At 43.7% G+C, this 255,340-nt stretch overlaps 6 protein-coding genes and 1 pseudogene across 9 annotated transcripts; 3 read left to right on the forward strand and 4 right to left on the reverse strand.

Annotated features, from left to right (window-relative positions):
- The first annotated feature begins 41,757 nt into the window (after nt 1–41,757).
- On the forward strand, nt 41,758–101,635 carry LOC120021583 (neuroligin-2-like). Of its 2 annotated transcripts, XM_038965382.1 has the most exons (8): nt 41,758–42,193; nt 58,141–58,194; nt 65,095–65,244; nt 82,223–82,408; nt 87,132–87,397; nt 87,598–87,751; nt 100,054–100,420; nt 100,705–101,635. In XM_038965382.1, the coding sequence occupies exons 1-8, from the start codon at nt 41,770–41,772 to the stop codon at nt 101,633–101,635; spliced, it is 2,532 nt and encodes an 843-aa protein (XP_038821310.1). In that variant the 5' UTR covers nt 41,758–41,769. The 2 variants fall into 2 exon arrangements, with proteins under 2 accessions (XP_038821310.1, XP_038821311.1); XM_038965383.1 differs by lacking the exon at nt 58,141–58,194 and having other exon boundaries at nt 41,770–42,193.
- Nucleotides 101,636–103,848: 2,213 nt separating this feature from the next.
- Nucleotides 103,849–113,595, reverse strand: epob (erythropoietin b). Of its 2 annotated transcripts, XM_038965042.1 has the most exons (5): nt 113,356–113,595; nt 110,459–110,589; nt 110,168–110,254; nt 107,535–107,699; nt 103,849–106,240 (listed from the first exon to the last, which is right to left on the reverse strand). In XM_038965042.1, the coding sequence occupies exons 1-5, from the start codon at nt 113,369–113,371 to the stop codon at nt 106,085–106,087; spliced, it is 555 nt and encodes a 184-aa protein (XP_038820970.1). In that variant the 5' UTR covers nt 113,372–113,595; the 3' UTR covers nt 103,849–106,084. The 2 variants fall into 2 exon arrangements, with proteins under 2 accessions (XP_038820970.1, XP_038820971.1); XM_038965043.1 differs by lacking the exon at nt 110,168–110,254 and having other exon boundaries at nt 113,356–113,594.
- Nucleotides 113,596–116,484: 2,889 nt separating this feature from the next.
- LOC120021029 (endonuclease domain-containing 1 protein-like) lies at nt 116,485–117,661 on the reverse strand. The gene is made up of 2 exons (XM_038964684.1): nt 117,392–117,661; nt 116,485–117,069 (listed from the first exon to the last, which is right to left on the reverse strand). Exons 1-2 carry the CDS (start codon nt 117,659–117,661, stop codon nt 116,485–116,487), a joined length of 855 nt encoding a protein of 284 aa, XP_038820612.1.
- Nucleotides 117,662–119,328: 1,667 nt separating this feature from the next.
- On the reverse strand, nt 119,329–120,484 carry LOC120021030 (endonuclease domain-containing 1 protein). Its single transcript, XM_038964685.1, has 2 exons — nt 120,179–120,484; nt 119,329–119,937 (listed from the first exon to the last, which is right to left on the reverse strand). The coding sequence occupies exons 1-2, from the start codon at nt 120,482–120,484 to the stop codon at nt 119,329–119,331; spliced, it is 915 nt and encodes a 304-aa protein (XP_038820613.1).
- A 4,027-nt stretch (nt 120,485–124,511) lies between these two features.
- LOC120021031 lies at nt 124,512–125,612 on the reverse strand (annotated as a pseudogene).
- Nucleotides 125,613–126,584: 972 nt separating this feature from the next.
- LOC120021334 (GRB10-interacting GYF protein 1-like) lies at nt 126,585–171,987 on the forward strand. The gene is made up of 26 exons (XM_038965044.1): nt 126,585–126,909; nt 127,785–128,197; nt 128,404–128,468; nt 129,076–129,123; nt 129,249–129,378; nt 129,494–129,592; nt 129,785–129,893; nt 130,010–130,124; nt 130,218–130,426; nt 130,548–130,732; nt 130,835–130,970; nt 131,058–131,222; nt 148,553–148,710; nt 148,849–149,089; nt 150,274–150,473; nt 151,590–151,687; nt 151,775–151,866; nt 152,556–152,629; nt 152,725–153,078; nt 154,551–154,726; nt 154,860–155,020; nt 165,152–165,321; nt 166,881–166,928; nt 167,100–167,205; nt 168,033–170,768; nt 171,204–171,987. The coding sequence occupies exons 3-25, from the start codon at nt 128,434–128,436 to the stop codon at nt 168,098–168,100; spliced, it is 3,177 nt and encodes a 1,058-aa protein (XP_038820972.1). The 5' UTR covers nt 126,585–126,909; nt 127,785–128,197; nt 128,404–128,433; the 3' UTR covers nt 168,101–170,768; nt 171,204–171,987.
- Nucleotides 171,988–177,242: 5,255 nt separating this feature from the next.
- On the forward strand, nt 177,243–243,547 carry LOC120021335 (ephrin-B2-like). Of its 2 annotated transcripts, XM_038965045.1 has the most exons (5): nt 177,243–177,703; nt 213,550–213,845; nt 242,142–242,234; nt 242,670–242,726; nt 242,842–243,547. In XM_038965045.1, the coding sequence occupies exons 1-5, from the start codon at nt 177,555–177,557 to the stop codon at nt 243,261–243,263; spliced, it is 1,017 nt and encodes a 338-aa protein (XP_038820973.1). In that variant the 5' UTR covers nt 177,243–177,554; the 3' UTR covers nt 243,264–243,547. The 2 variants fall into 2 exon arrangements, 1 of the variants encoding a protein (XP_038820973.1); XR_005472498.1 differs by lacking the exons at nt 213,550–213,845; nt 242,142–242,234; nt 242,670–242,726; nt 242,842–243,547 and adding exons at nt 183,265–183,509; nt 184,002–184,123; nt 188,610–190,603 and having other exon boundaries at nt 177,609–177,703.
- Nucleotides 243,548–255,340: the final 11,793 nt, after the last annotated feature.

The following is a 255,340-nucleotide window of genomic DNA, read 5'->3' on the forward strand; positions in this document are numbered from 1 at the left end:
TAACGTACTGCTGAGGTAACCTAACGTGCTGTTGAGGTAACCTAACATGCTGCTGAGGTAACCTAACGTACTGCTGAGGTAACCTAACATACTGCTGAGGTAACCTAACATACTGCTGAGGTAAACTAACATACTGCTGAGGTAACCTAACGTACAGCTGAGGTAACCTAACGTACTGCTGGGGTAACCTAACGTACTGCTGAGGTAACCTAACGTACTGCTGAGGTAACCTAACATACTGCTAACATACTGCTGGGGTAACCTAACGTACTGCTGAGGTAACCTAACATACTGCTGAGGTAACCTAACGTACTGCTGAGGTAACCTAACGTGCTGTTGAGGTAACCTAACGTACAGCTGAGGTAACCTAACGTACAGCTGAGGTAACCTAACGTACTGCTGAGGTAACCTAACGTGCTGTTGAGGTAACCTAACATGCTGCTGAGGTAACCTAACGTACTGCTGAGGTAACCTAACATACTGCTGAGGTAACCTAACATACTGCTGAGGTAACCTAACATACTGCTGAGGTAACCTAACATACTGCTGAGGTAAACTAACATACTGCTGAGGTAACCTAACGTACTGCTGAGGTAAACTAACATACAGCTGAGGTAACCTAACATTCTGCTGGGGTAACCTAACATACTGCTGAGGTAACCTAACATACTGCTGAGGTAACCTAACATACTGCTGGGGTAACCTAACATAGTCCTGAGGTAACCTAACATACTGCTGGGGTAACCTAACATACTGCTGAGGTAACCTAACATACTGCTGAGGTAACCTAAAATACTCCTGAGGAAACCTAACCTTACTGCTGAGGTAACCTAACATACTGCTGGGGTAACCTAACACACTGCTAACACACTGCTGAGGTAACCTAACGTACTGCTGAGGTAAACTAACATACTGCTGGGGTAACCTAACACACTGCTAACACACTGCTGAGGTAACCTAACATACTGCTGGGGTAACCTAACATATTGCTGAGGTAACCTCACATACTGCTGAGGTAACCTAACGTACTGCTGAGGTAACCTAACATACTGCTGAGGTAACCTAACATACTGCTGAGGTAACCTAACATACTGCTGAGGTAACCTAACATACTGCTGAGGTAACCTAACATACTGCTGAGGTAACCTAACGTACTGCTGAGGTAACCTAACGTGCTGCTGAGGTAACCTAACGTGCTGTTGAGGTAACCTAACATACTGTTGAGGTAACCTAACGTACAGCTGAGGTAACCTAACGTACAGCTGAGGTAACCTAACGTACTGCTGAGGTAACCTAACGTGCTGTTGAGGTAACCTAACATACTGCTGAGGTAACCTAACATACTGCTGAGGTAACCTAACGTACTGCTGAGGTAACCTAACGTACTGCTGAGGTAACCTAACATACTGCTAACATACTGCTGGGGTAACCTAACGTACTGCTGAGGTAACCTAACATACTGCTGAGGTAACCTAACGTACTGCTGAGGTAACCTAACGTGCTGTTGACGTAACCTAACGTACAGCTGAGGTAACCTAACGTACAGCTGAGGTAACCTAACGTACTGCTGAGGTAACCTAACGTGCTGTTGAGGTAACCTAACATGCTGCTGAGGTAACCTAACGTACTGCTGAGGTAACCTAACATACTGCTGAGGTAACCTAACATACTGCTGAGGTAAACTAACATACTGCTGAGGTAACCTAACGTACTGCTGAGGTAACCTAACATACTGCTGAGGTAAACTAACATACTGCTGAGGTAACCTAACGTACTGCTGAGGTAAACTAACATACTGCTGAGGTAACCTAACATTCTGCTGGGGTAACCTAACATACTGCTGAGTTAAACTAACATACTGCTGAGGTAACCTAACATACTGCTGAGGTAACCTAACATTCTGCTGGGGTAACCTAACATACTGCTGAGGTAACCTAATATACTGCTTAGGTAACCTAACATACTGCTGAGGTAACCTAACATACTGCTGAGGTAACCTAACATACTGCTGAGGTAACCTAACGTACTGCTGAGGTAACCTAACATACTGCTGAGGTAACCTAACGTACTGCTGAGGTAAACTAACATACTGCTGGGGTAACCTAACATTCTGCTGGGGTAACCTAACATACTGCTGAGGTAACCTAACATACTGCTGAGGTAAACTAACATACTGCTGAGGTAACCTAACATACTGCTGAGGTAACCTAACATACTGCTAACAAACTGCTGAGGTAACCTAACATACTGCTTAGGTAACCTAACATACTGCTGGGGTAACCTAACATAGTCCTGAGGTAACCTAACATACTGCTGAGGTAACCTAACGTGCTGTTGAGGTAACCTAACATGCTGCTGAGGTAACCTAACGTACTGCTGAGGTAACCTAACATACTGCTGAGGTAACCTAACATACTGCTGAGGTAAACTAACATACTGCTGAGGTAACCTAACGTACTGCTGAGGTAACCTAACGTACTGCTGAGGTAAACTAACATACTGCTGAGGTAACCTAACGTACTGCTGAGGTAAACTAACATACTGCTGAGGTAACCTAACATTCTGCTGGGGTAACCTAACATACTGCTGAGGTAAACTAACATACTGCTGAGGTAACCTAACATACTGCTGAGGTAACCTAACATTCTGCTGGGGTAACCTAACATACTGCTGAGGTAACCTAATATACTGCTTAGGTAACCTAACATACTGCTGAGCTAACCTAACATACTGCTGAGGTAACCTAACATACTGCTGAGGTAACCTAACGTACTGCTGAGGTAACCTAACATACTGCTGAGGTAACCTAACGTACTGCTGAGGTAAACTAACATACTGCTGGGGTAACCTAACATTCTGCTGGGGTAACCTAACATACTGCTGAGGTAACCTAACATACTGCTGAGGTAAACTAACATACTGCTGAGGTAACCTAACATACTGCTGAGGTAACCTAACATACTGCTAACAAACTGCTGAGGTAACCTAACATACTGCTTAGGTAACCTACCATACTGCTGGGGTAACCTAATATAGTCCTGAGGTAACCTAACATACTGCTGGGGTAACCTAACACACTGCTGAGGTAACCTAACATACTGCTGAGGTAACCTAAAATACTCCTGAGGAAACCTAACCTTACTGCTGAGGTAACCTAACATACTGCTGGGGTAACCTAACGCACTGCTAACACACTGCTGAGGTAACCTAACATACTGCTGGGGTAACCTAACGTATTGCTGAGGTAACCTCACATACTGCTGAGGTAACCTAACGTACTGCTGAGGTAACCTAACATACTGCTGAGGTAACCTAACATACTGCTGAGGTAACCTAACATACTGCTGAGGTAACCTAACATACTGCTGAGGTAACCTAACGTACTGCTGAGGTAACCTAACGTACTGCTGAGGTAACCTAACGTACTGCTGAGGTAACCTAACATACTGCTGAGGTAACCTAACATACTGCTGAGGTAACCTAACATACTGCTGAGGTAACCTAACATACTGTTGAGGTAACCTAACGTACTGCTGAGGTAACCTAACGTACTGCTGAGTTAACCTAACATACTGCTGAGGTAACCTAACATACTGCTAACATACTGCTGAGGTAACCTAACATACTGCTGAGGTAACCTAACATACTGCTGAGGTAACCTAACATACTGCTGAGGTAAGCTAACATACTGCTGAGGTTACCTAACATACTGCTGAGGTAACCTAACGTGCTGTTGAGGTAACCTAACGTGCTGTTGAGGTAACCTAACATACTGCTGAGGTAACCTAATGTACTGCTGAGGTAACCTAACGTGCTGTTGAAGGAACCTAACATACTGCTGAGGTAACCTAACGTACTGCTGAGGTAACCTAACGTACTACTGAGGTAACCTATCATACTGCTGGGGTAACCTAACATACTGCTGAGGTAACCTAACATACTGCTGAGGTAACCTAAAATACTCCTGAGGAAACCTAACCTTACTGCTGAGGTAACCTAACATACTGCTGGGGTAACCTAACGCACTGCTAACACACTGCTGAGGTAACCTAACATACTGCTGGGGTAACCTAACGTATTGCTGAGGTAACCTCACATACTGCTGAGGTAACCTAACGTACTGCTGAGGTAACCTAACATACTGCTGAGGTAACCTAACATACTGCTGAGGTAACCTAACATACTGCTGAGGTAACCTAACATACTGCTGAGGTAACCTAACGTACTGCTGAGGTAACATAACATACTGCTGAGGTAACCTAAAGTACTGCTGAGGTAACCTAACATACTGCTGAGGTAAACTAACATACTGCTGAGGTAACCTAACATACTGTTGAGGTAACCTAACGTACTGCTGAGGTAACCTAACGTACTGCTGAGGTAACCTAACGTACTGCTGAGGTAACCTAACATACTGCTGAGGTAACCTAACATACTGCTAACATACTGCTGAGGTAACCTAACATACTGCTGAGGTAACCTAACATACTGCTGAGGTAACCTAACATACTGCTGAGGTTACCTAACATACTGCTGAGGTAACCTAACGTGCTGTTGAGCTAACCTAACGTGCTGTTGAGGTAACCTAACATACTGCTGAGGTAACCTAATGTACTGCTGAGGTAACCTAACGTGCTGCTGAGGTAACCAAACATACTGCTAACATACTGCTGGGGTAACATAACGTACTGCTGAGGTAACCTAACGTGCTGTTGAGGTAACCTAACGTACTGGTGAGGTAACCTAACGTACTGCTGGGGTAACCTAACGTACTGCTGAGGTAACCTAACATACTGCTGAGGTAACCTAAAATACTCCTGAGGAAACCTAACCTTACTGCTGAGGTAACCTAACATACTGCTGGGGTAACCTAACGCACTGCTAACACACTGCTGAGGTAACCTAACATACTGCTGGGGTAACCTAACGTATTGCTGAGGTAACCTCACATACTGCTGAGGTAACCTAACGTACTGCTGAGGTAACCTAACATACTGCTGAGGTAACCTAACATACTGCTGAGGTAACCTAACATACTGCTGAGGTAACCTAACATACTGCTGAGGTAACCTAACGTACTGCTGAGGTAACCTAACATACTGCTGAGGTAACCTAACGTACTGCTGAGGTAACCTAACATACTGCTGAGGTAACCTAACATACTGCTGAGGTAACCTAACATACTGTTGAGGTAAACTAACGTACTGCTGAGGTAACCTAACGTACTGCCGAGGTAACCTAACGTACTGCTGAGGTAACCTAACATACTGCTGAGGTAACCTAACATACTGCTAACATACTGCTGAGGTAACCTAACATACTGCTGAGGTAACCTAACATACTGCTGAGGTAACCTAACATACTGCTGAGGTAACCTAACATACTGCTGAGGTAACCTAACATACTGCTGAGGTTACCTAACATACTGCTGAGGTAACCTAACGTGCTGTTGAGGTAACCTAACGTGCTGTTGAGGTAACCTAACATACTGCTGAGGTAACCTAATGTACTGCTGAGGTAACCTAACGTGCTGTTGAAGGAACCTAACATACTGCTGAGGTAACCTAACGTACTACTGAGGTAACCTATCATACTGCTGAGGTAACCTAACGTACTACTAAGGTAACCTAACGTACAGCTGAGGTAACCTAACATACTGCTAACATACTGCTGGGGTAACATAACGTACTGCTGAGGTAACCTAACGTGCTGTTGAGGTAACCTAACGTACTGGTGAGGTAACCTAACGTACTGCTGGGGTAACCTAACGTACTGCTGAGGTAACCTAACGTACTGCTGAGGTAACCTAACATACTGCTAACATACTGCTGGGGTAACCTAACGTACTGCTGAGGTAACCTAACATACTGCTGAGGTAACCTAACGTACAGCTGAGGTAACCTAACGTACTGCTGGGGTAACCTAACGTACTGCTGAGGTAACCTAACGTACTGCTGAGGTAACCTAACATACTGCTAACATACTGCTGGGGTAACCTAACGTACTGCTGAGGTAACCTAACATACTGCTGAGGTAACCTAACGTACTGCTGAGGTAACCTAACGTGCTGTTGAGGTAACCTAACGTACAGCTGAGGTAACCTAACATACTGCTGAGGTAACCTAACATACTGCTGAGGTAACCTAACGTACTGCTGAGGTAACCTAACATACTGCTGAGGTAACCTAACGTACTGCTGAGGTAAACTAACATACTGCTGGGGTAACCTAACATTCTGCTGGGGTAACCTAACATACTGCTGAGGTAACCTAACATACTGCTGAGGTAAACTAACATACTGCTGAGGTAACCTAACATACTGCTGAGGTAACCTAACATACTGCTAACAAACTGCTGAGGTAACCTAACATACTGCTTAGGTAACCTACCATACTGCTGGGGTAACCTAACATAGTCCTGAGGTAACCTAACATACTGCTGGGGTAACCTAACATACTGCTGAGGTAACCTAACATACTGCTGAGGTAACCTAAAATACTCCTGAGGAAACCTAACCTTACTGCTGAGGTAACCTAACATACTGCTGGGGTAACCTAACGCACTGCTAACACACTGCTGAGGTAACCTAACATACTGCTGGGGTAACCTAACGTATTGCTGAGGTAACCTCACATACTGCTGAGGTAACCTAACGTACTGCTGAGGTAACCTAACATACTGCTGAGGTAACCTAACATACTGCTGAGGTAACCTAACATACTGCTGAGGTAACCTAACATACTGCTGAGGTAACCTAACGTACTGCTGAGGTAACCTAACGTACTGCTGAGGTAACCTAACGTACTGCTGAGGTAACCTAACATACTGCTGAGGTAACCTAACATACTGCTGAGGTAACCTAACATACTGCTGAGGTAACCTAACATACTGTTGAGGTAACCTAACGTACTGCTGAGGTAACCTAACGTACTGCTGAGGTAACCTAACATACTGCTGAGGTAACCTAACATACTGCTAACATACTGCTGAGGTAACCTAACATACTGCTGAGGTAACCTAACATACTGCTGAGGTAACCTAACATACTGCTGAGGTAAGCTAACATACTGCTGAGGTTACCTAACATACTGCTGAGGTAACCTAACGTGCTGTTGAGGTAACCTAACGTGCTGTTGAGGTAACCTAACATACTGCTGAGGTAACCTAATGTACTGCTGAGGTAACCTAACGTGCTGTTGAAGGAACCTAACATACTGCTGAGGTAACCTAACGTACTGCTGAGGTAACCTAACGTACTACTGAGGTAACCTATCATACTGCTGGGGTAACCTAACATACTGCTGAGGTAACCTAACATACTGCTGAGGTAACCTAAAATACTCCTGAGGAAACCTAACCTTACTGCTGAGGTAACCTAACATACTGCTGGGGTAACCTAACGCACTGCTAACACACTGCTGAGGTAACCTAACATACTGCTGGGGTAACCTAACGTATTGCTGAGGTAACCTCACATACTGCTGAGGTAACCTAACGTACTGCTGAGGTAACCTAACATACTGCTGAGGTAACCTAACATACTGCTGAGGTAACCTAACATACTGCTGAGGTAACCTAACATACTGCTGAGGTAACCTAACGTACTGCTGAGGTAACATAACATACTGCTGAGGTAACCTAAAGTACTGCTGAGGTAACCTAACATACTGCTGAGGTAACCTAACATACTGCTGAGGTAACCTAACATACTGCTGAGGTAACCTAACATACTGCTGAGGTAAACTAACATACTGCTGAGGTAACCTAACATACTGTTGAGGTAACCTAACGTACTGCTGAGGTAACCTAACGTACTGCTGAGGTAACCTAACGTACTGCTGGGGTAACCTAACATACTGCTGAGGTAACCTAACATACTGCTAACATACTGCTGAGGTAACCTAACATACTGCTGAGGTAACCTAACATACTGCTGAGGTAACCTAACATACTGCTGAGGTTACCTAACATACTGCTGAGGTAACCTAACGTGCTGTTGAGGTAACCTAACGTGCTGTTGAGGTAACCTAACATACTGCTGAGGTAACCTAATGTACTGCTGAGGTAACCTAACGTGCTGTTGAAGGAACCTAACATACTGCTGAGGTAACCTAACGTACTACTGAGGTAACCTAACGTGCTGTTGAGGTAACCTAACGTACTGGTGAGGTAACCTAACGTACTGCTGGGGTAACCTAACGTACTGCTGAGGTAACCTAACATACTGCTGAGGTAACCTAAAATACTCCTGAGGAAACCTAACCTTACTGCTGAGGTAACCTAACATACTGCTGCGGTAACCTAACGCACTGCTAACACACTGCTGAGGTAACCTAACATACTGCTGGGGTAACCTAACGTATTGCTGAGGTAACCTCACATACTGCTGAGGTAACCTAACGTACTGCTGAGGTAACCTAACATACTGCTGAGGTAACCTAACATACTGCTGAGGTAACCTAACATACTGCTGAGGTAACCTAACATACTGCTGAGGTAACCTAACGTACTGCTGAGGTAACCTAACATACTGCTGAGGTAACCTAACGTACTGCTGAGGTAACCTAACATACTGCTGAGGTAACCTAACATACTGCTGAGGTAACCTAACATACTGTTGAGGTAAACTAACGTACTGCTGAGGTAACCTAACGTACTGCTGAGGTAACCTAACGTACTGCTGAGGTAACCTAACATACTGCTGAGGTAACCTAACATACTGCTAACATACTGCTGAGGTAACCTAACATACTGCTGAGGTAACCTAACATACTGCTGAGGTAACCTAACATACTGCTGAGGTAACCTAACATACTGCTGAGGTAACCTAACATACTGCTGAGGTTACCTAACATACTGCTGAGGTAACCTAACGTGCTGTTGAGGTAACCTAACGTGCTGTTGAGGTAACCTAACATACTGCTGAGGTAACCTAATGTACTGCTGAGGTAACCTAACGTGCTGTTGAAGGAACCTAACATACTGCTGAGGTAACCTAACGTACTACTGAGGTAACCTATCATACTGCTGAGGTAACCTAACGTACTACTAAGGTAACCTAACGTACAGCTGAGGTAACCTAACATACTGCTAACATACTGCTGGGGTAACATAACGTACTGCTGAGGTAACCTAACGTGCTGTTGAGGTAACCTAACGTACTGGTGAGGTAACCTAACGTACTGCTGGGGTAACCTAACGTACTGCTGAGGTAACCTAACGTACTGCTGAGGTAACCTAACATACTGCTAACATACTGCTGGGGTAACCTAACGTACTGCTGAGGTAACCTAACATACTGCTGAGGTAACCTAACGTACAGCTGAGGTAACCTAACGTACTGCTGGGGTAACCTAACGTACTGCTGAGGTAACCTAACATACTGCTGAGGTAACCTAACATACTGCTAACATACTGCTGGGGTAACCTAACGTACTGCTGAGGTAACCTAACATACTGCTGAGGTAACCTAACGTACTGCTGAGGTAACCTAACGTGCTGTTGAGGTAACCTAACGTACAGCTGAGGTAACCTAACGTACAGCTGAGGTAACCTAACGTACTGCTGAGGTAACCTAACGTGCTGTTGAGGTAACCTAACATGCTGCTGAGGTAACCTAACGTACTGCTGAGGTAACCTAACATACTGCTGAGGTAACCTAACATACTGCTGAGGTAACCTAACATACTGCTGAGGTAACCTAACATACTGCTGAGGTAACCTCACATACTGCTGAGGTAACCTAACGTACTGCTGAGGTAAACTAACATACAGCTGAGGTAACCTAACATTCTGCTGGGGTAACCTAACATACTGCTGAGGTAAACTAACATACTGCTGAGGTAACCTAACATACTGCTGAGGTAACCTAACATTCTGCTGGGGTAACCTAACATACTGCTGAGGTAACCTAATATACTGCTTAGGTAACCTAACATACTGCTGAGGTAACCTAACATACTGCTGAGGTAACCTAACATACTGCTGAGGTAACCTAACATACTGCTGAGGTAACCTAACGTACTGCTGAGGTAACCTAACATACTGCTGAGGTAACCTAACGTACTGCTGAGGTAAACTAACATACAGCTGTGGTAACCTAACATTCTGCTGGGGTAACCTAACATACTGCTGAGGTAACCTAACATACTGCTGAGGTAAACTAACATACTGCTGAGGTAACCTAACATACTGCTGAGGTAACCTAACATACTGCTAACAAACTGCTGAGGTAACCTAACATACTGCTTAGGTAACCTAACATACTGCTGGGGTAACCTAACATAGTCCTGAGGTAACCTAACATACTGCTGGGGTAACCTAACATACTGCTGAGGTAACCTAACATACTGCTGAGGTAACCTAAAATACTCCTGAGGAAACCTAACCTTACTGCTGAGGTAACCTAACATACTGCTGGGGTAACCTAACGCACTGCTAACACACTGCTGAGGTAACCTAACATACTGCTGGGGTAACCTAACGTATTGCTGAGGTAACCTCACATACTGCTGAGGTAACCTAACGTACTGCTGAGGTAACCTAACATACTGCTGAGGTAACCTAACATACTGCTGAGGTAACCTAACATACTGCTGAGGTAACCTAACATACTGCTGAGGTAACCTAACGTACTGCTGAGGTAACCTAAAATACTGCTGAGGTAACCTAACGTACTGCTGAGGTAACCTAACATACTGCTGAGGTAACCTAACATACTGCTGAGGTAACCTAACATACTGCTGAGGTAACCTAACATACTGTTGAGGTAACCTAACGTACTGCTGAGGTAACCTAACGTACTGCTGAGGTAACCTAACGTACTGCTGAGGTAACCTAACATACTGCTGAGGTAACCTAACATACTGCTAACATACTGCTGAGGTAACCTAACATACTGCTGAGGTAACCTAACATACTGCTGAGGTAACCTAACATACTGCTGAGGTTACCTAACATACTGCTGAGGTAACCTAACGTGCTGTTGAGGTAACCTAACGTGCTGTTGAGGTAACCTAACGTGCTGTTGAGGTAACCTAACATACTGCTGAGGTAACCTAACATACTGCTGGGGTAACCTAACATAGTCCTGAGGTAACCTAACATACTGCTGGGGTAACCTAACATACTGCTGAGGTAACCTAACATACTGCTGTGGTAACCTAAAATACTCCTGAGGAAACCTAACCTTACTGCTGAGGTAACCTAACATACTGCTGGGGTAACCTAACACACTGCTGAGGTAACCTAACATACTGCTGGGGTAACCTAACGTATTGCTGAGGTAACCTCACATACTGCTGAGGTAACCTAACGTACTGCTGAGGTAACCTAACATACTGCTGAGGTAACCTAACATACTGCTGAGGTAACCTAACGTACTGCTGAGGTAACCTAACATACTGCTGAGGTAACCTAACATACTGCTGAGGTAACCTAACATACTGCTGAGGTAACCTAACATACTGTTGAGGTAACCTAAAGTACTGCTGAGGTAACCTAACATACTGCTAACATACTGTTGAGGTAACCTAATGTACTGCTGAGGTAACCTAACGTACTGCTGAGGTAACCTAACATACTGCTAACATACTGCTGAGGTAACCTAACATACTGCTGAGGTAACCTAGCATACTGCTGAGGTAACCTCACATACTGCTGAGGTAACCTAACATACTGCTGAGGTAACCTAACATTCTGCTGGGGTAACCTAACATACTGCTGAGGTAACCTAACATACTGCTGAAGTAACCTATCATACTGCTGAGGTAACCTAACATACTGCTTAGGTAACCTAACATACTGCTGAGGTAACCTAACGTACTGCTGGGGTAACCTAACATGCTGCTGAGGTAACCTAACATACTGCTTAGGTAACCTAACATACTGCTGAGGTAACCTAACGTACTGCTGGGGTAACCTAACATACTGCTGAGGTAACCTAACATACTGCTGAGGTAACCTAACATACTGCTAACATACTGCTGAGGTAACCTAACGTACTGCTGAGGTAACCTAACATACTGCCTAGGTAACCTAACATACTGCTGAGGTAACCTAATGTAACGGATGTGAAATGGCTAGCTAGTTAGCGGTGGTGCGCGCTAATAGCCTTTCAATCGGTGACGACACTTGCTCTGAGACCTTGAAGTAGTGGTTCCCCTTGCTCTGCAAGGGCCGTGCCTTTTGTGGAGCAATGGGTAACGATGCTTCGTGGGTGACTGTTGTTGATGTGTGCAGAGGGTCCCTGGTTCGCGCCTGGGTCGGGGCGAGGGGACGGACTAAAGTTAAACTGTTACACTAACATACTGCTGAGGTAACCTAACATACTGCTGAGGTAACCTAACATACTGCTGAGGTAACCTATCGTACGGCTGAGGTAACCTAACGTACTGCTGAGGTAACCTAACATACTGCTGAGGTTACCTAACGTACTGCTGAGGTAACCTAACATACTGCTGAGGTAAACTAACATACTGCTGAGGTAACCTAACATACTGCTGAGGTAACCTAACATACTGCTGAGGTAACCTAACATACTGCTGAGGTAACCTAACGTTCTGCTGAGGTAACCTAACATACTGCTGAGGTTACCTAACGTACTGCTAACATACTGCTGAGGTAAGCTAACATACTGCTGAGGTAACCTAACATACTGCTGAGGTAACCTAACATACTGCTGGGGTAACCTAACGTACTGCTGGGGTAACCTAACGTACTGCTGAGGTTACCTAACGTACTGCTAACGTACTGCTGAGGTAACCTAACATACTGCTGGGGTAACCTAACGTACTGCTAACGTACTGCTGAGGTAACCTAACGTACTGCTAACATACTGCTGAGGAAACCTAACGTACTGCTGAGGTAACCTAACATACTGCTGAGGAAACCTAACATACTGCTGAGGTAACCTAACATACTGCTGAGGTAACCTAACATACTGCTGAGGTAACCTAACATACTGCTGAGGTAACCTAACATACTGCTGAGGTAACCTAACATACTGCTTAGGTAACCTAACATACTGCTGAGGTAACCTAACGTACTGCTGAGGTAACCTAACATACTGCTGAGGAAACCTAACATACTGATGAGGTAACTTAACGTACTGCTGAGGTTACCTAACATACTGCTGAGGAAACCTAACATACTGATGAGGTAACTTAACGTACTGCTTAGGTAACCTAACATACTGCTGAGGTAACTTAACGTACTGCTGAGGTAACCTAACGTACTGCTGAGGAAACCTAACGTACTGCTGAGGTAACATAACATACTGCTGAGGTAACCTAAAGTACTGCTGAGGTAACCTATCATACTGTGTGTCCCTTTAAAGAATCCCCTTCCCCACCGCAGTGTCACCTTGAAACATGTCCCCTTTGAAACCTCTGCAGGGACTCTGACAAGGTGGATAATTGGAATGCTGGAGGTTGTAACAGGGACAGGTCCAGAACCCACAATACCGGGACAGATTACGGAAAACCCTATCAGTATTCCAGACGGGCTACAGAGGTGCAGGCATGGATAGGACAAGAGTAGAGAGAGATATGCTGTGATAGAGTGAGAGCTTACGTGGAGTGTGTGTGTGTGTGTGTGTGTGTGTGTGTGTGTGTGTGTGTGTGTGTGTGTGTGTGTGTGTGTGTGTGTGTGTGTGTGTGTGTGTGTGTGTGTGTGTGTGTGTGTGTGTGTGTGTGTGTGTGTGTGTTTGGACCACCATTGCAACTTAGTAGGTTTATGGTACTGTCAGTAAGCTATGTGGACAGTCCATTGCTTTACAACGGCAGATCAGTGTGAGAGCTAACAGGAAGGAGGTTCATCATTTGACTAGCACTCCCATGTATAACATGTTCAAACCCAAATTGATTGAACACATTCCACATCAGTGAAAACCGACGCTGAATCACTGTAACACTCTAGGATATGAGGAGGGATGAAATAACCAAATATTCAGTGGGACTAAGATAGAGGAACATAAACCACACAGCCTTACAAGTTACGAGATGACAAAAACACATCACACAGACGTAGCAGCTGTGGACTTGGTTCCTTACTATTAGTATTAGGTAGTAGTATTTCATCTTTAGTAGTCTAACACTGGTCATAGGACAGAGACATATAACTGGCTGAGTTAGTTTGATGACAGCTGGTGTATTCAGGGGGCTGATACTAATCAATCAACTTTTATACCTGAGGATTGTTATCAGGATGTGTTCCCCAATAGATAACATTATCCTTAGGCTCTTTGAAAGAGGCCTGCAGCATCCCATTTGACAGCCTAAACCTGATGACTGTGTGTACTCCTTTCCAATGTCACACACGTTGTATCAAAGGTCAACCTGGACACAGGGGGAGAAGTAACATAGAAAATGTAAATCCGGGACACTCCTATTATACTGAACAAAAATATAAACGCAGCATGCAAATACAGACAGAAATACTCCTTAGCAAGGTGCTAGGGTGCTAACGCTAACGTTAGCAAGGCTAGGGTTTAGTGTTAGGGGTTAAGGTTAGGGTTAAGAGTTAGGTTAACAGGTTAGGGTTAGGGGAACAGTTGGCTGACATGCTAAGTAGTTCCAAAGTTTATAAAAGTAGTAAGTAGTTGCTAATTAGCTATACTGCTAAAGTTGTCCTTTGGGTTGCTAGACGTTTGCGTTACATGCATACCCATTCACCCCGATCACCCACCCTACTTTTGATTTTGCCTTAAGTAACTTTGTCTTATGTAACCATACAAAACGTAAAATATCATATCATACCAATTTGAGGTTCCCAGATTTCCATTTACTATGTTACGTCTAGTCTATGAGACCAGGCTGTAAAGGTATGAATGCCCTTATGACTTGTCATGTAACCAAAACATGTGGCGTATGTGATGACTGTCACGTGTAGAATGTCCGATGTAAACAAATTAAGCTAAAAGCGATGATTTCAGCACCATGGACAGCGGTGATGGTGAGTTCCAAAGTTCTGACTTTCAGCACCACATGGCGGTGGACAGCAACCGTCACTCAGGTACAACTTTTTTATTTGTATTTAACCTCTATTTAATGAGGCAAATCAGTTAAGAACAAATTCTTATTTACAATGACGGCATACCAAAAGGCAAAAAACCTCCTGCAGGGACGGGGGCTGAGATTTAAAAAAAAATATATATACTGTATATAGGACAAAACACAAATCACGACAAGAGGGACACCACAAGTTTGTACACACCTACTCATTCAAGGGTTTTTCTTTATTTTTACAATTTTCTACATTATAGAATAATAGTGAAGACATCAAAACTATGAAATAACACATATGGAATCATGTAGTAACCAAAAAAGTGTTAAACAAATCAAAATATTTTATATTTGAGATTCTTCAAAGTTCCAGTTGAAGCTGGTTGAGAGAATGCGAAGAGTGTGCAAAGCTGTCCTCAAGGCAAAGGGTGGCTACTTTGAAGAATCTAAAATATATTTGATTTATTTAACACTTTTTTGGTTACTACATGATTCATATTTGTTATTTCATAGTTTCGATGTCTTCACTATTACTCTACACTGTAGAAAATAGTAAAAAATAAAGAAAAACGCTTGAAAGAGTAGGTGTGTCCAAACTTTTGACTGGTGCTGTCTACAGTCGTGGCCAAAGGTTTTGAGAATGACACAAATATTAATTTCCACAAAGTTTGCTGCTTCGGTGTCTTTAGATATTTTTGTCAGATGTTACTATGGAATACTGAAGCATAATTACAAGCATTTCATATGTGTCAAAGGCTTTTATTGACAATTACATGAGGTTGATGCAAAGAGTCAATATTTGCAGTGTTGACCCTTATTTTTCAAGACCTCTGCAATCCGTCCTGGCATGCTGTCAATTAACTTCTGGGCCACATCCTGACTGATGGCAGCCCATTCTTGCATAATCAATGCTTGGAGTTTGTCAGAATTTGTGGGTTTTTGTTTGTTCACCCGCCTCTTGAGGATTGACCACAAGTTCTCAATGGGATTAAGGTCTGGGGAGTTTCCTGGTCATGGACCCAAAATATCGATGTTTTGTTCCCCGAGCCACTTAGTTGTCACTTTTGCCTTATGGTAAGGTGTTCCATCATACTGGAAAAGGCATTGTTCGTTACCAAACTGTTCCTGGATGGTTGGGAGAAGTTGCTCTCGGAGGATGTGTTGGTACCATTCTTTATTCATGGCTGTGTTCTTAGGCAAAATTGTGAGTGAGTCTCAGGATGCTTTACTGTTGGCATGACACAAAACTGATGGTAGCGCTCACCTTGTCTTCTCCTGACAAGCGGAATGGGGATTCATCAGAGAAAATGACTTTACCTCAGCAGTCCAACCCCTGTACCTTTTGCAGTATATCAGTCTGTCCCTGATGTTTTTCCTGGAGAGAAGTGGCTTCTTTGCTGCCCTTCTTGACACTAGGCCATCCTCCAAAAGTCTTCGCCTCACTGTGCGTGCAGATGCACTCACACCTGCCTGCTGCCATTCCTGAGCAAGCTCTGTACTGGTGGTGCCCCAATCCCGCAGCTGAATCAACTTTAGGAGACGGTCCTGGCGCTTGCTGGACTTTCTTGGGCGCCCTGAAGCCTTCTTCACAACAATTGAACCGCTCTCCTTGAAGTTCTTGATGATCCGATAAATGGTTGATTTAGGTGCAATCTTACTGGCAGCAATATCCTTGCCTGTGAAGCCCTTTTTGTGCAAAGCAATGATGACGGCACGTGTTTCCTTGCAGGTAACTATGATTGACAGAGGAAGAACAATGATTCCAAGCACCACCCTCCTTTTGAAGCTTCCAGTCTGTTATTCGAACTCAATCAGCACGACAGAGTGATCTCCAACCTTGTCCTTGTCAACAATCACACCTGTGTTAACGAGAGAATGATGTCTGCTGGTCCTTTTGTGGCAGGGCTGAAATGCAGTGGAAATGTTTTTTGGGGATTCAGTTCATTTGCATGGCAAACAGGGACTTTGCAATAAATTGCAATTCATCTGATCACTCTTCATAACATTCTGGAGTATATGCACATTTCCATCATACAAACTGAGGCAGCAGACTGTGAAAATTAATATTTGTGTCATTCTCAAAACTTTTAGCCACGACTGTGTGTATATATATATATATATATATATTTTTTTTTTTTATTGGACATATAAAGAAATACAAATTACAAATTGAATAGATACATCGTTTTATCCCCTATACTTATGGAAACACCTCTCTCCCCTTAACAACAAAAGCAGCTTACATACAAAAATAAAATAAAACATATGTGCACATACATACACACATATACATACACAAAAATAAATAAAAAATATCACAACATACTATCCCTTCCCTCCAAAACTCTCTCATATCCCCTGTTGGCCAAATTTCTTACTCCTGATCAATAGAAGGACATGTTAAAAAATGAAATTAAAGGCTGCCATCTCAAGAAAAAGTTATCAGTACAACCTCTCAAAGTCTATTTAATTGTTTCTAAGTGTAGAAAAGACAAGAGATCTTTCAGCCAGGCTGATACAGTGGAAGACACCACAACACTACATAAAGAGCACCACAGCTGCTCCCCTATTATCCACTGGGAAATCCCAATTCATTGGGACAAGAGGCCTACACGCCGTAGACTGGTGAGCCATATTTGATTCTAAACATTAAGGCCTACCCTAAGAATGATAACTGATAGAAAATGTATCTGCACGTAATTGAAAGACAATGATTATTTAATTGAAACTTAATGTACAGAATACAGAGTACAGAGTAAATTGGATAATACTTAACTTAAAAATCTTAGACTGAAAAAGAGAAATACTCTCATCTAACTGTAGTGTAGTGCAATTGTATTAATTTGTCATGCACAGAATTTCCCTCTATGTTATACATTTTCTGTGTGTGGGTACACTAACAAGTTATGTCCAACAGAGAGCGCTGTTCTACTACTCAACACACTGAGTCGGTTCAAAGCCATGTTGACGTTCCCACACTTCTCTCCCCTCCCACGTCAATCACCATGTATATAGAGACATTGAACACCGGTCACTTTAACATTGTTTAGATTCTGTTTTACCCACTTCATATGTATACACTGTATTCTAGTCAAGGCTCATCCTACTGCTGCAAACACCTTTTCTATTCATACTGTCTATACACACCATATATACAGTATATACAAACAGATATATACTGTATAAATATATATATATATATATATATATACAGGACATTTTCTGATATTGCTCGTTCTGATATTTCTCATATATAAAAATCTATGTATTGTGTGTATTGTTATTGTATTGTTAGATATTACTGCACTGTTGGAACTAGAAACACAAGCATTTCCTTGCACCTGCGATAACATCTGCAAATATGTGTACGCGACCAATAAACTTTGATTTGATTTGGAGGGTTGCACTCACACAGTAGTTATTTACTGAGAGAGAAACACCACGCTGGATCCTTATCCACATTAGCTCTGTTCAGAGCCCCAAAAGTAATATTGTATCTGTCTGTGTGTGTGCGGCTGTGTGTGTGTGTGTGTGTGTGAGTGTGTGTGTGCATACCCATCCATGTGTGTGTGTGTGTGTGTGTGTGTGTGCATACCCATCCATGTGTGTGTATGTGTGTGTGTGTGTGTGTGTGTGCAACAGCACTGTCCTTTCTTGTGGTCTTGGCTATATAGAAAGTGGTCAATAATTAGGTGCTCATTAGAGTGCTTTGTGCTCCTGCCTCAAAGTCGATGGAAACAAACTGATGGGTTTTTGCCACTGGCTCCAATTAGCACCTGGTCAGAGAACACTGTAAGCAGAGCCTTGACTGGAAAGCACACCCAATACAACACGTTGTATAGACCACACCAATGCTCGGACATTACTGTCACAGTATGGCACATGAAACACCATCTCTCTACCAACACACACACTCATTATATGCATTAAATAAAGTTATTGACGTGTGTGTGTGTGTGTGTGTAGTACAATACAGTACGTGTGTGTGACCTTTCTTAACATTTACATCCTTTTTTTAGCATTTACAACCCTGCAAGCTATTGTCTAACATAACTAGGCATCAAACCCACACATGTACAACTACATACATTTGAACATGTTTGTATGCACAGTCGATTAATTATTGTCAACTTATAGATCTCAGGAGCATTATTGGCCTAACCTACACAATCTGACCTCCTGGTAGCTACACACACATGCACGGGACACACACGTGAACACACACACCTGGGGCTGGTTTGGGCAGCTCTTCTGCTTTGTTGTTCTGGTTAATCACACGGAGTCACACAGCGGATGATGCACCTGCAGCTGCCGGCTCTCTCCTCTGTCAGTCCTCTGCTCTGCCCTTACCTGTGATGAGTGGCCACAGACCCCTGCGCATACCAGCACCCACCCCCTCTATCATTTGACCATGACATCTGAGATGTGCTTGCTACAGAGTAACAGCACACTGACACACCAGCCAAGAATCATATGGAGTACCTATCTATCTCTCATTGTCTATTTTTCTAGATAAGGTGCCAAATGGCACGGAGGTGAACCTCTGACATCATAGGTAAAGGCTACTCCACAACAGCCAGCTCCCTCTATTGCATTGCCCTAAACCGACAACACATTCAGGACTGAACGACACATCACAGTAGCATGGTTCATTGAAGTCATTGGATACTGTAACGGCTGTCAATGTCGTTCTCCTCCTCAGACGAGGAGGAGCATGGATCGGACCAAGATGCGGATTGGTAAGTATTCATGATTTAATGGCAAACCAACAAACACTACAAATTAACAAAACAACAAACGTGACTAACCTGAAACAGTCCTGTGTGGCCCAAACGCTGACACAGGAACAAACACCCACAAAACACAAGTGAAACCCAGGCTGCCTTAGTATGATTCTCAATCAGGGACAACGATAGACACCTGTCTCTGATTGAGAATCATACCAGGCCGAACACAAAATCCCAACATAGAAAATCAACCATAGACAACCCACCCAACTCACGCCCTGACCAACTAAAATAAATACAAAACAAAGGAAAACAGGTCAGGAACGTGACAGATACAGAATACAGATGCTGTATTTCAAGATACCGAGACCCGGTGCAACATAGGCCATCTCATTTGGTTTCTCTGTCGATGAGGGAGAAGGGAATTGTTTCTATGGCTTTAACAATTTCTGACGTCACCCTGATGCAGATCTCCATCTGAAAAAAATACTTCGTTCGATAATGGAAACACTGCGCCGAGTGAGGTCAAAACAGAATACTTTCTTTAAGATGATTTCACAGATATAGAATGGCTTCAGCTGACAATAATGCCTCCTCCTGTCTATTCATAAATAAGTATCACTGCAAGAGAGAATTTTAACATAATGTGGCAAGCAGCGACCGATGGCAAAAATGGGACACGCACTCAATCTGCGGTAGCTTTGAGTGAATTCGAATGAGCGTGAGTGTTTTAAAGAGAGAGAGAGAGAGAGAGAGAGAGAAGTGTGTGTGTGCGAGAGAGATGAGACACAGCATCTCTTCTCAGGCACTAACCGAAGAATCTTCACGAGTGAGGCATTGATGGATCTGTCGGGGCTGCAAAATAATTAACATCATTACAATCCTGTAAAAGTCATTATGATATGCCAAACGAGGCCACAACGAAACGGATGATCTATCCATAGCTCCCCTTTGTAGCCGATATAAAACATCAAAGAAGAAGTAAAGCAGAGCGACAACGCAAGTACGCAAAGGAGAGGTCTGACACCCTGTTTGGAGCGTCTTTCTTTTATTAATTTAAATAATGAGTTAATGTAGGCCTTCTCACAACAGAGGGAGGCACCGTGGAAATGTATCACCATGGAAAGGAGAGGAGACGACCATCCTTTGCTTTGAGTTTACGCTAATGCGTTACACGCATTTGTTTTTATTATTGTTTTATTTTATTCTCTGCCTTTTTCTTACGACCTCAAAAATGTGGTAATCTATCTGTCGACTAGGGAGAGAGAGAAGGGTGTTGTCAGAAAGAGGAAAGAGAGGAGGAGGGGGCATTAAGAGGTATTCTTTTTTTGGGAAAGGGGGGACAGACCGACACCGAGAAGGTGAATTGATGTACGAAAACCTGCGACACCTCACTTTAATGAGAAATAATCTTGCAAAAGAAATGGCGTAAAACATCATCCGAAAAAAGCAAGAGAGAAAACCAGACGCATCTTCAAGGGAGACCCTCGCGTTCTCACGTTTACTGGGAATATTTTGGGTAAGCCTATTCCTCCCTTTTTTTAAATAATTTTCAGGATTTCCTATAGCTTTTGTGTGCGCAAGCATCCGTGTGACGCTGTTGGAACAATAGCTCCTTCGCATAATCGATCCTGGCGCACTGTCACCGTTGGGAAATTAGTTGTCAATATTGGCAAACCTTCATGCGAATTTGTAATACAAATGTTTTCCTTCGTTTCAATAGTGTGCAATAGTGGCCTTTGCCTGTTGATAAGATGTCGCCTCCTGAGGTTTTGACGCTAACATTATGGCTGGCTAATATCCGCAGAGCAACCCGCGATGCCGACGTGTCTTTCCGTTTTACCAGAGAATAAAATGGAACCAAGATGGTCAGCATCCGATTTGATTTGAATCAGGACATGATCAAATGATAGGCTACGGCGGGCGGACTGGGGCATATCAGTCGGGCCAGTCGTGCTGCTTACCAGTCGAGGAACCATTTAGGGAATTAATTGCGCCCATCGGTAGCCCTTTGGCTACGTAGGGATTGATAGATTTTTTTCACTTGATAGATAATGGTTGTATGTGCTCTTAGTGTGAGCATGCGAGATCCCTCTGCCATACCGGTGAAATAGATTGAGGTATGTTTGATATCATGTGTTGACCTGTGTGATTTCTTTAAAGGTAATATTTAATATTGATCACTGTCATCAACATACACCCTCATTGTCACACATATAAAACATACACATCACAGGAGTGTGTATTGGTATTGGTATCACAGGAGTGGGTATTGGTATCACAGGAGCATGTATTGGTATCACAAGAGTGTGTATTGGTATTGGTATCACAGGAGTGTGCATTGGTATTGGTATCACAGGCGTGTGCATTGGCATTTGTATCACAGGAGTGGGTATTGGTATCACAGGAGCGTGTATTGGTATCACAAGAGTGTGTATTGGTATTGGTATCACAGGAGTGTGCATTGGTATTGGTATCACAGGAGTGTGTATTGGTATTGGTATCACAGGAGTGTGCATTGGTATTGGTATCACAGGAGTGTGTATTGGTATTGGTATCACAGGAGTGTGCATTGGTATTGGTATCACAGGAGTGTGTATTGGTATCACAGGAGTGTGTATTGGTATTGGTATCACAGGAGTGTGCATTGTGACTATGCAAGCGAATGCACACACTCGCATCCAAGAAGAGGGGCACATTTATATTCCGTGCTGGGTGGGCAGTACTCAGTCAATGGCAGAATTCAGCTCAGACAAGAGGACCTCTGTTCAGATGGAGGTCGAGGATACACTTGTACTCTGGCTTAGCCTTCTTAATGATAGTGGATCAGCCTCGCATTGCCCACTGATCTTACTGACAGGGTCCTAATCAGCTAGTGCTCCGACCTATACTCTCTAATGACTCCGGGAACGTCTAAAATGCATACATGATGTATGGAGAGTTATACAACGGGTGGTTTGAAATCCCCATTGTTAGAGCCTCTCCTGCGCATGATATATGAGACAACATACACATTGCCACGTTCATATGAAGTGGCATTGTTTACGTCGTTACCTAGCAATGCACTACCACTACTACTTTTACAACTACTAGTCTTAGCATCTGTAACTCGTCATGGATGATTTTAAAGTTAAAGTTACTTATGCTATCACTCCAATGACTTGAAGGGTTGTGAAAAATAGTGTCAGATTCTATGGGACCAGAGCCCTCTGAGTTGAGCAGTGGTTAATGTACAGCATTTGGGATCTGTCATTCTGTAAAGCCTTACATAATAATGATTGTTTTACTTAAAGTAAGAACTCAGCGATCTTCCACTGGCTAAAACCAACAGGTTGTGTCCAGTTCTATGGTCTGTGCCCTGGCCCCATGCCAGGAGCAGCACTTGCTGTGTCATAACGCTGCCATCACATCAAAGTCTAAATGCAAGGGAGGGTGTAGGGCTTAAGGGGCAACGCTCACCTATGAGGCACACTCATTATTCACACTTCGAAATGCTCACAGCACAAACATACTACAATGAGTGTACAAAACATTAAGAACACCTGCTGTTTCCATTACATAGACTGACCAGGTGAATCCAGGTGAAAGTTATGATCACTTATTGATGTCACTTGTCAAATCCACTTTAATCAGTGTAGATGAAGGGGAGGAGACATGTTGAAGAAGGATTTTTAAGGCTTGAGACGAGACATGGATTGTGTTTAAAAAGGCTCCTGTAGTTTGTAACTTTCACTTTGAAATGACAGACTTGATTTCGCCTTAAGAAAAATGTATCAACTCCTACAAAAAGTACCATTAATTATCATCCACAAAATAATTCTAATTCCCTGTTGCTGCAGGATTATTTACCTGCTGTAGCAAACTGGCTCAACTTAAGATCCTACATCTGTGTCTCTACTTTAGCCTGGTAGAGTAGAGAAAGAGTCACTTAGTAGACCTGTACTGCATCTTTATGGAGAGTTTCTGTTGGAGGAGCTTAGTATGACTGTGTGACTGGAGCACGTCAGGCCCAGGGAAGGAGCAGGCCAGGCCCAGGGAAGGAGCAGGCCAGGCCCAGGGAAGGAGCAAGCCAGGTCCAGGGAAGGAGCAGGCCAGGCCCAGGGAAGGAGCAGGCCAGGTCCAGGGAAGGAGCAGGCCAGGCCCAGGCAAGGAGCAGGCCAGGCCCAGGCAAGGAGCAGGCCAGGCCCAGGGAAGGAGCAGGCCAGGCCCAGGGAAGGGGTTATAGGGATGTAACCTAGCAGTGAGTTCATCTTGGATGCATGTATGGAGCCTTTCCTCAGAGCACATGAATAATGAAGGGTGTACGGCGATGTTCAGTTTGCACCAATCCCTGAGTATGTGCTTCTTCTCTGGTTTCTGGCACAACTACTGTGTGTTCTGTCTTACACAGTGCCAGCCTGTAGGCATCTACCACAGCTGGATTAACATTTAAACCATCACCAGGGTGGGTGGAGCCTGCTTCCTTCACACTCAAATGTTCACTTTAAGGCAGTTGGTTATGTTATGAGAATTTATTTTCATGTATTATTCTTTTTTTAACGTTTTGTTTTTGTTTTTTGTCCTAAGTCAAACTTTATCACCATGCCATCTCATATTCCACTTCTATGGCAATATGAAGTGAAATGTTGGGCAAGTATAAATGTAGACATTTCTTCTTGGTAGAGTAAATAAGGTTGTTTACATAAAACGCTGCATTGTGTGGCCAGTAGAGCTGTCGTCCATGTCTTCACCATGTATATTAAGGTCATTTTTCTGTACAGGTTAATTTCTCATCCAGCTGATCGTTAGTCCTCTCTCACACATACATCAGACTGATATCAGTACAGCCCCTATCTTACATTAAGCTGACCTCTGTATAGTTCTCTCAGCATACAGGAAATCTCAGAGTACACTTGCCTCTTGTGCATACAAATGATGTCCGTGCAGTCATTTTTCACATATGGCTGATCTCCGTGCAGCACTTTCATTGAGCTTTTCACCACCTTAATGTAGCCAGCTGTTATTTTTTCCCCACAATTTGCTACATTCACAGGCTTCACACCAAACAGACCAGTGTAGGGTGTGAATCATCAGCTGGACTCAAGACTTTTCTCAAGGCAAGATCTATATTTCAGCAGCTGCCTGTAATGTGATGGTGCCAGGTTCCAAAAAACTCTCAACGTGGCCCAATGAACCGTGCTTATTTGCTCAGATGGGTGATATAATGTGCCTAACCCCAGTGAGCCAGTGTTGCTGGCCGGGTTGTAGAGCAACAGTGACTGGTCTCCCCTGCACATGCCTCCGCTGCAGCTGCTGACTAAGGAGATTCCTTCGTTGTGTTCCATCATGTGCTACGACTGACAGGCTATAGAGGCCTGACGGAAAGATTGCTAGTATTATTTAGCATGTGAAGAGTGACATTTGAGCTTTACTGTATTAGTAGAAGGAGAAACAGGGAACTGCTGTATTCTCTGTGGTCAAACATGTCACATTTGTTGCAAGCTTGTGACCTCCCGACCGTAAATGTCATGTGTGTTGTGTAGAGATGATTGAAATCAACATTGTAAATGATGGAGACGAAGTCTTGCTAATTAAACCCAGTGTTGTCTAATTAGCCTCTAGATACTGTCCCCAACTAGTCCCTTAGTCATGGCCAGGGAGCAATTATTTCCTGAGCACAAACCGTATGGACATTCCTCTGCTACATGTCACCATCAATTCACATCACGACAACCTGATGCAGGGCTTCTTCTGTCCCATTTCTTCATTTCACATTCCAGAGGGCCTTATAGCATCCACCATGCGACATTACAGAGATAATCAAGGGTTGTGGTGAAGGACAGGTCATGGGAAGAGAGAATCTATTTTTAACAGAGCTGGAGTAGCATCTATGTGTGTAAGTCTGTTACAGTGTATCCATTCTTAACTGGTTCCCTGGGTTCCCTCTGGGTTTCTAGGGGCCAGGGATCAGTGTGTAAGTGGCTCCTGTGGGTGTCTGTTAGGCCCTGATGCCACAGGACATAGTGCTTCTTGGCTTGAGAGGTCAACCAGAAGGAAAAACCCAACACAGAGGGAGTGATGGGAGGACCTGCCGCTAGCTGTTTGTGGAGTCAGCGGACCGCCAGTGGTTTTTCGGGGAATAAATCCACCATCACTTTGCTGGAGAAAAGGGATTCACACCGTTGCAAAAAAAACAGTGATACAGTTTATAACTGCTTTTCCAAAAACTGACTTTAATTATTCATTTGTTTGGAAACTCAGATCCCAGCTGGACTACAGTTTAGGGACTGGGTTTCAGCAGTGGTGGAGGAGACGAGTCAAACAAGCACACCTAAACCAGATGGAAAGCAGATAGCTAAACAGACTGAGGCAGCCACTGAATCACAGCAGGGCAGACAGAGGTGCTGTAGGCATTGGCCCTAAAGTTAATTTGTAGCGTGCCTGTAGCAGTCCTCCAGCCTGTATTTATCACGATGGTTGGGCTTTCCACCTGGCCGCACATTTGTTTCAGCCCGAGTTGAGCAACGTCATTGTCCCCATTATAAGTGATGTATACCTCAGTGGGCTTAGCTTACTTTTTAGCGCCAAGCGGTAGTGTACAGTGCTGTATAATGAAACATGCCGGAACGTGTGATGTGCTCTAGTTGAAGCATGCAAGGCTCCCTGAAGGTGAGCATCTGGCCTCCCAGATTATGATGTATAATATAACAAGCATCTGAACTAATGCAGGATACTAACCATTTATCAAAAGGCTGCTGAGCCTGATCAAGACTTGGTTCAATTTAAAGCTCACACTCCATCATTAAGGCCTCTATTGATATTCTACAAGTTCATTTCAAACCATTGATGTATGTGGTGATGATTGTAAAATGGTATATTGATTGTTTATGTTACAGTAACATGGAGTGCCCTTGAGACAGATGATTATGATTGGGTGCCCCCCACCCTTCTCATAACGAATCTATGCTAGTCACTTCCTACTATATACAGTTCCACTTAATAAGTGATCTTCTGTAGCTCAGTTGATAGAACTTGGCACTTAAAATGAAGGATAGTGGGTTCGATTCCCGGGACCACCCGAACATAAAATGTATGCACGCTTTACTATAATTCGCTTTGGATAAAAGTGTCTGCTAAATGGCATATATATAACCATCTCTACATCATCCCTGACACAACAATCTGTATCACATAACATCTCTACCATCATCCTATATCACTGCCCATATTTCATTCTCAGGCTCTTATATAACACAGAGGCAGGTGCTGAAGACGAGAGAGAGAGTCAAAGTTGTCAACGAAGCCACTGATAGGTAAAAATGGTGACCTCTAAACCAAACATTTGGTGAAACCGTGATAGGACCAGATACAAAAGAGTGCTGTTAAGCTGACTATGATATAAAACCACGAATCCATGATGAGACAGTTTGGAAAATTGTCATTTTCTGTCTTATCTTGTGGAAATTATTACCTTTTGTGGTTTCTCATTTCTCTAAAACACTCAGCAGCACTTTGAGTGTCTCTATTTGAGATGAACTGCAATAACATGAAGTGTGTACTTTATGACCAGAGTCACTGTAAGTCACAAAGCCTATGACATCATCAGCAATAAATGCCATGACAGCATGACAATGTATATGATGAGATCAGTGTTCATATGGCCCGTATTGCAGCGTATATGACATATGGCTTGCACTTCTGCTCTCCTCAGCATCATGTCTCAGAGGACATAAAATGAGTGTACAAAACATTAGGAACACGTGCTCCTTCCATGACATAGACTGACCAGGTGAATCCAGATGAAAGCTATGATCCCTTATTGATGCCACTTGTTAAATCCACTTCAATCAGTGTAGATGAAGGGGAGGAGACAGGTTAAAGAAGGATTTTTAAGCCTTGAGACAATTGAGACATGGTATGTATGTCATTCAGAGGGTGAATGGACAAGACAAAATATTTAAGTGCCTTTGAACAGGATATGGTAGAAGGTGCCAGGTGCACTGGTTTGAGTGTGTCAAGAACTGCAACGCTGCTGGGTGTTTCACATTCAACAGTTTCCCGTGTGTATCAAGAATAGTCCACCATCGAAAGGACATCCAGCCAACTTGACACAACTGTGGGAAGCATTGGCGTCAACATGGGCCAAAATCCCTGTAGAACGCTTTTGACACCTTGTAGAGTCCATGCCCCGACGAATTTAAGCTGTTCTGAGGGCAAAAGTGGGTGCAACTCAATATTAGGAAGGTGTTCTTAATGTACAAAACAATATTCCTAATATTTTGTATACTCATTGTACGTAGATCACTGCTCTGCTCTCATACATGAGCTATGGGGATATTTATGAATTGACTTGAGCCCTCTGGATATTTCCCATACCGTTAGCCTTAGCCATGACTTGCCTACGGGCGGAGAGAGATAAATTAGGTGTATGGAGATTACCAGGCTGACTCGAAATGATCTTGTCCAACAGCAATTTAAAAAAATTAAAAAACATGCATTACAAGAGTGGCCCCCAAACATTCTTGCGACCTCATGCAGCGATATGACGTCACATAATAATTTGCATATTTAATTTTAGTGTCTTCACCGCATAAATCAATAAATGGAAGGATCTGTTGCTAAAACAAAGCAAACTTAAAAATACATAGCTTTTAGAAAATATTGATAAACCTAATTTAAAGCTGGAGAAATGAGATGTTTTCTGCAGCCGGAGAGATATACAGTGCCGCGAGAGAGCCGCTGTAGAGAAACGTGAAGGGTGCCTTCCTGCTTAAGAGCTAGGCAGCAAGCGCTATTAGTCTTTCAGCACCTCCCCCCGTGGACAGAGACAGATTGAAGAGGAGCGTTTCAGGCACGCCAAATTCGGGTATCAAATTAAACTTTCATTTGGCATAGTTCAGGTTCTCGGCCAAGACTGGCATAGAAAAACATTCCCGACTATCAGCAATAAAACTAATCAAAATATTGCATGTCTTATTTATCGGTGTAGAAGTGATACGATGCCAGTCAACCGCCAAATAGGTCAATTATTTCTGCTTCATTGGTTTTCATTGCACATAGTTGCATATTTTGTTGTCCCTATGGTGCACCTCACGTGTTCTATATCGGACATTGCTAAAAAGATATCCAGCCATCACCTCATCAACTCTTTGGCCAACTAAAAATAAGAGAAATGTATATAGATGTGAACTCTGTAAGCTACACACACATATTAAATCATTAAGATATTGCAAATGCCAAAGGGCATGGCACTATGTTATTGGGTTTGAGTCAAGGGATAGAGCAAATCTTGTATCTGCTGCAGACCTGAGTGACATGCAGCTGGGCCCTCAGGAAAAACATATCAAGCCAGGTCAACCTACCGACCTCCAATATTTAAGCAATAAGGCCCTAGGAGGTGTGGTATATGGCCAATATACCACGGCTAAGGGCTGTTCTTAGGCCAACGCAACGTGGCGTTTACCACAAACACCCTCAGGTGCCCTATTGCTATTATAAACTGGTTACCAATGTAATTAGAGGGGTAAAAATAAATGCTTTGTCATACCCGTGGTATACGGTCTGATATAATGTACCACAGCTGTTAGCCAATCAGCATTCAGGGCTCGAACCACCCAGTTTATAATACACAAGTTAGCACCGGTTAAAGCTATGATGTTGAAATGCCTATTTACTCTGTTCCATCTCACACCACTGACCATTCTGTCCATGCTAGGGTCGGTTGTGTACGTGCTAATGCTAGCTAAGTCCACTATAAGACAGGGCATGACTGGAGGAGAGCAAGAGTTCAAATTCTTATCCTGAGAGAGAGGAGGTGGCGGGGGAGAGCAAGAGTGTGTGTGTGTGTGTGTGTGTCACAGGAGGTTGGTGGCACCTTAATTGGGGAGGACAGGCTCGTGGTAATGACTGGAGTGGAATTGGTGGAATGGTATCAAATACCATCCCATTTGCGCCGTTTCAGACGTTATTATGAGCTGTCCTCCCCTCAGCAGCCTCCGCTGTGTGTGTGTGTGTGTGTGTGTGTGTGTGTGTGTGTGTGTGTGTGTGTGTGTGTGTGTGTGTGTGTGTGTGTGTGTGTGTGTGTGTGTGTGTGTGTGTGTGTGTGTGTGTGTGTGTGTGTGTGTGTGTGTGTGTGTGTTGTGCATGTGATCAACCTCATTAGTCAAATGCATACAGTAAATTGCTTCTATCTTTTAATTTCAGGCTTATTCAGCGTTACTTTGCAAACTACTGTATAGTAATGTTGCTAAAGCCGATCATAACAATCCTTAGTTAACTAAATTAAGGCCTAGATTAAATCCGTATCGCGGATGATCCTCGCTATAGTGTGATTGAAATTTAAAGGCAATGTTCCTGTGTTTGCAGAGACCGCAGAGACGGACAGAATCTAGCCCTAAATAAAATTAGTAGCTGAAAAGCTACTATAGTTAATAAAGTTTTACCTGAACAATTCCACAGTATCTCTTTCGTCCTAGCTCCCAAACTCTCATTTTAAAATTGTCTTTTTAAGGTCTGACAGCAGTGTTGGACAGTCTTTTTTACAAAGTATGAAATATAATAGAACCCTCTAAGCCTCCATCTCCCTCCAATTTCTAGTGAGTTTCTAGTGAGTTTCTAGTGAGTGAATGTGATTTATAAAGCCATTGAGATCCCCCAGCTTCCGCCCTCCTCCCTCCAATGGAAACGCTCGTAATGTAATTACTTTACAAGATGGATGGAGCCCATCCAGGACGCCCTGGACCCCCAGCTAAATCAAAGCCCTCTTTCTGTCGGGTCGAGAACCGCTCGCAAGAACAGCTCACGCGTCAGAAATGAGTGTACCTCCCATTCACGCTTTCCCCCAGCATCACTCATACATCCTCCTCTCGCCTACTCTCATTCGTCCAACGTCACTCTGTGCCATAGATCAGGCCCCCACAGTAGCACCACTGAGAGAGGGAGGGAGGGAGGTAGACAGAGAGAAGGGGGAGACTGAGATGCAGTTGTGTACCATAGTAGTGAACACTGCATGACTCTGCCTTCACTGCATGACTCTGCCTTCGCTGCATGACTCTGCCTTCACTGCATGACTCTGCCTTCACTGCATGACTCTGCCTTCGCTGCATGACTCTGCCTTCGCTGCATGACTCTGCCTTCGCTGCATGACTCTTCCTTCACTGCATGACTCTGCCTTCGCTGCATGACTCTGCCTTCACTGCATGACTCTGCCTTCGCTGCATGACTCTTCCTTCACTGCATGACTGCCTTCTCATTCAAAGATATTGTATGAAAGTGTTGCCAGCTTTAGGAAATGCAATCCCATTCTCTCTCTCTCTCTCCCCTGATCCCAGATGTAACTCCCAGCTCCCCTGCCTAGCTCCCAGGACTAATCCCCCCTGTGTTGGAGGGGGCATGCCTTTAAAGAAGGCAGGAGTATTGCCCCTAGGCATGGACCGCTTTACTGTAATGTGAGCGTGTTTGGCAAATGAAGGTACGCATGGGCTGTGGCTGTTTTAATCCATGATGAAGTGTAGTTGTTGCATTTGAAATGGCTCAGAGTGAATACCCCTCCTGAGACCACCCCTGATCCCCATGTTCTATAGGTACACCACTTACCCACACACACAGACCACCAACCCATGTAACACCCGCCTGCACACAACCTGAGGCCTGAGGGAACACACTTAATGTGTTGTGACAAGTGTTATGAAATATAATGTAATGTAATATTTTATAGTCTATATAACTTGGAAGCCTTGGAAGCAGCTAATGGGGATTTTTAATAAATACAAACCAGCAATATTCAGTCATATTCATAATCTCTCAGCTTGAATCATTTGATCAAATCTCCACATTTTAATTGTTTCCATGTACATTTTGAAAGATACAAGTACAGCTCAAATCTATTCCAAACGTCTATTATCTTTCTATCAAGTAGAACATAAAACATCAGGTCATTAAGCAGTCATAGAGGACCTGGCATGACATTTGAACGCGCCCAATACCGTCACACAGTTGACCTGACTTCACACAAATACAATGGGTCAGTTGGACTGTGCTCACTGCCCTCTGTTTTTATCAGGATCAAGTGGGGTTCATTATTAAACGTTTCAGACCATTTGTCTCAGCCAGGATCGCTCTTCTTAAATTAGCCTTGGCTAGAGGGGAAGCAGCTGTCAAACTGTTCACACTCTCCCCACACATAAAAAACCTCACCTAGTTTGCTGCCTAGATAAACAGTAATTAGTGTGTGGCCAGATTGTTCATACCAGTGCACTTCAGTAACACGCACACTGGCACACGAATACCAGGACAGATGCAGAAACACACTCTGACCCTTATAAGTACTGCGTACTGTACAATTCTAGGGCATTTTATCTGGGCGTGTGTGTGGGTGTGTGTGCGTGCGGGAGTCGCTGGCTGGTGTGTGTGCTGCTGGTGTTGAGAGTAAAGACCAGTGTTCACCATGGGGTGACACATTGATTGTCTGGTCTAACGGAGGCAGAGAGACTTTTTTTCTCACCTTCTCTTCTGCCCGCTGTTTTATGTCCCGGTCTCATTCCCTCGTTCGTTAACACCCTCCACTCCCGCTTCGTTAGAGTCCCCTTAATTGACTTTTATTTGATTATTCATGAGCTTGTTTATCTGATTGTTTCCCTCATGCTGTGACTTGTAGGGATGCATTCTGGGAGATATAAAGACACAGAAAAATCTAATCTGAACAGTCTTCCATCTCCTTCTCACTGGCCCCTCTAGGATTCCTGTAGACAGAAACTTTTCAAATAGACTATTTTGAAGTCCTGGTTGAACTTTGGGTTAATTACAATAATAACCTTAAGTGGGGCACTTTGTTTCGTTGTAATCTCTAAATTCCCCTGGCTGGAGTGAGATGGGGTTTGAGGGTAGAGGGTGATGGACCGGGGCTCTGTAGTGTCTGAGCCCTTTTCAGAGTGGAGCTGCTTGAAGAGGGAGCTCACGCTGAACAGAGGGAATTCTGGGATGAAGCTCCCGGCCTTCATGAAGGATGACAGCCTAGTGGTTCAGTGTAATTATGAGGTCATCCTGAAATTAACACTGGAACAAGAAATGGCATGCTAAAATGATTATTTTCTCAGACAGATTAACCTTCAGTGGGATATTGCTGTCCAGAACAGATTAGCTAAGAATAGATTGAACTAAGAATCAGAAGAGTTTCAGTCAGAGTGGGAGAGGAGAGGGGATATTACCCTCCACTGTAGATTAACCAGGGATAGATTAACTAAGAATAACATTGGAGTTCAATTACCCAGCTTTCAGTATTACTGTACTTGCAGTAAATCAACCGTGTGTGTGAGTGTTTTCTGCTCATAGAAACAGACACCTGAGTTGCTACAGATTGAAACAAGTATTAGTTCTCCCAGAGACATTGCCTTCTGTTTTGTGGCCTGCTAAGCTGCTTGTCAGCCACAGACGTGCGTTAGTACAGGAGAACAGAACAGCTTGACAGTTGAAACAGTGCATGTGTTTTTCAGCACCGGCGGCAGAGACAAAGAAGCTTATGACACGCTGTTTTTCAAACGCTGCCATTCTGCAGGGGTTTCACAGTTCAATTTGACCATTCGTCCACTTAAACACAGCTGTAAAACTGTCCTGGAGGCAGAAGGTATTACTACATCAAACAGCCTCACCTGACAGAGCCGCAATGACTGTTACGCCAATTACAGGACACAGCCCTGGCCTATACACACACACATTCAACTACACACTTCTACTGATGGGCTGCTGATGACAGTACCTTCTGACCCTTTTGTGGTCTGTAGGAATTTTCATCACACTCAATTCCAACACATATTGTAGGCCTATGTGGTGGGCCTGGACAATATGGCTGATGGATATATGAAACTGAAGCTGGTTCCATTGCTTCCCCTTGCCATTCCTTGGAGATGCAGATATCATTCTCTTTCTTATTGTGTGAGGTGATAGTGGAATCATTTGAGATTCTTGCTTACACTAGCCCCTCCCCCTGCAGTCAATACTCAGCATCTTGTGTGAGAGTGCGTGTGTGTCTGTATGTGTCTGTAGCTCTCACACTCCGGGAGCTGGGCTGGCAGTGGGGAGGGAAGTCTGTCTGTCAGACTGCAGGCCCTGTTGGACGTGACCCTAACCCACGCTAAGCTAATCAATAAGGGCCCACGAGTGGGATTCCTCCCAAGGACCTAAATGCTAATTCTAGCACTCCGCTTGGCCAGAACACACAACACCCTCCGTGACTGAGTGACATCCGCATACATACAGACATACACACACATACATGCATGCTTTTACACGTATGTTGCGTCCCGAAGAAAGTCATATCTTTGAGTGATTTATGAGCTGACCTTATCATGCTGATATATAAATAAACCTATCTCTTGGAGACTCTGTGTGTGTGTGTTTGTGTGTGTGTGTGTGTGTGCCTGTGCCTGTGCAGGGAGGTAGTCTAAGTTCATCTGCCCCCTGCAACATAAAGAGCTGCAGGGCTCTTATTGAAGAGGAAATGTAAGCACTTTTTATTGACAGCTCCTGGGTGTGTAATTCATCATGCTGTCTAGAACCAGTGGGCCCTGCCGTCTCCAGCATAGACCCATGCTATCGGTTGCTATGGAGTCCGTGCTCTGACTGCCAGCAACTCATACCACAACATCACTGCTCTAATCTGCTCTCCATGCTGCTGCATACCTAGACTTTATCCTTCTGTCCTGCTTACTGATTGGTCAAGGAATGACCACACTTATTTTGGTAGTACGTCTACTATTAAATAGGAATGTGAATGACACAGACAAAATGTCATCCAAAAAGCGTCCCTTCCTGTAATGATTTTTCTGTGTCATGAAGTTCAGAACATGTGAACATTGAGATCATAAACCCTGGAGAGACTGGAGAACATGATTCTTGAGAGGGTTGTTAGTAACGTTGCTAAGAAACCAAGTGGTGATTTGACCAGAATACATTTTGACATTCATTTTGTTTTATGGTGGTGGATCCTTTCTCATGAAAGTGATAATATTATGCGTATGGCTGGGGGGTTGCTGCTAATATTATGCTCCAGCTGTGTTGCCCATATTCATGATATAGCCTAGCGCTGCGTCTTGTGTGTTATCACTGTCCTGTTATCCAGTGGAGGGTAATATCCCCTCTCCTCTCATAACTACCCATCACTCCTTTCATCCTGCTCTGTAACCTTTGAGAGTGGGATGGGAAACAGGGCGATAATGGGGTGTTTTTGAAGGTGTGGTCGATGTAGTGTTGTTTTGTTTAATCATATTCCTGCTTCTCTTTGTTATGTCTTGTTTTGTTTTTCAGGTGGGGGTGTGGGGTTAAAAAAACAATTCCATATTTATGAAATCTAAATTCAGCCCACCAGCCAAATGCGATATGCAGCAGGCCCTAATTGTATCTGATAAATATGCATGGCTAAGGACATTTGACGATCTCCAATAGTCAGAGCAAAGACAGCGAGATCTCATTACATATACAATGGTGACTCATATCTGGAAGCAGTCGTGATGAATATACACCCTGATAGACCCGTAGAGTATATCATTACGTCAACGCCAAGGCCACAGCAGCACCATAACATTGAGAAACACATCTACACGTAGATCGATACATAAATCCTTAGTTATCAAGTATAGGAATTCCAATGGTCCACTACTCCATCTCAAAAACCAATGGGCTAAAACCTACATCTTGAAATGTGTCATGCTTTATCATAATCTCTGTCCTGATACCCTCATATACAATGTGACATAGGAAGATGTACTCTGGCTTTTCCACCTGCCAAACTGGGATCATAATCCTCATCGTACTTCATTGTTTTAATGGGCTGTATTTAAAACAGGATGGTTCGTTGTTTGCTGGCAAGATGTCATATCGGTCAAAAGGTCTCTCATCTGGGTGTAAATCTCTGTCCGTCTGTGAATACCTGATAGTCAAATGCTGACTCAGACGATTGGGTAATCTCGCTCTCCGAGGCCAACATGAGTAAGGTCTTTAATCAGGTCAACACCCGCAAGGCGCGGGGCCCGAAGGTATTCCAAGGCGTGTTCTCAGAGCATGCGCAGAACAGCTGGCAGGCATATTCACAGTAATTTTCAACCTCCCATTGTCCCAGTCTGTAATCCCCATGTTTTAAGATGACTTCCATAGTTCCTGTTCCTGAGAACTCTAAGGCTTCATGCCACAATGACTACCTCCCTGTAGCACTCACATCTGTAATCATGAAGAGCTTTGAGAGGCTAGTTATGGCACACATTAACTCCATCATCCCAGCCACCCTATACTCACTCCAATTTGCATACCGTCACAACATATCCATAGACAACGCAATCTCAATTGCACTCCACACTGCCCTCTCGCACCTAGATAAGAGGAATACTGACTGGCTGCATCACTGCTTGGTGTGGCAATAGCACCACCCTCATTCTCATGGCGAACAGAGGGTGGTGCGGACAGCCCAGTACATCACTGGTGCCTATGTACCTGCCATCCAGGAACTCTATATCAGGCGGGGTGAAAGGAAGGCCCGGAAAATTGTTAAAGATTCCAGCCACCCAAGCTATGGACTGTTCTCTCTGATCCGCACTGCAAGCGGTACCAGTGCTTCAAGTCTGACGCCAACAGGCTCCTAAACAGCTTCTATTCCCAAGCCATAAAACTGCAATAGCTGGCGAACAAAATGGATAACAAAATGGCTACACGTACTATATGAGTTGACCCTTGTATTTTATTTTATTTCTATGCACACTCACAGGGCCCTGCACACTCACACACACTGACACTCCAACACACACACAAACACTCCATCATTTGCTCACACACACATAATATCCACATACAGTTATACTGACTCGACACACCCACACACCCACTCACATAAAATCATCATGTACGCCGCTGCTACTCTGTTTATCACATAACCTGATACCTAGTCACCTTACCCTATACATACACTTTATAGCCAGAAGTATGTGGACAACTGCTCGTCGAACATCTCATTCCAAAATCATGAATATGGAGTTGTTCCCCCCTTTGCTGCTATAACAACCTCCACTCTTCTGGGAAGGCTTTCCACCAGATGTTGGAACCTTGCTGCGTGGACTTGCTTCCATTCAGTCGCAAGAGCATTAGTGAGGTCGGGCACTGATGTTGGGCTATTAGGCCTGCCTTGCAGTCGGCGTTCCAATTCATCCCAAAGGTGCTCGATGGGCTTGAGGTCAGGGCTCTGTGCAGGCCAGTTCTTCCATACCGATATCTACAAACCATTTCTGTATGGACCTCGCTTTGTGCACAGAGTCATTGTCATGCTGAAACAGGAAAGAGCCTTCCCCCAAACTGTTGCCACAAAGTTGGAAGCACAGAATAATCTAGAATGTCATTGTATGCTGTAGAGTTACGATTTTGCTTCACTGTAACTAAGGGGCCCAGGCTGAACCATGAAAAACAGCCCCAGACCATTATTCCTTCTCCACCAAACTTTACAGTTGGCACTATGCATTGGGGCAGGTATCGTTCTCCTGGCGTCCACCAAACCCAGATTCGTCCGTCGGACTGCCAGATGGTAAAGCGTGAATCATCACTCCAGAAAACGTGTTTCCACTGCTCTAGATTGCAATGGCGGCAAGCTTTACACCACTCCAGCCGACTGTTGGCAATGTGCATGGTGATCTTAGGCTTGTGTGCGGCTGCTCGGCCATGGAAACCCATTTCATGAAGCTCCAGGTGAACAGTTCTTGTCTTGACGTTGCTTCCAGAGGCAGTATGGAACTCAGTAGTGAGTGTTGCAACCGAGGACAGATCATTTTTGACGCACTATGCACTTCAGCACTCGACGGTCCCGTTCTGTGAGCTTGTGGTCTACCACTTTGCGGCTGAGCCGATGTTGCTCCTAGACGTTTCCACTTCACAATAACAGCACTTACTGTACAGTTGACAGGGGCAGCTATAGCAGGGCAGAAATTTGATGAACTGACTTGTTGGAAAGGTGGCATCCTATGACGGTGCCACATTGAAAGTCACTGAGCTCTTCAGCACTTGCCATTCTACTACCAATATTTCTATATGGAGATTGTATGGCTGTGTGCTCGATTTTATACACCTGTCAGCAACAGGTGTGGCTGAAATATCCAAATCCAGTAATTTAAAGGGGTGTCCACATACTTTTGGCCATGTACTATATCTACCTCTATCACTCCAGTATCCCTGCACATTGTAAATATGGTACTAGAACTGACTGACCATGTATATAGTATGCTTACTTACTTTATCCTGTTCTTCTTATTTCTTATTTTTATTTCTTGTGTGTTTTTATTCTACCTCATGTTATTTTTAGTATTACATTGTTATTGATTACTGCATTTTTGGGGATGGAGCTAGCAAGAAAGTTATTTCACTGTACTTGTGCATGTGACATTAAAACTTGAAACTTAATAGGTTGGCACCTGACTCCTTCCTCTGCCTCTCCACTTGGCAGCCTGAGATACAAACCTAAGAATTTCTTTTCAAATCACACATTCTCACTCCATTACGACCCACACTATATTTTATCTTTTAACAACAGATTCAGCGTGTCATATATCTCACTTTGTCCATTTATCTCTCGGAATCAAATGTACAATTTCACAGTATTGCGCTTATTTTTCCATTTAATTGTTCAATATATTTCTCTCCTTTTTGTAAGGAATACACATACTGCAGGTGTAGAAGCACATACCGTGCTTCTACACCTGCATTGCTTGCTGTTTGGGGTTTTAGGCTGGGTTTCTGTACAGCACTTCGAGATATTAGCTGATGTACGAAGGGCTATATAAAATAAACTTGATTTGATTTGATTGATACTATATTCCCAACTCAGTTGAATTTGTAGGCTACAGTATAGTAATTTACATCCACACAGTATAGCTGTGTAATTTACGGTGAGACACCGTTACAGACCGTTACTGTCTTAAAATGGGAGTCAGATGCTTGGTAATAAATGGAGTTGTCTTTATTGGCTCCTTTCTCCCTTCCCTCAGACTGATACAGTGTGGAGGTGGGGCGGCTGTCTGGAGGTGGGGTGGGGGGGCTGTGTGGAGGTGGGGTGGGGGGGCTGTCTGGAGGTGGAGTGGAGAGCAGCTGTCTGGAGGTGCGGTGGAGAGGGGCTGTCTGGAGGTGGAGTGGAGAGCAGCTGTCTGGAGGTGCGGTGGAGAGGGGCTGTCTGGAGGTGGAGTGGAGAGCAGCTGTCTGGAGGTGCGGTGGGGGTGCTGTGTGGATGTGGGGGGGCTAATTGGAGGTCGAGGTGGGGTGGCAGGGGGCTGTTTGGAGGTGGGGTGGCAGGGGACTGTGTGGAGGTGGGTTGGGGGGGCTGTGTGGAGGTGGGGTGGCGGGAGGCTGTGTAGAGATGGGGTGGCGGGAGGCTGTGTAGAGGTGGGGTGGCGGGGGACTGTGTGGAGGTGGGGTGGCAGGGGACTGTGTGGAGGTGGGTTGGGGGGGCTGTGTAGAGATGGGGTGGCGGGGGACTGTGTGGAGGTGGGGTGGCGGGGGACTGTGTGGAGGTGGGGTGGCGGGGGGCTGTATAGAGGTGGGGTGGCGGGAGGCTGTGTAGAGATGGGGTGGCGGGGGACTGTGTGGAGGTGGGGTGGCGGGGGGCTGTGTGGAGGTGGGGTGGCGGGGGGCTGTGTAGAGATGGGGTGGCGGGGGACTGTGTGGAGGTGGGGTGGCGGGAGGCTGTGTAGAGATGGGGTGGCGGGAGGCTGTGTAGAGGTGGGGTGGCGGGGGACTGTGTGGAGGTGGGGTGGCGGGGGGCTGTGTAGAGGTGGGGTGGCGGGAGGCTGTGTAGAGATGGGGTGGCGGGGGACTGTGTGGAGGTGGGGTGGCGGGGGGCTGTGTGGAGGTGGGGTGGCGGGGGGCTGTGTAGAGGTGGGGTGGTGGGTATTCTGCAGACAGTGAGCGCCAGCCACATAAAGCCTTCATCACTTCTAAACTGCTCCATCTCCCAAAGCCAGGTCCAGATTAGCACCGCCCATTCGAGTTTAACCATGAGAAGACAGGAACCAACTAAACAGAGCTGTGAGGGGGGAGCCAACAGATTCACCAAAGGGGAGAGTGAGAGGTGTCACACTATTTTATTTATTTTGATTGATGTGTCAACAGGCTTTTATTGCTGTCGTGTTCTCTGAGTCAAGTCGATTACTTCAAAGTGCCGTAGCATGGATGGATATCTAAGACGTGTACATGTGGGCTCCCGAGTGGCGCAGTCCCTGGTTCAAATCCAGGCTCCATCACATCCGGCTGTGCTTGGGAGTCCCATAGAGCGCTGCACAATTGTCCGGGTTTGGCCGGGGTAGGCCGTCATTGTAATTAAGAATTTGTTCTTAACTGACTTGCCTAGTTAAAATATGGGAACATGTCTGTTGTTCAGGTGGTTGTGGCAGCTCAAGGACATTATGTACACTACCGTTCAAAGGTTTGGGGTCACTTAGAAATGTCCTGTTTTTAAAAGAAAAACACTTTTTTTTCTCCTTTAAAATAACATCAAATTGATCAGAAATACATTGTGGACATTGTTAATGTTGTAAATGACTATTGTAGCTGGAAACGGCTGATTATTTATGGAATATCTACATAGACATACAGAGGCCCATATCAGCAACCATCACTCCTGTGTTCCAAGGGCACGTTGTGTTAGCTAATCCAAGTTTATCATTTTAAAAGGCTAATTGACCATTAGAAAACCCTTTTGCAATTATGTTAGCACAGCTGAAAACTGTTGTCCTGATTATTGCTTCTTTAAAACTGGCCTTCTTTAGACTAGTTGAGTATCTGGAGCATCAACATTTGTGGGTTCGATTACAGGCTCAAAATGGCCAGAAACAAAGAACTTTCTTCTAAAACTCGTCAGTCTTTTCTTGTTCTGAAAAATGAAGGCTATTCCATACGAGAAATTGCCAAGAAACTGAAGATCTCGCACCAGACTGTGTACTACTTACAGAACAGTGCAAACTGTCTCTAACCAGAATAGAGAGAGGAGTGGGAGGCCTGAGCAAGAGGACAAGTACATTTGTGTCTAGTTTGAGAAACAGACGCCTCAACTGGCAGCTTCATTAAATAGTACCCACAAAACCCCAGTCTCTACATGCTGGCCTTCTAGGCAGAGTTGCAAAGAAAAAGCCATATCTCAGACTGGCCAATAAAAATATAATATTAAGATAAATATAATATTAAGAACACAGACACCGGACAGAAGGTCAGCATCCAGGAGTCGCCTCTTCACTGTTGATGTTGAGACTGTTTTTTTGTGGGTACCATTTTTACAAAGCTGCCAGTTGAGGACTTGTGATGTGTCTGTTTCTCAAACTAGACATTCTAATGTACTTGTCCTCTTGCTCAGTTGTGCATCGGGGCCTCCCACTCCTCTTTCTATTCTGGTTAGAGCCAGTATGCGCTGTTCTGTGAAGGGAGTAGTACACAGTGTTGTATGACATCTTCAGTTTCTTGGCAATTTCTCGCATGGAATAGCCTTCATTTCTCAGAACAAGAATAGACTGACGAGTTTCAGAAGAAAGTTCTTTGTTTCTGGTATTTTAAAACCTACTTAAAACAGCTACTGTCCATGTTGTGTCTCTCTCTTTCCAAACACAGACCCACTAACTTAGTATGACCTCTGACCTTTGTGTGTACCCAGGTGTGGCGTGTTGGCTGTGGAAGCTGTCAGTCTGCAGCTGGCCTATCAGGAGCTCTCAGGAGGATGGACCAGAGCAGACAGTCTAGCTGAGGATGCCTCCCGTCCCTCCCCCTCTCTACACCTGCTCTCTCGCCTCTCACACTATGCTAGGAAAACACACTCTACACCTCTGATTTTGACCAAACCCCCCACCCCTCCCAATACCTTCTTTCTCCCAGTATCTCCAATAACCTACTAATTTCAGGGTATTGGGAGGTCCTTTCTTTACTCTTTGCTGCCCACGAGTGAACTCCTAGTCATATTTAGTTTGCTGGGCAGAAGACCGGAGGACATGTCCTTCTTCCCAGAGAGTGGCCCCAGACGTCCGGGGCCCGGTGGGACGCGGCGCTCCAGCCCCCGCAGGATGTCTGACCCGTGTCTGGTGTGGCTCCTGGGCCTGGCCCTCCGCCTGGCCCTGTCCTCCTGCCAGCGGGCCGACCTCAGCGGGAAACACCCCATGGTCACCACGGGCTACGGCAAGCTGCGCGGCGTCAGGAAGGAACTAAACAACGAGATCCTGGGACCCGTGGAGCAGTACCTGGGCGTGCCCTACGCCACCCCGCCCATCGGCGAGCGCCGCTTCCAGCCCCCAGAGGCGCCAGGCTCCTGGCAGGAGATCCGCAACGCCACCCAGTTTGCCCCCGTGTGCCCGCAGAACGTACACGGGGTGCTGCCTGAGATCATGCTGCCGGTGTGGTTCACTGACAACCTGGACGCTGCAGCAGGCTACGTTCAGAACCAGAGTGAGGACTGTCTGTACCTCAATGTCTACGTGCCCACTGAGGATGGTGAGTCCAGCTCCTGTTCCATCTCTCAGGCCAGATTACACTTCAAGTCAGACAGGCAGGCTGGGGCTAACTGTTACAGTCTAGTGGTGCTACTGCTGGAGGCTCTGGGGATTAAGATGTCTCCTCAGTGTGTGTCAGATAGGACAGGATGTCAAGTAAGGTAAGGTATGGAGTAGGTTTATTTAAGGCTTGGGGTAAATTACCACATTCACACCTCTGAGGTATCACTAATAATCTTGTGTTTTGTCTCAGCTTGAGAAGCAGGTCCTTCTTGGCCATCTCCTATTATGATCTATCCTGATGCCTAGTCACTTTACCCTGCCTTTATGTACATATCTACCTCAAATACCTCGTACCCCTGCACATTGATCTATATACTGCCTGTATATAGCTCCATTCTTGTGTATTTTATTCCTCTTGTTACTATTTTTATATTTGTATGATTCTTTTTTAACTCTGCATCGTTAGGAAAGGCTTGTAAGCAAGCATTTCAAGGTAAAGTCTACACCCGTTGTATTCGGCACATGTGACAAATAACATTTTATTTGATCTCACCCAAGAGTAAGACAGTAGTGTGTAAAATAAGGAAGTTTGTTTTTCATCCTCCTCAACTGTTTTATGCCACAGTGCAACTGGTATTTGGTCCCAACCAGACGGAATGCTATTGAGACATCTTTATAGAGTGGTATCATTTGGATCATTAAGTCAGGAGATTGTTATCAGAGACGCAAGGGCTCTTGACCTGTGCCAATAAACACCCATGAGATTACCAAAGAATAGAAGCACTTACACTTATGTCAGTCTCGATCACTGCTCAGTCTTTTGTTCAGGCAGAGTGTTGATTTACATACCGTGCTGTGGTACTGTCAGAGCAAAGGATGCTTTTATCCCAATAACTTCTACTCATTAGCTGCAGTCTATAGTGAGGTTTCATGCTTTGTTTCAAGTGTACTCTAGGTCAAAAAGGACAGTGTTTGTTAGCAATGCTACTCCCGCTCCTCTGTGAAGGATACCACAGTTCACTGCTATGTCCACATTTTGTTGAATAAGTGTATTTACACGTAGCTTGAGGATTGTTGAGACATTTCAATAACAAAATGGACTACAGAACGTAGAAACACAAAAGAAACGTTCAGTCTTGGCGATGGACAACAATAAATCTATGCCACAGTATTAAAAGAAAAAACATGTCCCTCCAATGAAACAAATAGATGAATCGTATGTATACATCAGAGAATCTTTATTGTCCGACTCTGGGCTGTGTTTGTTTCTCTATTGTGGGCTCGGAAAACAATATTAGCACACGCCTGTTCTAATATATTTTGCACATACTTGTGAGACTTCTAGGTTTATCATTTACATACTGTATATGGGATTTGTATCTCCATCTTAGGCTGCCCGGTGGGCTTGCATGTTAAGTGCATTCAGTTCTGAGAATTTCAGCTGTGCTCCTGGAATCCTTTGTGAACTAAATTTCACTGAAGCTGAGCATAGGCTATAATCAGATTTCAGGCAGTGTTGCCAGTCCGTTTTTGGAGTTAACCTATTTAATAAGCCATTTATATCACTCAAAATGAATTATTTTCAAGACCATCTCACAAACACAAACACACACACTCAAAAATGAAATTCCTTTCCTGAAGGTAATACTTTAGGTATGAAATGTTAACATGCTCAGCTCAGTAAGCAGTAACAGTAAACCTAGGATCAGGTTGAGAGACTTTTCATATGTTCCAGATGATATGTCATCTCCTGAGTTGTCATGGAGGTTACACCTCTGTAGCGTGTCATAATTGGTGGAGCCAAAGCATTGCTGCAATGGAGTGCCTTGAACCAATCATTTCAATAAGAAGTGCTTGCCTCAGCAGATCTGCCTGTTTCCATCTGCATTGAGCAGCGTTCTGACAGGTGTCTGCTGAGCTCTGGTTACATGCTATGTGACAGAACTTTACTGCTGAAGATTGACCTAGTAACTTAAAGGCACAATCGGTAAGATGTCCTGCTGTTTAACGTTTTTCTTTCTTCAATTAATGATATACAACTGCCTTTATTTAACCAGGTAGGCCAGTTGAGAACAAGTTCTCATTTACAACTGCGACCTGGCCAAGATAAAGCAAAGCAGTGCGACAAAAACAACAACACAGAGTTACACATGCGATAAACAAACGTACAGTCAATAACACAATAGAAAAATCTATGTACAGTGTGTGCAAATGTAGTAAGATTAGGCCTTACCCTATCATAACCCAAACCAGTGTTGAGGCTGCTGTTGGGTTGAACAACTGACTCTGGATTGTGGCTTTAAGGAGAGAGAACGAGTATTTAGCTACATTCTGTATTTGATCCTAACATTGATTTATTTTTCACTCATTGAAGGCATAATGGAACATAACAGTGTTACTTCAATATTCTCTGGAATCAGGACCAAGTCAACCCATTTGGAAAGAGGAGGATTTCACAAAAAAAATGTATATGTTCTTAATTCAGTGTAGCTAATTAGCAGGTGGTTTTGAACATAAGCCACACACACACACACACACACACACACACACACACACACACACACACACACACACACACACACACACACACACACACACACACACACACACACACACACACACACACACATTACAAACCTTACTCCACATGGAATTACCATAGATATGTTGATCCCCTGGACTATTGTATGGCTATGAAGTACTGTTACACTGACCTCACACTATAGACCTTTTTATAGAACTAGCTAAGTTAATTTTCAGTCTATAGTGTTATGGCAGTAATACAGTGCATTCGGAAAGTGTTCAGACCACTTTTTCCACATTTTGTTCCATTGCAGCCTTATTCTAAAATGGATTAAATAAAACATTTTCCTCATCAATATATACACAATACCCCATAATGACAAAGCGAAAACAGGTTGTTAGAAATGTTTGAAAATTTATAAAACATTACATTCAGACCCTTTCCTATGAGACTTGAAAATGAGCTCAGGTGCATCCTGTTTCCATTGATCATCCTTGAGATGTTTCTACAACTTGATTGGAGTTCACCTGTGGTAAATTCAATTGATTGAACATGATTTGGAAAGGCACACACCTGTCTATATAAGGTCTCACAGTTGAAAGTACATTTCAGAGCAAAAACCAAGCCATAAGGTCGAAGGAATTGTCCGTAGAGCTCCGAGACAGGATTGTGTCGAGGCACAGATCTGGGGGGAAGGCTACCAAAACATTTCTGCAGCATTGAATGTCCCCAAGAACACAGTGTTCTCCATCATTCTTAAATGGAAGAAGCTTGGAACCATCAAGACTCTTCCTAGAACTGGCCGCACAGCCAAACTGACAAGAACTTGATGGTCATTCTGACAGTGCTCCAGAGTTCCTCTGTGGAATTGGTAGAAACTTTCCAGAAGGACAACCATCTCTGCAGCACTCCACCAATCAGGGCTTTATGGTAGAGTGACCAGACGGAAGCCAATCCTCAGTAAAAGGCACATGACAGCCCGCTTGAAGTTTACCAAAGGCACCTAAAGGACTCTCAGACCATGAGAAACAAGATTATCTGGTCTAATGAAACCAAGATTGACCTGAATGCCAAGTCTGGATGAAACCTGGTACCATCCCTACGATGAAGCATGGTGATGGCAGCGTCCTTCTGTTGACGTTTTTATGTTTATCAGCAGCAGGGACTTGGAGACTAGTCAGGATTGAGTGATAGATGATCAGAGCAAAGTACAGAGAGATACTTGATGAAAACCTGCTCCAGAGCGCTCAGGACCTCAGATTGGGGCGAAGGTTCACCTTCCAACAGGACAATGACCCTGCTCCAGAGCGCTCAGGACCTCAGATTGGGGCGAAGGTTCACCTTCCAACAGGACAATGACCCTAAGCGCAAAGCCAAGACAATGTAGAAGCAGTGGTGTAAAAAGTACCCAACTGTCATACATGTAAAAGTAAATATACCTTAATTCATAGAAAATTACTCAAGTAAAAGTGAAAGTCACCCCATAAAATACTACTTGAGTAAAAGTATAAAAGTATTTGGTTTTAAATATACTTAAGTATCAAAAGTAAAAGTACAAATAATAAAAAATTCCTTATATTTGGGAGGAAAACTGAGTGTGTGTGATTTGGTTATTCCCAAGGCTACCGGAGTGCCTGTCTGTGAGAGAGAGTGTTTTTTACATGTGGCTTGTGTTCTTGTCAAAGTCTGTCACTTATTGTTAGGGTCACTGCTCACACAGGCCTGTTGCTGTCCCTGTGTGTTACTTCCTGTTTGCTTATTTGCGTGTGAGAGAAAGAATTGAGTGTTCTTGAATTTCAAAACATGAATTTTCCATGTTCACGCAGTATTGACATGTTTTAACTTGCCTCCGGTATATGGATTATTACAGTTTCCACATATCACAGTTCCATATCCCACATGACCAAGTGCCCGAGGCTCGTGGCCCTCTAATGTACCCCCATCTGCTACCTGTATCTGAGGCCTTAGAATGACCGAACACTCACAGAGCACAGAGGAAACTACACATGACACATTTCTGCCCAATGTTAAGAGTAATACCATAGGAGGAAATACTCAGAACCCCCTCTGCTCTCTGCCTCTGAGCGCCTCCCTCCTTCCCTCTCTCTGTACCTGTATATTGCCTCATTTTTGTTATGTAAATATATTGTGTTACTTTTTGATTTGATTAGATTTGTTTACTTAAGTTTATTTAGTGAATATTTTCTTAATTGTATTTCTTGAACTGGATTGTTGGTTGAGGGCTTGTAAGTAAGCACTTCACGGTAAGGTCTACTACACCTGTTGTATTCAGCGCATGTGACAAATACAATTAGATTTGATGTGTATCCCCACTCCCTCCTTCCTGTCTATGCTGACTGTGGTAGATGAGGTCACATGCTCTGAATGCAAATCAGTTCCATGTCCTTCCCCACCAGGCCGTTATGTAGCCTGCTGCGTCCTCAACTCAAATGAAATTCAAATGGCTTTTTAGAATAATGAAAACAAAACCTAATGTTAGAGCGAGAAGTGAGTTGACACACACACACACAAATACACACACATAGGGGCTCTATTTAGTCCAGCTGTGCCTAGTTCCCTCACGTAGAGAATCTCCTGTGCTGTGCCAGCCGCCAGCCTGCTCGATGAGAGCACTGTGTCATTGCCTTCCTATTTCCTCCAGACTCTCCTCAGCCAAGAGCCTCAGATCCTTCATTTTTATCGCTGGCGGAGTGGCCGTTTACCGTCCAGACTCTTTATTAAAAAACATATTTCAGCAGGCATGGCCACAGAGCCAGGGATGGAGGGAGTACTTGGAGCCGCTGGCAGGGACATGGTGGGGGCTTGATGCTGTGTCAGACACCTCGTCAAACACACAGCACAGACATGACCATATGCAGCTTCATCCCCTTTACGGCACTGGGGAAATGGACAAGGACAGCAGACGGCAGCTTGTGTTCAGGCCGCTCCATGCTCACTCAAACATGGAGAAACAGTTTTTTTAGAACTGGGAGGGGGGCTCCCTGTATTTTAAAGCGCAACTGAAGGCAATAAAGAACTTCTCTGGTAGAAAATGCCCTACGTGGCATCTATATAAGTCAGAAACATTTATTCTAGTGTCAAAATTGACTACAAAGTGTAAATAGGATCATTTTAGTCATAAAGTCAGTCTCATCCAAAACAGAGTTTTGTAAGTGAGTTCGTCATGAATTACTTGAGGGTTGGGTTTTGATTTCAGCAATGCTCACTAATACAGATGGATACACTGCTGTGGTGATTGCACTCTATCCAATATTACCGCATAACACACAGACAGTGAGACAGACCAGAGCTGGGTTTCCCAAAAGCATCATAGCACTAAGAGCATCTTAATTCCATTGAAACTAAATGGACGAAAGATGATCTTAGTGTTACGATGCTTTTGGGAAACTCAGCTCTGCCCAGCAGGCAGCGGATCGGACTTTGTTTACATAACAAAACAAGTTGCGCACTTATTTTTTAATTATAATGTTTTTACTTGAGAAATACTGCCCCAAACGTTGTAGCTAGATGAAAAATTGCACGACTAAAACCTCCTCTGCAAAAATGTTCAAATTAATTGCAGATTTAGAAGTTTTCATTCTGAATATTTTGAGGAAATGATACGGGCTTTGTTCCTATGGTGTCTCATGGGGGACAAACATCAGCAACTGTCACATCCAACCTCACCCCAAGACGGAAATCTCATTTTTCTTAATGAGCAACAGAGAAACACATGCAGAATTGGTGTGTTCAGTTGCTCTTTAACAGGACAGGAGCTGACTTAAAATGATCAATCCATTGGATTTCATTGAATGCCAGTAAGTCAATCTGAGATGGACACTGTATACCAATGTTGACCCAGCTACATTTCAAGTGCACATATTCAAATCAAGCTTGTTCAAATGATCAGTTAGTTTTTTCGGTGTGGATGATTATTACGCTTAAGATGTTTTTTTCTCACTAGTACTGGCTGCATCTGTTTCCTGCCTGTGACTTGGTGAGGTTGGACCCAGGTGCAGAGAAGAGACGAGGAATCAGTGGTTAAGGATACTTAGAATCGGTAGCCGCAGGATCACAGTACACTTGAAAAACAACGAACACCAAGTCTCGAAAACGCACTGAGGAAACGAACGCACACGGTAAACAATTCAAGCGTCTGCAAAGGACAACAGAAAAACACACCTATTTTAACAGTGAAATCATAACGAGTAAATAGGACACACCTGAGTGTTGTAAATGTCTCTAGGACGGTCTCTGCTGCCCTCTGGTGACCGGTGGAACCATGACACAGCCAAGTTCACTTAGCCTAATAAACAGTGTTCAAATCAAGGGGAAAACTGCAAAAGAATGTAAGAATGACAGCAATGGAAAAAATTTACCCCCTTTTTCTCCCCAATTTTGTGATATCCAATTGGTAGTTACAATCTCGTCTCATTGCTGCAACTCCCCAAAAGGCTTGGGAGAGGCGAAGGTCGAGTCATGCCTCAGCACTGCGATGCTGTGCCTTAGACCGCTGAGCCACTCAGGAGGCTTTTCTAAACCAAGGCTTTCAAATCGAACTGCAATATTCTTGTAAAATAGTAAGCAGACAAATAATATGTCTACCATTGTTTACTAGACCTGTTGTGCCTCCATACAACATTGTTTTCCTGGAAATGTAACAATGAGTTCCTTAGAGTGAAACTGATGACCATCTAGAGATGAGGAAAGTGGAAATGAGGTATAGTAAATGTGTGTTTGTGATGTACTGGTGGAGTATTCGTGAGTGTTTCAAGAATCGATGTTTGTATTACGGTGTTCTTGGAAAACCTTGGGAACATTGAGGCCATTCTTGCCAAGCCATTCAAGCAGGTGTATAGGTACTGTAGCTATCGCCTACTCTAACTGTCTGGCTGGCCACACGGAACTGACAATTCTGTAGCGCTGTCTCTGTCAGCTAGCTGTGAGAGCAGGCCCCAGCTCCAGCACACTACACAGTTCTGGCACCGTCACTGAACACAGGCAAACCTGTTTGTTTCTCTCCCCACAGAGCCATGTCTCTGTCGCTGTCACTGTCTCTGTTAGGAAACAATGCTGTCATACCTGCTTGTCGCATCCCAATATGCACTGCAGAAAACATCCCACATTGTACTCCAGCACATCACATTTTTTCCCCCCTTACACAAAATCCTGCTTTGACAGCACAACAGAACCCAACTGAACACATCCAACAATCATCTCAGATTGAGTCTCCTCACTCGTCACAGAGTCATGGGCTTCCAGGAAGCAGGAAACATTAGGCCCATGTAAAGTCTTTAACTGAAGTCTGCTGCTCCATTTCAAAGGAAGACGGGTCCATTTCAGTGGAAATGCTCCCTGTGCGCAGCTTAAGCTCTTTTTTTTTTCTTCACCATTAAGCGGTTAGGTGTGGTTTTAGAGTGTTGCTGGGAAAGTGCTGACTTGGCAGGGGCCTAATCTAACTTCCCCTCCATTACTAGTCTGTCTAACTGTCGTGCCTCATCCCTCGCCCCTCTCAACCCCAACCCCCTTACTGGAACTGTCCTTACACCTGGGAGGGGTGGGAGGAAATCACTTACATATTGATTGCAGAGAGAGAGAGAGAGAGAGAGAGAGAGAGAGAGAGAGAGAGAGAGAGAGAGAGAGAGAGAGAGAGAGAGAGAGAGAGAGAGAGAGAGAGAGAGAGAGAGAGAGAGAGAGAGAGAGAGAGAGAGAGAGAGAGAGAGAGAGAGAGAGAGAGAGAGAGAGAGAGAGAGAGAGAGAGAGAGAGAGAGAGAGAGAGAGAGAGAGAGAGAGAGAGAGAGAGAGAGAGAGAGAGAGAGAGAGAGAGAGAGAGAGAGAGAGAGAGAGAGAGAGAGAGACTCTGAGAGAGACTCTGAGAGAGACTCTGAGACTTGTCTTGGGTTTTTTGTAGGTTTAGGTATATATATGTCTATGGTGGCCTGATATGGTTCCCAATCAGAGGCAGCTGTTTATCGTTGTCTCTGATTGGGGACCATGTTTAGGTAGCCATTTTCCCTTGAGTATTGGTGGGTTCTTGTCTATGTGTAGTTGCCTGTCAGCACTAATTTGCATAGCTTCACGGTTAGTTTTGTTCAGTATTCATTCTTGTAATAAAGAAGAATGTACGCATATCAAGCTGCGCCTTGGTCTCCTTCTTTTGACGGCCATGACAGAAGAACCCACCACAAAAGGACCAAGCAGCGTGAAAAGGAGGAGCAGCGTTTTATGGAGAAATGGACCTGGGAGGAGATTTTGGACGGAGCAGGACCCTGGACGCAGGCTGGGGAGTATCGCCTTCCGAAGGTGGAAATAGAGGCAGCAAAAGCGGAACGGCAATATTATGAGGAGAAATACAAACAAGGCAAGCACGAGAGGCAGCCCCAATAAAAAAAAATGGGGGGGGGGGGGGGGGGGGCACACGAGGAGATTGGCTGAGTCAGGTCTACTGGTCTAGAATGGGCATCCAGCCAGGACGCATTGAGCCAGCTCTATGTTCCAGATCTCCAATGCGTCTCCACGGCCCAGTGTATCCTGTGCCTCCTACACGCACTCGCCCTGAGGTGCGTGTTCCCAGCCCGGTACCACCAGTGCCGGCACCACGCACCAGGCCTCCAGTGCATTTCCACAGTCCAGTACGGCCTGTTCCTGCTCCTCGCACTCGCCCTGAGGTGCGTGTCCTCAGCCCGGTACAACCAGTTCCGGCACCACGCATCAGGCCTCCAGTGCACTTCCACAGTCCAGTACGGCCTGTTCCTGCTCCTCGCATTAGCCCTGAGGTGCGTGTCCTCAGCCCGGTACCACCAGTTCCGGCACCATGCATCAGGCCTCCAGTGTGCTTCCACAGTCCAGTACGGCCTGTGCCTCTTCCCCGCACTCGCCCTGAGGTGCGTGTCCTCAGCCCGGTACCACCAGTTCCGGCACCACGCATCAGGCTTCCAGCGCGCTTCCATAGTCCAGAGCTTCCGGCGACAGTACCCAGTCCAGAGCTTCCGGCGACAGTACCCAGTCCAGAGCTTCCGGCGACAGTACCCAGTCCAGAGCTTCCGGCGACAGTACCCAGTCCAGAGCTTCCGGCGACAGTACCCAGTCCAGAGCTTCCGGCGACAGTACCCAGTTTAGAGCTTCCGGCGACGGGCCACAGTCCGGAGCCTCCAGCGACGATCCCCAGTCCGGAGCCTCCAGCGACGATCCCCAGTCCGGAGCCTCCAGCGACGGTCCCCGGCACGGGGTCTCCAGCGAGGGTCCCCGGTCCGGGGCCTCCAGAGAGGGTCCGGGGCCTCCGGCGATGATCCGCAGTCCAGAGCCTCCGGCGATGATCCACGGTCCGGACCTACAAAGGCGGAGGGATCAGTGTAAAGAGGCGGAGCGGCGTCCAGAATCAGAGCCGCCAATGAGGGTAGATGCCCACCCGGACCCTCCCCTATAAGTTCAGGTTTGCGGTCGGGGGTCCGCACCTTTGGGGGGGGTACTGTCACGCCCTGACCTTAGTTATCTATGTTTTCTTTATTATTTTGGTTAGGTCAGGGTGTGACTAGGGTGGGTATGCTAGTTTTTTCTTATCTAGGGTTTTTGTATATCTAGGGTTTTTTGTAGGTCTAGGTATATTTATGTCTATGGTGGCCTGATATGGTTCCCAATCAGAGGCCGCTGTTTATCGTTGTCTCTGATTGGGGACCATATTTAGGTAGCCATTTTCTCTTGGGTATTTGTGGGTTCTTGTCTATGTGTAGTTGCCTGTCAGCACTCATTTGTATAGCTTCACAGTTCGTTTTGTTATTTTATTAGTTTTGTTCAGTATTCATTCTTGTAATAAAGAAGAATGTACGCATACCAAGCTGCGCCTTGGTCTCCTCCTTTTGACGGCCATGACACAGTGTGCCATCACAGCAGCAAGATGTATGACCTGTTGCCACAAGAAAAGGGCAACCAGTGAAGAACAAACACCATTGTAAATACAACCCATATTTATGTTATATTTATTTTCCATTTTTACTTTAACTATTTGCACATTGTTACAACACTGTATATAGACATAATATGACATCTGAAATGTCTTTATTCTTTTGGAAGTTGTGTGAGTGTAATATTCACTGTTTATAATTTTAAATTTTATTTCACTTTTGTTTATTATCTACTTCACTTGCTTTGGAAATGTTACATATGTTTCCCATGCCAATAAAGACCCTTATTAAATGTAATTGAATTGAGAACAGAGACCGAGAGAGAGCAGTGCTGGTGGTCTGGGTGTGTCCCTCATCCAGTTCGCCATTCATCCACTACTGCAGAGGTTTGGTCGTGCGTTTTGCCAATAGATCTGTCTCAGTCAGAGGCTGTAGTTAGCACCCTATGTGGGAGCCATCAGAAGACAGGCGAAGAGATGTAGTTAGCACCCTATGAGGGAGCCATCAGAAGACAGGCGAAAAGATGTAGTTAGCACACTGTGAGAGTGATAAAGCTGCTGGCTCACCAACAGAGAGTACACTGTGTCTGTTAAATGAGTGAGTGTATCGCCAACACGTAGGGAGAAAGTAGTGTGTCGTTAACACCCTATAACAGAAAGGGAGAGAGTGGTGTTAGCATAGCTAGCATGCCAGGTGGCTGTGTGTGCGTGTGCATGTGTGCGCATGCGTGTCGGGTGTGGGGACAGGATAGCGTGCTGAATCCTAAAAGTGATTGAGAGGGACTATAAAAGCCGTGTAGTGATTGTGCCGGCCATGTAGCGCTCCACTGACAGATCGAGACAATAAACAAATGAACAGGATCCCTATCGGCCAGGCTTAAAGAGAGCAGCGCGCCAGAGGGGTTGGGGGTCACTCTGATAATGCTTGTTATTGGCTGTCCTCTATGGAACGTTTAACCACTGTTAACGTTAAAGCTTAATGTGGGCCACCTGTGTGACCTTGGCGTAGGGGAGCCCTGTCAGAAGCCCTCACATGGCTGTGTAAATACTGAACCACCACCCCCTGCCAGGCTCCCTGTAGGGATACTCTGGAGGAGGGAGGGACATTCTTATGAGGGCATTGATGTCGCTGGATGGGATGTTTTTGTGTGTATGAATGTGTGAAATGTGTGTGCTTAAGTTTATGCGTGCGTGAGTGTGTATGTATGTGTATGTCCCTGGTCATCCCCCGAATGTAGTTGTTTATCCTGGCAGGACAGACCAGTCCCTGTGGACGTGATGAGGGCCCGGATACGCTGTAGCCTGAGGGCTGTAGCATTGAGCTAAGGGGCTGAGTGGGCAGATGCACCATGATGGGTTGGCATTCCCCTGCCTGCCTTCTAACCACAAAGAATGATGGCTTGATTCTCCTCATTGATTTTCCTCTACAAAGCACTGATGCGTAGGGAATAAATGGGAAATGTTCTCTAGGGTCTTTCAGCAGGCACCTCTCAACTAGATACTGTGCAGTGAAACAGACTAGTTTGGGGCTGTCTCCGCAGGACAAGCTGTATTTGTAATGCTCTCTTACTTTTGGCTTTCGGTTGTTTGGGAGTCTTTTGAAAATGAGAGAGAAGATGGTCTCTTGTTGTGTTGTTACGATACCAACATTTTAACAAACGATACGACACCAGGCCAAGTATCATGATATCAAGTAGTATCGCGATACCACAGTGGGAAGAAATCTGTGACCTGGCATCCGTTTTCAAAACATTCTCCAAAAACCTGTCACTGAAATTCACACTTCTACTCAATACAACACATTTAATTTAACTTCACACTGTTAAGTGTATAATATAATACTACATATTATGTCTGATTTGCTCATATTTGCAAAGGCCTACCTGGGATATGGCTGGAGGAATATACATGCATAATGATCTGCTTGTTATTGTGTCAGTAAGGGGAAAACACTGCATAATGATCTGCATGTTATTGTGTCAGTAAGGGGAAAACACTGCATAATGATCTGCTTGTCATTGTGTCAGTAAGGGGAAAACACTGCATAATGATCTGCTTGTTATTGTGTCAGTAAGGGGAAAACACTGCATAATGATCTGCTTGTTATTATGTCAGTAAGGGGAAAACACTGCATAATGATCTGCATGTCATTGTGTCAGTAAGGGGAAAACACTGCATAATGATCTGCTTGTCATTGTGTCAGTAAGGGGAAAACACTGCATAATGATCTGCATGTTATTGTGTCAGTAAGGGGAAAACACTGCATAATGATCTGCATGGCATTGTGTCAGTAAGGGGAAAACACTGCATAATGATCTGCTTGTTATTGTGTCAGTAAAAGGAAAACACTGCATAATGATCTGCTTGTCATTGTGTCAGTAAGGGGAAAACACTGCATAATGATCTGCATGTTATTGTGTCAGTAAGGGGAAAACACTGCATAACGATCTGCTTGTCATTGTGTCAGTAAGGGGAAAACACTGCATAATGATCTGCATGTTATTGTGTCAGTAAGGGGAAAACACTGCATAACGATCTGCTTGTCATTGTGTCAGTAAGGGGAAAACACTGCATAATGATCTGCTTGTTATTGTGTCAGTAAGGGGAAAACACTGCATAATGATCTGCTTGTCATTGTGTCAGTAAGGGGAAAACACTGCATAATGATCTGCTTGTCATTGTGTCAGTAAGGGGAAAACACTGCATAACGATCTGCTTGTCATTGTGTCAGTAAGGGGAAAACACTGCATAATGATCTGCTTGTTACTGTGTCAGTAAGGGGAAAACACTGCATAATGATCTGCTTGTCATTGTGTCAGTAAGGGGAAAACACTGCATAATGATCTGCTTGTTATTGTGTCAGTAAGGGGAAAACACTGCATAATGATCTGCTTGTCATTGTGTCAGTAAGGGGAAAACACTGCATAATGATCTGCTTGTCATTGTGTCAGTAAGGGGAAAACACTGCATAATGATCTGCTTGTCATTGTGTCAGTAAGGGGAAAACACTGCATAATGATCTGCATGTTATTGTGTCAGTAAGGGGAAAACACTGCATAATGATCTGCTTGTTATTGTGTCAGTAAGGGGAAAACACTGCATAATGATCTGCTTGTCATTGTGTCAGTAAGGGGAAAACACTGCATAATGATCTGCTTGTTATTATGTCAGTAAGGGGAAAACACTGCATAATGATCTGCTTGTTATTATGTCAGTAAGGGGAAAACACTGCATAATGATCTGCTTGTCATTGTGTCAGTAAGGGGAAAACACTGCATAATGATCTGCTTGTCATTGTGTCAGTAAGGGGAAAACACTGCATAATGATCTGCATGGCATTGTGTCAGTAAGGGGAAAACACTGCATAATGATCTGCATGTCATTGTGTCAGTAAGGGGAAAACACTGCCCAATGATCTGCATGTTATTATGTCAATAAGGGGAAACACTGCCCAATGATCTGCATGTTATTATGTCAGTAAGAGGAAAACACTGCCCAATGATCTGCATGTTATTATGTCAATAAGGGGAAACACTGCCCAATGATCTGCATGTTATTATGTCAATAAGGGGAAACACTGCCCAATGATCTGCATGTCATTATGTCAATAAGGGGAAACACTGCCCAATGATCTGCATGTCATTATGTCAATAAGGGGAAACACTGCCCAATGATCTGCATGTCATTATGTCAATAAGGGGAAACACTGCCCAATGATCTGCATGTTATTATGTCAATAAGGGGAAACACTGCCTGAAACCTTCTTTACTCTTCAGTTAACAGACACACACACCACTCTCTCTCTCCTACAAACACAAAGACACACACTTTCCCAACGTTTAAAGCGTTAGGCACCAAACAGAATTTAAGTAGCACCAGAAAGAAATCAATTTTTTATATATACTGAACAAAAATATAAATGCAACACGCAACAATGTTTTATATTTTACTGAGTTACAGTTCATATAAGGAAATCCTTCAATTTAAATTAAATCATTAGGCCCCAGTCTATGAATTTCACATGACTGGGAATACAGATATGCATCTGTTGGTCACAGATACCTTAAAAGTTACGGGCGTGGATCAGAAAACCAGTCAGTTTCTGGTGTGACCACCATTTACCTCATACAGCGCGACACATCTCCTTCACATAGAGTTGATCAGGCTGTTGATTGTGACCTGTGGAATGTTGTTCCACTCCTCTTCAACGGCTGTGCAAAGTTGCTGGATATTGGCGGGAACTGGAACACGCTGTTGTACACGTCAATCCAGAGCATCCCAAACATGTTCAATGGGTGACATGTCTGGTGAGTATGTAGGCCATGGAAGAACTGGGACATTTTCAGCTTCTAGGAATTGTGCAAAAATGTGTGAATAAAATTTCAGCTAAATAAGATTTTTGTGCTTATGGAACATTTCTGGGATCTTTTATTTCAGCTCATGAAACATTGGACCAACACTTTACATGTTGCATTTATATTTTTGTTCAGTGTAGTTTAAGCTTACATTAGGCCTATATGAATCCTACCTTTTGAAGCACATCTCATGAGTAGCAAACCCTTTTCCTTTCTTCCTGTGCCAATCAAATTAGCCTTGACCTACTGTCAAGTTACCAGGTTGTTAGCTAGGTAGGTATCATGACTGAACAACATTGTTTTTTATCAAACCAATAATTAGTGATGTGGGATCAGTTTAAAATGGCCCGCGACAAGGTTTGTGAAACTATTTAAAGTGTGCACAAATCCCAATCGAAAGAAAAAAAGGTATAATATGGGTCATATTTCTTTACTGTTTAGGCTCGAGACAAGCAGTTTTCTCTGTTGTAAAAGTTGCAAGCATGCCTGTCGCCAAGCGGTGCTCCATTTTCCCTCTCTGACACTCAAAAGGCTGCTTGACAGTGAACTTCAAACTCAGACTGGTCTGTGCTCTTGATTATAACAGGTGATGTAATGATACAATGTATCATCATTGCTCGCTCTGCGTGCTGCTCCAATGTAACAAATGTACAACTCTAACAACAGAAGACTCATCAGGGTCTGCATCCCCGTCGCCATCATGGCTAAATGATATATTGTTTAACTGACTGAGGAATAGATGCTCATGAAGAGCAGAAGGAGAGAAGCAGGTGAATGAGGGCTGGTAGGGGGTTATGCTGGCTGATTACAGCTGCTACACGTGATGTGAGCATGAAAGTGAAGTGGATATGATTGGACCTGTGCATACCAGAGACTAGTGGCTGTCGCTTCAATTCAACTAAATTTAAACATTTTGTAGCAGGTTTTTTGGATCACTAGGGCTGAAAAAGTCGGTATATGAAACAGTACTACGGTATTCTAAAAAATGTATCAGAAGTATCATGATGTTTTGGTATCGCGATGTTACCGTGGTAATCGGTATACCGTGCAACGCTAGGCTGGTTTGCCATTTTTCTCCTCCCTTGGTTTCTTTTTCATTTTCAGCAAAGTGAAATCTTTTTCAATTTTCTCTTTTCTCTTTTTCCTCCCTTTTTTCTGAACCTTAGGTCCACTCACAAAAAAACACGATGAGTCTACAATGAACAAACCAAGGGATGAAGGTATTTTTGCAGCATGTTTAACCCTTTTTGTGGTATTTTTCAAACTTTTGGAGGGGATAGAATAATAAACTGACATTATGTTGGTGTCTGTAAGTGTAATCACTATTATTATTATCTCAGTAATTGTAATCGTCTCACAAAAATGTAATATGTATAATAATATACATATATATTTTGCTCTCTCTTGCTCTGTTTCTCTCTCTCTCTCTCTGTCTTTATTTGTCTTTATTTCTCTCTCTCTCTCTCTCTGTCTTTATTTCTCTCTCTCTCTCTCTGTCTTTATTTCTCTCTCTCTCTCTCTCTCTGTCTTTATTTCTCTCTCTCTCTCTCTCTCTCTCTTTCTCTCTCTCTCTGTCTTTATTTCTCTCTCTCTCTCTTTCTCTCTCTCTCTGTCTTTATTTCTCTCTCTCTCTCTTTCTCTCTCTCTCTGTCTTTATTTCTCTCTCTCTCTCCTCTCTCTCTCTCTCTCTCTCTCTCTCTCTCTCTCTCTCTTCCTCTCTCTCTCTCTCTCTCTCTCTCTCTCTCTCTCTCTCTCTCTCTCTCTCTCTCTCTCTCTCTCTCTCTCTCTCTCTCTCTCTCTCTCTCTCTCTCTCTCTCTCTCTCTCTCTCTCTCTCTCTCTCTCTCTCTCTCTCCTCTCTCTCTCTCTCTCTCTCTCTCTCTCTCTCTCTCTCTCTCTCTCTCTCTCTCTCTCTCTCTCTCTCTCTCTCTCTCTCTCTCTCTCTCTCTCTCTCTCTCTCTCTCTCTCTCTCTCTCTCTCTCTCTCTCTCTCTCTCTCTCTCTCTCTCTCTCTCTCTCTCTCTCTCTCTCTCTCACACACACACACACACACACACACACACACACACACACACACACACACACACACACACACACCTCTGCCACAGCCATTTTCTCCTGTTTTGGTATATGGTTAATCAACCAATAAACTGCATTTTATTTGCATATCAATTTTTACAAAGTCATGCTGTTTTGACTGTCCTCTGTCTTGCACCATCCAAAAGGTGAATACTTTATATTTTGTTTAAAAAGTGTTCTTTAACTGCATTGTGTAGATTGGGTCTTTTGATTGATCCACTTGACCATTTCTTTATTTGGTTCTTTGTTGGGGAATAGGTGGGTTTTTACAGTAAAGGCATTACAGTTTGGTTGTAGGGGGATGCTGGCATTTGGATACGATTCCAAGCAGTGAAGGTTGCTATCCCACAAACATTACACATGTAGGAAACCATGTAACTAGTTGTTAAAACTAGCCAGGGGAATGATGCCTTGTCTTTATATAATCAAGAGGTCTGAAAGATCAGACTTTTACGACTGTGTTTATGTGCGTGTGTGTGCATATGTTTGTGTATGCATCCACTCAGGCAGTGGATGTGTGTGTATGTGTTTGTGCTTGATTGTATGTGTTAAGGTGTGTTTGCTGTATCCGTGTTCATTTCTCCCATTCTGCCATCTCTAATTGCTATGGTTTAAAAAGAGACAGATCTAGCTAATCCAATTGTGCGGTTTCTTAACGGTGAAAAGAGAGGGAAGGATGCGTACAGGAATCTGGAGGAGAGGAGCAGAATGACAGAAGAGAGATGAAAGGGAGAGGGGAGCGCTAAGAGCACAGGGGAGGGCGAGGAGGGGGAGAAAATGGAAAAAATAGTGGTGATGAAGACAAGTGCATGATGAAATGACATTTATAGAGCTTTGAAAGTGAGAGAGAGGGAGGAAGAGAGGGTGGATGAGTGGGAGACTAGGAGGGAAAATAGTGAGAAAGAGAGAGCTACAGAAGAGAGGAAGTGAGAGAGAATGCAGTCCAATATCAAGAGACTAGTAGGGCTGAGATGAAGGGAGAGAAATGCAGCAAGGGTGGAGGGAGAGAGAGCAGCAAGGGTGGAGGGGGGAGAAAGCAGCAATGGTGGAGGTGGGAGCGCAGTAACGGTGGGGGGGAGCAGCAAGGGTGGAGGGGGGAGAGCAGCATGGGTGGAGGGGGGAGAGAGCAGCAGCAAGGGTGGAGGGGGAGAGAGAGCAGCAGCAGAAGAAAGGCAGAGAGAAGGGGAGAGGGAGAGTGGCAGGTTACGAAGAGAAGAGAGGAGAGGAAGGAAGGAAAGGAGCGAGAATAGTGTGCCAGTGTTTCAGAGCCTGTTTTGAAGCAGGCAGGACAGTGAGGGCCCTTTTGGCCCTGTAGGCCTGGGATGTAGGCTGATTTTGGCTGAGTGAGACAGTTATCTCTGCTCCCCTCCCACATGCACACATGAACTCTTATCATGCACTCTTATTATGCACTCTTATCATGCACTAACACATGCCCTCTTATCATGCACTCTTATCATGCATTAACATATGCACACTTATCATGCACTAACATATGCACTCTTATCATGTACTCTTATCATGCACTAGCATATGCACTCATCATGTACTCTTATCATGCACTAACATATGCACTCTTATCGTGTACTCATATCATGCACTAGCATATGCACTCTTATCATGCACTAACATGTGCACTCTTATCATGTACTCTTATCATGCACTAACATATGCACTCTTATCATGCACTAACATGTGCACTCTTATCATGTACTCTTATCATGCACTAACATGTGCACTCTTATCATGTACTCTTATCATGCACTAACATATGCACTCGTATCATGTACTAACACGTGTGAAGTCACACATACAGTACACAGACACTAAATCACTCTATATCACTTTCTTTCACAGACACATCCTACACCAACACACACTCCATCACATACAAACAGGGGCATCAGCACCCACACACCCACACAACACAGGGAAGGTGAAGGCATGACAAACCTAACCTAACGCACTGTAGCAGGCCTAAAATAAACGCCCCTAACTAGATCCCCTACATACTGGTCTTGACGAGAAGAAAAAAACTGTCCGGGGAGGTTCTCTTCTGCACTGTTCAACCAATCCATTAAATGTGGAGGAGGATGGACTTCTGACTGGGTCAGTCCAGACCCCTGCTACAAGGTTAGCTCTTGTGCTGATGCTTAGAAAGACCTCCATAAAGAATTAATGAGTTCCACGTACTGTACAGAGTGATGAACAGCTGCATACATAATGTCTATGATCTACAGAATATCCACACTATGTATGGTGCAGTCAACCTATCAGATGGACCCATAACACCCATATTCATATTACATACATATTACATGCATATTATATACATATTACATGCTGTCCCTGTGACTGGATATGTAAGTAACGTTGGTTAGTTAACGTTATCTAACGTAGGTTAATGACATGTTTGGATGGAGTGTTAACCTCCTGGACTTCCCAATGTGAGTCAGTCACATAGTGAAATGTCTCTCTGAGGAGAAACGTACACCTGGAGAGTCCTGCAGGTGGCTCTAACACACATCCCATCTCCCGCCTCTGTTAGTCAGCCTGAACAGGTGCACAGACACACACATACTGCAACATGTACATTATTATGTCGTCATGCTAGGCTCGTACGCTCACACACGGACACATAATAAACTCAAATCGTTACGTTCACTTAGCTCCCATTCACACAGAGGTATTTGAATGCTTTATGTGGGTGAACAGCGAGATAGATTGTCACAAAGGCCTACATCCTTTAGAGGTAACACATGCTCACAAACACACAGAGCACTCAGACGTCCACAGCAACACTCTCAGAGACAAAGTACATGGTGCTCTAGATGTCCTAGCTCTGCTGGAGAAGAGTGACACTCTCCAGTCCAGTGCTGAGCGTCCCTTTCTGTCAATGTCTCTGTCGCTGTCTGTCTCTGTGTGTGTGTTGTTTGTCATGTGCTTGTGGTGTGTGACTGCCTGGTGACAGAGAGGAGAGCTGATCCATTAGCCAGGCGTCACACCAAGGGCTCTGCTGGCCTGGTAATGCTGGGATAATTGAACTTGTTTACATCTCCTCTGGGAAATCACTAGAGACACACAATACACTGGAGAGAAAGGGAATGGAGTGCGTGTGCGTGTGCGTGTGCGTGTGCGTGTGTGTGTGTGTGTGTGTGCACTCCATTGCTGTATGATTGTGCGCATATGTGATTTTGGTTGCATAAGAGAGATGGGGAAATAATGTGTGTGTGTGTGTGTGTGTCAGGGCTTTAATGTATTTAGTCTCTCGAGTGCACTGTAATATGTTCTATGAAGGATGACTGCATGTGTGTGTATTGACGCAGTGGTGTGTGTGTGTGCACATGCAAGTGCGGGTGTGCGTGTGTGTGTGTGATGCACTCTGGTGCATGTGTAACCTGAGATTCAGGTTGTGATGCAAATACGTGAGTAGAATGTGTTACCACGGCAACAGGCTCAGAGTGAGTCAGTGCAATGGAATGTCTGGTGCGGTTCTATTAGAGAGAGAAGAGGCAGTTTCCATAGCGACTCAGCATCGGAGCTGCCTATGTGTGTTTGTGTCTGTGTGTCCGTGTGCTCACGTGTGTGAAGTTTCCTACATGCATCTCTGTGTCCGTGAAGAGACCTTGCCATGTACAACTTTGTAACGGTTTATTTGATCTCATCCTGTCCCACCATTTTCTTGTGACATTTCTCTCTCTCTCTCTCTCTCTCTCTCTCTCTCTCTCTCTCTCTCTCTCTCTCTCTCTCTCTCTCTCTCTTTCTCTTTCTCTCTCTCTCTCTCTCTCTCTCTCTCTCTCTCTCTCTCTCTCTCTCTCTCTCTCTCTCTCTCTCTCTCTCTCTCTCTTTTCCCATCGTTCTCTACATTATTTATATACTCATCTCTCTCCCTCTGTATATTTTTCCATCTCTCTCTCTATCTCCATCTCCCTGTCTCTTTTCCCATCTCCCACTCCAGAAGCTCATCAGGCTAAACAGATGCTGTGCTGTTATTTATGTTTCCTCTTGGTCTGGCTCTCATATGAATTATCCACAGGGCAGACGCTAGGCTAACTGGGCAGCACTGGCAGCTCTGCCCTACAAAGACACACAGACCATACCACAGCACAGAGAGGGGGGACCCTGTGAAACCCAGACCGTACCAGCATACTACAGAGAGGACAGTAGGAGAGACAGTGGCAGACTGTACCATAACTCGCCAGAGGGGAGAGTGAGAGTTACAGACTGTGCCATAATTCCACAGAGAGAGGGGGCCCAGGGAGACTTGTAGCACAGCACTACAAGAGGGGACAGAAACATACATAGACTGCCACAACAACACTACCACCATGTTCTAACATCTAATATGACTAACCACTGGATAGGTTCCAACACTATAGCTTTCACTTATAATGTCCTCTCAGTTCAGTATGAAGGTCAGGAATGAGGAGAAGAAGCTTACGTTTCAGACTTTGAGGATATGCACTGCATATACAAAGGTATGTGGACACCCCTTCAAATTAGTGGATTCGGCTATTTCAGCCACACCCGTTGCTGACAGGTGTATAAAATCAAGCACACAGTCATGCAATCTCGATAGACAAACCTTGGCAGTAGAATGGCCTTACTGAAGAGCACACTGACTTTCAACACGGCACCGTCATAGGATGCCACCTTTCCAACAAGTCAGTTCATTCAATTTCTGCCCTGCTAGAGGTGCCCTGGTCAACTGTAAATGCTGTTATTGTGAAGTGGAAACGTCTGTCCTCGGTTGCAACACTCAGTACCAAGTTCCAAACTGCCTCTTGAAGCAACGTCAGCACAAGAACTGTTCGTCGGGAGCTTCATGAAATGGGTTTCCATGGCCGAGCAGCCGCACACAAGCCTAAGATCACCATGCATAATGCCAAGCGTTGGCTGGAGTGGTGTAAAGCTCGCCACCATTGCACTCTGGAGCAGTGGAAACGTGTTCTCTGGAGTGATGAATCACGCATCACCATCTGGCAGTCTGACAGACTAATCTGGGTTTGGTGGATGCCAGGAGAACGCTACCTGTCCCAAGGCATAATGTAAATTTAAATGTTTGGTGGAGAAGGAATAATGTTCTGGGGCTGTTTTTCATGATTCAGGCTAGGCCCCTTAGTTCCACTGAAGTGAAATCTTAATGCTACAGAATACAATGACATCCTAGATGATTCTGTGCTTCCAACATTGTGGCAACAGTTTGGGGAAGGTCCTTTACTGTTTCAGCATTACAATGCCCCGTGCACAAAGCGAGGTCCATACAGAAATTGTTTGTCGAGATCGGTGTGGAAGAACTTGACTGGCCTGCACAGAGCCCTGACCTCAACCCCATCGAACACCTTTGAGATTAATTGGGACGTCACCTGCGTAATCGCCCAACCTCCGTGCCCGACCTCACTAATGCTTTTGTTGCTGAATGGAAGCAAGTCCCTTCAACAATGTTCCGACATCTAGTGGAAAGCTTTCCTAGAAAATTGGAGGCTGTTATAGCAGCAAAGGGGGGACCACCTCCGCTAGGGGCGGCAGGTAGCCTAGTGGTTAGAGTGTTGGACTAATAACCAAAAGGTTGCAAAATCGAATCCCCGAGCTGACAAGGTAAAAAACAGTGTTAACCCATTGAAAATAAGAATTTGTTCTTAACTGACTTGCCTAGTTAAATAAAGGTTAAAAAAAATAATGCCTGTGATTTTGGAATGAGAGGTGTCCATATACTTTTGGTCATGTAGTTTAGTTGAAGATGAGAGGCCACAGTAGAAAAGGGAGATTGAATGACACATATGCAGAGATGGATATATGATTTGAGTGAATGATGTTCTGTGGACATTTCTGTGGGTGTTTTTTTGTAAATACACAAAAAGTTGTGTCATCTGTTCCTCAGAATCTAAAGTTGTTCTACTTCTGTCTCTTTCTCTCATCCTCTCATCTTGTGTGTGTGTGTGTGTGTGTGTGTGTGTGTGTGTGTGTGTGTGTGTGTGTGTGTGTGTGTGTGTGTGTGTGTGTGTGTGTGTGTGTGTGTGTGTGTGTACCTCTCTTCGCCACAGATATCCGTGACCGTCGGAAGAAGCCGGTGATGTTGTTCATTCATGGCGGCTCCTACATGGAGGGGGCGGGAAACATGTTCGACGCCAGCGTCCTCGCAGCCTACGGCAACGTCATTGTGGTCACTATGAACTACCGTCTGGGCGTGCTTGGTGAGTATGTATGTCTGTCGGCATACTATGACATCACTTCCTGTTTGCACCGTCAGTCCTCAGAACTCTTAGTCTATGGTTTATCTCACCTGAATTAGATGCCTTGCAATTATATAGAGCAAGGAATTTTTCCTGATCATGTAAACTGACCAGGAAAAGATCTGGGTCATTCTTGTACTGATGTAGGATCTTAATTTGAGCCAGTCTCCTACAGCAGGAAAATAATCCAGCAGGGGTTGATATATTTTTTGTTAAGGCAAATCAAGTCTTACATTTTAAAATGTTAATTCCAAACTTTGGAAGGCTTTTTTAAACCTTGAAAACACTACAAGTCTGCATTTCCTGCCATGCAGGAACATTTTCAGCAACAAAAGAGTGATCCAATCCTGATCCTACATCTGTAGTCTACAGCTAGGTCCTGGACTTTGTCCTGACCACATGACCTGAACAGGAGAACCATGACCTGAGCATTGTGTGGTCTGCCCCTGTATACAGACTGAGCCAGTGGACAGGAGTTTAGTCAGCTGTTCTGAGGGGCTGACTACCTGCTTGTTTCAACAGGTGTTTGTTTGTATACAGTACACCACAGTATCCATTGTGGTTGCCAGGTTGGGTAATGGGATCTTGTTTACTGTATCAAGCCTGTCTCAACACATCAGAGTATTCTTCAAGAGAGAAATTGGAGTACTTTATGATACAGTTCAAGCTTTCCCACTAGTGTAAACCGAGTGAAATGTGACCCAGACAGTCATTGACAGACCGGGCCAGCCAGTTGAGAGGTTTGAGAGTTTAAGGTGCACCTGGCAGCAGTCCTGTCCTGACCTGCTAAATTTGGGCCTGTCTGTTTTGTGGTCATGTTTCATGTGCTATTATGCTTTTCTACATCTGTCTGACTAACTGGAAACATTATTGAGTGGAGCGTGAGAACAATCCTCTGTGTGAACTCCAGTTTTCTTAACGCACTATTTAATCCTTGACGCTGCATGCCGCTGTAATGGACTGATCCAAATGCTCCTCAATGGTGTGCGTGTTCACATCATTCTTAAGCCAAATAGTAGTCTTTTCCTGTGTGATTTACATATTTACATACATTTGTGTAGTAGTTGTGTATGTACTGCATGTGTGTGCGTCTGTATATGTATTATGTAGGTATGTGTGTAATTTACCCTTGTGTAGTGTACCACACACACACACACACACTGACACAGAGGTAAAGAGCGATCTTGCTGAGCGATGCAGAGGGATGATGCAGTGTCCTCGATTCCTCTAACATGGTTGAACATTTTGGTACGTGGGCGAGTAGACTAACCTCTCTCTCTCTCTCCCTCTGTTCTGCTTCAACTGGGTTACTCTACTGTACTGAAGGGATTGTGTGTGTGTGTGTGTGTGTGTGTGTGTGTGTGTGTGTGTGTGTGTGTGTGTGTGTGTGTGTGTGTGTGTGTGTGTGTGTGTGTGTGTGTGTGTGTGTGTGTGTGTGTGTGTGTTTGTTAGGGAGTTTGTGTGTGTGTGTGTGTGTGTGTACGTGCTTGTGTGTGTGCGTGCATTTATGCATACATGTATTAGTGTGTGTGTGCATTTTGTGTGTATGTGTACGTGTGCATATTTGAATAAGTAACAGTAGAAATTGTGCCATCCACCCTCACCACCTCTCTCATTGGACAAAACATTTTGGCCTAAAAAGAGAAAGACAACTGTTCGACATTTCAACAATATGTTTAGCACATAATCTTTAGTATCATATCATACTTATGCACATGCACACTGACATATGCCAACCTGATTTCAGCCTCTCTTTAAGAGAGAGATAGGGGGATATAGAGGGAGGGAGGGAGCGAGAGAGAAGGGGGATAGAGACAGATGAGGGAGGGAGAAACAGAGAGAGACAGCGTTAGAGAGAGAAGGAGAAACAGAGAGACAGCGTTAGAGAGAGAAGGAGAAACAGAGAGACAGCGTTAGAGAGAGAAGGAGAAACAGAGAGAGACAGCGTTAAAGAGAGAAGGAGAAACAGAGAGAGACCGCGTTAGAGAAGGAGAAACAGAGAGAGACTGCGTTAGAGAGAGAAGGAGAAACAGAGAGAGACCGCGTTAGAGAAGGAGAAACAGAGAGAGACTGCGTTAGAGAGAGAAGGAGAAACAGAGAGAGACTGCGTTAGAGAGAGAAGGAGAAACAGAGAGACCGCGTTAGAGAAGGAGAAACAGAGAGAGACAGCGTTAGAGAGAGAAGGAGAAACAGAGAGACAGCGTTAGAGAGAGAAGGAGAAACAGAGAGAGACCGCGTTAGAGAGAGAAGGAGAAACAGAGAGAGACTGCGTTAGAGAGAGAAGGAGAAACAGAGAGACCACGTTAGAGAAGGAGAAACAGAGAGAGACAGCGTTAGAGAGAGAAGGAGAAACAGAGAGAGACAGCGTTAGAGAGAGAAGGAGAAACAGAGAGAGACAGCGTTAGAGAGAGAAGGAGAAACAGAGAGAGACAGCGTTAGAGAGAGAAGGAGAAACAGAGAGAGAAGGAGAAACAGAAGGGGAGATGAGAACAGTCTAAAAATAACCCATCAGAAGTGCTTTTTAAATCTGCAGCGAAGCAAAGAATTCATTCAATCAAAATGTGTTAATGCAATATGGCCACAGCGCACACACACATACACACACACACACACACACACACACACACACACACACACACACACACACACACACACACACACACACACACACACACACACATACACACACTTACAGTATCTCTCTATACTCTCTTACAATTTCATAAGGGTTTCAAACAAATGAAATGTTTTTGTGGATGTTAGATTAATTCATGATATGTTTGTGCTTTGTGAAAGGGGAAAAGATGTCTGATGTCTGTTTGAGAAGAATCCCAAATGTCTGCCATGTGCAGTCCAGGAGTGTTTAGCATGGTGAAGATAGGAGTGTGTATACTAGTACATAGAGATCCAGCCCAATGCTGCTGCCTCCCACCTTCCCCCTACCGTCCTCCTGGCTGCTCCAGCACAATGCTGCTGCCTGCTCACCTTCCCCCTACCGTCCTCCTGGCTGCTCCAGCCCAATGCTGCTGCCTGCTTACCTTCCCCCTACCGTCCTCCTGGCTGCTCCAGCCCAATGCTGCTGCCTGCTTACCTTCCCCCTACCGTCCTCCTGGCTGCTCCAGCACAATGCTGCTGCCTGCTCACCTTCCCCCTACCGTCCTCCTGGCTGCTCCAGCCCAATGCTGCTGCCTGCTTACCTTCCCCCTACCGTCCTCCTGGCTGCTCCAGCACAATGCTGCTGCCTGCTCACCTTCCCCCTACCGTCCTCCTGGCTGCTCCAGCCCAATGCTGCTGCCTGCTTACCTTCCCCCTACCGTCCTCTTGGCTGCTCCAGCCCAATGCTGCTGCCTGCTTACCTTCCCCCTACCGTTCTCCTGGCTGCTCCAGCACAATGCTGCTGCCTGCTTCCCTTCCCCCTATCGTCCTCCTGGCTGCTCCAGCACAATGCGGCTGCCTTCTTCCCTTCCCCCTACCGTCCTCCTGGCTGCTCCAGCACAATGCTGCTGCCTTCTTCCCTTCCCCCTATCATCCTCTTGGCTGCTCCAGCACAATGCTGCTGCCTGCTTCCCTTCCCCCTACCGTCCTCCTGGCTGCTCCAGCACAATGCTGCTGCCTGCTTCCCTTCCCCCTACCGTCCTCCTGGCTGCTCCAGCACAATGCTGCTGCCTGCTTCCCTTCCCCCTATCGTCCTCCTGGCTGCTCCAGCACAATGCTGCTGCCTTCTTCCCTTCCCCCTATCATCCTCTTGGCTGCTCCAGCACAATGCTGCTGCCTGCTTCCCTTCCCCCTACCGTCCTCCTGGCTGCTCCAGCACAATGCTGCTGCCTGCTTCCCTTCCCCCTACCGTCCTCCTGGCTGCTCCAGCCCAATGCTGCTGCCTGCTTCCCTTCCCCCTACCGTCCTCTTGGCTGCTCCAGCACAATGCTGCTGCCTTCTTCCCTTCCTCCTACCGTCCTCCTGGCTGCTCCAGCACAATGCTGCTGCCTGCTTACCTTCCCCCTACCGTCCTCTTGGCTGCTCCAGCCCAATGCTGCTGCCTGCTTCCCTTCCCCCTACCATCCTCTTGGCTGCTCCAGCACAATGCTGCTGCCTTCTTCCCTTCCCCCTACCGTCCTCCTGGCTGCTCCAGCACAATGCTGCTGCCTGCTTCCCTTCCCCCTACCGTCCTCTTGGCTGCTCCAGCACAATGCTGCTGCCTTCTTCCCTTCCCCCTATCATCCTCTTGGCTGCTCCAGCACAATGCTGCTGCCTGCTTCCCTTCCCCCTACCGTCCTCCTGGCTGCTCCAGCACAATGCTGCTGCCTGCTTCCCTTCCCCCTACCGTCCTCCTGGCTGCTCCAGCACAATGCTGCTGCCTGCTTCCCTTCCCCCTATCGTCCTCCTGGCTGCTCCAGCACAATGCTGCTGCCTTCTTCCCTTCCCCCTATCATCCTCTTGGCTGCTCCAGCACAATGCTGCTGCCTGCTTCCCTTCCCCCTACCGTCCTCCTGGCTGCTCCAGCACAATGCTGCTGCCTGCTTCCCTTCCCCCTACCGTCCTCCTGGCTGCTCCAGCACAATGCTGCTGCCTGCTTCCCTTCCCCCTACCGTCCTCTTGGCTGCTCCAGCACAATGCTGCTGCCTTCTTCCCTTCCCCCTACCGTCCTCCTGGCTGCTCCAGCACAATGCTGCTGCCTTCTTCCCTTCCCCCTACCGTCCTCCTGGCTGCTCCAGCACAATGCTGCTGCCTTCTTCCCTTCCCCCTATCATCCTCTTGGCTGCTCCAGCACAATGCTGCTGCCTTCTTCCCTTCCCCCTACCGTCCTCTTGGCTGCTCCAGCACAATGCTGCTGCCTTCTTCCCTTCCCCCTATCATCCTCCTGGCTGCTCCAGCACAATGCTGCTGCCTTCTTCCCTTCCCCCTACCGTCCTCTTGGCTGCTCCATCCCAATGCTGCTGCCTGCTCACCTTCCCCCTACCGTCCTCCTGGCTGCTCCAGCCCAATGCTGCTGCCTACTCGCCTTACCCTTACCTTCCTCCTGGCTGCTCCAGGCCAATGCAGCCTTTTGATTTGTGCTGCACAGCCATCTGTTCAGACTAATTAACTAATTAACTAATTAATGAACTCTGGGGAAGGGCCAACCATCACTGGACTATGGGAGAGAGAGAGGCTTCTCACCTCAGGAAGAGAAATGTAACACTTTGCTGTCTTCATCTTCTCCTTCTTCTCCTTCTCCTTCTTCTCCTCCAACCACTCCTCTCTTCTTCTCCTCTCGATCATTTCATCCCCATTCTCTCCATCAGATCAGACCCATCTCTCTGATTGAACAGGATCGGATGACTCCTAATGAGTTCATCTCATTTGTTTGTTTCTCTCCTCTCTACCAACAAACACCAAATCCCTGAATGATCATTCCCAGCTCTCTCCTGATGCACCCAAGGACACTGCCTTTGAGTTATTAATGCTTCAGCATACAGCCTATTGGTTTCAATGTACAGTAATCTCATAATGACAAACCCCGCTCAGATTGAATAAATAGAGCCAGTGTTGGGATTTGAGTATTATGAGAAATCGCATGTTCCCTTTTATAATGAGGTGATCATTTGGTTATTGTTGCATGGGGCTGTCAGGAGAAAGTGAACTTGCCTGCACAAACGTAGCGAGTGGAGGAAGCATGAAATTAAAAGAGATGGGGTATAGTGTTACTGTATGGAATAATCATTTAGATGGTGAAACAACATAGAATAGACCACAACCCAATCCTGCATAACACAACAGGATAACACTGGAGAGTGCACAACGATTGACAATACAACAGCCCAATAATAAAATAGACGGGTTAGCTGTCAATGTAACGAAAACGAAGTGCAAGCTTCAAAGGGGCAGACTACCGTGTGTTGTTGTGATTCTGGCTGGCCAGATAGCTAACAGCAATGACAAGAAACTGCCATGTGGTGAATTGTAAGTGTCTCGTTTCAGCCCGATTGATCTTGTTCTTGAGACCATGTCTTGTTTTGAGGTGTTATGACTAATGTCACATCTATGCTAATATGGCTCAAATTTGCTAGCTAGCTAGCTAACCAACATCTGTAAGGATGTATTCTAGAGACATTTGCTCATTGTGCAACTTTATTTATGTTTTCGATAAACATTGGAGACGAAATCTAGTTTACATGTAATGAACAACCTTAACCAACGCTGTCTGTTTTGCCCCATAGTTGCGCACACTTTGGTTTTGTTGCTGAACAACCAACCCGTCTATACAGAAGGATAGGGATTTCTCTGAAACACACAGATACTGATAAAGGCCATGATGGATACGGTTGATCTCAAAGGTTACCTCACATTGCACAATGAGTAATTTCACCTATGAGTCCAATTTTACGCTGTTAGACACAGGCTCGTGTTTACAAGAAGAACAAACCGTCCATGAACGATGTAGTTTGAAAACACTGTGCTTCTCTCTCTGAGCACAGCCTCATCTGTGGAAGGCAGACATCTTACGGTAATACTCAATCTGTACTCAATCAGGTCATTTCACATGTACGTCTGTGGACCTCACTACTGGACGGATTTATACACAACCATATTTTCCCTTCTTCTCATCTGCCCCCACCTGCCGTAGCTTTGAAGGCTGTCTCTCCATTTCCCGGTGTTCTTCCCTCTGTCTCTATATCGATATGTATGTTTATGTATCTGTCCTACTCTTCTGTACACTGAGTATACCAACCATTAAGAATACCTTTCTAATATTGAGTTGCACCCCAATGTTGACTCCAGTGCTTCCCACAGTTGTGTCAAGTTGGCTGGATGTTCTTTGGGTGGTGGACCATTCTTGATACACACGGGAAACTGTGGAGCGTGAAAAACCCAGCCGCGTTGCTGTTCTTGACACAAACTGGTGACCCTGGCACCTAAATCAAATCTAATTTTATTGGTCACCTACACATGGTTAGCAGATGTTATTGTGAGTGTAGCGAAATGCTTATGCTTCTAGATCCGACAGTGCAGCAGTATCTAACAGGTAATATCTAACAAATTCCACAACATAACCTAATACACACAATCTACTAAAGGAATAAGAATATATAAATATAAAATATATGGATGAGCAGACAGAACGGCTAAGATGCAATAGATAGTATAGAATAGATAGTGTAGTATACAGTCTTTACATTTGACATAAGTAATGTGAGATATGTAAACATTCTTAAAGTGGCATTATTAAAGTGACTAATGTTCCATTTATTAAAGTGGCCAATGATATCAAGTCTGTAGGTAGGCAGCTGCCTCTCTGTGCTAGTGATGGCTGTTTAACAATCAGATGGCCTTGAGATAGAAGCTGTTTTTCAATCTCTCTGTACCAGCTTTGATGCACCTGTACTGACCTCGCCTTCTGGATGGAAGCAGGGTGAACAGGCAGTGGTGGTTATTGTCCTTGATGATCTTTTTTGCCTTCCTGTGACATCGGGTGTTGTATGTGTCCTGGAGGGCAGGTAGTTTGCCCCCGGTGATGCGTTGTGCAGACCGCACCACACTCTGGAGAGCCCTGCGGTTGTGGGCGGTGCAGTTGCCGTACCAGGCGGTGATACACCCCGACAGGATGCTCTTGATTGTGCACCTGTAAAAGTTAGTGAGGGTTTTCGGTGCCATATTTTTTCAGCCTCCTGAGGTTGAAGAGGCGCTGTTGCGCCTTCTTCACCACACTGTCTGTGTGCGTGGACCATTTCAGTTTGTCGGTGACTAGTCTCAAAGCACTTCATGATGACAGAAGTGAGTACTACGGGGCGATAGTCATTTAGTTCAATGCCCTTGGCTTTCTTGGGAACAGGAACAATGGTGGCCATCTTGAAGCATGTGGGAACAGCAGACAGGTATAGGGAATGATTGAATATGTCCGTAAACACACCAGCCAGCTGGTCTGCGCATGCTCTGAGGACGCGGCTAGGGATGCCGTCTGTATCGGCAGCCTTGCGAGGGTTAACACGTTTAAATGTTTTACTCACGTCGGCCACGGAAAAGGAGAGCCCACATTCTTTGGTAGCGGTTCGCGTCGGTGGCACTGTATTGTCCTCAAAGCGCACCAAAAAGTTTTTCATTTGTCTAGAAGCAAGACGTCAATGTCCGCGACGGGGCAAGTTTTCTTTTTGTAATCCGTGATTGTCTGTAGACCCTGAACCTGGTCAGTCTGTGTCATGGAAAGAGCGGCTGTTCTTAATGTTTGTATACTCGGTGTATATACTGTAGATATAGGATCTTAATTTGATCACCATGTTGCAGGAAATGTTAAACTTGTAGTGTATTTGAGGTTTAAAAAGGCTTCTGAAATTTGTTATTTCCACTTTGACATTTTAGACTTTACGAAAAAAAATATTTCAACCCCTACAAAAATGTCCATTAATTATAATCCACATGATAACTCACATTTCCTTTTGCTGCAGGATTATTTTCATTCTGTAGTGAACTGGCTCAAATTAAGATCCTACATCTGTATCTGTCTCTTATTGACCTTTTCTCTATAATAGATTGGTTCCCTCACACTAATGAGATGTGCATTAGGAGAACAATCTGGCCTAGATGGCCATGTACTCTTATAATCAATACCCAGCACAGCCAGAAGAGGACTGGCCTCCCCCCGGTACGCAGTGGCGGATTTAGGTATAGGCGGCATTGGCAGCCGCCCAGGGCGGCATCTTGCCGGACGCGGTACGGGTCGCCCGCACACAAGAAATCGGAATGGTGACATTTGCACGATCGGTTTTCTATCGCTCATTTGCATGTCATGTCAATGATATCATGTCACCATGTGGGACTGTGGGTCAATTAACCTTGTCAGAGTGTGCACCCTGATTCTAGTTTTGAGCTAGGCAGGGAAGGTCTCCCACTCAGAAGTACGAGATGGGGAGGGGGGCGGGGGTAGGTTGACCTCAGGTCTCCCCACTGGAAGCCCGAGGTAGGAGGAACGGGGGAATCTATTGTTGGAATCTGCTAAACTTTGAACATTGAGATATTAAATGAATGATAGGAAATGAAAGAGACTGGGTTATGTTAGAAGTTAATGGTTCTCAGAAGAAAGAAGAAGGCTTTGGAATGTGTTTGATGGAGGAGAGGAGAGCGATGTGTTGATACAGGGAAGACAGATGGACATCTGTGTATTAGATGAAAGAGGGGTTGAAGTCAGGAGGTGAGGACAGATTCTCTTAAGAGAGTAATACATGTTTGGAATCCTGTTACCCTCTTTATTAGCTTCCTCTAGAGCCATAAAATGTAAGGATTGGAGAGAAAGGGGAGTGTCTTATTAAACTCTCTAGGGTATGTGGGACGGTAGTGTCTCACCTCGTCAACAGCCAGTGAAACTGCAGGGTGCCAAATTCAAAACAACAGAAATCCCATAATTAAAATTCCTCGAACATACATGTATTTTACACCATTTTAAAGATACACTTGTTGTAAATCCAGCCACAGTGTCCGATTTCAAAAACGCTTTACGACGAAAGCAAACCAAACGATTATGTTAGGTGAGTGCCTATTCACAGAATAACACAACCATTTTTCCAGCCAAAGAGATGATTCACAAAAAGCAGAAATATAGATAAAATGAATCACTAACCTTTGATGATCTTCATCAGATGACTCTCATAGGACTTCATGTTACACAATACATGTATGTTTTGTTCTGTAAAGTTCATATTTATATCCAAAAATCTGAGTTTACATTGGCGCGTTACGTTCAGTAGTTCCAAAACATACGGTGATTTTGCAGAGAGCCACATCAATTTACAGAAATACTCATTATAAATGTTGATGAAAATACAAGTGTTATGCATGGAATTTTAGATGCACTTCTCCTTAATGCAACCGCTGTGTCAGATTTCAAAAAAGCTTTACTGAAAAAGCAAACCATGCAATAATCTGAGGTCGGCGCTCAGAGCCCAATCAAGACAAAAGTATATCCGCCATATTGTGCAGTCAACAGAAGTCAGAAATAACATTATAAACATTCACTTACCTTTGATAATCTTCATCAGAATACACTCCCAGGAATCCCAGTTCCACAATAAATGTTTGTTTTGTTCGATAATGTCCATCATTTATGTCCAAATTCCTCCTTGTTGTTTTAGTGTTCAGTACACTTTCTAAACTCACGACGCGCGAGCAAGTCCAGCGGAAAGTACGGACGAAAAGTTAAAAAAGTTGTATTACAGTCCGTAAAAACATGACAAACGAAGTATTGAATCAATCTTTAGGATGTTTTTAACATGATTCTTCAATAATGTTCCAACCGGAGAATTCCTTTGTCTTCAGAAGTGCGATGGAACAGTGCACGCTCTCATATGAACGCGCATGGTCAGCACATGTTCAGGTCATGGTAGACTTTACTCAATCCCCTCTCATTCGGCCCCACTTCACAGTAGAAGCATCAGACAATGTTCTAAAGACTGTTGACATCTAGTGGAAGCCTTAGGAAGTGCAACATTACCAATATCCCACTGTATCTTCAATAGGAGCTGAGTTGAAAATCGACCAACCTCAGATTTCCCACTTCCTGGTTGGATTTTTTCTCAGGTTTTTGCCTGCCATATGAGTTCTGTTATACTCACAGACATCATTCAAACAGTTTTAGAAACTTCAGAGTGTTTCCTATCCAAATCTACTAATAATATGCATATTCTAGCTTTTATGGCTGAGTAGCAGGCTGTTTACTCTGGGCACGCTTTTCATCCGGACGTGAAAATACTGCCCCCTACCCCAAATAAGTTAACTAGGATGCATATAAACTGTGAAGTCTGAAATCTTTAGCTGTCTGTTTTCAGCTGTACAGAACTTTTGGGATGAATAAACTTGGTTAAAGCTTCTCTAGTGTCCGTGGGTCATTTACTCTGAAAAATAAGAACCTAACACCATCAAATAGCGCACCTCTAACTTTGTACAGTACTAATGCAGTTAATAAAATCAGTCACACAACGAAATGCTACCAAGTAAACCACAATTCATTCATAGTACTGTGAATATATAGTTTCACAGACATATTGTTGCATTTTTTTCTGGTTTGTGCGAAATCATTAAGAATAATATTAAACCAGTCTGCACACCACCAAGGTGAATAGGTTTAGTCTTGACTCTTGGTTGACAGTCTTGGGTGATGGGGTAATGTATTGATGCTCGAGTGCCAAATCAACACAAATGTTTTTCTGTCTTTAAAAGTCTTATTTTTGTATATACTGTATTTTTATATTTATATAGTTTTAAATGTTATGATTATTTATTTGTGATGTTTCAAATGTCTGACAAAAAAAATTACAGTTAGTGCAGAATGGTACTTTTGGGGCGGGGGGGGGGGGGGGGGGGGGTTCGCCCAGGGAGCCATACAAGCTAGAACCGCTACTGCCCCCGAGCATGGTTCCACTCTAGGTTTCTTCCTATGTACCTGCCTTTCTAGGGAGCTTTCCCGCTGTGCTTCTACATACATGTGGGTAGACTTTGGACTTTGTGACAACTGCTGATGTAAAAATAAATGTGATTGAATTTGATTGATGTTTTTGTAGAACTGTAATATCCCTGTCTCTGTCTTCATCCCATCTGTCCATTACGCTCCATCTTGCAAGGCTCATTTGAATAATTTACTGAATCTACAGTAATGCTTTCCTTGTATCCATCGCCTTTCATGTCCCCCTTTTCTTAGCTTTTTGGCCCTCTTTCCATTCCATACCACCCTTCTTCCTCTCCTCCTCTCCTCTCTGGGTATAGCGCTCTATTCACCTATTCATGTATTCATAGATGTGTTTGTTCAGTGACTTCCTGATAATTGTCCTGTTCATGTCTGAGACACTAGGTCTGTAGGGGCCTGTTCACTCACACAGCAGGCTAGCTATCTCCTATACTATGACTCTACACACCTGAGGGTCTGGACACACACACACACACACTCACCTTGAATCAGTGAATAGAACAAGCTTTTACTGAGCCACTGTAGTGGAGAACATCACATCCCAACAATATCATTAGTCCTAATTGGCTCTCACAGCACTGACTCCACTCAGCCAACTGCTTCACCAGTCACCTGTTCAGGTAGAGAGAGAGTTAGAGAGAGAGTTAGAGAAAGATGTAGAGAGAGAGGGAGAGGTGGAGAGGGGTAGAAAGAGAGAGAGAGAACGTGTGTGTTACTCATAGCTCATAATTCATGATTAGAACACAGAATTAATCTCAAAATACAAAGGTTCAATCCCCCACATACAAGGTCTGTGTCACGTTCCTGACCTGTTTTCTGTTGTTTTGTATGTGTTAGTCGGTCAGGGCGTGAGTGTGGGTGGGCATTTCTATGTTATGTGTTTCTATGTTGGTAAATGGGTGACCTGATATGGTTCTCAATTAGAGGCAGGTGGTTTTCATCTCCTCTGATTGAGAACCATATTAAGGTAGGTGGTTTCACATTGTTTGTTTGTGGGTGATTGTCGCTGTGTCTGTGTTTATTGCACCACACGGTACTGTCTCGTCTCTTTCGTTCTTTCGTTCTTTCCTGTTCGTGCGTTCTTCATTTTATGTAGTTTGCATGTTCAGGTCAGTCTACGTTGTCTGTTTGTTATTTTGTATTTATCAAGTATAGTTCGGTTCAGTGTTCGTCTTGTCTAATAAATTCATGATGTCTACATACCTCGCTGCACATTGGTCTTCTGATCCCTCTCTCCTCTCCTCGTCTGAGGAGGAGGAATATTACGACGACTATCGTTACAGTCTGTATGATTATCAAGGTGTCCATTACAATAAACATATGCAGCGACAATGAATTAATGATGTGTTTTTTCACCGTCTCCCATGATGAAATATACTGTGTTCAATCAATCTTTCACAATATTACACTGATTACTCCCATTGTTGTAAATATTGTAAAGAACCGTCCTAAATATCGGTGAGATATTGTATTACTACGGTTCCAGAGGCAGGAGGGGGCAGTGTTTCATGAAGAGCTGTCTGGTGGATGCTTACAGAGCTCAAATAACCCTCAATCTAGTGCACTTTATCCTTCCGTTACGTCTTTCTCCAATTCATTTATTTCTCTACACCATATCGCTCCTTCTCTCTCTCTCCGAGGTTGAAGACTCTCTTCACATTTCCTTGGCCGTTACCTAAAGCGAGTGTAGAATATGCATGAGTTCGGCCTTGTAAACTGCTGCTCTCAGCGCTAAAGGAAGCAGGAGGCCCAACTCAGCAGACAGGAAAAGTATCGAAAAGAAAACTTATTGAGCGAGAGAGAGAGAGAGTGAGAGAGAGAGAGAAAGAACGAAAAATTAATAAGAATTAACCAAAAAACTGAGCAAACTAGAATGCTATTCTAGACAGAAAGACAGAGAGATTGAGAGAGAATTAAAGAGTTAACCAAAAAACTGAGCAAACTAGAAAGCTATGCTAGACAGAAAGACAGAGAGACAGAGAGATTGAGAGAGAGATTGAAAGCGAAAAAGACAGAGAGATTGAAGGAGAAAAAGACTGAGTGAGAGATTGATTTTCATATTGTAAATATCCAAAGTAAGCTTTGGCAATATTTTACATTGTTACGTCATGCCAATAAAGCAAATTGAATTGAATTGATTGAAAGAGAGATTGAAAGAGGAAAAGACTGAAAAAACCTGTCTGATTTATCTTAAATATTTCCTCTCTCCCTCCTATCAAATAGAATGGGGAAGAGGTCATGTGAGCATGCGAGTGTGTCTGACTTTAAGTCTGTGTATGTGTGTCGTGCCAGAGTGTGTCCAGATCTCTGTGACTGTAGTTCTGGCTGGTTGCCAGGCAACAGAGGCAGGCAGACAGCTCACCACAGCTGCTATGAGATAGGACACATCTTCACGCCTCTGGCTCTAGCTAGTAGTACGGGTCACAGTTCAGAGGTCGTAAGGTCACTGAGACCCTGCCCCTGACCACCATGATCCAAACCATTATCACACTGAGACACCACTCTGTCATCAATCTATCAACTGTCCAATCACCGGGCGACCATTTAGTGAGGCCAGTGGATGAGGACCGCCCAGTGAGTGAACTCACTAATCTAGATCTTTATCTTGATGTCCCTGTACATCTTGATCTGTTTAATCCCTTCTACTCACTCTCTAGCTCTCTCTCCTGACTCTGTTGCTCTCTCTCATTCTCTCTTTCTCTATCCCTCCTCTCTCTCTTGCTTTCTCACTCTCTCGCTCAAAGCTCAGGGTTTAGAGGTCAGATTGCTTTTGTATTCAGTCCTATTTTGGTCTCTTTTCTTTGACTGTGCCGCTGGGGGTAGTTAAGCAGCAGTGGATGAGTGAATGGCTGCATGGTGTATGTCTCTGTCCCTCTGTCTTTCCCCAGGCCTCTCCCCAGTCCTCTCTCTCTGCCCTTTGCTCTTTAGAAATGGGGCTACCATCTACAGAGAATACAAAACCCTCTCCTGAAGCCATGGAAGGGTTTCAACATATTTTCCCTCTTAGTCCCTTGTAATGCACCTCCTGGAGGGGTGTTTGCCTTGACCTACATGGTGTGGAACCATGGAGCCAGGATGGCATTCTCTTTTCAAGGACAATCAATTACACAACACTCTTAGCAAGGATTCTGTTACTGACACATCATGATCCATTTAATCTGCCTATGAAGGTCATTATGCATGAAATAATACAAAACACTGGAGATACAACTCATGTACAGAATGCCCTTCATATCATTTCATTTTCATAAAGTCATGTCTAACACGTCAGTTGACATGTAGTGACTTTGTCGTGTTCCAATTCTCGTACAGTTGTAGCATATCAGTACAACAGGTATTAATCACGGCTGGCAATGTTTGCAATCCACCCATGCAGTAACTATTAAGTCCAAACCACCAATTAACCAACAGATAAATAGAGGCAGGCAGGCAGGTAGGCAGGCAGACAACAAGACAGGCAGACCAAGGGAGAGACAGACAGACAGATGAGTGTGTCTCTGTATCGTAAAGCAGTAGCTAGGCCTCAGACCCACAGATAACAGAGTGATGCTCTGCTCCCAGTAGGATTGGGGTTCATTCCACAAATTGAATTCAAATTCCATTCCTTCTCCCTCTAAATTCCATTTAATTTAATTCAAATTCCCGGTCAGTCTTTAAATTCATAGATAATTCCATTCCTGTCAATTCCAATGTTAGGTCAATTCCAATAATTCAATTCCCAATTGAATATTATCCCCAACAGTTCAGACAGTCTAGCTATACTGGGAATATAGAAATACAAGTTGAAATAATTTATAACAAATCTTGCAGTCAATTGTTGATATTAAGTGCAGCAATTCCATTAACTGGGGAATGTAGAAATATTGAATTCCAATTCAATTACAAAGATTAAATTATTTTACAATTCCAAATCAATTTAAATTCCGCAACGTCCAAATATTATTTTTCCAATTCAATTCCAAATCTATAACTTGAAGATTGCTGAAATTTGAATTGAGCAGTGTTGGGGTAATGCGTTACGTAATCAAATTACTTTTATGAGTAACAGAGTAAAATAACGCGGTACTTTTTCTAATTGGGTAATAATGGGTAATATATTATTATTGTTACTTAGTCAAACAGTCGGGTGTGTGTTTCAAATCAAAATCAATCTCGACTTGTTTCCAATTGAGTTCTCGAGCAAGCAAAGAAAGGCTGTTTGGAGAAATGTCAAGACTGCTGCTGTCCATAGAAATGTATAAAGGGCGCTCCTCTGATCTTTGCAATTGAACGCTTCTGTGATCGCAAAGCATATAAAGGGCTTTCCCTTCTAGTGACAAGTGTGCCCTCTATACGTCTCTTGGTCCGTGTACATGCAGTCCAGAACCGGAACTGGCGGTTCGAGAGAAAGATTTTGAATTAACAGATTTTTGCCTTACAGAATATACAGCTAATTAAGCAGCCCATATATAGCGTAGCACTTGTAGACTAGCACAGCAAAGCAGCGCCACAGATGAAAGGAGGAACTTGTGATCAACCTGAATTAGTAAGTAGCCTGTCTTATTTAGAGAGTGCATGGCTCGCCTTGCTCCCTCAGTCAGTCAAACAAACAGGGAGATTTTGAGATTGTTTTCATGAAAGTAACGCAAAGTAATGTAACTAGTAATATGATGTGTACTTTCCACACAAAGTAATACTGTAAGATAACGAGTAATAGGTAATATATGGCCAGATTTATGTACATTTGAAAACACCAGCAACACCCATTAGCTGTTCAACACAGATAATGACGTTATAACACATTTTAGATGTTTTTATTTATTCTGTTTGTGCCCGTGTGTGTGAGAGAATGTGAGAGAATGTGAGAGAATGTGTGTGTGTGTGTGTGTGTGTGTGTGTGTGTGTGTGTGTGTGTGTGTGTGTGTGTGTGTGTGTGTGTGTGTGTGTGTGTGTGTGTGTGTGTGTGTGTGTGTGTGTGTGTGTGTGCATGCGTGTGCGTGCGTGTCTATGAGTGTGTTTACAGTGCCTCTCCTCTTTCCTAACGAGCTCTCTTTGCTGCGTTCATTTAACGACATAGGTATTAAAAATGAGTGCCATTGCCTTTATCAGATAATACAGTGCTTGACTAATTTGCCAAAGTTTCTGTTAAAGCACTTGAGGCTGCTAACGAGCTGCAGCCTCATAAACATCACTGTCACTGGATGTTGCGGCCATCTTTGCTTGTGGAGGACATAAAAAGATGCAAAACGTAATAATATTTTCTTCTCTCCCTGAATCTCTCCCTACTCCTCTTCAACCAACCCTCATCCTCTTTCTCTCTCCATGCCTTTTCATGTATTCCTCTTTCTCATTCTGGTCTCTTTCCTCTCATCAATATTTCCTCTCTGTCATCTTATCATCCTTGTGTACCCCTCTCACTCCTCAAATCACTCTTCCCTTCTCTCTTTCCATTGTGCTGCCTCTCCACTCAAATCCCTCTACCATCCGTCTACCCTCTATCCCTCCCTCCATGCGCTCCTCTCTGTCCTGCAGGGTTTCTGAGTACCGGGGACCAGTCAGCCAAGGGGAACTATGGTCTTTTGGACCAGATCCAGGCTCTGCGCTGGCTCAATGAGAACATTGGCCACTTTGGAGGAGACCCAGAGAGGATCACCATCTTTGGCTCCGGGGCTGGAGCCTCCTGTGTCAATCTGCTCATTCTCTCCCACCACTCCGAGGGTAAGGACCTGTCGTCATAGTCATAACCCAGCTAGTGTAGCCGGTGTGAAATGGCTCGCTAGTTAGCGGTGCGCGCTAGTGGGATTTCAATCGGTGATGTCACTCACTCAGAGACCATGAAGTAATTGTTTCCCTTGCACTGCAAGGACCGCGATTGTTTTTTTTTTTTTTTTTTTTTTTTGTCATTTAGCAGACGCTCTTATCCAGAGCGACTTACAGTAGAGTGCATACATTTTATTACATTTTACATACTGAGACAAGGATATCCCTACCGGCCAAACCCTCCCTAACCCGGACGACGCTATGCCAATTGTGCGTCGCCCCACGGACCTCCCGGTTGCGGCCGACTTTTGTGGCGCGATAGGTAACGATGCTTCGTGGGATGTAGTTGTTGATGTGTTCGTTGGGTCCCTGGTTGGAGCCCACGTTGGGGCGAGGAGAGGGACGGAAGCAACACCATAACACTAGCACAGGGCTCTCCAACCCTGTTCACGGAGAGCTACCCTCCTCTACGTTTTCACTCCAACCCTATTCAGGATGGTAGCTCTCCAGGAACAGGGTTGTAGAGCCCTGCAATAGCACATAATGTTCTGAGAACCATATGTTTCTTAGAGCCTGGTGAGAGTGTAGTAGTCCTATGGTTATTTTGCAAACAACCTTCCCACAACTTTCTGGGAATGGTGCAGAATAGTTGCTTGGCTTTGGAACATTCTCAGCACAATTAAGGAACTTTCTTGGTATTTCATTACTTTTACAGAACGTTTCCTAAAAGTTCAAACATGGTTACATTTCATTGACATTTTGGTAATGTTCTAGGAAGGTTCTCCAACTGGTTTGACATTGGGAATGTTCTCAAATAGTTCAGAGAATGTTAAGAAACCTTCTTCTGTGGGAATTTCAGTACTTCAGCATAGCGTTTCCTACAGGTTTTGTCATGGTTCTATTTATGGTCATGTTCTCAAATTGTTCCAAGAACATTAGGAAAACGTTAAAAAAACAAAACATGAAACTTTAGTAACGTACATAGAACATTCCAAGAATATTATTTAAAAAGCATGTTAAGAAAACGTTTAAAAAAAAGAAGAAAACTTTAGTAATGTTAAAAACATTTACATTCCATACTCAGCATCAACAAAACTCTCTATCCTCGATCTTGTTAAATGTTCTCAGGTTTGTTGGCCACGCCCACTAATTGGCCTCACCCACTAATTGTCCACACCCGATCTTAATAAGTGTTTGTTTTCTTTGAAATGGGGTCTGTTTGAATAGACTAAAATTAACAGCTTGAATTGAAAAACATTACATAATAGCTCCATCCTGGCGGCGCAGTGGACTAAATTCATGAATAGAGAACAGAGTTTTATAGGAAATTAATTTCCGTGTGTTCTGGAGTTCAAAAAAGTGAACCCAAAATAAGCTAGCAGTGCTATTCAAAGTCTTATTGAAAACATTCAGTGAAAGTTTTAAGGAACTTATTCAAAAACCATCAAATAACCTATAATTTCCGTTCTCAGAGCATTAATAAAATCTTCTAGGAAAACATTGAAGGAACTAAAGTAAAACGTTCTCAGAACCTCCCTGCAACCCAAAACTGACACATTTTCACTTCTGTTCTCAGAACATTTTTTATGAAGTAAGTTTTTCTGGTCAGGAAGCGTATAGGTTCGTTCCCACAACCAATGTGAAACCAAAAACATACGTTCCCACAACTTCCAGGGAACCAAATGTGCTATCTTGGAACAGTCATCATCATTTTAGTGATTATCATCAACAACATAAGAATCATCATCGCCAACATCATCAAACATGATAGTCAGGGGCCTCTCGAGTGGTGAGTGGCACAGCGATCTAAGGCACTGCATCACAGTGCTAGCTGCGTAACTACAGATCCTGGTTTGATCCCAGGCTGTGTCGTAGCCGGCCGCAACCGGGAGACCCATGAGGTGGCGCACAATTGGCCCAGCGTCGTCCGGGTTAGGGGAGGGTTTGGCTGGCAGGGATGTTCTTGTCCCTGTCAAGAAGCAGTGCGGCTTGGCGGGGTTGTGTTTCGGAGGACGCACAGCTCCCGACCTTCGCCTCTCCCGGCACTCGAGCATCAATACATTACTCATCCCCCAACACTGTCAACCAAGAGTCAAGATGAAACCAATTCACCTTGGTGTGCAGACTGGTTGTATATTATTCTTAACAATTTCGCACAAACCAGAAAAAAATGCAACAATATGTCTATGAAACTATATATTCACAGTGTTATGAATGAATTGTGGTTTATTTGGTAGCATTTTGTAGTGTGACTGATTTTACATCATTGCATTGGTACTGTACAAAGTTAGAGGTGCGCTATTTGATAGATTCCCACGCTCCCCCTACCTTGGGCTTCTAGTGGGGAGACCTGAGGTCAACCTATACCCGCCCCCTCCCCATCTCGTACTTCTGAGTGGGAGACCTTCCCAGGCAGTAGCCTGCCTAGCTCACAAACTAGAATCAGGGCGCCCACTCCGACAAGGTTAATTGACCCACAATCCCACACGGTGACATGATATCATTGACGTGACGTGCAAATGAGCGATAGAAAACCGATCGTGCAACTGTCACGATTCCGACTTTTTTTGTGCGGGCTCCCCGTGCCGCCCTGGGCGGCTGCCCATGTCGCCTATACCTATATCCGCCACTGTGCACGGGAGTTGCAGCTATGGGTTAAGACTGTAACTACCAATTGATTTCACGAAATTGGGGAGAAAAAAATGTAAATTAAAAAAATGATGTCATTTTGGGCTCCCGAGTGGCACAGTGATCTAAGGCACTGCATCTCAGTGCAAGAGGCGTCACTACAGTCCCTGGTTTGAATACAGGCTGTATCACATCCGGCCGTGGTTGGGAGTCCTATAGGGCGGCACACAATTGGCCCAGCGTCGTCCGGGTTTGGCCGGGGCAGGCCGTCATTGTAAGTAAGAATTTGTTCTTAACTGAATTGTCTAGTTAAATAAAGGTTCAATTAAAAACACATAAATAAATAAACAGTCATCATCTACAATAACAGCAATATCATCCTCTACGACAACAATCCCCACTATTACTGTCATCATAATCACCATATTACCATTTCAATCATCAACACGATAGCACTAACATGTTTTAACTACTATTCAGGTATGTGTTAAAAATGGAAACCCAGAGAGGTGTATTTAAAGGCCCAATGCAGCCATTTTTTATATCAATATCATATCATTTCCTTACTATAATAGTTTTCCTTTAAAATTGACAAAAATAGCTTTTTCAGAAAGAATAATTTTGTCTGGGAGTGGTCTGAGTGGGGAGGTTAACTTAAAACTAGCTGTTATTGGCAGTATGGTTTGGATCTCTCTTTGTTATTGGTCTATTAACCAATTTACCAACTGTTGATGTCACAAGGCAAGCCGAAACTCTCGCCCATGCGAACAGGCTGATTAGAAGGTCCTATGTAGATTGTATTTTCAAACAGAAACTATTGGGAAATAACACTGCTCAATTTTTTTTTACACTTATATAGTGTTAGTTTCATCAGCTGTTGTACAATGTGATACAAAATATAGGAAAACTGAATTTTGACTGCACTGGGCCTTTAAAGACAAACGTTCCTCTTGCCTCAGTTCCATAGTGTCTAACTGAGCAACAAGGTAGTATGTCATTGAACCCTAGGATGATGTATGAATATCAATGAGGTAGGTAGAGTATTATGGGATAGAACTTTAGGCCCATATGAATATGGATAGGACTATCTGAGATTGAGCCACACATAGAATAGGTTCGTTGAATCAGATCAATATGCAAATTACAACATAATTAATTTGACTTCGGTATAGGAAATCTGATTGTAGATTCTACGGTGTAGAATATGAATCTCCGTTTGTGTATATGAGAGAGAGACTGGTGTATGAGTGAGCACTTTGAACTGAGTTAATATGGATGTGTGTGTCTGTCTGTCTGTGAGAGAGAGAGCACTATAACGAGGCCTGTCAATATGGATGTGTCTGTCTGTGAGTAGGAGAGAGCAGAGCTGAGCACAGAACTTGAGCTGCAGCTGAGACGAGTCTTAATTGATTTCACAGGGAGAGGAGCGGGGGAGGTGGCACATGCAGAGGATGGGGGATGGAATGGGGCGAAGGGGGTCTTAATTATTAATGACAGAATCTGCAGATGAAAACAGGGGGACAACAAGGCACTTTACATAACAGTGCAGCAGTACTCTCCTCTCTCTACCCGCGCTCTCGCTCTCGCTCTCGCTCTCGCTCTCACTCTCGCTCTCGCTCTCGGTCTCGCTCTCTCCATTCAACACAGCCACCAGTCAGTGGAAACACCAACACAGCTGTGTGCCGGCCTGTCGCCATTTTGTGTGCCAGCCGGCCTGCCTCCGTATGTGATATGAGAGAAAAGGTGGATTTGGCAAGCCTAAAGTTTACAGTGATTTAGTGGGGCTGGGGAGAGAGGCAGCATATCTGGACCAGTGCTCCCTCCATATGTAATACTTCACGGTGCCAGGGCTCCTCCTCTGATGCATGCATCATTAAAGCACTCTCTCTGTAGTGCCTTGAAGGCCTCATGAGCAGCTAGTGAGTGTGTCAGAGGGATGAAAAGACAGCGTAAATGGAGAGAGTGATACTTTCTCTAGATACAGACAGTACAGTGCCCTATATCTATTATACACTCAGGGATCTGAGTCCTCTGACCCTATTGTGACCCCCAGGTCTGTTCCAGAGAGCCATAGCCCAGAGTGGCTCAGCCATCTCCAGCTGGTCGGTCAACTACCGACCCCTCATGTACACCCAGATCCTGGCTAAGAAGGTAGGCTGCAGCTACGGGGACACAGGCGACCTGGTGGAGTGTCTGAGGAGGAAAACCTTCAGGGAGCTGGTGGACCAGGACATCCAGCCGGCCAGATATCATATCGCCTTCGGCCCAGTGGTGGATGGAGACGTGGTGCCCGACGACCCTGAGATTCTCATGCAACAGGTCGGACTCAGCCTTTAGCTCCAAAACAACATGTCTATTCTGTCTTTCAATTATTTTTTAAATTGTATTTCTATCCGTCTTTCTCACAGTCTTTTATATATTTGGCATTTTTATGCAACGTCTGCTCTTACTGTTTCTATAGCAGTGTCTTTTTCTTCCTCCATGTTCTGTGATGCTGTGTGTGTGTGTGCTGCCACCAGGGGGAGTTCCTGAACTATGACATCCTGCTGGGGGTGAACCAGGGAGAAGGGCTGAAATTTGTGGATGACAGTGAGGGGGATGATGGGATCTCTGCAGCCTCTTTTGACTACACCATCTCCAACTTTGTGGACAACCTGTATGGATACCCTGAGGGTGAGAGTTTGTTATAAATGTCCTCATAAACACAAACATATTAGTCGCCCCCACAGGAGCAGAAGTAATGCTCCACTTACCCATGTGTGTTAATAATAGATAAATATTTTATTTCGCAATGCTTTAGTATTTCATTGGTGGGTATTCAAGGTCTCTCTGTTCCTTAACCTCCCCATCTCTTGTTACTCTCTAATCTATCTCTTGCTCTCATTCTCTGTCTCCCCCCTCTCACTCTCCCCCTCTCTCTGTCTCTCTCTCTCTCTCTCTAATCTATCTCTTGCTCTCATTCTATGTCTCCCCCCCTCTATCACTCTCCCCCCTCTCCTCCTGCTCACTCTCCCCTCTCTCTGTCTCTCTCCCTCTCTCTCCCTCTCTCCACCACCTCTCTCACTCTCCCACCTCTCTCTCTCTCTAGTTGAAGTACAAAATGGAAAATAATATAGGTTGTATTTACAAAGGTGTTTGTTCTTCACTGGTTGCCCTTTTCTTGTGGCAACAGGTCACAAATCTTGCTGCTGTGATGTCACACTGTGGTATTTCACCCAATAGATATGGGAGTTTATCAAAATTGGATTTGTTTTCGATTCTTTGTGGGTCTGTGTAATCTGAGGGAAATATGTGTCTCTAATATAGTCCTACATTTGGCAGGAGGTTAGGAAGTGCAGCTCAGTTTCCACCTGTGCACGGCAGCCTTTCTCAGTAGCAAGACTATGCTCACTGAGTCTGTACATAGTCAAAGATTTATTTTATTTTGGGTCAGTCGCAGTGGTCAGGTATTCTTCCACTGTGTACTCTCTGTTTAGGGCCAAATAGCATTCTCGTTTGCTCAGTTTTTTGTAAATTCTTTCCAATCTGTCAAGTAATTATCTTTTTGTTTTCTCATGATTTGGTTGGGTCTAATTGTGTTGCTGTCCTGGGGCTCTGTGGGGTCTGTTTGTGTTTGTGAACAGAGCCCCAGGACCAGCTTGCTTAGGGGTCTCTTCTCCAGGTCCATTTCTCTGTAGGTGATGGCTTTGTTATGGAAGGCTTGGAAATCGCTTCCTTTTAGGGGATAGTAGAATTTAACGGTTCTTTTCTCAATTTTGATAAATAGCGAATATCAGCCTAATTATGCTCTGCATGCATTATATGGTGTTTTAAGTTTTACTGAGGATATTTTTGCAGAATTTTGCATGCAGAGTCTCAATTTGGTGTTTGTCCCATTTTGTGAATTCTTGGTTGATGAGCGAACCCCAGAGCTCACATTCATAAAGTGCAATGGGTTCTATAACTGACTCAAGTATTTTTTGCCAGATCCTAAATGGTATGTTGAATTTTATGTTCCTTTTGATGGCATAGAAGGCCCTTCTTGCCTTGTCTCTCAGATTGTTCACAGCTTTGTGGAAGTTACCTGTGGCGCTGATGTTGAGGCTGAGGTATGTATCGCTTTTTGTGTGCTCTAGGGCAATAGTGTCTAGATGGAATTTGTATTCGTGGTCCTGGCAACTGGACCTTTTTTGGAACACCATTATTTTTGTCTTACTGAGTTTTACTGTCAGGGCCCAGGTCTGACAGAATCTGTACAGAAGATCTAGGTGCTGCTGTAGTTCCTCCTTGGTTGGGGACCGAAGCACCAGATCGTCAGCAAACAGTAGACATTTGATTTCAGATTCTAGTAGGGTGAGGCCGGGTGCTGCAGATTGTTCTAGTTCCCTCCCCAATTCATTGATATATATGTTGAAGGGGGTGGGGCTTAAGCTGCATCGCTGTCTCACCCCCGGCCCTGTGGAAAGAAATGTGTGTGTTTTTTTTGCCAATTTTAACTGCACACTTGTTGTTTGTGTACATGGATTTTATAATGTCGTATGTTTTTCCCCCAACACCACTTTCCATCAATTTGTATAGCAGACCCTCATGCCAAATTGAGTGGAAAGCTTTTTTTAAATCAGCAAAGCATGACTTTGCCTTTGTTTAGAATTTTTTGTTTGTCAATTAGGGTGTGCAGGGTGAATACGTGGTCTGTCGTATGGTAATTTGGTAAAAAGCCAATTTGACATTTGCTCAGTACATTGTTTTCACGGAGGAAATGTTTGTCTGCTGTTAATGATAATGCAGAGGATTTTCCCAGGGTTGATGTTGTTGCATATCCCCCGGTAGTTATTGGGGTCAAATATTTCTCCACTTTTGTGGATTGGGGTGATCAGTCCTTGGTTCCAAATATTGGGGAAGATGCCAGAGCTGAGGATAATGTTAAAGAGTTTAAGTACAGTCAATTTAAAATTGTGGTCTCTGTATTTTATCATTTCATTTAGGATATCTTCAACCCCACAGGCCTTTTTGGGTTGGAGGGTTTGTATTTTGTCCTGTAGTTCATTTAATGTAATTGGAGAATCCAGTGGGTTCTGGTAGTCTTTAATAATTTATTCTAAGATTTGTATTTGATCATGTATTTGTTTTTGCTGTTTGTTCTTTGTTATAGAGCCCAAAAGATTGGAGTGATTTATCCATATACTGTATATCCGTTTTGGATAGATAACTCTTCATGTGGTTGTTTGTTTAGAGCTTTCCAATTTTCCCATAAGTGGTTAGAGAATTTGGATTCTACAATTACATTGAGCTGATTTCTTATTATTATTATCTTTATTTTTCCGTAGTGTATTTCTGTATTGTTTTAGTGATTTGCCATAGTTCCCTAAAACACTTCTGCGAGCAAGCCTTTCTAATCGACCTGGCCCGGGTATCCTGGAAGGATATTGACCTCGTCCCGTCAGTAGAGGATGCCTGGTTGTTCTTTTAACTTTTTATGGCTGCAGGGGCAGTATTGAGTAGCTCTGTTTAAGGTGCCCATTTCAAACGGCCTCGTACTCAATTCTTGCTCGTACAATATGCATATTATTGTTATTATTGGATAGAAAACACTCTCTAGTTTCTATAGCCGTTTGAATTATGTCTCTGAGTGGAACAGAACTCATTCTACAGCACTTTTCCTGATATGGTGTGAGATTTCAGACATCTTGGCCCCTGCTCCCAGGTCAGTTCATAAGTCCCTGTGAAGGCTATGATGCTACAAACACTGCCTACGCCTTCCTCTAGATGTCAGTAAGAGGTGACAATTTGAATGGAGTCGATTGCGCAATCAGGGCCTGTATAAAACGACAAAGACCGGATGTACCGTTCTTTTCCTGCTGCGCCTGACGCACGATGTACGTTGGACCTGCTCTCTTTCCAAGCTTGGGTTTAGCCAGTAATATTTCGCCGGTCATGTTTTTACTCGTTATAGGTGTTAAAGACATCATAAGGTAGTTAATTTAAACCGTTTTATAGCAATTTATATCCGTTTAGTGCGATTTTGAGGCAATTCTTGGTGATGCACTTTGAAGCTTTGGGCACGTTTCCAGTACCGGTCGAACGTTAGTGGGCATTTCGACGGACAAGCGGACATCTTTCGACCAAAAGAAGATTAGACCCAAGAAAGGATACATTGCCCAAGATTCTGATGGAAGATCACCTCATAGTAAGAAATATTTAAGATGATAAATCGTTGTTCTGTCGAAAAAATTTAAACGCATATTCCGCCATTTTCTTTGGTATAGCTTCGCTTGGCGAACCCTGTATTGCACAGTAAGGATAATTTTAGAAATGTAATTCAGCGATTGCATTAAGAACTAATTTGTCTTTCGATAGCTGTCCAACTTATATTTTTTTAGTCAAGTTTATGAATAGTTAATCATGAGACAAGATCACTGTCAAATATGGCGCCCGACATTTTCAGGCTAGTTTTGCTAGTTTTGTCATTGTATAACCACGTTTTTTTGTGGCTAAATATGCACATTTTCGAACAAACTCTATATGTATGTTGTAATATGATGTTACAGGAGTGTCATCGGAAGAATTCTGAGAAGGTTAGTGAAAAAATTAATATATTTTGGCGATGATTACGTTATCGCTCTCTTTGGCTTGAATCGATGCTCTGGTAACGTTTGCACATGTGGTATGCTAATATAACGATTTATTGTGTTTTCGCTGTAAAACACTTAGAACATCTGAAATATTGTCTGAATTCACAAGATCTGTGTCTTTCCATTGCTGTGAGCTGTGTATTTTTAAGAAATGTTTTATGATTAGTAATTAGGTAATACACGTTGCTCTGTGTATTTATTCTAGTCGAGTTGTGATGGTGGGTGCAATTGTAAACTATGATTTATACCTGAAATATGCACATTTTTCTAACAAAACCTATCCTATACAATAAATATGTTATCAGACTGTCATCTGATGAGGTTTTTTCTTGGTTAGTGGCTATCAATATCTTTATTTGGCCGAATTGGTGATAGCTACTGGTGGAGAGAAAAAATGGTGGACAAAGAAAAATGGTGTCTTTTGCTAACGTGGTTAGCTAATAGATTTACATATTTTGTCTTCCCTGTAAAACATTTTAAAAATCTGAAATGGTGGCTTTATTCACAAGATCTGTATCTTTCATTTGGTGTCTTGGACTTGTGATTTAATGATATTTAGATGCTACTATTTAATTGTGACGCTATGCTAGCGATGCTAATCAGTGTGGGGGGGGTGGGGGATGTTGTCATAGGTGTACCGACCTCGGGCTTGCAGCCATAAGAGGTTTTAAAGTGCTTTCCTCACCATCTTAAAAAACACCCTGTGGCGTACTGCACTAGCATCGAATAGTCCCCGAGGTATGCAACTTTTCAGGGAAGTCAGGAACCAATACACACAGTCAGTTAGTAAAGCAAAGGCTAGCTTTTTCAAACAGAAATGTGCATCCTGCAGCACTAATTCCCAAATGTTTTGGGACACTGTAAAGTCCTTGGAGAATAACCACTGTCACCACTGATGAATCCACGATAATCAAGAATTTCAATAAGCATTTCTCTACGGCTGGCCATGTTTTCCACCTGGCTACCCCAACTATGGCCAACAGCTCTACACCCCCCACAGCAACTGGCCCAAGCCCCCCCCCCCCCCCCCCCCACGCTTCTCCTTCACCCAAATCCAGACAGCTGATATTATGAAAGGGCTGCAAAATCTGGACCCCTACAAATCAGCTGGGCTAGACAATCTGGACCCTCTCTTCCTAAAATTATCCGCCGCCATTGTTGCAACAACTATTACTAGTCTGTTCAAACTCTCTTTCATATCGTCTGAGATTCCTAAAAATTGGAAAGCGGCTGCGGTCATCCCCCTCTTCAAAGGGGGAGACACTCTAGAGCCAAACTGTTACAGACCTATATCCATCCTGCCCTGCCTTTCTAAAGTCTTCGAAAGCCAAGTCAACAAACAGATCACCAACCATTTCGAATCCCACCGTACCTTCTCCACTATGCAATCTGGTTTCCGAGCTGGTCATGGGTGCACCTCAGCCACGCTCAAGGTCCTAAACGATATCATAACCGCCATCGATAAAAGACAGTACTGTGCAGCCGTCTTCATTGACCTGGCCAAGGCTTTTGACTCTGTCAATCAACGTATTCTTATCGGCAGACTCAACAGCCTTGGTTTGTCTAATGACTGCCTCGCCTGGTTCACTAACAACTTCTCAGATAGAGTTCAGTGTGTCAAATCGGAGGGCCTGTTGTCCAGACCTCTGGCAGTCTCTACGGGGGTGCCACAGGGTTCAATTCTTGGGCCGACTCTTTTCTCTGTATATATCAATGATGTTGCTCTTGCTGCGGGTGATTCTTTAATCCACCTCTACGCAGATGACACCATTCTGTATACATCTGGCCCTTCTTTGGACACTGTGTTAACAAACCTCCAAACGAGCTTCAACGCCATACAACACTCCTTCCGTAGCCTCCAACTGCTCTTAAATGCTAGTAAAACGAAATGCATGCTCTTCAACCGATCGCTGCCCGCACCCGCCCGCCCGACTAGCATCACTACTCTGGACGGTTCTGACTTAGAATATGTGGACAACTATAAATACCTAGGTGTCTGGCTGGACTGTAAACTCTCCTTCCAGACTCACATTAAGCATCTCCAATCCAAAGTTAAATCTAGAATCGGCTTCCTATTTTGCAACAAAGCCTCCTTCACTCATGCTGCCAAACATACCCTCGTAAAACTGACTATCCTACCAATCCTTGACTTCGGCGATGTCATTTACAAATTAGCCTCCAACACTCTACTCATCAAATTGGATGCAGTCTATCACAGTGACATCCGTTTTGTCACCAAAGCCCCATATACTACCCACCACTACCCACCACACCTGTATGCTCTCGTTGGCTGGTCCAAGCTACATATTCGTCGCCAAACCCGCTGGCTCCAGGTTATCTATAAGTCCTTGCTAGGTAAAGACCCGCCTTATCTCAGCTCACTGGTCACCATAGCAGCTCCCACCCGTAGCATGCGCTCCAGCAGGTGTATTTCACTGGTCACCCCCAAAGCCAATTCCTCCTTTGGCCACCGTTCCTTTTTTTTTGCAAAAAAATTTGCAAAAATCACTGAAGTTGGAGACTTATATCTCCCTCACTAACTTTAAGCATCAGCTGTCAGAGCAGCTTACCGATCATTGCATCTGTACATAGCCCATCTGTAAATAGCCCATCCAACTACCTCATCCCCATATTGTTATCCAGTTCTCTGCTGCCAATGACTGGAACGAATTGCAAAAATCACTGAAGTTGGAGACTTACAGTTGAAGTCGGAAGTTTACATACACTTAGGTTGGAGTCATTAAAACTCGTTTTTCAACCACTCCACAAATGTCTTGTTAACAAACTATAGTTTTGGGAAGTCGGTTAGGACATCTACTTATCTACTTATCTTTCCAACAATTGTTTACAGACAGATTATTTCACTTATAATTCACTGTATCACAATTCCAGTAGGTCAGAAGTTTACATACGCTAAGTTGACTGTGCCTTTAAACAGCTTGGAAAATTCCAGAAAATGATGTCATGGCTTTAGAAGCTTCTGATAGGCTAATTGACATAATTTGAGTCAATTCGAGGTGTACCTGTGGATGTATTTCAAGGCATACCTTCAAACTCAGTGCCTCTTTGCTTGACATCATGGGAAAATCAAAAGAAATCAGCCAAGACCTCAGAAAAAAAATTGTAGACCTCCACAAGTCTGGTTCATCCTTGGGAGCAATTTCCAAATGCATGAAGGTACCACGTTCATCTGTACAAACAATAGTACGCAAGTATAAACACCATGGGACCACGCAGCCGTCATACCGCTCAGGAAGGAGACGCTTTCTGCCTCCTAGAGATGAATGTACTTTGGTGTGAAAAGTGCAAATCAATCACAGAAAGGACCTTGTGAAGATGCTGGAGGAAACAGGTAAAAAAGTATCTATATCCACAGAAAAGGAGTCCTATATCGCCATAACCTGAAAGGCCGCTCAGCAAGGAAGAGGCCACTGCTCCAAAACCGCCATAAAAAAGCCAGACTACGGTTTGCAACTGCACATGGGGACAAAGATCGTACTTTTTAGAGAAATGTCCTCTGGTCTGATGAAACAAAAATAGAACTGTTTGACTATAATGACCATGGTTATGTTTTGAGGAAAAGGTGGGAGGCTTGCCAGCCGAAGAACACCATCCCAGCACGGGGGTGGCAGCATCATGTTGTCGTGGTGCTTTGCTGCAGAAGGGACTGGTGCACTTCACAAAATAGATGGCATCATGAGACAGGAACATGTTGTGGATATATTGAAGCAACATCTCGACATCAGTCAGGAAGTTAAAGCTTGGGTCTTCCAAATGGACAATGACCCCAAGCATACTTCCAAAGTTGTGGCAAAATGGCTTAAGGACAACAAAGTGAAGGTATTGGAGTGGCCATCACAAGCCCTGACCTCAATCCTGTATAAAATTTGTGGGCAGAACTGAAAAAACGTGTGCGAGCAAGGAGGCCTACAAACCTGACTCAGTTACACCAGCTCTGTCAGGAGGAATGGTCCAAAATTCACCCAACTTATTGTGGTACGCTTTAAACAATTTATATGCAATGCTACCAAATACTGAGTGTATGTAAACTTCTGACCCACTGGGAATGTGATGAAAGAAATAAAAGCTGAAATAAATAATTCTCTCTACTATTATTCTGACATTTCACATTCTTAAAATAAAGTGGTGATCCTAACTGTCCTAAGACATGGAATGTTTACTAGGATTACATGTCAGGAATTGTGAAAAACTGAGTTTACATACACCTTAGCCAAATACATTTAAACTTCCCGAATTCAGCTGTATATCTCCCTCACTAAATAACTGTCAGAGCAGCTTACCGATCGCTGCAGCGGTACATAGCCCATCTGTAAATAGCCCATCCAACCAACTACCTACCTCATCCCCATATTTGTTTTTGTTTTTCTGCTTTTTTGCACACCAGTATTTCCACTTGCACATCCTCATCTGCACATATATCACTCCAGTTTAAATTGCTAAATTGTAATTACCTCGCCACTATTGGCCTATTTATTGCCTTACCACCTTACTTCATTTGCACACACTGTATACAGATTTTTCTATTGTGTTATTGACTGTACGTTTGTTTATCCCATGTGTAACTCTGTGTTGTTGTTTTTGTTGCACTGCTTTGCTTTATCTTGGCCACGTCGCAGTTGTCAATGAGAACTTGTTCTCAACTGGCCTACCTGGTTAAATAAAGGTAATATAAAAACAAATAGTTAAAAAATAGTTAAGGCGTAGGCTCAGGTTTTCTGGGTCTCTATGTTTTTGGTTAGACAGGTTTCTCAATTCCTTTCTTAGGTTTTTGCATTCTTCATCAAACCATTTGTTATTGTTGTTCATTTTCTTACGTTGTCTGCTTTACATTTTTAGATTTGATAGGGAAGCTGAGAGGTCAAAAATGCTGTTTTAGGTTTTCTACTGCCAAATGTACACCTTCTGTCACGCCCTGGCCTTAGTATTCTTTGTTTTCTTTATGTTTTTTAGTTAGGTCAGGGTGTGACATGGGGAATGTATGTGTTTTGTAATGTCTAGGGGTGTTGTATGTGTATGGGGCAGAGTAGAGTAATGTTGTCTAGTTATGTCTATGGCTGCCTAGATTGGTTCTCAATCAGAGACAGCTGTCATTCATTGTCTCTGATTGGGAGCCATATTTAAGGCAGCCATAGGCAGTAGGCTTTTGTGGGGTGTTGTCTATGTTGTACGTTTGTAGCTTGTGGTTGCACTTACGTATTTAGCTTCACGTTTGTTGTTTTGTTTTCGTTTGTAATAGTGTTCGTTGCATGATTTTCCCTTCTCTAAAATAAAAGAGATGTATTTTTCACGCGCTGCGCCGTGGTCCTCTCACTCTCACGAAGACGATCGTGACACCTTCACTATTACAGTGAAACCTTTTGTCAAGGAAATTGTCTAAAAGGGATTGAATTTGTTGTTGCCTAATTGTTTTTTGGTAGATTTCCACACTATTTTCCTTCCATCTATAGCATTTCTTAATATTATTCAGTTCCTTTGGCTTTGATGCCTCATGATTGAGCATAGCTCTGTTCAAGTAGAGTGTGATTTTACTGTGATCTGATAGGGGTGTCAGTGGACTGCAGGAGTTGTGACCTGTTTTTGTTGTCGTAATTGGTGGAGGGAATGCTGTCACCTCCAGGTAGGTGTTTGTCCCCCTGTGTGCTGAGGGTGCCAGGTTCTTGTCCAGTTCTGGCATTTAGTCCCTGCCTGGTAATTGTTGATCTCCCCCTCTAGGATGGAGAAGCTGTCATTGTTAAAGTATGAGGATTCTAGTGGGGGGATAAAGGTAGCAAACATTAGCACATTTTTATCTGTTGCGATAATTTCCTTATTAACTTCTAGCCAAATGTAAAATGTTCATGTTTTAACTAATTTAATAGAGTGGGTTAGGTCTCCTCTATATCAAATTAGCATACCCCCGAGTCTCTTCCCTGTTTCACACCTCATAGTTTAGTGGATGGAACTACCAGCTCTCTGTAACCTAGAGGGCAACCAGTGGGCCTGTCTCCTTTATACCATGTTTCTTGTAGGATAAGAATGTCTGTATTTCCAATTTCTTTGATGAAATCTGGGTTCCTGCTCTTTAGACCAAAGGCAGATGACCTCAGACCTTGTATATTCCAGGATGAGATAGTAAAAGCTTTGTGTTCCATAGTGTCTAGTGTTGTTTTTGTGTGGTTTAGGCCCGGACAATCACAGTAGGTGTGAGCAGAGCATGTTAAGCATCTGATACACACCTCTTAGGTCGCAGGATGGGGCTTGGGCGGGTGTAATAGCGGTGGTTGGGCCTGTTGCTCTGCTCACGGCCTGGGCATAATGTCCTGCTGTCATGTTGAGGCCATTGCCGCAGGGTCGGGGGGCATGGGGTGGGCAGAAGGTGCATTGGTCTGATATGGGGTGGCCTATATAGGGTGTGGCCAGGGTTTGCTTCGGGTGGTCTTAGTTGGTTGGTGTGTGGCTGGTGATGCTGTGGTGTGGGTGTAGGTCCTCTTGGCATGGGTTCCCTTGGTACAGGTCCTTCGGGAGGGGGTCTTGCAGGTCTGGGAGGGTGTCTCACTGGTCTGGGCGGGGTGTCCATTGCTCTGTTGCTCCTGTGTGAGGTGTTGGGGCTACGGTTGAGGATGACGTCCTTCAGGAGCGTGCCAACGTCCTTCAGGGTCCTGGCAAAAGTTGGGATTGCTGCCTTGTGGAGGTGGATCTGGTCATAAAGGCTGTTAAAGTCCAGGGTGGAGTGGTGGGCCAGGTATACATTTAGGTTTTGAGGCACAGTCTTGCGAAATGCTTGCATTCACCCGCTGTATGGTGGCAGGGTGAAAGTCTTTTAGTGGTAGCAGGGTGGAGATAAACACTTGTGCATTGGGGTGAGTGGAAGAAGTTTTTTCAATCACTCCCAGCCTTGCTGGCTTGTCTGGGGGAGTGTCCTGCTCTCTGTCACACCTCAGCTTTCTGACCTCGTCCTTCAATGCCATGTGTGCCTCTTTAAGTTATCTCACCTCAGTCCGTAGAGCAGCCAGCTCTCTCAGACAGCCGTCCATCTCCACATTCTGCCCTCCGGGTCTTGTTGTGCTGGTCTGTTTTGTGGGTTCTTCTGTCTGGATTGTGTGGACCAGCTCTCTGAGCTCCAACATGTCTCTCTCCAGCTCTGTGAATTTATCCCTCTCAATGATGGAGGACCAGTGCAGTTGTGGGACCTGGGTGTGTTCAGTGCTGGAGGGGTGACACTATTCTCATCTGCGGGACAGTTTGAAGAGGTGTGATCAGACACTCAGGATGGGGGAGTCGTCACAGGGAGAGAGATTTTCCTGCTGTGCTCTCTCTTTGATCCCATAAAAGTCCTGCATGATGCCATGCACCATTACTGTCCCAGACTTGTACACGTTGACAGACATTGTTTCAATTTCCTCAATGTCAAGTTTTCTGAGTTTCCACCCTTGGCCAATACACTCTCTCTTGGGGTAGTGTGCTCTTACAGCACTGTGCCATGCCAGGGGATGGTCTGTGTGGGAAATTAAGTTGCTTACGTTCCCCTCTTTGTAGCAGTCAGCAAATAATGTTTCTGGGTTGTCCTTGAGGAGCTTTTTTTATACTTATTCCTTGCAGTGTTATTTTTATTATACATGGGGTACTGTATTGTAATGACCTCTGGACAGGGATAAGCCATTGGGGCTTCAAAGGCCTCTAAATTTGGGTGGGGGGAGCTGTGAAACTCTCCTGCCATTGTTGGGTTCAAGAGTTTTTACACATCTGGCTTCAAACCTCAGTGCTAATTGAAGGTGCCGACAGGTCTGTTCTGTCCTAGCATTTTGGTAGCTTAGTATACTTATTTACTTAACTTTATATAACAAAATTACCTAGAGATTGTCTTTTACTTTTTGGCTTCAGAAGTAGCTTCAGACTGAATATTACTCACTGAGTTTTGTGTTGGATGGTATTTCCAGGTTCCACTGTGTTTCTTCTGCAGGTTTTGGTTTGTTAGAAGTTTTTTCTTGATAGTCCCTGCTCTCAGTCTCTGCCCCCCCTGTCTCCCCCTCTCTCTGTCTCTCTAATCTCTCTCTTGCTCGCATTCTCTGTCTCTACCCTTTCTCTCTCCCCCTTTCTCTCTCTCTAATATCTCTCTTGCTCGTTCTGTCTCTCTTCCCTCTCTCTGCTTCTTCCCCCTCTCTCATCTCTTTGTCTCCCCCCTCTCTGTCTTCCCCCCTCTCTGTCTCTCCCCCCTCTCTCTGTCTCTCTAATCCCTCTCTTGCTCTCATTCTGTCTCTCCCCTTTCTCTCTCTCTCTCTCTCGCTCTCTCTCTCTCTCTCTCTCTCTCTCTCTCATCTCTCGCTTGCTCTCTCTGTGTCTCACCCCATCTCTGTCTGTCTTCAGGTAAGGACATCCTGAGGGAGACCATAAAGTTCATGTACACAGACTGGGCCGACAGGGACAACATAGACATGAGGAGGAAGACCCTGCTGGCACTGTTCACAGATCACCAGTGGGTGGCGCCAGCTGTGGCCACAGCCAAGCTGCACGCTGAGTTCCAGTCTCCTGTCTACTTCTACACCTTCCACCACCACTGCCAGACAGAGGCCCGGCCAGAGTGGGCGGACGCGGCCCACGGGGATGAGCTACCCTACGTGTTTGGGGTCCCCATGGTGGGAGCCACAGACCTGTTCCCCTGTAACTTCTCGAAGAATGACGTCATGCTCAGTGCTGTGGTCATGACCTACTGGACCAACTTTGCCAAGACCGGGTCAGTACTGAACCTAGACAGGACCTAGACACAGCACTGAGATATCAAATTAGAAACATGCTCTATCAGATGCATACAGTACATGCTCAATTATTTTGATCATCTTTCTTTCTTTCTTTCTTTCCTTCCTTCCTTCCTTCCTTCCTTCCTTCCTTCCTTCCTTCCTTCCTTCCTTCCTTCCTTCCTTCCTTCCTTCCTTCCTTCCTTCCTTCCTTCCTTCCTTCCTTCCTTCCTTCCTTCCTTCCTTCCTTCCTTCTCTCTCTTGTTCTCTTTTTTTCCATCAGGGATCCCAACCTGCCTGTCCCTCAGGACACTAAGTTCATCCACACCAAGCCCAACCGCTTTGAGGAGGTCATCTGGACCAAGTTCAGCTCCAAGGACAAGCAGTACCTTCACATTGGCCTGAAGCCCCGCGTCAGGGACAACTACCGGGCCAACAAGGTGGCCTTCTGGCTGGAGCTGGTGCCTCACCTGCACTCCCTGCATGAGGACATCAACCCCATCACCACCCGCCTGCCACCTGGAGGAGGAGGTCCCCGCGTCCACCGGCCTGGCCCCCCTGGGGCACGCTCCACCCGCCACCCTGTCATCTCCACCAACCCCTCTGAACCCGAGCCAGACCCCTCAGAGCCGCCCCGCCGCAACCCGTTCCCTGACGAGATAAGGGACTACTCCACGGAGCTGAGTGTGACTGTGGCTGTGGGCGCCTCGCTGCTCTTCCTCAACGTGCTGGCCTTCGCAGCGCTCTACTACAAACGGGACAAGCGCCACGAGCTGCTGCAGAGACGCCACCGCCGCTTGTCCCCCCAGCGTGGCATGGGCACCACCATGGGCTTGGGCATGGGAGCCCCGTCCCACAATGACCTGGCATTGAGCCAGGAGGAGGAGCTCATGTCCCTGCAGATGAAGCAGCAGAGAGTAGAGATGGAGCATGGTATCGGCACGCCCCTCCCTTCCCGCGGTCTCCATGGCGACCTGGAGCCGCTGCGGGCACAGGTGGGCCCGCCGGACTACACGCTAGCGCTGCGGCGGGCACCGGAGGACGTGCCGCTGATGACGGCAAACACCATCACCATGATGCCCAGCACCATCAGCGGCATGCAGCCCCTCCACCCCTTCAACACCTACCCCCCCGCCCCGGCACCCTCCACCACCCCCACCCCTGGACACAGCAACAACGCCCTGCCACACCAACACTCCACCACCCGCGTATAGGACCAGGCATAACCTCTGGATCAGCAGAGATACAAATAAACACCACACAGACTGGTCCTCTCCTCCTTCTTCTCTCTCTTACTGGGGTTATCCTCTCTTCTTTTTCTGTGTTGCTTTTTTCTCTTTCTCCGTGTCATTCTGTTCTCTGTCAATCTCCCCATGAGGCTGTGTTATCGCCCCCTACTGTTGGGATGCATGGCTCAGTCTGACTCAGGCTGTGGGCTGCTGGGACAAAGACTATCATTACCCAACTAACACATCTCTATCACACATCTTCCAACCTGTTCATATGTCTGTACAATCTGGGTGTTTCACTCTCTCTCTCTATTTCACTCTCTATCTTCCTCTCTCTCTCTCAACCAATATTACTGTTCTTCTTCTCTCTGCCTCCCACTCACTTTTCTCCACGTCTGTTCCTATAGCTCTTGATCACAACGTTCACACATTCCTCCCAATCTCATTTTCATCCTATTTCTCTCTTGCGCAAACCACTTCAGGACTCCGTTTTTTCCTCTTTGGAGTCTTTTATACAAACACATAAATGTAAATTATGTATTATTGATAAATTGTAAGGATATGAATGAAAAAGGTGAGATTCTGATATCTCGTTTTTACCAGCATTCTTGGTGCCAAGTACTGTGATAACGCTCCTCTTTCAATGGGGTCCAATGGACCACCTGGAGAGGCCCATCCTGACTTGATCTTACACAAGGAATTACCATAATCAAAAAAGTGCCAGACGTTTCATCTTTCTTTTTGATCTTTTGCAATTTCTTTTTGTTTTTATTGCATTCAGTGTTGCACCTTGGCTGGGCTTTACTCAAGGGGGAAAATATTAAATATATCCATGTAAAAAACATAAAGAGAATATTAACTGGTTTGCTGTCTGGGATCTTCTGCATGATTTTTATTTTCTAAATGGAGGATGGACATCAGAGTGGATATCTTGAATTTTTCCTTTTTATTTCAAGGTTTGGCCTTGTTTTTTTTATTGTTTTTTTTTTCTTTCTTGAAAAGTACTTTCTTTTTGTTTTTTACGTCAGCTGAACTTCGTGCACAAGAAAACTATCTTCTATTCTGTAGATACTTCAAAAAGGCTTTCAAGAGATGAATATTGACTATGATTATAACAAGGACAACAAATATGTCCTTTATTTTTTCATTTCTTATCACTGAGGCTGTTCCACAAGCACCTGCCACCCTGAAAGACTGATGGAAGCCCCCTCTCTCTCTCCCTCATTTTATTTCTCTCTTTCTCTCATTACTTTAGCTGTGGAGTGTTGCACGGTCAACTGAAGAAAAAACATTGTTGGACTTTACCACTCCATCAGCTTGCAGTGTTTGTCCATGATAGGCTAATACTTGTTTTTGAATGGTGAAAATGTCATACTTCACGTGGATTGCCTCAATGATAAAAATTGATAGAATTCTACACATTTTCCCAGGAATAAAGGGTTGTCTCTGAACAATTATCTTCGTTTGAAGCACTCTCATCCTCTCCTCAGTGGACTTTTAGCTACGTGCTTCAGGTTTTTGGAGACTGGGTATGACACTGTCTTTTCAAATCCTCTTCTGTTGTTCTGAGATTCTCTGTGTTGCTGAGGGGAGAGGGTGCAGGGGGTATGAGGGGGGGCTCAGACAGACTGACTGACATACTGTAGGTCAAAGGTGAAAAGCCTTGTACGCACGTTTTAGATCTTTCAACCGCACAACTGAACACAGGGACACAATGAACTCTGAACATTCATGAAAAAAAACTGTTACAGAGCGGATGTTGAGACAAAATAAGAAAAACCTTGACATCAAAACCAACAACGACGATGGAGAGATGAGTCTTCAGCAGAAGCCTGATATGTCTCCGATGCACTGAGGATGTGTTCAATATCTTGAGTAGAAAAAACATTTGATAAACATTACTCACATATATACAGAAAAAAACAAATCTGGCAGGATGGAGTTCCCCATGTTTTTCCTGTTCTGTTTCCTGTCTTGTTTTGGGATGATGATGATCACACTGGGGTTAGACTGGCATCTGTCACAGGGGCCGGGACTCAGAAAAATGAACAAAACACACACCATGGAAAACAAACTGTACATTTTTTTAAGTGTAAGAGAACAAACTGGTATTTGTAAATATTATGTTTATGGGTTGGTTTATGAGTGAACGGTCAAATCTTTCCTTTGTGACAACAGGTGCAAGTTCAGACGGCTGATCCGTTGTTGTTTGATTCTCTTTATTTCTTAGATTTTCAAGGTCAACGTGCAACAAGTTATGGGAACATGTAGACAGTTATTAACATACATGAATGATCTGTGAACTACATCTAAAATCCTAGCATGATTGAGTTCAACATAATAGCGATAGTGAAGGGGATATGGCTCAGGTTTCTCTAGGGTAGAAAGGACATACTGGACGTGTGTGGGGTTCTGGATGGAGGTGGGCATTACTTGCACAATTGTCAATTGCCACATCAATCATGAAGACAGATTTTGTCTGGATTCATTTAAGATGAGCCTTTTGCATCCGTTAAGTGGCCAAAGATAAGAGCTGCATAAATAGCAGATTTAGAGAGAATAGGGATACAGAGAAAAAGAAAATGGGAGAGTGATCAAGAGCGAGAGACAGAAGGAAAGAAAGAGGAAGGAACTGATGGGGAGTGGTAGAGATAAAGTCATGGTTTGAAACTGTGCTCAACCCAAACCTACAGAACTAGGAAACTTGAATCTTGATGGTGGTGCTGTTGGTACTTGTTAGTGACACTCACTGTCCTGAGATATGACATACAGTATTACCCATAGCTTAGAACAGGTACAGTATGTTGTCAACTCCTTTGTACTCTTTAGTCTTGTTTCAGACTCTGATGGTTGTGGTTGCTTTGCTATCCTTTACTATTATGTCTGCCATGCACACTCTCTGTTTAAGTCATTTTCTGCGAATATCAGCTCACCTGTTTGCTGTCCATTTGAGAGGCCCATGTTTCCAAAAAGGAAAAGTGAAAAAATACAGTATTTTTCTAAAAAAAAAAAAAAAATATGACAGAAATTTGGAAACCAGGGATATGACAGCCAACAGACTGGAAGCACACTCTCACCAAGTTTACACAGTGACACTAAAGTCTGACGTTGGCTCAATGTTACAAAGAAACATTACAAGGATGCAAATCTCTACTTTTCCGAGGTTCACGCTGGGTTGCCCAAAAAGGTTTGCACCTGTTTGTCTCTGTTTTCATTTAGTCTGAAATCAGCACTTACTGGAGGATTAAGACACTGTAAGGAAGCATAACGAACGGGTTTAAAGAATGAAGTTAATATTTCTATTTCATATAGAGGCTATAACAGACTGTATGTTGTGCACCTGAAATGGAGAACATTAAAAATACATTCTTAAACAAATTATCACATTTGCCTCCCTGTTATTGTCTATGAACACACAACATCTAATTATTTAAATTGATAATCTGTGAGTGGTTGCTGATCTGATTAATAATTACCCATGTTGACATACTTTGGTTGGTGTTCTTTTGTGTGTTTTTTGTTTCTGGTGAACATTTGGTCTATATGCACAAATATGAGATGATTTCATGATGATGTCTTTTTCTTTTTATAGCCATAGAGCTGTTCTTTGTGTATGCGGGGTCTAAGTAGGGCAATGATGTCACGGTCTATCCAGCAGAGGGCAACAGAGTGCAGAACTGTATCCAGCAACTGAACTCATTCTCATCTTCAATTCTCTGCCTGCCAGGCCGGAGAGCTGTATGTGCTGCCTGGTGGTGAAATACAATGTCTGCTCTGACCCCAAAGAGAGGGTGAGCCAGAGAAAGGGAGAGAGAGGGGGCATGGAGGGAGGGAGGGGTACAGACAGACAGAGTGCAGAGAGCACACAGTGAGAAGTGATCAATATATTGTCCTGCAGCAAAGTGTACCTGTGGTCTGAATTATAACAGCATTGAGCAAGCATATTACATGAACACACAAACACTGACTTCAGTATGTTAAACCTTAGCATCAATGAGAAACCTATGGTTCAAAGACTAAAAGGGACACACTCATATATGAAAATAGAGATTTATATAAAAACACGTTTAAGACAAGTTTAATGCAAACTGTATAAATAGAACATAATATAAAATTCTTGAATGTAGGACTTTATTTATGATCTTCTATGATGTGTTCTATCTGTAGCTTATTCCACTGCATGCATCAGAGCTCTTTGGCAGTACTGCTAGGTAGAACTTCCGTTTTTTTCTCTCTCACTCATTCATGTTCTCACCAACTCCACCCACAGGGAACTTACTTATCCACCAGTTTTTGTCCGGTCAGCAATCACCTTGTCTACACATTCCATACTTGGTAAGCCATTCAGAGGTTTCAGCAAAAGTCCAATCACCTCATCCTCTCTCTAAACAATGGTCCAATCACAGCCTCTTCTGCCTTTGAGGAAAGCTCCAATCAAGTACTGTTCTGTTGACAGGCAGGTGCGTTGGTGAGCAGCAGGCGAACCTTCCCTCGTAGGAAGTTGGTGTGGACATGGAGCAGCTCAGATAAGGATGACACCTTCCTAGTCACTAAGTCACCTACTGCTGGTGCTGGAGGAAGGGGCAGGTCCTGTTCAATGGATGGGAGGAAGAACAAGGTTTAGTACACAACCCTGGGGGAAAAAAGCACCACTCATCTGTTCTGTGGAAGAGGGTCTATTCCAGGTTCTTCTTGGCCTGCTACTCCATACCAAACTGTATGCAGCCAAATAGAACCCCCATTCTGACACCTTTCCACTAACTTCCACTGCCATACCCGGCCTGCTCAATGCCATCTCAGTCACTGAACTGCCCTAACCTTAAAAGGCACAGGTTTCTGAGAAGAGTGGCACCTCTGACAGAAAAGCAAACAAAGCGCGGCAGTTAGGCGGTGGTACACTGAGGGGAGAGGGCAGAGAGGGCAAGGGAATGTCTGGCTGACTGTACCCATCACAGGCGGCTGATGGCACCTTAATTAGGTAATGGCTGGAACGTGGGAGGACGTGTGTTGGATACCATTACATTCACTCCATTCCAGGCATTGTTTTTAGATGTCCTCCCCGCACCAGCCTCCTTTGGTACCTATGTTCCATGACCTTTCCAAGAACACCTATCTATTCCCAACGAGGCTCTCTGTAGGGGAGGTTCAGTACAGTACAGTACAGTAGAGTATAGTACGTACAAACTGACTCACACATACGGTGTCACGCCCTGATCTGTTTCACATGTCTTTGTGCTTGTCTCCACCCCCCTCCAGGTGTCGCCCATCTTCACCATTATCCCCTGTGTATTTATACCTGTGTTCTCTGTTTGTCTGTTGCCAGTTCGCTTTGTTCGTAGAATCTACCAGCGTTTTGTTTCCCTGCTCCCGCCTGTTTCCTTGCTCCTGTTTTCTAGTTTCCCGGTTCTGACCTTTCTGCCTGTCTTGTCCCTGAGCCTGCCTGTCATCCTGTACCTTTGCCCCACTACTCTTGATTACCGACCTCTGCCTGACCTGACCCTGCGCCCGCTTGCTGTTTTGTACCTTACACCCTTTCTGGATTATTGACCCCTGCCTGCCTTGACCTGTCGTTTGCCTGCCCCTGTTTAATAAGGAATAAACTTTAGTTTCTTCAACACTGTCTGCACGGGGTCATACCTTAAAACGTGATATACGGTAGAAAGAAAACAGAGACACAAAAACATATCTGATAAGTGGGATAGGAGTTTTTCCTGGTTAGGTCATGTGATCAGGAATAACTCTGGGCCTATTGGGGCAAGGAGGTTTTCTTTACCATGTGATCAGACCAGAAACTCTCCTGGCCCTACATAACAAACTGTTCACACCACAGTCCCATCCACTGGCCATGCTGTAGACGAGACACTCACACTCCTCAGTGAGTCACCTGGATGTGGAGGCTGCGCAGCACTTGGCCCAGGCTGTGGATGTTGCTCTTGTTGTTGTCGATGAGGATCTGCACGGCAACACGGCTCACTGACTCCCTCACAGCACCCAGGGCCTGGCCGAACAGAGACATCCCCGACTGGACCTCCAAAGCCTGCTCCCCAGTCTGGGAATACACACATACATGCATTATATACATGCGTACGCTAAAACAAAACTCACAGAATGTCATAATACATCATGAATGTGAATGTAATCCTGTATTAATGGGTACACTGTACAGAAATACATGTATTGGCAGGCAGAGCTCAGTGGACTCAATGGACTCAATGTAAGTTTGTTTGTAAACAATAGGTGTGGCCTAACAGTGAAATGCTTACTTACGGGCCCTTCCCAGCAATGCAGAGAAAGAAAATAGAAAAATAATAGAAAAGTAAAACACGTAATAATAAAATAATAAATGTTGTACAATGAATAATGATAACTTGGCAATATACAAAGGGTACCAGTACCGAGACGATGTGCAGGGGTATGAGATAATTGAGTTAGATATGTACTGTGCATATAACTAGAAAGAAAGTGACAGATAGTAAACAGTAGCAGCGGCGTATGTGATGAGTCAAAAAAGTTTGTGCAAAAAGGGTCAATGCAGATAGTCCGGATAGCTATTTGGTTAACTATTTAGCAGTTTTATGGCTTGGGGGTAGAAGCTGTTCAGGGTCCTGTTGGTTCAAGACTTGGTGCACCAGTCCCGCTTGCTGTGCGGTAGCAGAGAGAACAGTCTATAACTTGGGTGGCTGGAGTCTTTGACAATTTTTAGGGCCTTCCACTGACACCGCCTGGTATAGAGGTCCTGGATGGTAGGGAGCTCGGCCCCAGTAATGTACTGAGCCGTCTGCACTACCCTCTGTAGCGCCTTGCGGTCGGTTGCCAAGTAGTTGCCTTACCAAGCGGTGATGCAGCCAGTCAAGATGCTCTTAATGGTGCAGCTGGGGAACTTTTTGAGGATCTATCCATGTCAAATCGTTTCAGCCTCCTGAGGGGAAAGAGGTGTTGTCGTGCCCTATTCACCACTGTGTTGGTGTTTTTGGACCATGATAGATGTGATGTGGACACAGAGGAACTTGAAGCTCTCGACCCGCTCCGCTACAGCCCTGTCGATGTGAATGGGGGCGAGCTTGGCCCTTCATTTCCTGTAGTCCATGATCAGCTTGTAACAATCGTCTACTTTGTTCTCCTCCTCAGACGAGGAGGAGCATGGATCGGACCAAGATGCGGAGTGGTAAGTATTCATGTTTTAATGGAAAAAAACAAACACTACAAATTACAAAACCCAACAAACGTGACTAACCTGAAACAGTCCTGTGTGGCCCAAACACTGACACAGGAACAAACACCCACAAAACACAAGTGAAACCCAGGCTGCCTTAGTATGACTCTCAATCAGGGACAACGATTCACAGCTGTCTCTGATTGAGAATCATACCAGGCCAAACACAAAATCCCAACATAGAAAATCAAACCTAGACCAACCCACCCAACTCACGCCCTGACCAACTAAAACAAATACATGACAAAGGAAAACAGGTCAGGAACGTGACACAGCTCCATTGGCTTACTGAGGTTGAGGGAGAGGTTCTTGTCCTGCCACACTTCCAGGTCTCTAACCTCCACCCTATAGGCTGTCTCATCGTCGTCAGTGATCAGGCCTACCACCGTTATGTCATCTGCAAACTTAATGATGGTGTTGGAGTCATCCGCGGCCATGCAGGTGAACAGGGACTACAGGAGGGGACTAAGCACACACCCCTGAGGGGTTCCCGTGTTGAGGGTCAGCGTGGCAGCTCTGTTGTTGCTTACCCTCACCACCTGGGGGCGTCCCATCAGGAAGTCCATGATCCAGTTGCAGAGGGATGTGTTCTGTCCCAGGGTCCTTAGCTTAGTGATGAACTTGGAGGGCACCATGATGTTGAACGCTGAGCTGTAGTCAATGAAAAGCATTCTCACATAGGTCAAAAAAAAAAATAGGAGGAAGGGAAGCGCTGCTAAGGTACACAATAGTACATTTTGGTAGACAGAAGGTGTTCTTTGGTAAAAGGGGTAAATTGGTCATCAAAAAGAAAGGAGGACCAAGGAACTCTTCATATAATTAATTCAAATGCCTTTATTTGTATGGCATGTTCAATGGAAACACATTTTAAAAACTTTTGGCTGCATGGCCTTCATCAGGGAGTACTCCATTGAACATGCCATACAAATAAAGGCATTTTAATTAAATATATGAAGAGTTCCTTGGTCCTCCTTTCTTTTTGATTCTCATGTAGGTGTTCCTTTTGTCCATGTGGGAAAGGGCAGTGTGGAATGCAATAGAGATTGCGTCATCTGTGGATCTGTTGAGGCAGTATGTGAATTGGAGTGGGTCCAGGGTGTCTGGGATGATAGTGTTGATGTGAGCCATGACCAGCCTTTCAAAGAATTTCATGGCTACAGATGTGAGTGCTACTGGGCGATAGTCATGTAGACATCTTACCAATATTGGTGCACAATTTCTGCTTAAAATATCAAAGGGCACTCATCAAAAAGCACTCATTTCGTGGAACAACCCAGGTATTGAACTGATAGACAGGTACTCACATCCTTTTTCTCCCAGACTACAAAGTCAACATTTGTCAGAGGAACCACAAATGTGCCTGTCACTCCACACCCTGCCTTGCAACCTCGCTGCAAGAGGGAAGGAAGGCAAGACATATTGACACAGTTAGGGTAAGATGAGACACACCGACAGATCAAACACACTAACAAAGCTGAATTGTCTCCGCACATAATACAGTCTAATAGTATCATCATCCATCTTCTAATGTGACATTTTTCAAACATGAAAAACTAGCTCAGGTCCATCTAGTGATGGTTAGGCCTCAAGCTCACCAGAGCTGTCTCTGTGTCGCGGGCCTCCATGATGAAGCGATCCAGGACGCGGGGGTCACAGATGGGCCTGACAGGAGAAGGGAGGCCTCGTCCTGCCCACTGGAGTACCATCAGCAGTACCACCACCGGCCCTGAGGGGGTTGGGGGGACACACACATCATCAGGCTAATGCTAGAAATGGTGGCTGAGAGCAGTTACAGACTGGCAGCAAATCTGACAATCACATAACAGGAAGTTATGTCAACCAGTTCCAGAGAATAGAGGATCACTGGAGCAGATACACTGTAAATGATGTACAATAATAACTGACTGTTTGGACTGTTTTGACTATTGGATTGGGAAAACCCATTCTGGCAAATACGTTGGCTTCTCTATGAGGTGGGTTATAAAATCTAATTCTGATTTACTTCTGCAGAAGATTTACACAGAAGGGACATCAACCCCCTATGACAACTAAGTCCCAGGTTCACTCTCCCGGATTTATTGACCAATAACTGCAGACAGGTTTGTGGCCATGCACATCATACTAACCCTGAGAAGAACACAAAAGCACAATGTCAGATAAATAATTATGAGGTTATTGTGCTTGTCACTCGTACTGTAATGCATTGTTTCAGAACATAATGATACCTTACTGTATGTCATGGATTTCTGTAGAGGTACAGTTGAAGTCGGAAGTTTACATACACTTAGGTTGGAGTTATTAAAACTTGTTTTTCAACCACTCCACAAATTTCTTGTTAACAAACTATAGTTTTGGCATGTCAGCTAGGACTACTTTGTGCATGACACAAGTAATTTTTTCAACAATTGTTTACAGATTACGTATAATTCACGTATAATTCAGTGTATCACAATTCCAGTGGGTCAGAAGTTACATACACTAAGTTGACTGTGCCTTTAAACAGCTTGGAAAATTCCCAAAAATTATATAATGTATTTAGAAGCTTCTGATAGGCTAATTGACATCATTTGAGTCAATTGGAGGTGTAGCTGTGTATGTATTTCAAGGCCTACCTTCAAACTCAGTGCCTCTTTGCTTGACATCATGGGAAAATCAAAAGAAACCAGCCAAGTTTTTTTTTTTTTTTTTACAAACGCCTGAAGGTACCACGTTAATCTTTACAAACAATAGTACGCAAGTATAAACTCCATGGGACCATGCAGCCGCCATACCGCTCAGGAAGGAGATGCGTTCTGTCTCCTAGAGATGAACATACTTTTGTGTGCGAAAAGTGCAAATCAATCCTAGAACAACAGCAAAGGACCTTGTGAAGATGCTGGAGGAAACAGGTAAAAAAGTATCTATATCCACAGTAAAACGAGTCCTATATCGCCATAACCTGAAAGGCTGCTCAGCAAGGAAGAAGCCACTGTTTGGCTATAATGACTATCGTTATGTTTGGAGGAAAAATGGGGAGGCTTGCAAGCCAAAGAACACCATCCCAACCGTGAAGCACGGGGGTGGCAGCATCATGTTGTGGGGGTGCTTTGCTGCAGGAGGGACTGGTGCACTTCACAAAATAAATGTCATCATGAGGAAGGAAAATGATGTGGATATATTGAAGCAACATCTTAAGACATCAGTCAGGAAATTAAAGCTTGGCCGCAAATGAGTCTTCCAAATGGACAATGATCCCAAGCATACTTCCAAAGTTGTGACAAAATGGCTTAAGGACAACAAAGTCAAGGTATTGGAGTCGCCATCACAAAGCCTGACCTCAATCCTATAGAAAATTTGTGGGCAGAACTGAAAAAGCATGTGCGAGCAAGGGGGCCAACAAACCTGACTCAGTTACACCAGCTCTGTCAGGAGGAATGGGCCAAAATTCACCCAATTTATTTTGGGAAGCTTGTTGAAGGCTACTCGAAATGTTTGACCCAAGTTAAACAATTTAAAGGCAATGCTACCAAATACTAATTGAGTATATGTACACTTCTGACCCACTGGGAATGTGATGAAAGAAATCAAAGCTGAAATAAATAATTCTCTCTACTATTATTCTGACATTTCACATTCTTAAAATAAAGTGGTGATCCTAACAGACCTAAGACAGGGAATTTTTACTAGGTTTAAATGTCAGGAATTGTGAAAAACGGTGTTTCAATGTATTTGGCTAAGGTGTATGTAAACCTCCGACTTCAACTGTATATAGGCCTAGTATATGTCAATTTATGCTAATTTATGCCATTGTTGGTAAATCTAGTGAAGAAATTGAGGCCAAGTGGTTTCTATTTTGCGTTCTAATGCAAAGTCTCATTGGAAAGGTAGATTGTCCTCGTTGTCCTGCAAATATTGGAGTGACTGCTGTACACACCTTTTCTATTCATATACTGTCCATACGGTCTATATACACCATATACACTCCATTATATATAATTGTATTCAGGACTCTGACATTGTTCTTTCTGATATTGCTCTTTCTGTTATATACTGTATATATATATATATATATATGTGCATTGTTATGTAATGCTAGATATTACTGCACTGTTGGAGCTAGAAAACACAAGCATTTCTCTACACCTGCAATAACGTCTGCAAATCTGTGTAAACGCCCAATAAACTTTGATTTGATTTGACAGTAGACATGGCACCCCCATGCTTACTTTACGCACCAGAGAGGTCGTTCCGGGCATAGTTCTATTCCTCACCCATTGACTACATACAGCAACTCCTTGACGTTTAAATTCTGAAAATCATAACGATACCATCGAAGGCACCGTAGGCACGACCCTCTGAAAATATAATTTGGAAACTTTCAAACATGCGTTTGGAACTTTGCGCACAGAAGTTGATGGATAGACCTAATCTCCTTAACATGTTTGCTTCAGTATTACCGTATATTACAAAAACAGTATTGTTATCAAATAATGGTGTGCAATATATAATTTACCTGAAATGGAAGACATTCGCAAAATGGTCCAACATTTTTAGAAGGCGCTGCTAAACAAAGTACATGTGCAATATACTCCGTAAAAAAACACTTTCTACGCCGAATTGTCTAGTTTTTAGGCCTACACTATATGAAATTAGCTCGAAATAGGCTTTCTCCACTTGTGTCCTTGCCCCTTGTTCAGAGCGCAATGGAATGCCCCGTGCGCACCAGAGATGAAAGCTCGATGGTCTCTCCGGGAGTGGCTATTTTCATTCTAGGTTAACCGTGTCGTGTTTTGGCAAACTGCCATGTACTTTGATTGATTTATCTTACCACACTGTATGCTGAACATACAAGTACAGGCTGTCATTCTTCAGCGGTCTGTTCTAAATGAGGAGAATGGATGTCATTGATGTACCCAGTAACCCATCCGGATTCACACAGTGATTCGCCCATCTGATGACGTCATAAACGTTTTTGTGATCGTTTCTAGTCTTTCGTAACTGATTTAAGAATGAGGAAATGCCATATTTTACTTTGCAATGGTTGCCATATGCTTTGAATGAACATTGATTCAAATGCCTAATTGATTATTGTGCATAAATATATTTTCTCTGTTGTTTTATTTGTGTGGAAAATAATTTATCACAGATAGGCCTATAGAGTCTATAAATATACAGGTATATACCAGGCGCCTTAGGGGGGAAGAATTGGTGTAAGTTGAGCCAAAGGGTTAGTTGGGCTACACCTAGTTTCTAGGAAACCATCAGTGGTGTAAAGTACTTATGTATTTTTGTGAGGAATGTGTACTTTACTTTACTATCAATATTTTTTACAACTTTTTACTTTTATACTTTTTCCTCCATACATTTTCCCTGACACCCAAAGTACTAGTTACATTTAGGTTTTGCTTAGCAGGTCAGGAAAAAGGTCCAATTCACACACTTAACAATAGAACATCCCTGATCATCCCCACTGCCTCTGATCTGGTGGACTCACTAAACGCAATAAATTACATTATGTAAATTATGTCTAAATGTCTAAATGTTGGAGTGTGCCCATGGCAACAAAAAAATAGGAACATTGTGCCATCTTGGTTTGCTTAATGTAAGGAATTTGAAATAATTTGTACTTTTACCTTTGATACCTTTTACCTTTCTTTGATAGGGTAAGTGATATTGAACAGAGATATCTATATCTGAATGTAGGCATGTGACATAGGGTGGACTTTAGCTTTCCTATTTAACTGAATTTTCACAGATCTATGCTTGCTTTCACCAATGACTGGCCTTAATAATTGCTGATTGCATGTGTGTACTTTGACTCTGAGATTTGCGGTGCTTAGAGGAATTCACTTTTTTGTATGATCCTCCTGTAATTGGAGGATCCCTAAACTACTCTCTCTTTCATTGCAGTTCACGCCCTCTGCCTCCTTTTTAACCTTTGGTGCACCTGTGTTTGGGTCAAGTACGTCCGAGGCGCTGGAGTGCAAGATACAAGTTGTCGTCCAAACTACAAAGGTCTGAACTACAGAGCTCTGGTTGGAGCTAGCACGTAGTGGCATCCGTCCTAAAAATAGTTTGGGTTGTCGGCTGTCGTTTTTTATTTTGTAGTTCTTGCTCCAAGAGGGGTGTGTATCATCATCATATGTATCATTGACTGTGGTTATTTATACTGGCAAAGTTTAAACAGAATATGGCCAGTTGGTTTGGAATGTTGTAACTGAAAGATCTTTGTAATAAAATGATATTGTTGATATAGTTTTGCCTGGTCCATTGTATTGCTCATGACCCAATCCAATAGGTGGCCTGTCATCACAAACCTGTGTGTCTTATGGTGCTTTCAAGACAACTGGGAACCCTGAAAAAACAAGGTCGAATCAGTCAGTGATCTTGAGGTCGGAAAGTCAGAGCTCTAGAAAGAGGCCTGAGTTCCCGACTTGGAATTCTGAGTTGGATGTCCGTTAAAAACGAATTTTCACAGTCGGAGCTCCTTTTTTTTTCTTCGAGTTCCCAGTTGTCTTGAATGCACTGAAGTCGGAAGTCAGAGATTTCCCAGTTACGAGTTACGAGTTCTCAGTTGTTTTGAACGCAGCATTTCACTGGTTGAAGTGTTCCCTGTATTAAACAGAAACTGGCGTAGTCTGGTAATTGAGCCATTTTAGTCACAGACCCTCCCTGCCAGGGTGTGACGCATACATTTAAGATATACAATATACCACACCCCCATTCCATGAATTAAACTTTGACCTACCATCGCCCACTGTCACAGGACACCACACCAACTTACCCCAAGGTGGCTCAATTTACCCTGTCCCTATGCTCAACTTACCTCATACCCGGGGTAAATTGTGCCAAGAGACAACTTCTTTGGGGCACGGTATGTTTTCAGAACTGTTATGTTTACATGAATTCTGATTATTTCCAGGGATACCCAACATCCTGAAATATATGTAGATATCTTTGTTAGAAATAATACTATATTTCCCTTGATGTAGTGATGCTGAAAGTAAAAAAATGGCTCAATATACCACACTCTCCTAATCCAGGAGTGAAAATTGGCTATAGGTGTAGCATATGTCTTTTTATTGTTTGGGGGTGACCTGCAGTTGTAAAAATAGAGACCTATTCATATAGCTTTAGGGATTTTTTTAGACGCAAAAAGATTGCATGTGCCAATAAGGACAGAGGAACCAAATACGAACTACTTAGCAATGAAAAAAATGAGAAGCATCTAAAATCCTTTTGTCCGGTCAATGCTGCCAACGGGATGCATTTAAAACCCCTTCCTGTCCACTGACCTACATTCTTGGTTCTGGTTCCTAAAGTGAATGAAGTTACATAGTTGTGTCAGTCTACTTGCATTTATTGACAGTAAAATGTAGACAAAATACAGGTCAAGTTTCTTTTATCCCCCCCCCCCCCAAAAAAGAAAATTACCACAGAAGTAGTGGATTGCAGGTAGCCTAGTGGTTAAGAGCTTTGGGCCAGTAACTACAATGTAAACGTAGAAGTTTGACAGAAGCTCCCTCTAGTGTATGTATGAATAAATACATCCACACCATATACCATTTGATCCCACAATACTAAAACCTTGCTTTTATGTCCGTCACCATTACAGCTATAGACAAAACGTTTTCTAGTATGGCTACATGTCATCAGGCACACAGTCATTGTAGAAGATCTGGTAGTTCTTGTCCACGTCCATCCGTCCCTTCAGAAACGTCTCTAGGGTCTTGATAGGCACCTCCACCACAGCATTGTTGACCCTATTATTCAGACCATAGGCCCCAAACACAGGAAAGCGGTAGCGCTCTAGGTAGGGGGCATTGTGGTCGTAGTCTGGACAGCAGTAGGCCGTCCACATGTACTCTGGGATGCCCACACGGTCCTGGTTGTCTCGCCGAATCATGTTCCCGGCCGAGGTAACTCCCGTGATGACATAGGCATTGCCGCGGCAGTAGTTGTTGAGGCGTCGTCTGATACGGTCCTCGTGCTGGGCCCAGGGGCCAGTGTTGAACTCTCTGATCTGAGGCACCACGTTGGACAGGGTGTAGGTGGCTGCCTTGTCGAGAGGCTCCAACTGGTGCTGGTCTGGGTTCAGTTGGCCACGCACATACTGGGGCACGTCTGTAAAGTCCTCCAGCACCGCCTGACTCTCCATGAGACGCATGTGCATCTGAGCCGGCTGTGGGTAGACCTCCATATTACTGCTGGATTTACTGGAGGCCAGCTAGAAAGAGAGAGAGAGATTATCTTTAAATTATAACCTACTTTTGTGATTAGGTGAAATTAAAGAGCTCTATATTTATTGCGGTAATCCATGCTATTACTAAAGGAAGATAAAACAAAGGCTCACTCATTCTCTGATCAAGACAGTGAGCTTTAGTTTTTGAATATCGTTCAAGTCCATATCTAAGGTACCATAATAGTCTCCTTCATATGAGAACGTAATTGTAGTTACAGACATGTGAATTCTCACACTGGGAAAAAAACACAGTTGTTACAATGATTAACTTCCCTTACCTTCCCTCTGTCCTCAGACCTCAACTCACCTGTGGTTCGTACATCCAGGGCTGGTCCATGCTCTTCTCACCGTCAGACCGTTTGAAGGTGTAGGCAGAGTAGAGGGGCATGTGTCTGCGGGGGTCATAGAGGGTGACGAATCGGGGGTTGTCCTCCAGGATCTGGCAGATCTTCTTCAGGTTGCTGCCCGCCAGGTAGCCCCGTGGTGGTATGCCCATGTACATATAGTCCTTACAGTGCTCCACATGGTCAAAGTCCTCCACCACACCACACCAGGCCCAGGGCACCCACAGGAACATACTCAGAATAGCATACCAAGACAGCCGCCAAGTTGACCTCATGCTCTAAAGAAATATCCCTGTATTTAATACTGCTCTGATACCTTCACACTCCTCTGTCACTGATTCTGCAGTCTGTCAGTCTCATCAGGATTTAGCAGTCTGTCAGTGTTAGCGTTACTTTCACTAAAATTATTAATGGCTCTTTCCCATGCAAAGCAATGTTACAGGATTGGCCGGGACTCACCTGTAAGCCTGATGCTCCCAGTTCTAACCATTCCCACATCCAGTGGGGAAACTTATACGAGTCACATGTTCAAAAGCACTGAGAACTATAGGCGCCTAATAAGGAGAGGCCTTTCTCATCATCAAATAAAATCAAGTTTAATTTGTTTACAGCAGGTATAAAAGGTGCATCGAAATAATTATGCGCTAGCTCCCTCAACAATGCAGTACATTAATCAATAACAATAAAAGTCAAGTCAAGTAAAAAAGAACAAGTAATAAAAGTAATAGAAGATATGAGTGGCTCTAGTTTATGAGAAAGTTCATGTAAAAATTGCTATACAGCATCCACTCAGACACCATTCATTCAAATTCACCCATGCGCACAAACACTTAGTTTAATGACCACACAGCTCAACATGTTCTGAGAGGATGGTTGGGCTGTCTGAGCTATGGGCACATTTTGGAGGACGATTTTTAATGTGTCAATCAGAGTAATCTGAGAGGTAAATTAATTATGAGGCATAAATTAGAGCCAAGTCACATGGTAAGGAAAAAAAACTGTCCTAAAAGTGTGCAGGACCTTCTCTTTGGAAACAGTAGTTTTGGATTAGTTCATGGAGTAAAGGGAAAACATACGACCTGATACATAATGTTCCTGTACTCTGATGCTAACTATCACTAACCTGAACAGGTTATACATAATAACACAGTAATAACCATAATAAAGCTACTATGATTGGAGAATGGGGACTGTAAACCCAAAACATGTATGAAAAGATGTGTTCATAACTGTAATAATACGTTTTTCATAATTGTGACCTGAAATGTTGGTTTTATACTGTAGCATTCTGTGTGACTGGTTGAAACAGTAAAACATGACACCTGTCAGAGAACTAATTTGTTTTATTCAAAGAAGATACACTCTTTACAGGCTTTGATGGTATAGTCCATTTTACAACCACTTCCAACTATGAGCAGATAACACCTCCCCAAGAATGGTTGACACACTAAACCATTGTATTTGAATGCCACTGAGCTGTTTTATAAGGGGACAGATAAAGGCAAAGCCAATTGCAGTTAAAAAGAGTGCTACAAATACAGAAAATAGAGGGACAATTAGCCTACGCGACAACAGAAGTCAATTGGAAGGACAATTAGGCTACGCTACAACAGAATTAATTTGGAGGGACAATTAGCTTACGTTACAACATAAGTAATTTGAAGGGACAATTACCCTACGCTACAACAGAAGTAATTTGCAAAGCAGATCTTAGATAATAAAAGCATATCCAAAGCATGACAAAATGCTATGAATGTTCTGTTACAAGTACAAAACTTTTAACAAACTGCCAGTGTACATCATATTTAATCATTATAAAAACTACTAGCGCACTGAGCATACACATTTAAGATACACAGAGCACACAGAGTAGGTGTGTATGGTAGCTGCTGGGGAGCTTTTAGATGGTGTGGTGGAGGTACAGAGGGAGGGGAGAGGGGGAGATGCAGTTGTCATAGAAGAGCTGCAGGTTCTGGTCCACGTCCATCCGGGTCTTCAGGAAGTTCTCCAAGTCCTGGACAGTTATCTCGTGGACTGTGTTGCCCTCCTTGGCGTTCTTGGCCAGGGCAGCCTGGGAGGGGAAGCGGATGCGGACATCGTGGGGGGCGTTGCGGTCATAGTCAGTGCAGCAGTAGGCAGTCCACACGTCCTCAGGGATGGCTACGCGGTCCTGGTTGTTCCGGCGAATCATGTGACCTGTAGTGGTCACCCCTGTGACGATGAAGGCGGTGCCACGGCAGTAGTTGTTGAGGCGGACACGGATGCGCTCCTCATGCTCACGCCACGGCCCAATGTTGAACTCTCTGATCTCTGGCACCACGTTGGTCAGGGTGTAAGTGGAGGCACGGTCATGAGGGTCAGACTGATGCTGGTCTGGGTTCAGGTGGCCACGTTCATACAGTACCACGTCAGAGTAGTCATCCAGCACTGCCTGGCTGTCCTCAAACTTCATGTGCAGGTAGCCGGTAGGGAAGGGGAGCATGTTTCCATTGCCATCAACCTCTGCCAGCTGGAGAGAGAGGGGAGAAGGATCAGCATATCACTCACACGATTGTAGACTACATAGTAACAAAGGGAAAGCAGCTATACACTGTTCAATGAAGGGCTATGATAAATCAGTTAACAGCTATAACATTTCAACTCCTGTCACTGCAAAATAGGGACTTAACATTACCATCATTTTCAGATAGAAAACACGTATAACATAACATTTAAGACTCACAACAACAGCAAAAATGCATTTGACTGACCTGTGGCTCATACATCCAGGGGTAGTCCACGCGCCGGTCTCCCTCTGTCTTCTTGAAGGAGTAGGCTGAGTAGACGGGGATTCGTTTCTGAGGGTCGTACAGGGTCACGAAGCGTGGCTTGTCTGCATAGCGCTGACAGATCTTCTTCAGTTTGGCATCAATGATTCCCCGTGGTGGGGTTCCCATGTATAAGGAATCCTTGCATCGTTCTACATGGTTGAAGTCCTCAACCACAGTGGCCGGAGCTCTAGGTGCACTATGGAAAAGGGAGAACACCAACACCAAACAGCCCGGAGAGAATTGCATGGCTCTTACCAGAACGACTGCAGGAGAGTGAAATGAAAGACCAGGTGTAGAGTTAGAATTTAAATGCCACAGACCAGATATGCAAAGTGAGTAAAATAATGTGACAGAGGGATCTGCTATCCAACCAATTTGTGTTGTGAGTGAATAACAAGAATAGGCGTTGGTCTGTTCCCTATTGTCCAATCAGCAAAGCCTTATGCGAATTTACTGTAACTTTTACAGCTGAAAATATAAGAACATAAGTGGTGAAGGAATAATAGAATATAGCAGTAGTACCCTAACATACAAGGAGGCCAGGTCACTTTAACCTCTAGCAGAGAAGCAACCCACACACAAAGCCCAACGCAGACAAGGACACAGTAATAAATGTCAGCCTGAGTGACTATCCCCACTGCTACCATCAATCTAGCAATTTAGGGGGAACTTTAAGAGGAACAGCCTGAGCAGGACTTGACCAAGCATAAAGGCCATAAAGACCTTGTTAAATCAAATCAAATCAAATTGTATTTGTCACATGCTTCATAAACAACAGGTGTAGACTAACAGTGAAACGCTTACTTCTCAACAATGCAGAGAGAAAGAAAAATAAATACACAATGAGTAACGATAACCTGGCTATGTACACGGGGTACCAGTACCGAGTAGATGTGCAGGGATATGAGGTAATTGAGGTAGATATGTACATATAGGTAGGGATAAAGTGACTAGGCAACAGGATAGATAATAAACAGTAGCAGCAGCCTATTTGATGAGTCAAAAGAGTTAAAGCAAAAAAGGTCAATGCAGATAGTCCTGGTAGCTATTGAACTAACTATTTAGCAGGAACCCGGCCCGGATATACTGGGCCGTCCGCACTACACTCTGTAGCGCCTTGCGGTCAGATGCCAAGTAGTTGCCATACCAAGCGGTGATGCAGCCGGTCAAGATGCTCTCAATGGTGCAGCTGTATAACTTTTTAAAGATCTAAGGTCCCATGCCAAATCTTTTCAGCCTCCTGAGGGAGAAGAGGCGTTGTTGTGCCATCTTCACCACTGTGTTGGTGTGCGTGGATCATGATAAATCCTTAGTGATGTGGATACTGAGGAACTTGAAGATCTTGACCCCCTCCACGACAGCCCCATCGATGTGGATGGGGGCATGCTCTGCCCTCTGTTTCCTGTAGTCCACCAGCTCCTTTGTCTTGCTGACGTTGGAGAGAGGTTGTTGTCCAGGCACTACACTGCCAGGTTACTGACCTCCTCCCTATAGGCTGTCTCATCATCGTCAGTGAACAGGCCAACCACCGTCGTGTCGTCTGCAAACTTAATGATGGTGTTGGAGTTGTGAGCGGCCACGCGGTTGTGGGTGAACAGGGAGTACACGAGGGGACTAAGCACCCACCCCTGAGGGCCCCCTATTTTGAGGGTCAGCGTGGCAGATGTGTTGTTGCCTACCCTCAGCACCTGGTGGCAGCCTGTTCAGTCCCAGCTTAGTGAGCTCAGTGTTGTCTTGGCAGAGGAGGTAGTACACTCACTGGGGAGGCTATAGAGCCCCACATAGCCATATAGCTACAACAATCAAAGTCATCATGCTGTTTGTATGTGGCTGCTATGAAAGTGAACTGTGTTTGCATGGGATCAGGGGTGTATTAATTCCGCCGATTCTGTTGAGAAACGTTCTAAACGGAAGTAAACGGAACAAAACGGGGATAAACATACCTGAATTTGTTCAACAGAAACCCTCGTTTCTATTAAACTAATGATTAAAACCTAGATTAGCTAGATGCAGGCAAGAGTGTGCAAGGTGGTATTGAATGTGTCGCTCACTGTCTGTCCCCTTGATTACTCAAAGTTCTCTCGACCTGTGCACCTATATTGTAAACTTTCATTCACAGGCTAGGTTGTAGCAACCTAATGATGACTATAGGGAAATTTGAGTATCATGTAGTAGCCTAAACCTATCTGTCACGCCCTGACCTTAGAGAGACGTTTTATTTCTCTATTTGGTTAGGTCAGTGTGTGATGTGGGGTGGGCATTCTATGTTTTGTATTTCTGTGTGTTTGGCCGAGGATGATTCCCAATCAGAGGCAGCTGTCTATCGTTGTCTCTGATTGGGAATCATACTTAGGCAGCCTGTTTTGCCACCTTAGTTGTGGGTAGTTGTCTTTGTTAGTGGCCTGTATAGCCCTAGTAAGCTCCACGTTTGTTTTTGGTGTGTCTTGTTTTGTTGGCGACATTCTTAATAAAGAAAAATGTACGCTCACCACGCTGCACCTTGGTCCGGTCATTTCCCTGATGATGTTTGTGACACTATCGATGTTACATTGAACTGGGTGAATCGAATATGAATTACAGTCATCCAATATGCTGTAATAAAAATAAGGTCATGCTCATGAAAAAAAATCTTAAACAGCACCGACCACCACTGGTGGACATGTCATAATACACATAAAACCTAGCGATCAACCGCTGAAACAGTTCCAATCGTTTTTTCCGGTATAATTTTTCCCATAGGGGATTTTAGAACCACTTCAAACAAGGTCTGTGTTTCATGTAGACTTTCCCTGGTGTGACATCTCTCTCGGACAAGATGACTTTTATCAATATATTCAGCTCTATTTGCTCTCAAATTCTAAAATTATAATTAGCATCAAAGTAGACATCATGCAGGACTACAAACTCCTGCACGTCATCTCTAGCTGACACCTATGCTAACAGGTATTGTGTAAATGTAAAACTTACTGAAGACAGTTCACATTTAGTGTGTTGTGAAATCTGTTATGAATGTATTGTAATGTTTTAAAAATGGTATATATGCCTTAATTTTACCAGACCCCAGGAAGAGTATTTAGAGTATGGCTAATGGGGATCCATAATAAATACAAATACAAATACAGAATTATCAATTTAAACAAATTTAGCCAATTATTCATTACTAAAGTTAGCTAGTTAATCCAGAGATACCTTTGCCTCGATTCGGCAGTCTCGTCCAGATCATCATGGGATTTGTCATTCTGTGTGATAGCCAGATTAACAGCTAATTAGCATTTCTATTTGGGGGGATAAATACAAGCAAATATATCGATAAAAATCATCTTGTCCAAGAGGGATATACACTGTTATCAAAATGTCACACCAGGGTTAGCCTACACGAAACACACCCTTATTTTAAGTGTTTCGAAAATCCCATATGGAAAACATTAATGGTGTAAAAGTTATTGGAATCATTTCCGTGTTTGACTGCTAAGTTTTATGGGTATTATGACTCATACTGTGGTACTCTATAAACTATAGGATTACGTCACGTTCTAGGCAGTATATCACATTTTCACATATTCTTGAATGCTGCCTTTCATTCAATTCCTTGGATTGTCAAATCCAAGTACGACAGGCCTTGAATTGTCTGTCACCTATCATAAGACCACTCTCATGGAACACTACAATCTACAGAGAGGACCAATTACACTGAGCTGTGTGGAACCCTCCTGTGCAAAGCATTCTGCCATTAACCCTCTTTTTTGTCTTGTCATCTCAGTCTGTCCTCTCTCCTCCACTTATGCTTAAAATGCTGTAAAATGTAAAACCTGCTCTCTAATCTCTCTTTGTGGAGAACAAATGGCCTTCAACATCAGGTGAGTTTCAGTGGCAAGGCAGTGGTAATAGTAGGTTAGCACAAAACCACAGACAGATAACGCACACAAGAACTTCCATGGTATAGACTGGTATCAGAGACAAAGGAGAATGTGTGAGGGAGTGAGTGAGTGAGTGAGTGAGTGAGTGAGTGAGTGAGTGAGTGAGTGAGTGAGTGAGTGAGTGAGTGAGTGAGTGAGTGAGTGAGTGAGTGAGTGAGTGAGTGAGTGAGTGAGTGAGGCTATACATTCGATATATGAGGCGAAAGATCATGATATACGTGTCCTGAGAGAAAAGAAATGGATGAAGCAAACCGCAAGTATTTATGAAAGACAACACAGATCAGATTTACCTCCTTATTCATTACATTACCTTACAGGTCAAGTAAATCACACAACACATAATTTTAAGTATAGTGTCAAGGCATGTGCAGGCCATTATCAGGTTGCACACAGTTATCATAGAAGATCTGAAAGGTCTTGTCCACAAAGGTGACACTCTTGAGGAAGTTATCCAGCTGCTGAACAGATATCTTCACCACCTCAGGCCTCTCTTTCTCATTGAGTCCATGGGCCACTTGGAGCGCTCCTCAAACGGCGCTCCTCAAAGGGCGCGTTGTGGTCGTAGTCGATGCAGCAGTAGGCCTGAACACAAGTAGACGGGGACAGCCACGCGGTCAATGTTGTGGCGACGGATCATGTTCCCGGAAGTGGTGACACCAGTAACCACGAAGGCGGTGCCGCGGCAGTAGTTGTTGAGGCGGTGGCGGATGGTGTGCTCGTGGGTCTTCCAGAGGCCGATGTTGAACTCCCGGACCTGAGGCACCACGTTGGTCAAGGTGTAAGTGGCTGCCTTGTCGTTGTGGCCAGACTGGTGCTCGTCAGGGTTCAGGTGGCCATGCTCAAAGTTCACAGTGTTGGAGTAGTCTTCCAGCACCGCCTGAGCATCCTTAAAACTGCGATGGAGGTCACCTTGAGGAAATGGCTGCATCTCCCCAAAATCAGACACTGTGGAGAGCTGATAGAGAGCTGAGGATTAGTAAGGGAAGCAGAATAGTTGTACTCAAGGAATCACAGCCAGTGGACCCTCATGGAATCTCTCTTTAGATGCACATTCTTAACACAACAGTATATTTCTCACTATTCATTCTATTTGCACAAAGGCCATAGAGTTGTTACTGTAGCCAATGACAGTGAAACTGATTCATTCATCTGTAGGCACGAGCACAAGGCAAGGTTGCAGAGATCCTGTTAGACACAGGAGTCTGTAAAAATACCTGTGGCTCATACATCTAGGGCACATTAACCTTTTTGGTGCCGTCAGAGTGCTTAAAGGTGTAGGCTGAGTAGACGGGAATGTGGCCAAGGGTATCATACAGGGTGACAAAACGTGGCTTGCCGTTGTAGCATTGGCAAATCTTCTTCAGACTTTTATCCTCAAGTCCCAGTGGTGTTGTGCCCATGTACATGCACTCATGACACTCAGGTGAGTAGTTCTCCTGTACCTCTGCCTCCACCATCACCACAACTAGCACCCAGGGCAGCGGCTGAGCTCGCTCAGTGACGCAAGAAACCACGGAGAAAAGTGCTCAAGAAGCGATGCAGTGGAAGCTGTCAGTATACTTGTCTCTGAAATTGAAAGTCTCTCTCTCTGTTTATTTTTTAAATTTTATTTCACCTTTATTTAACCAGGTAGGCCAGTTGAGAACAAGTTCTCATTTACAATAGAAAAAATCTATATACAGTGTGTGCAAATGAGGTAAGATTAGGGAGGTAAGGCAATAAATAGGCCGTAGTGGCGAAAGTAATTACAATTTAGCAATTAAACACTGGAGTGATAGACGTGCAGAAGATGAATGTGCAAGTAGAGATACTGTGGGTGCAAAGGAGCAAAAAAATAAATAACAATATGGGGATAAGGTAGTTGGATGAGCTATTTACAGATGGGCTATGTACAGGTGCAATGATCTATGAGCTGCTCTGACAGCTGATTCTTAAAGTTAGTGAGGAAGATGTAAGTCTCCAGCTTCAGTGATTTTTGCAATTTGTTCCAGTCATTGGCAGCAGAGAACTGGAAGGAAAGGCGGCCAAATAGGAATTGGCTTTGGGGGTGACCAGTGAAATATACCTGCTGGAGCGTGTGCTACTGGGTGGGTGCTGCTATGGTGACCAGTGAGCTGAGATAAGGTGGGGCTTTACCTAGCAAAGACTTATAGATGACCTGGAGCCAGTGGGTTTGGCGACGAATATGAAGCGAGGGCCAGCCAACGAGAGCATACAGAGTCTATCTGTCCATAGATAGACAAGGCTATCCTTTGTATAGGAATGCATACAGGCCCAACATAATAAGGTGTCAAAGAGAGAGTGAAAGAGAGAGGGGGGGGGCGTGTTTGTCCCTCTCCAGTCAGAGAGGTGGCGGTAAAGCACCAACAACTAGTTCGCCTGAATTCTCGATAGAGGTAAAAAAAAAAAAAAAAAAAACAGCTGTCAAATAATGCAAGGAGAACGGCCATTTTTCTAAAACACAAACAAGACGAGAAAGCGAGTTATGAAAATATTCGCAGCGAACGTTGGTCAGATGAAATTATAATTAAACGTGGTTCAAGCAAATATTCAACATATAGTTGCAAGGAAGAAACCTGGAGATATACAGGTCATTGCGAAATACACGCATATGTTGTTAAAAACAGGATTTAACTAACGTTAGCTAACGTGACATTCCAATTTCGCAAAATTTGCAGCTACCAGCTAGCTAAGTTGTAGCTGGCTAGCTGGCTACTTAGCTGGCTAGCTAGTGCGACCAGCTTTCAACAAAAGGTAAGTGTAAAAATTTGCACAATTATTTAGGCAAACGTGTTATACTGCAATATAATAAATTGCACTGCTTAAGATTAATATAATGCTAATTTCTCATTGATTGTGTCAAGATAGTTAGCTAACTAGCTCGTTAATTAGCAAGCTAGTAACATCCGCGCACTGTGCAACCATGTTAGCTACGTTTAGCTAGCAGAAGTGCAGGCCAAAGCAGCAGCCTAAAGTTGAGATGTATCCTGCGCGTTGCGAGTCGGGGCGGGTAGAGGGCTGCTCACTGATTTTCATGGTTACTCATCTAACGTTAGCTATTTACCTCCGTTGTTCAGCTAGGTTAGTTAGCTGGCTGCAAATACGGTAGTTCATTTTAGCAAACTGGTTCAATTAGGTAAATGTTCTTGCGCAACTTCAAATGAAACTCAAGTTTTCTTCATGAACACGCACCCATTATTTGTCTGAAGTGATTCGTTCGAATGTACAAATAGCTAACTCAATGCGAATTGTTTACCATTTGTGGTTAATCGAAAACACCACAGTTACATTGAGTACATTTTAATTTCTATTTTAACTTAATTGTAACATGTGTTTATGTATTGTATCGAAACCAGTTGGCTATGACGTTATGTTATTGATAACGTTATTGTTCAGTTGGCACAGTTAACTAGTTGCTACTTTAGTCGGCTGTGAATAGTTTAGCTATGAACAGAGCTCAGAAATTAAGCTGGCCTTCAGCTTAGATAGGCGAAATATACGAACTTTCAATGCACAACTAAAGTGAAACACTTGTCAGTTATAACAACTTTAAGAGGTCTTTAACTTTCTGTGGATGTGGTAAATATTATTTGCATGTGAAAACTAAATTGAATGTCTCGTTTCCCCAGGTGTTTAGAGGAAAAGAGGAACAATAGACCCGATGGAAATACTCAAGCAGGAGTAAGAAGACAGAAGTGGAGAGAATAATAAATGCATGTGAAGAAGATACACATATCTCCTGTTCTTCACAATTTTGCTTCATGGTCATTTATTATGATCAACTCCCATGTTGTAATTACTGGTGCTATTTGTCCGTAAACATTTTGTTATTGTTTTCATTTGTTGAGTGGTGAGCTTGCTGTCACATTTGGTCATTCCGTCACCTCACCTAACCCCTTTCCCAGAGCCTTGCAGCTATTTGCTCAGTGTAACAGATTTGTTTGGCCCAAGTACACCCACTCTAAACCACTGCACACAGAAGAACCAAATAGCCTTTAACCCCCTCGTATCTGGACCGAACTGGTTCAATCCTCTGGACAAGGTTAGAGCTCCACTCACTCTGTAACGTTTCCCTGGCATATTGTTGTGTCCTATATGTGGATGTATGTTATTGGGTACAAGTGTTTGATGGGTGTTTGAGCTGTGTGGTAGGAGATAGTATTTCATTACTTCCCAAAGAGGACATTTGATTGGTTGATTATGTGGCACCATGACATGATTTGACTGTTGTCCTTGTTGTGCCAACAGAAGCCTTGAGCTCCAGTTGAAGAGAGGAGTATGACTGCTGAAACACTTAACTTCGGCCCAGAATGGTGACGCATCTCTTCGTTCTCTAACTCATTCATTCTTCTTTCCTCCCTGCTTACATTCCTAGCCCATAACCAACTCTTGTTTATAATTGAAACAATCTTATATGTCAGTAAATTTAAGAATATCTTCACTATGTTAGGGGTCCCCACTTACTCCCCATGTCCTTCACTTTTCTCCTTCCTCCCTCAGTGCCCCATTCTGTTTCCACATTGGCCCATTCTCAGCACACTGCATTCTATCCTTCTCCATTTTCTCTTTCGCCATAGGCTAGTTTTCAGAGTGAGTGCATGTCTGCATGACCTTGGTCCTTTCAGTTTTAGAATGTAAAGAAAAGAGAACCACATTTTGTTTATTGATGATTCTTCAACTTGTATATAGCTAGCTTAAAATAATGTAATGTCGCAAGTTGTCCTTCAAAATGCCTCAATCAGCAGGTTTTTACACTTAGTTGGCCCTCTCCTTATCCCTACTCCAATCATTCAATAAGAGCACCCGCAAACATAAATTCTTGCTACATTGCCAATAATTCATCTCAAAATTGTACTAAAAGATAATCATTGGCGTTGTATTGTGTACTGTTTTTATTCTGCTCTTGCTTGTTGCCCTTAGTTGTCTAGGGGAAGATAATGGGCGATGCATATCCAACTTAAACTTGAGGTGAAGATAATAGATGGATATGGTCTTACACATGGCCCAGTACTATTATGTCAGTAATAATGATTGCATTTGAAGTGTTATTTATGCATGCATGGATTGTGCTGAGGGTGATTTCTTCTCCCCAGGCTCCGTGCACTATCTAGAGGGCGGAGTGTGACGTCCCCCCCTCCCTCTCCAGCATTGCCAAAGTCCAAGCTGGCCGATTACCGCTATGGTCGTGAGGAGATGCTAGCACTTTATATCAAAGATGACAAGGTGAGCTTATGTAATGAGTGATTCACTCTAATGAGGATTCCAATACAGCTGTTTGTGTTAAAGGTGTCTGGCCGGTTATGACTAATGGGTTTGAAGTAAACCAAACTGTTCCCAGCCCCCAGAGGATATCACGCAGGATAAGGAGTTTGCTGCTATCCTGCAGGATGAGCCTGTGCAGCCTTTGGCCCTGGAGCCTCTAACTGAGGAGGAGCAGGTGAGACTGCAGGAGATATAGGAGTGGTTAGTGAGTTAGAGGTTTGCTGCTCTGATCCCTGAAGTATTTGGCAAGGATTAACTCTCAGATCTTAGTTGCTACTTTCACCCACGATGTACTGATCCTGTTTCAGTGTATGTTGACAAAATGTATTTTTGTGTCAACGTCACTTTCCTTCCTTCTGTCCTGCAGAGAAACTTCTCCATGTCTGTGAACAGTGTGGCTGTGCTGAGGTTGATGGGAAAGGGAGGCGGGGCTGCCCCTGCAGGTGTGGCCAAGGGTCGTGGAGGAGGCATCAGAGGTAGCGGTGCAGTTAGTCACCACCTGGAGTGATCAGGACGGTGCAACTATACATATGGAAATGTATTAACTGGCTGAGTAGGCCCCTGAAGGAATTTCTTATGTTTGTTTGGGCAGGGAGAGGAAGAGGTGAAGGTGCATTCTACCAAAGAGCTCCTGGCGGTCCTGATGATGGAGAGGTGGGCTTCGGTCGTTGCCGAGAAATGCTCCGCAGCCAAAGCTGGGATGACCGGTAGGCTCACTGTCCTATACTATGCTGCCCTCGCCCCCAGATGGTTATCATTCGATCATATTGATGGTTGTTTATCGTCTTTCCTTCTGTCAGGGCTGAGAGGCCCAGGTTTGAGAAGCCAATCAGGCGTGCTGAGGTAGTGCGTCCAGGGTTTGAGGAGGCGGGGCCTCTTGGCAGGAAGGACTCCTGGCGTGCCGACAGCGATAACTGGCGTACCCTCCGGGAGGAAGAGGAAGAGGCAGCAGCAGGAGGAGGAGGGGGAGAGCAGCCAGCCTGGAGAGTTGCAGGAACCCGCCGTGATGGTACACACTGACACACACCTAACCACTCACACACCCTCTACTTAAGACTAATGTTGTGTATACTTTGCATGTTTTCCATGTCTGATGGACACTCCATCTCAAATCAAAATCACACACACAGATGGGGGTCCTCGGTCTGCAGGCTGGCGTGATCATGGCGGCCGGAGGAAGTTTGAGTTTGACTTCCGTGACAGCGAGGGCCCCCGCAGGGAGGACAACAGGGACGGCCTTCCTGAGTGGTGCACTGATGAAGAGGATGGAGAGATGGGCACCTTTGACTCCTCGGGGGCCTTCATGTGCATCAAGGTGTGTGTGTTGGCTGGCAGGCATTATTTCTGTCTGTTTGTCTACGTGTGTGTGTTTGCATGTTACTTATGTCTATTCTGAGCCTTATGCTTGTCCGAGCAGAAAGGCTCCAAGGGCACCATCACTGAAGAGGATCTGGAGTTTGAAGCTCTAGAGGAAGATGAGGAGAACGGTCAGGAAGGCAAGGACAATGGTCAGGAAGGCAAGGACAACTATAAGGATAACTACACTGACGGAGGTGAGACACTTTCCCTGGCTATAGTAAACAACTAACAGAAGAACTTTCTGCTTTCGTAGAATGCACATTCACCCTCTTTCTCTCTAGATGAGTGTGAAGCAGCATGTGAGGGGGTGGTCAAGTACAGGACTCCATCTCCTCCTGCTGTCTCGGCCCCTCCCTCCTCAGACCCTCTCCCTGCCCCCTGTGCCCCAGAGGCTCCCTTGGCACCCATCTCCCACCCCTTCAAAACCAACCACGTGCCCACTGAAGGTAAATATTGAATTCAGGGCTCTAAATTACAAAATACTCATTAGTAGCGCTAGTGTTCCCAACTTAAAGGTTAGGAGCAGCACATAAAATTTAGTAGCACCAGAAAATAAGATTTTTTTTTTTATTGATTGAGATTTCACCAGCCACATTGGTGGGTATTCAGGGTTCCACAATGCAAGCATTTCACTCGCATTTGTGAATAAAAATAGAAGTTAAGTAGGAGCACATTTATAGCAAAATAAATGCTGCATTAGCTGTTTTCAAAGTTTGTCATTTTGTTTCATAGCTGGTAGCTAATCAGACAACGAACTACGAATTCTATCATTTAAAAACATTTTTTTTTTTTACGTGAATATGCATTGGTCTGAAGCCGAAAAATAAAGGGAATTCACACGAGCTTCACAATGCTTATTCCACCCATGCTCTACCAAGATTTTCCACCACACAGCTTTGACCTACTACACTACTACAGTTGGTATTGTGCTTCAAACTATGTGTAGGCAGGTTTCTTAGGGTTCAAACCTTCTCAAACAGCATAATTCATACTCTTAGAGGAGGTGCTTCCACAATAATGTCATTTGTACCGCATACAAGGTAGAGTATTGGATTCTTCACACACCACAGTAAGACATCCCATTACGCTACCATTTTAATGCGTTTTAAAGTAATCAATGAATGCAAGCGTTTGCTTTTATACTTACAAGACCATCAGGCTTGATTGACCTGTTTTGTTGTAGTAATGTGGTGCATGCCTGTATTTCCTTAAACCTTTATTTTAGCAAAACATGTCATTGAGTTTAAAAAAAATCATAATAACAATCATATTTTGATCAGTAGGTACCCAACCTAACAGCAGGTGGTGTGTTGTACAGACTAGCTCAGATAGAGCCTGTCTGCATTCCTGTTTTTTCAAATGCCGTGCTAATCAATAGACAGTTCATTGCCTCTGTTAAAATAATATGCAGCTTAGTTGTTTGCGCTTCTGTTTCTTTGTGCAATAAAGATGGCGACGCAACAATAATACACATTTACAATAGGCCTATCTAAAAATACATACAGCCAAATATACTGTATATACAGTACTAGTCAAAAGTTTACACCTAATCATTCAAGGATTTTTCTTTTGACTATTTTCTACATTGTAGAATAATAGTGAAGACATAACAACTATGAAATAACACGTATGGAATAATGTAGTAACCAAAAAAGTATTAAACAAATCAAAATATATTTAAAATTTGAGATTCTTCATAGTAGTCATGGTTTGCCTTGATGACAGCTTTGCAAACTCTTGGCCTTCTCTAAACCAGCTTCACCTGAAATGCTTTTCCAACAGTCTGTTCCCACATATGCTAAACACTTGTTGGCTTGCTTTTCCTGTTGAGAAACAAATGATAGTCCCACTAAGCGCAAACCAGATGGCATGGCGTATCGCTGCAGAATGCTGTGGTAGCCATGCTGGTTAAATGTGCATTGAATTTTAAATAAATCAGACGGTGACTCCAGCAAAGAACCATCACACCACCTCCTCCATGCTTCACGGTGGGAACCACACATGCAGAGATCATCCGTCCACCTACTCTGCGTCTCTCAAAGACTAAAACTAAAAATCTCAAATTAGAACTCATCAGACTAAAATACAGATTTCCACTGGTCTAATGTCCACATTTTTGCTCATTACTTAAAAATAAACAGATCACATTTACATATGTTTTCAGACCCTTTACTCAGTACTTTGTTGAAGCATTTTTGCCTTTTGGCAAACTCCAGGCTGGCTATCGTGCCTTTTACTGAGGAGTGGCCTCCTTCTAACCACTCTACCATAAAGGCTTGATTTGGTAGAGTGCAGCAGAGATGGTTGTCCTTCTGGAAGGTTCTCCCATCTCCACAGAGGAACTCAAGAACTCTGGCAGAGTGACTATCGGGTTCTTGGTCACCTCCCTGACCAAGGCCCTTCTCCCCCGATTGTGCAGTTTGGCCAGGCGGCCAGCTCTAGGAAGAGTGGTTGCGGTTCCAAACTTCCATTTAATGATGGAGGCCACAGTGTTCTTGGGGACCTTCAATGCTGCAGACATTGTTTTGGTACCCTTCCACAGATCTGTGCTTCAACACAATTATGTCTCTGATCTCTACAGACAATTCCTTTGACCTCATGGATTGGTTTTTGCTCTGAAAACTGTGGAACCTTATATAGACAGGTGTGTGTGGCTTTACAAATCATGTCCAATCAATTGAATTTGCCACAAGTGGACTCCAATCAAGTTGTAGAAACATCTCAAGGATGATCAATGGAAACAGGATGCACCTGAGCTCAATTTCAAGTCTCATAGCAAAGGGTCTGAATACTTATGTAGATAAGGTGTTTCTGTTTTTTCTTTAAAAATGTGCAACAATTTCTTAATCTGTTTTTGCTTTGTTGTAATGGGATATTGTGTGTTAGATTGCAGAGTTTTATTTAATCCATTTTAGAATAAAGTTGAAGTCGGAAGTTTACCTACACTTAGTTTGGAGTCATTAAAACTCGTTTTTCAACCACTCCACAACTTTCTTAACTTCTTATGGCTGGGGGGCAGTATTGAGTAGCTTGGATGAATAAGGTGCCCAGAGTAAACTGTCTGCTACTCAGGCCCAGAAGCTAAGATATGCATATTATTAGTAGAAGTGGATAGAAAACACTCTGAAGTTTCTAAAACTGTTTGAATGATGTCTGTGAGTATGACAGAACTCATGTGGCAGGCAAAACCCTGAGAAAAAATCCAACCAGGAAGTGGACAATCTGAGGTTTGTAGGTTTTCAAGTCTTTGCCTGTCCAATATACAGTGTAAAATTTGGTCCGGTTGCACTTCCTAAGGCTTCCACTAGATGTCAACAGTCTTAAGAACCTTGTTTCAGGCTTCTCCTGTGAAGGGGGAGTGAATAAGAGCTGTTTGAGTCAGCTTATGGCATTCTGCCAGACACCTAAGTCAGGCATGCGCCCGTGAGAGTAAGCTCTGTTCCTTTTCTTTTCTAAAGACAAAGGAATTGTCCGGTTGGAACATTATTGAAGATTTATGTTAAAAACATCCTAAAGATTGATTCTATTCATCGTTTGACATGTTTCTACGAACTGTAATAACTTTTTGGACTAAGTGCCTGCGCCTCTTGAATTTGGATTTGTGAACTAACCGCGCAAACAAAAAGGAGGTATTTGGACAATTGATGGACTTTATCGAACAAAACAAACATGTGTTGTTTAACATGAAGTCCTATGAGTGTCATCTGATGAAGATCATCAAAGGTTAGTGAATAATTTTATCTTTTTGTGACTCCTCTCTTTGGCTGGAAAAATGGCTGTGGTTTTATGTGACTAGGCACTGACCTAACATAAAGCCTTTTTGAAATCGGACACTGGGATTAACACGTTTATCTTTAAAATGGTGTATAATACTTGTATGTTTGAAGAATTTTAATTATGAGATTTCTGTTTGAATTTGGCGCCCTGCACTTTCACTAGCTGTTGTCAAATTGATCCTCTTAACGGGATTTCAGCCGTTAACAAACTATAGTTTTGGGAAGTCTGTTAGGACATCTACTTTGTGCATGACACAAGTCATTTTTCCAACATTTGTTTACAGACAGATTATTTCACTTATAATTCACTGTATCACAATTCCAGTGGGTCAGAAGTTTACATACACTAAGTTGACTGTGACTTTATACAGCTTGGAAAATTCCAGAAAATGATGTCATGGCTTTAGAAGCTTCTGATAGGCTAATTGACATAATTTGAGTCAATTTGAGGTGTACCTGTGGATGTATTTCAAGGCATACCTTCAAACTCAGTGCCTCTTTGCTTGACATCATGGGAAAATCAAAAGAAACCAGCCAAGACCTCAGATTATTATTATTATTTTTTTTTTACAAACGCCTGAAGGTACCACGTTAATCTTTACAAACAGTAGTACGCAAGTATAAACTCCATGGGACCATGCAGCCGTCATACTGCTCAGGAAGGAGATGCGTTCTGTCTCCTAGAGATGAACATACTTTTGTGCGAAAAGTGCAAATCAATCCTAGAACAACAGCAAAGGACCTTGTGAAGATGCTGGAGGAAACAGGTAAAAAAGTATCTATATCCACAGTAAAACGAGTCCTATATCGACATAACCTGAAAGGCTGTTCCAAAACCACCATTTAAAAAATCCAGACTATGGTTTGCAACTGCACATGGGGACAAAGATCGTACTTTTTGGAGAAATGTCCTCTGGTCTGATGAAACAAAAATAGAACTGTTTGGCCATAATGAGCATCGTTATGTTTGGAGGAAAAAGGGGTAGGCTTGCAAGCCGAAGAACACCATCCCAACCGTGAAGCATGGGGGTGGCAGCATCATCTTGTGGGGGTGCTTTGCTGCAGGAAAGACTGGTGCACTTCACAAAATAGGCGTTATGAGGCAGGATAATTACGTGGATATATTGAAGCTACATCTCAAGACATCAGTCAGGAAGTTAAAACTTGGTCGCAAATGGGTCTTCCAAATGGACAATGACCCCAAGCAAACTTCCAAAGTTGTGGCAAAATGGCTTAAAGGCAATGCTACCAAATACTAATTGAGTGTATGTAAACTTCTGGCCCACTGGGAATGTGATGAAAGAAATAAAAGCTGATATCTTTCTCTCTGCTATTATTCTGACATTTCACATTCTTAAAATAGTGGTGATCCTAAGACAGGGAATTTTTACTATGATTAAATGTCAGGAATTGTGAAACTGAATTTAACGCATTTGGCTAAGGTGTTTGTCAACTTCCGACTTCAACTGTAAGGCTGTAACGTAACAAAGTGGATAAAGTCAGAGTCTAAATACTTTCCTGTGTGTACACATTTTAAATGCAGGACACAAGTCCATTTTACCTCTGGAGAGTATGAATTAAGCTATTTGAAATGGTTTGAATCTGCAGCAACCTGCCTACACATAGTTTGAAGTACAATACCAACATAGTTATTACTGTAGTAGGTCAAAGATGTGTGCTGGAAAACCTTGGTAGAGCATGGGTGGACTCGGCATTGTAGTGCTGACGTGAATTTCCTTTTTCGGCTTCAGACCAGTGCCTATTCTCTCTAAAAACAAATTTTTACATTCCATGGTTTTTCACCGGAAGGTTATTATGCAACATTATTATACAACATTATAATTAAGCAATAAGGCCCGAGGGGGTGTGGTACAGTATATGGACAAAATTCCACAGCTAAGGGCTTTGACACTACACGGTGTACCTGGACACAAAGGGGAGCATTATCACTTCAAAAAAGGGTTACCTATGTGATTAGAAGAGTAAAAATAAATGTTTTGTCATGCCCATGGTGCATATGGTCTGATATACGACGGCTTTCAGCCAATCATCATTCAGGGCTCGAACCACGCAATTTATTATACAGCATAACACATGCTCTCCTTGTGTAACTTTGATAAGATCCCAGCTCATAATCCTACTGATCATTGCTCAAAGCAAACTGGCAAGAGCAAGGAAACAAAGACTGAAGCAAATATGCTTTGTCACTCGTCGGATGTGGCAGGCCTTAAACTATTACGGACTACAAAGAGAAACCCAGCTGCGAGCTGCTCTGTGATGCCAGCCTACCAGACAAGGTAAATGCCTTTTTATGCTTGCTTCGAGGCAAGCAACACTGAAGCATGCATGAGAGCACCAGTTGTTCCAGACGACTGTGCGATAACGCTCTCGGTAGCTGATGTGAGCAAGACCTTTAAACAGGTCAACATTTACAAAGCCGCTGGGCCACATGGATTACCAGGACGTGTACTCAAAGCATGCGAGGATGAACTGGCAAGTGTCTTCACTGACATTTTCAACCTCTCCCTGACGGAGTCTGTAATACCTACATGTTTCAAGCAGACCACCATAGTCCCTGTGCCCAAGGAAGCTATGTTAACCTGCTTAAATGATTACCGCCCCATAGCACTCACATCGGTAGCAATGAAGTGCTTTGAAAGGCTGGTCATGGCTGACATCAACAGCATCATCCTGGATACTCTAGACCCAATCCAATTTGCATTCCACCCCACAGATGCACATGCAATCTCTATTGCATTCCACACTGCCCTTTCCCACCTGGACAAAAGGAACACCTATGTGAGAATGCTGTTCATTGACTCCAGCTCAGCGTTCAACACTATGGTGCCCACAAAGCTCATCACTAAGCTAAGGACCCTGGGACTAAACACCTCCCTCTGCAACTGGATCCTGGACTTTCTGACGGGCCGCCCCCAGGTTGTGAGGGTAGGCAACAACACGTCTCACGCTGTTCCTCAACACTGGGGCCCCTCGGGTACGTGCTTAGTCCCCTCCTGTGCTCCTTGTTCACCCACGACTGCGTGGTCAAACACAACTCACCATTAAGTTTGCTGACGACACAAGTGGTAGGCCTGATTACCGACAGCGATGAGACAGCCTGTAGGGAGGAGGTCAGAGACCTGGTAGTGTGGTGCCAGGACAACAACCTCTCCCTCAATGTGATCAAGACAAAGGACCTGATCGTGGACTAGAGAAAAAGGGAAAAGGTGGGCCGAACAGGCCCCCATTAACATCGACTTGGCTGTAGTGGAGCGGGTCTAGAGTTTGAAGTTCCTTGGTGTCCACATCACCAACGAACTATCATGGTCCAAACACACCAAGACAATCGTGAAGAGGGCACGACAACGTCTTTTCCCACTCAGGTGACAAAAAATATTTGGCATGGGTCCCCAGATCCTCAAAAATTTCAACAGTTGCACCATCGAGAGCATCCTCACCGGTTCCATCACCATCTGGTATGGCAACTGCTCGGCATCCAACCATAAGGTGCTACATAGGGTAGTGCGTACGGCCCAGTACATCACTGGGGCCAAGCTGGCTGCCATCCAGGACCTATATACTAGGCAGTGTCAGAGGAAGGCCCAAAAATTGTCAGACTCCAGTCACCCTAGTCATAGATTGTTCTCTCTGCTAGCGCGCGGCAAGCGGTACCGAAGCTCCAAGTCTAGGAACAAAATGCTCCTTAACAGCTTCTATCCCCAAGCTATAAGACTGCTGAACAATTAATAAAACGGCCATCTGGACGATTTACCTTGACCCCCCCCCCCCCCCCCCACAGCTACTTGCTGTTTATCTATGCATGGTCACTTTACCCCTACCAACATGTACAAATATCCTCGACTAACCTGTACCCCCGCACATTGACTTGGTACTGGTGCCCCCTGTATATAGGCTCAATATTTTGGATTTTACTTTTTGTTTATTTGGTAAATATTTTAATTCTTTCTGGAACTGCATTGTTGGTTAAGGGCTTGTAAGTGTTTCACGGTGAGGTCTACCCCTGTTGTATTTGGCTCTTGTGACAACGTTTGCTTTGATATTTACTATGCAATTATACAATGTAGCTGGCTGGACAGTCATGTGAAATCCATAGATTTGGACCTAATGAATTTATTTAAATTGACTGATTTCCTTATATGAACAGTAACTCAGCAAAATCTTTGAAATTGTTGCATGATGCATTTATATTTTTGTTCAGTATACTTAAGAGAATAGGAATATTCTCCTTTAAGTCAGGGGTTCCAAAAAAAATTCACTCAGGCCCTCCTTCCAGCATTGGGGAACATGCCACGCTCCCCGCACAAGCACTGTTCATGAATAAATTGTTCACACCCCTCTTGTTGGCAGAAAGAACATTTTGCAGGCTTAAAGCTTATTTCCTGCAGTTCTACACATTTGTCATGGGGTGCAGAGAAACTGTTGCTGTTAAAGCTCATTTTCTTGCAAGTCTATACATTTTGCCACCTGCTAATGTGTATTCATGTGACATGAGTGACTCAAACATAAACTTGTCCATGTCATATTTCTTTTTATCTGGGTCTTTCTGACAAATAGGTCTCTAAAATATGCAATGACTGACATGACAAGGGAAACTGATGACGCATTACTCAATTTAGAAATTGCACCATGTGCATTCTACTATTAGAACTTTAAAGAGGAAGTTGAAAGCTGGACTGAGTCTCCACCCCACTCCAAAAAGAAAAACAATGTGGTGCGCCTCACAGTTTGGGGAACCACATATACTAATTTCAGTATCCCGGATTTACATTTACTAAGTTAAGTCTAGTTTGAGACCAGGCTGGCACACAGCAAGTCATGTACGCAAGCGATGATTCTGATGTTTTAATCTTGTGCAGTGTGTGGAACCCCCTGACTACGTTTTACTTGTGAATGGAGATTTCAGATTTTCTGTGAATAGACTGAAAAGTTATTTAACAGTGTTGATCAGTCAGCACACATTTAGATTATGAATGTCGATGGCAGGAGAGGGAGTTTAGGCCGGAGACGGAATGTATTCAACACGTGTTTGAAACAGCGACGCTGTCAATCTGGTTCTGTTTACATGTGCGTTTGGGGTTCAACCATTTACTGTAGTCGGTTCAACATAGCTAACTTACTGTTTCCTAAAGTAATTTGTTTTCTCATCTATGGTTTATGTTGTCTTGGTTCTTAGTCAAGGAAATGTAGCTTTGCCAAGTGCATTATTTGTACTGTCTGAAATCTGGTTAACATTGCCTTAATGTTAACCTTTCACGAGTATCAACCCCGTATCCGGGATCACCCCCCACCCCCCCCACACTGATTAGCATCGCTAGCATAGCTTCACAAGTAAATAGTAGCATCTAAATATCATTAAATCACAAGTCCAAGACACCAGATGAAAGATACAGATCTTGTGAATAAACCCATCATTTCTGTTTTTTAAAATGTTTTACAGGGAAGACACTATGTAAATCTATTAGCTAACCACGTTAGCAAAATACACCATCTTTCTTTGTCCACCATTTTCTCTCTCCACCACTAGCTATCACCAATTCGGCTAAACTAAGATATTGATAGCAACAAACCAAGAAAAAAACTCATCAGATGACAGTCTGATAACATATTTATGGTATAGGATAGGTGTTGTTAGAAAAAAGTGCATATTTCAGGTAGAAATCAGTTTACAATTGCACCGACCATCACAAATCGACTAGAATTACTAGATAGAGCAACGTGTATGACCAATTTACTCATCATAAAACATTTCATAAAAATAGACAAAGCATAGCAATGGAAAGACACAGTTCTTGTGATTTCAGACCATATTTCAGATTTTCTAAGCGTTTTTCAGCGAAAACACAATAAATCGATAAGTTAGCATACCACATGTGCAAACGTTAGTAGAGCATGAATTCAAGGCAAAGGGAGCTATAACGTTATCATCGCCAAAATATATTAATTTTTTCACTAACCTTCTCAGAATTCTTCCGATGACACTCCTGTAACATCATTTTACAACATACATATACAGTTTGTTCGAAAAGGTGCATATTTAGCCATACAAAACCGTGGTTATACAATGGAAATAGTCACAACTCAAGCATCAAAATGAGGGACGTCAGCTTTCAGAGTGATCTAGTTTAATCGAAAGCTAATCATATACTTGACTAAAAAATACAGAGTTGACAGGAATCGAAAGACAAATTAGTTCTTAATGCAACCGCTGACTTACATTTTTAAAATTATCCTTACTTTTCAATACAGGGTTCGCCAAGTGAAGCTATACCAAACAAAATGGCGAAATATGCGTTTAAAATATTTCGACAGAACAACGATTTATCATATTAAATATTGCTTACTTTGAGCTGTTCTTCCATCAGATTCTTGGGCAATGTATTCTTTCTTGGGTTTAACCTTCTTTTGGTCGAAAGATGTCCTTTGTCCGTCTAAATGCCCGCTAACGTTCGACCGGGACCCCGAAATGTGCCCGGTGCTTCACATAGAAATGCATCAAAATCGCACTAAACGGATATAAATTGCTATAAAACGGTTTAAATTAACTACCTTATGATGTTTCTAAGTCCTATATCGAATTAAATTACAGACGGATACATTTCAAGTTGATAACCGAGCCTGTGAAAATGGCATCCGGAGGTCCCTTCCTGCGTAAGGGCGAGCGTCGAAAGGGGGGCTACTCTCACTCCTTGGTCTTTTATAACCTCTGAGAGCTACCTAGAAGGCCCATTCCACTTCTCATTGGTTACTGACATCCAGGGGAAGGCGGGTGCAGTTCGTGTCGTTCCATAGGATAGACAGAGACCTTAAAAACTGATCTGAAACCAGAGCTTCGCTCTCAGACCTTTCACTGTCTGTCATGGATTTCGCTGTAGAAAGAGTTCTGGGTCACCCACAGACATAATTTCAACGTTGTATGAAACTAGAAAGTGTTTTCTATCCAATAGAATTAATAATATGCATATTGTACGAGCAAGAATTGAGTACTAGGCAGTTTAATTTGGAGACGACAAAATGCTAATTCGGAACAGCACCCCCTGTAGTCGCAAGAAGTTTTAACGTAGTTTGGTCTGTGCAAAGCAATTTAATATGATTAGTGTGGCAGTTTCCAAAAGTTTGGTTTTAAACTTAACATCAGTTAACTTCTCTTGGGTAGGGGGCAGCATTTGGAATTTTGGATGAAAAGCATGCCCAAATTAAACTGCCAGCTACTCATCCCCAGAAGATAAGATATGCATATTATTAGTAGATTTGGATAGAAAACACTGAAGTTTCTAAAACTGTTTGAATCATGTCTGTGTATAACAGAACTCATTTAGCAGGTGAAACCCCGAGGACAAACCATTCAGATTATTCTTTTTTGAGGTCACTCTCTTTTCAGTTAGTTTTCATTGGGAAACCAGATTTCTAAGGGACCATCTTGCAGTTCCTACTGCTTCCACTGGATGTCAACAGTCTTTAGAAATTGGTTGAGGTTATTCCTTTGTGTAATGAAGAAGTACGGCCATCTTGAAGGAGGGTCACTCGAAGTGTCCTGTTAGATGCGCATGACCAGAAAGCTAGCTACAGTTGGTTTTAATCCTGCATTGAACACAGATCATCCCCTCTTCAATTTGATCGATTATTTATGTTAAAAAAATACCCAAAGTGGTATTACAAAAGTAGCTTGAAATTTTTTGGCAAAGTTTACAGGTAACCTTTGAGATATTTCGTAGTCACGTTTCACAATTTGGAACCGGTGTTTTTCTGGATCAAACGCGCCAAATAAATTGACATTTTGGATATCGACGGAATTAATCGAACAAAAGGACCATTTGTGATGTTTATGGGACATATTGGAGTGCCAACAACAGAAGCTCGTCAAAGGTAAGGCATGAATTATATTTTCATTTCTGAGTTTTGTGTCGCGCCTGCAGGGTTGAAATATGCTCTTTGTTTACAATGGTGCTATCCTCAGATAATAGCATCGTTTAGTTTCGCCGAAAAGCCTATTTGAATTCTGACATGTTGGCTGGATTCACAACCAGTGTAGCTTTAATTTGGTATCTTTCATGTGTGATTTAATGAAAGTTAGATTTTTATAGTAATTTTTATAGTAATTTGAATTTGGCGCTCTGCATTTTCTGTCTTTTTGCCAAGTGAGACAGTAGCGTCCCGCCTAAACTCAGATTTTTGGATATAAATATGAACTTTACCGAACAAAACAAATGTATTGTGTAACATGAAGTTCTATGAGTGTCATCTGATGAAGATCATCAAAGGTTAGTGATTAATTTTATCTCTTTCTGCTTTTTGTTACTCTCTTTGGCTGGAAAAATGGCTGTCTTTTTCTGTGACTTGGCTCTAACCTAACATAATCGTTTGGTGTGCTTTCGTCGTAAAACCTTTTTGAAATCGGACACTTTGGCTGGATTTACAACAAGTGTATCTTTAAAATGGTGTAAAATACTTGTCTGTTTGAGGAATTTAAATTATGGGATTTCTGTTGTTTTGAATTTGGCGCCCTGCAGTTTCACTGGCTGTTGACACGGTGGGACGCTACCGTCCCACAGACCCTAGTGAGGTTAACTGTTTAGTGTGAGAAATGATGATATATTGTGGTACGTGAACCGACCAAACAGGTTAGCTAATGTTTGTCTTATGTTAACTTTAGCTAGCCAAGTAACCTTAGCTAATTGGCTATCATAGCAGCCATGGACATACGCTAGTTTATTTGTCTGTGATCCGATTACACGCCACTGGTTCAGCAGTTACACGACTTCAGCCGTATGTGAAAAACCTTACTTGGCAAAATATATCTAGCTAGCTTTCCTCGCTTGGTTAGCTCTCATTTGACTGGTATAACGTTAGTTTAGCTACCTAGCTAATCAAAACAAAACCACCTTTAATTGACTAGCTACTTTTTTTTTTTTTTTTTGCCTGTTCGTTAGCTAGCTACAGAGGCTAGATGCTTGACTTTGTTCAAGCAAGCTAACGTTAACTAGTAAGCTACGAAGCTAATAAAAATCTGTGCGTACATTGATTAACGTCAGCTTGAATACCACCATATACCTAGTTATATACAGTAACCTAGGTTACATCCAAATAACCTAGGTGTTAGAACTGAGTTTTGGCAAAATGTCACATTGTCAGAAATGCTACAAAAATGTAGAACATCTTTGTTTCTTAACTTCTACTTCCTCCCAATCCCGGGTCCGGGAGCACCCCCACCAGTAAAAAAGCTGACTAGCATAGCCTAGCATAGCGTCACAAGTAAATAGTAGCATCTAAATATCATTAAATCACAAGTCCAAGACACCAGATGAAAGATACACATCTTGTGAATCCAGCCATCATTTCTGATTTTTAAAATGTTTTACAGGGAAGACACTATGTAAATCTATTAGCTAACCACGATAGCAAAAGACACAACTTTTTTTGTCCATCATTTTTTTCCTGCATAGGTAGCTATCACAATTTCGACCAAATAAAGATATAAATAGCCACTAACCAAGAAACAACTTCCTCAGATGACAGTCTGATAACATATTTATTGTATAGCATATGTTTTGTTAGAAAAATTATATTAGCTTACCACAATAGCAAACATCACAACAGCATTGATTCAAGCCAAAAATAGCGATAACGTATAAACCACCAAAATATATTAATTTTTTCACTAACCTTCTCAGAATTCTTCAGATGACAGTCCTATAACATCATATTACACAATGCATATAGAGTTTGTTCGAAAATGTGCATATTTAGTGGCACAAATCGTGGTTATACAATGTGATTAGTGGCCAAAACTTCAAGCAATCTGTCCGGCGCCATCTTGGAGAGGCACCTATTCTAATCGAAAACTATTCATAAACTTGACTAAAAAATACAAGTTGGACAGCAAATGAAAGACAAATTAGTTCTTAATGCAATCGCTGTGTTACATTTTTAAAATTAACGTTACTTCAGCATACAGCGTGCGCTAAAGCGAGACCGCACCGAAATTCATGGCGGAATTATTATTTGACATTTGTCAACATAAATACGAATTAACAATATAAAGATTGCTTACTATTTGCCGAGCTTCCATCAGAATCTTGGGCAAGGTGTCCTTTCTCCAGAACAATCGTCTTTTGGTTGAAAGATGTCCTCTTCTCATGTGGAAATAGCAGCTAACGATAGCCACCCACTGGAGAGGTGTCCAACTCGTGAAAGCGCGTCACAAAGAAATCCCAGAAAATCGCAATAAACTGATATAAACTGCTATAAGTCGGTTTAAATTAACTACCTTATGATGTCTTTAACACCTATAACGAATAAAAACATGACCGGAGATATAGAACTGCTAAAACCAAAGCTTTTGCAGGACGCCATTGTGATGTCCCCTTGCGCCAGATGCCCCGTTGAAAAGAACGGTACTTCCGTTCCATGATCCTTTATATAGTGGCCCAGATTGCGCAATCCACTCCATTCAAATTCTCCCCGCTTACTGACATCTAGAGGAAGGCGTATGCAGTGCATGTAGCTCGATGGCTTACATGGGGACTTATAAACTGACCTCAGAACAGGGACCTCGATTTCTGAAATCTCACTCCCTGACAGGAAATGTGCTGCAGAATAAGTTCTGTTTCACTCAGAGAAATAATTCAAACGGTTTTAGAAACTAGAGTGTTTTCTATCCAATAGTAATAATAATATGCATATTGTACGAGCAAGAATTGAGTACGAGGCAGTTTAATTTGGGAATGTAAATATTACAAAGTCCCAACAGCACCCCCTATTGAGAAAAGGTTAACTTCTTATGGCTGCATCCCGCTACCGGGATCGATATGACAGCATCCAGAAAGTGCAGGACGCCAAATTCAAACAGAAATCTCATAATTAAAATTCCTCAAACATACATGTGTCTTATATCATTTTAAAGGTATTCTTGTTGTTAATCCCACAAGTGTCCGATTTCAAATATGCTTTTCAGCGAAAGCACTACAAATGATTATGTTAGGTCACCATCAAACCACAATAAGCACAGCCATTTTTCCAGCGAAAGATAACTTTCACAAAATGCAGAAATAGATAAAATGAATCACTAACCTTTGATTATCTTCATCAGGTGACACTCATAGGACTTAATGTTACACAATACATGCATGTTTTGTTTGATAAAGTTCATATTTATAACAAAAAATCCGAGTTTACATTGGCGCGTTAGATTCACTATTTCCAAAAACATCAAGTGATTTTGCATAGCCACAGCGTTTCAACAGAAATACTCACCATAAATGTAGATGATAATACAAGTTATACACATGGAATTATAGATATACCTCTCCTTAATGCAACCACTGTGTCAGATTTCAAAAAAACTTTACGGAAAAAGCAAATCATGCAATAATCTGAGACGGAGCGCAGAACAATAGCCAAATTAGCCGCCATGTTGGGGTCAACAGAAACCAGAAAATACATGATAAATGTTTCCTTACCTTTGATGAACTTCATCAGAATGCAGTCCTAGGAATCCCAGGTCCACAATAAATGCTTGATTTGTTCGTTAATGTCCGTTATTTATGTCCAATTAGCTACTTTGGTTAGCGCCTTTGGTAAACAATTCCAAAGTCACAAAGCGCCTCCACTATAACGTGACAAAATGTCCAAAAGTTCCGTAACAGTCAGTAGAAACATGTCAAACGATGTACTGAATAAATCTTTAAAATGTTATTAACATACATCTTGAATAACGTTCCAACCGGAGAATTAGATTGACTTAAGAAGAGCGGTGGAACGGACGTCCTCATGTGAAGGCGCATGGTGAATGCGTGATCAGCTCGTGGTAGTGATTACTCATTCCTGTCTCCTTCGGCCCCCCTTCACATTAGTCATCACACAAAGTTCTGTTGACTGTTGACATCTAGTGGAAGCCGTAGGAAGTGAAAACTCATCCATATCTCGCTGTAATTTCATTGAGAGCTTGGTTGAAAATCTGCCACCTCAGAAACAATTCAAACAGGAAGTGGAACTTCTCAGGTTTTTGCCTGCCATATGAGTTCTGTTATACTCAGACATCATTCAAACAGTTTTAGAAACTTCAGAGTGTTTTCTATCCAATACTAATAATAATATGCATATATTAGCAACTGGGACTGAGGAGCAGGCCGTTTAATATGGGCACCTCTGTGCACCTTTCATCCAAGCTACTCAATACTGCCCCTGCAGCCATAAGAAGTTAACGGAAGGAATTGTGCATGTGAGAGCGATACATTTAATAAACTGTTGCATCTGCAAATTTATTCAATCCGGCATTTTATGTCCAATGGTCAATTTTGGAAATTATAGTCTCGTTTTAAGCAGACGTCTAGAATAGGAGATCAGTAGGCTCAAATACTCAACTCAATTGCCAACGACCCTGTTAAAAAATGCGCTGTGGTTCTCGGTTACAGATGGACGACTCATGATGAGAGATGTGGAGTGTTGTTGTGTACCTCAAAGTTGATCTGCAAATTTTCATAGAGATTGGTGTCATGTTGGCATAGATATGAATTTAACTGACCTCAACCAACACTTATATCTACTGTCGTCAGGTCGATAATATCCCACCTCGCGCAGCAACACTGCCTTGCTGTTGAAGTGCTGGAGATTCATTTTTAGAAGTGCTGCACATGGCATAAAAGTTGGTCTAATTTACTCAAGGAGACTGTCCTTGAGTGTGTTGGCTATTTACGTTGAAAAACAAACCTAGTTTGAGAACAAAACAATTTTTTGAGTTTGCTTCAGCAAAGACACAAGGGCACTCGAACCAAGTGACAGTGTGCCTGTTTCTCTATCTCACAGGCACACTGTCACTTGGTTCGAGTGCCCTCGTTGTCATGTTAACCTTCCACCCTTAAAGGGGTATCTGAGAATTTGTCATCTGTGACATTTTGATTAAAACACTTGGATCACAAAAATGATTTTTTTGTTGTTGCAATAAACCACATCACTTCTAGCTAGTAATACATGTATTGTTTTACAAACATTACAAAGCATGCTCACCTGGGTTCTTTTGGGTTTTTTGGTCTAATTATTATGGCCCAAAAATATTCTGAGTGGCTGGTAGATTTTAAATTTACCTGCCACAGTGGCTGGTGGACCAAAAATGTTGTTTCAGGCCCTGCACTCATTCATTGCTATGATCATTGATCTCCTGAATAAGCTATCCCTTTTCATTTCTGGGCCCCCAAATCTTTGGATATACTGGTAAAGTTACCAGGTTGTTGGCTCGCTAGCCAATGATGTAACATTACTGAACAAAGTGTAAACAAATGGTTAATGACGCGCAAGTAGTTCTAGAACGTTCCATAATGTTATGGTTTGTGAATGTAAAATTCAGTCCCGGCGATCCGCTATAGGTAAGATAAAAATGTTCCTCCCGTAATGTGTCAGATCTCTGAAACAACGGTACTGCGAAGCCTTATTACAACAAGTATCTAGGATATATATTTTTTCCTTGTCTCAGTGCTCCCAATATAAAACTCCTGTTCGCACAGCAAAATTATTTAGTCGCATATGTGACCAAATTGGTCGCACTTTAGAGCCCTGACTGAATTACTGATATGCACATGTTGTGTACTAAAGCTAGGACAATAAACCGAAAGTATCGACAGTGACCATTTATCGAAGATATTTTACTGTTATCAATAATAACGATAAGTAGCTTTTACTGTTAATATGGGCTATTGCTAACGGGACAATTTATAATGTTCAAATTGGAGTAGTTTAAAGGATCAAATAAACATAACTGGTGCTTATTCATTTTATAAATGAACCGTTGTCTTGATAATTCAGTCAATTTATCATGTTATGTGTTTTTGTCCATTTCGTCTCGTTCTTGTGAACCATTTTCACTTTGTGTGGGCATCAGATTGTATCTGCTCCAGAGAATGTTTCACCTGTATGCTCAGTAGTGGCCCTAGTACAGTAGTTGTACATGTCTCATCCCCTTTCCCCCTGTTCTCTCTGTGGTCTCACAGGCAGCTCACCTCCAGGGAGTGGTGCTCAGCTCAGTCCAGACCCCTCCTCCTCCACCACCACTTCCTCCAACCTGATGCCTCCTCCCTCCTTTGGATCTCTCCTCCCATCAACAGGGGGAGAAGTGGAGGAGGACGAGGGCATGAAGCACCTGCAACAGGTAGGGTTGCATTACCATGTCAATTAGACATGCGTTCATTTTACATCCAATTTATTGTCAGGATTACGATTACACTTGATATACTGGCTGAGTGTTATGTAAATGTTCATATTTTTTTATCTTCTCCCACCCTTGTAGGAGGCTGAAAAGATGGTGGCATCTCTGCAGGACACATCCCTTGAGGAGGAGTGTTTCACCCAAGCACTGCAGGAGAGCCACAACATTACCTCCCAATCTCACACACACCCAGCCCCACACTCACACACACACACCGCTGGACACACGCACTCCCACTCTGCCCATAGGGACTGTGCCCTGCCACTCTCCCACGAGGCAGCCATGAAGTGGTTCTACAAGGACCCCCAGGCAGAGATCCAAGGTAGACACACACATTCACAATTTTTTGCAGTTAGTGCATTTGGAAAGTATTCAGAAACCTTGACTTTTTCAACATTTTGTTACATTACAGCCTTATTCTAAAATGGATTAATTGTTTTTTTTTCCTCATCAATCTTAACGGAATACCCCATAATGACAAAGCAAAAAACTATTTTTTTTTTACATTTTTGCAAATGTATTAAAAATGAACTGGAATCAAATTGAAGTATTCAGACCCTTTACGCAGTACTTTGTTGAAGCACCTTTGTCAGCGATTACAGCCTCGTGTCTTGGGTTTGATGCTACAAGCTTGGCACACCTGTATTTGGGGAGTTTCTCCTCTTCTCTGCAGATCCCCTCAAGCTCTGTAATGTTGGATGGGGAGCGACGCTGCACAGCTATTTTCAGGTCTTTCCAGAGATGTTCGATCGGGTTCAAGTCCGAGCTCTGGCTGGGCCACTCAAGGATATTTAGAGACTTGTCCCGAAGCCACTCCTGCATTGTCTTGGCTGTGTGCTTAGGGTCGTTGTCCTGTTGGAAGGTGAACCTTCGCCCCAGTCTGAGTTCCTGAGCGTTCTGGAGCAAGTTTCCATCAAGGATCTCTCTGTACTTTGCCCTTTTTCATCCTTCCCTTGATCCTGACTAGTCTCCCAGTCCCTGCCGCTGATAAACAACCCCACAGCATGATGCTGCCACCACCATACTTTACCGTAGGGATGGTGCAAGGTTTCCTCCAGACATGACGCTTGGAACTCAGGCCAAAGAGTTCAATCTTGGCTTCATCAGACTAGAGAATCTTTTTTTTGTTGTAAGAATGGGAGTAAATGCGGAGGTACAAATGCTGATAGACATGCCAAAGACGACTCAAAGCTGTAATCGCCGCCAAAGGTCCTTCTACAAAGTATTGACTCTGAGGTGTGAGTACTTACGTAAATGAGGTATTTCTGTGTTTTATTCTCAATAAATTTGCAATAATGTCTAAAAACATGTGTTGTAGATGATGAGAGGATCTAAAAATGAATTTAATACATTTTGAATTCAGGCTCTAACACAACACGTGTAATAAGTCAAGGGGTTGGGATACTTTCTGAAAGCACTGTACATATCAATCAATATATGTTGCATATAGTACCTTACAGATACTTTTTCACATTGTCATATTGTTTTGTCATGACCCTGGTCCAGGTCCCTTCTCCACGGTGGAGATGTGTGAGTGGTTCCAGGCAGGCTACTTCTCCATGACACTGCTGGTAAAGAGGGGTTGTGATGAGGGCTTCCAGCCCCTGGGAGATGTCATCAAGATGTGGGGGCGCGTGCCCTTCTCCCCCGGCCCCTCCCCCCCACCCCTGCTGGTGAGACAGCCTCCACCACCTCGGGGGTCCTCTGTGAGTCAGCGAGCACACGTCTGTCTGGGTGTTTCTGTTTACTTCCTGTTCACTGGTTGTTTGTTTAGTGGTGTGTGGGGGGTTTGTCAGTTAACCCAGGTACAGCAAAGGCACAGAGATACTTGACTGTGGTGAACAACTTCTTTTGGAATAAGTAGAGTATCAAAGTGGCATAGGCAAAATCATGTGTTTTACTGAGTATAATGTATATTTTCTCTTGTAGCTGTATCGTGTATCTATCCAGAGCAGATAATCAGTAGTGTATCTGGTAGGGATGCACCGATATTACTTTTTTGGCCGATGCAATATTTTCCTTGCCCAAAAAAAACCAATACCGATTTTATTAAAAAATTTTAGCGGCCTTTTAAGCATTCTAGTACAGTTAAATAGTTGAAACACACACTGACCAAAAGTTATTTTGTTGACATTTACGTATGTCCCCCATTACCAGTAAAACATAATCAAAACCTATTTATTTCACTTACTTGCTGTGCTGTTTTGTTGTTCAGTCTCAACCAGGATTTCATCATACATGTCAAGCAGTGAAGTTTCAGCGCTCTGTCTGTCCGTGACCTCTCTTCCTTGGTGCACACTGTCACTGTGTCCGTTTCCATCTTGTCTAGCTGTCTAACATTTCACGTAAACCGTGTTTGTTGTCTGCATCAAAGTAGCGGTCCTTGTAGGTAGCATCGAGCATGGTGGCGACACAGTAGAGGCTCCGAGAGTATGCCACTGAATCGCTTGTTCACAGCCACTTGTAGAGTACTTTTGCAAGTTTTAACCCCCCTAAAATGTCCTTCCTCTTTCAAATGACTGCTCGACTTGAACTTGTTTAGTTGTTGGAAGTGTGTGCTTAGTATTTTTCTGCTTTTGTTCTGTGTAGCGCTGTATTTTTTGTAGCGTCATCTACCTACGTTATATAGGTATGCACGACAGCTTTGACATCGGTTTTGCACATCGGCGTTAAACTAGACATGTTGGCATTTTTAGGTAGTATCGGCCGATTCTGATATGCTTACCAATTTATATTGTACATCCCTATTATTTGGTGTGCTTGGTGGTTTTCTAAAGCAGTGGCATAGTTGGTACGGTAACCCTGTAGGTCTTGTTCCGCAGGGCAATATGGATCAGGAGCTGCTGAAGAAACAGTTAGAACAAGCAGCCACTGCAGCTCTATACCAGCAATTGCAGATAAGGTTTCAGCACATGAAAAGGTAGGCACACACACACACACACACACACACACACACTGGATGTATAGGAGGGTATTTGTGAGTGTACTAATGTGTTTCTGTTTTCAGGAGTGGGGAATCTAGCATGATGAACAGGTCCATGTCAGTACCAGATAATGGGTCTATGTGGGACATGCGTACCTCAGCCTCCCAGCAGTCAGGTACTGAAAAGGAACCCGCTGCATCGTTATCTGCTCCACATACACCTTTTATATAAGCACACTTTATACAGATGCATGATGAAATTATGATTTTTAATTTCAAAGGCAAAAATGGCCTGGACTAAATTGTTAAGATTTCAATTTAATTTGGTTGGAGGCAAGGTCATTCTCAGCAAATGTAATTTATCCTACAGGTGGTAAGTTGCCAGTGCCTACAGGGTAAAAATAGCCTTTCAACCAGTTTTGAAGAGGACATTCTGCTCCATTACACTCCATTTTAAAGTGCAAGGGTGCTAATATATTTGACTGTATTTGTATAAGTGAAAGGGGATACCTAGTCAGTTGTACAACTGAATGCCTTCAACTGAAATGTGTCTTCCGCATTTAATCCAATCTCTGAATCAGAGAGGTGCGGGTGGCTGCCTTAATCGACATCCACTTCTTCGGCGCCCGGGGAACAGTGGGTTAACTGCCTTGCTCGGGGGCAGAACGACAGATCTTTACCTTGTCAGCTTGGGGATTCGATCCAGCAACCCTCCGGTTACTGGACTAACACTCTAACCACTAAGCATACGCTCTTGCATATCCTCCAAGACTGATAGACCTCAGCTATACATCTTTTCATTCACCCAGATGTCCTTCTACATGTTGCCATTGTATGTCACTAATGTGTTTGTGGCCTATTCCAGGAGGTGAGGCCAACCTATGGGACTTAACCATGAGTCATTCCACTCAGGGGCCATCTCTGGAGCAGCTACAGAAGGTACTGTCTTTATTTACTTTGTCCCCCCTCTCTCACCCTCTGTCTCGCCCCTCTTCTCTCTCTCTTGCTGACTCTGTTCATCTCTTGTACCTCAGCTCCAGGACCGGCGTGAGGCTGAACTCAGGGCCAAGCGAGAGGAGGAGGAGAGGAAGCGGCGGGAGGAGAAGAGGAGGCAGCAGGAGGAGCAGAAGAGGCGTGAGGAGGAGGAGCTGTACAGGCGTAAGCAGCAGTGTCGTCAGCAGCAGGAGCTGATCCTGAAGCTGCTGCAACGGGCCCAGCCCGGGGGCCCAGGGTGTGTCTCTGGGTCAGGGTCAGGGACCGTGTGGAGTGGCCCCCAGGTCTCAGCTCTCTCCAAGCAAGGCAAGAGCCTCAGCCTGCTGGAGCTGGAGACCGAGAGGCTGCTCAAACAGCAGGCCCAGCACCAGAGGGCCCAGCAGCAGAGAGACAGGGTGAGGAGACCCCCCCCCCCCCCCCCAAAAGAAAACTTCACACGGGCTGTCCTGCTATGTCTACAGGGAGGTTTTGAAAGTGTAGTAGTTTCTTGAGAAGAAATGTGTGTTCTGAGGATATTTATTACAATGCCCATAAGTGTAACCAGCAGGACCTAAAATTAACACCTGCCAAATGCCGGTATTGGCATGTAAGGTCTATTTCAACAGCCACGTTGGCAGGTGGTCAGGGCTCCACAATACAAACATTTCTCTCGCATTTGGGAATACAAATAAAGGTAGAAGTCAAGTATAAGGACATTTTATAGAAAAAGAAATGCTGCAGTAGCTGTTTTCAAAGTGTTTCTGTCATTTTGTTTCATAGCTGGTAGCTAATCACACAAATATCTACAAATCCTATATTATAAACTGGGTGGTTTGAATGCTGATTGGCTGACAACCGTGGTATATTAGACATTATAAACTAGGTGGTTCGAGCCCTGAATGCTGATTGGATGACAGCTGTGGTATATCAGACTGTATACCACGGGTATGAAAAACCATTTATTTTTTTACTGCTCTAATTACGTTGGTAACCAGTTTATAATAGCATTAAGGCTATTATTTGTGGTATATGGCCAATTTACCACAGCTAAGGACTGTATCCTGGCACTCTTAGCCGTGTCTAGGAACAGCTCTTAGCCGTGCCTAGGAACAGCCATATACCACAAACCCCCGAGGTGCCTTATTGCTTAAATATATCCCACCTCGAGCGACGCGTGGCAACCCTGCCTGGCTGAGGAGCTGTGTGCACTGCTAAAGATTCATTTTTAGAAACACAACACAAAGGCATAAGTTGGTCTAATTCAATGGTGCTGCAGGTTGCGTAGTGGTGTTGGGCCAGTAACTGAAAGGCCAGTAACTGAAAGGTGTAGTGGTGTTGGGCCAGTAACTGAAAGGTTGGTAGATCGAATCCCTGAGCTGACAAGGTAAAAATCTGTTTTTCTGCCCCTGAACAAGGCAGTGAACCCACTGTTCCTAGGTCATTGTAAATAAGAATTTGTTCTTAACGGACTTGCCTAGTTAAATAAAGGTAAAAAAAGACGAAAAAATATATTTTGGGGTTACTGTACCACCAACTGAATTTTGCTTTGCCCGGAGTACCATTGAAGTACCCCCTCGTGCATTTTACCAGTAACCCCATACTCATGGGTCTTCTTAAGTACCCCCAGCGACCCTGGTTGGGAACCACTGGTCTAATTGACTCTGAAGTCTACTAAAGTGAGACTTTGTCCATCTGTTTCTTGGCTATTTGCATTGTTTTGTTCACAAACTAGGTTTTTCAATGTTTTGAGTTTGCTTCAACTCCTAGCGAAGACACACGGGTGGGGGGGTTGGTGTAATTATGGCAAATATATTTTGGCTGGTGGACCAGGCCCTGGTAACCAGTAGTGTGACCCATGTCCCTCTGTTCTTTCTCTGTCTTCCTCCAGCATGGAGGCCTGTCTATGGGTCAGTGGGGTGAGGGGTCTGTGGGCATGTGGTCTGGTGGGGGCATGGAGCCCAAAGGCAGCTCTGGAGGTATGGGTGTCTGGGAGGAGGCTGTGAAGAACCAGAACAGCCTCCGCAACATGGGCATGAAGAACAGCCGCAGCAGCCCCTCTCTTAGGTACACCTCACTGTGTGTGTGTGTGGTGCATTGTTTACCTCTCTGTTTAAAGCTGTGTGTTAACGTTTTGTGTGTATGTAAACTGTTTCAAGGCCTGTGTGTGCGTAAACATTTTTTCCGTGTCCACCTGCAGCGAGCAGTACATGTTGAGGAAGAAGCGTACAGAGGAGGAGGACAAACTGCTGAAGCTGCTGCAGGGCATGAAACCCCAGGACGGCTTCACCACCTGGTGTGAACAGATGCTGCACGCGCTCAACACCTCCGCTAACAACTCCCCCTCCTCGTCCCTGGACGGTAACTAATGATCTTCCTCTTTCACTTCATCACTGGATCTGTGTCCCTGCGACCGGCCCCATGAATATACTCAAATATGTCATCACTCACATTCACACTATCTGGGTGTGCACCAGCTCATGCTTTTTATCCCTCTAATCACTCTGACATCAATGCAAATGTATTCAAAACGTTTTCCTTTCCACCCCCCACAAAAAATATGAAAAGCCGATAAATAAATTTGGTTCCGGCCAATTGTCTGGGAGAAGAAAAAAGCCCTATTGTAAAAAATAATAGTTGTTAGCCTATTAATAAATGGGAAATACCAGTCGATGGAAATACATTTGACCGGTCATGCTTATCTGTCTATAGGTTAATTAGCATAATTAACCTATTTTCATTAGTCCAGCATCTTATCACATGCTCACAGCATACAGATAGAGCCTAGTTTCAGCTGAAACTCTTGTCAGACAGCACGAGAGCAGCTGCTACAGCTCCTCAAACAGCATGTTCGTTGCTGCTGTAGTGAAACGTGCTTTTATAAGCCCAATCATTGCATAGCAATTCTAAATATTTTTCAGCTGGTAATTGAAGTGCACTTCCCATTTGTCATTCAAGTACATAGGCAACGGTAGGCAGGCATCAGAACGTCACACACCACTTTGCAATGAGCTGGAGGCAGTAGCCTATGCATATTATGAGGCATGTCTTGCCTTGCTTCAAAAGCTAAAATCCGACCATATCGTGGAAGCAATTATTTTATAAAGACTTCCATATCAAATTTATTTATATAGCCCTTCTTACTTCAGCTGATATCTCAGTGCTGTACAGAAACCCAGCCTAAAACCCCAAACAGCAAGCAATGCAGGTGTAGAAGCACGGTGGCTAGGAAAAACTCCCTAGAAAGGCCAAAACCTAGGATGAAACCTAGAGGAACCAGGCTATGAGGGGTGGCCAGTCCTCTTCTGGCTGTGCCGAGTGGAGATTATAACAGAACATGGCCAAGATGTTCAAATGTTCATAAATAACCAGCAAATAATAATAATCACAGTAGTTGTCGAGGGTGCAGAAAGTCAGCACCTCAGGAGTAAATGTCAGTTGGCTTTTCATAGCCGATCATTAAGAGTATCTCTACCGCTCCTGCTGTCTCTAGAGAGTTGAAAACAGCAGGTCTGGGACAGGTAGCACGTCCGGTGAACAGGTCAGGGTTCCATAGCCGCAGGCAGAACAGTTGAAACTGGACCAGCAGCACGGCTAGGTGGACTGGGGACAGCAAGGAGTCATCAGGCTCATGGTCCTAGGGCTCAGGTCCTCCGAAAGAGAGAGAGAAAGAGAATTAGAGAGAGCATACTTAAATTCACACAGGACACCGGATAAGACAGGAGAAGTACTCCAGATATAACAAACTGACCCTAGCCCCCCGACACATAAACTACTGCAGCATAAATACTGGAGGCTGAGACAGGATGGGGTCAGGAGACACTGTGGCCCCATCCGATGATACCCCCGGACAGGGCCAAACAGGAAGGATATAACCCCACCCACTTTGCCAAACCACAGCCCCCACACCACTAGAGGGATATCTTCAACCACCAACTTACCATCCTGAGACAAGGCCAAGTATAGCCCACAAAGATCTCTGCCACGGCACAACCCAAGGGGGGGCGCCAACCCAGACAGGAAGATCAAGTCAGTGACTCAACCCACTCAAGTGACGCACCCCTCCTAGGAACGGCATGAAAGAGCACCAGTAAGCCAGTGACTCAGCCCCTGTAATAGGGTTAGAGGCAGTGAATCCCAGTGGAGAGAGGGGAACCGGCCAGGCAGAGACAGCAAGGGCGGTTCGTTGCTCCAGAGCCTTTCCGTTCACCTTCACACTCCTGGGCCAGACTATGTACAGCTGTGTGTCATCCGCATAGCAGTGAAAGTTAACATGATGTTTTCGAATGACATCCCCAAGAGGTAAAATAGATAGTGAAAACAGTGGTCCCAAAACGGAACCTTGAGGAACACCGAAATGTACAGTTGATTTGTCAGAGGACAAACCATTCACAGAGACAAACTGATATCTCTCCGACAGATAAGATCTAAATCAGGCCAGACGTTGTCCGTGTAGACCAATTTGGGTTTCCAATCTCTCCAAAAGAATGTGGTGATCGATGGTATCAAAGGCAGCACTAAGGTCTAGGAGCACGAGGACAGATGCAGAGCCTCGGTCTGACGCCATTAACTTCTTATGGCTGAAGGGGCAGTATTGAGTAGCTTGGATGAGAGGTGCCCAGAGTAAACGGCCTGCTCCTATGTCATAGTTGCTAATATATGCATATTATTATTAGTATTGGATAGAAAACACTGAAGTTTCTAAAACTGTTTGAATTATGTCTGAGTATAACAGAACTCATATGGCAGGCAAAAACCTGAGAAGTTCCACTTCCTGTTTGGATATTTTCTGGGGGTGCCAGATTTTCAACCAAGCTCTCATTGAAAATACAGAGAGATATGGATGGGTTTTCACTTCCTACGGCTTCCACTACATGTCAACAGTCAATAGAACTTTGTCTGATGACTCTAATGTGAAGGGGGGCCGAAGGAGACAGGAATGAGTAATCACTTCCATGAGGTGCCCACGCATTGAACTGGCGCGTTCATGTGAGAGGGAGCTCCGTTCCATCGGTCAATTGAAGTCGATGTAATTCTCCGGTTGGAACGTTATTCAAGATGTATGTTAACAACATTCTAAAGATTGACTCAGTACATCGTTTGACATGTTTCTACTGACTGTAACGGAACTTTTGGACATTTCGTCACGTTATAGTGGACGCGCTTTGAGGCTTTGGTTAGGGCGTTTAGTAAACAATTCAAAAGTATCTAATTGGACATAAATAACGGACATTATCGAACAAATCAAGCATTTATTGTGGACCTGGGATTCCTAGGACTGCATTCTGATGAAGTTCATCAAAGGTAAGGAAACATTTATCATGTATTTTCTGGTTTCTGTTGAGTCCAACATGGCGGCTAATTTGGCTATTGTTCTGAGCTCTGTCTCAGATTATTGCGTGGTTTATTTTTCCGTAAAGTTTTTTTGAAATCTGACAGCGGTTGCATTAAGGGGAGGTATATCTATAATTCCATGTGTATAATCAGTATTATCATCTATATTTATGATGAGTATTTCTGTTGAAACGATGTGGCTATGCAAAGTCACTTGATGGTTTTGCAACTAGTGAATCTAAACTCAGATTTTTTTTATATAAATATGAACTTAATCAAACAAAACATGCATGTGTTGTGTAACATGAAGTCCTATGAGTGTCATCTGATGATTACTTTTAAAATGATATAAGACACATGAATGTCTGAGGAATTTTTAATTATGAGATTTCTGTTGTTTGAATTTGGCTTCCTGTACTATCACTGGCTGTTGTCATATCGATCCCGGTAGCAGGATTGCAGCCATAAGAAGTTAAAAGGTAATTTACCACCATCACAAGTGCAGTCTCAGTGCTATGATCTGGTCTAAAACCAGACTGAAGCATTTCGTATACATTGCTTGTCTTCAGGAAGGCAGTGAGTTGCTGCGCAACAGCTTTTTCTAAAATTTGAGAGGGATGGAAGATTCGATATAGGCCGATAGTTATTTTTTTTTCTGGGTCAAGGTTTGGCTTTTTCAAGAGAGGCTTTATTACTGCCACTTTTAGTGAGTTTGGTACACATCCTGTGGATAGAGAGCCGTTTATTATGTTCAACATAGCACAGGAAGCAGGAAGCAGCTCTTTCAGTAGTTTAGTTGGAATAGGGTCCAGTATGCAGCTTGAAGGTTTAGATGCCATGATTATTTTCATCATTGTGTCAAGAGATATAGTACTAAAACACTTAAGTGTCTCTCTTGATCCTAGGTTCTGGCAGAGTTGTGCAGACTCAGGACAGCTGAGCTTTGGAGGAATACGCAGATTTTAAGAGGAGTCTGTAATTTGCTTTCTAATGATCATGATCTTTTCCTCAAAGAAGTTAATGAATTTATTACTGCTGAAGTGAAAGCCATCCTCACTTGGGGAATGCTGCTTTTTAGTTAGCTTTGCGACAGTATCAAAAATAAATTTCGGATTGTTATTTTCGTCAAATAAGTTGGAAAAATAGGATGATCGAGCAGCAGTGAGGGCTTTTCGATACTGCACGGTACTGTCTTTCCAAGCTAGTCGGAAGACTTCCAGTTTGGTGTGGCGCCATTTCCGTTCCAATTTTCTGGAAGCTTGCTTCAGAGCTCGGGTATTTTCTGTATACCAGGGAGCTAGTTTCTTATGACACATTTTTTCAGTTGTTAGTGGTGCAACTGCATCTAGGGTATTGCGCAAGGTTAAATTGTGTTCCTCAGTTAGGTGGTTAACTGATTTTTGTCCTCTGACATCCTTGGGTAGACAGAAGGAGTCTGGAAGGGCATCAAGGAATCTTTGTGTTGTCTGAGAATTTATAGCACGACTTTTGATGCTCCTTGGTTGGGGTCTGAGCAGATTATTTGTTGCGATTGCAAACGTAATAAAATGGTGGTCCGATAGTCCAGGATTATGAGGAAAAACATTAAGATTAACAACATTTATTCCATGGGACGAAACTAGGTCCAGAGTATGACTGTGACAGTGAGTAGGTCCAGAGACATGTTGGACAAAACCCGATGATGGCTCCAAAAGCCTTTTGGAGTGGGTCTGTGGACTTTTTTCCATGTGAATATTAAAATCACCAAAAATCTGAATATTATCTGCTATGACTACAAGGTCCGATAGGAATTCAGGTAACTCAGTGAGGAACGCTGTATATGGCCCAGGAGGCCTGTAAACAGTAGCTATAAAAAGTGATTGAGTAGGCTGCATAGATTTCATGACTACATGACCATATGCATATTGCAACCTGTAGCCTATTTCTCTCATGTTCTATTTGTCTTCAAATCAACTTTTTTTCATTGTCCAGCAGCCAAAGGCACGGTTCTAGTCATATTAGCAACCCATGCTAGTTGTTGCATCTTTAGATCTCCCCTCTTTCAAAATTTTGAATGGATATTTTCATCTGTCAAATTAAACCGGTTGCGTGTGCGGTGCGCTTTTGACAACATTGTGGAATGAACACTCTCGCGTAACCTACTGTCTTGTTAACGTTGCTGCGCTTATAATGTGAAGAAACATTTTGCATCAGCCTTAGGGCTGTATTACCGCCACACTGGCGGTCACGAGTCATGAAGCCAGTCAAATTCCACATGACCGTTTAGTCACGGTAATTAGGCTTCTCCGAGCTCTGATGCTGCTGCTGGTCATTTGTAGCCTACCAAACTTGCTTAACTGCCTGGTACTCAGCACTCTATTGTCCCTCTAATCACTCTAAGCTATAAAAAGAAGGCACTGTGATGCCAAAAAGTTGGTTGTTTTTTACCCAATGAATTACTGGGAGGTTATACATATAGAGTGTGCGACTCTTTGTTTTATAGCTTACAGTTTATTCACTGTTATTCAGCATCTCTACGCTGAATTGTTTTCTTGGGTGTGCGCAAGCTCATGCTTTTTATCCCTCTAATCACTCTGACATCAATGTAAATGTATTAGAAAATCTAACAATCTAACACTTCATGAGAGCCCATGAGCTCATGTTGTGCAACATTTCTGAAGGCTATGCAATTGTAGGAGAATACTTTCCTAATGCACTGTGTGTGTTTATATATTTGCGCCAATCTCAGAACTATTCCATTGCGGAGCCTCCAGTGGCATGCAGAGGCCAAATCCAGGTCCGTACTGCATCGCCATGCGCCTCCCACATTATGTAACAATGCAGTGGGCTCTGTATAACTCCGCATTGACATGATTGGTTGACGGTAGTTGAGGGCGGTATATCCTGTAGAAAGAAAACACAAACTCACTTCCTTGACAACAGCTCTGCACTGCTCCACGAAGCGCAAGTAAACTCAGCAAGAAAAGAAACGTCCCATTTTCAGGACCCTGTCTTTCAAAGATAATTTGGAACAATCCAAATAACTTCACAGATCTTCATTGTAAAGGGTTTAAACACTGTTTCCCATGCTTGTTCAATGAACCATAAACAATTAATGAACATGCACCTGTGGAATGGTCGTTAAGAAACTAACTGCTTACAGACGGTAGGCAATTAAGGTCACAGTTATGCAAACTGTCGTGGTAATTTCCTGTATAACTACGTGATGATAGAGAAAACCACACAAGTCAGAGTTATATTATAAAGTCCATCTTTAATTATATGAGCTTCACCATAGCCCTTTTTACTCTCAGATCAATTCAGTGTCTATAAATGAATTCTCTGAGTCCTTACAAAACAATTCTTAGTATCTTTTATAGCCAAGATGCACCCCTTTCAACTTACATGACGAACAGCAGATCTTAGGAAAATTACAAAGAACCTTTTACTTGAAAGAAGAGTATCCCATCCAGATAGCATTAGCTGTAAATTATCGTTCAGTTTGGTCTCCTAAAACGAGATTCTAATCTCGTTCTTGGTACCACTTAGGACCAAAACATTACCTCATCCAATGGCATATATCAATTGTCAATTCTAGATACTCCCATCTCAAATACACCCCCTCTTCTCCCCACTCCTGGAGAAGCTCAATAAGGGGAGTGGACCTCTAGGTCATATACTATGAAAGATAAGTTCAGCACATCAGAAGGGTAATACAATGATTCCAGACACTGCCATAATCCTCCCCCCCAATGGGAAAGGGAGTGACTAGCGTACAGACATAGTGGAGCCCTTCTCCCTTTCTGATATTCTGCATATTATGAAATAAATAAAACATCTTATTTATCTATGTTACCTAACTAATTCTGATTCATCTACGACAAAACTTAGGACACTAAGAGGCCTTTCTACGGACTCTGAAAAACACCAAAAGAAAGATGGCCAGGGTCCCTGCTCATCTGCGTGAACGTGCCTTAGGCATGCTGCAAGGAGGCATGAGGACTGTAGATATGGCCAGGGCAATAAATTGCAATGTCTGTACTGTGAGACGCCTAAGATAGAGCTACAGAGGGACAAGACAGACAGCTGATCGTCCTCACAGTGGCAGACCAAGTGTAACAACACCTGCACAGGATCGGTACATCCGAACATCACACCTGCGGGACAGGTACAGGATGGCAACAACAACTGCCCGAGTTACACCAGGAACGCACAATCCCTACATCAGTGCTCAGACTGTCCGCAAATGGCTGAGAGAGGCTGGACTGAGGGCTTGTAGGACTGTTGTAAGGCAGGTCCTCACCAGACATCACCGGCAACAACGTCGCCTATGGGCACAAGCCCACCGTCGCTGGACCAGACAGGACTGGCAAAAAGTGCTCTTCACTGACGAGTCGCGGTTTTGTCTCACCCGGGGTGATGGTCGGATTTGTGTTTATCAACGATGGAATGAGCGTTACACCGAGGCCTGTACTCTGGAGCGGGATCGATTTGGAGGTGGAGGGTCTGTTACGGTGTGTCACAGCATCATCGGGCTGAGCTTGTTGTCATTGCAGGCAATCTCAATGTTGTGCGTTACAGGGAAGACATCCTCCTCCCTCATGTGGTATGCTTCTTGCAGGCTCATCCTGACATGACCCTCCAGCATGACAATGCCACCAGCCATACTGCTCGTTCTGTGTGTGATTTCCTGCAAGACAGGAATGTCAGTGTACTGCCATGGCCAGCGAAGAGCCCAGATCTCAATCCCATTGAGCACGTCCGGGACCTGTTGGATCGAAGGGTGAGGGCTAGGGCCGTTCCCCCCCCCCCCCCCCCCCCCCAGAAATGTCCGGGAACTTGCAGGTGCCTTGGTGGAAGAGTGGGGTAACATCTCACAGCCAGAACTGGCAAATCTGGTGCAGTCCATGAGGAGGAGATGCACTGCAGTACTTAATGCAGCTGGTGGCCACACCAGATACTGACTTTTGATTTTGACCCCCAGTTTGTTCAGGGACACATTATTCCATTTCTGTTAGTCACATGTCTGTGGAACTTGTTCAGTTTGTCTCAGTTGTTGAATCTTATGCTCATACAAATATTTACACATGTTACTTTTGCTGAAAATAAATGCAGTTGACAGTGAGAGGACTTTCTTTTTTTGCTGAGTTTAGTATGAATGCCCTGACTGCTGCTGAGGCCGTATCACCGTAAATGCTGCATGGCCTATGCAGACATTGGATTGATCATGCGCCCAGATGCACAATGCACTTGTCTCTCCAGAATGCGCGCTCTCTCGCCAATTTGTGCACATTCATTGTTTCATAACTTAATTGTGTGAATTGTTTGATTGCTAGTGTATATTAATTCCCAATTACATAAATGACCAGTAGTACATTTACCATTAATTCCTAAACTACAATGTTTGTCACTTTGGTTACGGTAATTTCTGTCAATGCATTCAATATTATTATTCCAGCCTTCCCATTCTCATTGTCAGAGTGGACACATTGTTTGTAGAGTGCACAACCTATGCTACATTTGTGAGAAACAAGTTTGTTTATTTCTTTCCATTTACGAGTTTTGTGAATTTAGTCAGCGTCTTTTGTCTGGAGCGCTCCTGTCAATGTTAGGATGCGCACGCATAGAAGTAGACCTATAGGCTACCTGGCCTGCATGTAAATGTAGACATATAAATGTGCCCATTTGGGAATCTGATAGTTTCTGATTGGCTTAACGCACCAGTGCTAATGACCCGTGGAGCTTCTCAAAGTAAGGTTTTCTTCACCTCAAACAGAAAGCAAACAGTCTGTTTTTACATCCATTGAGAATTACAATGGTTCCTCAATGTATTTAAAAAATCTTTCCACCTCTCTCGCTTTCGATAACCACTCGGAGTGAAAGGGAAAAATGTCATGCTCTGATCAAGTGGAAATGTCATTAAAAAAGGCCTTCCTGATTACTTCTTATTAGTGCTTGACTTGGACTGAAATAGTTTCCGGTACTCATTTTGGGTGCTGGTGCTATTGTTTATATACTGTTATATCCAGGCTGTATAACATCCGGCTGTGTTTGGGAGTCCCATAGGGCAGTGCACAATTGGCTCAGCGTCGTTCAGGTTTGGCCAGAGTAGGCCATCATTGTAAATAATTATTTGCTCTAAACTGACTTGCCTAGTTAAATAAAGAAAAATATTTAGGTGCAAGAGCTCCACAATACTTTTGAGCTAATATTCTATAAGAGGAACAGGAGCTCAAGCAGTAGAACATTTGAGGTGCTGGTACTCAGCTCCGGTGAGCTGCTGTCCAAGTCAAGAACTGCTTCTTATCCCATGCACAAATAGCCTACAGCTGTGTCTGTCCTGAGCTCACTGGCACGTTGTAACTCTGAGCCCCCAGAATATTTTATATAATGTTGCAAGTTCGCTAGCACATTCGGGCTGGACCCAAGTTACTAGTTGAGCCAATGTTTCAAGTTTGTTGCAGACAGGCCATGTGTAGCCGTTGTGATTTATAGGATATTTATTTTTATCACCAGATTTTCTACCTGCAGGCTGCAATGTTTTTATTGTTGGCTTTATGTAGGCTATTTTTACATAGTTGGCAATGACAATAGCAGTTACTTTTTAGGTTTGTATAATTTTTATTTAGATTTGGATAGAATTTTGATTAACCACATGACAATGATTTTGAGATATTAAGACGTTATTATAAAATGGTTTAATGAAAATGTGCATATGAAAACCATAACTGGCACGCAGATCGGTAGAAATGGTAAGATAAATTGGCATTCCACATGAGAAAGGTTGATGACTTTTTTCCTCATGGTTATCTAGCTCTCCTGCGCCATCTTGAGGCATTTGTCTTATTTCATCAAACCGTAAGCTAAATGCATAGAGTTGATTTTATTAAAACGCCAAAGGTATGTCTATATATAGAAATATGCACGTTTGAAATTTTAGACCAATCAATTGGTCGAAAGAACAGACTGCTTTCGGTCGACCAATATCCATTTTAGTCGGGGACAGCCCTAATTAAGATTTTGCCGCCCGGCACCACATTTTCCGAAAAGAAACTCAGCTTCACACCTACGCAAACATCTCCTTAGTTGCCATACTCCCTGGCTCCAGAATTTCCTCTCTCTTGCTCAACCTTTTCCCCTGGTATTAAGTGTAAATGTCTGTGGTCTTGCTGTGAGCAGTAGCCACCATCGTGGCCTATCTGAAGGAGGTGGAGTCTCCCTACGAAGTCCTTGACTTTATCCGCTCCTACCTGGGCGACACTGTGGAAGCCAAAGAGTTTGCCAAGCAGTTCCTGGAGCGGCGTGCCAAACAGAAAGCCAACCACCAGAGACAGCAGCAGCAACAGCAGGTGTGTGTTATATGTATATTGAACAAATATAAACGCAACATGCAACAATTTCAAATATTTTAGTTACAGTTCATGTAAGGAAATCAGTCAGTTGAAATGAATTCATTAGGTCCTAATCTATGGATTTCAAGACGTGAATACAGATATGCATCTATTGATCACATGTACCTTAAAAAGAAAGTTGGGGCACGGATCAGAAAACCAGTCCAGTATCTGGTGTGACCACCATTTGCCTCATGCAGCGTGACACATCTCCTTCACATAGAGTTGATCAGGCTGTTGATTGTGGGCTGTGGGATGTTGTCCCACTCCACTTCAATGGCTGTGCGAAGTTGCTGGATATTGGCGGGAACTGGAACACGTTGTCGTACAAGTCGATCCAGAGCATCCCAAACATGCTCAATGGGTGACATGTCTGGTGAGTATGCAGGCCATTAAGGAACTGGGATATTTTCAGCTTCCAGGAATTGTGTACAGATCCTTGCGACATGGGGCCATGCATTATCATTCTGAAACATGAGGTAATGACGGCGATGAATGGCATGACAATGGGCCTCAGGATGAAGTCACGGTATCTCTGTGCATTCAAATTGCCATCGATAAAATGCAATTGTGTTCGTTGTCCGACGCTTATGCCTGCCCATACCATAACCCCACCACCACCATGGGGCACTCTGTTCACAAAGTTGACATAAGCAAACCACTCACCCATACGACGCCATACACGCCGTCTGGCTCTTCACCAGTGGCCATTGAAGGTGAGAATTTGCCCACTGAAGTTGGTTACAACGCCGAACTGCAGTCAGGTCAAGACCCTGGTGAGGATGACGAGCACGTAGATGAGCATCCCTGAGACAGTTTCTGACAGTTTGTGTAGAAATTCTAGAGTTGTACGAACCCACAGTTTCATCAGCTGTCTGGGTGGCTGGTCTCAAACGATCCTGCAGGTGAAGAAGCCGGATGTGGAGGTCCTGGGCTGGCTTGGTTACATGTGGTCTGGGGTTGCGAGGACGGTTGGACGTACTGCCAAATTCTGTAAAACGACGGAGCAGCTTATGGTATCGAAATTAACATTCAATTCTCTGGCAACAGCTCTGGTGAACATTCCTGCGGTCAGCATGCCAATTGCACGCTCCCTCAAAACGTGAGACATCTGTGGCTTTGTGTTGTGACAAAACTGCACTTTTAAGAGTAGCACACTTTACATGTTGTGTTTATATTTTTGTTCAGTATAATAATAAATATATATTCCGTTTAGCAGACTCTTTTATCCAAAGCAGTTTAGTCATGTGTGCATACATTTATACGTATAGGTGGTACCTGGAATCAAACTACCATGGCCACTACCCACTACCCTGGCATTACAAGCGCCATGCTCTACCAACTGAGCTACAAAGGACATTAGCGTATTTTGTGTGTTTCGTTGACCAAAAAATTACAATGAAATCGATTTTAATCCCACTTTGTAACACAATAAAATGTGAAGAAGTCCAACGGGGGTGTTTGTGGTGTGGATGTGTAAGACATTATCAGTAACCAACATCGCTCTCCCCCACCAGCTATCAAAAGAAGTTCCAGGACTGTCCGTGAACAACTTTCCTCTACAGGTAGGCTCCACCTCAAGTCATGATCAACACTCTTTTTATAATATCAATCTATCCTTTCCTAATGTTGGAGCACTTATTGGAATTTGCAAATACCCAATACATTGTCAGTAACCACGTTGTTCTCTCTCTCTCTCCCCTCTCTCTCTCTCCTCCCCCCTCTCTTCTGTGTAGTCCATGTTCCAGGCAGCCCAGATGGGGAAGGGAGGAATGTATGACAGCCAGGCTGCAAAGATGAAGAAACAGACCATGATGCTTCACTCCGACCCCAGTATCTTAGGTACACGGACACTCAGTCAATAATACATACAGTATATTTATTAAATGTCTCGCAGCACAGTGAAAAGTAAACTAAATGGAGTGAAGTATTGAATAGTTGATTTTTTTATATACAGGTGTTAGGGTCTTATCAAAGAGTAATAACTGGAAGAAGCCTCACAGGCCAAGTTTATTCATCCCATTGGGTCGTATAGCTGCAAAGACAATATATGACGATACAAGCACATATATTTGTCACCTAGGCACGGTCAACTCCTTACACATCTAGACAGCCTATACATCTCTGTTGCTAGGCAGTAACTTAATTGGTTCCTCTCACTGTTGTAGTCATGGTCCTGCCTGATGCTAGAACCTTCATGTGCATGTATGTGTGTGTGAGATAGGACTGTAGTAGCAGGGTCGCTAGGGTGTGCCCCTCTGGCCCGCCTCCGGTTTCTTCTCACTTCGGTTGACTTGACCTCGAACCGAATTCCTTGCTCCTCCGTAGTTCTGCAGTTGGCCTGCCTTATCAAAGACTAACTGTTGCCCTTCGCCTCCCTCAGTAACTTTCCATATTCACCCTTCATTGACACAGAACATAAACAATTATCATACATGTAATGTAATCAGGAAGTTCTTATATAACTTGTTCTCAACTAGCCTACATGGTTAAATAAAAGTGAAATAAATTAAAAAATATATAGTGATATTTATGTATTTAGTTACTCTCCCATTTTGGATTCCATCCACAGAATACCGTTAACCTATGAAATGTGCTTTCCAAATGTTCAAAGTAGTGGAATCCATGCTGGATGTGAATAGAAGTGAACCATGGTGTTTCTCCTGCAGGATATTCATTCCTGGGCGCAGGGGAGAGGATGAGCCTGGGCGAGATGGAAACAGTAGAAGATTATTGATCCACAGCATCTACCTGAATCCACCTGAGGCCTTATACCTGGCATACGACACACACACACACACATTCACAGACCGACATACGCACACACACAATGACGAATGTGCACTGCTGAGCTACTTTGCCCCCTCTTGGATGAGGACCTGGTAAAGTACTGTTTTCTCCCTCGTCTCTGTGAGAGGGGCCGGTAGGGGTGTGCAGAGAGGAGTACCCTTCCGCACTTCTTACAATTAAGCACCTTAAACTAAACTAATGCACTTTATTACATGGGGTTTCAATATTTGAAATGAAGTTTTGCTTGTTTTTTGTTTTTTTTGTTGGTTTTAGGATGCAAAATGTGCATATATTGTGCATATATTATGTCTATGATATGAATATACACAAGTGGATGTGTGTGTGCAAACATACCCAAGTAAGGAACTGGAGGTTACATCTCTGATAATAATGGTGAGGGGTTGGGGGAGTGATGAGCATTTGTTTTAGAAAGTATATTCTTTTTTGAAAAGAGACACTGTTGTTTTTTAAACATTGATATAGAATGTAAAGCTATAGCAAATGTACATTTTATTAAGAAAAAACTTGAATGTTTGCACTTACAAAAAAAACAAAAGTTGTTGTGGGTAAGTAGTGGAAGAAAAATATGTTTCTGAATGCTGGTGTCTGTGTGGTAGACTCAAATCCTGCACACTTTTTATTGCTTACAGAGATGCATAAAAAGGCCATGTTTTTACTTTGTTCCATGAAACTTTTTTTACTTTGTGAAGAATGTATGCAATTTGTGCCCATGTTGGATGTATGAGTGATTAGTAGCCAATGAATGTGTGCATGTTATTTTTGTACATGGGTTCTTCAAGCGAGAGTGGGAGTGGATAGGGCTCTTTTCATCCAATCTTTCACCAGCTCCTCATCCCCTAGATGACTTCATGATGGTCTGCGTTTCTGTCCAGTTACCTGACTGGCCGCTCTGGCATTGGTGCTTTGCTGCCCTCATGCTCTTCTCTCGCGACGAGTCACTGAGGTATACAGGCTCTGATTCGCTGATTGAACTGTGAAAGTAAATGTCTTATTTCAAGGCAGATTTCTGAGGTATATTTTACTGCAGTACAGGCCCTGTCTCTCAATCTCACTCTTGTTAAAAGAACCATGAATAGTTATGTTTAATAATTATCTTCCTTGTGGTTATGAAAGTTGGTAAGACCAGAGTTGTTCCTTGCATTTTTCAAGGGGATCTATTGCCTTTAACGACATGCCAGTGTTGAGGTCTTGCTTTCCTGTTTCCAGGCTGTTTTGCAAGCTATTGCCACTGCTTGTGTGAACCCTGTTTTTTTTATAGCTAGTCCTTTCTCTTGTTGCTTTTTGAATATGTTTGTCTGTTTAAAAAAGTGGAAAAGTATTTGGACTTGATGATATGGAGCACTTTTGAGGCTGCTAAGCTTTTGTATTTTTATATTGTTTTTTTTGCTTCTTTTAACTTCTTTTATATATATATATAAAAATGAATGTATTCCAAAAACAGAACAGTGCAGTGAGATGAAGCCAGACTTTAAACAAATGGTAATGCGGAGAGTTGTGGGGATAAAGTATTAGAGTCTCTGAAGATGAGATACTGTAAATTAAACCAAGGTGGACACTGCTGAACACACTGCCTACTGCTCTCTGAAGAACTTCTCGTAATAAGATGAAGACGTCTGTCTATCACCAAGCAATGTTGTCGTCCTCGATAGTCTCTGGATACAGCGGCAAATCCTTTCAAACACGATGGACTCATTACAAACCTATATACCGAGGAAATGGTATGGAAAATGTAGCAGTAGTTTTTCAAAAGATTAATCTGTCTCCTTTTGATCTTTGAATGTCTGGGTTGCAACTTCATTAATTGTTTTCTTTCTCTCTAATTGCCTACAACTTGTGAAAATGGAGTGTTTGAAGATGTGGCCGGAGGAATGATCGGTACTTCATCTGCAAACTGAAACTGTCTTCGCTTTAACCATTTTTTAAATTCTGGATTGTATTTTTTATTTAAAAAAAAAAAGGGGAGAATGGACAATTTGTTTTAGACTGGTGACAACTAATATGTGGTTATTTGAATCCATGGGTTTTTCATGGGTTCTTCAAGAAGAGATCCGGAGATGGATAAAAAAATCTATTATGACTCCTTTCATGCTCCTTGAGCCTCCTCCACAGACTAGTTCCTCAGGCCAGCCTCCTAGCCATAGCTGATCCCCCTCTGTACAACATACTGTGCAACATGTCTCATGGGGTTTGGTGGGCTGGAACCATGTGACTATAGGTTGCCTGTTTTAAATTATGGACATTTTAAAGAGATTCAACAAATGTTCGAAGAAATTAAAATATACTGGAGAGAACATATTTTTATAACAGGCCTACAATTGGAACCTTTTGAAATCCAAAACTACTGGACAATGGACTGACGGTAAAACTTGTTCATCTTCCACTTGTGCTTTTGTTGGTTTTAGTTACAGAACAGAGTGTAGGGAGATGGACAGGTTTGTGAGATGCCCCTGTCTCCTTGTATTTACTCTTTTACTGGACAAGGATTGCCTTTCCCTGGACATTCTCCACAAGAAAGGACAGCATTAAGGATGACCTTGACACCGAAGTGAACCAGATTCTTCGGCGTATCAGAACAATACTGTGGCTCTCTGAAGGTCAGTGCAGAAGGCAAGTTGATGTGGCCATCTGCTTTTAGGAAGGGGCTCACTGGGGGAAATGTATATTCTTTTTTAGATTTACTTTTGCTGAATTTCTAGGTTACTGGCTACCTGAAGTGGCATGTAGGACAGGTAGAGTCCCCGGGGAGCTAGATAAATGATTTGACTAAAGATTCTATTTAATAGCTTGCTGTACCAACAATGATAGTTATTCAGAGGAGAGTTGGGTAATTAATAGGTTCCTCAAGATGTGTCCGTTTAATGAGGTTGGACATCTCCTAGATATATCCTGGTGTCTGGTAAAGCCGATCTGTTCCTCATGCTATACCCATGGGGGTCTGGGATTTAATATTAGTCTGATATTAATCTATTATGATCCGGGTTATAGTGTTTAATCATCCTTGTCTTAATAGTTATGTCTTGTTTCTGCAGGCCAGGAGGATACCTCATGGACACTTGCCGCCACCACCTCCTTGCTTGGTCCATGTAGTGGCCCCTCTGCTGGATGACCAGCTGCAAAGTGAGGAGGTGTATCGTGGGCTCTCATACCCTGAATGACTGGGCTGTTCTGGACCACAGCTGGACATGGGATTGTCTCTGAGAGGAGCAGACAGTAAAGGAGAGAGACTCCCAGACACAAGCTTTGTCCTGGACTGGACTAGACAGAGGAAGACTGAACCCAGCTGATCGAGGTCTCAACCAGGAGTTAAGACTCATACACATGCACCCACACACAGATCTGGTTGGCAAGTTTCAACTCCTGGATGTAAATAGTGAATGTTTAATTTGACTTTACTGGTTGTTGTGTAAGATTTTTTGACTCATTTGGTTTTACTTGCCTTAACTGGACAGAATAAAATTGCCCATGAGTGATATCCCCTCCCCACCACCCCTACGTAGTAATAGGTTTGACCTGATGGAGTGTATGGAATGATGGCTGGGTTGGTTTGGGGCATCCTTTGATGTTCTAGCTGAGCAATAAAATGATTGAAGTAATGGGGATTAGTGAGAGTGCTGTAAAAAGAGAATGCTAAAACTATTAGAGGAATGTTTGTAATGCAAAATTGGTTTAAAGAAGTTTTGGGGAAATGTTATGTTTATTACCTCTTCTTGCTACTCAAACACAGCAGAATTATAGATGGGGCTGGGCATTGTAAATAGTTTTTACTTTGAAGAGAAGTGTAACAGAATAAATAAACTAATGTGTGAAATGCAATATTAACGTGTCACATTCTCTACATATTGTTTTAAAGGGAAGACCGATCAACACATGTTGACCGTGCGCAGCGGGTTGCCGTCATATTGCATCTGACCACAGAAAATGTTCTGTTCCTTTCCGGATGATTCCACATGTTGAATTGCCAGCTTTTGTCAACACCCAGCAGGCGATCTACTGTGCAAGACGGATGTTCTTTGTTGGTCTGTCTTTCCTTTTTAACACTAAATCATGTGTATCTGCCTGCAGTTTTACATGTTGCCCACATGGGGGCATGGTATGTTCAGTTTTATTGTCCTATACTCCACACTCCTTTTTGCTTTCCCAATCATCAAACCACTGGAAATGAGCTGCTGAATTGTTACATTGTAAAGGAAAAGCATCTGATACAGCAGTGGTTACCAAACTGGGGCACTACTTTTTTGGGGTGTGTGTGTGTTTCATCAGTTCCTCTTGTCATGCCAGTCATTGCATACCTTAAAGCTATAACTTGTCAGAAATGTTCAGATCAACTAGCCCATGTCAGCAGGCAAGTTTTTTTTAAATTGCCCATAGATATTGTTTTAATTCTGTCACTCATATCACATCATTAGACATGGCAAAATGTATAGAATTCTAAGATAATGTGCTTTAAAACTGCAGTTTTCTTTGCACACCATTACAAAATGTGTAGAATTGCAGGAAATAAGCTTTAAACCTGCAACATTCTCTCCACCAAGAGGGGTGTGAACAGTCCTTGTGCTCTTTGAAATAGATGTGGCGCGTGTGTGCGCAGGGGGGTGGCGGGATGTTCGCCAATGCTAGAAGGGGGCGCCAAGTGAAAAAGTTTGGGAACCCCTTGTCGTGTTTGGTCCTATATTTGTAATCCCAGCCCCCGTCCCCGCAGGAGGTCTTTTGCCTTTTGGTAGGCCGTCATTGTAAATAATAATTTGTTAACTGACTTGCCTAGTTAAATAAAGGTGAAAAAAAAGACAGAATAACTGGTGGGGGAGCTACAAGCTTGTTACTGCACATTAGTCATTTCATATAATCTCTCGTAGATCTACGTAAAAATAACTAGTACTGTTGAACCTGTTGCAGGAATTTGATGTGGGGGATAACTAGCAGTAGTTCTGTTTTTTTGTCATTGGTTATGTGGACAAATCACGTTTTCTTAGGCGTTAGCATCTTTCGAATTTGGGAAGGGACATTCGGCCCGTAACTTGCAAAGAGAGATGGAGCTCCTTGTTCCAGTTCTAATATTTGTTCTAGAATTTCTTAATCGGTTCTCTTAACACATATGTACCCAGAACTTAATCAAGCAGCTGACCAATTACGTGAGACTTTAGTTCTGGGTTAACCGAGATTAGCCATACTGCATCTGCCACAATATTTGGGACAAAATCTGTAACACATTTTAAGAAAGTTAAGGTCAACATAACTGACCTATAGGGTACATATCAGAAATAGCTGTATAAAATGCTTTTAAAATGGAAACCTTGATGAATGTTTAACTTTGTTTGACAAGTGGTTCTGAAGTGTCATGAAATTGTTTCAAATTATAAACTCAGCAAGAAAGGAAACGTCCCTATATCAGGATCCTGTCTTTCAAAGATAATTTGTAAAAATCCAATAACTTTGCAGATCATTGTACAGGGTTTAAACACTGTTTCCCATGCTTGTTCAATGAACCATAAACAATTAATGAACATGCACCTGTGGAACGGTCATTAAGACACTAACTGCTTACAGACGGTAGGCAATTAAGGTCACAGTTATGCAAATTTAGGACACTAAAGAGGCCTTTCTACTGACTCTGAAAAACACCAAAAGAAAGATGCCCAGGGTCCCTGCTCATCTGCGTGAACGTGCCTTAGGCATGCTGCAAGGAGGCATGAGGACTGCAGATGTGGCCAGGGCAATAAATTGCAATGTCTGTACTGTGAGACACCTTAGACAGCGCTACAGGGAGACAGGACAGACAGCTGATCGTCCTCGCAGTGGCAGACCAAGTGTAACAACACCTGCACAGGATCGGTACATCTAAACATCACACCTGCGGGACACGTACAGGATGGCAACAACAACTGCCCGAGTTACACCAGGAATGCACAATCCCTCCATCAGTGCTCAGACTGTCCGCAATAGGCTGAGAGGCTGGACTGAGGGCTTGTAGGCCTGTTGTAAGGCAGGTCCTCACCAGACATCACCAAAAACAACGTCGCCTATGGGCACAAACCCACCGTCGCTGGACCAGACAGGACTGACAAAAAGTGCTCTTTACTGACGAGTCGCGGATTTGTCTCACCAGGGGTGATGGTCGGATTCGCGTTTATCGTCGAAGGAATGAGCGTTACACCGAGGCCTGTACTCTGGAGCGGGATACGATTTGGAGGTGGAGGGTCCGTCATGGTCTGGGGCGGTGTGTCACAGTATCATCGGACTGAGCTTGTTGTCATTGCAGGCAATCTCAACGCTGTGCGTTACAGGGAAGACATCCTCCTCCCTCATGTGGTACCCTTCCTGCAGGCTCATCCTGACGTGACCCTCCAGCATGACAATGCCACCAGCCATACTGCTCATTCTGTGTGTGATTTCCTGCAAGACAGGAATGTCAGTGTTCTGACATGGCCAGCGAAGAGCCCAGCTCTCAATCCCATTGAGCACGTCTGGGACCTGTTGGATCAGAGGGTGAGGGCTAGTGCCGTTCCCTCCCCAGAAATGTCCGGGAACTTGCAGGTGCCTTGGTGGAAGAGTGGGTTAACATCTCACAGCCAGAACTGGCAAATCTGGTGCAGTCCATGAGGAGGAGATGCACTGCAGTACTTAATGCAGCTGGTGGCCACACCAGATACTGACTGTTACTTTTGATTTTGACCCCCACTTTGTTCAGGGACACATTATTCCATTTGTAAGTCACATGTCTGTGAAACTTGTTCTTTTTATGTCTCAGTTGTTGAAACTTGTTATGTTCATACAAATATTTACACATGTTAAGTTTGCTGAAAATGAACGCAGTTGGCAGTGAGAGGACATTTCTTTATATAATATAACCAACTTTGAAAGCACCAGCTACAACTATTGTTTAAAAACCACCCATATTGTGCCATTGATATTAGAATGTTGGAAGCTTAACCATCGAATTCCATTTACTGGGGTAGCTATGTTTTTTAAATTTGTAACTTTGTGGCTATAGGCACCAAATTGCACACACACACTGCTAGAACAGGGTTTTAAAAAGATTTGTAGATTCAGGTCCGTCACAGAATTCACTCATCTTTTTCCAATACGGCTGCGAAACAACTCTGTGGTCTTATTGGCCAATTTCGCATGACCATACCTGTATGAAACATAATTGTAGTATGCCCAAAAATATCTTAATGTTAAGTGATGTAGAGTATGCAACCACATGAGCCAGGTGTGCCAGTTATAGAAGATTGCCACAATTCTGTGAATAATTGAATAATGTGCCCAAAGATCTGTCTGCATTTCTGAAGATGTTACCACAATTCTGTGAATAATCTGACATCTTTATATCTGGCTCATGTGGTTGTGTATTCAACATCACTAGGAACATATTAAGATGTTTTTGGGCATAAAACAATTACAATTCAAATGGGTAAGTCCACATTTAATTGTATGGTGGCCATATTAGGGGAAAAATGCTTCACAGTTACCCACCAGAGACATTTTTGGAACGTTCAGGTCAACATAAATTACCTTTGACCTCTCCAATGATATTATTAATGGGTTTAAGTGAGCAATAACTTGTTGTATACTGACCATTGTTTGTCATAGGGTAAAATCCCTATTGGGAAAATGTATGGGATGGAGGGATGAGAATGATAACACACAGAAAGCTACCATAGCAGTGCAGCAATCACACATTTTCCAACTCTAGGGACATAGCCCTTCAAAAAAATCACTTGGACATGGTTAGCCCAAGTGAGCCCCCCCCCCCCCCCTTGTCATAATGGTGAAAGGAGGATAGAAATTGTAAATGATGGAAGTTCAGACTACTGTTTCCTAATGATTAGAGGGCATTTTTCATCTAGGAATGTGTGAGGATAATGGTCAATAGCTGCAACCTGGTCTCAGAGCATTGTGTATTATTGTGTACATAAATCTGAGCCTCCAAGTATGAAATGTTACGTTTCATATGTATTCATTTGTGGATGTCCAGAATCCATTTCATATATGTTACACATTACAATTCATTTGTTACGAATTTGCAAAACATACAATATGTTACGAATTTGCAAAACGTATGTTACAAATTCTGGTTAGGTGCCAAACGTTAGCTAGCTTGCAATGTTAGCTAGGCTAGGGGTTAAGTTTAGGAGTTAGGTTAAAGGGTTAGCTAACATGCTATGTAGTTGTGAAGTAGTAAGTGGTTGAAAAGTAAAAATTACAAAGTTGTCTGTGATGAGATTCAAACTCGTAACCTTTGGGTTGCTCGACTTTTATATGCATACCCATCCACCCCGACCAACCACCCTACTTTTGTTTTTCCTTAAGTAACCATCTGTCTTACATAACGTAACATATCTTACTAAATGGAGTATATTGGATGTAAGTACATAATAATACGAAATGCTCTGAGACCAGGTTGACAATAGAGCTACACTCTGGAACACACACATATAGGTTGGCATAGACCACTCCAGTCCATCCCTCCCCCTTCTCCTGGCTGCTCTCTATCAGTGTGAACCATAGTACGATATTTTGAGTTCAGAGCGTTGGAGAAGGATGCAACCAACCCAAAGCGGTATTGTGAACAGGAGAAGAGACCAGAATAAGTTAACCGGGATGCATTATTTTTGAATGCGCCAATTTTCACACCGACACTTCGCCTGTCATTCAAGTTTGCTAGAAGAAGTTTAACCAATATTGTGCCATAATAAAAGATAACGGACGGATGGAAGGGGCTATTTTTGTCCGCTAAGACTCAAAGGGATAAAATAATGGAGACAACTCTGAAAGCAATAACGCGTTAAGCATTCAAGTGCTGCAGTGTTTATAAGAGCACAGAGGACAGGCAATTATCAATTTGGGTCAGTGAATGCTCGCTTATATACCATAGTCCAATGTTGTATGTGTGCAGAGGGAAATTGGAGCGAGCAAGCCTGTGCATCCGGATGGCAAGGTAGTCTATGCAAAATAATAGATAAACGCCCACTATCCAAAAGTATCCTTTCAAGGTAGCCTATTGGTAGGAATTTACGCTGAAAATCTGGACAATCGGTGCATATTCATTTGTCCGGGGTGGTGCCATTTGGAGAGTGGGTGGACAGTCGCCTTATCATCATGCAATGTCCCGTAATTGCTAGACACGTTTCAAACCAGAAACCTACATGTGGCCGCTGATGCACTTTAAACGCAAGACTAGAGAGGTCGACACATTGTATCCCCTCACACATTCCAACTACTGTGAGTGTTGTCTCTGGTTGATTGTTTTTGTTGTTGAAGTTTTTCCTTAGGTGTTTGCCCAAGTCACGCTATAGCTGTGCACTCCGAGGGATTTAGTGAACTTCGTTCGCACTCTTTGTCTAACTCGATTCCCCGTCCCTTCTTTTTTCGGGGGTAAAATGGCAGTAGAGAGCCAAGGAACAGGAATGGCTTTCGCGTTTTGGGACGGCTGTAATGGTTTGGGATTTATTTTTATTCTTCTTGTGGATTTACTGGGAATAACTGCAAGTAACATGGAACCTATTTATTGGAATACATTGAACAAGAGGTAAGTGGTTAAACTTTAATTTCACATAGGCTAGCATACCGTACTTTAGATTTGTTATACATTTCCCCCCAAAACACATTGCTGTCCGATTATGACTGACTGAATAGATAATGCAAAGGACACGGTTCCTTGACTGCCGATCAAAGCATGAAGAACAGTAGGTTATATTGGTGACATTGCATGCAGAGTGGCATTTGAAGACAGATATTAAATGCTTTACAATTACCACCTCATGGGGAACATACCTTTGGGACACTGAATTATTATTTTGTGAGCTTCGATTTCAGGTCTCGAATTTACATGGGTTCACTCAATATCCAACTGTAGACTAGACTAGCCTAGGCCTAGTTGTTGCTGGTGGAAGTGAGTGGTGGTGTGGATACTGACTTCGTTGGAGAGGATTACAGTCGAGGAAGACTGTGCCTGGAGTTTACTGGAAACCGGTCCTATTCAACAGATCGGTGTCCCTCCTATAGTTAAATATAGACCAGTGTAAAACCATAGCATACCCTTTCTGTCCATAGAGAGCAAGGAGATGGCAATGGGGTTGTTATGCGTGGAAATGCCTGTTTTTGGCAGACTGCTATTATGTCAGGGTTGCGTGAGAGAGGGAGTGGTCTTCACGCATGATTGCACCCTCATAAAAGGTCGCGTGCGTGTAGTCCGCACTATGAAAGCCATTGAGAACCTGGCCTGGATTTGTCCCACACTGTTAAAGCAAATTCCTCTTTTATCAAAGCTCAGACTCTCACATATTCTGGCAAGCATGCGGTAATTCCGCATCAATTCATTTGAAGATGTTTGGGGTTTAGCCCAATGCAAGTAGGGGGGTCCGGGTCATCCTCAATTAGCAACAAAATAGGAATTTCAACAGCTTAAATGCATGGATTTGGTGCACATTGAGATGAACGTTGAGATATGAGAGAAAATATTTTTCAGGTAACTTGCACCTTCCCACCTACCACAGCAGGCACTTCCAGTACTCAATTACAATAGCTACTGTGGGTCTCTACACTGGAGTACATACATCTACAGTGTATTGCCAAAAACTACCATACCACTCAACAACTTCAAACATACTCTGACCTGGCCAACGAGCCAAACTGATTGAAGAATCCCACAGTAACCTAACCCCCCCCCCCCCCCCCCCCCCCACACACACACACACACCCTCACACACACACACACACACAGAGAGACACTTAACAGTAATTAGAATCCATAGAGCAGCTTTAAGTGGTAGTCTACTTTCTCTTTGTTGTCTGTTGCTGTCTCTTTTGTCTAGTCCTCTCCTGGTTAAGTGTCAAAGTAAACAATTGTTTTAATAGTAATTTCACAGGCTTTTTCACCTCACCTGATAATTCTTTGTTAACCATGTTTGACCTTTTCACTATTTGTATTTCACCTGTTATAATCTGTACAAGTAAATACAACTAATTAGAATGTATAGATCAGCTAGAAGGGAATACAGTCTCTGTGCTCAACCCACCTCTGTTCTCTCTCCATCTGCCCTCTTCTGTCACTTTCTCTGTCTTGTCTGTTACTGTCTCGTGTAGGGTTGGGTGGTTATTTATTTATATACTCAACAAAATTATAAACGCAACATGCATCAATTTCAATGATTTTATGGAGGTACAGTTCATAAGGAAATCAGTCAATTTAAATAAATTCATTTGGCCCTAATCTATGAATTTCACATGACTGGCAGGAGCGCAGCCATGGGTGGGCCTGGGAGGGCATAGGCCCACCCACTTGGGAGCCAGGACCAACCAATCAGAATGAGTTTTTCACCACAAAAGGGCTTTATTACTGATAGAAATACCCCTTAGTTTCATCAGCTGTCTGGGTGGCTGGTCTCAGATGATCCCGCAGGTGGAGAAGTCGGGTGTGGAGGTCCTAGGCTAGCGTCGTTACACGTGGGCTGCGGTTGTGAGGCCGGTTGGACCTACTGCCAAATTCTGTAAAATGACGTTGGAGGTGGCTTATGGTAGAGAAATTAACATTAAATTCCGTGGCAACAGCTCTGGTGGACATTCCTGCAGTCAGCATGCCAATTGCGCACTCCCTCAAAATTGAGACATCTGTGGCATTGTGTTGTGTGACAAAATTGCACTCTTAAATGTGCAAATTGCACATTTTACAGGTGGCCTTCTATTGTCCCCAGCACCTGTGTAATGATCATGCTGTTTTAATAAGCTTCTTGATATGCCGCACATGTCAGGTGGATGAATTATCTTCGCGAAGGAGAAATGCCCTCTAACAAGGATGTTAACAAATTTGTGCACAATATTTGAGAGAAATAAGCTTTTTGTGCGAATGGCACATTTCGGAGATCTTTTATTTCAGCACAGGAAACATTGGGACCAACAATTTACATATTGTGTTTATTTTTTTATTCAGTGTGTGTATACAAAAAAAAAATGTAATGCTTTTTTTTTAATGCTTTTTTTTAACGCACAAAACCATTTAGGCAACATGGATCCTGATCCAGGAGGGTATTGAATGTCTCTTATCTGGGTACCAGTCTTTTTAGCTAACATGCCACGTGATGTCACTGCCAAAGAGACTGGCCTTAAGGCAATCTCAACGTTCAATATGCAGCTGGTTTTACGGAGGAGTTGCTCATTGGTTGTTGGAAATAACATTTATTTTCCATGACAACATGTGGAACCTCAAATAGAATTATAAAGTCAAAAACAAACATTTAGCTTTTAGATAGACAAGTTGTTTTATTTTTAGAAAATCTTTTTGAGGTTGGAATTGCAGGATGTATTTAGTTTGAGAATTTAGACGTGAGTTCGCAACTTTTGACAGACTGGTTTTGTCTGGACAAACCAAAACCACATACCAACGTGTTCTGTGGAGAACAAGTTCCTGTATTTGGATAATTGTTTTGATTGGAGTATAGCTTTTTGGGCCCTCCGAGTGGCGCATCGGTCTAAGGCACCGCATCTTATCTCTTGTCTGGTGTTCCTCCATCATATCCTACTCTCCTGTTGCTGTCTCTGTCTTGTCTGGTGTCCCTCCATCATATCCTACTCTCCTGTTGCTGTCTCGTCTGGTGTCCCTCCATCATATCCTACTCTCCTGTTGCTGTCTCTGTCTTGTCTGGTGTCCCTCCATCATATCCTACTCTCCTGTTGCTGTCTCGTCTGGTGTTCCTCCATCATATCCTACTCTTCTGTTGCTGTCTCTGTCTTGTCTGTGTGAGTGAGTGTGTGGGGTTAGGGATGGCAGGGGGCTTCTGACATCTAAAGCAGAGTCGTGTATGCTTGGTAAACGACTGTAAACCATTCTGAGTGCAGTCTGTCATCGCTCCAGGGGAAGTTGTTGTACAACTCTCCCCCTCAAATGGGCATTAAAAATTCATCCTTCACAGACTGCTCAATATTTAATGAATCGTCTGCTAATTGGCTGAGGATAAAAGCCTGCTTAACTGGGCTAAGCGTTTCAGATTAAAACATTTTAAAGATTGGGAAAAGAAAGGAAACACCGATACACAGTGTCAGGAGACTGAGCTCTCTGCATCTTCACATGGTCATCCTTATTACCCCCTTACACTGCCTTACATAGCCAGAGTGTTACACCCCCAGAGTAGGAGTGCATGTGATTTGTGTATGAGAAAGGAGTAAGTGTGTGTTTTATTTGCTTGTGTATTTTTTTGTTTGTGAATGTTGTTCCCAGGGGTGTGGGTATTGTTGTTGGTCTGTGTGTGTGTGTGTGTGTGTCCATTCCCAATCAGTCACTCAGCATCTGACTCAGTTGGGGTGTTTAGGGGCGAGCAAGATGAAAGATCATTGTGTGAGCAAACACTTGAGTTGAGAGAGAATCAATGTGGTCGAGCGAGCAGAGGACGGGTCCCGCAAACGCAGGCCAGCGTGGTGCACGCAAATTAAACTTGAGAGCTTGCGAGTATGACTTTGAGCGAACAGAACTGCATTGTCGCATGCAATAAATTAATTGGAGAGCAGGGATTTTTATTCCCCTGACTACATGTCAAGACTCAAATGACTGCACTCACAAATACGCTGCATCCCCACACGGATGTCTCCTCCCCATTTAACCCCAATTTTCCAGTTTGCTCTCAAATCCACCTTGCGCTCAGAACTTCATACTATCGTTTTAAAACAGCAAAATTCTACCCAATGAACATATTGTGTAGCAGTCTACTGAAAAGCAATTGGTCATGTTTTTGGATCAATCACGAATGCTCTAACCAGATTTTAGAGGTTTCCATAAGGTTAGGGTTAAACGTGCTACACATAGGGTTTATTTTTGCATTGTAATTTCAGAAAATGTGCATAATATATCTGCAGTAATAATGGAGTGATAGTATTACTTACCCGCCAGTGTTGTGATTCGCTGATATTCGCCTATTGATTTCTCCCCCCGGAGTGGCATCAAAATTAGTCTGACTATGTGGCTGTGTTATCTAGTGGAAATCGCTTTGTCATCTCCAAAACCGCTTTTTGAAGCTGGTGGACCCAAACCAAAACTTTTGGTTTGGGTCCACCAGCTTCAAACAGCTGTAAAAATGATTTATTTTTATTGAAAATATATTTTACAGTGATTTAGATACAATATTCAGTGCTTGATCTCTCACAAAATCTGACATTGAGCAAACAGTGTAGAATTTTTGCAACCAGGAAATGACAGAGCGATTCCACTAGATAACACAGCCATAAAGTCAAAACAGCTTTCCCATTTTGACAACAGATGCCACTCCGGCAAGAGAAATCAATAGGCAAATATCACAGCCAATCACAACACTGGCAGATAAGTTATATTGTTAAACACTACAATTCCAATATTACTGCAGATATATTATCGACATTTTTGGAAATTAGAATGCACAAATGAATTTAAAAAAATTGTAACACCTTTTATGTTTAGGTTTAAAATCAGATTAAATAGGCAGGGTTAATGACTTTGGCTGTGGTAACTGGTGACCACCTATTTTTGAGCACAGAAGAGGAAAGGGTGAACGATGGCTGACAATAAAGAGGTAAGTTTTATCGTTTTTCAGTAGAGAAACTAATAAACCAACTAGCTTAGCTAATCAACTATCATTTCAATTTTGAAGTAGGTAGTTATTTGATATTGTTTTAAAAGCAGGTTATTAGGTTAACGATAGTAGGTAGGAAGCTAACGTTTAACTTTGTGGTTTAACCATAGATGGTTTCGTTTTCTATACCGTCTCTGGTTTAACTTAGAGCATTGTAAGTAAGTCAACGAGGGGTTTAGTAGAGGAAGAGGACTTGGAAGAGTAGTATGACTGGGAAGGAGTGGCAGAAGAGCGGGGAGAGGCATGGTGAGAACAGACCACTGAAGTATAAGAACAGACAGTGAGGACTCACTGTGGAAGAGGGCTATGATTGAGGAGGGGAAGTCGAGAGGTCAGGCTCCGAACCAAATAATAGCTAATATTGTAAAACGCTAAGCGCATACTTTAAAATGATTTGAATAGATTTGATCACTTTTAATCTGTCAGCTTTTGTGCAGTTACAATAAATGAGAATGACGTCAAAAACAATTCTCTCTCCATACCTCTTTCCATGCAGGTCCACTGTCACTAATATGTGGTGGTGAAGTCCCAATGGGCACAGACGTCAATTCAACGTCTATTCCACGTTGGTTCAGCGTAATTTAATTGAAATGACGTGGAAACAACGTTGATTAAACCAGTGTGTGCCAAGTGGGGTTGTTCTTTGCTCAGCTGACAGACCAGAGATACAGGAGCCCATTCGGTTCCAAGTTGCTTACCATGGCTCTCCTCTACGTACAGCATTCTGGGGACTTCCAGCAGGTAACTATGACATCCACTAATCACTCCCGTAACTTAATCATTAGTGGTACTGAGACTTCCTCGAATTTCTTTGAAACTGTATGAAGGCATTGTGCATAGGACATTTGTCACAGAGAGGATGATGACCAGATGGTTCTATTCGGAGGATGGGTATACTGAATGTATGTGATAGTCATTGCTAAATATGAGTTGTGTAAATAAGGGATAAAGTGAAAACCTATAGGAGGATAGCGCTCTACGAGGAGGGTTGGGAATGAAATGACAGCAGGCTGTTCAATACTGAGCCATACTGACTGACGTGTCGTGGATTGGTACAGTTTGGCTCAATCCAGTCCCAAATCATGTGCGATCACTTATTTGGCTAAATGATTATCCATAGTTGCCTCTTGATACAGCCACAGCAGTCATAAAATGGACTGTTACCTTGAACTCCAATTGAACTCTGTCTATGACATTTCCCAACCTCTTATTTTCCTTTCTCTCTCACTCCAGTTGCTCTCAGGAGATGGTCAGTGTGCGTAGAGAGAACCTTGTTTGACCAGGTGGAGTCAGGCTTCTACATCATCGCCCTGGACCACTACACCAACAAGGCAGAGGACACCAACTTTGGACCAGTGAGTCACTAACTCATCTTATGCCTTACACAACTCAGCACATACACTGTAGAAAACATTAGGAACACCTGCTCTTTCCATGACATGCAGTTGAAGTCTGAAGTTTACATACACTTAGGTTGGAGTCATTAAAACTAGTTTTTCAACCACTCCACAAATTTCTTGTTAACAAACTAACATTTTGGCAAGTCGGTTAGGACATCTACTTTGTACATGACACAAGTAATTTTTCCAACAATTTTTTAGACAGATTATTTCACTTATAACTGTATCATAATTCCAGTTGGTCAGAAGTTTACGTACGCCAAGTTGACTGTGCCTTTAAACAGCTTGGAAAATTCCAGAAAATTATGTCATGGCTTTAGAAGCTTCTGATAGGCTAATTGACATAATTTGAGTCAATTCGAGGTGTACCTGTGGATGTACAGTGAGGGAAAAAAGTATTTGATCCCCTGCTGATTTTGTACGTTTGCCCACTGACAACGAAATGATCAGTCTATAATTTTAATGGTAGGTTTATTTGAACAGTGACAGACATAATAACAAAAAAATCCAGAAAAACGCATGTCAAAAATTTTATAAATAGATTTGCATTTTAATGAGGGAAATAAGTATTTGACCCCCTCTCAATCAGAAAGATTTCTGGCCCCCAGGTGTCTTTTATACAGGTAACGAGCTGAGATTAGGAGCACACTCTTAAAGGGAGTGCTCCTAATCTCAGTTTGTTACCTGTATAAAAGACACCTGTCCACAGAAGCAATCAATCAAATTCCAAACTCTCCACCATGGCCAAGACCAAAGAGCTCTCCACGGATGTCAGGGACAAGATTGTAGACCTACAGAAGGCTGGAATGGGCTACAAGACCATCGCCAAGCAGCTTGGTGAGAAGGTGACAACAGTTGGTGCGATTATTCGCAAATGGAAGAAACACAAAAGAACTGTCAATCTCCCTCGGCCTGGGGCTCCATGCAATATCTCACCTCGTGGAGTTGCAATGATCATGAGAACGGTGAGGAACCAGCCCAGAACTACACGGGAGGATCTTGTCAATGATCTCAAGGCAGCTGGGACCATAGTCACCAAGAAAACAATTGGTAACACACTGCGCCATGAAGGACTGAAATCCTGCAGCGCCCGCAAGGTCCCCCTGCTCAAGAAAGCACATATACATGCCCGTCTGAAGTTTGCCAATGAACATCTGTATGATTGAGGACAACTTGTTGAAAGTTGTGGTCAGATGAGACCAAAATGGAGCTCTTTGGCATCAACTCAACTCGCCGTGTTTGGAGGAGGAGGAATGCTGCCTATGACCAAGAATACCATCCCCACCGTCAAACATGGAGGTGGAAACATTATGCTTTGGGGGTGTTTTTCTGCTAAGGGGACAGGACAACTTCACCGCATCAAAGGGACGATGGACGGGGCCATGTACCTCCTTCCCTCAGCCAGGGCATTGAAAATGGGTCGTGGATGGGTATTCCAGCATGACAATGACCCAAAACACACAGCCAAGGCAACAAAGGAGTGGCTCAAGAAGAAGCACATTAAGGTCCTGGAGTGGCCTAGCCAGTCTTCAGACCTTAATCCCATAGAAAATCTGTGGAGGGAGCTGAAGGTTCGAGTTGCCAAACGTCAGCCTCGAAACCTTAATGACTTGGAGAAGATCTGCAAAGAGGAGTGGGACAAAATCCCTCCTGAGATGTGTGCAAACCTGGTGGCCAACTACGAGAAACGTCTGATCTCTGATTGCCAATAAGGGTTTTGCCACCAAGTACTAAGTCATGTTTTGCAGAGGGGTCAAATACTTATTTCCCTCATTAAAATGCAAATTATTTTATAACATTTTTGACATGCGTTTTTCTGGATTTTTGTTGTTATTGTCTCTCACTGTTCAAATAAACCTACCATTAAAATTATAGACTGATCATTTCTTTGTCAGTGGGCAAACGTACAAAATCAGCAGGGTATCAAATACTTTTTTCCCTCACTGTATTTCAAGGCCTACCTTCAAACTCAGTGCCTCTTTGCGTGACATCATGGGAAAATCAAAAAATTGAGGACCTCCAAGTCTGGTTCATCCTTGGGAGCAATTTCCAAACGCCTGAAGGTACCACGTTCATCTGTACAAACAATAGTACGCAAGTATTAACACCATGGGACCACGCAGCCGTCAAACCGCTCAGGAAGGAGACGCGTTCTGTCTCCTAGAGATGAACGTACTTTGTTGCGAATAGTGCAAATCAATCCCAGAACAGCAAAGGACCTTGTGAAGTTGCTGGAGGAAACGGGTACAAAAGTATCTATATCCACAGTAAAAACGAGAATTATATCGCCATAACCTGAAAGGCCGCTCAGCAAGGAAGAAGCCACTGCTCCAAAACCTCCATAAAAAAGCCAAACTACAGTTTGCAACTGCACATGGGGACAAATATCGTACTTTTTGGAGAAATGTCCTCTGGTCTGATGAAACGAAAATAGAACAGTTTGGCCATAATGACCATCGTTATGATTGGAGGAAAAAGGGGGAGGCTTGCAAGCCGAAGAACACCATCCCAACTGTGAAGCACGGGGATGGCAGCATCATTTTGGGGTGCTTTGCTGCAGGAGGGACTGGTGCACTTCACAATATAGATGCCATTATGAGGGAGGAAAATTGTCGATATATTGAAGCAACATCTCAAGACATCAGTCAGGAAGTTAAAGCTTGGTCGCAAATGGGTCTTCCAAATGGACAATGACCCCAAGCATACTTCCAAAGTTGTGGCAAAATGGCTTAAGGACAACAAAGTCAAGGTATTGGAGTGGCCATCACAAAGCACTGACCAATCCTGTAGAACATTTGTTTGCAGAACTGAAAAACGTGTGTGAGCAAGGAGGCCTACAAACCTGACTCAGTTATACCAGCTCTGTCAGGAGGAATGGGCCAAAATTCACCCAACCTATTGTGGGAAGCTCGTGGAAGGCTACCCAAAACGTTTGACAAGTTAAACAATTTAAAGGCAATGCTACCAAATGAGTATATGTAAACTTCTGACCCACTGGGAATGTGATGAAAGAAATCAAAGCTGAAATAAATCATTCTCTCTACTATCATTCTGACATTTCAAATTCTTAAAATAAAGTGGTGATCCTAACTGACCTAAGACAGGGAATTTTTACTAGGATTAAATGTCAGGAATTGTGAAACTGAGTTTAAATGTATTTGGCTAAGGTGTATGTAAACTTCAGACTTCAACTGTATACTGACCAGGTGAAAGCTATGATCCCTTGTTGATGTCACTTATTAAATCCACTTCAATCAGTATAGATGAAGGGGAGTGTAACGGCTTTCTTCCTGGGATGAAGGAGAGGACCAAAATGCAGCGCGGTTAGTGTGCAACATGATTTAATAAAGAAGAGACAATAACGTGAACACTATACAAAATACACAATAACAAATGTGAAAACCGAGACAGTCCTATCTGGTGCAGAACACAAAGACAGAAGACAACCACCCACAATCCCCAACACAAAACAAGCCACCTATATATGATTCTCAATCAGGGACAACGATTGACAGCTGCCTCTGATTGAGAACCATATTAGGCTGAACACAGAAACAGACAAACTAGACACACAACATAGAATGCCCACCCAGCTCACGTCCTGACCAACACTAAACAAGCAAAACACACAAGAACTATGGTCAGGACGTGACAGGGAGACAGGTTAAAGAAGGATTTTTAAGCCTTGAGACAATTGAGATTTTTTTATTTTTTTTATTTCACCAGGTAGGCCAGTTGAGAACAAGTTCTCATTTACAACTGCGACCTGGCCAAGATAAAGCAAAGCAGTGCAACAAAAACAACAGAGTTACAAATGGGATAAACACGTACAGTCAATAACACAATAGAAAAGTCTATGTACGGTGTGTGCAAACTTCCGAGAAGTTCCGAGACATGGATTGTGTATGTGTGCCATTGAGGGTGAATGGGCAAGACAAAAGATTTTAATGCCTTTTAATGGGGTATGGTAGTAGGTGCCAGGCGCACCATTTTAGTGTAAGAACTGCAACGCTGCTGGGTTTTTCACACTCAACAGCTTCCTGTGTGAATCAAGAATAGTCCACCACCCAAAAAACATCCAGCCAACTGTGGGAAGCATTGGATTAAACATGGGCCAGCATCCCTGCGGAACACTTCGACACCTTGTAGAGTCCATGTCCCGATGAATTGAGGCTGATCTGAGGGCAAAAGGGGTGCAACTCAATTTTAGGAAGGTGTTCCTAATGTTCTAAAACCCCATTGGAAGAGACTACCCAAGGGTTCCTCGCCTCAGATCTCCTCCAATGGCTCTTCAGAAGAATGCGAGTGGAGAGGAAGTGAGGAGTTGAGCAGGGATGAATGGGGACAGAGCTCATGTCATTGTTTTAGGTGGAATCTTATGTTGAATGATACATGTATTATGTTTGCACTTATCTTTGTTCCACTTGTGCTCTTTTCACAGATGGCTCTGGCTTGCTGATAACATCTGATCTGATGAGACTCCCGATGCGATTTGACTTCTGTATTACTGACTGGATTCAATAAAACTTCATTTGAGATTCTGTAATTGATAGAAAGTGGTAGTTCCCAATCAGGCAATTACTATAAAACAAATCTGTTTTCCTCAGTGCAATGTTTGGTGAATGCATGGCATTGTTTTGTTCTCAGTCCTCCTTTTGAATGCTGTGTGTACTGATTCAGTTCTAAACGACCTTTGAGTCCATCCTCACCTCTTCCATTACTGCAATGAATTGTCCGGTCTGCTGAGAGGATCATTGGCTACCACCTGCTCTCCATCGCGGTACTGCATAACTCCAAGGCAAGGAAGCATGCAGGAAAGATCATCGCTGACCTCTTCCACCCCCTCTGGCAAACGGTTCAGGTCAATCACGATCTCCCACCACCTGAACCATTTCAACCGGCCACCTGGTTCACAATGATCCTCTTATCCGCATGGACTTTGCACTATTCATCCACCGACTATGCACCCTGCACTATTCATCCACCGACTATGCACCCTGCACTATTCATCCCAGACCTGCACGACTCTTACATGCATCATTTAGGATGTAGCTTATAGTTCAGTCTGTAGTTTTTTTAGCTTAGTGTTCATACTGTATGTGGATCTGTGGAAATTCTGTGTGTATAATGTCTTTATATTATGTTTATTGTGGTAGCACCGTTTCACAGTTTGAGGAAGCACATTTTCACCATAAAAAATGCACATTTATAATAAAGCATTCTGTGCATCTAGCATTGCATTTGCAGACTTATGTAAGATAGCCTACTATTCCTAATGTGATGAGTAGATAAGTCATAATTTAGGCTAATAATATAACAAAAACTACTGTTCAATGCATGGCGTAGTGGCATATAGTAGGCCTAGGCTTTATCAGATACATTTCTTCTCGTTTTCATAAACACATTTCATGCAATTCTACTACACTTGATATGAGACATTAGATTAATATTTTTTAATACGACAAAAATTACAGGGTAGTATAGGCCTATAGGCTACTGCTGACCCTGACAAACAGATCAATAATAACAACATTGTCTGCAACCATCTAATCTACAGTAAGCCTATGAAAAAGGGAAACACACATTTTACAGGCCTACCGTTTGGAAAGCAAACACCTACTGCTGAAAAGAGAAGGCTAATCTGTCTGTAGAGGATTTCAAAAATATTCTCAACAGTTTTTGAGCGATTTTGATTGAACAACGCTGTTTTTCAAAGTAGCTTATCTTGAGATATTGGCAAGAGCGCATTTGGCCATCACCGGTGAGTAGCCTATGCTTCATCTTCATCATTGTGTGAGTCAGTGTCACTAGAACGTTTATTTTGTAGCCTATCTCATTCACACCCCTGAGTCAAAACATGTTAGAATCACCTTTGGCAGCGATTACAGCTGTGAGTCTATCTGGGTAAATCTTTAAGAGCTTTGCACACCTGGATTGTACAATATTTACACATGATTCTTTTTAGAATTCTTCATGCTCTGTCAAGTTGGTTGTTGATCATTGCCGATTTAAGTCAAACTATCTAGGCCACTCGGGACATTCAACGTTGTCTTGGTAAGCAACTCCAGTGTAGATTTAGTCTTGTGTTTTAGGTTATTGTCCCCTGCTGAAGGGGAATTTGTCACCCGGTGTATGTTGGAAAGCAGACTGAACCAGGTTTCCTCTAGGATTTTGCCTGTGCTTAGCTATATTCCATTTATTTGTATCCTAAAAAACCTCCCTAGTCCTTGCCGATGACAAGAATACCCTTAACATGACGCAGCCAACACCATGCTTGAAAATATGAAGAACGGTACTCAAATGTAACACTTTGTATTTCTGGACATAAAGTTCATTTATTTCCCACATTTTTTACAGTTTTACTTTAGTGCCTTATTGCAAACAGGATGCATGTTTTGTAATATTTGTATTCTGTACAAGCTTGCTTTTTTTCACTCTGTCATTTCGGATAGTATCGTGGAGTAACTACAATGTTGTTGATCCATCCTTAGGAAAAAACTATCACAGCCATTAAACTCTGCAACTGTTTTAAAGTCAACATTGGTTTCATGGTGACATCCCTGAGCAGTTTCCTTCCTCTCTGGCAACTGAGTTAGGAAAGATACCTGTATCTTTGTAGTGACTGGGTGTATTGATTCACCGTCCAAAGTGTAATTAATAACTTCACCATGCTCAAAGGGATATTCAATGTCTGCTATTTTTTTGAACCCATCTACCAATAGGTGCCCCTTTTTGCGAGGCATTGGAAAACGCCCCTGGTCTTTTTTGAATCTGTGTTTGAAATTCACTGCTTGACACAGGGACCTTACATATACAGTTGAAGTCTGAAGTTTACATACACCTTAGCCAAATACATTTAAACTCAGTTTTTCACAATTCCTGACATTTAATCCAAGTAAAAATACCCTGTCTTAGGTTAGTTAGTATCACCACTTTATTTTAAGAATGTGAAATGTCAGAATAATAGTAGAGAGAATGATTTATTTCAGCTTTTATTTCTTTCATCACATTCCCAGTGGGTCAGAAGTTTACATATACTCAATTAGTATTTGGTAGCGATGCCTTTAAATTGTTTAACTTGGGTCAAACGTTTCGGGTAGCCTTCCACAAGCTTCCCACAATAAGTTGGGTGAATTTTGGCCCATTACTCCTGACAGAGCTGGTATATTGGAGTCAGGTTTGTAGACCTCCTTGCTCACACACGCTTTTTCAGTTCTGCCCACAAATCTTCTATAGGCTTGAGGTCAGGGCTTTGTGATGGCCACTCCAATACCTTGACTTTGTTGTCCTTAAGCCATTTTGCCACAACTTTGGAAGTATGCTTGGGGTCATTGTCCATTTGGAAGACCCATTTGCGACCAAGCCTTAACTTCCTGACTGATGTCTTAAGATGTTGCTTCAATATATCTACATAATAAATTTGTCTCCCTTCCTCCTTCATCTATTTTGTGAAGTGCACCAGTCCCTCCTGCAGCAAAGCACCCCCTCAACATGATGCTGCCACCCCCGTGCTTCACGGTTGGGAGGGTGTTCTTCGGCTTGCAAGCCTCCCCATTTTTCCTCCAAACATAACGATGCTCATTATGGCCAAACAGTTCTATTTTTGTCAGACCAGAGGACATTTCTCCAAAAGGTACAATCTTTGTCCCCATTTGCAGTTGCAAACCGTAGTCTGGCTTTTTTATGGCGGTTTTGGAGCAGTGGCTTCTTCCTTGCTGAGCGGCCTTTCAGGTTATGTCGATATAGGACTCGTTTTACTGTGGATATACTTTTGTACCTGTTTCATCCAGCATCTTCACAAGGTCCTTTGCTGTTGTTCTGGGATTGATTTGCACTTTTCGCACCAAAGTACGTTCATCTCTAGGAGACAGAACGCGTCTCCTTCCTGAGTGGCATGACGGCTGCGTGGTCCCATGGTGTTTATACTTGCGTACTATTGTTTGTACAGATGAACGTGGTACCTTCAGGCATTTGGAAATTGCTCCCAAGGATGAACCAGACTTGTGGAGGTCTACAATTTGTTTTCTGAGGTCTTGGCTGATTTCTTTTGATTTTCCCATGATATCAATTAAAGAGGCACTGAGTTTGAAGGTAGGCCTTGAAATACATCCACAGGTACACCTCCAATTGAATCAAACGATGTCAGAAGCTTCTAAAGCCATGACATAATTTTCTGGAATTTTCCAAGCTGTTTAAAGGCACAGTCAACTTACTGTATGTAAACTTCTGACCCACTGGAAGTGAATTATGTGAATTATAAGTGAAATAATCTGTCTGTAAACAATTGTTGGACAAAATTACTTTTGTCATGCACAAAGTAGATGTCCTAACCGATTTGCGAAAACTGTAGTTTGTGAACAAGAAATTTGTGGAATGGTTGAAAACTAGTTTTAATGACTCCAACCTAAGTGTATGTAAACTTCCGACTTCAACTGTAACTGTATGTGTGAGATACAGAGATGAGGTAGTCATTAAAAATAATTTTGAACACTATTATTGCACACAGAGTGAGTCCATGCAACTTATTATGTGACTTGTTAAGCACATGTTTACCCCTGAACTTATTCAGGCTTGCCATAACGAAGGGGTTGAATACTTATTGACTTAAGACATTTCAGCTTTTCGTTTTAAATGAATACAAAAAAAATTCTAAAAACATAATTCCACTTTGACATTATGGGGTATTGTGTGTCAGCCAGTGACACAAAATGTCAATGTAATAAATCTTTAATTCAGGCTGTAACACAAGAAAATGTGGAAAAAATCAAGGGGTGTGAATACTTTCTGAAGACACTATATAACCTAAATATGGAGCACAGAATTTAAAAAGACAGATAAAACTTAATTTAGCCAATAAAAATGTTTCCAATATTTAAAGATTTGGTTTGGAGTCATAAATAGTCCACAATAATAACAATGATATACAATAATAAAATGATAAAGCAAATTATTATAAATAAGAAAAAATAGAGAATTTGCAATGCAATTCCAAATCAAATGTTTATCGTCACATGCGCTGAATACAACCTTACCGTAAGTAAGTATTTCACCTGTTGCGCATGTGAAAAATAACATTTTATTTGATTTGGAATTATATTCTACCTGAATAGCATGCTGCACAGTAGACTGCATTTGGCCATTTGTGTGGTATTAAAAAATATTCTGCTAATGTCTTCTACCATGTTAATGACGTTGAATTGCATGAAATGCGTTTATAAAAGGCAACAAAAAACTATCTACATGCACATTTTTTGGGTCCATGTGTGGAAATCCTAAAAACATAACTGCTCAACTGTATGCCACTATGCAAATGCGATTAAAGATGCATGCAATGATTTGTTATAAAGGGGATCCCCCCAACTCAAGCCTCTTCCTGCGTCTATGGATCTGTGATAATGACGTTCTGCTCGCTCAAAGTCACACTTGCATGCTCTCAAGTTGAGTTTGTGCTCTCAACTAGCCAGTGCACCCGCTGGACCCATCCCCTGCTCCCTCGACCACATTGTTTTCTCTTAACTCAGTGTTTGCTCATGCAATATGATGTTTCATCTTGTTCGTGTGCACCATCTCGCACCAGTTCAACTTTGGAATCGGATTTGACTCCATAAGACTCGCCTTGTTTACACATCCAGTGGTGAGGAACAATCCACCCTGTCCTATACTCCTGTGACACCCGGGCCTGGCTCCACGAGGGGACAAAAGGGGTCTTCGCCCCTTCAGTTGAAACTTGTGCCACCTCAGTTTAAGTTTTATGTCTCTATATAAAAATAGCAAAATGAAAATGATTGAATGACAGTATCTCCACTGCGCTGTATCAGCACTATAGACAGAGCGCACGGTGGAGTGTGTGTTTGTGTGTTGGGGACTATGGAAAGCCACTGGATGGTTATGTATGACTCCTTTGTTTTTCTATAAAAAGCGGGGGGGAAACGCTGCTTATCTGTGGTAGGCTACAAGAATAGCATTGTAGGCAACGTGAATAGCATTGTAGGCTACGTGAATAGCGTTGTAGGCTACATGAATAACATTGTAGGCTACGTGAATAACGTTGTAGGCTATGTGAATACCGAGATATATGCCTCCGCCTGTAATATTGGATTTGGATATATAAGGATGGGGTCAAGTCAAGTTTAGCCTGCAGTTAAAGCTGCTTCACTCACACCCCACCACTACAAAGTTTAGTTAGCTGTAAAAGGCGTTAGTGTTATTAGCGCTAACCAGCTAATATGCCACTGCCGCGATGCGCCGCCAAGATAATGGCTCAACAGCCCAATCCACCCCGACTATCCCTGACAATCTTGGAACAGAGGAGCCAGCCCAGGTTTGTACCCTAGTCACAGGTTTTCTGTCTAAAAAGTTCATTTAATAGCAACCAGTTTATAGGAAGAGAGTGGCTGGAATTCTCAGTTACTGCAGATGCTGCATTTTAGTTCCCATGTCAAACGTTCTGTGTTGGGTCCAGTGCTAATACAGACAAGGCCTTCACCCAAGCTGGGTATTCTAACTGGAAGCATGCTATTGATGGAATCAAAGGATTCGCTAGGCACACATGAAGCAAGGAGCTTTTGAAATGCACTGCACTGTGGAAAGAAAAATCAGTTGTATTCGGCTGCATTCACATTGGCAGTTTGTAATAGGTGATTTACCCTATCTATCTTGTAGCCTATATTCATTACCAAAATGGCCTTGCTTTAGTGTGTAGGGCGCTGTCCACTGAGCTGACACAGTGCAGTGGAGATGGGTTGCAGATTTTGCGCCAACCTGTCACTTCCAAAGCACTCAATGATCTCAGAGTCTCAGCATTTTAACTTTATGTTTATTGTGGTATATAATTCCAATGCAAGAACCCCCCAAAATTGTGCCCCCTCACCGATTTCAACTGTCCCCTTAGTCACTTTATCCTGGCGCCAGGTCTGGTGACACCTCCCTCTCTGACAGCAGTGTGTGTGTGTGTGTGTGTGTGTGTGTGTGTGTGTGTGTGTGTGTGTGTGTGTGTGTGTGTGTGTGTGTGTGTGTGTGTGTGTGTGTGTGTGTGTGTGTGTGTGTGTGTGTGGGTGTGTTTGGTTTACTATGAGTGTCTGGGTGTGTCTGTGTTAGGCCTGTGTGTTTTCCAGTCTAAATATTTAACAGATAAATCGTTTAGATTGGGGAGATTAAACAGTGTCAAATGAAGAGGGGCAATGGAAAGTGCAGTGGGTATGTTGTGAATGTGTGTGAATGGGTGAGCTGTCTGTATATGGGCAAACTTGCAGTGAAATGCTGCTTGTGAGACAAAACTAAAGTTTTCCATAGTCTTGTGAAAGTGACTTTGGAAAAAGCACCAAATGGGCTGTACCACTTGACCTCGGATTAGGGGTGTGCGAGTAAGGGAGGATAATCCTACACAACACAACACACACCCAGCCCTCTTGTGGAGTGCTCCACTGTCAGTCAGACAACAAAGCAGTCTGTGAGGGGATTACTCTCTCTCTCTTTCGCTCTCCTCTCTCTCTCTCCTTCCCTCTGTCATCTCTTCATTAGTGGATTCACCCTTTCATCACTTACTCAGTAGCTCGATCTCTCCGTGTATCCTCTTTTTTCCCTATCAACCACTTTCTCGTCCTTCATCACGTTCCGTTGAAATGTGAACAAATTTGTGGGGAATGTTACCACTGTTGTTACCTGAGATCAGGGACAGCGACAGAGCTATCTGGAACTGATTTATTATTAACACATGACCAGTGAGAATGTTACCAGTCAGAAAAGGGACTAGTGGTGGAAGCTGCATTTGGAGTGTTGATTGGGATTCTTGGCAGAAGATTAATCTGCTGAAATCTCTTCAGTAATCCAGTGGTTTCAATAAATCTTGCCTAAGGATATGGACAGGAATCCGTTAAAGGGTGCATGACATAAAGGGCGTTTCTCCCTTTCACATGTTTGGTACGGGTATGGCTTACCTCCACACACTAACATTTGCTTTCTTCATTTTACACACCCTCGTAGCTACCTGCCAGTATTATTTTCAAATCCCCTTTCACCGTCCTTCTCATTTTTAATTTTCTGTTTCAAAGGTGCTTCCCTGGCAGGCCATCAAAGCCTTGGCAGAGCATGAGAGCGTGCTGTGGAGAATGGAGTAATTGCAGTCTTAAGATTGCACTGATGATGGTTTCACTGTGAGGTGGTGGGGGGTGTCTGACGACGTTCCCTCCAATATGAAATGAATTCTCAAAACAGTGCATCACTATAGTATAGTAAAAACACATGCTTGGCTTTTACTTTGTTTTTGTGCTTGTTTGATCTGAATTCTCTTTCAAACCTTTTCGCTCATTTTCCCTCCCATCTCTCCATGTGCCTCTCTCCCTCATATCTCCCTGTTTTTCTCTATCCCTGCCTTCTCTCTCCATCTCTGCCTGCACCTCCCTCTCTTTCATAAACGTTAAGTGGTATAAATAATATTTTCTGTATGCCTCGCAGAGCGTTATGGATAATTGGGGGACCATTGAATGGAGAACAAGGTCCAAGAGCCATGTCAGCAATAAGAAAAAACATAAACAAACTATTCTGGCAAAGGACATGTAGTTGTTTTAACAAACCAGAGACAGATTTCCCTTTCAACATCCACCTAATTGAAACCAACTCGCTCTCTAGCTCTGTCTCTTTCTTTGTCTCTGACGTTGGATATTCAATATCTCCATCTTTCTGCTTCAAATACACACACTTCTCTCTTATGAAACTTTTTAATAAAAAAATATTACAAAGAATGAAAACCTAGATGTTCCCTTGCGTGCAGGTATGTGTGAGGGAGACAGGAATGAAGAAGGCAAAGTGAAAAGGAGGGAGAGAAGGGAGTTGAGGAAGGCAAGAAGGGTCTAGGGAGTTCTCTCTCTCCTCGGCACTCTCCGACTTTCTTCTGCACTCATCCTCCAAACAAAGAGAAGGGGTATTTGTAGTCTGCTCATCTCTAATCAACCATGTGATTTGGGTTTGATGAGCCTTTTCATGTGTGGTTAGAGTCCGGGGCCTCAGGGTGCATGTGTACCTCTCACAGCCTGATACAACTGAGAGTCAGACAAACGCAGCTCCACTCCACAACGTTTAGAAAACGTCTACTTTCTGACCTCAGTGGCCTCAACCTCAGTTGTTCGGAACCAACCTTAGAGTGGAATGCGGTTGTTGCGTCTGAGCTCCGGCTGTGTCATGGTTGGTCTATGTGAAGGGCATCGTCTGATGGGGACTGAGTCATGAGGTAGGATTGTGGGTGCTATATCTCAGTCCTTAAATCATTAAATAACACCGATAAAGGTTCAAAACAACACTCACAAAACACTTCAGATAAAGCAGCACTCACTTATCAGGTCTGGGGGAGGCTCCTGGAAGGGCACGCTAGTAGTATTTCACCAAACGGCTGTTTTAGGGGACTGACGCCACAAAGTTCACATTTATACACCTTTCTAGACCTGAAAATGATGTGTAACCAACAAAGCCTTCCCAGCTCCGATTGCACTCAATTACGGTGTTTGTACAGTAGTTTTTACACCGCTGCATACTCGCTGTTTATTATCTATGCATAGTCACTTTACCCCTACCTACATGTACAAATTACCTTGACTAACCTGTTCCCCGCACATTGACTAGGTACCGGTACCCCCTGTATATAGCCTGATTATTGTTATTTTGTGTTCATTTTTATTTATTTTACTTTAGTCTATTTAGGAAATATTTTCTGAACTATATTTTCTTAAAACTGCGTTCTTGGTTAAGGGCTTGTAAGTAAGCATTTCACTGTTGTATTCGGCGCATGTGACAAATACTATTTGATTTGATTTATTGGCATGTAATTAACTATGGTGTGAAACCCTAACAGCTGTGTATAAAATGCTTTTCAAGTTTCAATTTTAGTTGTCACAGAGAGCAATTGGTTTTGCAGCAGGAGCATAAAAAACAGTGATCACATCAAATGGATGTGAATACAATGAGCTGGCCCATCAAGTCATAGGGCTGACAGCCATCAATACACATTTATACAGTAGGCACACTAGTGATCAACATACAAGCCAAAGCTGCCTAATTATTATTATTTTTTACTAGGCAAGTCAGTTAAGAACAAATTCTTTTTTACAATGACAGCCTACCCCAGGGAAACCCGGACGACGCTGGGCCAATTGTGCGTCACCCTATGGGACTCCCAATCATTGCCGGATGTGATACAGCCTGGATTCGAACCAGGGACTGTAGTGACACCTCTTGCACTGAGATGCAGTACCTTAGACCGCTGCACCACTCAGGAGCCCATAAGTAAATGCTCTGTGCATTCTTAGATCATCTCATCAACAACATATCAACAATGTGCTGACAAAAACAAAAAAACATTGTCAACATCACCTTCATCATCCTCATCAACAACATATTACCATCGTCTTCCTCAACATCATCATCCTTAGCCTTCCCTGTATTGAAAAGGGAAATGGCTATAGGGGTGAAGGAGTGCTTATACCTCAGTGGCGGTCAGTAAGATGAGGGAGGACTCAATTTTTTTATGAGCATGGCCTTATTTCTATTACAGCATATTGGATGACTGTCATTCATATTCCATTCACCCAGCTCAATGTAACATTGATAGGTTTAGGCTACTACATGATATTCAAACGATCCCTATACCCATCATGAGGTTGCTACAACCTAGCCTATGAATGAAAGTTTACAACGTACACTACTGTTCAAAAGTTTGGGGTCACTTAGAAATGTCCTTGTTTTTGAAATAAAAGTAAAAACATTTTGTCCATTAAAATAACATCAAATTGATAAGAAATACAGTGTAGACATTGTTAATGTTGTAAATGACTATTGTAGCTGGAAACTGATCTTTTTATGGAATATCTACATAAGCGTACAGAGGCCCATTATCAGCAACCATCACTCCTGTGTTCCAATGCCACGTTGTGTTAGCTAACCCAAGTTTATCATTTTAAAAGGCTAATTGATCATTAGAAAACCCCTTTGCAATTATGTTAGCACAGCTGAAAACTGTTGTCCTGATTAAAGAAGCAATAAAACTGTCCTTCTTTAGACTAGTTGAGTATCTGGAGCATCAGCATTTGTGGGTTCGATTACAGGCTCAAAATGGCCAGAAAACAAAGACCTTTCTTCTGAAACTCGTCAGTCTATTCTTGTTCTGAGAAACGGCTATTCCATGCGAGAAATTGCCAAGAAACTAAAGATCTCGGACAACACTGTGTACTACTGTAACGATCGTCGTAATCCTCCTCCTCGGACGAGGAGGAGAGGCGAGAAGGATCAGACCAATATGCGGAGTGATTAGTGTCCATGATTATTTATTATATCGAAACTGAACACGAAACAAAAGAACACCATGAAAACAATCGACAAACAGTCCCGTGTGGCACGAATGCAGACACGCGATACAACCACCCACAAAACACACGTGAAACCCCGGCTGCCTTAGTATGATTCTCAATCAGGGACAAACGATCTACAGCTGCCTCTGACTGAGAATCATACCAGGCCGAACACAAAAAACCCCAACATAGAAAAACACACATAGACCAACCCACCCAACTCACGCCCTGACCAACTAAATAAATACAAGAAAAAAGGAAAACAGGTCAGGAACGTGACATAACCCCCCCCTTAAGGTGCGAACTCCGGGCGCACCCGCATAAACTCTAGGGGAGGGTCTGGGTGGGCGTCTGTCCACGGTGGCGGCTCTGGCGCTGGTCGTGGTCCCCAACCCACCATAGTCAAACCCCGCTTCCGTGGTCTCCTCCATGTCAAACCCACTCTACCAAAAGGCAGCACCGGACTGAGGGGCAGCACCAGACTGAGGGGCAGCACCAGACTGAGGGGCAGCACCGGACTGAGGGGCAGCACCGGACTGAGGGACAGCACCGGACTGAGGGGCAGATCCTGGCTGGCTGGCTCTGGCGGATCCTGGCTGGCCGGCTCTGGCGGATCCTGGCTGGCCGGCTCTGGCGGATCCTGGCTGGCCGGCTCTGGCGGATCCTGGCTGGCCGGCTCTGGCGGATCCTGGCTGGCCGGCTCTGGCGGATCCTGGCTGGACGGCTCTGGCTGGTCCTGGCTGGACGGCTCTGGCTGGTCCTGGCTGGACGGCTCTGGCTGGTCCTGGCTGGACGGCTCTGGCTGGTCCTGGCTGGACGGCTCTGGCTGGTCCTGGCTGGACGGCTCATAACAGACGGACAGCGCTGGGAAGGCAGGCAGCTCAAACAGCGCTGAGCAGGCAGGCAGTTCAGGCGCCGCTGGGCAGACGGCAGACTCTGGCCGGCTGAGACGCACTGTAGACCTGGTGCGTGGTATAGGCACTGGCTGCGCTGGAGAGGAGGAAAACTCTGACAGCGCTGGACAGGTGGGAGCAGCTGGAGAGAGAACCCGGAGAGACAGCCTGGTGCGGGGGGCTGCCACCGGTGGACTGGTACTTGGAGGTGGCACCGGGTATACCGGACCGTGAAGGAGGACACGTGCTCTTGAGCACCGAGCCTGCCCAACCTTACCAGGTTGAATGGTGCCCGTAGCCCTGCCAGTGCGGCGAGGTGGAATAGCCCGCACTGGGCTATGCTGGCGAACCGGGGACACCATTCGTAAGGCTGGTGCCATGTATGCCGGCCCGAGGAGACGCACTGGAGGCCAGATGCGTTGGGCCGGCTTCATGACATCCGGCTCGATGCCCAACTTAGCCCTACCAGTGCGGCGAGGTGGAATAGCCCGCACTGGGCTAAGCACGCGTACTGGGGACACCGTGCGCTTTACCGCATAACACGGTGTCTGACCAGTACGACGCCCTCTCACTCCACGGTAAGCACGGGGAGTTGGCTCAGGTATCCTACCCGGCTTTGCCACACTCCTCGTGTGCCCCCCCCCAAGAAATTTTTGGGTCTGACTCTCGGGCTCCCAACCGCGTCGCCGCGCTGCCTCCTCATACCATTGCCTCTCTGCCTTCGCTGCCTCCAGCTCCGCCTTGGGACGGCGATATTCCCCTGGCTGAGCCCAGGGTCCTTTGCCGTCCAGGATCTCCTCCCAAGTCCAGGAGTCCTGGGTTTTTTCCCACTGCTGTCGCTGCCTGTTTGCACTCCGCTTGATCCTAGATTGGTGGGTGGTTCTGTAACGATCGTCGTAATCCTCCTCCTCGGACGAGGAGGAGAGGCGAGAAGGATCAGACCAATATGCGGAGTGATTAGTGTCCATGATTATTTATTATATCGAAACTGAACACGAAACAAAAGAACACCATGAAAACAATCGACAAACAGTCCCGTGTGGCACGAATGCAGACACGCGATACAACCACCCACAAAACACACGTGAAACCCCGGCTGCCTTAGTATGATTCTCAATCAGGGACAAACGATCTACAGCTGCCTCTGACTGAGAATCATACCAGGCCGAACACAAAAAACCCCAACATAGAAAAACACACATAGACCAACCCACCCAACTCACGCCCTGACTAACTAAATAAATACAAGAAAAAAGGAAAATAGGTCAGGAACGTGACAACTACTCCCTTCACAGAACAGTGCAACTGTCTCTAACCAGAATAGAAAGAGGAGTGGGAGGCCCCGGTGCACAACTGAGCAAGAGGACAAGTACATTAGAGTGTCTAGTTTGAGAAACAGGCGCCTCACAAGTCCTCAACTGGCAGCTTCATTAAATAGTACCCGCAAAACACCAGTCTCAACGTCAACAGTGAAGAGGCGACTCCGGGATGCTGGTCTTCTAGGCAGAGTTGCAAAGAAAAAGCCATATCTCAGACTGGCCAATAAAAATAAAATATTAAGATGGGCCAAAGAACACAGACACTGGACAGAGGAAATCTGCCTCGAAGGCCAGCATCCCGGAGTCCAAACCTTTGAACAGTAGTGTTATCAGGAATCAAGGTAAGACCCAAGTGCAGACTGTGTTGAAGTAACAATGTTTATTGAACCAACAGGGGCAGGCAAACGACAGGTCAAGGCAGGCAGGGGTCGAATATCCAGAGTAGTGGGGCCAAGGTACAGGACGGCAGCCAGGCTCAGGGTCAGGTCAGGCAGAGGTCGGTAATCCAGAGGTGGAGCAAAGGTACAGGACGGCAGGCAGGCTCAGGGTCAGGTCAGGCAGAGGTCGGTAATCCAGAGGTGGAGCAAAGGTACAGGATGGCAGGCAGGCTCAGGGTCAGGTCAGGCAGAGGTAGGTAATCCAGAGGTGGAGCAAAGGTACAGGACTGCAGGCAGGCTCAGGGACAGGCAGAGTGGTCAGGCAGGCGTGTATGGGGTCAGGACAGGCAAGGGTCAAAACCAGGAGGATGAGGAAAAAGAGAGACTGGGGAAAAATAGGAGCTGAGACAAAACACTGGTTGACTTGAACAAACAAGACAAACTGGCACAGACAGACAGAAAACACAGGTATAAATACCCAGGGGATAAGTGGGTAATATGGGCAACACCTGGAGGGGGTGGAGACAAGCACAAGGATAGGTGAAACAGATCAGGGCGTGACAATTTTAAGTGTACGGGTCGAGAGAAATGTTAGTAATTAAGGTGACAGACATTGACACATTCAATACCGCCTTGCAAAATCTTGTCTGCATCTAGTTGATCTAGGGTGTAATTATTAGTTGCAAATTAGAGTTTATATTGGACACATTCAGGTATGTTTATCCCCGTTTCGTTCCATTTGCTTACATTTAAGAAACGTTTTTCAACAGAATCGGCAGAATGAATACACCCCTGATCACATGCAAACACAGTTCACTTTCATAGCAGCCACATATAAACAGCACGATCCCTTTGATCGTTGGATAATTCCTTCTCGCATCTACGTGCTCGCCTCCTCTCACCTTTTCCCTTTGCCAAAAAAACTTTCCAAGCCAAACCTTCATATCATAACCACTAACTGCTACACACAGCCTACATCGTTGTCACCATATTAGCTAACGTCAAGTCAACATAGTTCTAGTAGCTAACGCATTAGTAAACCCACTACAATTATGCAGTACAATGTACAGTTAGCAAACAGTTTAGCATTTACACCGGCGTGGCAATAAATGTATAAAACCAAAAGCTTACCTTGACTTGGAAGAGTTCTGGTGTTGGATAACTATAGCTAGCTAGCTAACATAGCATCCATCTCTGTTTGAGCCAGGTGTTTGAGTAGGCTAAACTAGCTAGCTGCATTCGCTTGGTAAGAAACTGAAAGTGAAAAAATATGAATTATAGCTAACTCACTCTCTGTCTCTCTCTTGCTTATCCTTCATTTTTAATAAATTATTTTGTTCAAAACTGTTTAACTATTGTCTTCTCTTTGAGTCAGCTACTCACCACATTTTATGCACTGCAGTGCTAGCTAGCTGTAGCTTATGCTTTCAGTACTAGATTTATTCTCTGGTCCTTTGACTGGGTGGACAACATGTCAGTTCATGCTGCAAGAGCTCTGATAGTTTAGAGGATGTCCTCCGGAAGTTGTCATCATTTCTGTGTACATCTATGGAAAGGAGTGAGAACCACGAGCCTCCTAGGTTTTGTATTGAAGGAGGGAAACTAGCTGTGCTCTGGCTACACCATGGTGCTACCCTACAGAGTGCTGTTGAGACTACTGTAGACCTTCATTACAAAACAGTGTGTTTTAATAGATGATTTGGTGACGGGAATATATTTAGTATAGTTTTATCTAAAAATGACAAAATGTTTCACTATTTTTATGAAATTCACTTAGGAGGATGATCCTCCCCTTCCTCTGAGGAGGAGCCTCCCCTGTTGTACCTGTTAGTCTTAACAGTGGGGAATCTAAACCAGGAGCCAGAGGATAGGACCTGAAACTAATAGTGACCTGGAACTCACCACTTGTCTGCTGTACAGATCAGACAGACTACTCTGCTGGACTTCTGTGATCTGACTGCCCACTTTCACTATTCTAGCTTGTTTTGTTTAATGGCTGGCCTTGTTACTGGCTGGCCTGTAAACCATTCAAATGCTAAACCATGTTCCACCTCATGCCAGTGAAAACCGTGGTCTAATGAACCAGGCCACCTACCAACGTGTTCACACTGGGTGGGCAGATGGGCTGAGGCTGGCTGAGTGGGCTGCAGGCCCTGGTGCCTCCTGGTACGGTCCTTCTCTATACAGGACCTCTAGACCGGAACAGGGGCAGTAGCATGGAGCTGGCAAGGGAGATTACAGAGGAAGTTTGCCTGAAAACATCTCTAACAGAGCAGTGAGGCAGAATGGTGTGGGCAAACATGGAGCTTGAAGTGTATTCACATGAGGTGGGGTTACAGCTAGAACTACAGCTAGTGAGTGCAGTGGGTGTGAAATAAGAGGAGAAGGGTGCAGGCAGGCAATTAAGCAAACACCCTCATTCCCATAAACACTGGGCCATGAAGAAGGCCAGAGGCCATTACAATCTGCCCACAGGGGTAATAAGGCCGTGGGAGCAACACACTGTATCCTCTGTAGCATCACATATACCACAAGTAGAGACTGAAATGTAAACACATGATAAACACAATCTAGCAGATATGCACTCACACGCATAGATTAAAAAGTCAAGTAAGCTATGGTTGCCCTTCCTTTGACCTGTGTGTTGTCATAACAACGACTGACTGATTCATACTGACCAGTTTTCATTTGATATTAATAGTTCAGATTATGCATGCAATCCTGATGCATCATTTATGGAGCGATTTTAAAACTCTACCATGAATGTGGCATCAGAATGTGTTTCATCATCAGCTCTGTTGTTTAAGAAAGAGAAGTTGAAAGAGAAAATTCAATATTCATGTAGTTTGCTTCAGCGTCAATGTAAGATCAGATGAATGGAAGTTCCCCCAGATGAGCATCAAGCAGAAGTTTAAAGGAGCCCACTGAGCCCACTATAAGGCCCACAACTATGTTGAATATGGCCACGGTCCATGCTCCGTAGCTATGTTCAACCATGCTTTCCATCTAATCCCACTAATACTGGGAGGACCTTCAACAGTCCCCGAGGTCCATTTGCAGGCTCCAATCCTAGCCTTCAACAGTGTGCTGGAACTTTGAATCGACTGAACAAGGTCAATGGCGTGTAGATGTGAATGGCGTCAGGCTTCTAGTGCCAGGATGTGACCTCAGGCTAAAGTTATGACAGGAGGTTGACAGTGTGGGACCTGTTGTAATCACTGATGTCACGTGTGTAGAAATGTCACAGACACTCTTGATTGGCTACTTGAACACAGCAGTGTATGATGGGGATGTTGAGTCATGGGAATGTTGAAATTAGGAGGACAGATAGAAATACTTATTGGAATGTCTCTTAAGGAGACTTAAATAGCTCTGTAGCAAACCAATATTGTATGCCACAATATAATGCACATGAAGTGCAGAAGTGAAAAGATAAACAGTAACCTGAACCTTGGCACACCTGTATTTGGGGAGTTTCTCCCATTCTTCTCTGCAGATCCTCTCAAGCTCTGTCACGTTGGATGGGGAGCGTTGCTGCACAGCTATTTTCAGGTCTCTCCAGAGATGTTCGATCGGGTTCAAGTCCGGACTCTGGCTGGGCCACTCGAGGACATTCAGAGGCTTGTCCTGAAGCCACTTCTGTATTGTCTTGGTTGTGTGCTTAGGGTTGTTGTCCTGTTGGAAGGTGAACCTTTGCCCCAGTCTGAGGTACTGAGCACTCTTGAGCAGGTTTTCATCAAGGATCTCTCTGTACTTTGCTACGTTCATCTTTCCCTCGATCCTGACTAGTCTCCCAGTCCCTGCAGATGAAAAACATCCCCATCACCATGCTTCACCGTAGGGATGGTGCCAGGTTTCCCCCCGATGTGATGATTGGCATTCAGGCCACAGAGCTCAATCTTGGTTTCATCAGACCAGAGAATTTTGTTTCTCATGGTCTGAGAGTCTTTATGTGCCTATTGGCAAACTCCAAGTGGGTTGTCATGTGACAGAGGAGGAGTGGCTGAGGAGTGGCTGAGGAGTGGCTTCCGTCTGGCCACTCTACCATAAAGGCCTGATTGGTGGAGTGATACAGAGATGGTTGTACTTCTGGAAGGTTCTCCCATCTTCACAGATTGCTCAGTTTGGCTGGGACGGCCAGCTCTAGGAAGAGTATTGGCGGTTCCAAACATCTTACATTTAAGAATGATGGAGGACGCTGTGTTCTTGGGGACCTTCAATGCTGCATAATTTGGTACGCTTCCCCAGATTTGTGCCTCGACACAATCCCGTCTCGGAGTTCTACGGATATTTACTTCGACCTCATGGCTTGGTTTTTGCTATGACATTCACTGTCAACTGGGACCTTATATAGACAGGTGTGTGCCTTTCCACATAATGTCCAATCAATTGAAGTTACCACAGGTGGACTCCAATCAAGTTGTAGAAACATCTCAAGGATGATCAATGGAAACAGGATGCACCTGAGCTCAATTTCGAGTCTTATAGCAAAGGAGCGGAATACTTATGTAAATAAGGTATTTCTGTTGATAAATCAGCAAATATTTCTAAAAACCTGTGTGTAGATTGCTGAGGATTTTTTTTTTATTCAACCCATTTTAGAGTAAGGCTGCAACATAACACAATGTGGAAAAAGTCAAGGGGTCTGAATACTTTCTGAAGGCACTGTATCAAGAATGGTTCAATGGAAGCTTTTGTCCATCTTCATAAAAATCTGAAACATTTTGTCAAAAAATGCAGAAAAACCAATCCATGCTTTTGTCACTTATTGATTAGACTACTGCAATGCAATACTCTCCGGCTATCTGGATAAAGCACTAAATAAACTTCAGTTAGTGCTAAATACGGCTGCTAGAATCTTGACTAGAACCCCAAAATGTTTAATATTACTCCACTGCTAGCCTTTCTGGCTTCCTGTTAAGGCTAGTGCTGATTTCAAGGTTTTACTGTTAATCTACAAAGAATTACATGGACTTGCCCCTACCATCTTTCCAATTTGGTCCTGCTGTACATACCTACACGTACGCTACGGTCACAAGACGCAGGCCTCTTTATTGTCCCTAGAATTTCTAAGAAAACAGCTGGAGGCACGGCTTTCTCCTATAGAGCTCCATTTTTATGGAATGGTCTGCCGATCCATGTGAGAGATGCAGACCCAGTCTCGACCTTTAAGTCTTTACAGAAGACTCATCTCTTCAGTAGGTCCTATGATTGAGTGTAGTCTGTCCCAGGGGTGCAGTGGAGTGACAAACTGCCCTTGCTGTCTCTGCCTGGCTCCCCTCTCTCCACTGGGATTCTCTGCCTCTGAACCTATTACGGGAGCTCAGTCACTGGCTTACTAGTGCTCTTCCGTGCCGTTCCTAGGAGGGGTGCGCCACGTCGTGCCAGGCTTTTTTCACTATACTTGACTTGAGTGGGTTGAGTCACTGACGTGATTGTCCTGTCCGGTTTTGCGCTCCCTCGGGCTTGTGCGGTGGATGAGATTGTCGTGGGCTGTACTCAGCCTTGCCTCAGTGTAGTAAGTTGGCGGTCTGTTGATATCCGTCTAGTGGTGTGGGGGCTGTGCCTTGGCAAAGTGGGTGGGGTTATATCCTGCCTGGTTGGCCCTATGCTGCAATACTCTATGTGCCGTGGGCCTAGGGTCAGTCTGTCCTATCTGGTGAAATTCTTCTGTCTTATCTGGTGTCCTGTGTGATCTTAAGTATGCTCCCTCTAATTCTCCCATCCCTCTTTCTCGCTCTCGCTCTCTCTCTCCCCCCTCGCGAAGTACCTGAGCCCTAGGACCATGCCTCAGGACTACCTGGCCTGATTACTCCTGGCTTTCCCTGTCCCCAGTCCACCTGGTTGTGCTGTTGATCCAGTTTCAACTGTTCTGCCTACGACCCTCTCTCTCCTTCTCTCTCTCTCCTTCTCTCTCTCTCTCTCTCTCTCTCTCTCTCTCTCTCTCTCTCTACCGCATCTGCTGTCTTGACCTCTGAATGCTCGGTTATGAAAAGCCAACTGACATTTACTCCTGAGGTGCTGACCTGTTGCACCCTCTACAACCACTGTGATTATTATTTGACCCTGCTGGTCATCTATGAACGTTTGAACATCTTGAAGAACGATCTGGCCTTAATGGCCATGTACTCTTATAATCTCCACCCGGCACAACCAGAAGAGGACTGGCCACCCCTCAGAGCCTGGTTCCTCTCTAGGTTTCTTCCTATGTTCCTGCCTTTCTAGGGATGTTTTCCTAGCCACCGTGCTTCTACATCTGCGTTGCTTGCTGTTTGGGGTTTTAGGCTGGGTTTCTGTATAAGAACTTTATAAATACATTTGATTTGATGTAGACTAGCCTATCCACACAGCCTACCAGCACTGTATCTGAGCTGTTGGCTAGAGCACACATGCCAAGACCAGAGTAGGAACATTTGTTATTTAATCTAACAGCTTTTGTGACAAAACTCTCAGTAGTTGAAAATGCGAAGGAAACGCATGAAACTGTCGATTTTTATTCGGTATATGAATACTTTAGCGAAAAAATACATTTTTGTTCACTATCTCATCACGCCCTGATTTTTATTTGCAACAAGTGAGTTTGGTGGAAATGCCACTGATGGGAAAATTTGCATATTGTCTTCATACAGATTTTTGAATATTTGCATGAAAATCTGTCCATCCAAATGGATGGAAACCTAGCTAGTGATAGACATTATTTGATTATTCAACATAGGAGCTTGCTCAAAACTCAAAGGCCTGCACAATAATTATCTACTTACATTGCTAAATGTGTGTGTAGAATAACTAGTGTAGGATCCCATGTGATAGCATGGATGTGATGTGTGTGTAGAATAACTAGTGTAGGATCCCATGTGATAGTATGGATGTGATGTGTGTGTGTAGAATAACTAGTGTAGGATCCCATGTGATAGCATGGATGTGATGTGTGTGTAGAATAACTAGTGTAGGATCCCATGTGATAGCATGGATGTGATGTGTGTGTAGAATAACTAGTGTAGGATCCCATGTGATAGCATGGATGTGATGTGTGTGTAGAATAACTAGTGTAGGATCCCATGTGATAGCATGGATGTGATGTGTGTGCTGAGTGGAAGATGTCTCTGTGAGCTGTGTCCTGACAAATGAAAAGGTCAGTTTCTCTCATTATCCGTTCTATCTGTGCAGATCAGTTCACTGTGAAGCTCAGGCCTGTGTAACTGTGATCATGCAGGACCAGGACCTAGTTTTAGTTGTCCATTATGGTCCAGGTCAAAGCCACTGCATGGTACATACTGTATCCTTCATAGTGTTTCCTACTACAGCCTATGTCACAGGAAAACCTCAAAGTGACCATAACAGCCAATGATTTATTATCATGCTCTGTCAAACGCCCCAAACCCTTGTTTCCCTCTCTCCCAAAACACCGTGATCCGAGAGAAGGAGAGAGAGATGAAGAGAAGGAGAGAGAAAAGGAGCCTGTAGGACTGTAACGTCCTGACCAGAGTTCGTATGTGTTTTGCTTGTTTAGTGTTGGTCAGGACGTGAGCTGGGTGGGAATTCTATGTTGTGTGTCTAGTTTGTCTGTTTCTATGTTGGGTTAAATGTGTTGCCTGATATCGTTCTCAATTAGAGGCAGGTGTTTGACGTTTCCTCTGATTGAGAACCATATTAAGGTAGGCTGTTCTCACTGTTTGTTTGTGGGTGATTGTTCCTGTGTCAGTGTTGGTGCTACACGGGACTGTGACGGTTAGTGTGTTTTGTCAGTTTGTATAGTGTTTTTGTTTTGTTTGATTAAATTCATTATGTCTAATTACCACGCTGCACATTGGTCCTCTGATCCTTCTCGCCTCTCCTCGTCTGAGGAGGAGGACGACGTAGACTGCCGTTACAGAATCACCCACCAAACAAGGATCAAGCAGCGTGGCAACGGGCAGCAGCGACAGCAGCAGCGGTACCAGGAGGAATGGTCATGGGAGCAAATATTGAACGGAGAAGGACCCTGGGCTAAGGTTGGAGAGAATCGCCGCTCTTGGGAGGAGATGGAGGCAGCGAAAGCCCAGGATCGGTGGTATGAGGAGGCAGCATGGAAGCGTGGCTGGAAGCCCGTGAAGAAACCCCAAAAATTTCTTGGGGGGGGGGGGCTAAAGGGTAGTGTGGCGAGGACAGGTAGGAAACCTGCGCCCACTTCCCATGCTTACCGTGGAGAGCGGGAGTACGGGCAGACACCGTGTTATGCGGAAGAGCGCACGGTGTCTCCTGTACGGGTGCATAGCCCGGTGCGGGTTATTCCACCTCCCCGCACTGGGCGGGCTAGATTGAGCATTGAGCCAAGTGCCATGAAGCCGGCTCTACATATCTGGCCTCCAGTACGTCTCCTCGGGCCGGTGTACATGGCACCAGCCTTACGCATGGTGTCCCCGGTTCGCCAACACAGCCCAGTGCGGGTTATTCCACCTCCCCGCACTGGACGGGCTACGGGGAGCATTCAACCAGGTAAGGTTGGGCAGGCTCAGTGCTCAAGGGAGCCAATACGCCTGCACGGTCCGGTATATCCGGCGCCACCTTCCCGCCCCAGCCCAGTACCACCAGTGCCTACACCACGCACCAGGCTTCTAGTGCGTCTCCAGAGCCCTGTTCCTCCTCCACGCACTCTCCCTGTGGTGCGTGTCTCCAGCCCAGTGCCTCCAGTTCCGGCACCACGCATCAAGCCTCCTGTGCGTCTCCAGAGCCCTGTACACACTGTTCCTTCTCCCCGCACTCGCCCTGAGGTGCGTGCCCTCAGCCCGGTACCACCAGTGCCGGTACCACGCACCAGGCCTATAGTGCGCTTTGAGAGTCCAGTGTGCCCTGTTCCTGCTCCCCGCACTAGCATTGAGGTGCGTGTCTCCAGTCCGGTACCACCAGTTCCGGCACCACGCACCAGGCCTACTGTGCGCCTCAGCAGGTCAGAGTCTGTCGTCTGTTCAACGCTGCCTGCACTGCTCGTCTGCTCAACGCCGCCTGTACTGCTTGCCTGCCCAGCGCCGTCTGAGCCATCCGTCTGCCCAGCGCCGTCTGAGCCATCTGTCTGCCCAGCGCCGTCTGAGCCATCCATCTGCCCAGCGCCGTCTGAGCCATCCGTCTGCCCAGCGCCATCTGAGCCATCCGTCTGCCACGAGCCTTCAGAGCCGCCCGTCTGTCCCGAGCCATTAGAGCCGCCAGCCAGTCAGGAGCTGCCAGAGCCGCCAGCCAGTCAGGAGCAGCCAGAGCCGCCAGCCAGTCAGGAGCTGCCAGAGACGCCAGCCAGTCAGGAGCTGCCAGAGCCGCCAGCCAGTCAGGAGCTGCCAGAGCCGCCAGCCAGTCAGGAGCTGCCAGAGCCGCTAGCCAGTCAGGAGCTGCCAGAGCTGCCCTCCAGTCATGAGCTGCCCTCCAGTCATGAGCTGCCCTCCAGTCATGAGCTGCCTTCCAGTCATGAGCTGCCTTCCAGTCATGAGCTGCCCTCCAGTCATGAGCTGCCCTCCAGTCATGAGCTGCCCTCCAGTCATGAGCTGCCACTCAGTCCGGAGCTGCCATTCAGTCCGGAGCTGCCATTCAGTCCGGAGCTGCCATTCAGTCCGGAGCTGCCATTCAGTCCGGAGCTGCCCCTCTGTCCTGAGTTGCCCCTCTGTCCTGAGTTGCCCCTCTGTCCTGAGTTGCCCCTCTGTCCTGAGCTACCTCTCTGTCCTGAGCTACCTCTCTGTCCTGAGCTACCTCTCTGTCCTGAGCTACCTCTCTGTCCTGAGCTACCTCCTAAATCATGTGGGGGCCTTGGGGAGGATTCTTAGGCCAAGGTCGTGGGCGAGGGTCGCCACTCAAAGGACGCTAAGGAGAGGGACAAAGACAGTGGTGGAGTGGTGTCCTCGTCCACCGCCGGAGCCGCCACCGCGGACAGATGCCCACCCAGACCCTCCCCTTGAGTTTTAGGGGTGCGTTCGGAGTCCGCACCTCAGGGGGGGGGGTACTGTAACGTCCTGACCAGAGTTCGTATGTGTTTTGCTTGTTTAGTGTTGGTCAGGACGTGAGCTGGGTGGGAATTCTATGTTGTGTGTCTAGTTTGTCTGTTTCTATGTTGGGTTAAATGTGTTGCCTGATATGGTTCTCAATTAGAGGCAGGTGTTTGACGTTTCCTCTGATTGAGAACCATATTAAGGTAGGCTGTTCTCACTGTTTGTTTGTGGGTGATTGTTCCTGTGTCAGTGTTGGTGCTACACGGGACTGTGACGGTTAGTGTGTTTTGTCAGTTTGTATAGTGTTTTTGTTTTGTTTGATTAAATTCATTATGTCTAATTACCACGCTGCACATTGGTCCTCTGATCCTTCTCGCCTCTCCTCGTCTGAGGAGGAGGACGACGTAGACTGCCGTTACAAGGACCATGTTTTATTTGTCTGCTTATCCCTCCCTGTGCTGAAATGTCACCAGGCTCTCAGGGAACTAAGCGCTTAATGGAGAGCCAGGTATTTGAGGCTCTCTGCGCCTTCATCTGCTCAAGGGATCTTCTACACAGAGCTCTAGTCATCAGGTGGTGTAATATACTCTGATGTTAGACTCAAGGGTTCTTCTACACAGAGCTCTAGTCATCAGGTGGTGTAATATACTCTGATGTTAGACTCAAGGTGGGGAGTTTAGAATGGTGTCACCGTGAAATGACCATGAATTCACAGTGAATGAAATGTGTCCTCTAGAGTTTAGAGACTGTCAGCTGGCGTTGTGAATTATGGGGAATTTACAGTGGTATGCATGCCCAACAGACTACAAAGACCACCGCGAAGTCCCACAAGTCTAAGAAGTTGTATTAAAAACAATAAGCGGAAACCATGGCAGCATAATTGACTTTAGGATTATTAGGGAGACAATTAGAGAGTTTAGTTGTCCATGAATTTGTTTTTAAAAACATTTTACTCCAGCTTGCTGGCAAACATTGTGAAAGAATGCAGAATTACCCAGACAAAGGACACATCCAAGTTTGTGGTCTTCATTCCTTCACTGAATCTGCTCTGTATTGCAGAGTTGACTCTGTCTGTCTAATGGTCGGCTGCAAATTGCAGTCTTGTTAAATGTCTTGTTAATGGTGTTGATGCGGTGCTGATATTAGGCTGTGATTTGATTTGTATTCACTGGGAAATTAATTCCATAAGGGCATCCTCTAAATGACAGGGTAATGTGTGTTGCGACTGAAGTGGTCCCTGGGGATTGGCCATGCAACACAACACACACACATTCATCTACAGAAAGAAACACACATACATGTACCACTCTCACAGGCATGCATGTACCCTCACACCCAGTGCTCCCACAGGCACCTGTCTGTGCCTCAAAAATGTGCCATGAATAGATGAGAGGCCTCCTCTCCAAACACAAGCTGTCAGACACAGAGATGGGTAAATATCACACTGCCAATCACTGGTTGCCATGGATACCATTCTCACCTCTGTCTCTCCTTCCCTCTCTCTCTGCAGGTTTCAGGATGACAGGGGGTATGTGTTGTACCCGCAGATAGGGGATCGTCTAGACCTGATCTGCCCAGCCTCCAACCCCCAAGGCCCCCGCTCCCCCAGTGAGTATGAGTACTACAAGTTGTACCTGGTGTCCACACGCGAGCAGGCTGACCGCTGTGAGGTGATGGGTGCGCCAAACCTGCTGCTCACCTGTGACAAGCCCAACAGTGACATGCGCTTCACCATCAAGTTCCAGGAGTTCTCCCCCAACCTGTGGGGACATGAGTTCAAGACCCTGCAGGACTACTACATCATAGGTGAGGGGATGTGTGTGCGTGTGTATGTGTGCATGTGAAAGAGAGGATGGGATGTGTGTGTGTGAAAAGGCACACGTTTTAGAAATGTCTGGTATGCACAATGGAAGCACTATCATTACAGAACACCATGGAAACACTGTCATTACAGAACACCATGGAAACACTATCATTACATAACACCATGGAAACACTACAGATACAGAACACCATGGAAACACTATCGTTACAGAACATCATGGAAACACTACAGATACAGAACACCATGGAAACACTATCGTTACAGAACAACAAGGAAGCACTATAGTTACAGAACACCATGGAAACACTACAGTTACAGAACACCATGGAAACACTATCGTTACAGAACACCATGGAAACACTATAATTACAGAACACCATGGAAACACTACAGATACAGAACACCATGGAAACACTATTGCTATGAAAACCATGGAAACACTATCGTTACAGAACACCATGGAAACACTATCTTTACAGAACATCATGGAAATACTACGGTTACAGAACACCATGAAAAAACTACAAGTACATAACATCATGGAAAGACTATTACATAACACCATGGAAAGACTATTATTACAGAACACCATGGAAACACTATCGTTACAGAACACCATTTAGGAACTATCGTTACAGAACACCATGGAACACTATCGTTACAGAACACCATGGAAGAGCTATCGTTACAGAACACCATGGGAGAGCTATCGTTACAGAACACCATGGAAACACTATCGTTACAGAGCATCATGGAAACGCTATCGTTACAGAACACCATGGAAGAGCTATCGTTACAGAACACCATGGAAACATTATGATTACAGAACACCATGGAAAAACTATGGTTACAGAACACCATGGAAACACTACCGATACAAAAGACCTTGGAAATGCTATCGTTACAGAACACCATGGAAGAACTATCGTACAGAACACCATGGAAACACTATCATTACAGAACACCATGGGAAAACTATCATTACAGAACACCATGGAAACACTATCTTTACAGAACACCATGGAAACACTATGGTTACAGAACACCATGGAAACACTCTCTTTACAGAACACCTTGGAAAAACTATCGTTACAGAACACCATGGAAGAAATATCGTTACAGAACACAATGGAAACACTATTGTTACAGAACACCATGGAAACATTATCGTTACAGAACACCATGGAAACGCTATCGTTACAGAACACCATGGAAACACTATTGTTACAGAACACCATGGAAACATTATCGTTACAGAACACCATGGAAACACTATCTTTACAGAACACCTTGGAAAAACTATCGTTACAGAACACCATGGAAGAAATATCGTTACAGAACACAATGGAAACACTATTGTTACAGAACACCATGGAAACATTATCGTTACAGAACACCATGGAAACACTATCTTTACAGAACACCATGGAAGAACTATCGATACAGAACACCATGGAAACATTATCGTGACAGAACACCATGGAAACACTATCATTACAGAACACAATGGAAACACTATCGTTACAGAACAGCATGGAAACGCTATCGTTACAGAATACCATGGAAACGCTATCGTTACAGTACACCATGGAAACGCTATTGTTGCAGAACACCATGGAAACACTGTCATTACAGAACACCATGGAAAAACTATAATTACAGAATGCCATGGAATGACTATCATTACAGAACACCATGGAAACACTATCGTTACAGAACACCATGGAAGAACTATCATTACAGAACACCATGGAAACACTATCTTTACAGAACACAATGGAAGCACGATCATTACAGAACACCATGGAAATACTATCGTTACAGAACACCATGGAAACACTATCGTTACAAAACACCATGGAAGCACGATCATTACAGAACACCATGGAAATACTATCGTTACAGAACACCATGGAAACACTATCGTTACAAAACACCATGGAAACACTATCATTACAGAACACCATGGAAACACTATTTTTACAGAACACCATGGCAGCACTATCGTTACAGAACACCATGGAAACATTATCGTTACAGAACACCATGGAAACACTATCTTTACAGAACACCTTGGAAAAACTATCGTTACAGAACACCATGGAAGAAATATCGTTACAGAACACCATGAAAACACTATCATTACAGAACACCATGGAAACACTATCGTCGCAGAACACCATGGAAACACTATCATTACAGAACAGCATGGAAACATTATCATTACAGAACACCATGGAAAAACTATCATTACAGAACACCATGGAAAGACTGTCATTACAGAACACCATGGAAACACTATCGTTACAGATCACCATGGACACACTATGGTTTCAGAACATCATGGAAACACTATACTTATAGAACACTATGGAAACACTATCGTTACAGAACACCATGGAAACACTATCATTACAGAACACAATTGAAGCACTATCATTACAGAACACCATGGAAACATTATCTTTGCAGAACACAATGGAAACACTATCTTTGCAGAACACCATGGAAACACTACCGTTACAGAACACCATGGAAACACTATCGTTACAGAACACCATGGAAACACTATCGTTACAGAACACCATGGAAGCACTATCATTACAGAACACCATGGCAACACTATCTTTACAGAACACCATGGAATAGCTATCGTTACAGAACACCATGGAAGCACTATTGTTACAGAACACCATGGAAGCGCTATCGTTACAGAATGCCATGGATACGCTATGGTTACAGAACACCATGGAAACGCTATCGTTACAGAACATCATGGAAACGCTATTGTTACAGAACACCATGGAAACACTATCGTTACAGAACACCATGGAAACACTATCGTTACAAAACACCATGGTAACACTATCATTACAAAACACCATGCAAACACTATCATTACAGAACACCATGGAAACACTATCGTTACAGAACACCATGGCAACACTATCGTTACAGAACACCATGGAAACGCTATCGTGACAGAACACCTTGGAAACACTATGGTAACAGAACACCGTGGAAATGCTATCGTTACAGAATACAGTGGAAATGCTATCGTTACAGAACATCATGGAAACGCTATTGTTACAGAACACCATGGAAACGATATTGTTACAGAACACCATGGAAACACTATCGTTACAGAACACCATGGAAACACTATCGTTACAGAACACCATGGAAACACTATCGTTACAGAACACCATGGGAGCATTATCGTTACAGAACACCATGGAAACACTATCGTTACAGAACACCATCGAAACACTATCGTTACAGATCACCATGGACGTGCTATCGTTACAGAACACCATGGAAGAGCTATTGTTACAGAACACCATGGAAACACTATCGTTACAGAACACCATGGAAGAGCTATCATTACAGAACACCATGGAAGAGCTATCATTACAGAACACCATGGAAGAGGTATTGTTACAGAACACCATGGAAACACTATCGTTACAGAACACCATGGAAGAGCTATCATTACAGAACACCATGGAAGAGCTATCATTACAGAACACCATGGAAGAGCTATCATTACAGAATACCATGGAAACACTATCGTTGCAGAACACCATGGAAACACTATCGTTACAGAACACCATGGAAACACTATCGTTACAGAACACCATGGAAACACTATCGTTACAGAACACCATGGAATAACTATCGTTACAGAACACCATGGAAGCACTATCGTTACAGAACACCATGGAAACACTATCTTTACAGAACACCTTGGAAAAACTATCGTTACAGAACACCATGGAAGAAATATCGTTACAGAACACAATGGAAACACTATTGTTACAGAACACCATGGAAACATTATCGTTACAGAACACCATGGAAACACTATCTTTACAGAACACCATGGAAGAACTATCGTTACAGAACACCATGGAAACATTATCGTGACAGAACACCATGGAAACACTATTGTTACAGAACACAATGGAAACACTATCGTTACAGAACACCATGGAAGAGCTATCGTTACAGAACATCATGGAAACGCTATTGTTGCAGAACACCATGGAAACACTATCATTACAGAACACCATAGAAAAACTATAATTACAGAATGCCATGGAATGACTATCATTACAGAACACCATGGAAACACTATCTTTACAGAACACCTTGGAAACACTATCGTTACAGAACACCATGGAAGAACTATCGTTACAGAACACCATGGAAACACTATCTTTACAGAACACAATGGAAGCACTATCATTACAGAACACCATGGAAATACTATCTTTACAGAACACCATGGAAACACTATCGTTACAAAACACCATGGAAACACTATCATTACAGAATACCATGGAAACACTATCATTACAGAACACCATGGAAACACTATGGTTACAGAACACCATGGACACACTATGGTTACAGAACACCATGGAAAGACTATTATTACAGAACACCATGGAAACACTATCGTTACAGAACACCATGGAAGCATTATCATTACAGAATACCATGGAAACGCTATCGTTACAGTACACCATGGAAACGCTATTGTTGCAGAACACCATGGAAACACTATCATTACAGAACACCATAGAAAAACTATAATTACAGAATGCCATGGAATGACTATCATTACAGAACACCTTGGAAACACTATCGTTACAGAACACCATGGAAGAACTATCGTTACAGAACACCATGGAAACACTATCTTTACAGAACACAATGGAAGCACTATCATTACAGAACACCATGGAAATACTATTGTTACAGAACACCATGGGAACACTATCGTTACAGAACACCATGGAAACACTATCATTACAGAACACAATGGAAACACTATCGTTGCAGAACACCATGGAAGCACTATCGTTACAGAACACCATGGAAACAGTATCGTTACAGAACAGCATGGCAACACTATCGTTACAGAACACCGTGGAAGAGCTATCGTTACAGAACACCATGGAAGCACTATTGTTACATAACACCAAGGACGCTTTATCGTTACAGAATGCCATGGATACACTATGGTTACAGAACACCATGGAAACGCTATCTTGACAGAACACCTTGGAAACGCTATCGTGACAGAACACCTTGGAAACACTATGGTAATAGAACACCGTGGAAATGCTATCGTTACAGAACACCGTGGAAATGCTATCGTTACAGAACATCATGGAAACGCTATTGTTACAGAACACCATGGAAACGATATTGTTACAGAACACCATGGAAACACTATCGTTACAGAACACCATGGAAACACTATCGTTACGGAACACCATGGAAACACTATCGTTACAGAATATCATGGGAGCATTATCGTTACAGAACACCATGGAAACACTATCGTTACAGAACACCATGGAAACACTATTGTTACAGATCACCATGGACGTGCTATCGTTACAGAACACCATGGAAGAGCTATTGTTACAGAACACCATGGAAACACTATCGTTACAGAACACCATGGAAACACTATTGTTACAGAACACCATGGGAACACTATCGTTACAGAACACCATGGAAACGATATTGTTACAGAACACCATGGAAACACTATCGTTACAGAACACCATGGAAACACTATCGTTACAGAACACCATGGAAACACTATCGTTACAGAACATCATGGGAGCATTATCGTTACAGAACACCATGGAAACACTATCGTTACAGAACACCATGGAAACACTATCGTTACAGAACACCATGGAAGCATTATCATTACAGAATACCATGGAAACGCTATCGTTACAGTACACCATGGAAACGCTATTGTTGCAGAACACCATGGAAACACTATCATTACAGAACACCATAGAAAAACTATAATTACAGAATGCCATGGAATGACTATCATTACAGAACACCATGGAAACACTATCTTTACAGAACACCTTGGAAACACTATCGTTACAGAACACCATGGAAGAACTATCGTTACAGAACACCATGGAAACACTATCTTTACAGAACACAATGGAAGCACTATCATTACAGAACACCATGGAAATACTATCGTTACAGAACACCATGGAAACACTATCGTTACAAAACACCATGGAAACACTATCATTACAGAACACCATGGAAACACTATTTTTACAGAACACCATGGCAGCACTATCGTTACAGAACACCATGGGAGCGCTATCGTTACATAACACCCTGAAAACACTATCATTACAGAACACCATGGAACACTATCGTCGCAGAACACCATGGAAACACTATCATTACAGAACAGCATGGAAACATTATCATTACAGAACACCATGGAAAAACTATCATTACAGAACACCATGGAATGACTGTCATTACAGAACACCATGGAAACACTATCGTTACAGATCACCATGGACACACTATGGTTACAGAACATCATGGAAACACTATACTTATAGAACACTATCGTTACAGAACACCATAGAAACACTATCATTACAGAACACCATGGAAACACTATCATTACAGAACACAATGGAAGCACTATCATTACAGAACACCATGGAAACACTATCGTTACAGAACACCATGGAAACACTACCGTTACAGAACACCATGGAAACACTATCATTACAGAACACCATGGAAACACTATCGTTACAGAACACCATGGAAACACTACCGTTACAGAACACCATGGAAACACTATCGTTACAGAACACCATGGAAACACTATCGTTACAGAACACCATGGAAGCACTATCATTACAGAACACCATGGCAACACTATCTTTACAGAACACCATGGAATAGCTATCGTTACAGAACACCATGGAAGCACTATTGTTACAGAACACCATGGAAGCGCTATCGTTACAGAATGCCATGGATACGCTATGGTTACAGAACACCATGGAAACGCTTTCGTTACAGAACATCATGGAAACGCTATTGTTACAGAACACCATGGAAACGCTATTGTTACAGAACACCATGGAAACACTATCGTTACAGAACACCATGGAAACACTATCGTTACAAAACACCATGGTAACACTATCATTACAAAACACCATGCAAACACTATCATTACAGAACACCATGGAAACACTATCATTACAGAACACAATGGAAAAACTATTGTTACAGAACACCATGGAAACACTATTGTTACAGAACACCATGGGAACACTATCGTTACAGAACACCATGGAAACACTATCATTACAGAACACAATGGAAACACTATCGTTGCAGAACACCATGGAAGCACTATCGTTACAGAACACCATGGAAACAGTATCGTTACAGAACAGCATGGCAACACTATCGTTACAGAACACCTTGGAAGAGCTATCGTTACAGAACACTATGGAAGCACTATTGTTACATAACACCAAGGACGCTTTATCGTTACAGAATGCCATGGATACACTATGGTTACAGAACACCATGGAAACGCTATCGTGACAGAACACCTTGGAAACGCTATTGTGACAGAACACCTTGGAAACACTATGGTAATAGAACACCGTGGAAATGTTATCGTTACAGAACACCGTGGAAATGCTATCGTTACAGAACATCATGGAAACGCTATTGTTACAGAACACCATGGAAACGATATTGTTACAGAACACCATGGAAACACTATCGTTACAGAACACCATGGTAACACTATCGTTACAGAACATCATGGGAGCATTATCGTTACAGAACACCATGGAAACACTATCGTTACAGAATATCATGGGAGCATTATCGTTACAGAACACCATGGAAACACTATCGTTACAGAACACCATGGAAACACTATTGTTACAGATCACCATGGACGTGCTATCGTTACAGAACACCATGGAAGAGCTATTGTTACAGAACACCATGGAAACACTATCGTTACAGAACACCATGGAAACACTATTGTTACAGAACACCATGGGAACACTATCGTTACAGAACACCATGGAAACGATATTGTTACAGAACACCATGGAAACACTATCGTTACAGAACACCATGGAAACACTATCGTTACAGAACACCATGGAAACACTATCGTTACAGAACATCATGGGAGCATTATCGTTACAGAACACCATGGAAACACTATCGTTACAGAACACCATGGAAACACTATCGTTACAGAACACCATGGAAGCATTATCATTACAGAATACCATGGAAACGCTATCGTTACAGTACACCATGGAAACGCTATTGTTGCAGAACACCATGGAAACACTATCATTACAGAACACCATAGAAAAACTATAATTACAGAATGCCATGGAATGACTATCATTACAGAACACCATGGAAACACTATCTTTACAGAACACCTTGGAAACACTATCGTTACAGAACACCATGGAAGAACTATCGTTACAGAACACCATGGAAACACTATCTTTACAGAACACAATGGAAGCACTATCATTACAGAACACCATGGAAATACTATCGTTACAGAACACCATGGAAACACTATCGTTACAAAACACCATGGAAACACTATCATTACAGAACACCATGGAAACACTATTTTTACAGAACACCATGGCAGCACTATCGTTACAGAACACCATGGGAGCGCTATCGTTACATAACACCCTGAAAACACTATCATTACAGAACACCATGGAACACTATCGTCGCAGAACACCATGGAAACACTATCATTACAGAACAGCATGGAAACATTATCATTACAGAACACCATGGAAAAACTATCATTACAGAACACCATGGAATGACTGTCATTACAGAACACCATGGAAACACTATCGTTACAGATCACCATGGACACACTATGGTTACAGAACATCATGGAAACACTATACTTATAGAACACTATCGTTACAGAACACCATAGAAACACTATCATTACAGAACACCATGGAAACACTATCATTACAGAACACAATGGAAGCACTATCATTACAGAACACCATGGAAACACTATCGTTACAGAACACCATGGAAACACTACCGTTACAGAACACCATGGAAACACTATCATTACAGAACACCATGGAAACACTATCGTTACAGAACACCATGGAAACACTACCGTTACAGAACACCATGGAAACACTATCGTTACAGAACACCATGGAAACACTATCGTTACAGAACACCATGGAAGCACTATCATTACAGAACACCATGGCAACACTATCTTTACAGAACACCATGGAATAGCTATCGTTACAGAACACCATGGAAGCACTATTGTTACAGAACACCATGGAAGCGCTATCGTTACAGAATGCCATGGATACGCTATGGTTACAGAACACCATGGAAACGCTTTCGTTACAGAACATCATGGAAACGCTATTGTTACAGAACACCATGGAAACGCTATTGTTACAGAACACCATGGAAACACTATCGTTACAGAACACCATGGAAACACTATCGTTACAAAACACCATGGTAACACTATCATTACAAAACACCATGCAAACACTATCATTACAGAACACCATGGAAACACTATCATTACAGAACACAATGGAAAAACTATTGTTACAGAACACCATGGAAACACTATTGTTACAGAACACCATGGGAACACTATCGTTACAGAACACCATGGAAACACTATCATTACAGAACACAATGGAAACACTATCGTTGCAGAACACCATGGAAGCACTATCGTTACAGAACACCATGGAAACAGTATCGTTACAGAACAGCATGGCAACACTATCGTTACAGAACACCTTGGAAGAGCTATCGTTACAGAACACTATGGAAGCACTATTGTTACATAACACCAAGGACGCTTTATCGTTACAGAATGCCATGGATACACTATGGTTACAGAACACCATGGAAACGCTATCGTGACAGAACACCTTGGAAACGCTATTGTGACAGAACACCTTGGAAACACTATGGTAATAGAACACCGTGGAAATGTTATCGTTACAGAACACCGTGGAAATGCTATCGTTACAGAACATCATGGAAACGCTATTGTTACAGAACACCATGGAAACGATATTGTTACAGAACACCATGGAAACACTATCGTTACAGAACACCATGGTAACACTATCGTTACAGAACATCATGGGAGCATTATCGTTACAGAACACCATGGAAACACTATCGTTACAGAACACCATGGAAACACTATTGTTACAGATCACCATGGACGTGCTATCGTTACAGAACACCATGGAAGAGCTATTGTTACAGAACACCATGGAAACACTATCGTTACAGAACACCATGGAAACACTATTGTTACAGAACACCATGGGAACACTATCGTTACAGAACACCATGGAAACGATATTGTTACAGAACACCATGGAAACACTATCGTTACAGAACACCATGGAAACACTATCGTTACAGAACACCATGGAAACACTATCGTTACAGAACATCATGGGAGCATTATCGTTACAGAACACCATGGAAACACTATCGTTACAGAACACCATGGAAACACTATTGTTACAGATCACCATGGACGTGCTATCGTTACAGAACACCATGGAAGAGCTATTGTTACAGAACACCATGGAAACACTATCGTTACAGAACACCATGGAAACACTATTGTTACAGAACACCATGGGAACACTATCGTTACAGAACACCATGGAAACACTATCATTACAGAACACAATGGAAACACTATCGTTGCAGAACACCATGGAAGCACTATCGTTACAGAACACCATGGAAACAGTATCGTTACAGAACAGCATGGCAACACTATCGTTACAGAACACCGTGGAAGAGCTATCGTTACAGAACACCATGGAAGCACTATTGTTACATAACACCAAGGACGCTTTATCGTTACAGAATGCCATGGATACACTATGGTTACAGAACACCATGGAAACGCTATCGTGACAGAACACCTTGGAAACACTATGGTAATAGAACACCGTGGAAATGCTATCGTTACAGAACACCGTGGAAATGCTATCGTTACAGAACATCATGGAAACGCTATTGTTACAGAACACCATGGAAACGATATTGTTACAGAACACCATGGAAACACTATCGTTACAGAACACCATGGAAACACTATCGTTACAGAACACCATGGAAACACTATCGTTACAGAACACCATGGGAGCATTATCGTTACAGAACACCATGGAAACACTATCGTTACAGAACACCATGGAAACACTATTGTTACAGATCACCATGGACGTGCTATCGTTACAGAACACCATGGAAGAGCTATTGTTACAGAACACCATGGAAACACTATCGTTACAGAACACCATGGAAACACTATTGTTACAGAACACCATTGAATCACTATCATTACAGAACACCATGGAAACACTATTGTTACAGAACACCATGGAATAGCTATCATTACAGAACACCATGGAAGAGCTATCATTACAGAACACCATGGAAGAGCTATCATTACAGAATACCATGGAAACACTATCGTTGCAGAACACCATGGAAACACTATCGTTACAGAACACCATGGAAGCACTATCGTTACAGAACACCATGGAAACACTATCGTTACAGAACACCATGGAATAACTATCGTTACAGAACACCATGGAAGCACTATCGTTACAGAACACCATGGAAACACTATCGTTACAAAACACCATGGAAACACTGTTGTTACAGTACACCATGGACAAGCTATCGTTACAGAACACCATGGATGAGCTATCGTTACAGAACACCATGGAAACACTATCGTTACAGAACACCATGGAAACACTATCATTACGGAGCACTATGGAAACACTATCGTTACAGAACACAATGGTAACACTATCGTTACAGAACACCATGGAAACGTTATTGTTACAGAACACCATGGAAACACTATCGTTACAGAACACCATGGAACACTATCATTACAGAACACAATGGAAGCACTATCGTTACAGAACACCATGGAAACACTATTGTTACAGAACACCATGGAAACACTATCGTTACAGAACACAATGGACAAGCTATCGTTACAGAACACCATGGAAGAGCTATCGTTACAGAACACCATGGAAACGCTATCGTTGCAGAACACCATGGAAACACTATCGTTACAGAACACCATGGAAACACTATCGTTACAGAACACCATGGAACCACTATCGTTACAGAACACCATGGAAGAGCTATCGTTACAGAACACCATGGAAGCTTTATTGTTACAGAACACCATGGAAGCACTATCGTTACAGAACATTTTAGGAAAATGTAATGCTGTACATTTATTTTTCTGTTCCTTAATATTCCAGTTTGTCATGTATTTCTGTGTCTTTATGAGAAAGAATTTTCATATGTTTCTCACAACAAGAGTGACAACAGATCAGCCCATCGTGTGTGTGTGTGTGTGTGTGTGTGTGTGTGTGTGTGTGTGTGTGTGTGTGTGTGTGTGTGTGTGTGTGTGTGTGTGTGTGTGTGTGTGTGTGTGTGTGTGTGTGTACGTGCATACGTGTGTGAACCTAACCATGGGGAAATCACATTTAATTAACCTATCTTGGCATTTGTTAATTTTTCCAATATGGCAGTAATGAGTTGGAGCACTGAGAGACAGAAAGCTGGGCGAGGAGAGGGAATTCACTCACCGGCCTGCTGTTTTACATATTTGCATAAACATGTTGAGGTCATTTGAGCACTGGTGTTTAATTGACCGTAATGCACCATGGAGAGCTCAAGGACACAGTGGGGGAATGACCCAGACGACTGGGACTCCAGCCCACAGCTCAGAGTCAGGCAGCTAGCCATACCACAGCCACACTAGACCAGCCTAGCCAGCAAACATGGCACTCAGGGCCAAAGCTGCAGGTGTGTGTGCGTGTGCGTGCGTGCGTGCGTGCGTCTAGGTGTGTGGGTATGTCAGTGTTTCTAGCTTTGGGTTTCACGTATTGTGCTCAGTAGTGATTTTGCATCCGGCATCCGGTTAGATAAAGTCAGGCAAGTTGATGCAGGTATGTTGATGCAGTTGAGGCAGTTGATGCAGGGGGTGGCAGCTAGCCTAGGGGTTAGAGTGTTGGGCCAGTAAGTGAAAGATTGCTGGATTGAATCCTCGAGCTGACAAGGTAAAAATCTATCGTTCTGCCCCTGAACAAGGCAGTTAACCCACTGTTCCCTGGTAGGCCGTCATTGTAAATAAGAATTTGTTCTTAAATGACTTGCCTAGTTAAATAAAGGTTTAAAAAATATATATATTGTAAGAGTGGTAGACACAGTCATGTTTTAGTGTCAGATTAGCGTATCCAGTGAGCGGTTCTCCTGCTCTGCGGTTATAATAGCTCTGACAACTTGGTTTGATCGCTCTGCAGTCATATGGCTCTTCTCACTTCAGCCAAGACAACATGAGTGATGAAAGTGGCAGTCAAACAACGCAACGCATCAGAGGAGGAAAGGGGATACCTACTCAGTTGTACAACTGAATGCATTCAACTGAAATGTGTCTTCCGCATTTAACCCAACCCCTCTGAATCAGAGACCTGCGGGGGGCTGCCTTAATCCACATCCACGTCATCAGTGCCCGGGGAACAGTGCCTTGCTCGGGGATTCGATCCAGCAACTTTTCGGTTTCTGGCCCAACGCTCTAAACTAGGCTACCTGCCGCCCCAGGGTTGCTGTGTGTTTGGACATTTCTCATTCTGATGTTCCACGTGTGACTGTGTGTGTGTGTGTGTGTGTGTGTGTGTGTGTGTGTGTGTGTGTGTGTGTGTGTGTGTGTGTGTGTGTGTGTGTGTGTGTGTGTGTGTGTGTGTGTGTGTGTGTGTGTGTGTGGTTGTGTGTGGTTGTGTGTGTGTTTTGCCTGACTGTGCATTGTTCTGTGTGTGCATATATGAGTGTGTTGGCTGTTGGTAGGTTGGCCTGTGACCGTTTCATGGTGTCATGGTGCATCAGCCTGTGCTGTTTAGAGAGGTTAATAATTGAGGAGCTTGTTGTATTATTTATCAGTGTTAAACTGAAATAACAAAAAGGAGTAGACAGTTTGCTCGCTCAGTGTGTGTGTGTGTGCTTAAATGTGAGTGCATACGTCTGTGTATGTCGTAAATATGTTTTGGCATGGATTTTTTGGGGGTGATGAACTCAAAGACACAGACAGAGAGAGAGTCTGACAGAGAAAGTGAGAGGGTTAAGGAGAGATGCAGATTTGGCAGAGACTGTGAGAGAACATGGGCCATTCGCTAGTGACAGTCCAGTCACTGTACCCAGTGTGTGTGTGTGTGTGTGTGTGTGTGTGTGTGTGTGTGTGTGTGTGTGTGTGTGTGTGTGTGTGTGTGTGTGTGTGTGTGTGTGTGTGTGTGTGTGTGTGTGTGTGTGTGTGTGTGTGTGTGTGTGTGTGTGTGTGTGTGTGAAGGAGGAGGGGGGCTGTGTGATTACTGTGAATAACACAAAGTGACATGTGGCCTCCCCGATCTAGGTCAACAATCAAAACCGCACCGTGTGTGTGTGTGTGTGTGTGTGTGTGTGTGTGTGTGTGTGTGTGTGTGTGTGTGTGTGTGTGTGTGTGTGTGTGTGTGTGTGTGTGTGTGTGTGTGTGTGTGTGTGTAAAGAAAGAGCGCAACAGAGATGAGAGATGGCCTTTGTATCTGCTTGTTCATACTTCTGTAGTATGTTTCTGCACGTTTTCTGCATGTGCTTAACCTAACAGCATGTGGGTATTGTTTGTGTGTGTGTGTGTGTGTGTGTGTGTGTGTGTGTGTGTGTGTGTGTGTGTGTGTGTGTGTGTGTGTGTGTGTGTGTGTGTGTGTGTGTGTGTGTGTGTGTGTGTGTGTGTGTTTTCTTCACTGATAAAGGTCATGCTGTAAGACTCCCACACTAATTGGATTGAGGAAGTTTAACACAGTGATTCATTAACCTTCTGGCTCTGGCAGCAACTCATGTTAACACACACTCTCTCTCTCACACACACACACATACAACAGAAGCATATTGCTGAGCATTCTGGATCTCTTCGCTGAAAGAAGTTTCAAATAGAAAACTTTTTTACATGGAGGCAGGAATTCTGCAGGGAATTTCTGTCTCTCTTTCTCTCTCGCTATCTCTCTATATCTCTCTCTCTCATACACACACACTTCCACACGCACTGAGTGAAGAAAGGCTCTTTTTACAGACAGCTGTGTGAGCAGAGAGAGATTACAGTGGTCAGGGGATTGGGGAAATTCTCTCCACCAGCTGTTAACTAGAGACTAGGACAGAGGGGGATGGAGGGATGGAGGATGGAGGGAGAGAAATAGAGAGGGATGGTGAAAGACAGACAGGCAGACAGATCGAGGGAGGGAGGAGAGAGAGGATACCAGCATAATATAGAGTTGATCTCTGTAACTGTGATATTCACTATAACATGCACTTGTAGAGCTAAATACTGTACTCATAGGCTGCCATACACTCTTTCACAAATGATCACACACACACACACACACACATTCTCCTACCACCCCTGAGGCTTTGGCATTGTTGTCTCTATGGGATTTGATGTTATGCCAGAGGCTAAATTTACGGTATGGTCCTCAGTCCCCAAGCAGCTAAGTCTTTAATAGACTTAAAAAATGCCCAACAATCTGCCCGTGTGGAGCATGGAGCGTGATGGTGATGATGTAATGGCTTCAGGAAGAGGATCTTTGTAGTCATCACCATCACTATAATCTGACTGTGTCTCCTCTCTTCAGGTACTAGACACAGACTGGCAGACTGCGTGACTTGTACAAGGCAAGCAGGTACGAGCTCCGCAAATCCATTAGGGACGCAAAAAGACAATACAAACTCAAACTTTAATTGATGTTCGACAACTCAGACTCATGACAAATGGCAAGGACAACAGGCTATCACGGACTACAAAGGCAAATCCAGCTGTGTGGTGCCCACCGAAGCCTCCCTCCCAGACGAGCTTAACACATTCTATGCTCGCTTCGAGGCAGACAATACCGAGCCATCCAGGAACGCTGTCTCGCTGCTCCGGATGACCAGGTGCAAACTCTCAAAAGAATGAATACAAAAATAAAAATAAAATATCTAGGCTTGTAGGCTTGCGTCTGGTAGGCTTGCATTAATGGACAGCCACGAGCAGCCACGAGCTGTCCATTATCGCAAGCCTACCAGACGAGCTAAATACCTTCTATGCGCGATTCGAGGCTAGCAACACTGAATTATGCATGAGAGCACCAGCTGTTCTGGATGACTGTGTGATCACGCTCTCAGTAGCCGATGTAAGAACTTTAAACACAACACAACAACGCCTCTTATCCCACAGGAGACTGAAAAGATTCGGCATGGGCCCTCAGATAAAAAGTTCTACATCTGCACCATTGAGAGCATCTTGACTGGCTGCATCACCGCTTGGTATGACAATTACTTGGCATCTGACCACAAGGCACTACAGAGGGCAGTGCGCACTGCCCAGTACATCATTTGAGCCTATACTATACTAGGCGGTGTCAGAGGAAGACCATAAAAATTGTCAAAGACTCCAGCAACCCAAGTCATAGACTGTTTTCTCTGCTACCACACGGCAAGCGGTATCGATGCAGTAAGTCTGGAACCAACAGGACCCTGAACAGCTTCTACCCCCAAGATATAAGATTTCTAAATAGTTTGTTCAATACTTATCCAATTGCTACCCGGAATACCTGCATTGACCCTTTTTGAACTAACTATTTTTGACTCATCACATACGCTACTGTTACTGTTTATCTATCCCATTGCTTAGTCACTTTATCCCTACTTATATGTACATACAGTATATGGCCAAAAGTATGTGCTTGTCGAACATCTAATTCCAAAATCATGGGCATTAATATGGAGTTGGTCCCCCTTTGTTGCTTTATAGCCTCCACTCTTCTGGAAAAGGCTTTCCACTAGATGTTGTAACATTGCTGCAGGGACTTGCTTCCATTCAGCCACGAGAGCTGTTTGGCGATTAGGCCTGGCTCGCAATCGGTGTTCCAATTCATCCCAAAGGTGTTCGCTGGGGTTGAGGTCAGGGTTCTGTGCAGGCACAGAAATGTCTAGAATGTCATTGTATGCTGTAGCATTAAGATCTCCCTTCAAACTTTTTGGCTCGAGGGCCACATCGGGATTTTGAAATTCAACGGAGGGCCACATTTTTTGGGGGACCAATTGTTTGTTAAAATCCATTTGCAGGGGCCTCCCGAGTGCCACAACAGCCTAAGGCACTGTGTGTGTGTGAGGTGTCACTACAGACCCGGGTTCGATCCCAGGCTGTGTCACAGCTGGCCGTGACTGGGAGACCCATTGGCCCAGCGTCGTCCGGGTTAGGAGAGAGTTTGGCAGGCCGAGATTTCCTTGTCCCATCGCGCTCTAGTGACTCCTGTGAACGGCTGGGCGCATGCACGCTGACACGGTCACCAGGTGTATGGTGTTTCCTCCGACACATTAGTGTGGCTGGCTTCCGGGTTAAGCGGGCATTGTGTCAAGAAGCAGTGCGGCTTGGCTGGGTCATGTTTCGGAGGACGCACAGCTCTCGACCTTCGCCTCTCCTGAGTCCGTACGGGAGTTGCAGCGATGGGACAAGATTGTAACTACCAATTGGATACCACAAAATTGGGGAGAAAAAAGGGGTACTTTTCTATGTCTCGCGGGCCGGATTGAAGTGCACGGCGGGCCGGATACGGCCCATGGGCCGTACTTTGCCCCCCCTTGGCCTAGCCCAAATCATTGGCACTATGCATTGGGGCAGGTAGCATTCTCCTGGCATCCGCCAAACCCAGATTCGTCCGTCGGACAGCCAGAGGGTGAAGCATGATTCATCACTCCAGAGAACGCGTTTCCACTGCTCCAGAGTTCAATGGCGACGAGCTTTACACCACTCCAGCCGACGCTTGGCATTGCTCATGTTGATCGTAGGGTTGTGTGCGGCTGCTCGGCCATGGAAACCCATTTCATGAAGCTCCCGACGAACAGTTATTTTGATGACGTTGCTTCCAGTGGCAGTTTGGAGTGTAGCAACCGAGGACAAACGATTTTTACGCGCTAAGCGCTTTAGCACTCGGCAGTCCCGTTTTGTGAGCTTGTGTGGCCTACCACTTCGCGGCTGAGACGTTTTTGCTCCTAAACGTTTCCACTTCACAAAAACAGCATTTACAGTTGCCCAGGGCAGAAATTTGACAAATGGGCCTACTTTATCTTAAGCGAATGGTCAGGGGGCTGTAACACAATACAAATCATTTATATACGGCAAATTGACCGCAAGAAGCCCAAACAAATATAACATTTGACGAAAACATAATAATTTCAAACCTTGCTTACATTTATTTGTATACAATCACATATATCTCTCTATTATGCGTGGGAATACTTTTAAACAGATTTCCAAATTAAAATCACTTTAAGCTCATATGCTGGTGTTTTTACAGTCATTTATGTCCCAAAATAAAATAAACATTTTCTGTTTGTTTTTTGCTCAGAAAACTTGGAGGGCCAGATAAAATTACCCGGGTGCCAAATTCGGCCAGCGAGCCACCAGTTGGGGAAGTCTGGTGTATACCATGTGCATCCTGTACATATGACTAATAAAACATGAGACCTGTCAGGTGCCAGTCAGACTGTCTCCTCTCTTCAGGTACTAGAGATGGACTGAGACCTGTCAGGTGCCAGTCAGACTGTCTCCTCTCTTCAGGTACTAGAGATGGACTGAGACCTGTCAGGTGCCAGTCAGACTGTCTCCTCTCTTCGGGTACTAGAGATGGACTGAGACCTGTCAGGTGCCAGTCAGACTGTCTCCTCTCTTTGGGTACTAGAGATAGATTGAGACCTGTCTGGTGCAAGTCAGACTGTCTCCTCTCTTCAGGTACTAGAGATGGACTGAGACCTGTCAGGTGCCAGTCAGACTGTCTCCTCTCTTTGGGTACTAGAGATAGATTGAGACCTGTCTGGTGCAAGTCAGACTGTCTCCTCTCTTCAGGTACTAGAGATGGACTGAGACCTGTCAGGTGCCAGTCAGACTGTCTCCTCTCTTTGGGTACTAGAGATAGATTGAGACCTGTCTGGTGCAAGTCAGACTGTCTCCTCTCTTCAGGTACTAGAGATGGACTGAGACCTGTCAGATGCCAGTCAGACTGGCTCCTCTTTTCAGGTACTAGAGATGAACCGAGCCCTGTCAGGTGCCAGTCAACCTGCTGTGTTGGCATCTAAGGCCTGACAGAGGGTGGTGCTTAGTTTACGTGGTCTGTGAGCAAATGTGTTATAACATGTCTCCAACCATAAAATGTTAGCTTTTATATTAGCGTGTCTGAAGTGTTTTTAGATGTTGGCCTTTATACTCATATCTGATATTTGAAACGTATAGGACATATTTGTTTTTGTACAGATACTGTAGATACAGTATATCCATTACTTTCTTTTCTCCCATCTGTCCTGCTACCCTCCTCCAACCAGTGACATACTTTTAATGTATGCCATTAAGAAACTAATTAGGATAATGAACAGAGAGAGGGGGAGGCCCATCTTCTTTTCCCAGGTTTTGTAACGTAACAGGCCGTATCCTCTCGCCTCACACACACAAAAGACACCCACCATCACACTGTGATGATACTGTAGAGCTTCACACACACACAGAGAGAAAACACACACACAGCTCACACATGGAATGCTGCTGCCACACACACAGTAACACAGCGAACACATGTAATGCTGCTGCCACACACACAGTCACACACACACAGCTAACACATGTAATGCTGCTGCCACAAACACAGTCACACACACATACCTGCTGCCACACACACAGCCACACAGGGACCTATCATTGACATAAGTAACACAAACAGAAGTAGCACAGCTAACATGTCTACACTCTCTCTCACTCCCTCCCTCTCTCCCCCGCCCTCTCTCTCTCTCTCTTTCTGTGTTTCTCTCTCTCTCTCTCTCTCTCTCTCTCTCTCTCTCTCTCTCTCTCTCTCTCTCTCTCTCTCTCTCTCTTTCTCTCTCTCTCTCTGTCTCTCTCTCTCCCTCCGTTTCTCCCGCACTCCCCCCCTCGCTCCTTCTCTCTATCTCTCTCTTTCTCGCTCTCTCTGTCTCTCTCCCTCCCTCTCCCTCTCTCTCTCCCTCTCACTTGCTCACTCTTTCCATCACTCACTCCCTCACTCTCTCTCTCTCTCTTGTTTTCCCCTTGGCTGTGCTCTGACTCGGTTGTCAGACTGGGTTAGTTTGGCTGGATAGCTCTCTATAATGTTTCTTTATTTGTTCTCCTCTTTGTGAAAGGGGGTTGCAGTGTGGGGGTGGGCTCTGGCTTTTTGATTGTACTCTAGGGGAAAGAGCCTTAACTGATGTAGAGCTATCTCAGATCTCCAATCCCCTTTCCATGTTCAACATTTCACCCCGCTCTCCTGTCAATAATACACCTATGCCGGGCTGGAACAACGATTCGCCTCACATAATGAACAAACATGATTAACTTTACACATGCTCAATTGGATGGAACATGGATGATAAGGGACACTTAAGTAGGCATTGGAGTATGCGTGTGAGCACTTGTGCCAGTGTGTGTAGGTGGCTATGATTCTGTTTCTGTCTTCATATCATAGGTTTTGGAGGATGTGCGTGTGCGTCCTTGTGTGTTCGACAGTTGGATAATAATACATGGCGTTTAGGTGTGTTTGGTAATCTGTCCCAGGTAGTGTGTATCTGTCAGAGTGATCCAGGTAGAGCATAAGCAGCCATTACCGAGCTGATGGAGCCTGCAGTTTTCTCTTTCAACTGTCTGCCTGTCTGACAATGTGCCTGTGTGTGCTTCCTCATCCTGTGTGTTATCTCTCTCCTCCTCCAGCGCCTTATCTCTCCCTATCTTCTCACTGGAGCTGACAGGAACATGACCCAGAAAACCCTTTCTGATTTCAGACTCCGATAGGGCCTCTACATCGTCTCTCTCTCTCTCTCTCTCTCTCTCTCTCTCTCTCTCTCTCTCTTTCTTTCTCTCTCCCTCTCTCTCCTCTACTCTTTTTCCTCTTCTCTTCCAGCCCTCCCGCTTCATCTCTCCTCACGTTACATATTCCTTGTTTCTTAATGTAGCTCTCCCTTCCTCTCTCCTCTTCTTTCTCCGTTTCCCCGTTCTCTCTAACTTCTATCTTATTTCGACCATCGTTTCACCATTTTCTAACCCATCCTCCCTGCACTCTTTTGGTCTGTCCTTATTTTACTGTGTTGGAAATCTCTGTGGTTCGGCCTTCAGCATCATGCCATATCTATAGAACTAGTCTATGTGGAGAGAGGTACTCTGCATTGTGATGATGTATGTAAAGTACCTGAAGTATTATGCTAACGAGGGGGACGTGTCTGTGCTGATGATGTAGACACAGGCACAGATGGTTGCGGAGACAGAAAGTGTGTTGACCAGAGCGGAACATTGAGAGAGAAAAGACAAGGAAGGACATGAATGTTAAGTCACAGATGTGCATCTGACTATTCAACTAAAGTGAACCCTAACCCTAAGTCTGAGTACCTGCTTCAACTGCCAAGCCTTCTATTGGCTAATAACCACAGTTAGTATTCAGGACTAGGATCAGAAATCGGCTCTGGCATTTCTGACAAACCAGACCATTTTTTCCCCTTGAGGCCCCCACACCTGCCCATTTTGTTTATTGGAGCTGCCATTATTAGCCAGAAAATTGTCATTTTGTGCAAGAAACCCAAGTTAGACAGGCCCACTAGGTTAAAAATGTACCAGCCCATCTGGCAATTGCCCGAAATGCCAAATGGCCAGTCCACCCCTGGCCTCATCCAATCAAAGAGAGGTGAAGCATCATCTGTTTCAATTGGTGTCCAATCAGGCGGTGTCCTCAGTGACTCCACCAATTACAGATTAGTGCACTGAGGCAGGGCCACTGCTATTTGGCTCTGGAGACACTGCTGCCCACACAGATTGGGGGAAATTGTTTAAGCACAATTTACAACTCAAATTTGATTTGAGAGAGGAAATATAGTGTGTGTTAGCCTGTAAACAAATGATTTGAAGCATGCATGGAAAGAGATAGAACGGAGAATAGAGAGGGAAGAATCGGAGTGTTTCAGTAGCGATACAAGGAACCAATCCAACCCAGTTACCAGATTCTTGCCTAGCTAGAAAGCAGGTTTAAATCAATATGCAGTGGAACTTCTTGCAGTGGACATGGGATTGGTGAGTGTGAATGTAAATATGCATTCTTGTAGCACAATACAAAACGTGTTTTAGACCATATATCTGGTTACTGAGTTTAGATAGAATAGGACCCAATGTCTTGTATACAGAAAAGTATTTTACCATCAATACATCATTGCAATGGGTTTATTGTCCATCCTAAATGTATACATTTTAACATCTTTCCACCTACTGTAACAGCCAGCCAAGTGTAAAGCTGCATCTCTGTGAGATGAGCAGATTTTGCATTAGGGGAAGTTGAAGCCTGGCACTTTTTAAAGTGCCCCTCAGCCACGGCATAACTTCATCTGGGTCAGAGGTCAGAATCCAACCCTACTACACCGACCACTGATAGAGAAGCACTGTACTGCATGGAGCTCCGCTGAGTCCCATTTAGAACGTAGGCTACACACGTCTGCAACCACACCCTGACACATTTACAGCAACAGATAACGTGCTACCTGTCTCAGACCTGCTGTTTTCAACTCTCTAGAGACAGCAGGAGCGGTAGAGATACTCTGAATGATCGACTATGAAAATCCAACTGACATTTACTCCTGAGGTGCTGACCTGTTGCACCCTCTACAACCACTGTGATTATTATTATTTGACCCTGCTGGTCATCTATGAACATTTGTACATCTTGGCCATGTTATGTTATAATCTCCACCTGGCACAGCCAGAAGAGGACTACACCTGCATTGCTTGCTGTTTGGGGTTTTAGGATGGGTTTCTGTACAGCACTTTGTGACATCAACTGATGTAAGAAGGGCTTTATAAATAAATTTGATTGAGATAACGGGCTCGTTAACAATGGGCTGATATTGGGCGACTGTACTTGAACAACTTCCAGACAGACTGCAGTCTAGATTTACAGCCATGTCTAGCCATACATGTCCACTTCCCTTACAGTGGGCATTATTGACGTCCTTTCTGTAAAAAAAAAGTTCAGATATGGCGCTATGTTCCCTGCACGTTGCAAGGCGCATGCTGGCATATGAGTGCAGCAGAGTGTTTGAGTTCAGTGACCTCCCGTTGGACAGTGTCCCTGTTTTAACACCCTGTTGGACAGAGTGGGCTGAGAGTCCCCCAGCAGTGTAGCTGCTCTGTGTGTCTGTATGTGCTGCTAATGCTGATGGAGCCCGGCCCATAAGACAGAGTGACAGCTGACTTGGGCTCAACTACAGCCTGAATCCGCTCAACTGAATTAGTATGTTGGGAGGAGGTTTTATGCAAGGCTCACAGATGTATTTAATTTCACATGGGATGGGTTAAACGGTTCATTAGATTTAGCCCCGTTAGAGGCGCGGTAAACCCATCTTTGGGAGTTTCGCTGCTTCCTCTATCCTTGGTCAAGATGGGTCAATCCCTTAGCTGCTCTCTCACTTAGGAAAGAGGGGAGGTTTGGTGAGGGGAGGGGTAGGGGTTAGGGCTAAGTGGGTCACTCGCTGGGTCAATTTAGGATGTGCCAGAGATGAAAACAGCCCTCCCCTCCTCCTGTCTCTTGTTTGTGTGTAAATCCCCTGTACAACAGAATGGGTGTGCTCATGTGTTAATGGGTCAGTCTCCTTCTAGTTAAATGCATGAACAGTTTTTCCCTTTTGTCTTCTGTTGGGGTTTTTCGGGGCAGACTTCCTGTCCGCCTGTTTCTGTCCGTGGCTGTGCATCCCGCTCTCTCTCTTTCTCTCCTTCGCCACAGATCATCATCTCAATTACTCATTCCTTCTTTTCTCTCTTTCTCCTTTGCTCTTTCTCTCCGTTCTTCTTCTCTGTCTCTCTCCAAAGTTGGTCATCATCTCGATTACATCTCGATTGTGCATGCATGCATGTATATATGTGTGTCTATGTACTCCTGTGTGCGTGTGTGTCTGTCACATACACAATCATGTCATTAGCACTTTGTCATATCTCTTCAGTAAACCAGTGAACCTTTAAACTGAGACATGCGAGAGAGTCTGCTCAACTCAAATACCATACACCATGAAAGCCACCCTCCCTCACCCTCCCTCCCTCTACCTCTCCCTCTCTAATAAACCCTCTCTATTTCAGTCTTTATTTCTCATTCTCACCCTCTCTATTTCTCATTCTTTGTCGCTTTTCTGTTTATATATGGTTCTTACACCTCTCCTTCTCTCCCTCTTTGCACCTTTGCTTCCAATAGAGAAAGAGAGAGAGAGAGAGAGAGAGAGAGGATCCACATGAAAAAATACTTTGGTATGAATACTATAGTATTCACTGTAGTGTTTTTGCGGACTAATACTGTCGCGAATACTAAATACTGTTGTAGAATACTGTAGTAGTTACTGTAGTGTTGCTGACATGACTGCAGTATACTATAGTATTAACAATTTACTATATTATACAGTAAATACTGTAGTAAAAAAACTATAGTAAACTATAGTAATTAATGTTGTGATTTTGCAGACAGCAGAATTTACTGTAGTGCTTTTGCAGATTGTAGTATACTGTAGTATTTACCAGAGGTGTGGACTCGAGTCACATGACTTGGACTCGAGTCTGACTCGAGTCACAAATATGATGACTTGCAACTCGACTTTGACTTTAACACCAATGACTCCTGACTTAACTTGGACTTGAGCCTTTTGACCCGACCTGACTTGATACCCTCCCCAAGCTGACTTGATACCCTCCCCAAGCTGACTTGATACCCTCCCCAAGCTGACTTGATACCCTCCCCAAGCTGACTTGATACCCTCCCCAAGCTGACTTGATACCCTCCCCAAGCTGACTTGATACCCTCCCCAAACTGACTTGATACCCTCCCCAACCTGACTTGATACCCTCCCCAAGCCCAAATATTAAAAATGATGCTATTAAAAAAAGTGTGCAGCGCATCAACTCTTCATTTAACAGATTACAATTTGAATCGGACAGCAGCCAATCAAATTGTGCCAGCTGAGAAAAAGTTGTGCGTGGCAGTGCAGAGGAACGTCGGCGGGTGAATTCAGATGGAGCCCTTGGAAAGATGATACCCAAAATTATGATTTTCGGATATAAAGACAACGCTGTATCAACAAAAAACGGATTGCAACTTGCAAAACATGTGGGAAGAAAATTACAGACGGAGGCGCAACAATTTCCAACTTTGTTCGACATTTGAAGCTGCACAAAGAACGGTAAGTTGTGGCTAATATAGCCAACAGCTATATAACTAATAACTTTACTATTGTAGCATGTAGGCTAACAGTCCACACAGTCAGTCAGTGCGGGAACATGATCATTGCACCCAAGATTGAGCTACAACTGGCTAGGCAGTTGGTAGCCTAAATCCTGCCTGATGTTACTGCTGTCCTAAAGCCATTGACATACGTTAGCCTACTGTAACCACATACAGAGTGTGTGTGTGTGTGTGTGTGTGTGTGTGTGTGTGTGTGTGTGTGTGTGTGTGTGTGTGTGTGTGTGTGTGTGTGTGTGTGTGTGTGTGTGTGTGTGTGTGTGTGTGTGTGTGTGTGTGTGTTTGGGCGATTGTGTACAAGCGATTGTGATTGTGTACAAGCCTACATCGCCCGATTGCACCCCATAGCGATCCTCGATAATCAATCTCTATTGGGGGGGGGGGGGTCTTTCTCATGGCTACCCATGTATTTCCATGGAAATATAACGTTTATTTGGAAGGTAATAAATATATAGATATTTTTAAAAGCATTCATGATTTGCGTAAATGTAATATACTAACTATTACTCTTGTTAAAAATATAATATGAAATGGTATTACATTTGGTGAAGAGCACATTATGACTTGTTTAGGACTCGAAACTCAAAGTTTAGGACTTGAGATTTGACTTGATACTTGTCGGTCTTGACTTGAGACTTGACTTGGGACTTGAGTGCTAAGACTTGAGACTTACTTGTGACTTGTAAAACAATGATTTGGTCCCACCTCTGGTATTTACTGTAGTGTTGCTGACATGACTGCAGTATACTGTAGTATTAACAATTTACTATATTATACAGTAAAAACTGTAGTAAAAAGAACTATAGTAAACTATAGTAATTAATGTAGTGATTTTGCGGACTGCAGTATTTACTGTAGTGTTTTTTGGTCTGTAGTACACAGTAGTATTTACTACAGTGTTTTTTGCGGATAATACTGTAGTATTTCTTAACTATAGTATTGTACGGTATACTACGAAATTCTATAGTAAGTACTACACATGATCGAGGGATACTACAGTGCGTAATATAGTATTCTACAGTATTATACAGTTTACTACAGAATTCTATAATAAGTACTGCAGTATACTACAGTAAACTGATTCAAGTCTGCAAAATCACTACATTGAATACTGTAGTAGAATACTGTAGTATTTACTGTAGAGTTGCAGACATGACTGTAGTATACTGTAGTATTACCTATAGTGATTTTGCGGACTGTAGTATACTGTAGTATTTACTATAGTATTCTACAGTATACTACAAAATTATATAGTAAGTACTACACATGTTCGAGGGATACTACAGTGTGTAGTATAGTATTCCAAATCAAATCAAACTTTATTGGCCACATGCGCCGAATACAACAAGTGTAGACTTTACCGTGAAATGCTTACTTACAAGCCCTTAACCAAAAGTGCAGTTCAAGAAGAAGAAAATATTTACCAAGTAGGCTAAAATAAAAAGTAAGAATAAAAAGTAACACAATAAGAATAACAATAACGAGGCTATATACAGGGGGCACCGGTACCGAGTCATTGTGCAGAGGTAGGTGGGGGCGAAGTGACTATGCATAGGTAACAAACAAGCAGCGAGTAGCAGCAGTGTACAGAAGGGGGGGGTCAATGTAAAGTGAGCGGTGGAGATTTATATGAATTGTTCAGCAGTCTAATGGCTTGGGGGTAGAAGCTGTTGAGGAGCCTTTTTGTCCTAGACTTGGCGCTCCGGTACCGCTTGCCATGCGGTAGCAGAGAAAACAGTCTATAACTTTGGTGACTGGAGTCTCTGGCAATTTTTGGGGCTTTCCTCTGACACCGCCTGTTATATAGGTCCTGGATGGCAGGAAGCTTGGCCCCAGTGATGTACTGGGCCATTTACACTACCCTCTGTAGCGCCTTACGGTCAGATGCCGAGCAGTTGCCATACCAAACGGTGATGAAACTGGTCAGGATGCTCTCGATGGTGCAGCTGTAGAACTTTTTGAGGATCTGGTGGCCCATGCAAAATCTTTTCAGTCTCCTGAGGGGGAAAAGGTTTTGTCGTGCCCTCTTCACGACTGTCTTGGTATGTTTGGACCATGATAGTTCGTTGGTGATGTGGACACCAAGGAACTTGAAACTCTCGACCCGCTCCACTACAGCCCCGTCAATGTTAATGGGGGCCTGTTCGGCCCGCTTTTTCCTGTAGTCCACTATCAGCTCCTTTGTCTTGCTAACATTGAGGGGATATGTAATACCTTTCCTTACACCTTACCCGCTGGTGTTATGTAATCTATAGCCTCAAGCGGTAAATAGAAGGGGTGGTTGATACTGTAGGAGGATGTCATGTGTTCATGTGATGTGATTATGACTGATGTGGCTTTAAATGGCCACTAGTCTTGGTTTAGATGAATATGACTGGGTTGGTATTTAAACGGTCAGGGGATGTGGCTGGGTTGTTATTCTGACTGTGTCTGGGGAATTGTGTGGGCGATATGGGTCATGTCATAGGCATGGTTGTGGGATTGAGTTCAGTGTTTCTGACAGGGCAATACTCCCTGCTCTGACCTAGTTCCCCTGGCCAGAAGGCCCCACGTGTTTTGTTTTTTTTAAACTCAGTCGGGGTCTCAACTTACTGTTGCAAGTTAGAATAGTAGAATACACAATGTGTAATTTTGAAATTTGATTATGCATCAGCAGTTTTTCTCGTTATATCAGTTACTTATAGTCACTCAATTAGCCCGCCAGCTGTCTAAACTTATTGATCATGGTCTAATTATCAACCGAGGGACCCCCATTGATCTTGTTAGTCAGTCTCACTCAGATATCATATGAAAAACTGCAAACATTTCTCTCCAACCCATGGCAAAACATGTAGAATTGCACGAAATGAACTCTAAAACATGTATCTCCGCTGTCAAACAGGGAGCTGTTAAAATGTTTTGTTCGCAATGTTGTAGCCCCCAACCCCATCAAAGTTGCCCATCCCTGATGTAAGGTATCTCTCTAAATGTAGTCTTCCTCCCCTCCTCTTCCTCTCTTAGCTACCTCAGATGGGACAAGGCAGGGACTGGACAGCATGAGAGGAGGAGTGTGTGTGACACGAGGGATGAAGGTGATTCTCAAAGTGGGACAGAGTGAGTATCTTCATCAGATATATTGTCCTTGATTTGGTTTCATCAGTCATTCAATAGTTATCATCCTCATATAGATGAATGTGCATGGGCTCTTCAATATTCTTGTAAAGGCCTTATATTCATAATATTCATGAAACTGCCATATGCCAAATCAAATCACAATTTATTTTAAGTGCATTTAAAGAACAAGTTCACTTTTTTGGAACAAACTTACCCCACCAGCAATATACTTCCTCATGCTCGTTCTGCAGTTGCAGGGTCACAGATAAAACATGAACAAAAGCACACAAAAAAAACAACTTTTGTTATATACAGATTTAGTTAGAGAAAAGTGAATTGTCCTTTAACAAAAGCCTCAATTGTCAATACACTTTACAGAAAAGCAAATTCATAAAAATGTTTACAACCCTAAACCAACTGTATGATTTCCCATAGCTGCTTATGGCCTCCCACCCAAACCCAAACCAGACCCAAACCGCTTCAACCCCAAAGGTAAGTCAGTCTACAGTACAGTATCCAGAGGGAGAGGAAACTCACTTCACTGGTTTAATGATACAGTATCTACAGTATTAGTAAGTCATTGATCCTGACCCGTCTACCCTTACAGGGAATGGGACGACACCCAAGGCAGGTGGCGAGGGAGAGGGGAACAACGGGAACAACCCTCCACCCTCCTCTAGCGTGGCGGTGATCGCTGGAGCGGTAGGGGGCGGAGCCTTCCTCCTCATCGTGACCGCAGTCATCTGTGTGGTGTGTTACCGCTGGCGACAGAACAAGCACTCTGAGACTCACCACCCCACCCTGACCCTGACCACCCTCACCCCCAAGAGGTGCAGCACCAGCGGAGCCGGCTGCTCCACCGGAGGCAACAACGGCTCAGAGCCCAGTGACATCATCATCCCGCTGCGGACTTCAGACTCGGCCTACTGCCCGCACTATGAGAAGGTGAGCGGGGACTACGGCCACCCCGTCTATATCGTCCAGGAGATGCCCCCCCAGAGCCCAGCTAACATCTACTACAAAGTATGAGAGAGGGTCAGCCACACAGCCCGGGTGACATAGACATACAGGTGTACCCAACACATAGACTGCTGTTTTCAACATAGAAATACAACTGTCCCTCTAGCTCCCTCCACTCCCTCACTCGACCCAACTCCCTCTCTATGGCTAACTGTTTGGGATGGCTATCCTCAACCTCCTGCCCCATGGACTCTGCTGTACAGTGCTCTGACACTGGATGGATGGATGGATGGATGGATGGATGGATGGATGGATGGATGGATGGATGGATGGATGGATGGATGGATGGATGGATGGATGGATGGATGGATGGATGGATGGATGGATGGATGGATGGATGGAGGGGTGGTTGTGTCTGGGGGGGTATTGATCTGTTCCCTGCTGTGAACCCAATGATGGAGGCCGTGAGTTCTGGACATGTGGGCCATTAAGCTGACGGACTGTGGCAGCGACTCAGTCCCCACCTCTCACTCAAAGTGAGGACACTGGATATGAAATGTCAAACCTTTTCAAAGTGTTAGTGTGTGTGTGTTTGTGTGTGTGTGTGTGAGGGAATGTGTGTGCGTGCGTGCGTGCCTACGCGTAACCTGTATGTCTGCTTGTGTTTGGTGCGTAAAACCAGTACCACAAGAACAAATATCAAAGCAAGATTTTGATTTCTACCCACTGTCATCATTTACAGATTATATAAAATCATTATTTCATAACTCATTTGTAGATTTGTATATTTCCATTCAGATTTCTGTTAGACACGGTTTTTCTTGTATGTATTGTACTGTATGTTCTCTGTTTTAGAGTCTGGATGAGATCTAGGTACTAATTTATTTCAGTGTTTGTGTTTGTCTTCAAAATGAAGGATCTTCTCTTCCGTTAACCAATTCTCTCTCTCACTCTACAATGCCTTAGCATTGAAATAGTTCACTTTTCTGTATATAAAGTTTCACAGAGGAAGGAGGATAGTACAACAGTACAAAGAGGTGTACTCAATAAGAGGAAGAAAAATGACAAAGTATTGGGAAAGTGTTTGAACAGATGAAGCCACAGACACTGTGATTCTCCCATACTGTGCCTCCAGATGCACATCCATAGCTACAGAACAGAAACCTTAACATACTGTATTGTTCATGTTGCTCCTCTATGCCCGCTGAAAGTGTTTTTTTAGAGGTGAATAATCTGTTTGGTTTTGTTTCCCACACTGCACTGGTAACTGATGACCTGTGGTTGGCTGCAGGAATTAAAAAAGGTGAAAAGGTCGGAGTTCATTGTTGAAATGACACAGGCGATAGTCAACATATACAGTTGAATTCGGAATTTACATACACTTAGGTTGGAGTCATTAAAACTCGTTATTCAACCACTCCACACAAAACTATAGTTTTGGCAAGTCGGTTAGGACATCTACTTTGTGCATGACACAAGTAATTTTTCCAACAATTGTTTACAGATAGATTATTTCACTTATAATTCACTGTATCACAATTCCAGTGGGTCAGAAGTTTACATACACTAAGTTGACTGTGCCTTTAAACAGCTTGGAAAATTCCAGAAAATGAGGTCATGGCTTTAGAAGCTTCTGATAGGCATCATTTGAGTCAATTGGAGGTGTACCTGTTTGATGTATTTCAAGGTCTACCTTCAAACTCAGTGCCTCTTTGCTTGACATCATGGGAAAATCAAAAGAAATAAGCCAAGATCTCAGAAAAAATATTGTAGACAGGTTCATCCTTGGGAGCAATTTCCAAACGCCTGAAGGTACCACGTTCATCTGTACAAACAATAGTACGCAAGTATAAACACCATGGGACCACGCAGCCATCATACCGCTCAGGGAGAAGACACGTTCTGTCTCCTAGAGATGAATGTACTTTGGTGTGAAAAGTGCAAATCGATCCCAGCACAACAGCAAAGGACCCTGTGAAGATGCTGGAGGAAACAGGTACAAAAGTATCTATATCCACAGTAAAACAAGTCCTATATCGACATAACCTGAAAGGCCGCTCAGCAAAGAAGAAGCCACTGCTCCAAAACCGCCATAAAAAGCCAGACTATGGTTTGCAACTGCACATGGGGACAAAGATCGTACTTTTTGGAGAAATGTCCTCTGGTCTGATGAAACAAAAAATAGAACTAGTTGGCCATAATGACCATCGTTATGTTTGGAGGAAAAAGGAGGAGGCTTGCAAGCCGAAGAACACCATCCTAACCGTGAAGTACGGGGGTGGCAGCATCATGTTGTGGGGGTGCTTTGCTGCAGGAGGGACTGGTGCACTTCACAAAATAGATGGCATCATGAGGTAGGAAAATTATGTGGATATATTGAAGCAACATCTCAAGACATCTGTCAGGAAGTTAAAGCTCGGTCGCAAATGGGTCTTCCAAAAGGACAATGACCCCAAGCATACTTCCAAAGTTGTGGCAAAATGGCTTAAGGACAACAAAGTCAAGGTATTGGAGTGGCCATCACAAAGCCCTGACCTCAATCCTATAGAACATTTGTGGGCAGAACTGAAAAGCGTGTGTGAGCAAGGAGGCCTACAAACCTGACTCAGTTACACCAGCTCTGTCAGGAGGAATGGGCCAACATTTACCCAACTTATTGTGGGAAGCTTGTGGAAGGCTACCCGAAACGTTTGACCCAAGTTAAACAGTTTAAAGGCAATGCTACCAAATACTAATTGAGTGTATGTAAACTTCTGACCCACCGGGAATGTGATGAAAGAAATAAAAGCTGAAATAAATCATTCTCTCTACTATTATTCTGACATTTCCCATTCTTAAAATAAAGTGGTGATCCTAACTGACCTAAGACTGGGAATTGTTACTCGGATTAAATGTCAGGAATTGTGAAAAACTGAGTTTAAATGTATTTGGCTAAGGTGTATGTAGTCCACCTGTCAATGTGATTTAGAACTTCCTTTGTCTGCTGGACCCTTTCAACACAATGTGCACATACTGACTGCTATAGGTGAAACATCTCTTTAAATCTTTTTAAACATCTCTGTGGCTTTTAAACTCAGTCCTCAGGTCTCAGGACCACACCTCATACACAGACATAGATGTATTGTTTCATAAATGTTTTCATACAAAGTAACTGATTTCCACTGTAGTTGTTTTTATGTTTTATGATGGTTTCTATGATGTTGAGGTTCATAGTCAGAGCGTTGAAGGTAGTGACAGAGTGATGGGAAACATCACAGATCAGCTCCCGCTGGGTCTGATATCATCTCTCTGCGACATTTCATCATCACTCTGGGACATTCTGGACCTCATATTGACATCACAACCCTTCAATAATATTGGACTCTGATTGGACTACAAGCAACAGCACACTACCTGAGACATGGCGGACAGACGCCTCTCATAAGAGAGGAAAATATAGATTTTTTGATTGCTTGAATAATCACGTCATGTCCTTGTGTTCCTTTCAAGACATTCAGCTTTCACAGGGACCAGCTGGACTCAGTAAGGCCAGTGTAATTCTGTGGTCCATTCTACCATACCCTGTGTACCATTTTCCATATACTGTAGTGTTTCATTTGGTTTCACTGTCTTTCTCACCTACTGTTGTCCACTCAGTTATTTTGTGGCAATAACCTAATCCAGAGAAGGAGGCACTCTGGTTTTCACTTCAGAACTGCGGAGAGACAGATCAGACGTTGGTGAGACGAGGGATACTGACATGAGATGTTGGTGAGAAGAGGGATACTGTCATGAGACGTTGTTGAGATGAGGGATACTGGCATGAGAGATTGGAGAGAAGAGGGATACTGGCATGAGACACTGGTGAGAAGAGGGATACTGTCATGAGAGATTGGAGAGAAGAGGGATACTGGCATGAGACGTTAGTGAGATGAGGGATACTGTCATGAGAGATTGGAGAGAAGAGGGATACTGGCAAGAGACGCTGGTGAGAAGAGGGATACTGTCGTGAGACGAGGGATACTGTCATGAGACGTTGGTGAGAAGAGGGATAATGTTATGAGACGAGGGATACTGTCATGAATCGTTGGTAAGACGAGGGATACTGTCATGAGATGTTTGTGAAACGAGGGATAATGTTATGAGACGAGGGATACTGTCATGAGACGTTGGTGAGACGAGGGATACTGTCATGAGACGTTGGTGAGACGAGGGATACTGTCATGAGACATTTGTGAAACGAGTGATAATGTTATGAGACGAGGGATACTGTCATGAGACGAGGGATAATGTTATGAGACGAGGGATACTGTCATGAGACGAGGGATACTGTCATGAGACGTTGGTGAGAAGAGGGATACTGTCATGAGACGTGGGATACTGTCATGAGATGAGGGATAATGTCATGAGACATTGTTGAGACGAGGGATACTGTCATGAGACTTGGATGAGACAAGATGTGCTAGGTAGATTGTAAAGGAGACCTTTTTGAGATTGATAAGGCTGACTGTTGAGAGATTGCCAGGAGTGTTGTGAGATGATTAAGTGCAGACTTTGTAGGACACTATAAGATGGTTTATGTTACCTCCCTGGCCTCTCCTCTCTCCTGTACATTCCAGTTTTGGGGGGGGGGGGAAATACATATAAACCTAAGTATGTTATAAAATCCTTGTCTCAAGTGTGTTTCTTTTTGAGCGTTGTTGACACAAATTGATGTTCTTCTGGGGCTCCTGTTCTCCCCTCTCACACACTGCATCTCTGTCTCAGTATGCCACCCTCACACACACACACACACACACACATTTGGTCTTTGTTCTCACAGTTTGTTTGATCTGCAGTCTCATTTGGTTGGATGCTGCTAGGCAATAAGAAGGGTGACATCATTGGTATTCGAATTGTCCAATGTCTTGTTATTTTTCCTTCCCCTGTCCGTGTGTGTGCGTGCGTGAGTGTATGCATCCTTTCTCTCGCACACACACACACACACATCGCATGCTAGCTTGCCTCAACAGTTGGTGTCTAGCGCCCTGTCAAGTCTAAATACTAAATCAAGTGGGCATGTTGACAGGGGATAGTTAAAATCAGTGCTAACAAAACTAGGATGACCTGAAACAATGCATCCGCACCACTCTGTCCTTGCTGTCTTCTTCCATAATCAGCAGTACAGAGGCTTGTGGATAGGCAACATCTGACTTGCAGTGCTGCGATTGAGCTGTCTGTCAGACTATTAATAACATCTCAGAACAGAACGGCATCTCTCCAACAACACAACGGTCAGAGACACCAGAAGGAACTCCATCAAACACTCCCAAACACTTGTCATGTAGCGTCTGTAATGAAGCTGCTGATAACAACAGATGTTTGTTTACCCAGCAGAAGTTAATTGTTCTATTTTGGTTGTCATTAGATTTGCTTCTCTTAGCATACGCATCATGTTCAAGTATATAGATACACAGTAACATTGATGCTTTAACATCGTTGTTATCTATGTTACAACATGAGAGAGATAGATCAGGTCTAAACTGCCCAGCTCTAACGACCAGCTAATGACATGGCCGTGTGGAGGAGTCTCTGTCCGGATGTCGTAGATAGTGGCTGTAGTGGTGGTGGGTAGATAGTGACTGTAGTGGTAGGGGTAGATAGTGACTGTAGTGGTGGTGGGTAGATAGTGGCTGTAGTGGTGGTGGGTAGATAGTGACTGTAGTGGTGGGGGGTAGATAGTGACTGTAGTGGTGGTGGGTAGATAGTGGCTGTAGTGGTGGTGGGTAGATAGTGGCTGTAGTGGTGGTGGGTAGATAGCGACTGTAGTGGGTGGGTAGATAGTGGCTGTAGTGGTGGTGGGTAGATGTTAAGCCTGTGTTGAAAGATCCTTAAAAGTATTAAAAGACAAAAAAGTGATTTTGATTGTATTGAATTGTGTTTGGGAGATAAAGATAGAAATGGTTTTAAAAAGGTAGTACCAATATTTCATTCAGTACAGAAGGTGGCTTAAGGTGGCTTAACTTACCCTGTCCCGTGGTTCAACTTACCCAATACCCGGGGTAAGTTGTGCCAAGAGACCACTTTTCCTGGACAAGCTATGTTTTCAAAACTGTAATGTTTACATGAATTCTGATTATTTCCAGTGATACACAACATCCTGAAATATACACTATACAAAAGTATGTGGACACCCATTTAAATGAGTGGATTCAGCTATTTCAGCCACACCCATTGCTGACAGGTGTAAAAAATCGAGCACACAGCCATGTAATCTCCATAGACAAACATTGGCAGTAGAATGGCCTTACTGAAGAGCTCAATGACTTTCAACATGGCACCGTCATAGGATGCCACCTTTCCAACAACTCAGTTCGTCAAATTCCTGCCCTGCTAGAGCTGCCTCGGTCAACTGTAAGTGATGTTATTGTGAAGTGGAAAGTCTAGGAGCAACAATGGCTCAGCAGCAAAGTGGCCACACAGGCTCACAGAACGGTATCGCCGAGTGCTGAAACGCATAGCGCATAAAACTGGTATGTCCTCGGTTGCAACACTTAGTACCGAGTTCCAAACTGCCTCTGGAAGCAACGTCAGTACAAGAACTGTTCGTCGGGAGCTTCATGAAATGGGTTTCCATGGCCGAGCAGCCACACACAAGCCTAATATCGCCATGCCCAATGGCAAGCGTCGGCTGGAGTGGTGTAAAGCTCGCCGCCATTGGACTCTAGAGCAGTGGAAACGCTTTCTCTGGAGTGATGAATCACACTTCACCATCTGGCAGTCCGACGGATGAATCTGGGTTTGGCGGATGCTAGGAGAACGCTACCTGCCCCAATGCATAGTACCAATTGTAAAGTTTGGTGGAGGAGGAATAATGGTCTGGGGCTGTTTTACATGGTTCGGGCTAGGCCCCTTAGTTCCAGTGAAGGGAAATATTAATGCTACAGTATACCATGACATTCTAGATGATTCTGTGCTTCCAACTTTGTGGCAACAGTTTGGGGAAGGCCCTTTCCTGTTTCAGCATGAATTAATCAAATTGTATTGGTCACATACACATATTTAGCAGATGGTATTGCGGTTGTAGTGAAATGCTTGTGTTTCTAGCTCCAACAGTGCAGTAATATCTAACAATTCACAACAATACACACAAATCTAAAAGTAAAAGAAAGGAGTTAAGAAATATATAAATATCAGGACGAGCAATGTCGGAGTGGCATTGACTAAAATATAGTAGAATGAGTAAAGTAGTATGTAAACATTATTAAAGTGACTAGTGTTCCATTATTAAAGTGACCAGTGATTCCATGTCTATGTATATAGGGCAGCAGCCTCTAAGGTGCAGGGTTGAGTAACCGGGTGGTAGCTGGCTAGTGATGGCTATTTAACAGTCTGATGGCCTTGAGATAGAACCTGTTTTCAGTCTCTCGGTCCCAGCTATGATGCACCTGTACTGACCTCACCTTCTGGATGGTAGCAGGGTGGCTAAGGTGGTTGTAACCTTGATGATCTTTTTGGCCTTCCTGTGACATCGGGTGCTGTAGGTGTCCTGGAGTGCAGGCAGTGTGCCACCGGTGATGCGTTGTGCAGACCGCACCACCCTCTGGAGAGCCCTGCGGTTGCGGGCAGTGCTGTTGCCGTACCAGGCGGTGATACAGGCTGTCTCGTCAGTGTTGGTAATCAGGCCTACAACTGTTGTGTCGTCTGCAAACTGATGATTGAGTTGGAGGAATGCGTGGCCACGCAGTCATGGGTGAATAGGGAGTACAGGAGGGGGCTGAGCACGTACCTTTGGGGGGCCCCTGTGTTGAAGATCAGCGAAGTGGAGGTGTTGTTTCCGAACTTCACCACCTGGGGAAGTCCAGGATCTAGTTGCACAGGGCGGGGTTCAGACCCAGGGCCCCAAGCTTAACTTCTTATGGCTGCAAACCCGTTAACGGGATGATATGACAACAGCCAGTGAAAGTGCAGGGCGCCAAATTCAAACAACAGAAATCTCATAATTAAAATTCCTCAAACATACATGTATCTTATACCATTTTAAAGGTAATCTTGTTTTTAATCCCACCAAAGTGTCCGATTTCAAATAAGCTTTTCAGCGAAAGCAGCACAAACGATTATGTTAGGTCACCACAAAATCACTGAAAAACACAGCTATTTTTCCAGCCAAAGACAGGAGTCACAAAAAGCAAAAATAGAGATAAAATGAATCACTAACCTTTGATGATCTTCATCATGAACACTCATAGGACTTCATGTTACACAATACATACAGTGGGGAGAACAAGTATTTGATACACTGCCGATTTTGCAGGTTTTCCTACTTACAAAGCATGTAGAGGTCTGTAACAAAAATCCAGAAAATCACATTGTAGGATTTTTAAGTAATTAATTTGCATGACATAAGTATTTGATCACCTACCAACCAGTAAGAATTCCGGCTCTCACAGTCCTGTTAGTTTTTCTTTAAGAAGCCCTCCTGTTCTCCACTCATTACCTGTATTAACTGCACCTGTTTGAACTCGTTACCTGTATAAAAGACACCTGTCCACACACTCAATCAAACAGACTCCAACCTCTCCACAATGGCCAAGACCAGAGAGCTGTGTAAGGACATCAGGGATAAAATTGTAGACCTGCACAAGGCTGGGATGGGCTACAGGACAATAGGCAAGCAGCTTGTGAGAAGGCAACAACTGTTGGCGCAATTATTAGAAAATGGAGAAGTTCAAGATGACGGTCAATCACCCTCGGTCTGGGGTTCCATGCAAGATCTCACCTCGTGGTGCATCAATGATCATGAGGAAGGTGAGGGATCAGCCCAGAACTACACGGCAGGACCTGGTCAATGACCTGAAGAGAAAAATTCAAAAAATCACATTGTATGATTTTTAAGTAATTAATTTGCATTTTATTGCATGACAAGTATTTGATACATCAGAAAAGCAGAACTTAATATTTGGTCAGATTGACCTTCATCTTGAACGGTTTAAACAGTTTAATAATAATATGCATATATTAGCAACTATGACTGAGGAGCAGGCCGTTTACTCTGGGCACCTCTGTGCACCTTTCATCCAAGCTACTCAATACTGCCCTTGCAGCCATAAGAAGTTAATGATGAGATTGGAGGGTACTATGGTGTTGAAGGCTGAGCTAAAGTCAATGAACAGCATTCTTACATAGGTATTCCTCTTGTCCAGATGGGATAAGGCAGTGTGCAGTGCGATGGCGATTGCATCGTCTGTGGATCTATTGGAGCGGTATGCAAATTGAAGTGGGTCTAGGGTGTCAGGTAAGGTAGAGGTGATATGATCCTTAACTAGCCTCTCAAAGCTAGTTATTTTAGTTCAGTTACCTTTGCTTTCTTGGGTACAGGAACAATGGTGGACATCCCGAAGCAAATGGGGACATCAGACTGGGATAGGGAGAGATTGAATATGTCCGTAAACACTCCAGCAGTTGCGACTTTGTACTGAGGTAGCTAAGGTAGTCAAGCGCAGGAGAGCAGAGATGTCAAAGTAGCGTCTTTAATAGGCAAGTCCAAAAATGGGTCAGGTACAATACCAATAAACGCCCAAGACATAGGAAGACACAGTCACTCACGGAATAAGAAAAAACAACGCTCCTTACTTTCCTACAACACTGTACACACGTGAATAAACTGAGGAAAACCTCAACGAGTAACATGAAAATAATCCCGCACAAACCTAAGCGGGAAACAGGGGTAAATATACACACAGAAATTAAAGCAAATGAAAACCAGGTGTGAATGAACCAAAGACAAAACAAACGGAAAAAGAAAAATGGATCGGTGATGGCTAGTAGGCTGGTGACGCCGACCGCCGAGCACCGCCCGAACAAGGCGAGGGACCACCTTCGGTGGAAGTCGTGACACCAGCCTGCTGGTCTACGCATGCTCTGAGGACGCGGCTAGGGATGCCTTCTGGGCCGGCAGCCTTGCAAGAGTTAACATGTTTAAATGTCTTACTAACGTCAGCCACGGAGAACAAGAGCCCACAGTCCTTGGGAGCGGGTGGCGATGGTGGTACTGTGTTATCCTCAAAGCGGTCAAAGAAGGAGTTTAGTTTGGCCTGGAGCAAGACGTCAGTGTCCGTGACGTGGCTAGTTTTCCCTTTGTAATCCATGATTGTCTGTACACCCTGCCACATACGTCTCATGTCTGAGCCGATGAATTGCAACTCCACCCTTGTCTCTGTACTGACGTTCTGCCTGTTTGATTGCCTTAGGGAGGGAATAACAAACACTGTTTGTATTCAACCATATTCACAGTCACCTTTCCATGGTTAAATGCGGTGGTTCGCACTATCAGTTTTGCGCAGATGCTGCCATCTATCCACGATTTCTAATTTAGGTAGGTTTTAATAGTCACAGTGGGAACAACATTCGCTATACACTTCCATGGATTCCGATTGGTCATACCAGTGTTGAATAGACCTTAGCACGGGTACTTCTTATTTGAGTTTTTGCCTATAGGAAGGGATGAGCAAAATGGAGTCATGATCTGATTTGCCAAAGGGAGGGAGGGGGAGGGCATTGTAGGCATCCCGGAACTTGGAGTGGCAGTGGTCTAGTGTTTTAGCAGCTCGAGTACTACAGTCAATGTGTTGATAGAACTTCGGTAGTGTTTTCCTTAAATTTGCTTTGTTAAAATCCCCAGATACAATAAATGCGGCCTCAGGATATGTGGTTTCCAGTTTGCACAAAGTCCAGTATAGTTCCTTGAGGGGAAATATACACGGCTGTGACTATAACCGATGAGAATTCTCTTGGGAGGTAATACAGTCTGCATTTGATTGTGAGGTATTCTAGGTCGGGTGAACAAAATGACTTGAGTTTCTGTATGTTATCACAATCACACCATGAGTAGTTCATCATGAAACATACACCCCTACCTTTCTTCTTCACGAAGACTTCTTTATTCCTTTCTGCGCAATGTACTGAGAACCCAACTGGCTGTATGGACGGGGACAGTATATCCGGAGAGAGCCATGATTCCGTGAAACAGAGTATGTTACAGTCCCTGATGTCTCTCTGGAAGGAGATCCTCGCCTTGAGCTCGTATACTTTATTGTCCAGAGACTAAACATTAGCAAGTAATATACTCCGAAGCAGTGAATGGTGTGTACGCCTTCTGAGTCGGACTAGAAGTCTACTCCGAATAACTCTTCTCAGCCGGCGGCATCTTGGAGCAGCCTCTGGGATAAGTTAAATTGCCCTGGGGGTTTGAACAAAGGATCCAATTTGGGAAAGTAGTATTCCTGGTCGTAATGCTGGAGAGTTACCGCTGCTCTGATATCCAAAGCGTATTTCCGGCTGTATGTAATCACACAAAAAACTTTCTGGGCTAATAATGTAAGAAATAACTCACAAAAAAACTTGCTTCTAGCTTAGGAGCTAGAAGCAGAGTTGCCAGGTCTGTCGGCGCCATCTTGCGATGACAATGCCCCCGTGTACAAAGCGAGGTCCATACAGAAATGGTTTGTCGAGATCGGTGTGGAATAACTTGACTGGCCTGCACAGAACCCTGACCGCAACCCCATCGAACACCTTTGGGATGAATTACAACGCAGACTGCGAGCCAGGCCTAATCTCCCAACATCAGTGCCCAAACCTCACTAATGTTCTTGTGGCTGAATGGTAGCAAGTTCCCACAGCAATGTTCCAACATCTAGCGGAAAGCCTTCCCAGAAGATTGGAGGCTGTTATAGCAGCAAAGGGGGAAGCAACTCCATATTAATGTCCATGATTTTGGAATGAGATGTTCGACGAGCAGGTGTACACATATTTTTGGTCATTTAGTCTATGTAGATATCTTTTATTGGAAATAATACTCTATTTCCCTTGACAGGGTGATGCTGAATGTAAAAAAAATGGCTCAACTTACCCCACTCCCCTACTAAATCATTGATACACAATTGTGTGTAAGAGCATCGAGTTTTACCCACAGCTTTCAAAATAGGTTTCAGGCATAAGTCACAAAAACAGAGAGAGATTGGCAGGCACTGTGAGGGAGATAGGGACATAAAGAGTGAATGACAGACAGAGATAGAGAGACAGAAAAGAGACAGAAAAGGCCAAGAAAGAAACTGAGAGATTTATATCAGCCGCTCAACCGGCAGCCGTTCGGATTCTATGACAGCCGGTCACCTGGCAATGGCATAGAC

This window comes from Salvelinus namaycush, chromosome 26, assembly GCF_016432855.1.
Source record: "Salvelinus namaycush isolate Seneca chromosome 26, SaNama_1.0, whole genome shotgun sequence".
NCBI classification, from domain to species: Eukaryota; Metazoa; Chordata; class Actinopteri; order Salmoniformes; family Salmonidae; genus Salvelinus; species Salvelinus namaycush.

Coding starts and splice junctions, on each gene's coding strand:
- LOC120021334 (XM_038965044.1), top strand. CDS start 128,434: ATGACTGCTGAAACACTTAACTTCGGCCCAGAATG. Junction 151,688..151,774: donor AGGTTTCAGCACATGAAAAG/GTAGGCACACAC, acceptor TTCTGTTTTCAG/GAGTGGGGAATCTAGCATGA. Junction 154,727..154,859: donor CGCAGCAGCCCCTCTCTTAG/GTACACCTCACT, acceptor GTCCACCTGCAG/CGAGCAGTACATGTTGAGGA.
- epob (XM_038965042.1), bottom strand. Junction 110,255..110,458: donor GCGACACAGAGACAGCTCTG/GTGAGCTTGAGG, acceptor TCCCTCTTGCAG/CGAGGTTGCAAGGCAGGGTG. Junction 107,700..110,167: donor TAGTCTGGGAGAAAAAGGAT/GTGAGTACCTGT, acceptor GTGTATTCCCAG/ACTGGGGAGCAGGCTTTGGA.
- LOC120021335 (XM_038965045.1), top strand. CDS start 177,555: ATGGCAGTAGAGAGCCAAGGAACAGGAATGGCTTTCGCGTTTTGGGAC. Junction 242,235..242,669: donor GATTCTCAAAGTGGGACAGA/GTGAGTATCTTC, acceptor GATTTCCCATAG/CTGCTTATGGCCTCCCACCC. Junction 242,727..242,841: donor AAACCGCTTCAACCCCAAAG/GTAAGTCAGTCT, acceptor CTACCCTTACAG/GGAATGGGACGACACCCAAG.
- LOC120021029 (XM_038964684.1), bottom strand. CDS start 117,661: ATGTTCCTGTGGGTGCCCTGGGCCTGGTGTGGTGTGGTGGAGGACTTT. Junction 117,070..117,391: donor CCTGGATGTACGAACCACAG/GTGAGTTGAGGT, acceptor CTCTCTTTCTAG/CTGGCCTCCAGTAAATCCAG.
- LOC120021030 (XM_038964685.1), bottom strand. CDS start 120,484: ATGCAATTCTCTCCGGGCTGTTTGGTGTTGGTGTTCTCCCTTTTCCAT. Junction 119,938..120,178: donor CCTGGATGTATGAGCCACAG/GTCAGTCAAATG, acceptor CTCTCTCTCCAG/CTGGCAGAGGTTGATGGCAA.
- LOC120021583 (XM_038965382.1), top strand. CDS start 41,770: ATGTCTGACCCGTGTCTGGTGTGGCTCCTGGGCCTGGCCCTCCGCCTG. Junction 58,195..65,094: donor GAACAAACCAAGGGATGAAG/GTATTTTTGCAG, acceptor TCTTCGCCACAG/ATATCCGTGACCGTCGGAAG. Junction 65,245..82,222: donor CTACCGTCTGGGCGTGCTTG/GTGAGTATGTAT, acceptor TCTGTCCTGCAG/GGTTTCTGAGTACCGGGGAC.